The 233,555-nt window shown below is 38.5% G+C and overlaps 3 protein-coding genes across 3 annotated transcripts in view; 2 read left to right on the top strand and 1 right to left on the bottom strand.

Moving 5' to 3' along the window:
* The first annotated feature begins 2,678 nt into the window (after nucleotides 1-2,678).
* Nucleotides 2,679-6,983, top strand: RPS13 (ribosomal protein S13). The gene is made up of 6 exons (XM_068400019.1): nucleotides 2,679-2,701; nucleotides 4,162-4,220; nucleotides 4,572-4,649; nucleotides 5,569-5,738; nucleotides 6,106-6,206; nucleotides 6,906-6,983. Exons 1-6 carry the CDS (start codon nucleotides 2,679-2,681, stop codon nucleotides 6,937-6,939), a joined length of 465 nt encoding a protein of 154 aa, XP_068256120.1. The 3' UTR covers nucleotides 6,940-6,983.
* A 45,780-nt stretch (nucleotides 6,984-52,763) lies between these two features.
* Nucleotides 52,764-220,392, top strand: PLEKHA7 (pleckstrin homology domain containing A7). Its single transcript, XM_068400085.1, is given in 29 exon segments — nucleotides 52,764-52,868; nucleotides 52,992-53,068; nucleotides 53,248-53,305; nucleotides 147,479-147,562; nucleotides 156,005-156,116; nucleotides 163,494-163,598; nucleotides 165,381-165,404; nucleotides 165,406-165,454; nucleotides 166,637-166,737; nucleotides 173,894-174,012; nucleotides 177,964-178,449; nucleotides 183,909-184,428; nucleotides 186,506-186,592; nucleotides 188,941-188,994; nucleotides 195,190-195,258; nucleotides 195,446-195,526; nucleotides 196,851-197,000; nucleotides 198,774-198,875; nucleotides 202,320-202,428; nucleotides 203,508-203,746; nucleotides 204,175-204,363; nucleotides 204,637-204,754; nucleotides 206,289-206,368; nucleotides 206,768-206,968; nucleotides 210,057-210,209; nucleotides 212,749-212,882; nucleotides 213,700-213,842; nucleotides 217,098-217,206; nucleotides 218,942-220,392. Coding segments are annotated over 28 exon segments (3,846 nt in total). The 5' UTR covers nucleotide 52,764; the 3' UTR covers nucleotides 217,196-217,206; nucleotides 218,942-220,392.
* Nucleotides 220,393-227,770: 7,378 nt separating this feature from the next.
* C4H11orf58 (chromosome 4 C11orf58 homolog) overlaps nucleotides 227,771-233,555 on the bottom strand; it is a 6,719-nt gene continuing 934 nt past the window's right edge. Inside the window, exons 3-5 of the mRNA XM_068398546.1 lie at nucleotides 232,551-232,611; nucleotides 230,673-230,782; nucleotides 227,771-229,336 (exon numbers count right to left, since the gene is read on the bottom strand). Of these exons, the coding sequence (XP_068254647.1) occupies nucleotides 229,127-229,336; nucleotides 230,673-230,782; nucleotides 232,551-232,611 (381 nt within the window). The 3' untranslated portion in view covers nucleotides 227,771-229,126. The remainder of the gene's footprint in view (nucleotides 229,337-230,672; nucleotides 230,783-232,550; nucleotides 232,612-233,555) is intronic.

Genomic DNA, 233,555 nt, shown 5'->3' with positions numbered 1-233,555 from the left:
GTCACCACTGACTATGACTAGAGTGAAATTTTGAAGTAAAATGTTCAACTATGAATGAAGACACAATTCAGGCAAAGCCTTCTATATACCCAACGCTAAAAACCTATTTCATAATCTGATTTTCCTTACCCTGCTACTGACCAATCTCCCTTCAATACAGAAGAGAGAAGTAAACTTGAATCTTGTGGTGCCTAAGCTATTCACGGTCCAATTTCGTAGGAATTATTACAATTAAGAAAAAGCTAGGAATATCTTGAATGTTAGAAACTGGGTTGATACTAATGGGCACTAACAAATCCCAAATCCCAGTTTTATTAGGCATCTTCTGCATATTTTTCATTTAGTATATAGCCTGTAAATAATAAACTATATAACTGTCTAGATATATTTCCTGCTCACTTGATGCTTTTGAGACTTACTCCATTCCATCATTAGAATCACAAGTCACTTAAAACACAGGAAGTAGACTACTGTTTTTGTGAAACGTTCCATTGTGAAATAAAAATGAAAGCAATATGTACTGCCTTTTTTGCAGTTTGCTATTAAAGCACAGTGTCTTACAGCACAAAATACAAATAAACTAAAATCATTTAAAAAATGATTTGCAGTTTTAAACAGTTGTCTGGACTCTGAAAAAATGTATAGTACTGTATTATTGTTAGCACTTGTCCTGACTTCTGATTTAATCTTCTTCATAGCTCAACTCATTGTGTGCCTTTCCCTGCCTTTTCAAAATAGTCCCTGGCTGAAGCTTTTTATGGTCATGGTTTTTATTCTGTCTGTGGGATCTGGCCTTGGCCTCTTCTCACACATAGAGGAACAGCACCAAGCTTGCACCTCTTTGCACTATTCTCAATTAAGAAAAGAAGTGATTGTTGCAATAAGACTTTAATGTACTACATCCCAAAAAAAAAAATTGTGAAAGAGGAAAATATTCAATTGGGGTGGAATTTACCAGTACACTAAGTACTTGAAAATATAGTTTTAACAGCTTTTTGTATCTTGTTTAATGAAAAGAAAAAAAATGTTTATGCAATGTATGACCTGCAGGCCAGAAATGCAATTGTCTATACAGACCTTGTTTTGGTATTTCAGAGTTAACAGCTTGCGCTAAGACCTCTTCCTTTTCTCTATTACCTAGAACTTTGCACTGAAATTTTTTATTACTGCCTTTTTATGATCTACAGCTACTACCTGTCTCTGGAAGCACGTGCGACCTTTAATAAAAGTTCTTTTCTCTGTTTTTACAAGGAGGGTTGTGGTAGAAATCCCCGTCACCTGCCTTAACGCGGGGGTCCTTCCTTGGGCCCACTGCCTGCGGCAGGGCAGGGCAGCGCCGCCGCCTTCCCCTCCCCTGGGCTCCTTCCTCGACACTGTGACTAAGATAGTGCTATAGGTGATGAAATTCAGTGAGAGCACATAGTTTGGCCTCCTTTTTTATATATCTGTAAGAACCAAATACTTTAATTAAACGAGCTCGTTATAAAGATGTACAATATTGCCCTCCATCGTGCCCGTACTGATGGGTTAAATGTGACTCCGTAACTGTCCTGTAAGTACATTAAACACTATTCTGAGAAAAAAAAATAAGTGTGCTGGTCTTCACTGTCCACGGGGGCTGGTGGGGGAACCTGCTGGCCTGCCACAGGTGACACCTGTCAGGGTTTAAAGCTGGGCTGGCTATTAAACCAATGGCAGATGCCTCTATTAACCCTCCTCCCCCCTGAGAAGGGAAGGAAAAGAGTAAAGGGAGAGACGCTTACAGGTTCGAAAGTTAAAACTTTTAATAAACTATAATAATGAAAAAGTATAATATAACAATGGAAATAAGTAGAAATATAGAATATATACAAAACCGCAGTCGAGCTCCCCTGCTGTCAGTCACATCACCACCAGCCCTGCAGGGCAGGCTCTGGGAAGGCCAGGCTGGGCCCAGCGATGGATGGGAACTGGATTCAGGGATGCACGGATCGGGATCGGGGGCAGCAGGATGAGGGACAGAGTCCTCTTCAGACACTGGCCATAGCAGAAAAAAAAGCGAGACCCTTGTGATCTCCCTGAGTTTATACTGAGAATGACGTGTATGGGATGGAATACCTTGCTGGTCAACTTTGGGTCACACTGTCCTGTCCATGTCCTCCCTGGAGTTGTGACCCTTCTACAGCTCTTGTACATCAGTGAGGAATTGAGTAGTGGCCTTGGTTTCTCTAAGAATAAGTACAGCAAGAGCCTTTCTGCATAACCATTCCTACCGCTACCCCAGTGCTAACTACAACCTTCGAGCGTTATCAGTCCCAGAAGCAGACGCTGCTGCAAAGCATGCAGTTAGTTTCAGAAAGTGCAGTTACTTAGAAGAGACTTAGCTGAAAGGAAAAATCTCTGACAGGAAAATTGGTCGGTTTTAGGACCAAACCGGGACCCCCGCCCTGAGGGCGGGCCCAGCGCTGCCCCTCACCGCCTCGCCCTCCCGTCGCTCGCCAGCGGCCCGCGCTGCGCGGGAGCGCGGGGCCAGCCGGCCCTCGGGTGGCGGCGTGCGCAGCGCAGCTCCGCTCCAGCGCCACTGATTGGCTGGCGTGCGGGCGCGGGGCAGGGCTAGGCGCGGGTCCGCCCTTTCCTGCGGAAGTGGGGCGGGAGCAGCCGCCGCCTCGCGTCGCTCCTTCTTTTCTGCCGCCGCCATCATGGGTCGCATGCACGCTCCCGGGTAAGCGGCCGCTGCGGGGGCCGGGGCTGCGGTAGGGGGTCGGCTTGGGGCTGTTGAGGTGCTAAGAGGCGCCGCGGACGCGTGTGGGAGCAGAAAGGCTGCTGGGGGAGCAGCGTGGCGTGTGGGGAGGGGGGAGGCCGGCCGGCGGCTGTGGAGATATGGTGGCAGGGTGGGAAAGGTTCGAGCCGGTGCTGAGGTGCGGGTTCCCTGGCCGGCTCCGGGCAGGGTATGCTTGTGGTGCCTGGGCTCCTGTTCGGTGCTGTCCCGGCACGGCCTGTACTGGGTGGCGGTGTTATCTGCGGGCGAGGAGGGACGCCGCAGGCCTCAGCCGCGCAGGCTGGGTACGGCCCTGCAGGAAATGCTTGTAGCAGAGGCTGCCTTGTAGGGGGGTCAGGGCGGCAGTCCCAGCTTGTCTGGCTGCGCTTAGCGTGTGATCTGTTCGTCCCCCAGAAAGGCTTGTCCCAATCAGCCTTGCCCTACAGACGCAGCGTGCCGACGGTAAGTAACTCCGCGCCCCGTGCTCACTTGGGGCATGCCCGGGCGGCTGCCTTGTGGCGTTCAGAGCAGGGTACCGGTTCCCGCAGTGCAGATTAGCTGTGCCCAGGGAGAAAAGAAACAAAATGAAGAGAGCTGTAATATTAGGTGCTAGCAATCAATTATTTTTAGTCTGTGTGCTCATAGTTTCTAGAGATTAATGACTCTTCACACTCGAGTTTGGGTCTTTGCCATTTTGAAATAAACTGGCTGTTTTCTAGCTAGTTACAACAGCAGTTTGTTGGTCAGAGCACTAACTTAAGTAATTTAAGCGTGCCCTTAGTTTATTTCAGGGTACTTGACTTAAAAGGCTTATGTGTCAGCTAAATGAGCAGCTGCTTAATCTGTCTTGCTTTCCAGGACTGTGTCTTGGAGGATGTATTTGTTGGCAGGAAGATCAATTTGTGGTGCACATGAAAAGCATGTACTGAAAAACAGTTAAATGGAAACATGAAATTAGAGCACAAAATGTAAAAATAAAGAGATACAATTTAAAGTAAGATAATGTGAAGCTGCTTGAAGTACTGCTGATGGTTAAACAGTTTTATAATAATTAGGATGCTCAAATGCTATACTTGTTTTAAAAACCTTGTGGGTTTTTTTGCTTAGTTTTATTTGCATTCTGTTTTGAATTGTAATCTATAGAGCATTTCCAAATACATTTTTGCTGTGCTTTGCTATTTCACACTGTGACAGTCTTAAGAGAAAAAAAAAAAAAAGCTTTTGTAGCTTGTTGAAAGAGTGAGGATTACCTAGCTTGTTGGTGTGTTGTCTTCCCCTTAATTATCACAGAAGCAATGGCTCTGTTAGCACAGTTTAACATGGAAGTAATAGAGAAAAGCCACAGTCCTATCTGAGTAGATCCATTTGTTTCATTTTCTAATTAATTTGTGTGCTTAAAATCTGATTTTCACTATTCTCTCTAGGTGCTTTACTAAGAGATGGCTAAAATGGTTTTCAATTTGCATTTCTGTCAAAGGCGCAGGTAAAGGGTTCCTTTCCCCGGCAGTGTTTTTTTCCTCGGTAGATTGTTATTCATACTTCTGGTGTGGCAGTTAGAAACTGATAAAGCAGCTGGCTGGAAGCTATATGAGGTGTTTTCACAGAACTTTCTTCCTTCACCTCTGCCTTCCCCCACCATATTCACTAGCACTATGGGTTCATAATAGTGTAAAGAGAAGTTTCTATATCATTAAAAGTACAATTCAGTTCTTGATTGGTTCTTTCAAGCATTACAAAGCATCCATTTCTACATTTATAAAGGTTTTCATATAGCTAGCCTATGCCTGCTATTAAGCAGTGTTCATCAGTTGTTTTTTTTTCTGATTTTCTTTAGTGGCTGAACTCACTTCTGATGATGTAAAGGAACAGATCTACAAGCTGGCTAAAAAAGGCCTGACTCCGTCGCAGATTTGTAAGGGTTTATGAATAGCTCCTAAATGGAGACAAAGCACACTTTTCTGACTTGTAATAATGAAATTGATCCTTCAACCTATATTAAATAACATGTTAAGAAAATACAGGTTTTCTGATGTAGCTATGTATTCACTGTGTTGTTACCACTAAAAATATAATGTCTCATTCTTGCAATAAAGGCATATTTGGTGAATTAGGCCGAGTATTTTTTTTTCAAGCAGAAAATGTGAAGTATCTGTTTAATCTCATAACCTGACTTCAGGAATGGCCACTAATAGATGTTACAGGGAAGTTTAGTCTGCCCAGTTTCTTGGAGAAAAACTTGACGGCTCATCTCAAATATCAGCAGCCCCGTGTTTAGGAGCTTACTGAGCCAGGCACTGTAGCTGCATAATTGACTGGTTCTCAGTAGTTTGGACTGTTCTAGAGCTTTGCTGAAGTGTATGCATGCTGCAGCTTTATATGGTCATGAGTTCTGCGGTGTAATTATATGCTATGTGAATGATGTTTTATTGATTTATTTTATGGTAATTCTGGGAGTATTAATGATCCCTGTGGTACAGCACATTTTTTTTTAGAGTAAGATGTCTATGACATCTTTGTTAACTATAGAGTAAAGGGTGATTGAATACCTAGCTTTAATGAGTCATGTTCAAAATTTCCCAATAATATCATAGCACTTAATGTGTTATCTGCCTAAATGTGATGAGTGGGTTAGTTGTCTGTTAAGTGCTATCCGTAAAGTGTTTCAGCTTCTGTAAGTTGTATTTTGCTCACATTATTGTCTAACCATTTGTTCACAAGTTTCTACACAAAGGTTTTTAATTTAGAGAAGCCCTTTTTTGTATCTTACAGTTACAAGATGTGTTTGTGTAGGTTTTTTCCTTTCCAGTGTGAGATGTAAATGTTTGTTTCAGGTGTGATCCTGAGGGATTCCCATGGTGTTGCCCAGGTTCGCTTTGTTACTGGCAACAAAATCTTGAGAATCCTTAAATCGAAGGGACTGGCCCCAGACCTTCCAGAGGATCTTTATCACTTGATCAAGAAAGCTGTTGCTGTTCGCAAACATCTTGAGAGAAACAGAAAGGTGAGTGTTAATTCAAGTAGATAACTCTGTTTTTTCAAATCATACAGTAGTTTATTTACAAGTTGACAAAGCAAAGGCTCTTGGTGTGCTTCATGTTAGCCATTCCCTTAGAGTAAACTTGGGGGTTTGGGGAGGCATTTTGATAGAGGAGACTGGTCCTTGTCTGTGAAAAGGATCTTAAAAGCATTGCTTGAACCATGTATTTCTGGTTTTGTTCTGATTTTACCTGATTCATCAGACTTTGGTAATGGGAATGTGGGGTTTGTAGCAGTAGCTGTGGATTTTTTTACTTTAACAAAGCTCATCTGAAATATACATCATCGAGAAGTCAAAGTAGTGCTTGATTGTAATGTAACTTTCTTTCAAGGATAAAGATGCCAAGTTCCGCCTGATTCTGATCGAAAGCAGAATCCATAGGTTGGCTCGCTATTACAAAACTAAGAGAGTGTTGCCACCCAATTGGAAGTAGTAAGTCTTCTCTTACGTTATGGTTTTCACTGAGGTCTTGTTGGTTTTGTAAACAATATGCTGGGGCTGTTATTCAAAGGGTGAAGAGTGCATTATGATCATGCATATATAGGTAAACCAGGCAGCAAAGAATAGGTATTTTCATAAATATTAACTGATAAATTAATGGAACTTACTGCTGGGTAAAATGACTGTCACAACACTTGGAAAAAATCATTGTCTCAATGAGTGAAGTCAGTACTAGATAACTCTTATAATACTTCGTACAAACTGCGGTCTGTGTTCTTGCTCGGATACTTTTGTAGTCCATGTTAATTTAAAAATGTATTGAGAAATGGCTTAGTAGCTGTGGCAAAAATGAAAGTAATCTGTAGTTTTTCTCTAGGAAAACTTAGCCAACGTAGGAGAATTCCTGTAGAAGTCAGGATGAGCTGCTTTTTTTTTTTTCTCTCTGAAAAGATGCAAGTGCAACTAGCCAGGTTTTTGAATATATAGGTTTGTGCTGTTATCCTAGTATTTGTAATTTAAAAGGAAGGATGAAATCTTTCTTTATGCCATAAAAAAATTTAAACGGATAGTGATTAAGCTCAGGAGTGGTAGTTACAGCTTTGAACTGGACCAGTATTTTTGACAACTAGTTTGAAAAACTGCCTCTGCAATTAATATTTCTTTCGCTTTTTCTCTCTTCTCTCTTTTTAGTGAATCATCGACAGCTTCTGCCCTGGTCGCGTAAGAGCTGACTATGACTTACTGAAAGAATAAATTTTCATTAACTAAGTTTGTGTTGTCTCTAAATGTTTGGTGTCTTATAAACTTTTGCCTGTTTCAGGAAGCTGCATGTAAATGGACAGTTTTCAAGATGGAGCAGATGTGTGGCCATGGTTTCCATATTGCTGCCCTACAGTATCAAATCTGGGTAGTGGTTATTGCTGTTCTAGACCATCTGTATGGTTTGCGCCTGTGCTTAAACTGGATTTTTGATGTGATAGCCTCAAGTTAGTAAAGTGACCTAGTCACTCACAGCAAATGTCTTTTATTCATGCAGGGCTGTGCCTGTGTGTATCCTGCAGGAAGAACTGGGGAATAATGACAGGAGGAAGAATTGGAAATTTAGAAAATACAGAATGGATTAGGCAGGAGGAGGTGGGGGAAGGGGAGACAAAATTTGAGAGGTTGATTAATTCATCACAGGTCACATGGATCTGCTCCTTGTGCAGAAAGCTTAAGCAGACCTCAGCCAGTTCCTGACAGTAACTGTTGCTGTCACTTGTAAGTAATTCTAAGAATCATCTTTGAGATTTGGGTAAATACAGACAACAGTTTAGCTCTCCTTTGATGTTATGTCTTTACTGAGGTAGTTTTACCTAAACCGAAAGGGCAATAGCTATTGTATAGTCACTATTGCTGAGGTTGTACCTCCAGGTTCTAAATAGCTGACCTTGAAGAGTCATCTTTCTGCTGGAGAAATGTGGAGAACAGACTGACAGCTATTTCCTTTTTTAGGAGAAAATTATAAATGGAGTTATTCTGAGCTGTTGTGACTGTTGCTTCTAAGTCTTAGTGCATTACTTAACTTTTGCCATATTAAAAAGCTAATTTAAGTAAATTTAAATAAGCCCTAACATTTTTGTAAAGTGTAGTAGCTACTTCCTATACTTTCTAGATCATAACCAGTGGAACCTGGTGACTTCTGGATTTAATTTTGCAGAAAGACAGGGTTCCTCTGCCCTGATTATAAAGCTAAATATAGTCTTGTGTTTAAGACAGTTTTAAAGCAAAAGCACTGCATTCCAGTTGAACTCTAAAGTTCTACTGCCTGGTCCATTTTAAAAGGTAAATTACCAGCCTCCATATGCTGTCAAAATACTTTTGTTTCTGAAAGCTTGTGGTGATTACTTGCCAGGCTCTCACAATGATAATTAAGTGTTCTGGGACATAGATGTAATAAACCACTTTCATGATATTAAAAAAACCCACCAAACTGCTGTGAGTCTTTGGGCTTGGAGGTGTTGCCAACAGAAAAGCGCACGGACACTTTCACTACTCACTGTTCTGTAATAGCTGTATGTAAATAATGAAAGTACCAGCAGATGGCACTTTGAAACACTGGTGTTTCTAAGAAGTTCTCTATTGCAAATAGTGCCACCTAGACATCAAGTGTCAAGGCTGACAGTCCAAGCTGGTGAACAGATGATAACGTTTATAATTGTAATACCGCTGTATATGTGGTGCCAACTGATGCAATGGTTTTGAGCACAGTAGTGTTGAAGTTTACGCAATTCTTGTATTTCTTGCTACTGGGGTGTTTTGGTCTGAACACAATCTGTACTGTGGCTTTTCTAGCACTGGCTTCCTGGAGGGGCTGAAAGCAGGCTGTGCTGTACTCGTGGCATTTTACTCGTTCAGTGGTGCTGAAAGCTGCTGACCTTGCTAGAAGAAGAGGGAAGGGCAGAGGTTGTTACAGTGATGGGGTCTGTCTCACAGGAATGGAGGAGAGGGAGAGTTCTGTGTAAATAATTGTCTTGTGCTGTACTGTCAGGAATGAAATTACCCAGGGACAGATCCTGCGCTTGCAGTAAGATCAGGCGCAGGTGTTGAAGGTACCTCTGAGGATAAAGAGAGTGGTACAGCATATTTACTGCCTGTGGAACTTGGCAATCTCTTGCCAAAGAGCAGTAATGGTATTGTGATTGTACTGTTATGCACATATATTTCTATTACTTACATTGCTAAAGATTGTGCATTTCCTGTAAATCATATAGGCTAGCTTAAGTAAGCTGTCAGTTCTCATTAAGATTGTCAGTCCCTTACCCCTTTGACTACCAGAAGAGATACACCATCAGTCCAACTCAATTGCCCCAGGGCACGCAGGTTGTCTGCTCAGCAGCTGGTCTGGCACAGGGCAGTGGGTGCCTGGCCACTGAGGGAACAGTGGAGCCAAGGCCCTGGCAGGGGTGAATCCTCTGGGGGGAGTGGACCTCTATGAAGCATGATACTGAGCAATGCATTTGGAGGATGTGGTCCTACAGTGTGTGTCTGAAGAGAAGTGTGGGACCAGGAGAAACATGGTGCTGCGGAAGCATCAGGTAAGTTTACTGTTTGGGGCTGTGGTACAGGATTGCCTGGGTGAGGGTGAAACTCTTTTAGGTAGTCTCCTAAGTCTCCTACCACATAGCTGAGCACCAGGACTGCTCCAAGCAGCTCACGACTTGGGACCCAGCTGCCCAGGTACAATACAGGTCATGGCTGACCAGGAGAGTTAGTGGAGTCTTTCCTGCTGCTCTGGGTAAAGGTACTATAACTTCACTTACCTGGAGAGATGCGATAATGGGAATAGATCCAGATCTGCAAATAGTTGACCAAAATTAATTTTTTATATAAACCAGCACAACCATCATGGTTATCTCCAGGTGCCACCCTGGCTTCCCTCTACCCAGCAGTCTGGGTTGTTCAATGGGCTTTGGGCCCCACTGCCCTCTTGCTTTCTGCTGTCATGACATCTTTAAGCCAAGGCAAAAGAAACCATAACCTTCAGAAGCTATGCTCCTGTTTCTGCCTCATTCCCAGGAGCCTCTTCTGAATTTCAGTGTTGCTCTTTTCCTCTTGCAGTATTTTTTTGTTCTCCCAGCAGGTACAAATCTGAGCGATGACTATTTCTTTTCCCCTATCCCAATGTGAGCTTTTACCTGTGTTACTCCATGGCTCACATCAGAAAGGAGCTCACAGCCTCCCCTGCTTCCAGCTCACTTGGCCCCTCTGGCACAAGTGAAGCCTGCCCTTCCTTCTTCAGAGAGGCACAGCCACAGGGCCTCTGCCTCCACGGTGAGCTACGGTACATGGGGGGCCTCCTTGGCAGCCACGTGGCCACGCTGTACTTTGCTGTTTCATATCAGGCATATTCACATGGTGATTTTGTTTCACAAAAGCCTCCCACTAGACTTAAGTCCTTGCCAGCTCTGCAGCTCTTGCAGGGCTGTGGGGTGTGTGGCAGAGGCAGCTTCCCTTCGGCTGATAAATGACCAGCTTTGAAGGCTGGTTGCTGAGGCACCCTTTCCTCCTGCAGAGCCCCCAGTGGCCAGGGTTGTCAGCCAGGGTTGTCTGCCATATCCTGGGAAGGTTTTTTTATAGGGTTGTTTTAGGAAAAATGACGATTCTTGCAGTCATTGCTGGGTTGCCGAAGGTGGTAAGGAGGGAACTGGTTTCCTTCAGGTCTGAAGCATCAAGTTCTCCATTGGACAAGGCACAGGGAGATGGGACAGGGACATTCTTTGGGTTATAGGTTGGTTTTTCCATGCCGGTTCCCAGTCCCTTCCACTTCAGGTTTTTTCTTGAGAGCATGAAGCTGTTCCCTCTGCTGCCTTTTTGCACCTTTTTTTTTTTTTTTCCTTCCAGGTCTTTGTGCTTATGGTTGCCCTGACAACTGACTTCCTGTTAAGGAGATTTCACCCTTGCAAATCATCAAGCCAATTTTCTTCCGTCCCTTTAGGTGACATGAGTTTAGCTTACCCTGATTTGTCTCAGCTAGGGCAGCATTCAAATGTATGAACACAACTTCATGTTTTCTTCACTTCTGCAGTTCTTCCTGGAATGGTAAGTCCAGAAAGGTGAGTCTTTATTCCTATGGTTAAATCAATAGGTGATTGATGCCACATGCATTCTCTACCTTTGTTTTTAGGAAAGAGATTGAGAGGTGACTGTTAAGTATGGGAAAGATTAACCCTGACAGGAATTTAAGGGAAAGCTTCAATTCAGTCATGTCCAGAGGACACTGAGTGCTAGATATCTGTTCATTCTGAAGGATTTTGTGGTGTGTGAGTGGTTCCCTTGTGGAGGCAAATAAACCATCTCTTACCTCTCTGAATTTTTCTAATTGACAGTTCCTGTTTACAAGTACTTCTGTGAAAAATAATAAACTTTTAGTAATTTATTTCAGGTAAGGAAACTTAAACAGCAGTTATTCTGCTGATAAGTCATTACCACTGCTGGAAACCATTAACTTCTCTACCTGAAAAGGGAAAAAAAAAAGTTCAACCAAGCTATAGTAATAACAATCAAAAAAGAAGAAGAAATTATTTGGGTTTATGAAAGTATGGCTGCAAGTGTATACTCTTCTGCTTTTTCTGGAAAACAGCTTCTAAAGGGTGGTTTCAGTTGCATTTTCTCCTGGTAAGCTTTTACAGTTTTCAACTCAAAATCATTGCATGTGAGTTAATTCCAAATAGCAACATGTGAATGAACCATGTACTTGGATTTTTCTGAGTGAAGGTTTGTGTGTCACTTTCTTCACTGTTTTCAGTGTCACTTGCAGATCATGACAGACACTGTAGTTAAAAAGCACTGCACGTGTTTCTCAGGACTCAAGGGTCAGTTTCTTTCCCTGTTCCTATTTAAATAAAGAGCAGTAGGGCCTACTGAATTCAGCAAGGGCAGGTTTGGTACTCCCATAGCTCTGGGGTAGCTGGTGTTTCTGGCTTAGGCCAATGCTGCTTCACGTTCACGCAGTCATTTAGTTTGCTTTTCAGTGCTGGGATCCAACTAGTGAAAAAATGTGCTCTGCTGGGAAATCACTTCAATAACTCTGCATCATTTGCATGACAATACGTCCCTCCACCAGCACATACCTTGGCAACAGGAAATGGTTCAACAATGTTCACTGCACAAATGGGATGTCTGTGAATGTCCTGTCCTTGCTTCATGAGGATTTCTGGACATACTTGCATTTGGATAAATGAAGGTTTCTCCTCTTCCCTCTCCACTCTCCCCTGCTTTTGGGATAAATTTGACTTCTGGTTAGAAATCTATAACCCTTGTAATGAACAGTGTTGCTGACTGATGTGAGTTCTTTCCTATCACCACAGGATTTATTAAAGACATTAACCAGCACAGATGCAGTAACTGGAGCTGAAGCAATATAAAAGGTTAATTGCATAGCAATATGTATTGGATATGACTATAAACGGTAGCATTGTCCTACAGGGCTTGGTCACTAGAGAAGAAGTGCTGGCAGTTAATTTCTGAGACTTGCTCGGTGCTTAGGACAAAAGGAAGTGAAGTACAGCCTGTTACATCGACCGGTGAACTTGAGATACTGTGTGGCAAGTAATTACATTGGCTGTGCCTGAGGCAAGAGGTGTACCTACATTAAAAGATCACCTGAGTTTTCTAGTGAGTGCTAGTTTTACAGGCTAATATTTTATTCCCTTTGAGGCTGCTCACTCAAGACCCCTTTTCAGGTCAGAATTCTCCTTCTTCAGAGCCAGGAAGGGGCTTTCAAGTTTAGTGCAGCTGTTGGGGATCAATCTCTTTTACAGCTCCTTCAAGTTCTTTATGATGCAGATGAATAATTTCTGTAGATCCTGAGCCCTGTGTTATGCCAGAGTAGGAAGAGGGTGGCTGGTGTTTTGAACTGTAGAAGCTGTTGACTGACTGGGTGAAATAACCAGTGACAGCTATTAAAAATTAATCAGGTTAAATGAACTTGGGATGGATCCAAATCTCAGAGGATCAGTTCTGATTTGAGATTTGCAAGAAAGGGGGTGGAAACCTCTCTCTTAGTATAATATATGTTAGTGGACACTGGGGCACACCAAAAACTGTTGTGAAATAACAGGCTGTAAAAGAACTTGTTTCCTTGTGAGGTTTTTGTATGTTGTGTTTTTTTTTTTTAATAATGGAAAAACTATAACATCTTTTCCTTAAAAGAAAGTCCTCCTCATCTTGCTCAGGTCTGCCAGTCTTGGCAAAACCAGGACTATAAATTGACATCAGCAACTGCTGATAAAGTAATACCTGTCTTTTGTATTGGGTATTCCATTTACAGCTCAAACTCATGCTACAGATACCTCCTTTGACTCCAGTTCAGTAGTTATTCCTGATAACTTTCTTCAGCTGTAGAATCAGATCTGGGTTCTCTTGTTTTAGTATTCTGCAATTAAGCCACACTGTGTCTGGAAAGCAATAGAAGAATAATATTTAAAAATAGTATTTAGCTAGTTTCAATCAAGCTGGGATCTCAGAAATGTATGTGATTAACAAATAAAGCCCTTACTAACAAATTACATTCCTATGATGTGCAGGGAGGTGATTCAGTTTTTCAGTGGCCCCAAATTCCAAGTACTATTATACTTGAGTGTTGTGTAATGACCAGGAGCAGACAGTTGCTGGAGAAAGCATTTACTTTTCTGGAATTCACTAAATGTGAGTGTTGCAACTTTGATGCTGCAGGAACACCAGTTCACTGGTGTCTAGCTCTTGCATAGTACTTTGGACCCATAAATGTCAGTGGTTTGTGTGAGAATAGAGCAGACTATCCTCCACCTTTCCAGGGAGACAGAGGCATAAAGCAGTGAAATAGCTTGCCAGGGGTGGTAGGAGAGCTAGGCACAGAGCTCTGATGTCCTAAATCCCAGCCACGTGTGGCGTACGTGAGGAGTGGTGCAGAGGTGAGGATAGAGGCAGTTCACAGAGGTATTTGGGGACACAGACCACGGCATTTAGTCCTGGCACAGAATACCATAGCGTGACTCTCAGGGGACAACAGTGGGCAGTTATGATCCCTTTTTGTACTGATGTATGTGCAAGGTTGAGAGTGGAGGGAACAATTCCCCAGTCTCTTCCTATCCAGAGTGGGGAGGGGGCTGGGCCTTTCTTCCTTCCTTGACAGAACACCAGAGAAATGGAGCCAGACTTCATCTCGGAACTTTGTCTACCTGACTGTGCTCTTGTGGGGCACATAACTCTATACTCCTACCAGCGCAGAGCAGATCATGATGCAGTCTCCTACTGTTATCTTGTCTTTCTGTGTATGGCAACTTTGGATATAGCAAAGGAGGATACAAATAGCAGGAAAAGTTAGGAGCTTGGCCATGTAGTACAGTTGAGACACTGTCACTTCTCAGTTTTGAAACTTCTTGACTTACAAATTCTGTGGTAAAATACTGCACAATAATCCTCCTGATTTAGCTACACAATACATAGGAGTCCCCTTTAAAGCATAGTTAAAGCCTATGTTTCAGTGATCTCTGTAAATTGTGTCTTCCCCTCTTAGCAAACATCAGTACCTTCTGCAGCTGTGTAATAAAATTCTGAGGGTCACAAATTGATCTAGTAAGAAATTCTATTTCAGATAGGATTCCTGTCAGCCTTGCTCCTGGTCTGATGCAAAGATCAAACTAATAGGGCCAAATCTGATCAGTTTCATGAAACAATGTTATTTAAGCAAAGCAATCAGGTCCTGCTGCAGTGTTCTTTGGTATTAAACAGCAATTAGATTTGTCTCCCCAACAAAATTGAAAAGCTCGTCTGAAAGCAACTGTAATCGGAAATGTCATACTGCAGATACCAATGATAGATATGGTTTAACAAAACACAGGCTTTGGCTTCAGTTCATCACAATGATGGATAATCCCATGGCATACAGCAGTTTAGTACTGTTTATGTAGCTTGTAGTTTAGGTTGAGAGTATTCCTTTCACTGTCACATACACGCTCATATTTTCCCTTTTCACTCTAGTGTGCCACATCATCAACAACCATGTTAAACTGGAGTATTTTGCCCATGCCACTTACTCTGTAGTGAAGGTCAAGTGAAATGGCATTTGGGATGATGAACTTGAGGTTTACCCAACAGTACTTGCTAATAGCATGTCTTGAGCTCCAGGCTGAGCTTTTTGCAGTGGCTCACTCTGTGGAAGCACAAGAAACTAAGCAGCAGTTTCAGAAAACTGCAGTGATAGTGGTGAGAGTCATGCAAGGGTCAGCTCTGACAATAAAGCAGATGTGCTGAAGTACTGATTGGGGTGGGGGGGTTTGCACAGACTTTAGAGGTATGTGCCTGGATTTGGTTCAGCTGCCAGCATGGGAACTTTCACAAAGCTCCACCTCCTGGATTTATGCAAATGTGCAAGAATCTTAGCTTAAAAAAAATACCAGAACATATTGCACATGTGTCAGCCAGTCTTAAAATGCAGAGTTTTTGTTAGTCAGAATGACCTGAATAATAGGCTTTTATCCCTGCATCCTGACTTTTAATCCTTAAACATCTGAGTTAACAAGATGTTAGCAGTGATAGAAAGCGAGCCCTAAACTATAGAGTAGGCACAAGCACCTAATGTGTGTAAAACACTGGCCGTCAGTGTATTTTAGTCTTAATCACGTTTTTTCTCACATGAGCTGGGCAGATGATAGGCAATTCCTCTAACTATGTATTTTTGATGGGAAGATATGGCCATTGTAAAGAAGTGGTAGGTGTACTGTTGTCCTGGAGGTCTGCAGTGTTAGCATCACCTGTATTTTCAATGTCTACAAAAAAGTCACAGACTATGGGTTAGAGTGTGCTGGGTATTTCAAGTAGTGGCTTTTTTTCTGCTCCCTAGTCCCTGAGTACTCCTGCACTTAGTAAAGTTCAAGACTCATCAGGGAGGCATGTTAAAGTGCTTGGAGAGCCTGAGGTGCATTATGTGGAGCTTTCTCTGATCTGTGCCAGATAGATAGCTGGGGTAGTCTAAATGCCGTCTCTTCCACCACTTCCCTTCCAAGCTAATGCATGGTGGTGATTTGCTAAAGATAACCTCATTCCCAGGCTAAAAGTCTTTATCAGAAAAAGTAGTGCCTGGCTCCGTATTACCTCTCCCCAGAGGGCACAAAGGTGGCCCATCTGATTGCTCCTCCTCCCATGTCTGCTGGGCACACACTGACCCCTGCATCATTCATACACGCAGCATCCTGTTTCAATGCAGTTTCACTTGCTGGAGTCCCTTCAAGATACAAGTTAAGAGCAGACTTAAACAGAAACCTTCCACCCATTCAAGTTGCAGGCATTTACTTCTCATTGCCAGGAATTTTGCTCTGCTTTCAAACAAGAAACTGCTATCCATTTTGACAGAGGACACAAACGAATTGCAGGCATCTCTCTCTTTATGGAGGAGGAAACAGATTTGTTACATAGTTTTTTGCCTCAGTTTCCCAAGCAGGGGCATGGGCCTGCCTCCCAACTATCTGCATCCAGGCTGGCTCCTGGTGGTGGAAACCTTTCCCAGTTCCATGGCTTGAGAAGAACCAAACCTCACACATGTTGATGTAGCCTTCAGCTTGCTCTAGTGGTGAAGATCACGTGAAGAAGAACGCCTATCTGTGCACTTTGGATGCATTCCCTGTCCGTCAGGTGCACGGCTGTATTCTGTTAACTGATCCTCTTTCCCCTCCTGCCACTGATATCTTTGACACCCTCATTTGTTGTCACCCTGCAAGTAGGATGCAAAGTTCTCTCCATAGCTACGTAGGATTCAGTTTACTACTTGAGCAATGTTGACGTATTAGCCTGCTACTGCTTAAAGTGCAATCCAGTCTGCAGTTCCTATTGCAGCTCAGTTTGCAGACACTAGATCTGACATAAGGAAAGAGGTAGTGAAGGAGTAGGAGGCAGAAGAGGATCCCTTTCAGTGCACAGCTATCTGTTAAATGCTCTTTATTGTCATGCCAACTGCACAGTTCAGTTTGCCTGGCAGCTGGCTCAAGGCAGCACAGAAGTGAGTGGGTGCACAGGTCATGTAGCTCGCTCCGTGCTGGAGGAGGCTCAACACGACACGTCAGCATGCTTGGTTGGTGTCATTGACCCAACAAATCTGGGAAACTCCGTGAGAGGAGTTCTTGTGGAACCGGCAGCAGGAGGCTGCTCCCACTGATGCCTTTTCTGGGAGTCTCTCTTCTCCTCCCTGCTATGTGACCCACATAGGTCTGTGATAAAAAGGGAGAAAAGCAAGAGAAAGGAGCTGTGGCCCAGAGACATTGCCCTAGCATGCCCTGTGGGTGTGCAGGCCACAGCCCAAGCAGCCCTGTGAGGGCCAAGTCAAAACCCAGAAAATTAGAATGATTAGTTTTATGTGTAGCAGTGTCATATTTCCTCATCAGAGGGACCCAAAGCAGTTTGGGAGTTTTCTTAGTAGAGTGATTTTTCCCCTTTTATGACTGTTCAAATGTTTCCTTCCTCAGTCTTTAGTTACTGAGTGCTTTTCTTGTGTTAGAGATAGCTCTGCCTCTTTATCCTTCAGGGTAATTGAGTAGTCATAGGTTTTGCTTTTATTTTTTCCCTCCTTTTTGTCTTTCAAATGTCTACCAAGCCATTGTCATCTTTAAAATTAATTTTTAAAAACCCATATTTTCTTTTATAGTTCGAACTTGCTACAAAGCAAGATCCAAATTGCGCTGTGCTCTGTGGAGAATTGAGTGTGTTAGGTAGGGCTGGCAGTTTCTGTTCTTAACAGAATAACTCTTGCAACAAAGACATCTTTCTTTGAAGTAGCTTCCTCCAATTACCCTTTTTTTTTTTCTTTGCTAATGTTAATAATTCAGTATGTGGAAGCAAAGTCTTAAAAGGGAAATAAACACTTTGTGTCCTGACCAATAAGATGGATGTTTGTGAGTTTAAATTCCCTTGATAAATGCAGTTCGTGGTTTGTTGTTGCGCTGTGGTGTGGCCTTAATAACTCTGGAGCATTAAGTGCAGCTAGATCATGCTGCCTTAGGAACCCAAGAGAGGACAGTGCTGTGTGTCAAGTGCCAGGCCTTTGAGCAGTTTGTCTTAACTTCTTAGATTCATTTATCCAATCCCTCGAAAAGCCCTTTACTACTGCACTGTATATTATATTGCCTGCTTTTCCTGTTAAGTAAAGAGTACTTAGAGAAGGTAACAGGAGCAGGAGGTTTTGCACAACAGTAATTACTTTGGGCTTCAATACAGGGACCTTTGACCTAACTGCCACTCAGACCAATCTGTCGTGTTTAATCCCTCATGCTCCATCCATCCTGGGAGGCTGCAGAGGTGTCTTCTTTGGCCTGACCCAAAAAGCTTCTGGATACTTACATATAAATAAGGCCTAAAAGGTAAAATTCATGTGGTGCTTCATCTTGAATTACGCGTTGAACCTGTTCAGGAATTATTTTCATGCTTTGAGGAAAAGTCATGCTTTTGTTGGGAGGTTGTGATGGCCAGCGGTTAAAATGAAGGGCAGAGATTAGGGATTGTTTCTGTTTCTGTCTCTGCCCCTGCCTTGCACGTTTGCCTTGAGCTGGTTGTTAATTGCTGAGCCTTTGAAAACAATTTTACTTTTTGGCTACGTGTTTTTGTTTCCCCAAGGCCAGCTCTGCCAACATAGCCCCAGTTAATCATTGTTTAGTTTTTAGACTGAATGATCCATACAGGTGTGCGTAGCCAGTGGCTTAATTTCTGGTTGTTGAAATCCGCTGTTTGTTAGCCATGATTCTTGATCTTTTCATAAATTCTGGGTGTAGAAGTACAGGCACAAAAATGCAGAGTATTAATTAAGAGTCTTTTGGCCTTATTATTTAGTTTGTCCTTGGATTGGCCCACTCCTAATTACTGCCTGGTTACTATTGCTATTATTCTTGTTTAATGAGATAATCCAAATAATCTCATTTCAGTTTCACAGATCGTTAGATTCAACACACTTACTCATAAGGCATTTGTGAGCTCTTTATGTCCACTCAGTTGTTTTCAGTCCTTCTCTTATCCTCTATGAAGGAGGCGAGAGAGGTGCTGAACATTTTGTAGCTGGATATGTTTCTTATATTGTCACTAGACATTGTTTTTAACAGCCGCTTCTTTGTGTTTGAGGTAATAAAAATGTTGTACATCTTGGACAGAGGTGTTGACCGTGCTAGTGAAGAGTGGCTCTCACAAAGAGGGAACTGCTGCAGTCTCTCTCCTGCCAAAAAGGGTCACCTTTCCCACGCAGACAGTAATGCACAGCAGATGCGGGGCTACTTCGCTCCACTGACAGTAGGATGAGAGCGAGCAGGGATGTTCTCATGCCGACTTCCCAATGACAGTCAAAGGCAAGGAAGCACTAGGGGAACCATCTAGTTTGTCGCTTCCCAATCTTTTTAGCCAGCTTATTTACTCATACAGCCAATTACGCATTCTTCACAGGTCTCCCCAGAGAGCGTCAATCACAGCCGTGCGCCCCATGCCTCATTGGCTGTTTTTAAGTTCCTCGCTGGTGAGATGTGCCTCAGAAGCAGGGAATGCGGATCAGGTACATCTGGCAGGATGGCAGGGAGCATATGTGTGCCCTTGGTTGAAGCATTTGCAATGTTCTGTTACCCCACACATCTCCCGTTGATGGCAATGCCTACGCTTGCTATCTAACACTGTGGCTTGGATTCCGCTTTTGCTTAGAGCTAGTAGAGGAGTGCTCAGATAGCTACGTGTTTGCTGGGATCATGTTATTTAAAACAATGAAAATTCTCCAAAGAATTGAAATTAACAGGTGTGTGTGGTTGTGCTTTTGTGCCAATAATAAAAAACGCTCCAGTTTTTACACACATGTATAGAATTAATTACAAAGAGTAATGAATGCTATCCTGCTTTCGATAGAGTGAACCTATAACTCTGGGAGATGCGTGCTCTTCTAGTTGTGTCAGCGGGCGGCTAAGTGTGACCATCCTGGAGCCGAAACTGTCTCAATTTGTCACAGCAGTTTGAAGATGGCATACGTTGCTGACTCAGAACAGCAATTAAGAAAAGGGTTAGAAAAATCAACTCTGTTTCATCGTTAGACAAACTGGGACAGGCTGTCCGAGGAGCTGAGGGTGCCATCTATTCTGTGAGACTCTTCTCTCTGCTATGTGACCCAAATATGTCTGTGATATAAATGGAAAGACAGATGCTAGAAACAGATGTGGGCTGGAGGCTTTGCCCTGGCAAGCCATGTGTGGCACACAGGTGATGGCCCATAGTTCTTTTAAAGCTGAAACTTGCTGTAAAGGCAAGATCCAAACCACGCTGTACCAAACAGCTGATGAATTGTCCGTGTCCAGCAAAACCATTTTTCACTAGGGAGAGAAACTCTGTCTGCTCCACTCATCATCTCTGTGGGCCTGTCTTCACCACTACACCACTTTGAAGTTCAGTTCAAAGCCTGTCCTCTAATGTAGCCCGCATTCACATGCAAAAGTCTTTAGCCTGATTAAGTGTTAGCTTTTTGTAAGGAAATGTGCCTTGAGGCTTGCTTAATGATGCAGTGGGGACAACACAGATTGTGGATTTCTCATTTGATACCAGCGCTGCTTAAGCAGGATTTAGCAGTCTCCTCCTCAGGCCCTTCTTCCTACCCTTCCACTCCCTTTTCTGTTGTGTCAGCAGGGTTACTGATGCAATGGGGTGGTAAGCTGGAGTGAGCACCAATATAGTTTGGGAGGAAAAAAAAAAATAATTACAAAACAAGCTGGGGGTTTATTTGCTTGATATTTTAATTTAAAAAAAAAAACTTTTAAAACCAGAGTTCTCTGGTCTGGTTTACCATGCCACTGCACAAACAGCTGTGTCATAGTGGAGCAAAGGCAGGAGCAAATCTCCACCCAAAAAGTGATGGGGATTGCATAAGGTTTGTTTTCATGTTCGATGGCAGGGTCAGCAACAACGGTGAGCTAATGCCATCTGCGTGTACGTTACATTGCTGTCACCCCAGTTATGCCAACGCAGCTGGCTGCAGGGTTCACTCAGAGTCACTTGGAGCAGGTTCCCGGCACAACAATCACATATGCCAGTGCTGCTAAAACCTCCCCACGAACTGCCCTACCGCATGGTGCAGCCTGAGCAGGGTTTGTAACTCTCCTTACGCACTCACTTGAAGAGCAGGGAATGAGCTTAAGGGTGGATAATCCGAGCTAACACTGCAGTGAAAACAGGTCCCTTGCCTCAAATATCACTAAAGACTCTTCTGCCCTCCCAAACCTCTGACTTCATGGTCCTTTAACAGCAGCTGATATTCTCCTGGCATGGACTACAACAGGGAAAATTAATTGCTCTGTAATGACAAGCCTTCTCTCAGAAACTGGCCTTCTGTTCTGTGTAAATGGATGGCAATCTGTAGCCTATCAACAGACCATTTCCTTTGGGGAAACAGCCTTGCAGTTCTCCAGTTCCCCTTTACGCTACTGACTGTTGGCATCTCTTCCTACCTCAAGATCTCCTATATTGCTGCACATTTTTTTTCTCTTAATTAATTTCTTTCAGCTCTGTCAGGATACAGGGTAATTAAATGCTTCAGTATCTTGTCATAAAAATGCCATTTTTCAGAGGAATTGTCTTAATGAGCCTGTTTTTCAGCATAGCAGAGACTCATCTATTAGTCCAGTGTATATTTTTAGAGCATGGCATTCGTCAGAAAAGCCCATTAGATTGTTATACAAGTGGCTGAATCAGCAAACTGTATCTGCTGCTATCCTGTCAAAGCAACAACGTTAACATTATCAAAGTGATTAAGAGCCATTCATTCATTTTGCATCTGAGTTGACAAGTTCATTCCCGTAGAGGCATACAGTATGAAGCTTTAAGAAAGGAAATCTAAAAGCTCATCGTATTGCTCAACCTAAAGATCTACCAGTGTGTGATGGATGCAATCAAAACATGACAATTGAGTGAAATAGCGGATGTCTGTGTTCTGTTGTGTGGCAAAGCAAAATCAGTCTTAGCCTGGCACTCTTTCTGAAGGATGCACACCTTTTTGCAGTGAGTTTAAAAAGTTGTGTGTGCTTGAACAGGGCAGGGTTTCCATGAGAGACATTGTCCTTCAACTCTGGGTCACCCTCCTGGAGCTTCAGAGCAAGGATAGTCCTGCTGGTCTTTCCTTGCAGGGGGTTATGGAGTGTGTTTGGCCAGTGGGTTCCCTGGCTCTTCAATCCCCTGCGGTAGCTGTTGAGGGCTGGGTACTTGAGATGCAGTTTTGGCCTTGGCAGGGGGGTGTTGTTTGTCCAGTGTTACACATACACAGAGCAGAAGTTACAGGAAGGATAAACAAGCATTGACATCGCTGTCGTGACCTTTCTTAAAAAACTGAGTGGACAGAAAGGTTCAATTCCTAGGGGCTGCCCTGGGGAAAGAGCTCAATTAATTTGCAAAAGGTGCAGCATGTGCAAATGCTCTCTAGATAGGGTGTTACTGTAAAACGTGTGAAAGTTGAAAGAGCAGTCAGTGTGTCTGAGACTGGAGTGACAAAATACAAAATACCTGTTGGCTAGAGTGGGAGATTTGCATGTAGAGGCTCTGTTTTCCACTAACAAATGTAAAGCAGCTTTGAGTTCTGCAAGTCAAATTGTGCATCAAGGAAGGAAAAGGCAGAAGATGGGGAAAGGCAAACCATCACTTGCTAAACTTCTGACACCTGCTTTCACTAGTGATCCCACCTACTCAGTTCTGATCAGTACATGAATGTATTGAATTGCATTAAAAAAACCCAGTAATGATCCAATGAGTTATCACAGTAGAATACATACATTTAGCTGACTTTTTTTTCCTGTTGTGGATTGGCTTAACTCTGCTGATTTCTATGTGGCCCTTTATTATTTATTCTTTTTAGTGCCACAAGTCTGTTCTGCTGAAGTGTCACTAACACTGTATGTCCGTTTTAAATGAACGTGTACTTGTGTGTGCTTGTTCAAGGGATGTTTGCCCTTTTAATGGTTGTCGTGCGTGCTATGCACAATTCATTCTTTTCCTGCCATGATGAAGAAAAACAACATTATTTATGTTGGCATTTTTAATATGCAGAGAAATAAAGCAGCAGACCTGCTGGATGATGTTTATCCAGGGAAGAGTTGCTCCAGTAGCATAGAAACTGGGAGTGATTTAGATGCTTTAGATACCTAACCATGAATTGCAACCTGGGAATCTCTTTCCCATTTGTAGCCATGTACTTTCTAGTCACTCAGCCACAAAGTCCTGCTCATTGAATTTGTGTCCTCATCAGCACTCTTCAAGTCAAGAAAATTAATGCTTGAAGCTGTTTACTTAATTATCTTCACTAGCTTGCTAATATGAATCATGCCTGGGAAACAATTTTTACTGATTTTGAGGAAAAAAATGAGGAAATGGCTGACTTACACATAAAAGGTGAATTCAAATAATCAGGTAACTGTGAGAGTTAAAAGAAGAAAAAATGACGTTTCATTTTGAGGAGTGAGATATGAATTTCTGAAAGGCATTTGAAAATGCACAGAATGGTTGTTAGGTTTGGTCTGATAAATGCATCTCAGTAGAACAGCTTGAAAAAGAGAATTGTAATAGTAGTGCTTTCTATGCAAAAACTTGGTATTGATATAGGCATGAGGATGAACACCCGAATATTTTATATCTGAGAAGGTAAATCTAATGATCTGTTGTTGCTTTTTGTCTCTATCAAGAATCTTAAGCATCCATTTTTATTGGTGATTTACTTTGTATACACACTTTGCCAACTGGATAGCTAAGTTGTAGTATGTAGAGCACAAGGAGATCGATATTTCACTTTAAGTGTCTGCCGCAAGAGAGCAGTGTTGGTGTAATAAGCTAGGGGAGTGTGCCTCTGGTAGCTTAATTCTTCCAACAAAATGTACACTGAAGTACTGCAAGAGAAATTCAAATACAACAAAAAATTCAAATTCAAGTACAACAAATCGTCTGGGAGCTCAGCAGGATTAAGGGATAAAAATAATGAATGGTGCCTAATTTCAGGTATTGAGTTTAAGTTTCTTAGAGACATAATTGATGACTCTGGAACCTTTGTGAAATTTCACGGAGTTTATATAAATGTTATCACGCTACTGATAATGTAAAGATGTTTGTTCCCATATTTGCTGGTGTAACTCCATTGAAATCAGTGCTGTTTCACGGGTATACCTGAGAGTATAATTTGGCAATGTGTGCACATTTGGGTATAGGACAGCCAGTTTTTCAGATCTGCAGGAAACCCAGCTTCCACTCAGTGCACTGGAAGGTGAGGTTGCTCCTGATTTTTCAGAGCTGGGTCTAAGCTCTGTGGAGTCGTAGACTGGGAGTTCTCTGTGGATATGTTGTATGCTGGATCAGGCTCATTAGCACCCAGAGTTTGCTTCACTTTTAAATGTGTAACTCAGTCTGCTGAACTGCATGCTGTTGGAGAAGCTCAAAACTGCTGCTCTGCTGCAGCTGCCCAAATCCCAATTATACTTAACAAATAGGACTGTACCAGTAGACTCACGGCTCCCTACCCTTTCCTGGCTGGAGACCAGAGCTACAGTAGTTACTTGAAACATATTACTACCAATTGCTCCTCAAAAAAAAAAAAATTATTTGGAGAAATTTGTATTGATTATTTTGGAGTAATGAACCTTAATTTGTGTGCAGTTTCTTAATGAAAATCTGTCTCAATATTGCAAAAAATAACTGCATTCAGACCTTGATCAAAAGAACTCATTTTCACTGAAATGTATTAAAAATATCTTTCTATCAACAAAACTTGATACTAAATTTTTTAAAGTGTCTGCCTGATATCTCCTGACTTGAAAGCCTCAAGTCTGATTTTAAAACTGCCACTTCACTTGGAACTGTGAATGATCTATTTCCACGTGACAGAAAACTTGTTATCTAAAAATGACAAGGCAAGTATGTGTCAAAATGAGATCCAACAGAAGCCAGGCTAGGGCCTCAGAAAGCAGAATGGATTACTTTGAAGGCAAGATGTGTTTAAAGGAAGAAAGGATGTAAACAGGGAGAAGTTGCCAGGAAAAAAAAAAAAAGGATGAAAAATGATCCAGTCATGGAGCAACATTTTAAGCCTAAAATAAGTGGAAGAGACATAGTAGACTGCATTATCTCTTGGTACAATAAAATGCGGAACTTAGCAGAAATAGATCAGCAGATAATTTGATCTGTTTGGAGGAGACCAACAAAAGCAATTGGGTGAGAGAAGAGAAAATTATAGAAGAGCTTGGCTGTACTATATCAGGGTATAATGGACTAGACAGGTCGCTGGCCTATCTCCAAACATCTGCTACTGGATGCTTAGGAAGGGGTAGCAGAAATGCAATGTGACAAGTTTATGATTACTTTTCTCCTGCTTTACCTGTTAGTTTTCAGAAGACAAATAGGCAGAAAGGGTCACAGTATGCAGTATCTTGTAGGTGAGAATGAGAGCTGGAATAAAGTGTATCTGAACTGATTAGCCAAATTAGTGCACTTGCTAAAGTAGCCAAAACTGAGCTTCATTTTGACTAATAGTTGTCTTATCTAAATATGTCATGTTTCTACTATGCCTTCCACTTCCGAAATGTTATCACAGCTGCAGTGTCCTGCATCCTAAATTTAGAACCATTCATCCTACTGAATTTTCCAGTACAGTGGATGGATGCAGCAGCTTTTTTAGAAATTAAAAAAATAAAAAAGGTTAAGAATAACATATTGCAGAGCCACCATACTGAAATACCTGTGCTTAATCTTTGGTAGCTATTACTGTCTTTAGCTCAGTTCTTATTTTAAGTAATGATTATACAACATGTGTAGGGATTTTACAGTGTCGGAATTATCAGTGATGGTTCTGCATTTTTCTAGCATACTGACAAGTGTCTTTGACACCCCTTTTGTAAAACAGTGTATTTGACTATAGTATGTGAATCACACAGGACACGAACTCTACTGTCTAGCTGTACCTCAGTATAAGAGGTCAGGCTGCTTATTGCTGTGAGTAAAATTTGATTGTGAAATATATGCCTAATATGCAGCAAGATGAGACCAAGGATTTCCAGAGCTTTATAGATCTATGGCTTTTCATGAGCCCTCACAAGTAGAGACTGGGTTTCGTTGTTTTTTTTTTCAACAGGTACATGCAGACACGAGGTCACAAAACCTTTTTTCTTCTACTCGTATACAGTTGTCAGTGCAACAGCCCCTATAATATCTAATAGCCAATATATTTTCATACTTCAGGACTTCCCAGAATACCTTTGACTAAGTCCAGGTTTAAATTAAAAGTGTATGCTATTTTATTAGCTTCTATTATTAAATGGTTGTAAATTCCTCCTTTGTATTCTGTCTAATCAAAATTTCTTTGAGACTAAAGAAAAAAAATCTATTGACAGAATAGGTAAGAAGCCTTTATGGTTCAATTAAGCCTTTATGTTAGAAGGTTGCTCATAGGCTGATAAACTGAGCAGAGTTCTTGATATATCCTGAATTGCTGTTTGATCTAGTAAAATGCATATGAAACGTTGAGTTTGTCCTAATGTTTTGCCAGTTCTTTCCTGATTATCACCTTAAAAATTTGGTAGTGTTATGTATGAGTATAAAGTATAAGTTTATAGAAGAAAGTTGCTTTTTTTGTATCTGACCAAGGATGCAGAAATCTTGAGAGACTTGTAGATTAACAGTAAAGCTACCAGTTTCCCATAATCTTTACAGCTGTTTCCTTTTTGGAAACTCTATAAATATAGTCTATCGATAGTGAGAATCAAGTTCTTAAGCTGGATTCCTAAGGTGACTTAGAACATAAAAATCCTATGAATGGTGTGGGGGGGCGGTATTTTCTGAAAGTTTGAACATGAAAATGCAGCTCCTCAAGGTGGCCAAGCCAAAGCAGTCTTTAGACGCAGCTACGTGTAGTGAACAGTGCTCAAAGTGGATTTCATGCTCACATGTCCTCCTTTGTGTTGGTGAAAAGAGAGGCTCCTGCCCAATGCAGGGCAGCGGGACTCGGATGCCATTCCCAAAGTGGGCTGGCTGCGAGACTGCTGCTCTCACTGCGCTGCCTGTTCTCGGAGAGAGACAATTTTGTTGTCATCTGCAATTTCAATGCTTTTCAGAGAGCTGAAAATGCCTTGTAGAAAAGTTGTTGTCATAAAAGTCAATTTTACAGGGAACAGTCATACGAGCTCGCAGTCGGGTTGCTATTTTAGTCAGCTGGGATTGTGTGGGGCTTCTGCAACAGCTGGTTTGTTTGTGGAGTCTTTTTAAAATTCAGACTTTGATAGAACTTTTTAAATATTTCTCCATATTTTTCAGTTAGGATAAGAAGAATAAAGGGAGAGCTGGACTGAGCGTCTTCCCTAGGAAGTAATGAATTCTGCATCTTAAGCCAAGCTGCTCTCATCAAAACTGGATTTAATGATGATTTGCTTTCTGAGGGACCAGATGGGTTTGACGCCTATCTGAACTTTGTCATTATCTTCTAAATCTCCAGGTGTAACCTCTGACCCTTCTCCTAGGCATCTCTTTGCTGACAAACCTGAAATCCCAGTTAGCTACCTCAGATTGTTTTCAATTCTAATTCCTTAGCTTTTGGTTGAGCCAGTAAAACCTGGGTCCTTTTTGCTGTTTTCTGTTGAGAAGGGCACGCTGCCATTTTCCAACAATTTGGCATTCTCAGTGAGTTCTGTTTTGTAATCACCCAGGCTAACACTCTGGAAAACAGATTTGGTCATTTCTTTCTTAAAAAGCAACTGAATTTCTTACCACAGTTACCTCAAGCAGTTCTGTGGCAGTTTCACAGTTATGGCAATCATTAAGATGTTCATTATTTCGTTCTTTATCGTACTTGCGTTTAGTCAGACATTAAATACACATTGCTCTCTGAAACGCTGCAGCTCTCTTTGTGCATTGTGTGACCCCATACCTGGACCTTTAATCAGGCTGTGGGAGTGCTCTTGTATCGCACTTCCTGAGATGAAGAATAGGGCTCTGTAAGAGAAAGTGACTCAGGATCAAAGATTAATAATCACCCTTTCGTTGTTGCTTTTGCCATTTGTCCATTTCAGAATAAAAGGCATAGGATTTGAGGGGAAGGGAGGTAGAATTTCAGGCAGCGTGATGTATTCCTTACTGTATTTTTAGATTTCTTTAAGTATTTTAGTCAAAAAGCTAGAGGCTGCTAGAATAAGAACTGTGGGATGTCTGCTCACAACTGTCTCAGAGGTAGAAGTCCATTTACAGCAGAAATGTTCCTGCTCCTAAAGGCAGATCCAGATCTGAACTTTGAAAAGGTTTGAGGTGGCCTTTGGTTCAGATTTCTCACTGGTTATTATTTGCTATTACTGCAGCCACGGGCCCCTGCTGAGATCAGAGCTTCCTTTTGCTAAGTAGCTCGTATAAATTAAGAGACGGATTCTCAATATGAAGAAAAAGCACAGAACAAGAGTACAAGAAAGGAAACATTATTTTCCTTTGTATATTTGTAAGATGACAACTGAGTCTGAAAGTTTATGAAATATTTGGGAACTGAACTCAGATGTCCCCAGGCCAGTGTTCAATCGTAAGAGATCCTTCCTCTGTTTTTGTGTATTTACTGCATGGTTGGGATGAGAGTAGAGTGACATAAACTCTGAAGCTGCTTTGGGTGTGTTTGGCAGCTCTTTCATGAGCTTCCTTCTCTATGTGTCTCTCTTTGCCCTTGGTCCCCATTCCCATACGTTGAAATTTCACTCCAGTAACAAACAAAGTTGTTCTGAAAAATGACGAGTGACAGATAAAGTAAAGGTCTCTGCCTGGCCTTTCACCCCGCCAGAATTCGTCATTTTTGTCTGCAAGTGAAATGTAAACCTGAGGGGCTTTATTAAACTTCATATTCTGCTGTGTTAGAATAGTTATTAGAAATAGAATAATTTTGGCTCTTAGCTTTGTGGAATATAATCCTGAATTGGATATTGCTAGTTTTCATGCTTTATTATGTATTTCATACTCTTCTTTTTTTTCTTTTTCCCCTCTTTTTTTCATAGTGGCCTCGACTCATGTGATTCCTCCAGACTGCCAGATTTTGTCTGAAAATGAAATGCTTCCAGTTGTCACTAGGGTGGCTAGGTTCTCAAGAGTGCAAACCTAGGGCTTGGAAAACAGAAAGCCCAGAAAAACAAAGAATCTCAGATATATATTTTTTTTTAATCAAAAGATTTCTAAACGTTTATTGTTGTTTTTAGGGGCTGACTCAAGTTTGAATACGCAGGGTTGGCAATACTCTGTTGTGTGCCACGTCCCGAAACAATGCCTGACATACAGTGATGTGCACTGGGCTGTGACCATGATAACACTGGGGGCATGAAGCAGGTGTTGGGCTTCGCTGGCAAATGCCCTTGACACAAAGTGCTCCACCACAGGGCGATGAACCTGTTCTAGCAGCTTGTCCTTCACCCAGCAAGCCCAGGCGGGGTGGGAGAAGAAGTTGGAGAGATGTTAGGAGCAAGGAGAAGCCTAGCTACGGTGTCCTGACTTTCCTATGCACAACTGATAAAGCCAAACTGCAAATTACATCAGCTGTAGGGGTTAAAACTTTTGTCTAGATCAGACCATAGTGTTTGTATAAAAATGAGGGAAAGCTGTGAATGAGTGTGTTCAGGGAGCAAATACAGGCTTTGTGTCTTGCCAAGGCAATGGAACTATCTTTTTTTCCTATATGTCTTTTTAGTTGAGTAATAAAGGCAACCTCAGGCAAATGGTTTGTGTTTCCATTCATCTAACATATATATATTTCAAGACTTACTCTTGTGGGAAGTTTTACCTGCCTTAATAATGTCTCTTTTATTGTTGTCTTTGTCCTCTGTGTCCCCTGTCACTGAGAGCAGTGAGAGCACCGAGAGCCAGGATAATGGAAATTGGAGCATGGATCACATCACAGATATCAGTGGGAATTATGTTTGTGCATCAGAGGGAAAACTTCAAAAATGTTAGAAACAGAGATATTCTTGATCTCCAGTACATAAAAGGTGTATTGTATTTAATTTACGTGATCATCTCACCTTGTCCTCACATCCTCACTGTTGTATCAGTGAGGGATAAACTCTTCTTTCAAATTTACCAGGCTAACCCCACAGTAGCTGTGCTGAAAGTGTACGAAACTTGACCTAGAATATCTGCTAGTGCTGTGTCTCCATTAGCACAGTATGGAATCTGAATGCTGTATACGACAGGAACTATAGGGTAACAGCCTTGCAACAGGGGAATTTTGCTTAGAAAAGCTTTAGAAAGTACTAGTCTTTTCTCCTGCTGTTTAAGACTTCCCAGGGGCGAGTATCATGGACTGTTAGAGAATACACTGAATGCATCTCATGTAGGCCAGCGGGTAATCTGACTTAATTTCAACAAATTGGCTTGGATAAGTAAGAACAGCAGGCAGTATCCTTTGCTAACCTTGTAGCTGAGGAGTATGGAAGCTATGTATTCATCTCAGAAGGTGTCTGATAACCCAGAATGAATTCACACTGTCGCCATTAAGTAGAAAGTAAGATCTTGGAGGGACGTTCTGGGATAGTCACAGGTAGGATTACTCAGACATACCATTGGTTGTCCCTCTAGTTTTATATACATACACCAAAACCAGACTCCGTATCACCTCTGACTTTGTGACACAGTCTCTTTGGTTAGAGAACATGACAATGACATCTTCTGAACAGGAAACCTTGGCAAGCCCTGTTCCCTTTGCCAGGGGTTTCAAGGAGATGCAGTCTGCTTGCCTGCCTTCCTCAGCATTTACTGGATGAGCCAGTGACATTCCAGTCCCAATAGTGTCTTTTTAAATGTGAGGCACTAAGCTTTGCAAGGGGTGCACGTGCTGCTAGAAAACTCAGCACTGCACAGGTGGAAGACTTCAGCAGAGCGAGAGCTGGAGACTTTATACTTGGCGGCATCAGGACACCTACCCCAGAGCAGTCTTCTCCCAAAACCCAGGTGCCATGACTCCTTGACTTCTTGTAGATGCAGACAAGTCAGACTCATATAATGAGCCTTGATGGTGTGTTCATGTTATGTTGTGAAGAGAGATGAACCTTGATGGGCTTCTAAAATGATGGTAGAGGTCCACGTGTGAAACAGGTACACCTGCAACTTGAGCTGTTATCTAGACAGCTTGTTTCACTGAGAGGGAGGGTGTTTTTCTGATGACAACACGAGCTCTGTTTTGCCAGTAGATCTGCATGTACACTAGAAGTGTTTTGCTGTGACAGTTTCCTGGATGAGTGAAGTGGTTCTGTTGTACAGAAAGCCTTGAACCTCCTTGTCTCACTGCATGAAATATTTTATTTTTCCAGGAACTTTTTTATGAGTATGTCTGCACAGCAGCTATCAGCTGCCTGGCTCCTATCTCACCTTTCTCTTTCTCAGTCAGAGGAGGCGCTAGGAGTCTCCCATCTATATCAAATCTGCTTTATGAAGGCAAAATTACTGTTGGTCATGGCAAGGAGTTTGCAGACTGTGGCTGAAAACAATCTTTTGACTTCAACTAGGACACTAGCTCCTGGGTAGCTGCTTAAAGCCTATGAGAAAAAGCTGTTGGCCAGTGTTGATACCCATTAGTGAGGCTGGACCATAAGCTTTAGCTTCATTCCGTACCGCTACTTTATATTATTCTCTCTCTATAAGGCTCAGTGGTGCAATAAATCCACATTCTCCAGTCACCCGATTTGCAGGCCAAGTTTTTTCACATAAAGACCATTTTCCTTTGGCTTGTTACAAGCTGCACTTCAAAACCTACTTGTTATAGGGAAAGAGGATGTAAAAATTAGAACTAGTGTCAAATCAGGCTTTCTGGGCTCTACTCTATAAGGGTCAGTGTGTTCCTTTAAAAACAGATATTGTGAACTTCGGGCATAGGAAACTGGGAAAAACGCCAGTACAGGATAGAACGAAGATTAACGCAGGCAGCTCCTAGGCAATTTTTCCACATTTCCTTTACAGGATGTCAATATGCTAAGATTATTTATGAATTTATATAGGATATTATTATAAAGGCTGCCAATAAAGACTTTCCTTCTTAATGTAAACTGTAGCAGTTCTTATGTTTCAGTGTGAGGCTTCTCCTGCCCAGAGCTGCTTCTGTGCTGAGCAGTGTTCATGTGAAGAGAATACATTTCTGAAAGGATTATGCTGAAATTGCCTAACTTGTTTCCCTTTAGGCTTAAGCTAGATTTAAATTTTGGCTTGTGGATGTGAAAAACAAACACGTTGATTCGCTGAATTGCTTCCTGTTCCCAGGAAACATTTTCATATAAAGATGAAATTCGTTTAACGCTCTTTTGCTCACACCCCTAAATATAGGGGTGAGCTCCTATGAACGGAGGCAAATCTGCCACATTAGGATAAATATTAGCACCTTGCACGTACCATGTCCCAGTTTTCTACGGGTGCTCCAGTTTTTCCATTGTAGCCAATTATGTTTGAAACTAGCGATTTGTCCCAGTTTCACTAAAATAACACATTACATTTATGAAGTGCCTATTATCTCAAGTTCTTCCAGCATTTTACAAATGACAAAAATATCTCTTAATACCTGTACAAGCTGGTGGGAGATGGAGGTGGCAATTGGAAATGGAATTACAAAGACAATAACACCGAAAGGAAAAAACAAAGTACGGTACTTTGCATTGTTAGAATTAATGAGTAAGTTTGAACCTATTTGCATTTTACAGTGCCTGAGACCAAATACTGAGTCAAAGTCTAGAAGAGCAGAAAATGTTGAAATTCTTTCTTTACATTTCTGTCAGAAATACCTTTGATTTCAGGACAAAAAAACCCAATGAGTGTTGCCAGGATTCCCTGTGGATTTCTATTACGTCTCCTAGTAAAAATCCATTGTTCTAATGCTTTTTAACTATGGGATTTCTTCACTTTTGGTCGATTCCTATCAGCTTAATAAGAAAGCTACTGTTCTGTCTTTATTTGACAGACTGTGTCTGCCAAATGAAAGTTCCTTACAAATTAATTAAAGATTATTTCCTGCTTTGCCTGGCATTCCTCAGTAATAATGCCATTTTTTTCAGAATTCATGCATGACCTTCTCAGTGAAGCTCTGTGGAGCAAAAAAAAACCCAAAAGCTTGTCATAAGTGTATCTTTGACTCAGTGCTATTCAACACAACACAGTTCCGTTTCTTATTTTCTTTATTCATTGGTGAGACAGGATTATGCTTAATCCTCTCAACTGCCTCATATTTGTGATGTGCTGGCATCTTTTCTATGTATTGTGCTCTGTCAGTTATTACAGAGGCTATTAGAGAGATGTGTATAGGACATTTCAAATTGTTGAGCTGGCAAATGTTTACTCCAAGTGGCTTTTGATTCCTGAGGAAATTCCAAAGGGATTTGAATTTGTCGTTTGCTGTTTGCCTTGCATGATAATTTTCTGTCGTGGTTTTTTTGGCAGGGGTATGCTAAATAATTATGTCAATGAAACTGTTAGATTAAAAATGCCACCAACATAAATCAAAGTGTTTTGCAAAGCAGTTTCAGTAAAGCACAAACAAACTTCACAAATAATCCACAGTGTAACCATTCTTTTATAGCTAAATTTCTCTCCTACCCATATAGGAATAGTGTTATCCTACTTCAGAGATACTAGCAATTGTAGGTGGCCTTAACGCAGCTATAAAAGTTGCATCTAATTCTTTTCAACTTGAGATTTGAAATATTTCTCAGCAGAAATGATACAGCAAGTTGCAGAAGGCCAGCAAGCAGGTGGGTTCCCTGTTCAGTGGCAACAACAGAAATATTGCTTGTTTCACAGTGGGAAACTTCTCTTCACTTTGCAGAATTTCCCAGATCTCCAAGCAGGATTTTAGGATGAGGGAAACTTTTGCTTCTCAGAATGAATCCATTATTCTCTTCCCTCTTCCACTTCCAGGCCTGTGGAATACAGTTGGAGCTCAGCAAATATTGTGCAACTTTTTCCTGGGAATCTGCCAGATCCCTCTTCCTACAAAGGCTGTACGGCCTTTGTTATACCCTCTGCAGAACAATCTGCATATTGCTCCTTGGTGTAGAAGTTCTGCATTGTTTTATATCTAGCCCTGGGTCCTGATACCCACCAAGATTCAGTTGAAGTGGACTTCCACTGAATGGGTTTTGCTTTGAAGAACTGGAGGTAGAAGGAAAGGAAGTGAACAAAAGAGTTATTTAGTAGACAGGGCACTGGCCTTACATAGACTCAGGAGGCTGCATTTGCCTCTGAATGGTAACTCACCCTTTGGATAAGTTACTTTCCGTCTCTTCTCTTTTCTTTTTTGTCTGTCTTGTCTTTTTAAAGGCATATACTCTTCCAAATAGGAATGATCTCTCAGCACATGTTGTCATGGCACATTGTCAGTAGCACCTTGATTGCAATTAAGGTCTCTAGTCACTACAGTACCCGCAAGTAATAGCCTGCTCCGTCTCCCTGCTGCTAGGAATTGTGGATGCATTGCCATCCCTGAAAACATTATCTCCCTTCTCCCTCTTTTTCCAAGATTGCTGTGTGTCTGGGAAATGGAGTGGGTTGCTTTTTTTATCTTTTTCATTTTTACTTTCTTGCTTTGTAGTATTTTCTTAGTCTCTGTGGCAAAGGAGACATTACGTGGCAGTGATTGCCCCAGCCCTGCTGGATCATGCACTTCTCTCTGTGAGCTTCAGCCATCCAGTCACAGAAGCCACATAGGAGCACGTGCGTTGGCTAATGTGTAACTAGCTTCTTTCTGCTGTTGTTCTTTCTGAGGCTCAGCTCTTTTTTTCTGCAGGACTTCAGGGCTTTCATTTTCTCCTTTACTTTGAAATATATAGGATCTCTTGGATCATTGGATCCAGCCTACTGCTATCACAGGTACCACAGCATTCAGTCTCTTACCTAAACCTGCCAAGTTCTGTCTTAAAACTGGTTACAATTACTCCCACTGGAATGCTGTTATAAAACCTGCATATCTCATGCTTGTAGGTATTAGTAGAGTTTGGCTGTGCTGGTGCAGCCAGGATAGCAGAGGCCCATACTGAAGATGGAGCATGTGACAGAGGGAAGTCTTTCTGCCAGGCTTATTTCCCTACTTTCCTAAAAGCTGTAAAGTAAGACAACAAAATATTCTGTAATTTTGCCAGTGTAGCCATATGAGATAAGGTGTGGGGTTTTTTTCCACATTCTTAGCTGACATACTGTATCATCAAAGTTTTGTAGAATAGACTGAGCCTTATCTGCAGATAACAATTGTGCCATTTTGCCAACTGCATTGTTTTTGGAAGCTGCTTCAACGTATGGGTCAAGTTTGAAGGCAGGATTTGGTTCAGGTCAGTTGTGAGAAAGAAGGGGATAAGGGAAGAGAGAATTTAGTCACTGGCAGGTGGAGAGAGAAATGTTCGAGTGCCTGAGATCACCTGCATGGACTGAGAAATGCCACACAAGGGGCCTGGGGAAAGAACAGGAATTTTTTCACTTGCAGGTAAAGCAGAGATGCTGTTTAGCCCCCCAAATCTTTTCGCCATTGCTATGCTGCTGGCATGGGCACATTGACCAAATGGGACTGGTAACAAGCTGTAACTGTGTGTGCTCAGCTTGCCTCAGCTGTAGATTGCATTGCTGTCGTAATCGGATCGTCCTCAGTCGTGTGCCTTTGCTCTTGGTAAAAACAATACATCTGTTTTTTTAGACTGTTTTAGATAATCTGGCGTGCCCTCACAGGAGGAAGACAGTACTTCACCAAATAAGTTGCTAAACAAATTTAGTTACAGTGATATTTCTTTATGTGAACAAAGCCTTACTAGATGCTTAAGCTTAAAATTTTCTAGAAAACATTGACTGTGACCTTTGGTATGCATCTGATTTTTCTTGTTCCTTGAAGCAGCCTTTCAGTGTTCATTGCTTCAGGGAATGGGGAAGAAGGAAGTTGATCAACAACAGTCTTCTGACATTGATTGCTGCCTCTTTAGATGACAGCTACTTTCACTGAGAGACTTTCCTGCAGGAGCTGAAAAGCAGGTGCTAGGAATGACATTCCTGCTTAGGCAAATGTCAAAACAAGAGGATTTTCAAATTGTTGAACAAATTCAGGACATGCAAAACTAGCAAAATTCAAAGAATGTTGAAAATCTGCCTGAATCCCCCTGTGTTAGGGAAGAGCTGCATTTCTCGTTCTGCTCCCCCTTACCTGTTTGAAAGCACTTTCCTCGCTTTTCACTACATACCTGCTCTTTGCTCTCAGGTCACGAGGCACCCCTTGTGAGACACGATTACAAATATTTGCACTTGTTGTGCCAACATATATTGCATTGATCACTAGGGCCAGCTAAGCTTGTATCTGAATTTGAGGAGGCTGCATCTCTAAAAGCACCCACAAGAACGAAGCCTGGACACAGAACCACAGCACACGGTGGTACCACAAGATACCATAGGCGCTAGGGGTGCCCAAAACACATAGAGGAATTTAACTGAGTAATCTTTAAGGCGTGCAAAATAGGTATGAAGTTCCAAAATTCCTCCTCCATGCACCTGATACTTCTTGTCAGCCATGGCCTCATGTTTTGGAAGATGCATAGCACAGATTTTCTTGCAGGAGAACAGAAATAAGTCATAGAGTCCTTTTATATGTCTTCCCTAGGGAGACAATTGAGACTGTGAGACCCTGATGCTATAGGCATCTGTATGTATACCTTGTGGTTACCTGGCTGAACATTCTCATTGACTTCAAAGGCTGAATCTATGTAAAGTTGAGCATGTACTTAAGTGTCTCCAGGACTTGATGTAACTGTGGTTGTCCTAACAGTAAATTTAGAAAGACTATCCATGCTGTCTATACAGCCGATGAGACAAACTACGCATCAAGTTAAACGTTTAAGTCAGGACGAAAAGAACTTCAGGCAAACTTCGCTTTTTTTTCTTTTTTTCTTTTTTTTCCCCCAGCACTGACTACTTATGTTTAATTGGTTAACTCCCTTTGGTTTGATCCCTCTGTGAACTCAGGTCAGTAATGTGATTAATTAATATTACTTAGAAGGGTTTGAGATTTATTAATATTACTTAGAAGGCTGGAATGTGCTGTGTGTTATGTGCTAAAGCTACTAGTAATATCAGACACAGACGTATTCTGAACAGATTCATGACAAACCACTGCCTTTTATTTAAACAGATGAAATGGTTATATGTCTTTGTGTCTCTCCCTATCCAACTAACCACTCTGATGTTCTCCACAGAGTTTCTGTATGCTTCCAAAATATTTTAAAAGATGAGATATTAATACACTTCCTTGACAGTGGTCAGGACATTCCCACCCCCCAAGGAATTAAAGTGAAGGTGGTGGTTATTTTTAAATTCACATCTCATTCATCTGGAATACTTGGAACATGTAATTTTCTGTAAAATGTCATACATACTTTAATATGCATTTACAGTGTGATTCAACATTAAGTATTCACAAGGAATTGTATATTTGTCACAGCTGTGGTAAAGCAGCAATGATGCAATTGAGAACAGTATTGGGCTGTTACAGTAATTTATCCTGGGTATTTGGAATGCTGGAGTATATTGGTTTTCTGGGTCCATGGCTTTTATTCTGGACTGATGCAAAATTAATTACAGTTCCTGATGTTGTATGTGCAGCTGTTTTCCCTTGAGAAAAAGCGAATCTCATTGGGGCAAAAACTTAACACTGAAAGATCAGGGGATTGGCACTTGTGTTTGCAAGACTCTGAATAACTTCGCAAGTAGAACAAGAATCAAAATCTTTAATGGTCCAAATGCAAAAACCAGTAACTCCAAGAGGAAATCATTAGACATGATCTTCTTGCAAACAGGAATTAATAAAAATGTAGTCTGAGGCTACAACACATTTTAATTAATTTAATGCCTCTTTCTGAGAGATGCTAGTTTCTATAAATATTACCTGAGTATACAGTACTGCTAAGGAAATTGGTATAATCTTGAATTCCAGTCATGTTTCTCCTGGGCATTTTTTTTCTATTTTTTCTTTTTCCTTCCTAACAGAATGCAGTCTCTGCAGCGACCCCTGGTTATTAGACTATATTTTAGCCAAACTAGTTACTATGTCTGGCTAATAAGGAAAAATTACATTTCACTTCAAAGTTGGCTATTTAAGAAAAATAACATAACAAAAATTTGTATCCTTCTTTGTCCACGAGGCCACGAACACTAACAGCTTTATTTTTTGTTGGTACATTGGTATTCATGTCTATAATATAAACTGTACCCTCTTGTGTCCCAAGATGCAGCAGAAGCCATGTATGAGGAAAGTAAGAGCTACTGTAGAAATAGCCACCATTTACAGGTGTGGGAGAGAGGAACTAAGGGGCAGAAAGGTGCAAGATGTTAAAAGCCAAGGTTTTGCCTTTCCTGACTTCTCATTTATTTTGCACAGCAAAGATACCCATAATGTAGAAATAAAAGTGTTTGGACAACAGCTAGTTAACATGGGGAGAAGGACTACTTAATTCCACAATGTTTATTGTGCCTCATGTTTTTCTTTTCTACTAAAACCTGGTCTTATAAAGTATTGGGATTCCTCTAGAATTAGTGGAACTATTCTACACCACCACTAGTGTTACATCAGTTTTTATCATTAGTGATAATGCAACTATCATAGTGTACAAAGAATGAAAAAAAATTTAGAGTTTAGGAAAATAACCGTTTTGGAAATCTCATGTTTTTCAAATAGACATTTAACTAGTTAAAAAGGCATGCAGCATCTTTAACAGATGCAACGGTACTGTAACAGTGGGCAAGAAAACACATCATCAAACAGATAGCACATGGAAACATGAGATCATCTTGTTTGCCACTTCTGCTGATAAAAGTCTGCCCTATGTCGTACACTTTCAGAAATCTCTATTTCTGAAAGCTGTCTTCCAAGGAGAAACAGGGCCATGCAAGGAACGACAGTTGCCAAGGTGGTAGAGATGGGCTGAAAGAGCTCAACTCTCCTGGTGTTCCAGCTCACCCTTCTTAATGTTAGTGATAGTGATAAAAGTGCTTGAACTTACAGGACATAGAGAAGAGATTTGGACCATGTCAGTAAAACAGCTATAATTTTTTAGAAATGAAGAAAAGCTGTTTCTAAAGGGAGCACTATTGCTACTTAATTTCTTTATTTATTCTCTGAAAAGTTCTTTGAGCTGTGATACAGGATTACCCCATATGGGGAAAATAAGGATGAAATGGGGTGAAAATAAGAGAAGAGACAAAGTTACATTACTTTTCCTTTCTCTCTGCACTTCAGAGTGGACCCAGTGGGAAGGAGGCACACTTAGCCTTTCAACTGGACTGGATGTTAACAGGGGGCTTTCCTAGCTGGTGAAGTAACACACCCTTCAAATGCACGTTGATGAGCTTTAGTGGCTTTTTTGAACCAGCAGCCTACACTACTTCATTCCTTGTAAATGGTATAATGTTTTGCATTTAGAGAGTGCATTTCAGCCAGAGCTGAATACTCATTAAGCCCCAAAACACTGCTCTGGAATAGATGAATAAATTATATGGGGAGAGTAATCATTAGAAACAGTGCTGTTTTGTCGAATGGTGTACAGTTTTCACGTAACTAAGGACTTTAGCGCAGCAAGTCCGTGACACCTATTTTCACTTTCCTATATGAATATTCATTTGGCTTAAGTTAACATTTCATCCCTGTGTCTTATCAGAACTCAAATTCATCCTCCTCTAATGGAAACTGTGCTGTTTCACTGCTACAGGCAATGGTTGGCATCAAATAAAATTGTTCTTTGTTCCAAAACTATGGTTAGCATTCAGTGGTTAATCAGATGCTGATAGCAAACACTCACAGTTTCCTTTACATCCCTGTGACAATATAAAAGACAATTGATATGTGGCTAACATAAGATTGACTCTCGGCATCCCAGGCACATTAGGCTTCGTCAATATACCAATACACAGCTTGTCATTATATGTTGGCTTACTTTGAGTTGTGTTTCTTTCCCCTAGTGCAATACAGTTGTGCAGTGAGTGCTATTATAGACATATCTTAAATACATGTATCTTACATATCTCTTACACTTGGCTAGTGCTACATTTTTTTCTTAAAATCCCTCTAGAATGTTAAAACCAAAAGAAAGGATGCTTCCAGGGACATATGGTGGGTTATTAAATGGTTTCTTCTGAAGATCCAGCCTGAATCTGATCCACTTTGTTAATCTCCAGATGTTTCTCACCACATTAGCACCAGCTTAAATGAAACAAGTATAGTCAGGGTGCCCATATTAAGAAAGAAATAGCCATAATTTTATAATTTTTGCTAATTTTCTCAGTGAAGCTAATATATAAATGGCTGGAGTTGTAGGTGCACTTGATCCTGCCATCAGGTCTTACTACATTGGAATTTAGATGTTCACAGAGCCAAGGGTAAAAGCCTACAATACCCTAACTCATCTTGTAACTGCTTTATGAACTGTATGTACAATACCTGTTTATCTTAATCTTTATTCACAAGCAACAAAATAATCTTAGAGAAAATAACCTCAAAACAGCTACAACTGAAGATTACAAAGCTGATTTCCCATGTACGAAACTTTAATTCTTTTCAAGAATTTATATGACAAGATCATCATCAATACCATCAGCTGTTTTTTTTCAGCACCCCAGAAGGGGGTAATGCTGATAAAAAGTGGAATTTTTAATGTGATTTTATCTAATTTGCTTTAGCAGCAACAACCCCAAAAGCAGGGTTAATTGGAATAATGACCTTTGGTTGAGGCATTACTTGGGAAATTCACCAGAAAGTGGAGCAAATGGCCTGAAGTGAAAATACTAGCTTGTTATCAGTCTCTGGAAATGCCTCAGGCCACCACTGCTACTACTACAGCAAAGCTGCACCCTCCACTCGGGAATTAGCACATTCCCTACAGATTTGCATATAATGGACGTAGTTGTGATAGTTTCTCAAAAAAGTCTTTGTTTTCACCGTGCCTTTGCCAAACCTGAGCCAGAAACGTGTCATGTAAGGAGTCATTTATGCATTTTAAAAATGAGTACTGCTTTTACACTGTTGCCATGGGACAGCTCTAGCAGGAAATGAGCAAAACATCCACATAATTACTGTTGACAGAATACAGTTCCAATTTTATCAAGTGTAACCTCTATGTGATATGTTGTTAAGGCAGCCATCAACATCTCAGAGAATGATTTGAGAAGTATGCAGTGCCCAAAAGAAACGTACAATTGCTATGCTTGAAAAACAGAACATGTGAAAGACATCTCCTTGACTGAGATGATACGGGAGTAATTATTGCTAAGCCCTTGAAGAGCAATTAGAGTTGTTTTTATTAAATTTTCACGTTATGATTGACATTGAAACTGAATGAATCACTATGTAAATCCAGATTACAGTGATCTAGTAAGATACTGAGAAACATGATACTTTACAAAACAGTCTGTGGAAAAACTATGGCAGGGGGGGTTGGAACTAGATGATCTTTAAGGTCTGTTCCAACCCAAACCATTCTATGATTCTGTGATTCTATGATTCAATATGCTTAGCTACTATTCAAAGTAGATTTCAGAGAACTCAATTTAAGAAATGGGATATAATTAATCATTTGTAGGGATCACATTCATTAGGTATCTAAATAATAAAAGTTATTTATAACAGTGTTTTATAACAACCTTAGAGAGTTTTAAACTTTAATCAATAACAATGGAGAGATGTCAAAGTATAAAACTGAATAAGGTATAACAATATTCCTGTTTGATAAATATCAGGATATAAATTGCTGAAATACATAATTCTCTCTCCTTAATTGCATGGTAAACTATTTCACTGATTAAAAGGAAATCTATTCCAAGTGGCTTTTATTGTAAATGGTAACAAATCTGTATGTACTTAAGAGATATATGGAAGAGTATTAGTCCCCAGGAAAGGCAGTAACAAATAAAGAAGAATAATTTGTTGAAAGGTAATACTGCAGTAAATGAAGAAGGTTTAATTTCTTTTAATGTATATAAATTAATGAAGTTCACTAGACATCTTTTTGTACGACTTGAGTCTGTATTGTTTATCTATTTCAACACGCACATTTTAAAAAGTGGGAATGAAAAGGTATGACACGTGTACAAGTGCATTAAATTACCGAACCGTGTTTTGCACCCTGCTGACCTGTTCAGCGGTAAAGTAAGCTGAAGCACTGAATCTATTTTGGTCTTTTCTGTGGAAGTCCACCTACACAAGCTCCAGAGGAACGAGGAATATATGAGGGTTAAAAAAAAGCATGTTTTCTTTAATACCTTGACACAGTCCAGTCAGATTCAAGAGCTCAAGAACTTGCAGAAGGCTCTTTTTGTATTTGTGTTTTAAAAGTTACCTATGATATTTTGACTTATTAGAAATTGCTCTCCAGGTTTGTGCAAGAGTAAGCTGGGTCACAAGCATCAGCGCATGGCCTTACTGCTCCAGGATCTGAACAGATCACAGAATCACAGAATCAACCAGGTTGGAAGAGACCTCAGGGATCATCGAGTCCAACCGTTGCCCTGACACCACCATGTCAACTAGACCATGGCACTAAGTGCCATGTCCAGTCTTTTCTTAAACACATCCAGAGATGGTGACTCCACCACCTCCCTGGGCAGCCCATTCCAATGTCTAATAACCCTTTCTGAAAAGAAATTCTTCCTAATGTCCAACCTGAACCTCCCCTGGCGAAGCTTGAGGTTATGTCCTCTTGTCCTATCGCTAGTTGCCTGGGAGAAGAGGCCGACTCCCACTTCACTACAACCTCCCTTCAGGTAGCTGTAGACTGCAATAAGGTCACCTCTGAGCCTCCTCTTCTCCAGGCTAAACAACCCCAGCTCCCTCAGCCGTTCCTCATAGGTCAGACCCTCCAGACCCTTCACCAGCTTGGTCGCCCTCCTCTGGACTCGCTCCAACACCTCAACGTCTTTCTTGAAGTGCGGGGCCCAGAACTGGACACAGTACTCAAGGTGCGGCCTCACCAGTGGCGAGTACAGAGGGACGATCACTTCCCTAGACCGGCTGGCTACACTATTCCTAATAGAGGCCAGGATGCCATTGGCCCTCTTGGCCACCTGGGCACACTGCTGGCTCATGTTTAGCCGGCTGTCGATCAGCACCCCCAGGTCTGTCTCTGTCGGGCTGCTTTCTAACCACTCTTCCCCCAGCCTGTAGCGCTGCATGGGGTTGTTGTGGCCGAAGTGTAAGACCCGGCACTTGTTCTCGTTGAACCTCATGCCGTTGGTCTCAGCCCATCTATCTAACCTGTCCAGATCCCTCTGTAGGGCCTTCCTACTCTCCAGCAAATCGACACTCCCACCCAGCTTGGTGTCATCTGCAAATTTACAGAGGGTGCGCTCAATCCCTACGTCTAGATCATCTATAAAGATATTGAACAGCACCGGCCCCAGAACTGAGCCCTGGGGAACACCGCTAGTGACCGGCCGCCAGTTGGACTTTGCCCCATTCACAAACAGATGTCTTTAGACAGCACAGCACTGCACCACACTGTGGAAAAAAGGTCATTTTTCAAACCCTTGCTAACCTCCCAAACTCCTCCCGGCACTCCCCGGGGATCTGCACCCCGGTAGTTTCTGCAGAGCAGCCTGAGCTGGGGAGCTGCATTGCAGGAGTTGGTCATGTGTGCACCCAGCGAGGCTCAGCTGTAATTCTCACCCCAGGGCTGGCTCCCAGGCTGGGCGCCGTGGCCCTGTGAATCCACCTGCACCCTCAGGATTTGGGCATTGCAGGTGGAGGGCTGTGCAGCCAGGCAATGATGCCAGCCTCAGTCCTGGGTGAAGCCTTTGGGCAGTGCTGTCCTGAAGACCAATTTGTAACCCAAAAGTAATAGCCAGGCATCTGCATCCCATCCATCTTTTTGAGGAATAAGAGTAACTATTCAGCCCTGTTACATCAGAGATTGAACTGACTTGCAAACTGAAAGGCATTGGTCATGCTGATGGTTTATTACAGGAAGGGAAGATTACTAAGAGAACAAGACAATAAAAAGGGAACAGTGGAAATTAATTTCACAGCCCGCAAGGGTCCTATGGCTGAACCTGTATCAGAAAGTAAGGCAGAACTGGGATAGTAACAATTTTGCCTGTCCTGGATTTGCAACTTCCAGATTTTTTCTTTTTTTGGGAAAGAGACAATCTTTTCTTTCTAGTTTTGCTCTGTGTGACTGTTTACTTATTTTCCTCCCTAAACCAGGCAAAAGGAAGTTTTATTTCTATCTCACTCTGTTTTGGGATAGAAGGAGATACAATTAGGTGAAGATACGCAGGAAGGTATTTATGGAACCCTACAATATTTGGGGATGGGGGAAAAGATGAGAGATACCTCTCAGATTTTTTTTTGTTTCATTTTTGTTTAAAGTATCCTTTTCTGTTACTATAGCTACTGGCTGTGTCATGCTCACATACAGATGCTTTATCACATCGTCTTTAGAAACTGATGGATTGCTGTTGCAAACCATGGAAGCCAGCAACAGAGGAGATACAGATGCGTAGAGGAGATACAGATGTGTAGCAGGAGACTGGAAAACCATGAAGGACCTCAGTCCAGCATAGGAAGAGGCAAAAACGGATGTGCAGGATTGGCAAGAAGGCACACTTGTTAGGATTGTAACAGAAAGCAGGAAGAAACAGGAAAGTAGCAGGATATTGGAAAACCTGTGATAAGGTATGTACACTTCCATGTTAGCAGAAAAATCAAGGAGCCTGGTTAACCCTCACTTATCTCCTTCTGGAGACAAGCAGATAACCAAAATCTTAGATGCTCCTGCAAAGGAGTCTTTGAAAGAGGAACTGGGAAACCACAGTGGGAACAGATTGTTCTGCCTGGCAAAAGTTTATTTAGGAAGAGGGCTGAGACCTCGGTGAGTTACAAGCCTGCTGAGAAAATAACATCTCTGGAAAGACAGGGCAGAAGATGATAAAATTGAATCTTGTCTGGAGTTTTGTGTGGGGATTGTTATTAAGGGGACTCCAGGGTGAAGTTTTGGGTCTTGCAAAGCAAACGAGCAACAAACTTCAGGAGGAGCCTGGATAGTGAATTCGGGGTTCTTTAATTTCTTTAGAAAAAAACGTCTTAGTGAAGATTACTGGGAATACGTGACATTCTGCTTCCCCTGAGTGCAGTACATAGTTGCAAAAAAAAAGGCAGCTATGGTAATGGCAGTTGCCAGAGGTGCTGGAAAAGGGTAATACCAGTCATAGGATATTACACAGGATAGTGGACTCAAAGCTGGGGAATAAATGTTTGATAGGAATACAGAAGTGAGGTATCTCATGTTGGGGAAAGGAGTAAAGTGCATAATCCCTGAGGAGAATTCAACAGTTTGATTTAAAATTTTAAAGCTTTTAGCCTTAAAGGTCAGACAGGTCCACCTTTCCATTTGTCCCGTTTCTTACAAAAAGATCTCTTCATACTCAGGTGCCCATGGCTACAGGATGCCAGTGAGCTTATTTGTGTTCATACATGGAACTGACTTCAAGTACCTGCTTTAAACAAACAAAATGTTGATAGTCACAGGTACATAAAGGTTGAAGAACTGAGGGTTTCTCAGTGCTGCCAGGCTTACAGTGTCCTTTGCCAAAAACGTAAGAAAAAGACCCTATTCGTTATAAAAATCTGAGTTAAATTTCTGGAAATGATCCTGTAAGTGACTTTCACACTTAACTGTTATTTTGTATTTCTCCCTTCTACAAATAACTTGAACACTGTGCAGCCATTTAACTATCGCCACTGGTGTTTAGAATGATAAAATGTGTCATGACAAAATTATGACTCTTTGTTTTTTAGTTTAATTATTGATTACCAAATATATCTTAGTACAAGGATTCTAGGTTTTAGATATGTAAATTATTGGGACTTTGTGAAATGCAAAAGAGAGAAAATGAAGAGAAGCAGCAATAGGACTGTGTTAAATATAGTAATCATAAAAGCTTGTGTGATAGAAAATTGTAAATTGACATAGTCATTAGGAAATGGGTTTGTTCATTTTTGCTTTCACATGCATTTTTGTGCACTTCAGGGGACAGGCTTAACTCGGTTCCTGAAATACAAATCTTTTCCGCAATAGGATATTCAGGTGACAGAGGTAATTGGATATATTCAGATATTAGCATCTAAAAGGTAAATCAGTAGGATGTCTTCAAAAATGAAGAAAATTTGTAAGGAGAACAGAATTGTTTTGAAGATATCTGCTGGATTCCACAAAAGGTACTTTCAGCATGAATACACTTTTAAATACTGACAGTGTTTCGGAAAAGAAAACCTTTTAACTAAAGATAATTACCATTTTTGTTACTCCTAGGAGAGTTCAGCGTGTTTGGGAAGGAGAAGTTTAGATTTGTTATGCAGCACAAGTGTTGCCTTCTCAATGTCATTTTCCCATCTGTCTTGCTCAGCAGTGTTACAGTCTCAGCTGATCCACATGTGCAGTCATCAGTCAGATCATACTGCATAGTGATAGAGTAAGCCTGAAAATTGTTCTTGTTTAATGTCTGCCATGCTCCATATCTTCCTCAAAGGAACCGTGGATACAATTTGAACTTGTTTATATTCTTTCCAGTGGTCAGGAAAATGAGTAATTCCTTTTTCCATATTTGGAATTCCCTCAAAAATAGATTTACCATTATTTAATCTTTCTTGATTTATGATTTATATTTATCTTCTGTTACTCATAGAATTCTATTGCCTGACACTAGTCCCATGGAAATTCAGGGAAATGTCTCAATTTATTGTAAGGGAAACAGGGTCTAAAAATCTTACTTTGTCTAAAATTTGTCGTCACTTTCCCCACAGCATAAATTGCACTGTGCACAAAATGCAAAAGATGTTTCATTTAATGTCAATGCTTATAAAAAGACAAAACACAATTTATTGGTGACAATACCTTTCCGGTTCCATTCAACATTTATTTGATGTTGCAAGCAATATGTATTAATCCTGTCCTGGAAAGAACTTAGGCAGGAAATGGGTGATATCTTGCAGATGGTTTGCCGAATTTATGTATATATCTTGTGACTTTTGACACCCTTCCTTGTGTCTCGCTCTCCTGACTACTGTGGATTGTGTGGTTCAACTGAAAACATTACAGATCAGGAACGAGCATCTGCTCTATATTTAGTCATGTCATCAGTAGTACCATTGTACTACATCAGGGATTGTTCCTCCTCTTCCTGTAAATAACAGATCTTTAAATTCAAATGGTTGTCATGTATTCTTTATGTGAGCTAGACAGCCACTGAATAATGGTGCTCTTTAGTAGATAGCAGGTGATGACAATTTTTGATGCCCACCTATTTCTAAAAACCATAACATTTTGAATTAGCTTCTGTTTACAGAGAAAACTAGGCTAAAAGGGATCTTGTGAGATCATCTGCTCATAGCTCCTGATCTGAGACAAAATAAGTGCACTTAGAACCTCCCTGACAGAAGTTTTGTTTGGACCAGCCTTTAGAAATTGGTGATGAAGGGAATACCACAACATTCCTGCTTACTCTGTTTTACTGCTTAATTACATTTGGGAAACTTTCTGTGTAGTATCTACCTTCAAATTCATCTTGGCATAAATCAAGCCGATTTCTACTCACCCTGAAATGGATGAACATGGAATACAATTGATTGGTATGTATTAAAAACCAACAACAACTGTATTTTTGTTATCTTGTTTGCTTTCCCTACCCAGTAAGGTAATATTTGGTCTTTCTTTGACTTGAATATTTTTAATTTGTCCTTTTCTTGTTGTAAACAATTTTTGGACCTCAGACTTAAAAAAAGTAATAAATCTTCCTGGATGTTTTATCTATTTCTTTGTAGTGTTCCTTTATCCTACAGCATGACACTGGCTCTAGCTGCGCATCACCATTTTTTGTTTTTCAGATCATTGAGGAGTCCTGCTGATGGCACTAATATTTTTATTCTGCATTGAGATACTGACATTAGGTAATCAATTACACATATGCTCTTTTTTAATTTGTAATTCCTTTCGAAGAAAGCCTACCCAGAAGTGTCCTCAGTGTCTGAAGTCTACCATTTTTGTGGGTGCAAACTTGCACCAATCGGGAACCTCAGCATGTCTCCTTGTGTTACCCAGGGACAAGGGAATATATTATTCTCATTGTGCTATTTTTGGAATCATTAATACTGTTCTCTTGAGATGGCTTTTTCCCATGCTGTTTAAGAGTTCAACAGTGAAAGTTGTTTTCCCTAATTTGAACAAATACACCAGGCTATTCCTCAGTGAAGTTCTTCTATCGCCTGAAAAAATGTTGCAGTTTTGGAAAAATGGCATTGGAAATTTTCCTGGAACATGGATTTGCCTAACTTCTCCAAAATCTCTTTCATATTTCCCCTTTTGTCTGATTAACATATTCTTCTACCTATAAGAATCAGTGTTTTGATTTCTGGTCTCTTAAGCAGTTGCCACTGCTAGATGGGAATCTCACTGCACAATCTTGAAGAACAATTTGGTTGCACAACATATATTTGAGTGTAATCAGAAAAAGAATTGGGTAAACTGTTCCAAAATTGTCTTGCAAATTAATGTCTCACCATGAAACCTTTTGTGATTTTAGTTCTCAGCTGTTCTGAGCAGAGCTGGTAAATCACACTAAAAGGCACATTACACATTTTGCATTATGGCTTATGAACTTTCTTAACCAGCATTTAATAATTCAGAGTAATTGCCCCTCAAACACTCTGCCTGTCTGGCCTCGCACCTTTTATAGGTTATGCTCGTCCTTTAAAAAATGTACAAGCCATGAAAAAGTCACAACTAGCAGGCTATTCTATGCATTGTATCTCACTTCAGTTAAGTTTCCCGACAGAGCAGCAGCTTTTGACTTCTAAGACCATCAAATTCAATTGTATTCAATTCTCAGAAAAATACGAAATAGATCACTAGAGTACACAGCAGCCTGAAATCCAGCTGTGATTCTGTAATCTCCTAGACACTGGATCTAATTGTGACTGATGAAAATTATACTTTATTTTTTTTGGTTGGAGATTCTTATATAGTGTCTCCAGTATTATTTCCAGATTCCTACTTCATGTTTTTTTGAAAAGTTATAGCGTATGAAGGGTTGAAAAAGTGCAGGGAAACATGCAGACGTGAATGGGGCAGGGGGTGGTGATGCATGTAATAAAAGTATAAAAAAAGGAAATGAGAAGATTTGGATGTTGGCACTGACAGGGTGAAGCTGGGTTGTAAGGGCAAGGGCTGAAAAGAAAGGAAAGGGATGAGGTAGAAAGGATGTTCACGTTCAGTTGTTTAATTTTATTCTGGAAATAGCAAAGTGTATAAAGAGATTTTGGCATACTTTGAAATACATCACTGTTCTCCTAAGGCAGAAGAAACTTAACGAAGTCATCTAAAAAAGTGCTCCCAGGGGATGCAGACAGAGCAAGTAACACTAGTTATGCATTCACATAAAGCTGTGAAATGTGGGTTCAAACTTGCAGTATTCAGGGACCTCAGCATGTCTCCTTGAATTACCCAGTTATCAACAAAGGGAGCCTGGAATCTCCTGGCTTTTATTAGACCCTTACTCCTGTTGAATAGCGTATTTCAATTTCTTTAGCTGAATTCCTGATATTGTGGCCTGAAACTCCTAATTTAACCCCAAATAGCTTCTTCCAGATAGTGCCTCTAGAGAGCAATGAATGATATGTAATAGAAAATAAAAGTGGCTGAGATCAGCCAGGGAGGACTGGAACCAGAGCTTGAGCACTTGCTCTATGCAGAAAGAAAATAAACCAGAAGAATCTGGTAAGCTTATTAATGAATGATGCCTGGAGGCATTCTTCCTCCAGGGCTCTAAATCACAAACCTACCTCTTGATGAGCCCAACACAAGTCAGCTTGTGAACTTTTATGAATTTAGAGTAAGTTTTCATCTCGATCTTAATTTTAGAATAGAGCTCTGCAAGTTACTGTAATAAAACACACTTTTTCAATAATGCATTTATCTGAAATTAACAGGTGTATGTGATAATGTGCTAATGCTGCAGGCACCATGATGCATCAACTCAAGATTTGGTCATATGACAAGGGTGATAAATTAAAACAAGGAGCTTCTAACGATGCAATGAAAGTATTTTCACCACAAGAACATGGGAAAGAGTTGCTAAGAGAGGCTGTGGGATTTCCATCCTCGGAAGTTTTTCAGATCCTTACCTGGACAAAGGCCTGAGCTACCTGGTCTAAATTCAATGCTGACCCTGCAGGAGGTTGCACTAGGTGACCACTGTCTCTTTCATTGCAAGAACCAAGGAGAATCAATGAAATAGGAGCTGGGTTCAAAACAAACAAAAGGAGGTGATTCTTCATATACAGTTCAGGTAAGATGAGCATTAGGAACACTTTACTACTGGCTGTTTTGGATGATAGAAGTTATGTGGGCTCTAGTCTGGACAGGTTCACAGGAGAGATCCATTAGGAGTTACACATGGAAACACCTTGCTCAAGAGCCTTTGGAGCTCACAGCTGCTGAAGGCAAGCACTAGATGTAGATACTAGAGGTAAGGAAAGAAGCTGGGGAGTTGCATATGATTATCTGGCTCTTGCACTCTTTCCTGGCCCCTGCTCTTGTTGAGATCTGAGACAGAATACTAGGCTAAACAGACATTTAGTTCGACCCAGTACAGATGCTTTTAGGTCCTGAAATCCACAACACAATAATGTTTATCCAATTAAGTTACTATTCACTATAAGTGGAGAAGTGTATCTTCTCGTGGTGGTCTAGTGGCCAAAGCATGGTGGAGTGACAAGCTGACTTCAATGAGTGCATGCATCTCACAGAGCATGAAAGACTTGCTTCATAGTATCAAGGTAAATTAATCTCTCCAGAGCAAGAGTTCGTCTTACCTCTTCTGCACAGATCTAAACATGCAATGACACTAAGCAACTTGTATTTGATTTACTTTGTAACTGCACGAGAACTGACCTTTATTGCAGGTTCTGTGATAACTCCCATCTAATCACAACATTACCAGAATGACTCAAAATTGTTAGGGTTTCAAAGAAAAGCAGCACAGAAGTTTTAGTTTTAGAAGTTCTAATCAAAATTCTGATTTAGGATAAAGGGCTAGAAGACACTCTGTCCTGCTTTTTAATTGTGGATAAACTACACTTCTGTGAATTGTTGGAAGATGACAGTATTGAGGAAGAATTTTTGATGGTGTAATGTCAGGGAAGTTTGTCTATAGAAGTTAGTAATAGTTCTGCAGGTGTAAGACTCTTCTAGACCTTCACAAAACCCCCACCAAAGTCTTTATTTCAAGCCCATGCTTTCTCACGTGCAACTGAAATCAAACCACTTCCATCATTTAACCTGTAATGTGTCCCACAATAACGACCATTCTTGGTCTTAGTATTGTGTCATCTTCTCCAACAGTGGCCAAAAAGGGGCGCCCCACACAATGCCATCCTGATGTACCATACCTGCATGTTGTCTGAAACTCCTGTGAGACAGAGCAAAGTCCTCTCTCTTCCCATTGCTGCTGCTTTTCTTGCCTCCTACTTTCTTCTGATGATGTCTTTTGGTTATTTAGAAGAAGAAAAAGCATACATTTATTATTTCCCCTGTACTGCAGCAGTCTCTCCTCTTACACCCTCCCTACTGCATGTGTTCTCCCACTCCCCTACAGCCATGACATCAGTTGTTCTCCTGTTTTTCTCTACTCACCTGCCCCCAGTCTAGCCCATCTACCCTTTCCCATCCCTCTTTGCAGCCTTTCTTCCCCCTGTTTAACGCTTTCCTTCTATCCCGAGCTAGCAAACATCCCATTTCTTGGCTTTCTGATCCTTCTCTCTCACGAGTATCAGAACAGCAAAAAGCCCACAGAGCCATGCTTGGCTCTACCACTGCTGCCCTCGTTGAAAGAAGCAGGTGCAGATTTCCCCACCCTCACCCACCTTGGCTTTCTCAGTCCCCCTCTTCTGCTGCAATCACCACTACTGCCAAGCCAGGGCACAGGCTGGGACTCCTCACCGGGAGCCATCATCGCTCTGCTGGCTGGCATAGAGAACCAGAGGAAGAAGGGTAGGGGCCCTGCTGTGTGGCAGCCCAGCCATAGCACCCCCTTGCCTGTCCCATCCACTCTGTCCCTAAACGATGTTCTCAAGTGACTGCAGCTTTGCCTGGAGCACTTAACTCCAGCTGTACTTTCCCCGTGCACCAGGACCGGCAGAGATCTTAATGTCACACATCTGAGCTGGAAGGGAGTAATGTGTAACTTAAATTCACCTAGCAGGCTCTCTCGTGTTACCACTCCCTCCTTTTCTAGGTCATTGATGAATATAGGGATTGGCACAGGTCCCTTGCGCTACTGACGACAGCTCTACTTTGTCAACTGACTGTTATTGACTCTCTGCAGTCCTTTAACCTTACAGCGATCATCCCTCGTACCCGAGGTTCAGAGTCCCTACAGCCTTTCTCTCCTCACCTCCCACCGCTGGTGAGGGGGTATCCCGGGACACAGCGGAAGCCGAGCGCTATCGCACCTGCGCTCACCCTCCCTTTTAAGGCACGTTCTGGAGGGCGGCTCGGGCTCCGAGGCTGGGGCAGGAGGTTCACCCGGCCTCTTCACTGAGCGAAAAGCGCCTTTAAGGATGCGCACCCTCCCGCTCAGACCGTGGGGCCGCTCCTGCCTGCACGGTGCGCTGCTCGCTGCCAAAGTGCGTCCCCACGTCCCCCTCCGCGTCCTGCGACCTCGGGGTGACCGCGGAGGGCTGCTGCGCCTCCCCAGGGCGGGCGGCTCCGCCGGGGCGTCAGGGGACGCGGCCACCAGCCCAGGCGGGACTTGGCGGGGTGGGGAGGCGGCCACGGGGCAGCGGCGGACAAAGGCGGCCGGCGCCACCCCCGCCTCCTTCCCCCGCGGGCTCTCCGCGGCTTCCCCGGGGCAGGCGCCCGCCCCCTAACGGGCGGGAGGTGTCGCCCCTCGCCCGCGCCGGGGCGCCGCGCCTCCGGCGGCCGCGGTGGCGCTGCCGAGCAGAGCCGGGCGCTGGGCGCCGAGCGCCGGCCGCCCGCCCGCACCCCCTCCCCGGCCGGCTGGCTGGATGGCTGCGCGCACGGCGAACATGGCGGCGGCGGTGGGGCGGGACACTCTACCTGAGCACTGGTCCTACGGCGTCTGCAAGGACGGGCGAGTCTTCTTCATCGAGTAAGGGGGCACCGGGGGAAGGGCTGCGGGGGTGGAGGGTGGCCCCGCTCCCGCCGCTGCGCGCCCGCCTCCCTCCCGCCCGCAGTCACTAACAGGTGCATGTTTTCCGCTTTTCCCTCCCAGCGACCTGACCCGCAGCACCACTTGGCTCCATCCTCGCACCGGGGAGCCCGTCAACTCCGGCCACATGATCCGCTCAGGTGGGTGCTCGGGGGGCGGCGGGGACGCTGCCCTCACGCTGCGCACCGCTAACGGCCGCTCCGCTCCCCCTCCTCCCCCCCCCCCCCCGCGGACAGTGAGGCGCCTCGGGGGCGCGGGCGAAGTTCTCACCCCTCCTTCCCGCCTTCTTTCTCTTTCTCTCTCTCCCCCTCCCTTGCAGACCTGCCCCGCGGATGGGAGGAGGGGTTCTCGGAGGAGGGCGCCAGCTACTTCATCGAGTGAGTACGGCACGGCCCCGGCCCGCCCGCGGGGACGCCTCAGGCGGGAGCGGAGGGTGGCGGGGCGCCGGGCCGCTTACACCGCCTCTCCCCCCCGCCCTCACCAACCCGGCACGTCCGCCGATTTAATTAACGATCAACGCGAGGGAAAGTGACAACGGGGTGTGCGGTTTCGGCGGCGGATGGGGAAAGTTGGCCGCGGGGCGCGGTGGGATGCGGGATCCCCCCGCCTGCCGCGCTCCCTCGGTGGCGAGCAACAGGTTTCCCCGGAGGCGGCTCTTCGGTTTCTGCTGGTTTTTTTTGTGTTGGTTCCCCCCCACCGCCTCTTCCTGGTATTTAAAGTGCGGTTTGTGGCAGGTGGAGCGTTGCATTGCTGAGCGCCGGTCATGGTTGAAGGTGGATGGTTGGTGTTTGTTTGTTTGGTTTTTTTTATTTTAAATGGCTCGTGGCTGTGGATGCAGCACTGGGAAGTTCTGCAAACGAAAGACTTTTAAGTGTTTCTTCCTAGAGATGAGGCTGAACAGATGAACATGTGCTGCCTGGGCTGGGGGTGGCCTTCGTATCTTTCAGGTAGCCTATCTTGTTTGGAGAACAGCTGAAAAGCTGAGATGTGCTGCCTGTTAAGGCTCTTTTATTCTATGAGATGCAAGCATGTTGCAGTAAAATAGGATAATTAAGAGAGTTTCTTTCAAACGTTATGTATATAAGGCTTTTACAGATGTAAACACTGCTATAAAAGTAGAGGTTTAATCAAAACACTAAAACTCCGGTATGCCCTGGATGTAGAGTTGTGTGTCACTTACGATGTGTTTGCATTTTCCTTTGGAAATCTGAATGTGTGACAATGAAACAGAAAAGGACTGGAAAACACTCGGACTACATTGTTGCTTCAGTGCTGGACTGGAATGGTTAACCCAGGTCATTAAGTACAGTCCCCTATAACTGCTGACAACTGTGTCACAGATGTCTAGTTTTGAAATGCCTGCAGAGTGTACCCCAAAACCTTTGACAAACTTAAGGTTTTTAGTAAAGGTCAAACTTCAAAACCATACTGGGCCAAGTGAAGGAGGGATTGACTGAAGGCATCGTGAATACCTGCAATGGTAGGATGTTTGTTAAATAAAATTCCAGATGATCCTAAAATGTCCTTTTTTTTCCCCACAAAGGAGGAAAAAGCCTGTCAGTCCCTGTTTGGCTGAGCCAGAGAATTCCTTACAGTGCTGGACTGGGTAGTTAGTTTAGCCCTCAACTAGTGAAGAGGAGATAGCAGCAAGGCATTGGAGAGCAGCTGAATACTGTGTATAGCAGCCACCCTTTAACTGTGGGTGGTGCGTTCAAAAAAAAGGAATAAAAGTTCATCTGGTTACATAGGTGACTGGTGGAACTCTAAAATGTGATAACTGTGCAGTCTGTAAATGTAGTGTAAACAGATAATTTACACAGATGCATCAACACAAACTTCTTTCTTCTTTGTAGGAATACATCTATTTGTTTTTCTGTCTTTTCCAGAAGCTTACTGGTGCAATTTTAGAACAGCTTATGATTCCTTTTCCCAGCTGCTCTATTAGGAAGACCAGTCTCATGTCTTGTTTGTCAGGCAATTACAAAACTTTTAATTTCTGATCCGTTAAATTATAGTTGTGTGCTGTGCATTGTCATAACGTGTGCTAATAGCATTATTTAGCTTGAGCTGGAGTTGCCGCAGGAAATGAAATACACAATGGAGTGTGTTTTTTACAGAGCAACTGGATAAACTTGACTGTCTTCAGCCAGGCAAAGTTTTGCGAGAAGCAACATCAATTTTTTGACATAAATCTGTTGAGCTGTACTACTTCACACCAAAGGTGCACCTCATACAATAATCTCTTGAGCAGTGATACTTCTTCCAGCACTGCTCTAACCTCTCTGTTTTCAGCTCAGAGGCTTCCTGAGCCAAGTGGAATTTCTGTTTTTCTTCCATGAACGTATTGAGCTCCCCTTGTGCTCGTGTAAACATCAGCATCCTTAGACGAGGATTTCTGTACCTCACTGCTCTTCATTCCTCCTATGTTGCTTCCATGTGATGAGTTCTCAGTTTACAGAAAAGGTTACCAGTCCCTAAATGCATGATATCATATGTTGTACTATTAAATTCCATTTCCTGGCATTTCTTTATGTATCTTGTAAGTCTTATTTGTATTTTAAATATTATTTAAGTATTATTTCTTTAACGAAATTAAAGTATTACTGTTATTTCTATTTTAAATTATTTAATGTGGGACGCATTATCAAACATTTTATTTAAATGTATATAGGCTAACTCTACTTACCTAACTGATTTCTGGTACAGTAGTAATTGAAGTGTTAGATGAGATGTTGTATGTGAGCTGTGTTTGACTTAAAAATTTTTTAAAAATTAATCCTATGTCCATTTACTTCCATGTCTTTATTACTTCCTGCAATGCTATGGACAACCTTGAAACATCATATCGTAAAACAAAGGTTTATAAGCTGATCAAGCTTAATATCAAAACCAGGTAAGCTTTTCTCTCCTTTCCACATACCGGGAGTTTGAAAATTTGCAGAGCTCCACTTCTGATGGATAGAAGCTTTCCAGATTAACGTGCTCTGGTTTATAATGTGTTGGTTTTTTGTGTGTCAGTGCCGTTCTATGGTTAAGCAGCTGTCCTGTAGTTTAAAGGGGGACTCTTTTCCCTTCGGTTGTTTACTTGAGATGTTTGTATGAAATCACACCCCTTCTTAGTCTTGTTTTGCTCGACTAAATAAGCAGCGTTCTTTGTCCAGCCCTTTAAAAAGGGCTCTCCATCTGTTTGATTATCCTGTAGTTCTTCTCTGCACCTCTTGCAAGATGAAGTCATCTTTGTTGTACAGAATCGTACGCTGGAGTGAGCTTTTCTGAGCCTCTCAAACTGCAGAAGTGCTTTCTTGGCTCTCAAAATTTCTCAGCTTTCTGCATTTTAGCTTGTTTGCCTATTTGGGGAAGACACCCACACTGACAGCACATGCAAATGCTGCCAATTGACTGATACATCCAGATCTTTCTTTTCCTTTGCTGTTTTAACTTTTAAGACTCTAATTTGTATTAGGAAGCCATGTATGAAGCTACATTCTAGTTCTTCCCATTTCTGCACATCCACATCTTCCTGAATGATTTTCTTTGTTCTGATTATTCTTTAGGTTTTCTTGGTAGTGGCAAACCCTATTAGTGCAGTCCTGCCTTTTATCATAAAATCACTAAATAAAACATTAAATAGATGATATATAAACTGATTTTTCTGGATCTCCATTTGGTAGTTTTGCTAAAATCTCGCTGTTTCTTTTGCGGTTTATTTGGAACTTAAATAGCTTGTCGTAAGAAGAAAATGGGATGACTTTTTATACAATTTTATGTCTTTCCACATACATAGCCTGAGCATCTTTGTTACTCTTAATCAAAGCCCCTGCGTAATCAGCTATACTCAACAGAGATACCAGTTATGAAAGGCTGCAATTTGGTCACTGTTGCCTGTGAACTCTTAGACTTTTTTCATCAATGTGACTTACATCCTCTTTTCTTTGAGTGATAAAAATGTGTAAAATGAGTAATTTGACTATTTTTTAAAATGAAAAAATGGAGTGTTTAATTTACTTGGTATGCCGACCTTTGATCTTGTTTAAGAGGAATATTGATTTAGGTGTGATCATAGGAGTGGATGTTTCTTTGTCAAAAAGTATCATGGACGTTGTGTTTTCTGACTTCCAGTGCCGAGGACAGCTTACACTACTCTTTTCCATCTCTCTTTTTGTTTGTTTTCTCTGCTGATGTTTTTGAAATATGTTGTGTTTGTTGGGCGACTGCTTTATGGTAGTCACTGCAGAAGGGATGTTGTGGCTGAGCACATGTGCACTTGAATGAGGACAACTCTTGCTCTGGTTTGTTTCTGGTAGTTGGGTTGCTGATGAAGTGGTTAGTTTTAAGTGTGGTTAGCACACTTTGGGGAAGGTGGTGTGACATGCAGGGAAAACAGCAACTGACGGAAAAATAGTGCATGTATGTGTTATAGTTCAGACTATTGTTTCCATTTGCTTATTACCTTTTTCTGATCATCCGAAAGACTTGGGGAAGTTGGAAGGCTTTGAAAGTCTGGAATGCTTTTTTTTTATTACCTTCTTACAGCATTAAAGATTGAGATGAGTATTTATGTGAAAGGATCCGTTCTTCCAGTATTAGATACCTAACTGGCTTGTGTTAAAGTTTGTTAAAAAAAGTGTACTGCTGCTACAGAGGATTTTCTAGAATGCTGCAATAATACTGCACATCTCAAAGTTAATATTGCATTCAAATTGTAGCCTAAAATTAAGAACAAAAAAGTGGAAATCAGTACCTAAATATCTGCAGTTAACCCTTCATTTATTTATTTCTGAAATCAGTTTTTAGTCCAATTTGGCCTCTTCAGATAACAGTGGATGTACAAGAAACAAAACTTTTATGTTGTTCATAGCAATAGTCTGTAACTGTTTGCAACTGTTATTCTTTAATTCTTTTATTTAGCTTTTACTGTATGTAGGAAATACGCATGGGATGTGTTTCAAGTATTTGGAAATAGTAAAAGAACAAAGAACATAGAAACTGGTGAACACCGAATTGAAGTCTGCCTTTGTAACTTTGATTCTGCTGTGCCAAACGTGTATGTTCAGATACCATGTCACTGAAAACGGTACAAGAGCTCAGATTCACCTGGTGTAGGCTATAGATGATACCCAATTAATGATTATTTAATCACAGAAGCCCAAAGGGCAAGAGTCTATCTGGATTATTGAGTTCAGTCCTTTTGATTATCTGGGAAGATTGTTTTATAATCTCATTAATAAATTTAATCAACGAGTTTCTTCTGCCCTGCAGAAATTCCTGTCTTCCCTGCTCCTGGTAGGATGTTGAAGACTTGTTTCTTTCTAGTGGCTGTTTAGGTGGGCTAAAGCACTACTTACTGTATGTGTTTCATGGCCTGCTGTAAATACAAATTATTTATTTTTTTTTTTTCCTTGCTCTGGTTTCCGTGATGGTTATTGCTGTAGAAGCAAAAGATATTGGAGCACTTAACTCTGGTGAGTAAGGAGTAGTGATGTCCCTCATAATGACAGCTTCAATATAGGTTATGTTCTTTGTGGCTTTTGAACTTGTGCTTAGATAAAAGGTCTCAATTAGTGTAGAAGTTAAGTATATAAACTGATATGAAATCCACCTGTGAGGAGGTGGCCTATGAAGTACTTCACTCTTGTCATTGCTGTGTTTAACTAGTTTGAGTTGTGTGGAGTTCCTGAAGAAGAATAAAAATTATGTAGCTGGGACCACATGAGGACTTCACCAACCAAAAGTGAAGGTGGAAGAAATCACTAGCAAATTTGAGGATAGTCTCTGGCAGAATGAAAGGACTTAGTGTACTGTAAACAGTCATGGAGAAACTTTTAGGGAAAGAAACCTGGACTGGTTCTACAGCAACGGGTAAAGCTCTAGTTTGGATAAATCATAGAATCATAGAATGAATCACAGAATCATAGAATGGTTTGGGTTGGAAGGGACCTTAAAGATCATCTAGTTCCAACCCTCCTGCCACAGGCAGGGACACCTTCCACTAGAACAGGTTGCTCAAAGCACCATCCAACCTGGCCTTGAACACTGCCAGGGAGGGGGCATCCGTAACTTCTCTGGGCAACTTGTTCCAGTGTCTCACTACCCTCACAGTAAAGAATTTCTTCCTAATATATAATCTAAATCTACCCTCTTTCAGTTTAAAACCATTCCCCCCGTCCTGTCATTACTTGCCCTTGTAAAAAGCCCCTCTCCAGCTGTCCTGTAGGCCCCCTTCAGGTACTGGAAGGCTGCTGTAAGGTCTCCCCAGAGCCTTCTCTTCTCCAGGCTGAACAGCCCCAACTCTCTCAGCCTGTCTTCATAGGAGAGGTGCTCCAGCCCTCTGAACATCCTCATGGCCCTCTTCCTGAGAGGCACCACGGGCAGCACTCTGTAGGTTATGACTGGTTACTAGAATTCAATCAGGAGTTGCCCTTGAGGGCACTAGACTTCACCGAGGTAATTTGTACGGGTGGAAAAACGGATAGGAAATGGAGAAGTGGAAGAGAAGCGCTGGAACTGTCTCTTGCGCTGCGGTGCCGGGGTGGGGAAGCAGCCCCGTCCCGTCCCGCCCCGCGGAGCCGCGGGCGGTCACGAGCGGCCTCTGCCGGCGCCCTGGCGGGACTCGGGGCGGCCAGAGTCGGGGGTGGGTCTGTGGTGGTGCTTTCTATTCTCATTTTTTAATTTCTTGTCAGAAAGTCTTCCCTTTGGGCAGTGGGGAAAAAAGAGCTATGTACAGTACAAGCAGCTAGTATCGCTTGTGTGAGTTTGTGTCTCTCCTCTTGTCCTTTGTTTTTCGGCTCTGGGCTTGGTCAGCCAGCCTGTTCAATGAGTTTTGTTCTCCTGGACGGTGAAGAGAACTGAGCTGGGGATATTGGACCTGCTGAGTAGATACAGTAGCTGTGTTTCATTCAGGTTGGGGAAATAATTAAGTGTCCCTTTCTGATGACAGTTAAAATGAGAGATTCCTCATTAAAGAGTGAAGTAAATGCTGATAGATTTGTACTCAGGCAAAGATTGCTGCATTGCAGACAGCAAGAGAAGTACATTGTAGTTTAGCTGCCAGAAAGCGGGAAAAGGGTTCATTCATGCTGCCTGAATTTCAGAGTGCCTTCTGGAAGAGCGAGCTTGGAACTGGGCATAAGGACAGTGCCATGTGCGGTTTGATTCAGCGATGTATATGAATGAAGAGGAACATTGTGTGCATTCCTTTGGGAGGGAGGAGTGTGTAAGGGGAGGTGCTGGGGTTGGTTTGTTTTTAAAGCAAGGCTGCACCAAAAAGCACTTAGCTTGGTTTGTCAGTCCTTGTCTGTCTTCCAAAATGCACGTGTTGGAAACCTGAGGAGGCCAGCAAGGGTAACATACACTTAAAGCCTAGCTCCCATTAACTTGAGGTGTTGTTTTGGGTGTTGAACACTTCTGAAAATCAGAGTTGTCTGGGAAACAGGAACATTCTTTTGTTCTGGTTGGGGTTTTATGACTGACTTGTATTGCAGCTCAGAAACAAGCGTATGAACTGGTTCTCCAGAGCTCCCAGCATCCACATTTTGTTCAGTACACATTCTAGCTTCTTGAACATGAATCTGTCAGAAAAACTTCATTCATTCATTAAGCCTCTTTCCTGAGATAGTGTCCACTTCTGCATTCATTGAATCTGTGTGCAGGTGAACATGTGCATATGTTTTAGGAAGCTGCATGTTGCAATGAGGGTTTCAATATTTCTGAAAGTCTGTCTAAAATGTAAAGATTAAATAGAGTTGTACTGGGTAGATATTGCTATAGTCTTAAAAATAGTTTTCATAATCTTGTGTTACATTTCAGACTGCTTTTAGAAGTTTGCAATATGTCTACAACATCAGATGAGGAAATAATCTATTCAACTCTTTTAACTTTGTTTTATTTGCTACCCATTAGCTACCAGAAAAGAGAGGATCTCAAATATTTGCGACAGCAGAATCTTGATACTAGTACTACACGTTTTGTTGAAGGTTGCATCTTCAATCTATTGGTAGCCATTAAACTCTCTAGCAACTGGACGTAGTTAAACGGATTACCTGTCTGCAGGCAAATATATCATGCAAGATTTTTGTATTTTATAGTGGAGGAAACAAAAAAGTACCTTTTCCAGGCCAGTCTGGCAATACAAAACAGTCTTAGCAAGTGCTTCGATGAAGAGAGAAGCGCATGCTGTGAAGTACGTGGGTGCAGGTTTTTCTCCTGGGTTCTACACCCTGCATTTTCCCATCACTCCACTTGCTGCAGATGAATTATACTAAAATGTGTTTTCCCCTCACTACTGATCAAAGTTTGCCATCATCTCAAATATTTACATTGTATTGGTACAGATTAAGTGTACTGCTTCAGTACTGTAGTGTAGCATCCCTGCGAAGACCAACTTGAATAATGTGGTGTCACGTTTACTTAATATCACATCCAATTCTATCTGGTATGACTGTACATTCTAATTTACTGTGAAATCTAATTTGTTTTGTCTTTGCCTTCTAGATGTACTTTTTAAAAAATGTTTTTTATATGACCTTGGGTCGGATAACGGTAAAGGATGGGGCTAAAACCTCATTTTATTTGTAGTTTAATTATCTTTTCCTGCAGCATTATTAGACAGTTTTACAAGGCCTGCTCTGAGATACTGTCCTTAGAAGCAGAACTTTTAATTTAAAAGCAGATTTGTAATTAAAGATGTTAAAATCCAAGAAGAATCTGGTTAAGCACCCAACCCTTTTCTTTCTGATTGTCTGCCATGTAGTACTTGGCAAGAACGTCACTGACTTGTCTAGACAGGTACAAAAGCTTGTTACCAATACATAGTAGGTATGTGCTTTTCTGCCTGAAGTTTTCTGGTTAAACCCTTGTTTTCCTTATTGCTTATATATATCTTCTAAAGATTTTATCTTTAGTTTAATAAAAAGTACAACCAAAACCATCAAAACTTTTAAAATGAGATTTGAATACACTGCTGAAACGAAGCATTTGAGTAATACTGGATTTTATTTACAATTCTTCGTCAAGTGAGGACTTTTTTATGTTTTTATTTACTTCCTAGAGGCCAAATATCCTGAATGAAGAGCAGAGTACTGAGCATTTTGAAAGTACATGTTGATTCTGCAACATGCAGGTGATTTTTTTTTTTTCCAGGAGCTCTGTATAGACTGTGATTGTCAAATATGACTAAGCAGAAAAGCAGCTGTTAATTTTCTACTTTATTTCACCCGAAGAAATGTAGGGTTACTGGCTTTTTGCAAGCTGCATATTTGTTTCAAAATGTCATAGTTTCACAGTCATCTTCAAACTAGCGAAATACTTGAGCAGCAACTTTCACTTCACTTTCGTGTTTACTTTGTTCATTGTTTTTTGCAGTTATTTGCACCTTTTCTAGGCAGAAGAAAGACTCATTTTGATTAACTTTTAGTATTGGTATTAATATAATGGAGAGCAATGAAAAACTAGAGGCACTGTTTGTTTATCAAGCAAAAGGCATTTTTTTAAAAAAAAATTAGGTATTTTTTTAGGCCGATTTTTATGTGTTTTAAATGTGTGCTCTGCAGGTTAACCTCTTAGTGCTTGAGTTCAATGACTGTTTTGGATCAAAGGAAAAGAAATGGGGCTTATCCTAATACCTAGAGTAATAAATCTGCTAGATCTGTTTCAACAGAATATTTAAACACATCTGCAGACAGAACTATGCTAATGGATGTGATTCACGATATGTAATTTTCACTGGTTGGTAAAGCAGCATTAGTAATATTTTCTTTACATTTTTCTGAAGATCAGGAGTTATAACATTAGCTGTTTGCATGGTGAGATAAGACTGACAAAATCTAGGTATAGACAGTTGTTCCACAGAGGACATGGTGTTTCAAAACCATGTTGAATTGCCTGGACTAAATTAAAATTAAATTGATAAAAGTTAGCTGCAAAATGGTGAAAACCCTTTTTCTTAGATGACAATTATCAAACACTTGATATTTATTGTTACCATCTCAGGATATCAGCCCCCATTTTTAAAATTTTTTTATTTAAAGAGAGTCATTTGTGAACATGCCAGTTAATGTAAAGTTGTTGCTTGATATTGTCAAGTGGCTTGAGAAAATGTTTCCATTTCCTTCCTTGCAAATCATAGATTGATGCTGTTCTTTAAGTGCTACTTTTGTGCTTCACATTTTTAGCACAGAAACACTTGAATACCTAGAACTGTTTCAGATAGCGATAAGTTTTATTCCTTCAACACTGTGCATGTTATTACTCCCAGTATTCAAAGTCTCACCTCTTTCCTTGTGCTCTTCTAGTTAGCTATGTAGTGAGTTGCAGTTTGAGCTCATTTATATTTAAAAAAAATAAAAATCAATGACTTATTTTTACTTGTCTCATGCAAAATCATTATATGAAACTCTTTTAATAAAGAGATTACAGGTATCAAGTTGGTCTTTGATATACTCATTTAACAGTGTATTCAGTCCTTTCAGTTGAAATGTGAAGCAATAAATCTTTACTTCATCAAGGTGTTAGTACAACAGATACTCTTCAGTCTCACTGGCTGGTTTTTCTTCTATTCATGCTAACTTGTTTGAGAAGGTGGACAGCTAAATCTCCAGATAGAGTCTTTCTTGAGAGTTGCATTTCCGTGCCTTTGGAGAATATTGAGTTGTCTAAGGAAATATTGAGACAACAGGACAGAGGAAGGAAAACTGAAATTACTGAGGTCTGTGACAATGTCCTCTGAAAAAGTAGTAAAACCACATTTGCTTTTACGACTTTCAGTATATTTCCGTGTGTGGCGTGTTGATTGCTGGGCATTCAGTATGTGATTGCTGGGCATGAAATTCAGGTTTTGCTTATGCATTTTTATTGCAGTTGAAGGATTAGAAAACCAACACAGGTAGAAACATAAATTGCAGTTATTCCTGAAATAAACATTACTAACCCAGAACATCCGGTGTCAAGGTTAAACATAAGATATGAAAATACACGATTAAGGCATTCAAACATAAGACCCAGTATTTGCTATGCAGGAACTGTCATATTGATGCAGAGTAGTCCTTGCTTAGAGGTTACAAATAATATGGATTTTTAAACTGGTAGTTTCCCTCTCTCATACCGAGCAATTTGAAATGATGCAACAATATTACTGGTTTTGCCAGGTGATCCAGAGAATTTCAGCAGAAATGTCTTCAAGTTTTGTATGAGATTTAAATAACCCTTGTGCTTGGTGGATTTCTGCACTGCAAGGAAACATTCACTCCTGTAGAGTGACTACAGTAAGGAATCACAGAATTGTTTTGGTTGGAAAAGACCCTTAAGATCATCAAGTCCAACCGTTAACCTAACACTGCCAAGTCCACCACTAAACCATGTCCCTAAGCACCACATCTACATGGCTTTTAAATACCTCCAGGGATGGTGACTCCACCACTTGCCTGGGCAGCCTGTTCCAATGCTTGACAACAGTTTTGGTGAATAAATTTTTCCTGATATCCAATATGAACCTCCCCTGGTGCAACTTAAGGCCATTTCCTCTTCTCCTATTGCTTGTTACTTGGCCAAGAAGAGACTAACACCCACCTCACTACAAATTAGAAAAGAGACGAAGCATTTTGAACAGTCAGCAGTGTGGACTTGAAAAGGCCAGAGGCAGTGTTCGTGTTGAATGCTATGAACTGTTTAGAATACAGTTTCTAGGGGATTTGAAACAGACCTGAACAATGTTCTCTTTCTGCAACTTTTTCTGCATCAGCATTGCTTGTAAGGAAGCTCACAGTTGTTTATTTTTCCCATTGACCAGATGCAACAGTCAGCTGTTGTGCCTGAATGCTTGTACTTTCACTGGTCAGACTTGTGGTTCTGGTAGTGTAGGGGCAGCCGGGTGATGAGGTGCTTGGAAAGCTGCAGAAAAAGACAAGCAGACAAGGCTCAAGAAGTGAACAATAGAGCTATATATATCAGCCGTCTCACAGAATCACAGAATGTTAGGGATTGGAAGGGACCTCGAAAGATCATCTAGTCCAATCCCCCTGCCGGGGCAGGATTGCCTAGACCATATCACACAGGAACGCGTCCAGGCGGGTTTTGAATGTCTCCAGAGAAGGAGACTCCACAACCTCTCTGGGCAGCCTGTTCCAGTGTTCAGTCACCCTCACCGTAAAGAAGTTTTTCCTCATATTTATGCGGAACCTCCTGTGTTCCAGCTTGCACCCATTTCGCCTTGTCCTGTCAAGGCATGTCACTGAGAAGAGCCTGGCTCCATCCTCTTGACACTTGCCCTTTACATATTTATAAACATTAATGAGGTCACCCCTCAGTCTCCTCTTCTCCAAGCTAAAGAGACCCAGCTCCCTCAGCCTCTCCTCATAAGGGAGATGTTCCACTCCCTTAATCATCTTCGTGGCTCTGCGCTGGACTCTCTCTAGCAGTTCCCTGTCCTTCTTGAACTGAGGGGCCCAGAACTGGACACAATATTCCAGATGTGGCCTCACCAGGGCAGAGTAGAGGGGGAGGAGAGCCTCTCTTGACCTGCTAACCACACCCCTTCTAATACACCCCAGGATGCCATTGGCCTTCTTGGCCACAAGGGCACACTGCTGGCTCATGGACATCCTGCTGTCCACTAGGACCCCCAGGTCCCTTTCCCCTCCGCTGGTCTCCAGCAGGTCTGTCCCCAGCTTGTACTCATACATGGGGTTGTTCTTGCCCAGATGCAGGACTCTACACTTGCCCTTGTTATATCTCATTAAGTTTCTCCCCGCCCAACTCTCCAGCCTGTCCAGGTCCCTCTGAATGGCTGCGCAGCCTTCCGGTGTGTCAGCCACTCCTCCCAGTTTTGTGTCATCAGCGAACTTGCTGACAGTGCACTCTATTCCCTCATCCAAGTCATTAATGAATATATTATTGTCTCTGGGGACAATATATTATTGTCTCTGGGGACAATAAATTCTTGAGTGAGTGATGGACACTCAAGATAAATTAAGAAACTATCAAATGGTACTGATAAATAAGATGGGCTAAAGAGAGAAAACAAGGAGGAAAATTGAAGCTTCTGTGTAGGGCTAATGTGACTTTTCTCCTCCCTCACCAGAAAAGTAGCGGTCAGAGAGGAGGGAGCTACAGGAGTTCAGTTTTTTACAGCTCATCTTCCTCGATGGATCTAATAGGTTTGAGGGGTGTCTCTGGGTACCAGCGTGCTGTTCCTGCATCACTGTGGTAGGCAGACAGCAGGAGCTCAAGTACACTGTGGTTTGTGGAAGTCAGATTAAGCATTACCTGAAATCTTAAAAAGAAGCAGCTGTAGATTGTGTTTTTGAGTAATGTGAGTAGTAAGGCTACAAGAATTTTTGAATTATTGATGTACAGAAGAGAATTTGTTTGTGTAGGAAGATGAGAAGACTTGTAAATTGATGTTTAGGCTGTCATACAGCTATTTCCTGAGTGGTTTCTTTAACTATGGTGAGGTACATTGTAAATAGGCCTGTTACTTTTTTTTTGTGGGGGAATAGAAAGAAGTGAATTTTTATAGATAATGGCCTGTCAGTGAATATTGTGTTTGTTTCCTTTAGAAAGAAAGTTTTAGATGGTTTATTTCTGATGAACTTTTAAGATCTCTATGATTAGAAGCACAATAAGAAATTCTATTAATGAGCTGAATAAACTGTGATTATTCCAAATGAGGTAATGCAGATGGAGTCAGTTTAAGAATGAAGTTTGGCATGAATAATTTTTTGTTTTCCCCAGAATGTTAATGATAAATTAACTTTTTTTTTCTTTCATCTCATCTTTCACGATTCCATTTATGATAATGAACATGTTTTCTACCTGTTACCTGGTCTGTGTAATGGTTTTGGGTGAAATGGAATTACAGAAATGTGCTGAGAATGCTGTTCTTGGTGAATTTTGGCATTTGTAGAACATGTAGATGAAAATAAATTGAGCATGATTATATGTTCGATTGATTTAACGAAGTTCTTAAGTATTCTGTCACAAGGTTTCTTAGTTCTGCAGTAGTGCAGAAATCTGAGGGGTTGTTGACCTCTGCAAATATATTAAAAATTCTACTGTATTATTCATTTTTGTGTTTTATTCGGCTCAGCAGCTTCCGTGCCAATTAACTTGACATTCCATTTATTTTGGCTACTCAAGTTTGTAGTAAAAATGCCGAATTGCAGTGTAAGACTTGTCTACCAGGGAGGTGAGTAGAAATACGAAGGTATGAAGTCAGAGTGCTGTGGTCTGTGAAGAGTGCCTATGTGAAGAATTAGAGTGGAGCAATAGTGTTAGGAAGGGCCCTGCATTTTCAGCTGATTTGAAGGTAGTGTGCTTGTTTCTCAGTTGCATTGCGACTTTCTTTAGGTTGAGCTCTAGTTTGAAAGCTATGAAAAATGTTTAGGAAACATCAGAACCTGCCATGTAGGAATGGATTATTGTAAGAAAAAACAACTTTCCTAGAAGCTTTTAACTATTTGTGAGGTAGACAAAACCACTTTTTGTCTAATAATCAAAGAAATTACTTTTTTGCGGGGAAGTAGAGAGTCAGTAGAAGTTAGCATTAGTTGGAACTGCTGTCTTCTATCTATGAAATATACCTTGCTTAGCAATTGAAATAGTTTTACTTACTTGTAGTTTGTGTAATGTTGTGGATTTTTCTGAATTTTTTATAAGAAATCCTTCAGTGAATATTTCATGCCACACCAGTGTTTCCAGAAATGAATGTTTGGTGATCGGGAGTAGAGGTCACAAAGTGACTTAAATTGTGGCAGTAAATATGCGGGTCCCACTTGCATTTCACTTCTGAAGTAAGCTAAAATAAAATGTCTCTTACTAGTTTGTGTTAAAAATGGATTTTTTAAATTTCATGATAGACCTGTTCTTGAGTGCTTCACATAATTTTAAATAGCAAATCTTGATTTTATTTTCTATTTTCAAATACCGGTTTTAATCTAGAACCCTGTAAATTTGGTCTTCCATTCCTAGCAGGTTATAAATTGCAAAAAGAAAAAGGAGCTTAAGTGTATTCCTGGTAGTTTTTCTCAGCTTCTGACATAGCTGTTAACTGAATTAGCCGAATAAGAGGAGGAAATATTTTCTCTGTGCCTGTCTAGAAGCTAAAGCATTAAACAAACTTTTGAAAGCAGTTTAGAGGTACAAGAATTACTTTATCACCATGTGTTATGGGCAAGTTAAATTAACAAGGATGATGTTAAAATGTGGAGCTTCCTATCTGATAGAAAGGTTTATGTGGTGGTGTTGTGTTGAAATAATCACATATGTGTACATTGGAAAAGCTCCTAATACGGTCTTACATCAAGGTCTTAAAAGGAAGCCTTTACGCTTCATCTGCTATTAGGAAAAAACCAAACAGAAACCCCTGGAATTTTGAAAAAATTTAATATTATGTGAAATTTTTTTGTTATGCCATTCCATCTAAGATAACAATTGCTTTTATAATGGCTTCCATTCTTTAAGAAAGATGCAGAGTTCTAATCTTGGAAGATTTCGACGGTGAAGTTATTCCCTCTGCCTAATCAGTTCGTGTCAAAATGCGTTTATGTTAGAAGATATTTATAATGATGTAGCTAACAGCGTCTCCCCTCCCCCTGCAAAAAGTATTCTTGAAGCTCAAGCAGGTCAAAGACTGTCTAGTGGAAGCTTTTTTTGTATGTCAGGCTGGATAAATAAATTTCCTGAGAGGTGGGCACTTGCCATCTTCATAAGACAACATAATAAATATGCTACTTATTGAGACAAATGGCTTTGAGGAAATGTTTCTGTATTGGGTATTTTTCTTGATGCTAGGAAGAAAAAAGTTGTATCTTTTTCAAAAGCTTTGGAAAATAGTGCGAGCAATTCTGTCCTAAGTCTTTCCTGGAATTTACGCCTTTTCAGCTCGTAAAAGGTCAGTCAGAGATTTGCAGTAAGCTCTTACCTTGTAGATGATGTTCTGTTAATTTTCGTTCTTTTTTAAAGTGTGGACCTTTACTTTTAATTAGGGTAAAGAATCTTTTCACTAACTCGATATTCAAATAGAAAGGATAACTCTTACAGTGAAGCTTTTGCTTTATTTTCTTATTTTTTATTTTTAATCATGAGGATGGCTACTTTCTTGTCAACAGGTCTAACAGTTAGAGGAAGGAGTTTGTACTTAATCTGAAATATGACAGGGGAGGAATGTCTTTTAAAGATTTCTAGCTCTTGGGTTGATACCTCCCCCTGCCTTTGGTGTTGAAATCGGTTTCTATGGGGCATGAAAAACCGATTTATCGTTAAGTAATGCTTCTCTGGAAATAAACTGTAAAAAGCCTATAATAAAAACAGTTTTTAGAGATGTTCTGTTTCGGAAAGCAACTATTTGATTGCTTAGAAGAAAGGCAGACCAACCTGCTCAAATCGGCTACTGCTTAGTATGTACATAATAATAATGTGGATTATTTTTTTTTAATAAGTATAGGCTTCTCCTTAGATTGTCTGCTAAAGAAGCTTATCTTAAATGTCACAGCTGCCTTTTTAAAGTTGACTTGCATAAGGATATCCTGTATAGTATGTTGTCTTAATTGCTCAGAGGAGCTGCAAACAAGTAAGGGAGCTACAACAGACAGCTGAATACTTGCCTTCTGTACACAATTGGTACTAGCGATGGTGTAGATACTGTAACTGATGGGAAAGTGCTCTTTGTTTCAAGAAAATTGAGATACTTGTGACCTGTGTAATCAATACCATTAGTTTAAACTTGCATACACTGAGGTGAAATTGTAAATGACAGACCTTGTTAGCATTCAGCTGCTCAGGGATTATGAGGAGTTGTTTCCTGTAGGGATTGGGAAATGGTGTTCTCTGCCTGAATGGGTAGGCTGGTGCTCTGGAGAGGAGGCTTGCTGAGTCAAGGGGGGTGGATACAGAGATTGAGAATTTCCTTCCAGCATCAGAAGACAAAGAGAGAGGCTAAGAGAGCTGCAGACGTCCTGGGACAGCACAGGTTAGTGATCTGGGCTAAATCATGGAGGGGAATTTTTGTTGTGATATGCCTGAGGATGACTGGTTGAATAGAAAGCCTCGCAAGGCTGCATACTACTGACTGGAGACTTCTCTCTTCCAGTCTTAGGTGTGGCTTAATAGCTGTGCTCAGGTAATAAGGAAACTTGGTGATTTCTTTTTTCTCTTCTTCCCCAACCCATACCGCTCCTTTTATATGGGTGTGTACACACATATATGTTTTTCTTATATTCTGCAGGCAGTGGAGGAGAACTACATACAACTGTATGAAAGGCTGCAGCTTTGACAGGTTGGGATCTTGACCAGATAACTGGCTTTGTAGATCTTCCAATGGCTTGGTTTTACTCAGTGTCTGATAGTTAACTTTTCCTTTTAGGTAGCAAGAGCAGGATGTAGAAAATAGACACAAGCTAGGATAACTCTGAAAGGAAATAGTGATTTATTGGTTTCAAAAGGGATGAAAAACTTGGTTGTACTTAGAAAGAAAAGAGCTGTTGGACTGTTATACCTGGAAGAATGCAGCTTAATGACTCTTAATTCTCTTCTCTTTGAGAATCTTTACTGGAAATGCTGCATGAGCAAAACGATCCAAAATATCTCAAATCCTACAGATTTCCCATGTTGTCATGCTGGGTTGATAAACTCTTGCCATAATCCTGTGTGGTTTCTGAACTGTCTGAGTAGCTTTGCAGCACAGCTGACAGGGCTTTGTCCTGAGGAATCAATGCATATGTTCAGTGTCAGCAATGTGTGCATTTCCATGACCATTGCGTAAAGTGCTGTCATCTGGGGGGCCAAGACTGCTACAAAAATAGGGGATACAAATAAGCCCACAGTGTGTGCATCTGACTCTTCACTGGAAGACTTGCATCTCAGCTACATAGAAACCAAGTTTGGAGAAAAAGCTCAGTGACATTTGTCAAAAAAGATTTTTTTTTTTTGAAGTTTACATCTGTACTCTTACAGTTGAAATGACATAGTGATTTCATAAGGATTAAATGATACTTTAAGACATTGTTTTCATAACAAGTATTTCAAAAAATTTTATTGGAATTTGAAACTTCAGTTGAAAACTTTGAAAATGCCTTTGTATAAACCAAACATGCATGGTTTCTGTCTGAAAAGAGAAAGTTTCAGAGACTCAAATAATTAAAATGTTTTGTCATTTTTTATGGTTGTCTGGATATTGCAACTGAAATTTTGGGCTTGATTGAGGGTTTATAACAGGTTGTGAAAGTGTCGTGTGGGTTTTTTTCTTGTTTTTAATTATTGCACTGAAGTAAAAATATTGGTTGAATATTTCCCTGTTTGACCAAAACGACTTAACGCTTTCAAACTTGCCTATTCGCTCATCTGTTCTACTGCGCAGTGCTGCGTATGCCACTACCAGCTCGTCGGAGTGCTTGTAATGGGCACCCATTAGTGAAATATGACCATGAGTGAAATATGACCATGCTCTGGGTTGTTGCAGATGAATTGGCAGCTGAAATACGGTATTCCTGTGCTTACAAACAATTGTTTCCTACTTGAGCTGTGTTTTGAAAAAAAAACTAGAGTAACACCATTCACAGCAGACTGTTTACACAGGAGCAGGAGGAGGGAAACAAGCTGTTGGTGACTGTCCTCATGAATCATCTGGCTGGCGGCCAAGCAGCCTGAATTGCCATCGGTTGGGAAAATGCAACCAAGAGAGATCTGTTAAAGAATGTGCTCTTAACTGTGCTGCATTGTAGATGCAAGATGGGAGACTCCCCCCGCCTCACTGGGCATCAGGATTTCGGTGCCTGTTGAGGTTTGGCTTCAGTTGAAAGGCTTCCTTAGCGGTTTTTTGGTTTGCTTGTAAATGAACCGCTACGTTAATGTCATTTTGGCAGACTAAGAGTTAAAAAGCAGCAAAATTAAAACCTGTGTGAAAGATGCTGCTTTCAAATAAGGGGATTGAAGCAGCCACAGTCACATTTCTATTAACAGAAAAATATGTAGTGTGCTAGCTTTGCTCCTTGGGAAAACAAATCTGCTGGGTAGTTGTTTGTTGATTGTAGTTCTGTTGATTGTTCCTCTGAAGTTCAGTGGTGCACCTCTGAGAATTAGGAGTCTGTGGGGATGAGAGTGAGGTAGTCCTGCAAGTTGTCGCCTATTGTTGGAGATGTTGAAGCATACAGATACTTTCCCAGTTAAGTTGTTTTTACACACATTCATTAATAAAAAAAAGATTTCAAACAGCACGAAGATTCCCCTTTCCGGAATCTGCCAAAGTGACAGTGCTCTGTTCCCAGAACAGCTTTCCCCAGGAATTTGATTATGCTTAGATTTACAGGAGGGACCAGATGTTCTCTCTTACCACTCAAAAAAAGGAAAATGAAAGACCCATAGAGAAAAACTAAGTTCAGGCATTCATTCAAACTTTGAACAATATCTGCAGTTTTGGTTTAGTTTATTATGGGCTTTCCTATCTCATTTTAGTTTCAAAACAAGCCGTGAGTAATACATTCTTTTAAAATTTAAGTTGAAAGAACTGAGAGCAGGCTCTGCAGGGTTCTGCTGTGCCACAAGAGGGCATTTTTGGTGCCAACTCTGCAACTATTAAGGAAGAAGTGTGCTTTTAAATGTCTCACTTTGGATGAATTAATCTTGAAAAATAGAATTGAAATTATGTATCTCTTCTCCAAGCTCCTTAGTTTCGTAACTAAGAAAAAAGAGTTCGAGATCTTTGTTTTCCTAGTTAATATGGAATTGTTGAATGATTTTTGTAATTACATAAAGCCTGAGAATTCAAAGTAGAATTGTGTGAGATACAGAATTTTGTGCCTGGTGAAGTTTATTTAAACCATCTGCCTAGTATTGATTACAAAGAATTAAGTTGGACTTTGAAGAAAATACAATGCTAGGACTGTTTTCCTTTTAGGACCAGTAACTTAAAATAATGTGGTTCAATGTGGAAGATTGTGATCATCGTAAGAACAGTGTATCCTTTTGTTCTGTTTGTATGGAATTCAAGACTAACAAAACTAGAGGAAATGTACTATGAATACAGCAACGTTAAGTGCTTTAAGTAATGCAAGATATCATCATGCTGACATTTTCTAGAGTTTGCATTTTATCACTGAAGATCAGTAATATTGTAAATGGGCAAAAAAAGATGTGCATTGTAAGTCTGACTTGCCGTTTAATTCAGAGATGCCCACCCTTTGTCGTGGGATGAGCCACAGTTTCTTTCAGTAAACCCTAGAAGGACCTACGCCTGTTGCTTCCTCCTTGTGCATGAGGATCTCTGCATGTGATTGCTTCATCGTGTGCCTGGGATGTGCGTGTGCCTGTTACCTGTGAGTAACAACACGGAGGCGTCCTCCAGCGTGTGCTCTTCTCAGGTGAGAGGATACATTCATGCACTTCAGCTTTTTGTCTTGATTCCCAAACCTGTCATGTGATAAGGGGGCTCTTTACTCGTAAGAGGGAGTTGCAGGAGCAGATGCCAGAAGAGTTTATCCAAGTTGAAGTACGTCTGGTTTTGAGCATTCCTCAGGAAATACTGCCGCAAGGAACAGCCAGATGAATTGTTGTGGCAGGTTCAGTTTGTTATGCCAGCTCAAATAATCTTCAGGGGCTTTCCGATCTCGTTGAACACAAAACATAATTGTGGTAGGATTTAGTTTGTTTGTTTTTTAAAATGTGGCAATTTTAAGCTTGCAGACCATTGCTCGTGCTCTCAGGTTTGTGGGCCAAACTTAGGATGAAGACATTAGCAAGTACTAGAAAAAAAACGTTGAAAATTTGGAAAGTCGACACAAAAAATTCTATCTGCAGCAAAATTTGGCTAGATTGTTTTAATGTAATTTTTGCTCCACCAAATTCACATTTAAAAAAAACCCCATGTATTTCTTTACTAACCAACCCATGCTTTATTAGCTTTAAAGGTAATATCAGGTCTCTGTCCATAAAAAAACTTAAGTTATGGAAATACCTTTAACTTTATTTACTTCAGTCACTTGGCTTTTTTGCTGTTAACGTTCTAAAATACTCCATTTCATAAATGAAAATTGTACTGAAGTTGTGCCTTTAAAAGTCAGTGGTATGCTCTGCATCAGGAAAACAGACAACTGTGTTTTTGTCATTTGGTTCTGCAGCATCTCTGCATGATTATTCAAAGGATGGTTGAAGCCTTCTGAATACTTCATGTGGAGAGGTATGGTGGCATCAATAATTTTTGTACATCAGTTAAGTAATGTGGATGCTTATTTTTAATAATGCTGTTTGGTTAGATTTGGCATGGTACATTATGAAAAACATTAATTCTTCTGCTGCTGTAGTTTTCTATTGGGAATTTTTTTTATCGTGCTGTATATTTTTCCTGAAATTTAAGTGCTTTTGTATATGATGTGCCTGTTTTTGTGGCTTGCTTGCCAATAATCAGATTACTTCATTGCTTGGTTTGTTTTTGTGTTTTTTTTTTTTTTCTTTAAAAGAAAATCAACTTTATTGGCTTTTTTAAAGATAAAAAGTATGTGAAAACACCTTTGTAATGCATGTGCTTTGAAAGAGGAAGCAGCAAACTGAATATATGCTGACAGAAAAGATAACCTTAACATATGTTTTTAAAACTGGATTCTGCAGTGCTGCTGTGTCTTCTAACAACTTCATTTTGAGGCTCTTACAGAATTTTAATCTTTTTGCAATGAGAAAGCGCTTGTGTTGGTAACTCCTATTGTTTACCCTTAAGGAACAGTTTTTTAGTCGTCAGAGTTTGTCAACACTAGGATGGCAATTAAAAACATTTTACTTATTTCTATTTTTAAAGCTCTTTAGTGTGTTTTTGCATAGAAATGCAAAACTAACTAGTTCCAAACTAAAGGTCTATTCTTTCACAGTGTTAGGGGTGACAATCAAAAATGTAGGAAGCTGCTGGAGATTTGGGTTTATATGTGCTTGTAGAGAGACTCTGTGGAATGAATAAAGGCTAAATATTTGCAGTCTTTGGCTAGCCCTTCTTGGATGCTTAAAGTGTGATCATGTAAGAAGTACTGTCATAATTGGCACCAAGTAATTATTGTTTTGAAAGTCTTAATTGAGGGTTGGCTTGGATTAGTAATGGAATCTCTTGTTGTTTTCCTCTAAAATCTGCCATAAATTGGTGTTAAAGTGCAGGAGAAGCTGGTAGAAGTCCAAAGATATACACCTATGCAACAGATGTACTTGCCTCCAGATATGTACATGATGGTGCTCATACTGCCAATAAAACACTTTTTTAAAACACTTCTATTCTAAATCTAGAGTCTGGGAAGTACGACAAGTTGTGCTAGCTGTATTTAAAAACAAACATACCCTCCCTCTTCCCACACATGCACGTGTAGAAATGACAGGACTTAACATTTGCATCAGCACAGAACTACAGAACTTGTATCCATACACATGAGGAAAAAACCATGCTGCATTTGTGGAAAATAAGACATTAAATGTCTTGTCAGAAGTCATGTTTTGGATGGTAAGGTTTTACAAAGATGCTGCTAGTAGTAAATATTTCCAGTGGAGACCTATCCAACAAATCAAGCAGTAGATTTCAGGCAAGTTCCATTAAAACTTCATTGTTACTTCAAATTGGTAAAGCTCTTGGGTAGTACAATAAAGGGCCTGTTGTAGTGTAAAGTGTTTGCAGTCAGCCTTATTCAGACAAGACAATGATTGCTTTTGTTTGTATGTATAATGTAAATGGCGCCTTTTAAGTGATGATGTTTAGCTTCTGGTGCCTACAGAATGGCTTTGGAAAATAATATCTTCAGCTAAGGTGATTGATTATTGAATAGATTGTACTTTGTAGGCTGGATATTTTTCGTAATAGTTTTCTAATTTTACACTATAACTTCTTCAGAAAAACACTTGTTTGAAACACACATGCTTTTAAATCGTACATGCTTTTTTATGTTTTGGAACTATTAGAACAGTGAATGGTGTGTTTATGTGCTGCCCAAGAAATTTTTACTTTTTACAATTCATAACAGGAGAGGGAAGGAATTACTGGAGGGATGCGTACAGAATACGAATGACTGTCCCTAATAATATAATGTTTGGACAAGAGCTTTTCCGATAAATTGTTAGGAGATTACTCAGCTGTATACTGGTCTGTAAATGAGTAAACTTTAGTCCCCACTTCTGTGATTACTGTATCACTTGGTGTGGAAAAAATACAGTAGTGATCAAAACAAAGAATATAGTATTACAGGATATAACCAGAGCATGTCTCCTTTGTGGTTTAAAGCCAGGGCCAAATCCTAGGAATGTTAATTTGGCCATGATGCACATGTTCTTACTTGCAGTGCTTTTGAATATGTCCTGTGCTCCCATTCTATTGCAGACAAAATTGTTTGGCGTAGAGAGTACAGTACCTCACCATAGGCATCGTCCTTTGTAAAATCCTCTGTGTGTGACATTCCAGGGTTTTGAAAAGGAAAAAGAAAGGGAGAACAGTTTTATTTAACCTGGAGACAGTATCCATTTGACTGGAACTAAATATCTTTGCGTGTACCTTAAGTATATGAGTGGCTTGCAATTTCTGCACTTAAAGTAATAGAACAAAACCAGAACAATTAATAACAGCATGTATATGAAAGTTTTGCTTGTTTATAAAGTCTCTCCTACAAATATTTAATAAAAAGGAGAACAATTAAGTTGTTAAAACAAATAAAAGTTGTTTTTCCTATTACTTAGCAAATGTATTTGTTTTTCTCTACTTTATCTCCACATTATTTATTATTTTTGGCACAATATAAAGGTGTGTGTAGTGTCTATACACTGGCTATATACACTGTTATAGATGGGGGCGATTGCATTTACTGGCCTGTTTCCCTCATGGTTATTATGGGAGGGGGAATCATGAAATATAACAGGTGATGTCCAGATTGGTTAACGAATATAAATGTTATTTGGTGATGATTCAGCTGGTGACCTTGAGAGTACCTTTTTAGAAAATGAAATTTCTTTAGCAGTTAATGTCCAAACTTGTCATCCATTTTGAGGCATTTGTTTAGGCCTTTTGTTTTTAAGCTGAATAATGAAATTAGATGATAGATTGTGTGCTCACAATTTTGAATCTTACTGGAGTTGGGCTTCTGCCAATAGTTAAAAAGATCAAATTTATATAACTAAACTATTCAAACTAAGAAAATAGTTATTGCTGTTTATTTCTGAAGAATATAATAACCATGTATGTTTCTTATGTAATTAGATCCTAGTCTAAAACTTTGTAGAAAGATGGTATGTTGGTTTTGTATACGTGCCTTTAATGTTATGTAGAAGACTTATGCAAACCATCTTGCTATGGTTAAGATCAGTATGCCTTATGGTAGTACTGATGTGCATGTTTGTCCCGTCTTACCTCTTCTAATGTCATTGTAGCATTGTTGCTTTGGACATGAGGATTTGCCAGGTCTGTGCAATTGTTACAGTAGCTGAGATTTTGCGTGACCATAAATTCAGTTGCATTGTGAATATAACGCATTATATTCACAATATGTATATATTATTCACTCTCATTATGTGTGCCTCATAAGTTCCATTCAGTTTTCTGAGTTGTAATCAGCTCAAAAAAAGTAATGGAGATGCTGTATTCAGCAGCCACGCAGGAGAAATGTAGGAACATGTAAACAGTGGTCTGATTTGTGTTGGGAAGTGCTGGACCTCAGTGGCCGACGTCGAGTGGCCCTCCACGACAAGAAGCTGAGAAGCTACCAAGATGGAAAAGATACCATTAAGTCAGAACAGTATTGACTGAGCCCATGCATAGAAGGAAACACACAGGCAAATGTTACAATATAAAGGAGTAGGATATTCTATGGTATTTCTTCCTATTAATTCTATAGCTATGGACATGCCTGTTGCTCTCCTAAAATGATTGCTGTAGTGCTCATCTCTTTAGCTAAAAGTCAGAGTTGACAGTTTAACAACCTCATATCTTGCTTGTAACCAAGGAACTGAATTTCAAACTACACTTCCGAGATCCCACCACCCTTGCCTCCAGTGAGTCCTCCTTGCAGATGATGTTTAGCCAGAACGTGTCATCCATTGTGATGGGTTTTCTACCACATTACCCATAAATAGTGAGTATTGGCAAATATATGTAAAGATAGGAAGCAAAATTTGTGTGGGAAATAGAGGAAAACTTTGAAGAACCAAATGTTTACTTGCACACTAATAAATGAGTATACTTACATGATCCACTGAATGATAATTAAAGGCTTTATTTTGGCATCTTTAAATCTCATGCCTTGACTTTTTCCAGAAACTGTTTCTGTTCTCTGAGGTAAACCCGCAGTATCCATCTCTATCTTTTCCTTTTATATCAGCTTTTAACAGTAGCTTTTCAAGTAAGCTGAGCGTGCTGATGATTGTGAGAAGTATTCATAAGTGAAATTTTAATGGATTGAAAATGAGGAATGCTAAATAATGGGTCACTCAAATGAGTCTACAGAAAAAGCTAAACACCTTGAGAATTAATGTAGTTACACTCTCATAAGACCTGGGCTTTTTACAGATTCATTTTTGTATGTTGTTACGTTCTTGGCATGCATTTCTCCTGCCGTTTAACTTTTTCTCGAATATGCTAGGGAATATATTAAAACTGGGAAAGCTTGGCTGTCAGAGTTCTGCATTTTAAAACAGGATATTTTTATAAAGGAGACATAATTTCTGTCTATATAGAAAATTTTGTACTTTAACATAGCCATACATTTTGATAAAAAGTTAAGCTTTCAGGCTACGTGGAAATTGTAGCAAAGCCTGTTGTTGTCAGTGTAGTTGTGGATTTTTGTAAAGGTCTGCAATAAATGGAAAAAGGGACAGAAAGGTATTTGGGGAACTGTCTTAATAACAGTATTTTTCTGTTTTTAACTAAGTTTTGGGCAGTTTTTATTCATGCTTGTTATATAAACATACAACAAACATATGCATACAAATGTATGTGTATCTGTTGGAAAAATAATGTGAGTCAGAGGATATTGGGTAAGGTTGTTTTATCAGGCAGAGTATTCCTTATTCTCTATTTGTTTCTTGTTTTTTTTCCTCCCCTTTCTCACTACCTTCAGGTTCCTCTTCTCCCTCTCACCCCCAAAGTTTTTGATTAATAAGGTTTTAAACAATGTCATTCCAAACTAGTTATATTTAGTCATCTTTTCCTTCAGTGTGGTGACTAAAGTGTTTGGTTTTTTTTTTTTAAAACTTTTTAAGTTTGAACCAACTCCTTTAAATATTCTAGGTGACTTCCTTACAGATAGAATCAAATTATAATTCAGTGTACTCTCCCCATGTGTATTTGGAAGTTACACAATGTGTAATGCCTTTCTTTTTTAAATCGTTTCCAAATTGGAGTCCTGCTGTACGTGACTCCTGTACTCCCCGCTGATGTAGCACAAGCTGCCATCCTGCCTCAGGAAAGGGATAAGTGCTCCTTGGCTAGACTTTCGTATGGTTTAACAAGAAATTACAATTCTTGTTTGTAATTTCTTGTGAAATCACAAGAAACAAAATTTCTTCCAATTTAACCATTTAAATGAGTTTTCAGATTTGGCATTGATTGGGTCTAATGGTGTCCACTTCCTTTTTGTTCTTGAATATTGCCAACATAATCTGATCCTGAAGGCTCTGTCCTGAAGATTGTAATCTAAAAGTTATTCTCTTCAGTATCTCTGTATTCCTATTTCTATAAACCTCTTCCCGGGCACAATTTTGTTTGCAAGATATGCTGCCATAGCACTTCCTGAACAGCATTTTATATGTATTTATACATATATATTGAATTTTAAATTTTTTGTACTATATACGCAAGTTTTATGAGAGAGAAACTTCCAGGTATTCAGTGAATGTTGTGTAGTTATATGTGTATCAGAATAAATACTGTGTGATTTGAGGGTATTCAACAGTATGCTGATCTTGGCTGAAGAACAATAGCTATTAATTTAATAAATTACTTTGGTAATTAATATTTTAGCTTATAAATATTTTCAGTACAGTCTGAGAATAAGCAGAAGAATTAGCAGAATACTTATATACATAAATATATATAATATGTATATAAATACAAGTATGCATACTTATATATAAAGCTAAATAATACAGTTGTATTGAAAATGTAAATTGAGAAGATTAATCCCAATTTTTTTTTTGTTCTGTCTATTACCAGGTTTTACATTGAGACATATTTTTACGTTAGAGTTCATAAATACAGGTATCAAATAATTTAAATGCTTTTTAATTGTACTGCAATTTGTTTCACATAAAGAAGCAAAGTGTTCATGAAGAATTAAGTAGGATCAGTTTTAACTGTGCTGCTTAATTGTTGAATGTTACTTTAGTAGAAGTATAGTTTTAGTTCTGCCTTTTAGCATCTTTCATTATTTATGCAATTTTATTAACTAAGATTGTGTTTTAGGACATTTTTACAGTGGGTAGTTTCTAGAGATGTCTTCACCAAGAATGCTGAAAACATGTTGTTAGTATTCTTATGGGGTTTTGTCCTGCTTTTGCAGGGATAAAATTTATAGAATCAATTTTCTGTTATATTTTGTTTCAGTTTGTGGCCAGCTGTGGTATGGTGATCAAGGCCCTTAGCAGTGAAAGCCAGGGCAGCTGACCCGGGCTGGCCCACAGGTGTATTCTGTAACATTAATGTCAGGTTCACTATAAATGGGAAAGCTGCTGGGGATGGGGGGCTCTTTGCTCTGCTCTCCCTCCTTCTCTACGGTTACTATCCCTGGAGGGACTTGCCACCACTCTACGGGCTAAGTATAATTTTGTGTCTTTTCTATTAGTATTTATATTGGTTTTCTTATTTTATTAAATCTGTTTAAATTTCAACCCACGAATCTCCCTCCTTTTCCCAGTTCCCTTTCTCAGCTGGGCAGGGGTCTTGGGTGATAGAGCAACTGGTTATTGTTTAGCCGTGGGTGTGGGCTAAAGGGAGACAGGTTTCTTACCTCATGAGAGGGGAAAGAGAGATTGTGCTACGGGTGTCCAGAAGCTGTGTGTCCTGATACCACCATGGGATCTCAGCTGCCAAAAGAGTAAGTGCGTAAACCAAAATGTTTGTATTCTGAAAGCTATGCCATCTGTCAAAGCACCCTTGGTCTTGCGGGGACTTGGTTATTATGTGATTTCCCAGTTAGTGAGCTCAGCCGAATCTGTGATGAGATATGCTCACCCATGGCTTTTCTTTGGTACTTTCATGCATGTCTTGTGTATTTGTTATGGTCTTGAAGCCATTAGCTAGAAATCATACACAAATTTAGTTTTTGTCCAGCTGTAGATATCTGTAACATAGATGACACCTAAGGAAGTCACTTTCAGGTTCATTTATAGGTAACAGAAGAAAGGCATTTCTAGGGCGACTTCACCTATCTTAAAGTTGACATCTAAAATAGATCAGATGAGTTGTTCCCCCAAATTCCCTTTCTTTCCACTGTGAAATGCAGTAGACTGCAGTGTAATGACTAGCTCAGCTATTGACATTTAGAGATACAAGAAGTGAATCCCACACTGTGTCTTATGTGGAAACTTTCTGTGCAGCTGCTTTCTACCAACTCACTGTGCAGCCAGGACCTGGTTGATGGGTAGGTCTTTTGGTACAGGACTAGAAAAATCACCTACCTCTGTAGCTGTTCTGAGTAAAGAACTTTTCTTTCTTAAATGCAGTAAAGATCCTAAAGTTAATACCTACATGGCAATTTTTGGGCTTGTCAATTTGGGTCCAGAGGGGAGAACTTTCTTCTTTCTAGGCAGTGTTTTCAGCTTCCTACTAGTCTGGGACTGATGGAATAACAAGTATTTATAAAGAAAACGGTAGTGGTGGCTTTTTTAAAATTCATGTTATTCTTTCAAAGTGGGTAGTTGCTTCTGTGTTGTAATATTTCCTGGGTTTTTCTTATTTAGTTGAAATACTCTCTGGGATTAATCAAAGTTTTGATTCTAAACAGAGTCTCAACACAGATTCAGATATCTTGCTGTTTCTCAATGTTCAGTTTGGCTCTAAAATGTATTCTGCCTGCATACAATTAAGCTGTTGCAACAAAGTCCCTAGTTTTGCTTCTCATCTGTGACAATAGCTGGTGTGACCTTTCAAATTCCAAACAGCTAACAAAATACTGTCAGCAGGAGTATCTAAGTGAAAGACAGAATTAAAGTGATTAAAGTAAGAAAATCCATGAATAAAGCATTAAGGGTATGCAGTACTTTTTTTAATAATATAACTTTCAAAATACTCTTTTCCATTTTTTCTTTAAACTCAATAAGTGTCTCCATTTACCTTTTTCAGGTTATAAAATGTATGGGGAGAAAAACCAAGGCTTTTGAAAACAACTGACATTGGGTAGTTGGTACTTTTGTCTTCTGTTGGTACCGTTTCCCAAGTCCACTCCCCTCACATCATCATAGGCATATGCATTGTGTATTCTGAGAAGTTTTAAGTGGTGCCCTGAAAAGTTTTCTTGTTGCTTCTTTAAACTTGGCAGAAATTTATTTCTTAGGTTACTGTTTTATTAGGGTGGTATTATGTGCTTGGCTGAAGTAGTTGTTGCCACCAGACAGTGGGTTGTTTATATCCAGTGTGTGGGAGCCAAAGGAATTAACATATGCCTGTGTCTGGGCATTTCTGTAGAAACAAAGGACAAAAAAAAGTAAATTATGTGCTTTCACCACTCTAGGTCATTAAAGGTCTGATCTGAAGCTTGCTGATTTTGGTGAGTTTTGGATTACCGCATGGCTGAGTTAGAGGCCAGTTAATTCAACCTCTTCACTTTCATTAGAAGAAAAAGGTGTGAAGTCCTATCTTGATGGCTGTGGATGAGAAGCACACAAATTGACTAACTAACAAGTTTCATGAGGGGCTTAAATTAATCTAAAAATGAGCTGCCAGTGAAAGGGATGCTGACATTTCCACTGTATCTTTCCTTTGCAGCCCTTTCCTGACCAGTCTTGGAACATTTGTTTAGCAGCCTGATGCTCCAGCTCACTTCTTTGATCTAGCTGAAAAACGCATCCTATGAGAGACTGATTTCAGCTGAATAATTTGCCCTTCGCTTTGCTGCATGACTGCACAAACACCAGTGCTGGTGCAGAGGAAGCATTGGGAAGGCAGGAGGTGGGACTGTGCCTTTCAGTAGCAATGGGATCTTAGTTGGACTTAAGCTCTTTAGAGAATTGTGCATTCAGTGGAACTGCATGGCAGCTGAGAATGATGTAGAGCACGTCTTAGAGATTTAGACCTTCCAAGAGACTAGACATTCCTTGAGATTTGGCAGTTGTCCTTAAAGAGTTTGGTTTATACACTTCCCATCTGAAGTAATTTTATTTTACTTTTTTTTTTACCTTCATTTTCTTAAATACCTCTTACCTAACCTTTGCTTTTTACAGCTATCACATCACTGAACAGAAATAAAATAGCTCCAGTTAAATAAAAACAATGTATAATTAAAATTAAATAGTTTTACCCGTGGAAGCTTACCTTGGATTTCCTGTGAACTTTGAAATGAAGTTACTATGCCAAAAATCCTTTGACAGACATAGGAAAAAATAACAATTTGCTAAATGACATCTATGTTTAATGCTCTTCCATTAAAGCTTAAACTTTTGTTTTAAAAAATGGTCACTTAACACATGCTTATAGACAATGGATGTCTTGTGGACTTTTGTATACAGCTATGCATGCTTTTAACATAGTTTAGGCTTTAAAGTACCATCTGTGGTGCCTGAGTGTTCTGTAAGGATGCACAGACACCCAGGCTAGATCACTGATATGTTCTGATACATATTTATGGTACATAGACTTTCCTGTAGAGATGTGATAGTGCTTGGCACTTGGTTTGTTTTGCTATGCTTTGAGATCGGGAAACTGAGTAAATTTCCTTTTCAAGAACTTCGCAAAATACCAAGCCATTGTTTTGGTGCATGGAGAGTTACTTTTGTAAAAAAATGGATATTTTTGTCCTTTTTTCCCAAACAAGGAATACAAAGGAGCATTCAAATCTACAGCTGTGGTGGGAGGATGTGGTTTCTGCTGGGACACCACGTACATTCCAACTCATGGAATGCACTTGGTATGACATTTAACAAAAATGTGTTGCTTAACAGCTTCGAGAAAGACCAGCTTAATTGTAAAGACATATACGATGGGAGCCCTTCCTGCAAGATGGCATGCCTTTCCTGCAGTTCAACAGAAGACATTTATTTCCAAGGTAGAGACTGAGATCGTGCTGCTGGAGAGCGTTCTTGAAGTATTTGTGGCTTAAACCAAATAACAGGAGGCATGCTTCTGTGTATCCCAGAAAGCAGAAGGATTACCTGACCATATCTAGTTCCGGTGAGCAAAATTGAAGTGATTAATTTGAATAAATAAGATGAATTGTTTATTGTTCTTCAAATGTTTATGTAGTCATGTTGAAAGCTGCAGCTAATCTGCAATCTTCTGCTGTCTGCTTTTTATGCTAATATGGTTTTATTTGCAAAGCTCTAGGAAGGAAGCCTGTTATTGGGTTTATTGATCTTTGTGGTATTGACTAGCTGCAAAATAGTTTCCATAGATGGCAAAACAAACTCATATTTCTGACTTGAAGTGATGAATTTGGATGTTGTCCTACTTCTGTTTCTTAATGAAATCCAACAAAGAGCATAGGAATTGTGAGTTGGTTTCTGGTGTTTTGTGGTTTTTGTTTGCTTGGTTGGTTGGTTAGTTGTTTTTCTTTAATAACAAACCTTACCAAAATATTTGTTAAGCCCTTCGAGTTGCATTTGACAAAGTGTGTCTATTTTTGTGGTTTTGGGAGGGGGAGAGTTGGTCACAGTAACTTTATCTCCAGAAGGAAGCTGTATGGGTAGAATGTGGTAGTGATTATAACGTGTAATCAATGAGAGATAATTACAGGTTTAAGCTCCAGTGTATCAGTTGTGAGGATTTCTAAATAATAGAATACTGTCTAATGTAAAAGTAAAAGCTTTTTACAGGACTGTCAGATTTCCTGAAGATCTCCCTGTCGTGCACTCTATTCTCTGCATTTCCTCCTCACTGGAAATATCAGATTGTAATTAATGCGAGATGGCAGTTATTTTAGGTGTCTCTATTTTGATGAGGGCTAGAATTTTCAATATTGCAAAATTAGTTGAGGAAGGGTTTAATAGAATTACAGAAGCAAACAAGATAATAAAATTTAGACATAATCTATCTTCAGAAATGGCAGTCTGGAAGAGTATAAAAATTGATATTTAGAAGTATGTTTCAAAGAATACAGGTTTAAGCCAAGAAAATTTCTCGATGAATCCGTAGAATATAATGGTGTATGGTTATAACTAGGGTTCATGAGTATTCCTGAGACATTGGGAGAACATCAATACTGAAATAAAATATAATTTAAAAAATTCTTATCCAAGCCTGTTTTAGAGGAACATCATAGATTTTGAAAGTAGAAATAATTTATAAATCTTCTTACCTCAAAGAGCTCAGTGTTTGTACCTCTATCAGATCGGCAATGAGCATCAATAGTGTAATTTTTTTTTTTTGCATTTCTGTCTTGCTAAAGCTTCATCTTTATTCCGAATGTGAACACTCAGCTTCTTGAAAATAATGCAAGTGTGCTAGTCTTCTGGGGAGTGCAGCTGACGTGCCAAAGGAGCTCTGTGTGTGAGGAGGGTCTTTTTGGAAACCATGAAAGCTGAACCTTGTTGAGACTGATTTTTGTCAGACCTATTTCCAGATGATAGGTACAAGGAACTTCTAGTAGGCAAAGTATGTTGAGGCTTCCGTAATTGTTTTTGTCAGCCTGTGCTTTTCTGTAAGAGCATGTCAGTCGTTATCAGTGAACCAGTTTATTTTGATACACTAGTTTGTTGTTTTGAGAAAAGGACTATCTGTTCCTTTCCCCTGCTTTCCTTGTGTTGCTTGTTCTAGAAAACTTAAAAGTGTATAATAATCTCTTGGTGTAGATTCTGTTTGTTTGTTTTGTTTTCTGCATTTCCCTGTTGTAATGGAGTGGAGAGGTCAAGATCTAGAATGAAAATTGTATAATGAATGTGTTCAGCTTCTTCACCAGGACCCCTAGGTCCATTTGTGCAAAGCTGTTTTCTAGCCAGTTGGCCTCCAACCTTTACTGCGTATGGGCTTACTCCATCACAGGTGCGTGAGCCTGCATCTGTCTTTGTTGAATGTCATGAGGTTTTTGTCAGCGTGTTTCTCCAGCCTGTCAAGAGCCCTCCAAGTGGCAGCTGTGCCCTCCAGTCTAGTGTTGTTTAAAACTGTCTTTTGTAGTAACTTTAGAAGGTTTATTAAGCGCAGCTTTTGGTCAGCTTTTGCGTTCGTTTCCTCTTTAGTTCTGTGTTGTGAAGAATGGCTGTAAGAAAGTATGGTAAACCAGCAGCCTTAAAGGCAAGTCTGAATTTTAGCATCTCATTGCATTAGTACACAAAGTGCTCATCTATTCTGTCTCAGTTTGCTTATATAATACAGTATGAGCATGGAACTTTGTAAATTTGACAAACGTAGAAGATTAATGCTTTGTGTATGGATTTTTTTTGTGCCTATGTGTTCAAAGAATGGTAGAGAGCTCTGCAAGAGGGACGTTTGTTGAAATCTTCATTGTTTATTGTGCTTTTCTGTGTACGAGCTACATTATTTGTAAGTAAATATCCTAAGCTTTCAAAAAACTGTTTTGTTTTTTTTCAATCAAACCACTGTTACTGAAGAACTCCGTTACTGTCAGTGGTGTAATAGCAAAACTTCAAGCCAAGTTACACTCAAGTTAGAAATGCCAGTGCAGGCATGTGTGGTTGTCTTGCTCTAATTCTTCTTCAAGACTTTACTGTGCTTGGCTCAGCTGGTTAGTTTGACATGTGTGTGTTTTGGTCTTCATTGTGAAGGACTGTGACAGCTTTGTGAGAAAATCACCAAATAGCCTTTGCTTGTTCATACGAGTTACATGAAACTTGTTGTGTGGCAGCAACTGGATCAGGTCTTTTTATAGTTGTGCTGTTAAGTATCTGTTTATAAGCTATATAGAACTTGAATGGAAGTTTTTGCATGGCTTATGTCTACAGTTTAGATGGTTTGCTTATTTTTATGAGGATATGTAGTAAATTAGAGGAATGGAAATGGGGGATAGATGGGACAGCTGAGAAACAGTGAAGCCAAAGAATTTCACTTGTTCTTATTTTATTTAAATTCGTTTTGAGCTACAGTCTCTACAAAGTCAAATTTTTGAATTTTTGTTGGGGGGGAAGGTGAAAGAAACACACAAAGAAATGGTTAGAATTTGAGAGTTATGAAAATCTTCTGAGTAAAATGCAAAAAAGGATTTTTGAAATAGCATATATGTCGACCTTATAATTTATGTGTGGAGTACAGTGGAATGCTTGGAATCTATACTTCTCATGTAGAATTGCTTAACAATTTCTAGATTTACTGGGCTCTTGCTCTTTATACCCACATATTTATATGTTTCCTGAGCCTCTTGAGGGCCTACTTTTTCCCTCTTAAACTATGAATATTAGGAACATTTTTATAAGATGAAAGCAAACATTAAGTCATTACATGATTGCAGCAGCCGAAGTTTTAATAAATATGCTGAATATCACCTCTGTTTGCAAATGGCAGCTCTTAACAGCCTGCCAAAACCTTTTAGTTGGATTAAAGGCAAGGCTGGCCCAAAGGACTGTAAATGTGTATCTCCCTGACTAATGCCACTCTATGTTACTCTTCCTGCTGAAGTTGCTAATTGAGCAAGTGCTTCTTAGCCAAGTATATTCTAGCGTGGTGTTCTTGTCAGCTGTTCTAAGGCAAGTCTGGTACTTACGTGGATTGGTTTAAAACGATATTAATGTTTCATTTAACATAATATTTATTTCTAGCATAGGTAAGAGCTTAGCAAATCTATCCTCTTTTCCCCCCACTTTTGACAAATGCACACATAAGAAAACTGTGCATGTTAAGGATTGTGCTTTGGGGCTTGAAGGGGCTGCATAAGCACTACTCTCTACCGTTCAAGTACAGCATTCACAAGTCTTCACCATCATCGCTGATCAGCCAGGAAAGGTGATTCTTCATTGTGAGAACAATTAAACATTGGAGTAGGTTGCCTAGTGGAGGGGTGGAATCTCCCTTGCTGGAAGTATTGAAGACTCAGTTTGGATGATTCTGGATCATCTAATCTAAGGTCTTGCTTTCAGCAGAAGGTTGGACCAGATGATTGCCTGAAACCCCTTCAAGTCTAGATTTTTCTATATCTTCGTGATTCTTTCCTGGGAAAGGGTAAGGTTTATCTACCAAAGTCTTCGTTAGGTCACTTTGGGGTGAGATTTTGAGTATTGCTGGTTGTCCTTTTATGGATGAAATAGGGATTTCTTCCTTTCTCTAGATTTGGTTTGATCATTTGAAGCTTTTAACATCCTTCTCTCAGCAGATTGAGCATCCTGGCTGTATGGGTTGAACTGTGACAAAACAGGTTTTATGCTTTTGAGATAATCTAATGATTCCAGAGGAAGCTGGGATTCCTGACATGCTGGATGTAGGATCGTATCAGAAGAACATATATTATTAATGAAATTGTGTATGATAGTTGAGGCCCTACTTTGCCAGCAAGAAGAAAATACCCAACTTCTGATGCCCTTGTCATTCACTTGGTTGGAGGGGAGGAAGGAGGAGATTCCAGTACCATTGCTGGAACCAGATTAATGGAGGCAGGAATTCAGGTTGTATTCCTTTGCTGGACTGAAGAGACCACAGAGGCAAGATTGTTAGCACTTGGGGAGTTTTTACTAGTTACTGCCTCGCTGAGGAAGACATCATTGTTTGTCTGAGACGTCCAACTGGACAGATGTTGAACTCTCTTGATCCAAGAAACGTGCCTTGCCCAATTAGAGCTTTGTGGGGAGTTTGAACTAGTGGCACAAAACCCCATATGTGTAAATAGACTATTGCGGACATAATTGTTTCAGAATCTGAGCAGTTTTTAAGTATTACATAATGTAACACCTTCTTGACATGGGAAGACTATATTTTTTTCAGCAAACTAAAACGTGACTTGAAGTTTTAAGAATTTGCTGACCTCTGCTTTACAGTAATGCTTGTTAGCTCTCGCTTACTGCTTATTTAAAGGGCAGTTTAAGACAAAAGAAAAAAAAGGTAGACTTAAATCTTAGTTTGCGTAGTAGCTTAGCATGGTAAACTCGTAACAGATTATCCTCTAGTACGCGGCAGATCAAAGACTTTTGAACATTCTTGATGCAGAAGTTTAGAAGTTCACAAGTAGGTGTTCGCACAATTGGAGAAGTTTCATGGCTTCAGAGATATAGTTAAAATCCAAAATATTTATTGATATTTACAAACAATCATGAATTCTTGCATGAACAGTGTTATGAAATACTAGTAAATAGATGAATTAACTTTTATTTCTAATTTTTGCAGACAATAGCCTGGTGTCTGCAAGTAGGTATTGACTCAGTCATGTCTTCCGGTTTTCACCACTTCATTGAAATTATCTCATGGACTGATTAATCTGTATCTGCTTTTTTATGTTTGTTTGGGGTTTTTTTCTTCCTTTTTCCGGTACCTACCAGATTGCATTAGAAATAAAGAAATCTTGGGAGCTCTGTTTTAAGTTCTGACTTGTATTAACTAGTGGCAGTCTGGTATCTGTTGGTCTCCTGCCATTACTGTTGTTTGATGAAGGCAACTTTCCCTTCTCTGGTATCTGTATTACTGCTTGGTTTGTTTGTTTTTAAACAGAGCAGTCCTACACCCTACAAAATAAAGGGTTGAATAAGCTTCATGTCAATGCATGTCTGCGCTGTGCAGTGGGTTGAACAGGAGGCCCAGCTCATACACCTGTGTAGCACAATGCAAGTCAGAGGCATTAGTTTTCAGCCAAAAGCAGTGTAGTCATGCCTGCATGATGATGTGCCTGGGCTATCAGATGTCTCGTAGTGCTCCACCTTCAGTCGGTCTGGTTCAGACACTAGCTTGGTTTGCTTCAGCTCAAGTTTCTCTGCCTTGTGCTGCATTTTACGAAGTAGATGTGCCCTAGCTTGTCACAAATGACAGAGTACTTGATGTGTCCTGATCTCTTCCCCAGATACAGAAAGTCCTTCTTTTTACGTGCACCTATTTGATGTTTTCTGAGTCTGGATTATCTAGAATGGTGCGTGATATTCTTGATAAAGTCTTGCTGAAACACAGTTAAAGACTGCTTAAAATATTTCCTTGTTTCTTCTGGAAATACCCGTCATGATGTATCCTGGCACTGAGTTTTGTCTTTTTCACTGCCATATTATGATGGTGGCTCATGCTAGGGTACCTCCTGCTTCCCGGTCAGTTTACTGTCAGACATACATCATGTATTATGTCTGCATTTCTGTACTGTCAGCTGTTAGGTTGTGCTTTGGATCTAATTTTGAATGTTCTATTTCACTTGCTTTTTAAGACTATTTTTTTTTTACGTAAACTTGTGTTTGTCTAATTATCTCCTATGTACGAAACCTTTTGTCTGATAATTGAAAAAAAAAATGTCCTCATGGTATATTTATTGCACAGTTACATCTCTGTAAAAATTAGTGTTTTCTGGTAGTCTCTAACAATGAGAGACAAGAGTAGAGGAAAAAAATAATTTGGGAGTGAAAGTTTGTCTTGCCAAATACACCTTTTTGTTGGATTTTCTTTCTTTTTTAATGGATAGGCTGTCATGCAATTCCTCGTGCTTCTTTTAAGTTGGTTGTAGGCTCTTCTGTCACAATATGGCCATGAATATTTCATTATATGTTTGAAGAAGTGCCTTGCTGAAAATGGTAGAAGTTGTGGTTTCTAATTACATCTGGGTAGTTCTTTCACATAACTCAATTGACGTCATTATGTTTCTTGAATTAAACTAGCATTACATAAAGAAACAAAAAGCTGTAAGTTCATATAGAACTCCTGTTATTATATTGTTGTTGTTAGATAATAATACACACAAATGGACATACCAGCAGCAGTCTTGATTTTAGGCTGTGATTTTTAAACAGAGTAACTTTTCTTTTAGATGGAGAATTTGGCTTTTTCCTCTGGTTTATCTGTTCTGTTTATTGCTGCTGCTAATGAGGCAATCCTCTTCTGAAGCTCCAGCTGGTCCCAATCTTTGTTACTCATTTGAAAAATCCTTTTAGCAGAGGAAATGCAGTAAAGCTCTGCTTCTGTTTTGGCCAAAATAGGTGTACTCTAAGGATGTATGGAGAAGAAAATGGGAGGCTTCTGGAGGAATAATAATTCTGTTAGAAACCATAAATGTTTGGGAGATGGGCTTTCATTATAAAGCTGCTTTTTCTTTGATGTGGTAAATGTCTGTTTGCTATGCAGTGAGCATATTGCTTAAAAACAAAGATGCTGCTTGTTTGTTTTAATCTTCTTATTGTAAACCCTCAAATTAAGATATGGTCCATCTTTTCAGTCAGTGTAATCTGAGTCTGATTTGAGAAAATTGGTGTTAACCACCCTCCTTACCGTACTGGAGGTAAAACTGCCAAGACATCAAAAAAGATAGTTAAGGAAGAGCTTAACTACAGCCAAAAAACCTTTACTGCTGCTTTTGGCTGTTGCATCTGTGTGCAAGCATGACAAACGTGCTCTGTCCAGGAATGCCAAGTCATGTGAACTACCAAGTCATACGGGCTGTAGTATTGCAACATATACTGTGAGTTAAACTTCTAGAATGACTGTATTTGGTCTGTGTTTCATGGGTTAGAAATTTTCATTTGTGTTTATTCTAGCTTCTATTTTATCTAAAACAGACTGATTTTTTTTTCTTTTTCCTTCTGAATGCTTGTTCTGTCAGTCTTTATTAACATATAGAAATAGAGTGAGTGGCAGTTAATCTTCAGTTTGATGGAGTCTCAAGATTGCTTCCTTTAAGCAGTTGGTGATTAATCACAGATGGTGTAAAACTATAAGTTCATAAAGTTTTTAGGTATATTTAAGCATGGCTAGTCAGTAATGTGAAGATGAACTAAATAAAGATGCACTCCTGATGTTTAAACTGTGTAGGTGTTCTAAGAGAGAAAGAAGTAGGGGCTTAGTGCTCTTTTAAAGGCTGAAGACAGATATGAAACTTGCAACTGAGCAGGAAATCGAGGTGGTCACTCATTCTTACTTGTCTGTCTTTTCTCCTCTAGGAGTTTGCTGTCCCCTTGGATCAGCCAATGTAACTCTTCCACACGTGGTGTCTCAGTGATCTGGGTTACTTTATACTCTACTGCATGGTTTTCAAAAACTAAGATTATTTTGATAGAAGTGGGTTAAGCAACAATTACATGTAGAGTTACAGTGGCTGATCTGAGGAGGACATTGACCTTTCGAAGTGTGAGGTGATGAGTGTTTGGAGGTAGCAACCTCAACAATGCCTCACTTGCAGCATAGTTTGCAAAGAGTGAATTGCGCTAGTAATAGCCTTTAAACAAAAGTCTTTCCAAGCATGGTGATCTTTTTAGTCTCAAATCTATTCTTTATCAACACAGATTTAATTGGTATAATCTATTTGTAAGCTGAAATCTATGCAGATTTTGAACTCAGTGAATTTCATACCTTATAAAAGTATACAACTGGCTATAAATCTTTGTAATTTCTATGCTGTGGAAGGTCAGTATGCAAGATTTTCAGAATCTTTCTGGCTGGTTTTGAAATTACTGTTACTTCCAAGAAAATAATGGGATCTTCCAAGTCATGGTATTGTCTTCCTTCTAATGCAGAAACATTAAAAGAAAACAGCAGTTGATGGAAGATCATTCTTTAGAAGAACTTTGTAGATCTTGATTAAAGCCTCAACTTAGCAATTCATGCAACTGCATAGATGGTGCAGTTGTCAGTCTTTTCAAAATAGAATATACATATGACACAAAATCTAATGGAGTGTATGGGGTAGATGCATGAAATTATATATCACTTGTCAAAATACTCCATAGGGTGGTACCTCTTCTTTCTTGATAAATTAGACGTGTGACGTAGAATAGAGTTACGTGAATTTCTGGGGACTAAGTAAGATGGCTATAAGTAGTGTAGAAATGGCACTGTGAAGAGGGAAGAAAATTAAAGTAGTGAACACTACTTCTAGAGCAGTTCAGATCTCACTGTTTTGTATGAAGTAGGAATGTGTATTGTCATTTAGCACTTCATCAGAATGGTTTATGCTGCCATCATGAGGAAATTTTATTACAAGTAGCTGCTTCTACATTGTGGTACGTGTTCATCATTTAAACAATTCTAAGTTAAAACTGTTGAAGCTCCTTTTAAATTTCCTTGAGTATGCCTACAGAATTAATAGTGTATTTTGGATAATTGAATTAGTTAAAAAATAATAAATCTTTAAAAATCTTTCAAGCACAGCATTGGAAATAAGGTGAAGTGTAAAAGTGAATCTGGGTAGGTCTGGTGTTCAGGTTTTTCTGCTTTGAAGATTTTTTTTTTTTTTTTTTTTTTTAAAGAAATCCAGTGAAGCCTGCAGCATACTTATCTTCTGACATTTTGACGTTAAAAACCACAGGACATCTTCTGTAGCCTTCTACATTCCTTAGTATACTGTTTTTTAGTCTGCAATGCAGAAGAAAAAAATCTAGAATAACACATGATTTATGATGTGAAGTTTACGATGTATGTTTACGCTGAACAAACACTTGGAAGCTTCTGAAATGGAATTGCAGTGCTTTTCTCTGTCTTAGATGGCAAAATTAATCTGTTGGAACACAAGTAAACTGGGAATGGCTTTGACGTTTTAGGATGTTAAATCAGTAATAAATCAGAATTTCAAGTATCATGTACAGTCTTAGAAGTAGTTTCACAGAGTCCTTGGTATTCCAGCTGTAATTTCATTACGGTATCAAACATGTCATACATGAGGGAAATGTTTTCTTGATCTAGAGAAGTCCACTGGAGGTTTTTTTTTTTGACTAGAGCCATTATAATTTTAATTTGAGCTTCTTACAAAATTACTTTTTCCGTGCCAAAAGCTTAAACCTCATGAAAGCTGTTCACACGGCTTCACGTGGCTTCAAAGTATTTCTCTATGCAGAAAAGCTGTTCAGTATATTGACACTTCCCTGGGTCTGTTCCATTTTAGATGACATAACAAAACTGGAAAACAGGTCCACAAATGTTCATAGGCATCTTATGTGTGATCTTTTCTCTTTAAAGGAAATCAATAACATAGATCCCATAGTTTAAGGTTCCATTCTATTAACTTATTATAGTAGCACTTTGAAAATTTGAAAATTGTATCTCATTTTATGCTTATTATTTCCTTTTTCATTGTTAGTGTAAAGACTAATCTGTCTCCCTCCTTTTTTAAGTGAGAAAACTGTAGTAATTGTGAAGTAAGGTTGAGATCTTTAGCTTGTTGAATCTAAATGCTGGGGCAAAAGAGGTGGTCCTGTGTCATGTGATTTTTTTTTGTAGTATATTTATCAACTATTCCCTTTTAGAATTTAAAATTAGCGTGTAAAAAGCTGTGTACTTTTTGGTAGTGAGAAAATTCTGATTTTTGAATGAGTGGCAAAGGTATGAAACTGCGTGTTTTCCACAAAGCCAAAATAAAACTAGAAACAGGTTTAATGGAAATACTTCCATTAGGAATGGCCAGGATTTCTTAGTCTTGTGTAAAAAAAATTCTGTTTTGCAAATGCCTATGCTGATATGCAAATATGATAAGAAGATTTCATGTTATAGACAGTTCCTAAATTTGGAAAGTGTCAGGGACAGAAGCAGCTGCTGAAATATTGGGGAGATCACAAGGAGTCTTTGGAAAGGGAGCAGGAAAAAAAAAAGAGTGAGTTACCAGGATGGTGGAGTTGTGATGCGGAGAACTGTGAGAATCTGGGAAGAGAAGTGGTTGCTTAAATATCCAAAATAATGGACAGAGCAATCTAAAAATGTTACTTAGCAGATATGTTGATTAAAAATTTCTATAGGCAAAGAAACTCCTTTCAGCCAGGGTTGTAAGAATTGGTTTTACTGGTAGCTCAATGTGGAGAAGGCATTTGCGGCCAATTCTGGAAAGCGATCAGAAGGACGGGGCACTGGCAGCGATTACGTGTAGCACTGCAGGAAGAAATTCATCCCCTTCTGCACAGTGTAGTTTGTGGGAATGAACAATGTGGGAACTGGTGTCAGGTTGTGCAAGTAATTACTGTAACATTTGTATAAAGTAGGAGAGTGAAAGTTTGTCAGCACCATGCAGCTGACATACAACAGCTTCTTTCTGATGTTTCTCTAAACCTTGTATGTGCTTGTTTCTGGATTTACTGTACCCCCAGGAAGTACTGTCTGGGACATGTAACATTATGTAAATATTATTTCAAAGCAAAAATAAGTTACTGGTGACTAATTAATATTATGATTCCAACTTAAAATATTTTGTTGTAAGCAGAGATCAGTGTTATTTTTAAACTTTGTGAGCACCTGCAATTAAATGTAATTAAAACAAATGTTGAGTTAGGATAGATTGTCATTTACTAGATCTCATCTTCTCTTAGGTTTTGATGGAGGTACTTGTATAGCATTTACTCCTAGAACCACTTCTTTGCATGTATTTTCATATCTCATTTATGAGGTAAATAAGGAATAATGGGAGTATTTCCAGACTTTGAAGTTTTTGATCCTGTGGTGATGAGTAGAATAAAAGATTAGGAAGACGTTTCATTTCTCATGTGTATGTTTGATGAACTGGAAAGGAAACAGGTGGCTTGCAGTTTTACAGATTTTTATTTTATTTTATCTTATTTTTAAAATTGTATCCCTTAATAAAAAGAGCATGGTAGGTTTGCCTTTTATTGTTTGCATTGTATTTTATTTCAGTCAAAACATTTTTATTTTTAAATGAATACTGTATGTAAATACAGGTAATATATGCTTAAGTTATAAAGATGGACCTCTTCTGATTTTGTGTCATGCCTTGCATATTGCTTTTTTGAGCACAGCCATAATACAAACACAGATAACGGTGAAGATCATGGGAGTGACAAAGAGCATTTCAACGACAAGAATAAAGTCATAGCAGCTTCGGTAACACCCCCCTTCTCTCTCCCACATATGGAAAGAATTTCAGTTGTGTCATTGTAGCTGATGGTATTTTCACTAAGGCTTCTCTGTGTATCTACAGTATAACAAAATTCATGTAAAATACATCTTCTGTACTTTGATGCAACTGGCAGAGAATATGTTGAGTCTCTCAAAGACTGCGGGTTGCCTAATATATAATTTAAAATTAGCAACATTTTAGAGAAAATAAAGCAAGCACTTTTCTTGCAACTAGATTTATTAGGAAGAGCTTTAAGGCAAATCTAATAGGAACTGTGCGACCTACTTAAATTAGCATAACGTATTAGATAATTGTTTTAACAGAGCATATTGTTGAGACAAAATTTGGATACCAAGAGCAGTTACAGTGAGTCTTCTGGTTGGTTTGTGTGGATGTTTGTTACAGAAGAATTTTAAACTTATTGAAGCGATTGGACCAGAAGTAATTTTGTGATAGGCAGTTTTAAAATAAAGCATAATAATTCCTGATAAATTAGTTAGTTTGAAGCAGGAGTCATGGAACATGTCAAGGCTCCTTTAATAAATTTGATATGTCACAAATCTACAGAGATTTTTAATTCATACCTCTGAGGAGAAATTTACAGGTTTAATCCACCCATCCTGAATGTGCTCCAATTTATAAGAACTTCCATTAAAATCATGCTTGAACTAACTGTTTCTGCTTTGTTTCAAGTAATCTGAGGAGGGATATTTTCTTGAAAGATTATATTTAATTTTACTTTATCTGATAAGATGATTAACTTGTTCTAGATGGGAGGAAACCCAGAAGGTGTTTGTCTGCAAATGTAATTATGCAAAGCTGCTGTCATCTCAGCGACAGAAGTTGTGTGGCCAAGGGCTAATGTTGGGAGCTAATGAAAATAATGCAACTCTATTAAAACATCAGTTCCTGGTTTTAGGAACTATCTGGAATGTAATATCATAATTATAGCTTCTTGATATTTGGTATTTAAATTCATTGTCTTTATCTTGAAACATATGAAAGAATGATGGCACTAGGTGGATGTGGTCATGCTAGGGCATCTTCAGGAGTGCGTGATTTAACATCAGTGTGTAAAATCAACTAACATTAAATGTTCAAACTTAGAGCAGTTACATAAAATGAGCTAATTACGGTTTGTGTATCTTAAGCCAGTCTGAAGCACTGAAACCGGTTTAGAGACCAGTTGTAGTCCTTTTTCTATGTGTGGATGACCTGTTGGGAGGAAATGATGGCAATGAAGTAGGTGGTATTCTGCTCTAATATTCTTCCCTCCCCTTTCTTTCTTTCCCTAGGCAGAAAGAGAGGAGTGAAGGTGTTAATGATATTTTCAGCAAATGGGGAGAGGGCAAGCGTTAGTGACTGTGCTTCACTTTTGAATGCTTATGAATGCTTCAGGTTTAATCATGGGAACGGTTAATGACTGTCGGAAGCTGATGGTCTGTAAACAGTGCTATGAAAAGTATTATCTTAGGTATGTATCAGTGTTCAGTCCTTGCAAAAAGATTGTAATGGTTCATTTGAAACCCTGTGTTTCTTCCTGTGTTTCATGTACTAAATGCCTGAGACAATATAAGGATTTTGTACTGATCTCTTGGTAACCCTTTTGAGTTTTCCATCCTGTGTAGTGTTTAAATGTGCAATGTTTATTTAGTGCCATGTTTTTCAGAGTTTGTTTTGTGATTAGGATACCTGCCTGGAAGTTGAGTACTGTTATCTTAGATAATTAGGGCAGTGAACGTTGGATATTCCTGGCACATACTGTTAACACAGGGTCTCTCTCTCAGTACTTACATTCCAGGTTTGTGAAAGATCCTGAGAAGGGTAGGATTGTTTCTTGGTCATTGTGGACTTTGCCTTCAAATTGGCGATTAATTCTTATCGAAGAGAATAAATATTTGCATTATTTCAGAAGTGTTTAAACAGGTTTTATTAAGAGGGATGAAGAGTTGGAAGTATTTGTAATGCCTTCTAAAGTAATGAAATTGCTCTAGCAATCAAAAGCTCAGCTGCAAATAAAATCATACCTTATCTTGGAAAATATCTAGCTATTTCTTATAATGGCGAGTCATAGGTATTAATGTCCAGGTTTGTGTCTATATCCTTTGCATTTTTATCCTTGTTGTTCTTAGGGGGAGGAAAAGAGGGGGTGCTTTTCTTTTGGCAAAGCACCTGAGGTTGGTCAGGTGTTGTGAACATGAATTATTTCACAGACTTCAGAAGATTAATCAAAATATAATTAGTGATTTTTTTTTGTGTGTGTGTAAGTCAGCGTATGTTTTAAGGGTGTGTTCTGTTTGTCTGCTTTGTTTTGCATAGAAATGCATCCCATACCCTTGAAAAGCGTGTGGCCCCTGTTACCTCGCACACTGCCATTCCTAGTGCTTCTAGGTATTTAATTTTTTTTTGTGTTTCCATAAATCTCATTGTTCTGTTAGAATTCTATGCAGTCTGTTCAGTTCTTAACAGTGACTGTGATTCAGATGTGTGTTGTATATTGTATAATTTCATGGTTAAGTTTGATTTCTTCCAGTTCATGATGGTGTATGGTAATGGAAATCATAAGAATGTAACAGAATATAAAGGATTCCTTAGCATTATTTTCTTCTGAGATTAAAGTGACATACCAAAGAATACGCCAAAATTAAATAAATAAAATAAGTTATTACACCCACACAGAATGAAGAGTTTAAACAGTTGACTGTTTAAAAAGACTAGTATGAAATATTTGAATTTCAGAGAATACATTAGATTTCTCTCTACTTTAGTTTGTAGTGCTGAATTGTCATTTAGCGGCACATAAATTGACCTAGCAAATGAAAAAGTTTTGCTATGCAAATTAAATTTCTTAAGTACAGTGAACAAACACAAGTATAATAAAAAGTGCCATCTGTCTAATTAAGGAAATTAAATATTTCGTCAGGGAGGCTGGGATGACATAAACTTGATTAAAACTATGTATACAATGTTTCTGTCTTTCAACTAAAAAACACTCACCCTGCTTTTAGTAAGCTCAGATGTGCCTGTGGGGACAAAGAAGTAAATTCAGTAGACTTAATCCAAGAACTGATTGATAAGTTTGTTTCTTTTTTAATGCTCAGATTATCATACATTGAGGTGATATTTATAAACAAACAATTACTCTTGAAGTGGTTTAAGTACGGGGTTCTCAAAATATTTTGTATAGTTTTAGGAATGAATTTGTTAGCTTTCCTGTGTCTGAACTTTATTTTTTTTTCATCCTCACAGTGACCTTCAACTGGTTTTGATATGCTGGAGTTGATACTAAAAATATTTTATCAAGAATATTTCAGATCACTTGTAACAGTGATATTAACTGAATGCAAGCCAGCTCTGATTTAGAAGCCTGAATTAGGAAAGCTTATTTTGGAAGTGGTTTCATTTATCACCCTGACCTCGGGAGTTTGTACACCCCACAGTTCCTTTTTACTCCTGTTCTTTTGAGGCACGTCAAATTATACAAATTGCTAACTTTGAAGTGAAATGACAGTGTTTCATTTGCCTCTAACTGTAACACTTTTCTGTAATCTGATATGTGATTTGCACAATTTACAAAGCATTGTAGTTACAGTTTGTTTGCTAGTAAGAATTTTGAATAGGTTATTATTATAGATAAGAATTTGTCAGGGCTGTTAACATAAAAGGACGCTGTATGATAGTCCTCTTATGTAGAAGACTTTGTCTGATTTATCCTGAAGATCAAAAATAGACTCAGCCTTCCTTATTTGCAGTCTTACGAGATGTACATTATATAGTCTGGAGCTTCATCAAGGGCCAGCAAGCTGAAGTTTGGATACCATTAAATAGGCATCTCTTTAGTTTGTATTAGTTGTGTCTGTTGGAGAGAGAAACTTACTATGTTCTGGTAGCTCAAGTAAATTAAGATTTGTTTGGGTCATGGTAGAGAGGAACCTGCCTTCTAAATTCAAAGTAATTTTTAAAATTGCTCATAATATCAGCATTCCGGCTTCTACGTATGTTTCTAGTGACTGTTTTTATTAAATCACTTCAGTCAAATTTACATACATCAATACTCAGAGGAATACTAGATTTCCTGTTTGTTTTTAGCAAAGTTTATTCCTTTAAAGTTTATTTGGCTGACTAAATTTTTTTTTATTCAATCATTTTGATTAGTTTTCTGTTCAATGGTTTCATGTCACTTGACAGTAAATTTGTCTCTATCCAGTATAATTCATTTTTTAAGTAGGATAAAGTAGCTTAATCCCATTTTAGGCTCTGCGTTTTTTTTTCAATGTAACAATGTCATGTCTTAATGGATGCTTTTTTTGTTTTAGAAGAGTTATTTCAGATTTAAGAATATGGAATTATTCATACAGCAAGAGAAAGTAATTTGATTATCTGGTTTTCTTTGAACTGAAATGTGGAATACATGTGATTCTACAGCTCACAGGATTTATACTCTTGTGTTTACAAATGCAGTAAGCAGAAAATGGCATTATCACTCCCAAATGATCTTTGAGATAGCCAGTACCTGGTACAGGCCTTAAAATCTTTGCTCTGTAGAACTGTGTGGAAAAATCTTGTATCGATGGGTCAAGTTGATCAACTTCCTTTTATGAGGAACTAGGTGGGATTCTGGTTTGGTTTGGGCTTCTTTAGTTTTTTGGGGGTTTCTTGGGTTTTGCTTGATTTGTTTTGGAATTCTCTCCTCTTCCTGGCCAGCGCTGATGCTGGTGTGGATTCACAGCCTCGCAGCTCTGATAGCACTGGATTTCAGGCATGTGAATCCTGCAGCCTTTCTCCACCAGACTGGTATGCCCGACCTGAGCTTCCTCAGTGTATTGCAAGTGGCAGCCTGTACGATTTGTGTACGCTGTAAAGCTGGGGGGGGGAAGAGGTGTTCGGTCCTTTAGCCACCTCCTTCCAAAGCCAGTGTGAGGGCAGTGCCAGGCCAGCCAGACTCCAATGATGAAATGCTGTGTCCTTGATGCTCACTGTAGCTTGTGCTGTGGCCTGTGAACCTCTTAGTTTCCAGCAACAGCAGACTCCCTCTTCCAGCCTCCTGGCAGGTGATGGATTGCTAGTAACAGGTATGACTGGGTGGCAAGGTGATACCTTTACTTTGTTTCCTGGGTAAAGGTTGTGGGGATGATACAGAGTGTACCTGGTGGTGGAAGGTAATATGTCCTGCTAGTGCTGAGGGTGAGATCGTCCCCCAAAGTTTACATAGGTTAGAATTCAAAGATGTATATTACGGACTGCTTATGTGCACAAGTACACAATAACTAACATGTGTGTACCTCTGGCTGCCGGTAGCAATCAGGTGAATCCTGGAAGTTAGTTTCCAATCTCGGGTTACTCGTGGCTAATTGTTTCAACAGGAATTGCAGCTGGAGAGGAAGGCCAGGTCGTAAGGAGGGCGCTTCCCTGTTCCTGTCAGTGTCATGGTCAATGGCTTTCTATCTGTGAGGTTTCATGATTTGCAGTAGGTTAATTTACAGCCCAGGTATTCCTTTTCTGCCTCAGAAGACATCCTGATGTTCTATTGTTGACAAAAATTTTTCATGCTCATTCTGCAAATTGTTGTAGGCTAATATAGCCATCTGTAGGGCAGAATGGCCTCGTTAAGAACACGGTACCTAGTTACATAGCAACTTCATTGTGATTTTAGGTTTGCAGGCAGGAAAATTCACTGCTCTAGTTCAACGGGACAGGGTTATCTCTCTGCCAACTGTGTTCAGTTGCTCATGAATTAATTGAGAACCTTTGGCAACAATAAAGAGTTTTTTAGCTTCTGCCTGAACACTTGCTAAACAGTAAAGAAACATGCACTGGTTATCTGACATCTAGATCAACATTGCAGTTTATTAATCTCAGTTCTTGTGCATGCTATCTTCCCATGTATGCTATCACGCAATATTTGTGAGAGCCATTGAGAGTTCATGGCTGACTGCTGAAACATCTGGTGGTAAAAGTTACCAAAGATATAGAATAAATGAAATAATTATGTCAAATAAAATTGGCCGTTCTGGCTTCAGGCTCCCTAAATGTTTTATTTGGTCTATGAGCTTTAGGTTTTTGCTCACGATTGCTTAGTTACCCATCCAGCCTTCTATGTTCAGAATAAAACCGTAAAAAATAAGTGCTGTAACTGAAAACAGAAACCGAGTTCTGTTTTTCATTTAACAATCTCTGAAGGTCTGATATGTGAGGAATGGGGAAGCTGCAGTGTAAAACACACTATTGCACAGGGGTTGCACGGGTGGTGATTGTTTCTGCATGTAAGAGCTTCTGTTTTGGCTTTTCCATGATGCAGGTTTTACACGCAACAGCGTACCTCCTTTTGCTTTCAGGTACAGTAGTAAACAACATTGTTCTAGCTAACTCCCTGAACAGTTACAGAACCCGGAGGAGAGTAGAAGGAACAGAGCCTTAAACTGCTTATAAATGGGGAGTGGCAACTTCCAGGAAGAGTGGAAGAGGCAACAGAGGGAGGTGTGCCACCTCCGGTTTGGGCACAAAGGCTCGGAAGATGTGCTTTCAAGTACTAATGGCAATGTGTGATTAAGTACTTAAGCTGTGATTTTTTGACTTGATGTAGAGTTGGAATGCATCAGGTCAAGGGAGGCTGTGCAGGCTGCACCATAACTGCTTGTAGCTGGAATGACTTTTGAGTAATGCTGTTTAGATTGGCTTGCAAGTCAGGGCCCTGGTGTGGGACTTGTGAGGATCTTTACAGCCTATCTAGTAGTAAAGTAGGTAAGAGCAGTTTTATATTTGAGCTAAAAATATAATTTTGTTTAGATGAGAATTTAATAACTTTTGTTTTTTTTTGTTACAGTTGGAACAAAGACATTAAAAATATTATTTCTTAATCCAAGTAAGAATGTCTGGAAGGACTAAAGTAGCAAGCAGACATATCAGTCCTAGTAACTCCACTATGAGTTCTCAGATGTTTAAATTCTAGACTTTGTTTCAGGTGTAGGAATTTTTAAAACCTAGCTTCAGACTCTGACAGAAAGGCTTAATCCCGACGTACTGTGTTTTTTTAAATCTACCAAATAAAGTATTCATTGTGGAATTCTTCCAAATCCAATGTCTTTTGAAGCTCATTTTGTCAAGTAGTATTTAGCTTTTTATTGTATGTTTTTAATGACTGATTCCTGGGATGATGTTGAGAACATATGGAAGCTGGTGTCTGTCTAGAGGACAACTAGTTTTAAGCCAGTGCTGCTGATGTCTCTGTGTGACTTGTGTGTCTCTGAAGAGGTGCATGGAATGAAACAGAATTGTTCACTTTCATATGTGACATCTTAAGATTAAGCTTCTGGTTGCAGAAATGTGTCCGTACCTAAAAGAAAAACGTACTGCTATATCTTGCAGTTACTTTTACTTCTCTGTTCTTCGAAGGAAAAATCCTTAATGGAAATAAATTCCTTAAATTTCAGATAGTTTATACTTCAAGGCCCTCATTATTTCTACTTTATGGAGTTCCATCACTCTTAGCAGCCAGCATGGTCACAGAGAGGAGTGCGTTGACATTTTGTCTTGCAAAAGATACCTTTCCTAAGAATTCCATGTGGTATGCAAGTTGCTCCAAGGGAACCTTTTTGCAACTTGAGTGAAAGGGTAAGTAGATCTTTCCTCACCACCCCGCCACCAGTACTTTTTCATCTGACCTACCCAGCCTTTCAATGGGTAACATGGGGCCCAATTGCAAATTTAAAGCTCCTTCGAAAGGAAACTTCAGTTATTTTTGTATCACAGAGATGCTAACTTCGTGTTCCAGCATTCAGTTCAAGAGGGTAGCTTTACACTTGCTGTTTCCTTCTAAAAAGAACTAAGAAACAGACAAGCTTGAGAAACTAAGCAGAGATTCTTGCTTTTCTTGGGAATCTTGACTTTTGAATCAGTTTTGCATCAGCATCACTAGACATATTTCAGGACATGACAGTATGTGGACAGGGAGTGTATGGAGAAAAAGCGGGGAAACTTCAGTGTCTTTGAAGCGTGAAACACTTAGTTGTCTAATCAACTGTCACTTGCTCTTTGGGATGTTACTTCTTTTTAGACATCTTACTAGTAATGATGTAAAGCTGGTGGATGATAAGGATGGGTAGCAGGCAACCATCTCTGGGCTAGATAAATGGACTAACAAGCTGAACAAGCTTGTAATAGGCCTACTGGGCAATTATAGTGCCATGTATATGGCAAGAAAGCTGCCTTAATGGCAGGAGGGAAAGAGGGGCTGGAGTAATTGAAAGCAAACAGAGCAACTGGGTATTAGGAGGGCAGGTAAATGGGAAATTTTAAAGACTGGAAGGCAGGAGAGGAGAGGGAGAGAAGGTGCATGTGTTTTTTGCTTTGGAGAACCCAGTTTAATTGAAGTCAGAATACAAGCATCTTCATGTGCTGCCTGTTTTCTTTCAGAGGTTGCTCACTTTATTTTTCATTAGGTAGCCTACCTGAAAACAACAACTAACCCGCTTATTCTTGTATCTGCTTATGTGACAATGATCACTTCAGTTTTCTGAGGAAACGAGGCTGAAAAAAAATCTTAGTTTAGTTGTTTGACCAACAAGCTTAGGAGTGCAGCAGAGATTATGCATTACTGTTGAACCTGCTGATCTGCTTCAGAAAAGCGTGAAAGACGTCCTTCGGCAGCTAGGTTAGATAACACTTTCTCACACGGATGTTTTCTCCCAAGTTCTGGTGCTGTTTTCAAGTCATCTTTCTTTCCAGTGTTTTTCTGTTATAACTTTTGGGATTTTCTTTTTGTTTTTTCCCTATATAAATATCCAGTTAGTCTTTAACTCTGGATGAGTTTTGGGTTTTCAGTGATAGTGTCCTCCTTCAGTTTCAAATTTGCCATTATTCTTCAGTGTTGTTGAATATTTCCCTATTCTTGTGTTTCGTACAGAAAGGGAAAAAAGACCTTCCATTATGTCTTCTAAGTACTGTTCATTATATTGAATATCTTTGTAATATTTTCTTTGTAAGTAATAATGTTATTTTTAAACTCTATGTAATTTTTCCTATGTTTCCTATAATATTTTTTTCCTTCTCTTGTGGTGTGTGCCATATTTCTTAGCAGGCAGAGAAAATATCAAATATAACACTTTGTATGGGAGTAAATTACTGATTTATGGCATTGATGTTACAATAATTTCTGCATGACACTTCATTCTATTTTAATGAATACTAAACATTTTATATGCATTTTGATATATCATCGTGTAACTGTCTACAGTGTGCCCGCTTTCACTTCTAGACTTGATGAACTTTTATTTAGATTTCAGTAATGAGGTTAGTTTCTGTTTCTCCTTCAGTCTGCCTTTTTAGTTTAAATGAATTTTCCATTAGTTTACCAAGGACATTACTTGTTTGAAATACCTGGAAGTGGTTGTGAGCTTGCTCTTCTGCAGTCTTTCAGCCTATTCCCTGCTTTTTGAAGTGCAGTTACACCTCAGTTAAGTGTTGCATACCTTTTCAAGTAGCAGCATTAAATGCTATGATGGCTAACAGGTCAGTTACCTCAGTATTAAGGTCACTGTAAATTCTGGAAAACACAGTATTTGTGCCTTACACTTACTTTCTTTGTTTAATTTTGTTCCAGCAAAGTAATAAGTACTAGATGGCATGCTATGCCAAACAATACTAATGTGGTTATTTTAAAGTAAGTTTATTGGCACTAAAACACGGAAGTAAAATTCAAACAAACATCACTGCAGTTGGAACGAAACCTGCTCATCTCTTTTGTTGGAGGTGGTGTTTGGCAAGTAGGTCTGGATCCCACAAGTAGTTGTGTGCTGCAATCAAGCCTTCATGTGGAAAGAAACAAAAGGGGCACTTGGTAAATGTTGAGTATCATTGTGTGGATGCTTTCTCTTGGTCCTCACCAGATTTTCTCTTCCCCCTTTCTCCCTCTTATGTCACGCTTTCCTTTCCTGTTTCCAAATCGCTGAACTGGTCTGGTGCTTACCAGTGAAGGATTCTGTTTCTGTAAAGATCCTCTTAAATTCACTTTTTGTCTGCCTATTGTCATCTCGCTTATCCCCATCTTTAAATGCTATGTAATGCTGTCCACCCATTTAAAAACTGTGTAGTTTCCTCCACATTTTAAAATGTAAATGGCTTTTATATTTAAATTGAAATTTCGGAGCAATAATGCTTCTGTTGTGTTAGAGCTAGGAGCAAGAGACAAAAAGAAAGCTCTATTCTAAATATTCCCACACATCTTTTCCCTCAAATGCTACAGCTGTTTTATCCCTTCATAAATCTTTAATCAGAGGATTTCAATACTTAATTACAAAAAAAAATTTAACCTCGCATCATTCCTTTCCTGTCAGCCAGTATTTTCCTTATTACGTGGATAAGCTAGGTATTAAGGGACTAAGTGATTTTTGCAAAATGGCATGGCAAGCCACTGGCAGCCTCTAAGACTCCTGGTTTATAAGCCTGTAATCTGCTGACTTGACACTAACATTGCTTTCAGCTGGCAAATCAAATGGAAAACACCCTAAATCCTGGTTGGGACTAAGAGGAATTATTCTGAGACGAGAATTACTTCATAAATGTGTTAATGCTGTGATAATCAGTGTCAAGGAGGCATCAAATAAAAAATGAGTGAATATACAGGATAGAAATGTAAGTGCTTTAGGGATGCGCGCACAAAATGGCTCATCAGGTCCAACCCACAGCAGTGTAGCGGAATGGTTTACATGGTCCTCAACAGCTGTGGCAGTAGGGGTGAAAGCTAACGGTACTTATCCCAGCATCCCTTTTTGAGAGTCGTGGGTTTTGGAATTAACGCTCCATACTGGACATGAGAGAGATTGTGCTTATAAAAGCTACTTTTTCAAGCCTGTCTGTAAAAATTCAGCTGATACCACCACACCATTTGTGCTTGAATTGCCTTTTCAAGCTTTTTCTTTACAGCCAGGAGAGGTATAAAAATTTCTGCAAAAATGACCAGTGCCCAGAAGCTTGTTTGTTTTTCCAGATGTATCAGTTAAGCTAACAAAAAAAAATTACTTCTCTGGGCAAGCTGTGCTCTTCTCCGTATTATCCTGGCCTGTTTATAGGACTTCAGAAATTGGTGCATATGCAGTGACCTATGGTATCTGCATGTTATTATGTGTGCAAGTGTACGTTGCATTTATTGCGTAAAATGGCCTGTGATTCCCCAAGTTGTAGGGTGGTGGGAACAGTCAGTTACTTGACTGAGCTCTATGTGTGACAGTGTGCAGAGCTAATTAATAAGCATTCCCATTTTTTTGAGGACCAAGCCCTTATTTTGTAGCCTGTGACTGTTTTGGGGTTTTTTCCCCTGCTGTTTCATCTCCGTTTGAAATGTTGTTACCATGTTTCACAAATAAATTGCCCTTTTTTTACACCTTGACAAATAATAGGCAATGTAAAACATCACAGTGCTGTTAAAACACTATAAAACCAGTTGAGTTATATGAACAAGAAACTAAACATTTCACTGAGATCAGATTTAGTTTTTAAATTTAAGATATATTTAAGGTAGAAGAACAAGCTCCCATTCTTTTAAGTGAGACTTTAAAAGGTACCTAGGATAGTGACAAAGTTTTATACCATTTTCCTTATGACTGAGATGTTGATTATAAACTTGTGATAAACCAAGTGAAACTGATTCCAGTCTTTTCCAAAACTGAGACAAAAATAATATGGGAGTAAATAATATGTCATGGGGTAGAGGTGTTAAATTCAACATTGTAATGTTTTCCTGTGCAACTGGCACAGATACGGAAATAATTTAAAAATATGTTTTATTTAATATTTTGATTAAACTAACCAAGTCTTCATGTGAGAGCACTGTGCACCTTTACTGTAAGAGTAGTGTAGGTAGATAATCATGTACGTCTATTTGACATTAGTCATGCCACTGGGCTATACTGTGGCTACTCACATGTCTTCCTGCTTTCCAGTTGTGTTTTCCTCTCCTGAGGAAGGCATGCCAAATAAGCTTGCACGTAACTTACCATCGTACTGTATATCAAAAGAAATCTCGCTTTTGATATTTCTTTGATTTAAGCTGTAGTAAAATACTACAGGAATGCATGCACCTAATTTTATTTCTATATTCAGTAGCTTAAATAATGTGGTTTAAGATTCCATCTCCTAACCTTCCCTCCTGTTTTCCCATAGTTGAGAGTGTAGCATGATAGGATTCTTTTTTAGCAGGGGAAAACTCAATATGATTTTTCATGCTACTGTAATGTGCAATGCAATTTAATACTGCTTATAAAACAGTAGCATGTGTGGTACATTTAACTGCAATTTTTAAAAGAAATTTTTGGCAAGGTCACGGATCTCATGCATTTTCAAGGAAATTCTTGTCACAGGCTAAAACAGTGTTTTACCTGCAGTCTGGATCTTCATTAGCTGATAGGAGGGATTTGCGGCATTGGCAATAAGTTCTGCTGGTTGCTGGCTGCCTGCCAAAGCAGGGCTGCTGTTGAAGGCAGCGGGTCTCGCTGCCTTTCGCCAGCCTGAAAGGCACTGTGTTTTCAAGAAGAACGTGGTGCAGGATTTTATAGCGACTCAAAAATGACGGGCTGTCCTTGTGTTACCGAAACAATTGCGTGTTTATGATTTGTAGTACGTGATGTCATGAGGGTGTTGGCTTTTAGGAATTCCACTACTGAGGAAGCAGTTTGAAATGCAGGCAGAATCTTCAAGACCTTCGGATATGCACTTGGTTTCTTTTTAGTTAGCTTTGAACAAATGTACAGATGAATACATACAGACGTGTTTTTTTTGGTAATGGAACTAACATATGGAATATAGAAATGATTTAAGTGGATACAACACCTGAAGGCAATGTCGAGTCAGTCTGGATTTTCAAACTCTCTTCCTCTACCGGGATATCCATTCTACCAGGTGTCATGCAGGTATGTAATGTTTTAAGTTTTATCTTTTAATGCACCTGCATATAGAGCTGTAGCATGATGCTTGTGTTAACAGATGTTTTGTTTCCATTTCTTTGTTCTCTGAAAAAATTTATGAAATCGTAGAATTAAGAAGCTGAAAAACATAAATACAGTTATAGAATGCTTTGTGCCTGACTTTATAATTAGGTTTGCATTTATTTAAAGCAAATATTTTAAACTTCTAAACCTACTGAATATTTTGAGAGTTTTTCTAACTGGAAAAATGAAGTATAACCCTGGAGATTTTTTTAAGTGTGTTGTGTGTTCAGATATTCTGTAATTTATTAAGAACCAGATATCTGCGGTGTTGAGAATGGAAATTATACAGATTCTAGAAACATGAATATTTTTAAGTCTTTTCGTGCAGAATTGCATAAGGTAAATAAACAAAAGTACTTAATATCATTATGCTTTTCATACAATTCAGAAAAACTGTGCACTTGTGGAAAAGTGATAAATGCTACCACTGTGATAAAGCTTAATCGTACAAGCTTCTTATTGTTTTATCTTTTTGACTCAACAGTCCTGTTTCATTAAAAATCCTTCCTTCTGAGAGTGCTGTATAACAGTTTTCTGGTGAATGGGTTGGATTCTAACATGAAATTACTGTTCCTGCTGTGGAAGACTGTAATATTGCATAATAATGAGAGGGAATGTGTTACAATACTTTCTTCGGCTGCAAGATCTCAGGTTCTGGCACACCTTAATAAAGGAATGTAATCTCTGTTTATTGTGTCTAAATCTGAAGTCCCTGCCTCTCATGCTGCAGCAATAACAGAGGGAGGGGAAAATCGGAGTTGGAACAGGAGTTTTGTGCTATTACTCATATTTCTGTAACACATTTGAAGAGTAGGATAAGAGAATAAGTGAATTATTAACATGTTCATATCCAGAGAATGATCCTGACAAATAATCTTGTAAACTGCAGCATACACAGTGGTATGGGTTAGTTTTGTAAGGCTGCAGTGATAGTCACTTGTGAACAGAAACAAAAGTGGTTCTGCATAGTGTTCTCTTAACCACTTTTCTGCATGTTTCTTGAAACAAATTCCTGCACTTATTTGCATATTTTCTCTCTGTAGCACTACCAGGCTGTCTGGTCAAAGGTACCAGGAGGGTTGTATTGAAACCAGAGTTAGCCATTTAGAGGTCAACCACAATGATTGCTCATGGGTGTTGTCCTTTGGTTTAACTTTGGAGGATGCTGAAATCTAGTAGCCTTTCTCCTTTTTTCTGGCCTTTCTTTGTGATAATAGGCATGAATAAGCTGGAAATTAAAGATAACAGAAATTCAGTAAATGGCAGCTGATGTAAAAGCCTTCTCTTCCCAAGAGTACGTTAGATGCTTAGTCAGACACCCACCTTTTCACTCCTGCTCCTTAAGATCAAAATGACCAGAGCCTGCCACCCAACTCCCTGGTTTCCACAGTGACCTTCTGGACAGAATGAAGGTCTCATGAGTGAGTTCCAAGTCCTCACCTTTCTGTTGTGAAAAAAAGATAGATTGACGTTCTTGAGCTTTTGGATCCCTGTTGTTTAACTGCTTTTTTTTTTTTAATTCTCTCCTCTCTGTTTCTTACATGTTTTTAATAGTTACTCTGCATTTCAATGAAGCCTGTGTTTAATAATTTTCAGATAAGATAATTAGTTTCTGTGATACACAACTGAGATTATTAAATCCTGTTTTATGTATGTAGAATTGGGTGAACTTACTTCCTTTCATCACTAAGTCATTCTGACTTTGTGTCTCTCTTCTCGTTCCGGTACCTATAAAGAGAAATTCTTTACACTGTGTTCAACCACTGATAACTTGACAGCTCCAACTATGTAAAATTAGTGTTCCTGCAGTCATTTTAGAGCTCATCCTCAGTGCAGAATTTTCTTTCAGAAAAGTAACGTACATCCATTTCTGTCTAGGGAGTAATAGAGCTTACAGAGACAGGATTAAATTAGGCTTTTTATTCCACTCTGGTTGTCATATTCTGGTGAGAGAACATCTTCCAGTAAAATAAATAGGCGGTGAGACTACTGTTTGTCATCATTGATTTGAGAGGTGGGCCCGTGCGAACCACATGAAGTTCAGCAAGGTCAAGTGCAAGGTCTTGCACGTGGGTCGGGGCAATCCCAAGCACAAATGCAGGCTGGGTGGAGAATGGATTGAGAGCAGCCCTGAGGAGAAGGACTTGGGGGTGATGCTTGATGAGAAGCTCAACATGAGCCAGCAATGTGTGCTTTCAGCCCAGAAAGCCAATTGCATCCTGGGCTGCATCAAAAGCAGTGTGACCAGCAGGTCGAGGGAGGTGATTCTCCCCCTCTACTCCACTCTTGTGAGACCCCACCTGGAGTACTGCGTTCAGCTCTGGGGCCCCCAGCATAAGAAGAACATGGAGCTGTTGGAGCAAGTCCAGAGGAAGGCCACGAAGATGATCAGAGGGCTGGAGCACCTCTCCTGTGAAGATAGACTGAGAGAGTTGGGGCTCTTCAGCCTGGAGAAGAGAAGGCTCTGGGGAGACCTTCTAGCAGCCTTCCGGTACCTGAAAGGGGCCTACAGGAAAGCTGGAGAGGGACTTTTTACAAGGGCATGTGGTGACAGGACAAGACGTAATGATTTTAAAGTGAAAGAGGGTAGATTTAGATTAGATATTGGGAAGAAATTCTTTACTCTGAGGGTGGTGAGACACTGGCACAGGCTGCCCAGAGAAGCTATGGATGCCCCCTCTCTGGAATTGTTCAAGGCCAGATTGGGTGGGGCCTTGAGCAACCTGGTCTAGTGGAAAGGTGTCCCTTCCTATGACAGGGGGGTTGGAACTAGATGATCTTTAAGGTCCCTTCCAACCCAAACCATTCTATGATTCTATGATTTGTGATCTCTGTGGACTGGGGAGGGTTAGCATAGGGTATGCTAATATGGCTTGAAACTGGGATGGCATAAAAGTCTTGAACAGAGTTCTGGAAAAGCTCTGTCTTCAGGAAACATTGCCTTTTGTGTCGACAAGAATAATTTTCTAGAGATCAGAATTATCATTAGAATTGCCTGGTGTTTGGAATGGATTGTGTTTTCTGTTACACATGAGGAGTAATAGTTTTGGTGTGATACTTTTATGGAAATGTGGTCTGATGTATTGGTCATAGCCTGTTCTGGAGGAGTGTGCAATCAGTGTTTTGTTCCTTTATGGTTTTCTAAAGATTGCTTGGGACATTGTTTATACTTCATCTTGGAGATGACCAAGATACAGTCTCTAAAACTAGGTCATTCAGGGTGGCATGGTCTCTTGGTTGGCTGTGAATTATGGAATTGCATAAATTAGGAGTTCATCTTGGGGACTGTGTTTCTGAGCCATGTTGTAACTCATTTTTGGTATCCATGCAATGCAGAATTGGATTTTCTTGGGAGCTTTTCCATATTGGGACAAAATTTACGTATTAATAGATTTTATGTTGAGATAGATAACAAATTTCTTGTTGTTTCTTTTATGGCACAACAGAAGAGATCTGATTTAGATATTAGTTGTAGAAAATACTCCATGTGATTGAAAAACACTTCCTCAAGTAATTTATCATCTTTGTTTTTTACAGTTTCGGTATTTAATATGGAGATTCAAAGAAAATACTGCCATCTATGATTTCTGTACTTTAAGATGAGTAGCAGCAAATGTAAAATTAGTATTGGTGGTTAAACTTTAAATGGTAGCCAAAACATGTGAGTAAACCTGCTGTGTGCCATCTTACAGCGGCTAAAATGGCATTAGCCAGGTAGCCTGCGTTTTTTCACCTGCTTAATGTTGTAATGTTAGTTTTCTTTCATATAAAAAAAAATATGAAAAAAAATTTAAAAATTAATATATGCTTATAATGCTTTGATTTCATAAGCTTAATCAGTAGAGATTAAGAACAAAATTTGCTCTGGCAGAGCTTGCAAAGGCTGTGCTTGTGTCTTTTTCCCAGTTCCCCTGTATGGCAAGAGACCTTTTTTATAAGAAGATTTGCTATTTCTTATTGCTTTAGGCTGCTGGAGGAGAAGATGGTCACCTTGTGAGTTTTTCTTTGGCAAAGAGAAAATGAAGAGATCTAGTATCCTAGCCGTGTTTGACAAGAGAAACCAGAGTTTGTGCTCCACTGGCATATGAGCAGATTGTAGCCATTTTAGAAAACAGTTGTTGTTTTTGTTTGCCGCAAAAATACACATTGAAAACCAATTTTGAGTAGGAGGACTTTTTTCTGAGTAGGAGGGGTTACGTCTCTTTCCTCACACAGAAACATGAGACAATACAAAACCCTACCCTGTCTCAGCGATGGAGCAATTACTAGTGTTTCTGTAGTGTAGTTGGAATTCTGCTGGTGGACTGTGGTACTCTCCACAAGAAGATTCCTCTTTAGAAGGAATCTTCTTGTTTCTGACACAATGTGTAGGGGTCAAGACATAAGTATTCTGCATAGTTGAGAGATCTTAACATTTTCATTAGTTCCATTCAAAGCAGCAAAACAGTTTTTAGGGTTTATCAGGGCTGTCATAGTCCTTTGGCCTAACCAATATCAGAATCTTCTGCAGCTCTTTGTACTACTGGAATTACATCTTCTAGGGAGGTTAATAGAAACCATGTTCACAACAAAAGGCTTCTGTTCAGATCAAGACTTGCTTGAAATTGCGCATGCTATTATACTTCTACTGTCTGCTAAAAAAAGAAAGGAAAAAAAAAAGCTATCCAGTGGGGGGAGAGTGAAAACTTGTGATTTTTGTGAATTCAAGATGAGTCAATTGCATCTGTGCAGTCGATTCCAAGTGTGGTAATGCAGATCCCATCCAGTTGTAGCAATTATCATAATAAGCTATTACAATAGAAACTAAGCAAGAAACTGACAGTGCTTAACTGTGGAAAGGGAAGAGATCTTGCAGCATTAAGCTGCTGCTTTTCCTTTGAGGAGGGAGCCACTGCCCACTTCAAATGTTGGTCTTTAATTTAGCATCCATTTCTTAAATGAAAAAAAAAAATGCTGCTGTATTTTTGATAGAGGAATAAATCTTGATCACCTCCATGTTGTAGAGTATTAGGAGGCAGCGAGTGCTTTAAAGAAACTATTACTGAGTTTTCTTTATAGCATAATCTGAAAAGTTTAGTTAAACTAAAATCTTTGAGAAATAGTAAGGTCAGGCAAGTAGCAATCAAGAATAACAAAAAATATATTAAAATATTTGCTTGTTTGGTAGCGTTAACCAAAGTCCTAGGTAACTAATATTGCTCTTCTGAATGTTCAGCAGTATGCATGTGTATGACAGGGATTTACAGTTGCATTTTTCTTGGAATAACTAAATCAGTTGAGCAAAACTTTCTGTATTTTTTGTTCTTGGTTCGTTCAGAGACATTCCCTCTCCCCTGTAGGGAGAAGAGAAGGAGAAAGGGGAGAGCAGAGTTTTTGACAAAATTGACAAAATGTATGCAAGAACATGGTGTGCTAAATTCAAGCTGGCCTTAGGAGCTGTTTCCCCATAGATTTTGATTTTTATATGTTGCCTACAATAAATGTAGCTTTCCTATTAGGGGAGTGAGATCAGACTCTGCTTCTTACATGGATAATTCCTTTTCCAGGACTTGGGAAGAACTAGTGAAGAAAGCTGGTGCTGCTATCACTAGCTATCTCCTTTATGTCTAAAAGAAATATATTAAATTCAGACTTAAGAGAGGGAATGATCAAAATCTGAAGAAGACAGTTTTGTATATTTTATTGTCTGCAATATTTAAAATGTGAGCAGGCTATTTTTATATTAAAATGGTTTAAACATGATATGATTGTTTTACAGGTAAATGTAAAGATTACTTTTAAGCAAACCCCCCCCCTTTTTTTTTTTTTTCCAATGGGCCTCATGATTAGAATGTCAGCACTTATTTGGGCTTGACAGAACAAACAATGTATTAAAAAGCTTCACATAATAAAAAGTAACTCATTAGGCAAGATTGAACTTGAAAAAACGAGTTTTGCTTGCAGGGAATAAATCTTAAGTACAGGCTGCTCTCTGAGAAAACAAAATGATAGGAAAACTGTTAAAGACGAGGTGGGTTGCAAGATCACCATCTCTAAGTTTTGTCCCGAAGATACAAGCACAAAGTCATGAGTGAGAGATGTTGATTAAGGCATGGGCTGGTGTTGTGGTTCCTGTGCGACTTTCCTCAGTTGCTTCCTTGGAAGAGTGGAGCTGGGTGAGAAGGCTTTTCTTACAAACTGCCTCTGATATGGGAAGTCTCTACTCTCCTCCTTATCCTTATCCTACCTCTTGCCTTCCCCCACTTTATTTTATTCACTTTTTTTTTTTTTCCTCCCCTATTCTGTCGTATCTGAACTGGAAATGAAAAGCTCTGTGTGAGCGGCCAGTAGATCAACACAATCCCACACGTGGCTCCCTTGTGATCTCCAGGACCAACTGTGAAACTGCGAATGTCTTGGTGCTGTCCCAAGTGTTAAACGGAGCACTTGTGAAACTCTTGGCAGTGGTGCGTCGCTAGTTTCACTTGCGTTGAGTTATATTGGCTGTTGCCTTCTTCAGGCGTGTGTCACTTCTGGCTCGCTTCACCCACGTTACCTTCTGGCTCCCCAGGTCTCTTTCCGCATTCCTTGTGTGGCTCCAGTTACACTTGCTGGTAAGGGTGTAATCAGGTGAATGCGTGGCAGATTGCAACAATCCATTATAAATCATGCTGTCAGAAAAGAGGAAACTCGAGGAAAATGTGAGCATTATGCTAATGTTATCTATTAAGAGTCCTTAAAAGGAAACAAAAGTATAAATGGCATATAATGCAAAGCAATAGCTCTGATGTGGGTTACTGACTTCTCTGATTAATTCTGACTGAAACTCTGAATATTTCTTTTTGTTTAGTTTGTGATGTCTGGTATTTCAGGCTCTTATGCACAGAAATGTAGTTGTGGTTCTTCTTCTAATGACATGGATATTTGGCCAGCAGAACCAGTTAGAACAAGTTGTGTTACTTTTTTTCTTAACAGCTATTTTCTAACATATTCTTCATTATAAAAAAAAAAAAAAGAAAATGTCTAACGTAACTAGAGATTCAGATGTAAAATCTTTTGTACTTGTATTAATCTGAGGATTTTGCCATGAAAGGGTAGTTTGTTTCTTTATTTTTGGAACATTGTGCATTATTTCTGTTGGTTTAGAGGAATTTGTGCATCTGTGTGTTCCGAAACATAATTGCTCTGTTGCTATAAATACACGCTAACTTGGTTTCCTGACTAATGACAGCTGTTCAGAATTCTGTTCAGTGTTTCTCTTCTTTCCACTACCATTTCTACCTCAGCAGTTGACTAGTCTACTTACAGAATTAAGTTAACGAGTTATCGTAGTTCTTAGTTCAGTAGTGTGCTTCCCAAGATTTACACTGTGGTTGCTTCTCTTAGAGCTGAAGCTGCCTGGATACCTCTTGGTAAATCCTTAAAATCCTTCCAGGGATGTGTCTGGAGGTTTTCAGATATTTACTTGGTGTGTTTGGGGGTCCAGGTTATGCTGCAAAATGTATGTCAGAGAACCATCCTATAACGCTGAGGGTTTACGCTCTTAATACATTGGTTTTGAAATTAAATATGGAAACTAACTTTGTGTCTTAGAAATTGAGCCTAGAGAGGAATACTGGTCTTTCTAGTATATGTGAAGGAAACACTGACTTGTAAGAAATCCTACAGTTCAAAGGATGGTCCTGGAAATGGTCCTGGTTTGCACAGCATTTAGTTGATAATTTGAGAAATGTAAACTAAGAATTTGTTACAATTTGGTTTGGAGAAAAAAAAATTGAAGCATTGGCAAAAAATTTGTAAGGCATAAATTTGCATGTTTCTTTATGCAAATTCAAAACTTATTGAATCAGAAATGAGGCATTGCAGAAGCTTAAAAGTTATTTTTAAAACAATTAACTATAGGAAAATTATAACTAGTAGAGTGATTTATGTTAAAATTTGAATAAGTGTCAGCTAATATTTGAATTATAACAAATTGTTATATATAGATAGCATCTATTCAAATAAGGTGTAGATTATATTTAGTCTCACTTTTTATGCTGTTATTTTGGCAGGTGTATGATTTATGACATTGTTCATCCAGTTTCATGAGCCCTACATTTCATTTGAAGGACATCTTCCTGCAGGAAAATGAGCATAAAGTTGAGCACTTAATGTATGGATACTTATATATTCCATTTTTAGATTTTTCTTGCCAAAAATAGACTACTTCTTTCTCACATGCTGAGGAGAGCCATCTTAAAATTAAGGACACTTATCTGAAACAGGCGGTCAGTCCTGTTGATGTGTAAATGCCTTGAGCACTGCTGAGATGACTGCAATGCAGATAACGCTGATGGTGCTGGCCTCTTCAAACTTTACATGGGGTTTTCAGCTCCTGTAAGAGGTTTCATTTACTCATAACTTTAGGTAAGGAGTAATTATCTGCTGAAGACAAACAATTAGAGTGGAGAAGGTTGTAATGGCTGAGTTAATGACCTCATGTGGGGAGGGTGCCAGGGCACTACATAAAGATGCTGCTTCCCAGGCACATCTGTCTTGGATATGACTTCCCCAAGTGACAAATCAGATGGCATTGAGCACTTTCTCAGAAATTAAGATCCGTGTTATTGTCAGACATCGATGTGCATTGGCATTAGTCCTTGGAAACTCTTGAATGTTGTACTGGTTGTGTTTTGCTTGCCATGACATTACTGATGTTAGTTCTGTCTTCCCTGTGGCTACTGCCTTCTGAAGTGGGACAGCATCTCTGCTGTTTTCTTTTACTCTTCAAATTCCAACTGTGCCTGCACTTTGCTGCCCCTTTCCCTAAAATGTTGAAGACCTGTCCCTTTTCCCTTAGGATTTACAGAGCCTCCTGTTAGAGGCCTTATCTCTCTGCAGGGTTATTGTAACTTCTTAGAGCTCTGTAGCACTTCCCTCCTCTTCCTTATTCCCATGTAAGTAATCCACATTTTACCTACTGCTTTAACTACATCATCCATTTATAAAAAATCCCTTTCTTGGCTCTCCTGTTAAACTGCATCAAGTTCAAGCTTGTCTTTCTGGCTTTAAGATGTGTCATTAGCTCTGTCCCCACTCTGGTTTCTTACCAGGTTACTCCCTCTGTTTAAGTCTATTCAAATGTGGCTGTAGTAAAAATGATTTGTTTTACTCTTGTCTGCTGTTGACTAGGTAAGATTTCTAGATTTGAAATATGTCCTGGTTTACAGATTTACTCTTGGTGTGTAAGAGTAATTATTCACTTATTACTGTTCTGAAAACTTAATTGTCTTGTCTTTCTCAGCCTATTTTGACTTTTACAGATTTCCCTCCCCTCCTCCTGTCCTATTTCAGATAAAAGCTAGAGTGTTTCTCTTCCTAAAGCTGTTCTGTCTTTTCCATTGCTCTAAGAGTTGCCTGAAGGGAAGTAAAAGACAAACTTGGAGCATTACCCGTAACTGTGGAGTCTTTTAATTGTGCCTTTATCTTCTGTTGGTGTGATGTGAGGGGAAGGCGGTTCCAGGTGATGTCAGAGATGCAGAAACATTGTTCACAAAGAGTTTCTCTGTTGTAAATTGTTCGTACTAATGAAAAAGTCAGCATGTGTATATCGATTAGAGAAATGTCTGTATCTTGTCTTGTAGGTCAACTGGATTTTAATGAGAATGATTTTCAGGTGTGTCCACAAGATACTTCTGTGGTTTTAACTCCAGCTGTTGTGAGCTGTTGTGTGATGTCTGAAGAGCAGTAGCAAGTGTTGATATAGCTTTTGCACGGGGAAAGATGCAATCAATTTTTTTCCAATTCCGGCTATTCATGTGGAAACCTTACAGGCGGGTTTATTTTCTCCCAGCACTGTGTTACCATAGATGGATAAAATGCAGAATATTTGGTATGTGGCCTGTGTCAACTTGTAATACTGAAATCTCAGTTCACAATTCAGAATTGTTCCAATTGAGGAAAAGCAGCACCGAACTATTAATGCCTAGTAAGAGTCTTTTATGTTCTTTCACTGGCAGAACGTTTTTCTTTTATGGATTTATTGCTGCTGTCTGCTGGGCCTGCCTTATTTCCATTTGCTGAAAACATTAGGCAAATCTGCAGTGGATTTGCTAATGTAAACTTTTCTATTGCTATGCACCACAGGCCTTGATTTCACTCCATTGTGCTTTCTCTCTATATTCTTTTCTGCCCATTCTCACCCTGCTGGGTCATGATTTGCCGTATTTCAGATGCTAAAAGCTCCTAAAGGCAAGCCCCTTATTTTAAGAATAAGCTGTTCTGAAAACCTCAGTTGCTTAAATGTCATAATTTTACATTTAAAACCTAAATTTTTCCTAACAACTAAGCTATTGAATGTTTGGTACTTAGTAAGTTTTGCACAGTCTACTTACTGCAGTGATTTGAAAGAAACTTCCTGTGTAGTTTACTAATGTTAATGTATATTAAAATATTCTTCTAAAATATTCTCTACTCTGTCTAGATTAATCTTAAACTGGGTACAGTATGGTGTACCAAAATTCAGAAGCATACTCCTGTAATTTCTGGGTTTTTTTTGTGTTATGACTGAATTTTTAGAATTTGGAAGCATTACAGATATGTAGTAAGTTGCAGCATTTATTCTTTTCTATTCAGTCAGTGTGATGGGTTCAGGAACTGCATAATTGTTCGGGGCTTAGGTTCTTTGAAGCATTGCTGTTGCCTGGGCTCTGTGAAGTAGTTGTGTCCAATACATGAATCCAGTCTCTGCTCTGTTATTTTAAACTATTGCCTCTTCATTGATTGTTTTTCCAGTTGTGAATAACTTCATGCTGTTTATTTTTCTCGACAGTTTATTCAGCTTGTCGTTGCATCACATATGGCATATTAAGCCAGCTTGAATAGTAGCCAGAACTTTTTGGTGGAGTGATCATTGTTAATCTGCTGATCATTGTTAAGTGCATAGATTTGAAAGTGGAGATCTGTAAGTGTTAGGGCATGCATCTCGGATCCAAGCCATAAATGTTTATATACTTCATAGAAATCTGATGAATACTGGCAAACCTTCACTGGAGCCCAGCTGGAGGCACCATGAATTGTACAAGCTTTTGTGGTTCAAGTTTAGAAATGTAACTCAGATGGTTGGATTAGTTTTTTCAAAGAAAGATTCCCTTTCTGGGCAGTGGAAAGAAAAACTGCTTTAGAGCACATTCATAAACTCATATGACATGAATTGTCACATATGAATCTGGATAAACTAGTTTGAATGTAAGGTTGCTTTTACTGGGCCATTATACTACTGTCAGCCTTCTGGTACGTGACAATATGTATCTTTAAAACTTGGAAGTCAGAGCTATCCAAACAACCATGGGTACTCAGTACTAAAACCATCCTTTTGAGCTTAAAACATCATCATTTGTTGCCCACTGGCATCTGTTGCTTCCTTCAGCTGTTGCTTTATTCTGGATTCAAAGTTGTCCATGATAGGGCTACAGGTCATGATGCAGTCGTTTGTGCGTATTGCTCTGTTCTTGTACGGAGGATTCTCACGTACGCAGAAGCTGGGAATGGTTTTCTTTGGTGATAAAGGGCAGAAAATGCAAGTATGGAGATGCTCTAGGACAGAGGTGACTGCAATCGTCCATATCAGACAACTGGAAAGCTGCTGCATGTGCTTCAATTAATATTTTGACAAAACCCCACCATAATTCTCTTACCTTGGTTAGATGTGATTGGTAATTTGGTGCTTGCCTGAGCAGCATCCTCTTGTACTCTTCTGGAAAAATGCTTGCCGAAGTAAGTGAGAGCAGAAAGCGATAACACAATGGTGTTTGAAGAAGAGAAGGTTGTTGCCTTGCGTCCTGAATCTCTCTGCTATGATGCTCCCCATCCAAGTTTCTCATCTGTTGCTCTTCTTAGGATTTAATTTGGTGGGGTTTTTTTTTTGGAATGAAAATAGTAATAATTTAGTCTTAGTTTTGTTATATGTAACACACTTTTATTTTGCCAAGTACTGATGCCCTGCAAGTATGTTTCAAAGAATGTGTTGCCTGTTTACTGCCTATTTGGATCACTGGGTTTGGTGCTAGTACGTAAAAATACGTGGGAATCTAATCTGATAGTAAATGTATGTGTAGTCACAGAGTAATCCCTAGTAACTCTCTTACTGAGAGTATCTTCAGATTAATTCCTTGAGGGCTTCTTTTGTTGTTTGATTAGTGAAGAGCAAAAGATTTAAAACTATGGTTTATTGTGAATGTAGAGCCAGAAGGACTTTTACATCAGAAGCAACAGACAGAACATCTGAATACATTTTTGAGGCAAATAATTTTGTGATGTAAACAAGTGAAGAACTTTTTCTCTAAATATTAGAAGTACTTAAGTATATAACACAATTTAAAATGTACCATTTTTTAATTTGCTACTTTGAAAGAGGTGGTTATAATTTTAATGTGGTTTCCTTAAAATTATAACGCATGCTGCAATTTTGCACCCTTTTAAATCTGATATTTATTTTGCTCCTAATACGCTGCGTGCCTTGTATAACATGTATTCTGATGTTTGTGAATTTGAAAGTTCTTCACGTTTAAAATCTTTCAGGAAAATTGAGATAATGATTGAAATCATTTCAGTAGCCCTTAGCCTAGAAATAGGTAGTTTGATTAATATGATTAATATTACTGGTATCTGGAAGCTATTGTTTCTGAGTCACTGCTCCTTTCTACTAGTTAAACTGGTGTTTTTCTTTCTGTTACAACAGAAGTTAAATACTCCTGTGCATAGTACGAACTGCAGCTTTTATAGGATTTGATGAATTGCCAGACATGAGGGCTTTGTAATTCAAGAAATAAAATTGGAATCACTTACTGGCTTTTTTTTTTTAATAAGTCTAATATTATGAGTGCATATTGATAGTTAGTACTGGCTTCCGTCACTTCATAATTGTATCAAACTTTAAAATATAAAGAGTCCAACATAAAAGTTTTGTAGAGCACAAATGTAATTAGATATTGCTAATAGATGAGGTCTGTTTCCCAGAACAGAGGAAAGCCAAAGACTGCAGTAAAGGAATCATTCTTCTTATCCCTTGTATGTATTATGTTGACAGTATATGATTAAGGTGCAAGCCAAAGTGCTAAAGATAGCCAGCAAAATGTTTAGAATTATTTAAGCTAATAATTAGGTAGTTGACAGGATGAAAGTTTATTCCTTTATTTTAGATGTGACTTCCAGGAATGCTTCATTTTCAGTTAATGACAGGTATAGTAAATCTCCAAGGAGCTAAGATTGCTTGTTTCTCACCTGACTTGTAATACTGGTTAAGCTTTAAATAACCTAGGAACAAATTTTAGTACCAACAGGAAAATACAGCTATGACATATGTGTGCATGTATAAATCTTGTTATTTTTATTACCATTTTAATGGCTAAAGATATAACTCTAAACCCACCATCATGATGTGGATTGTTCACCTTGAATTCTGATCTTTATTTTTGTTTTGCTGCACTAGAAAATCTGAGCCATTGAAGTGAAATCCACTGTGATTTGGTTGATTAGGTATACCGTAACAGGAGTCATTTGTGCATCCATGTATTTCTTGCTAATAAGCACAGCTATTGAGTGATCAGCTATAAGACAAATAGGTAGTTCTGACATTTCTTAAAAAGGCTTGGGTTCCTCAAGTGATACTGGCAATTGGTGTCGCTTGAGGCTTTTGTGATAAGGATTGATTACCTTAATATTTCATAAAACCCTCTATTCAGGCACTATATGTTCTGATTTACCATTTTTACCAACCCAGTCTGTATTCAAGATATTGATTTAAATAATTCCATTAGTCCCCCTAAGTCATTTGGTCCCTGTAGGAAATTTGATTTAAATCAGCGTTGGTGATAAAGACTCTACAGGTTTATGATCATTAGCTTCTATAGTGTGATTGGTTTAAACAAAGTAAATACAGGTTATTAATGCTACAGATTTTTATTTAGTTGATTTTTCTAGCGAATATACATGCCAGACTTTTTTTGTGCTGATTTAGAACATTCTGCCTGTAGAACTTGCTGAGATTGTGTAGAATAATGCCTGCTATTGTTAAAATGGTGTATTTTGGAAAGGCACTCAGCACTCAGTGTTGCTTGGTCGTGACTTTGGAACAATATGCAGAAATAAAGGGCTTTGATCCCCTACCACTTCTTGCCCTTGCAGGAATTAAGTATATTCAACACTTAACTCTTCATAGAAGGACACTGTTGTAGAAAAATATGTACATATTTTCTGAGGAATAGTCAACTCTGCTCTTTGTCCTTTGCTACTTGATTGAGTGCCTTAACGAATTCTAGATGACAAAAAGATGCCCTTGATTTATAAAAAATAACAAACCAACCGTTCAGCTGCGTAGGAAATTAAATACTGAGAGGAGATTTTTCACGTACTATATCTAGCAGCAGTGGACTATGTAACTATGTACTGTCCTTTTTTGCCATCTGGTGTTCTTTTAATGACTTAGCAGGGTTTAGATCACTTCCATGCGAAAACGTTCTTGGGAGGTTGTCTCTAGAGACATTTGAGACTTCTGCAAGACTTGTGAAGGACTTTGCTTCAGTGCTGCGCTTTCGGTTCTTTTGATCAGGGCTCACTGAGTATTTGTGTATTCTGAAACTGTATGTTTGGTTCAGACTTTAATTCCTCAAATGCTCAATTTCAATGCTTCCTCACAAAAAATTTCGAATTTCCTGCCATCATTTTACTTTGAGAGATCAATAATTAATTCACGATTCCTCCATGTAATACTGCCTTCTTGTTGATGTGAAGATCTTACTGATCAATAAAAACTTTCTCACTCTATTGAACACGTGTTTTTTGTTCTCCCCATTGAACTTGAACTTTTCAGTATTGATACTTTACAAGTTCCCTTCTTGAATATTTGTTTTCAGAACTCTTTTCACCAGAAGTGCTTTTCTAGATTGAATCCGTATTTCCTATTCAGGACATCCTGTACTGTCAGAATAAGTAATTTTTCTTTATTCCTTTGTGTTTTTCTTCTGTTGCTTTGTTTTGGTCTTCGTGTTGCAGTTTCATCATGTTCGCTGTGGTCTGGGCTTAAAATTTCATCTAGGTTTCATGTCCTGGAGAGTTTGAATTCGTTCGCATTCATTGTGCCTTACTCTTCATCTTTTTTGTTGGTTTTTTTTTTGTAAACAACTGTTGTTTACTTGGTTTCGTTTGTTCAAGCAAGGGATTGTAAATGTCATCTATTCACATATTCTGTGAAGATTGCACACGTTATCTCTGTAAATGTACGTATCAGTGTATAACAGATGTCTTCTTGGCATCCGTGAATACTTAAGAATCTGTATGATGTGACTGTAACTTCAATAGGTATGCGTGATTAAAAAACAGGAGGAAGAATCCTAACACTTTACTGATTAGGATAGCATATATTCTGTATGAATTTATTTTGCGTAATCCAAACTTACATGCCTACTGGTCCATTTTTTTTTCTTGTGGTGTAAATAAATTGTCCTTATTGTAAAAAAGAAAAAGTATTTTTGGCCTAGGCAATCTAACTGCATTTCTAATTCATTCATATCGATTATTTGTATATTATAAAATTTCTAAGCGAAGTGTTTACTCTGAACGTGTATAAATACTATGTTTTCTGCCTTTTTGCATTTATCTCAATTTAATAATTCTTGCATCATACGAGGTTTGGTTTTTTTTTCCTACATTCCCCGATAGGACATGTCTGATGGATTTAGGCAAGAATTAATTTTTTTTCCTTTGTTCCATGGATCTAACTTAGTGTTCCAAATGTACTTTGAATATTATTGTCTGACGATAGGCTATACTATATGAACAGCTACAAATAACGGCAAATTATGAGATTATCAAGCTGTATCCATTTGCCAGTTTTGTAAGAGAAAACATTGCTATGTGGTTACACAAAATAACTCCTGTAGTTCGTGTGTTTGTGGTAACATGGAGAAAAATTACCACCAAGTGCTTCTCTTTTTATCCCCTTGTGCATTTTTGTTAGGAAAACTGAAAATATTTCTAATCTCCAGGATTGTTTATACACACTGTGACAAATGAATAGCCCTGTCAAGTCAACGGTTATATGTTTAAGAATCTGAAGGATCCGAAATATGATTGTTTTTAATTTACTTTTTTTCAAAACAGTATCTAGAATATTATTTTTTAAAAAGGCCACAACGGCACTTAGAAGAATTATCTTTATTTTTCCCCAGGACTAAAATCTTACATGCCATTGGGCATAATTGGAAAAGACATGAGATGCCTTGCCCACAGCTTTGCCTCCAGCCTTTTGCAGTTAACCGATCTGTGGCAATACTGACTTGGACAAGTCAGTCTCTGATAAACATTTGAGGTTTCCTACTGTGGTGACTTACAAAACTTACTCCGCAGTTGACATGAAAAGAATTCTGCAAGCAGTCCTAAAATTCATATTCACCAAAGTATTTGGTAAATAGCAAATGTTAAATCTAATGGGGGGAAAAAAAATTATAAAGGGGCAGGGTGTTTGAGGGGAAAAAAGATCATATTATTCTTGAAATCTTAGAACTGTTATTTTATTTTTGGGGAGGAGGGGGGGGGAAGGTTGAATTTTGTTTCGCTCAAACTGTCAGCAGAATGAATGGCAGTAATTAAAATTCCTATTGTCTTCTCCAGGCATGAAAAGGTTTTTATTGTTGTCGTGGTGACAGTTGAGTGACAGCTTCAAAGTAAGTAATTGCTACTGAGAGCTCCATTATGAACATTTACAATGTTTCAGAAAGGATTTTCAGGATGAAATAGGATTTCTTGTACGGGGCTTTCAAAAACATCTTTTTGTTAACCTGATGTTTTTGTATAAAGAAATAGCGTCTAGGTGACAGTTTCAGGAGGTTCTTTTTAGTGCTACGTGAAGTATCATTGCTAATTGCTTTTCTTGGCTAGTTCTGATGAGAAGGGCCAAATTCACAGGAAGCTATTAGCTGCTGAGCAGTTGGTTAGAATTCGCAGTGCCCTGCAGGTCCTGTGTATCGAATCGTTCTCTTGACAGTCTTCCCTTTACAGCAGGGTATGGCATTTACATGTGTATGCATTTCATGCTAAGAAAGATGCATGTTTGTGTGCACGCAATGTACAGTCTGTATATGTGATGTATTTACTGCCTTTTGATGATTTGTAATGTATTTCAGGCAATAAGTTTTAAAGGATCATTTGTGAAAAGAATAGCATTGGATTAGAAAGATTTTCTTACACGTACAAAAAGTTTTATAAATTCATTTTTATGGAAGACTGTGTTTGGAAGAGTCAGTTTAGAGGTTATCCTTGCTTTTCAGCGCCTAAAAAGTTGCTGTGAATCCCATTTCTGAAAAGTGGAAGTTACATGACTTAGCAGGGCAAGTTCTATATTCTTGATTTTGCAGTCTCCACAGCGCTTTTACCCCTGTCAATTCCATGATTTTAAGAATGACGAGGGAAGTGAGATTCACAAGGTGTAAGGGTGTTTGTAAATTGTGATTTGCATTAGATAGTGCTACACTAAAATGTGTGTTTGATCTCAAAACACTGCATGCAACAGTAATCCAGTTACATGCGTCCTGTTACCACATACCTGTTTTTCTTCAAATCTAAGATACTCTCAAGTTCTGAGAGTTGGTTTAGGGAAAATTATTTTAAATTTAGCTTTTGCTTGTAAATGTATATAATATATTGACATCAGTTTAGGTCAAGATCCCTTGAAATGCTTATGTTGACCTGGCTGCCTGAGTTCATGTTCTTCTTACACTGGTAAACATGAATTAATTTACAGTAGCTTACTGATATACTGGCTTTCTGATAATAAGCTGAATTGAAGGTGTCTCTTGGATTTTAACTGCTTCATTCCATCCTTTATAGTGCTTCTTAGATTTGTGTGCTTGATACCTTTATTCTAAAAGGCATTTTAATTAATTACATGAGCACATTATTATTGAAAACTACATGCTGTTCCTAATTTGTGAAAGATCAACTTTCTGAATTCTAAGAATTTTAAATCCTTGGGAAATCTGCCTAACTTCTGATGTGTCTAGAGCCTCAGAGTGAGTAGAACCTCAAATTCACGTGTGCTCACATATGCACACATTTTACGTGTGTGTGTGTACGTAAATATACATACGTAGTTTTAAAAAAAGTACAAGTAAATGTATCAGTAAACGTATATTCATTTGTTTTATTTTTGTTCTTAGCAAAAAGCAACAGCAAAAGGGAATTAATTTTTGGTTTTGGCCACCTAGTAGTTCAGGAAACCTTGTTAGCCTTACTTTCTGCAGACTATCACTGGAACGACTGGAGAGCTGAAGGACTACTGTGTTTGTGGAGGAAAACTCTGTTGAGACTATGCAATGAGATTTTCTGTTAACTGAGTTTGACCAAATTTGGTCAGATCTTTCTCAGAGGTGAAGAAGTTTATCTTAGATCTGAACTGTCATTCTATGCTTGGTAAACCTTGACAGGTTTTGGTTTCATTTGCCAAGGAATAAGTGAGCTAAGGACTTTCAAAGTATATTTCTGTTTGGTTCTGGTTCCATAACTTTATGAGCTCAGTAGTTTAGAACATATTCTTACATGAAAAATGCTGTTTAAAAACGAGGTTGAATACATTACATTGAGAGCACTGAAGTATTTTTTCACTGCATTGTAAGCTTTAAATATGATTGTTTTCTATGTTTGATAAGTAGGCCTACACTTTCTAAGATCACCTATCTGTGTTTTAACTCATCCCACAAGTATTGATTCTTAAGATGTCTTTTTACAAAAAAGGTTCATAAGAACCCTTTACGGACTGACAAAAGGAGACATACTGCTTGGTGTCCATTGATCTTAATTCTGCACACACTGACAAATGTGAGTTGTCCCGTTTGAAGTGTTTGTAAATTAAGCATGTCTTTAACCAGTTTTTATGTTGTAGTAGGTAAATGACATCTTGTTTTTTTCAGGTTTCATTTTTACTGATGTGTTTGTCTACTAAGTAATTTAAATAGTATTAGTGCTGTAATGTAGACTTTCAGGTGATACCATTGATAGGTCTCGGCTATGCAAAGGGTATTATTGCACTGTGTTGTAAAAGTCTTGCTGTTACTTGGAACTTGCAGCTTCTGTCACTGCATAAATTTTTCCTTCCTGATGAAGGTAATACACTTCGTGGTTAAGCATTTAAACATTACTTTGGTTTTTATTGTTTTGTTTTGTTTTTATACTATGTTTATTTTATTTTCTTACTAGCAACATTGCTTCTGGTACTATAGTCATAGTGCCCATTATAATTAGTTTACATTAAGAGAGTTTTTAGTGTGGTGAGTCATTTCTAGGCATTTTAATTCAAATGATGTACAGAGCAGTGGTTCAGAAAATGTAATGGTTGATTCTAGTCTTGTCTTGCATACAGAGAAGATAATGCACACAGAAGTTTGTCATTGAAAGAAAAATAAATAGAAGGAGTTCAAAACAAAGTTTCTTTTAATATGGTGACTATATGCAATATGAAGCAAAACTGTTTGGTGATCCAGTCAGCAAATGATATGATCTTTGCCTTTTGTATAAAATAACTGTATTTCACACCGGAAAATGCTAATAAGGGCCTATAACCCTACTTCTCTCCTTAGTCCTCTGTAGGAAATCTGCCTCTTGCCAATTAAAATAATATGATTAGACATTTAACTACAAAATATTAGATGGACAAAAGCATACACAAGCCAAGAAAAATTGGCATCTTACAAGTTCTACCTTTGCTGCCTGCACTGTAGTAATTCTTAATTTATGATTAGGAAGCGTTGCCTACTTTAATTCAGGTTTTTGAGGATGTTTAAGTAAATTATGTGGGTTTAGTTGTAATAAATTTTATTCATGCTTTTTAGAAGTATTAACTGTCAAAATTTATTCTTAGAAACTCCACAATGGGAATACTGAGATGCTGTAGTACAGTTTTACCTCTTTGGTCATTCTGATCTTTCAGTAACAAGAAAATGCTTGTAAATGAATGTCACGGTTTAAAGCTGGGCTGGCGATTAAACCTGCAGCAGACGCTCTCTGTTAACCCTCCCCCCCCACCCGAAGGGAAAGGGAAAGGGAAAAGGGAGAGAGACTTACGGGTTGGAAAGTTAAAACAGTTTTAATAAACCTATAATAATGAAAAAGAGTATAATAATAATATCGGAATAGATCAAATATATACAAATAGTATATACAAAAACCAAGATCGAGCTCCCCCCGATGTCGGCAACGTCCACCACCCGGCACTTGCAGGGCAGGCTCCGGGAAGGCCCAGGCTGGGCCTAGCGACGGTCGAGAGCTGATTCAGGGATGCACAGATCGGGATCGGGGGCAGCAGGAAACAGGCGGAGTCCTCCTTGGACACTGGCCATAGCAGAAAGAGCAAGAGCGAGCAAGAGGGAGACCCTCGTGATCCCCCCGCTTTATACCGAGAATGACGTGTATGGGATGGAATACCCTCGTTGGTTAATTTTGGGTCACCTGCCCTGTCTGCTCCCCCCTGCAGCTGCGACCCCCCTTCGGCTTTTCACTTGTAAGCAGTGAGGAATTCAGCAGCGGTGACCTTGTTTCTCTAAGACTAAGTACAGCAAGAGCCTTACTGCACAACATCCCTACCAGTGCCGTCAGCGATAACTACAAACTTCGAGCGTTATCAGTCCTGGAAGCAGACACTGTCTGCAAAACATGTAGTTAGTTTCAGAAAGTGCAGTTACTTAGAGGAGACTTAGCTGAAAAGTAAAAATCACTGAAAGGAAAATCGGCCTGGTTTAGGCCAAACAGGACAATGAAGACAGCTCAATATCTAAAATGGTATTCCTGATAGAGGTGAAGAAAACAGAAATACAGAAGAGAAAGTGTGCCGGAGCAGTGTTACTCTGGCGCATTCTGTTCTCTCTGTACATTTGCTGCCAGCTTATTGCAGATGCCTGATAGTTTTCCATGAATGAAGAGTATGGAAAGTTAGTGTAAAATGTTTTAAGAAAGGTCAAGATGGATGCATCTTGAACTTCAGCTGTTTTTTGGAAGATAAAAATATGTGTCTGCAGTCTGCCCCTCTGCTTCTAATTCAAGATTTCTGTAGTGACCACAGTGGTATGACAAGCTGGTTGGACTAAAAGTAGTGCAAAGTGAAAATCCTGCTTTGGAGGTCAATAGTTTATAGAGATTGGAGGTGGGAGAGCCTGGAGCAATACGTGCACAGCGTTGTATAATATTTGGAGATAGGAGTGTCTGAAACTTCATTTACAAAATATGTTGTACATACAGGCTCTGAAGAAAATTTAAGATGAGAAGTTTTCTAAGAGTCTGTTGTGTTATGGAGGTTGCAGTAGAAGCGGTGTTGTGAAGACTGAATTGAGAATCCCATTTTAATTATTTCCTGAGAAATCTGCTAATTGATACCATTGAGATTTAATTTGTAGAAAACTACTGCTGCTGCTAATGCCCCACATTCAGCATTCTGAATATCTGCATTTTAAAAAAAGTCTGCTCCATTTGGAATCTCATAGGTTAGTTAATACTTTGGTTTTGATTCTTGAATTTATGAATATATAGTGATCTTGATTGTAAAAAGTTGTTTAAATTATATTATTTAATATAACATATAGTTATAATATGATTATAATTATGGTTATATGTTAGTTATTGTGTGAAGAAGAGGACAGGATGATTTCTTTGGAGAGCAGCTGGATATTACCTGTACTTCCAGGCCCAAGGGAACAGTTGGGAGCTCAAGGAACAGAAGAGAACACCTCAATTGTAGAGGATTAGGAAGCCAGGAAAATCCCTGTAGTGCTTATATGACTTTCTTTAGTTGCGGAATTTGGTGTGCCTAAGGGGAAGTCCTGTGAAAAAATGATGACCTGGGCTGTGTGTATTGCAGTGCTGTTTGGCTATTGAAGGACATACAATTTCTTGCTAGTCCAGTCTCTCATATGGCGGTTGGCATTTTGCACACATCCTTCCCGTCTCTTTGCATGTACTGTTCCTTGTTGCCTCTGCATCCTCACTCTTGCTTCTTACTCAACTGATTCCACTGCAAGGTAACATAACACAAAGAGCAGGTACAATTTAAAAGCTTTAGTTGCCTTGATAATGTTGTGAGAAGAATTTGTGGAATACCTAGTTTATGAAACTATACATGATGCTTGGATACTTTTATCAAGTATAGGAAATCTTGAGTCAATCTAGATACAGTTGTCATTGATAAGAATATGTGCAGACAATCTGTGTTAAGTGAACACTGGTCAAAATACATTTTAAATGAACTTTGTGAAATTTCAATGGGCAAATTGTGGTTAGCAGGTCGGAGGGAGGCGACCCTCTCCTTCTACTCCACTCTTGTGAGACCCCACCTGGAGTACTGTGTTCAGCTCTGGGGGCCCCCAGCATAAGAAAGACATAGACCTGATTGAGCAGGTCCAGAGGAGGAGCCGTGAAGGCGATCAGGGGGCTGGAGCACCTTCCCTATGAGGACAGGCTGGAGAGTTGGGGTTGTTCAGCCTGGAGAAGAGAAGGCTCCAGGGAGAACTTCTAGCAGCCTTCCAGTACCTGAAGGGGGGCCTACAGGAAAGCGGGAGAGGGGCTTTTTACAAGGGCATGCAGTGATAGGATGAGGGGCAACAGTTTTAAACTGAAAGAGGATAGATTTAGATTAGATACTGGGAAGAATTCTTTACTCTGAGGGTGGTGAGACACTGGAAGAGGTTGCCCAGAGAAGCTGTGGATGCCCCCTCCCTGGCAGTGGTCGAGGTTGGATGGGGCTTTGGGCAACCTTGTCTAGTGGAAGGTATCCCTGCCCATGGCTGGGGGGGTTGGAACTAGATGGATCTTTAAGGTCCCTTCCAACCCAAACCATTCTATGATTCTGTGATAATTACATTGGAGTGACATTACTTGCCTATTTATGCATTCCATTATTTTGACTGAAACGCAATTTTAATAGAATCCAGATGAAAATAAATGAAATGTGTGGCCTCTACCTTATCAGTACACTGATTGTGGAGCTGCACTGGTGCCGGAGCAATGTAATACTGTAATTATCTTATGGATCGTGGTAGTTTGTGGTCTACAATAACTTAAATAATTGCATAAGATGACAATAGAGATAATATATACTTCTGCTGTTTTAAGTGCACTCTTTACCTATTCTCCCAAATACATGGACATATCAATGCTACAGGCATGTAATGAGGTCAGGTTGTGTAGACTATTAATGCACCTTAAGGGACAGTCCTTCAAAAAGTTCAGTTATTCCCTTGTATTTATTTGTTGGTTGGCTTATTAATTATTTTATGAAAGAAATCCTTAAGCTTTTTTTTCTCTTCTGTTGCTAAGCAGTTAGAAAACTGGCATCCTGCGTATGTCTTTGATACACGCCACTTGGCATTAGATAAAGATTCCTTGCTTCTGAAAATAGTTGGTGTTGTCATGTAGATGGATTTTTTTTCTCATCTTAAGAATCTACTCTTAACTGTGGCAGATAATATCTTTAAAATGGGACCACTGCCCTTACAGTTGTGATATTTGTGGGTAGTGTAAGAGCACTTAATAAAAATGGTACACCTGTCTTTTTTCTTCCTTCAGGTAAACTTCTGGGGAAGACTGCTAAGAAACATAACATGATTCTTGGTCCTGCTGTCAAGGTTTTTTTGTTTGTTTGTTTCCTCCAGCGACTCTTCACTATAAAATGCAGGGAGGTGGTCTCACAGTTCACAGCAAAGTACCCGACTGAGCTCTGCTGTACAGTGGCTCTGCTGTTGCAGCTGGATAGTTAAGGGTGTGTTCTGACGATGCAGATTTTGGTTTCCCTCAGTTGAAGGGAACACTATTACTGGTAACAACTAGTAGTGAAATATTTAAGTAATGGAAAATCCAGTTTCAGTAAAATACCTATTCCATTCAGTTTCTTTATGGAAATAGGAATGTGTTGTGGAGTTTTCTTTTTTTTTTCGCTTCCCTTATTTTTTATTGTCCTTCTCTGTAGGGCTTTTGTTGTCCTTCCCTGCGGACTAATCAGAAACATTAGTGTTGGAATTTCCATCAATTACATTGCTTATTTTCTTTAGAACATGTTATTTAAAACAAAAATATTTAGACCACCTGGTTTCCGTCCCTAAAATATAACTGATTATTTCCAAGTAGAAGTCTAGTGTTTTTTTTTTTTCTTCCCACAGTAACTCTCAATTGTCCTTTTCTAATGTATCAACAAAATAGTTTTCATGTCTATTTTCTAGTTCTCGTGCAGATAAAATTTACATTTGTGTCAATAGAAAATATTTGAGAGTGAAAAAAAGGTATATAGGTATGTAAGGTATGTAGGACCAGACATTTCAAGGAGCCAAAGAGTTTGAGCTGCTTTTTCTTAATGTCTTCAGAATACAGTGTCTTACTCTGCAACCTGTTCACTGCAAAGGAATGTAGAATATGCACATGGTATTTGCAGAATGTGTGAGCTCTCTGAGAATAGTTAAATTCAGAGGTATGAAAACTTAAGGTCATGGTATATAACATGGAAGTCCCAGATTGCTGGATATAAAAAAAGTCTGCATCACACAAGATAAGAATAATTTATTTTATTTTATTTTTCCTAGAAAGCATCTTGTTATTCAGAAACGGGGCATTTTCATTCCTTTTGTTCTGATTTGACAGTAGTTTGCATTACAATGTTGTTATGTCTTTCCAGTGTTGTACTTTGAGATGAATGAATGTTACCATTCATCCATTCTGGAATCTAAGATAATTGCATCAGCATCACTAATTTGGATTTAGATTCTTAGACTGTTTTCGAAGAACAGTAATAAGATGACAGTATGTGATACCGCAAAAGCAAAAGTATTCTGGGGCATGTTAGGCTGACCTTGATGTTTCAGTGCAGTTATTTATAAGTCGTACCTGGGTGACTTGATAGCAACTAGGAAATAAGTAATTGAGCAGAAAGATTTTAATTAAGTAGTATAGGAAAGTTAATTTCAGAGTGAATTTAGTTTTAGAGACTTACATTTGGAGATGCAAGTTTTCAGATGGCGTTGATTGGTTCAGTTTTGAAGAACTGCACTGGCAATTCAATCTTGCCAAATAATTTTGCTAAACTTGCTTTCTGGGTATTTTAATGCATTAGGATTTATTATGTTTGTACAGAATTGTGTCCTGTTTTACAGTGTGGTACCTCACACCTGTGAAAAAGTACACTAGTAAAAAAGGCAACCTTCTTCTCCGTGGACTTAGTACTTGAAGTGGAAAGAACTGATGTAGCCAAAATGTTGTCTTCAGAATAAAGAAGATTTTCTGTTGGATATAAATATTATAAAGAATAAACTTCCATGCATTGGAAGAGTTTTTCTGTGAATCTGTAAACAATTAAATCTGGAAGGCAGCAGCGTGTCTTGTTTAGCTAGATTCAGAAATTCCAGCCTGTCCTCACCTCCCAGGTTTGCTGGAATTCTTCGGGAAGGTTGAGGTAGTCCTTTCTACTGTTGAACAATGAATGGTTTTGCTTTTATGTACTGCAATAGGACCCTGAAAGCTGCAAACGAGGTAAAGACTAAATTGGTAGGCACCTTTTCTCTGTTTTGAAAGTCTTCAATGTTAATAAAATGGTGATGTTACAAAAATAGGATAACTCAAGAAGGTCATACGAGAAGTCTGCTTCAGAGCTAAGATCTGAATCCTGATCTCCCAAATCCCAGTGTAGTAGTGCCAAAACTATTAACTTCTTTTATCTGTTAATGATGCAGAAAAACTTAGTGTGCTTCAGGTTTTACAAATTTAGTCACTTTTTTCTCTTTTCTTGTGGAGAACCCCATTCCTCTGTAAAGACACATTTCCAAGTCCTGATCCAGTATCCAAAATAACTGAAATGTCATCACTCAATGAATTCAAGTTGTTTCAACTTCATAATGCAAAACTGAAGAATTTAACCTTGAAGCAGAATCACTCCGTGAGTCAGTGATGACTTGTTTGGCAAAAATCAGCCGCTCTAAAAAAAATAATAAATCTACAAGTAGCACAGAAAAGAGTAAGAATTCAAAGTAGTGTATTTGCAGTGTCTATTAAGTTACACGTGTCATTTGTCGGTCACTTTATTAGAATTAAGTAAGTATGGGCAGCAAATGTTCGGAGTAATGATTTGTGACCTTGATGAGTTCCAATAGCTGATTAGGAGAAATTAAAATAGAAATTAATCTGAAATTAAGTTTTTATGTGCAGAACATAAGTCCTCAAGAAGAGATAATACAGGGGTTGTCCAGTTACTCACTGTTCTCTAAGAAGAGCTGTTTCCTATTTGGAAGTTTTGACTTTCTGGAATCAGATAAAGTCCCAGAGAAAGTGATGTGGCAGTCACAGCGAGCCAGCTTCCAAACAACAGGTCTGCAGCTTTTTCCACTTTTGTTGGAGTTTATTGCTATAAGCTACAGCTTTTTCACAAGCACACGGAATTCATGCGGAAGAATGAGAGACCAAATAAGTGGCTGTGCGGACAAATTACTTTTTGTAATTACTTAGGAAACCAGTTAGGACACTTGAAAAAGAGTAGTTAACATATTTTACAGTTGTACAAAGTGAAAATCAAATAAACCTAAGTACATTTTATGAAGTTAAAGCTAAAAATTTTTTAATGTGGTGGGGTGCGCTGCCCAAGAAGGTAGAAATAAATCATAGCTTTGATTTCAATTGCTCTAATGTCAAATATAGTTTTGGAGAAGAGGGGAAGACCCCAAGAATTCTTAAGAAAATCCTTGCAGTGTTGTTGTCTGGTGATGGTTGAATTGTACAGAATAGTCAATATGTAAACCAAAACCAAACCAAAAAAAAAACCCATGCCTGAAAAACCCAAAACAACACCAAATTTTCATTTGCAACTGATAAAATTGCTACATTGTACCATTTAAGCTTATCTAAGCTTTTTTAAAACATTGTGCATTTCTATAATTAGTAAATTAAAAATGCAGAGGAAACACTGAAAGCATGAGTAGGTACTGTGCTGCTTGTAATCCTCTTGATCAAATGCATATGCATATAATACTCATGTTGCATTTGGGATTTTTTGCATTTTAAAATCTAGAATTAAATAGAACCATTTTTACTATAACGCGGGTCTGAACTTACCTGGAGTGTCTAGCTTAGTCTGGCTCTGCTCACTCATGTGCTTTGGAGCACTTTATTTTTGATCTTGCTGCATCTGTAGGGGGGAGGGTGTCAATTAATTCCCTGAATAGCAAAGGACTGTTTAATACCTATATTTTCAAGAGATTAGGAAATTTTCTCTGAGTGGAAGATGCACATTTTTCGAAGGCATTCTGTCATCGTATGCAGTGTTAAATAATTACCTAAAGAACAAATATGATTTCATATGAAGTTATTTCACCTTCATAGCTGCCAAGTTTCAGTCACGTGCTTGATAGAGACTTGCTCGGCATTGAAAGGAGTTAAGGCAGGGATCTGAAAAAGTTTTATGGAATTTCTTTCAACCTCTAATCCTGCCAGCACTCCCTGTCCTCACCCCAGGCCTTGTCAGCAACGTGAGAGCTCGCCTGCTGCCAGAGTTCTCTCGCTCCAGCGTTGCCCTTGCCTGTGCGTCGGCTGACGGGAGGAGAGCTGGCTGAGCGGGGAGACATGCGAGCCGGGGCGCTCCCCGAGCGGGGCTTGTGCTCTTTTCCAGCCGTGTTATTTGACAGCGGCGAACAGTGGTGGTGGTTTGAGGTCAGAAAGTGAACCGGCATGGGACTGTCCTGCCAGGTCACTGGCGAGTTCGGAGAGATGGCGGAGAACCTAGTCCTTGCATTACAAAGCTGAGAGGTGGGTAATACTGTAGATCCTCTGGCTGAGGTCTTATTTAAGGATATATTTCTCTGATATTCAGCTCTGTGAGCTCTGTTGTGGAACCGTGCGGGCTTTGAAAACCGTGGCAATAAAGCAGCAGCAGAAGCAGTGCCGTTGTACTCTTGGAGGTGTTACCTGCACCGGCTTCACGTTGGTGAGAGCGGAGTGCTCTGGTGGGGGCTGCGGTACGGTGGGGCTACAGGACGAGAACCAGGCAAAGCGGCTGTGACATGCTGCTCAAGTGGTGCAGGAGGAATGTAGCTGATAGCTCCACTGTGTATAGTGGTGTACTAAGAGCTGGCTTTTGGCTGGATTTTGCTGCAGCCTTGCTTCCTGAACTGAAGCTAAGGAGCCTGATTTCATCTGTTTCAGCTGTTGATATTTTGGCTGTGGACTTCTAGGTTATTGTGAAAGGTGGTAGTCGCTTCGCCCTTCCAATTACTTTGAAAAATAATAGCACCCTTCATGTGTTAAAGGAGGAAGTTTTCATCTTTCCCAATGGGATAATGTGATTTCACACAGAGTCTAATTCAGAGCTGATTTTGAAGACACATGCTGTCCCCAAATGACTGCATGCTATCCAGTAATGCATACTCATGGTTGCTGATATAAGTGAAACCTCCAAACCACTTCATAGAAAACCAACAAAGTAGTTTTAAAAATGTGTTTGCTAAAAGCTAATTTTGAAACAGAAAGAGTGAAAATGTGTTTCTTTATACATTCCTTGTGCTATTTTCCTTAGCCACTAGATCTTTGTGTTGTCATCACCTGTGTCTACTCTGGGCTTTTTCTGAGCTGTTTGAGCACTGTTAACATGTTTACTTAGTGACATTAAGAAAATGGAAATATTTCTTCCCTGGCTGGGTTGTGTTTAGTGCCACTCTTCTCACAGCTGTCTGGTTGTGTTTTATTTTAGTATTGTATTCTCAAATGTTCACGTTCTGATAGTGCAATGTGTTGATTCAAGAAATTAAATGCAGAATGTGATATGAGAGTTTTCTTAAATTTGATTTATGTTTGGTTCACATACTTAGACATTAAATACAGTAAACTCAGTGTAATTTATGCCAATAATGTAAATTATTAACCCATATTGTGACGTGACATGCTTTGATTACACAGTGGTGGGTTTGAGGGTTGAGGAGGAGACACTGGATGACTGGAAATAATTGCTGCCTTTCTGCAGAATTAGTTCATTTGTTTATGTTTAGCAAAGAAAATTCTGGCACTGCACACACCAAAATAGTTCATTTTCAAAACAGTTTGCTTGGGTTTCTGCATTGAGTAAAATAATGAATATTAAAAGCAGAAAAGTTGTAGAGATCAGAATTGTTTAGTACAATGTTGAAATTCTTAATATCTTAATGTTTTTTTTTGTTTGGTTGCATAAAGCTTGTCTAGTAGTGTTATGTACATTTCAGCATATCTTCTGTTCTATAGATGGCAAAGAGAATACTTGAAATTAATTCTACAGCAATATTCTGTGATTGTTTGGAAATGTCATAGGAGTTTCTCTGCTTGTCTGATTTGGGGTCACTGAGTGTTTCTACATCTCTGTAAGGACGAGTTGACTCTAGGTTATTTCTACGAGCAAGTTTGACTGAAGTTGTCAACAATTATACAGCTATAAATTCCCCCCCCTCCTTTTTTTTTTTTTTTCAATGCTGAAGAGCTTTTTGTTGAATTAAGATGACATTTCTGGATAACTTATAAACTCTGTGCAGAATCTAAAAAGAGAATCTTCCATGTCTGTTTTACACTTCCAATCCCTAAAATATTAGTCCAGAATTAGTTGTAGGCTATGAATCATAGTGGGTCTCTCACTACACAGTGGGGTAACTATGATGGAAAAATTTGGGTAAAAAACATTTAGTAGAGTTTTATCAGCTTTGTAGCTTTGGCCTCAGAACCATTTTATACGAGGTATGAGAGAGTGTGATTAATACATGGTAACTCGTAATACTGGTTGAATGTGATTTTTTTTTTTTTAATTTTTCTTTTTCTTTTTTTTTTGAGATACTAGTGTTTTACAGCGCAAATAACCCCTTTCTGTAATCTTTGAAGTTTTATTTAATGGCAGTGGCAGCTATAACGTGTTGGGTTTGTTGTCTAACTGGTAGGGATGGGCCCTCCGTCCGTGCAGTGCGTGCAGGTACAGCGCAGTTGGTGTGTGCTGCGGGGCCAGGCTTGGTGCCAGGCTTGGTGCCTGCAGGTCTGAGCTCTGCGCCGCGGCAGGAGGGAAGAAAGGCTCAGGATGAGGGGATGGTGAAGTTCTGCCAGGAATGGCTCCCCCTGCCCCAGGGTAAGAGCTGCCCCTGGTTAATGGACCTTCTGTTGGTTTTAATTGTGGAGCGTAAATTTGGCTCTGGGTTTGTATGGATTTGTGTGTGACTTAGAGTAGTGTTCTATGAACTGATGCTAACGTCATGGCTTTCATATGTGGCGGTATTTCCGTGCTGTAGATACTGGGCCTCTTTGGAAAGGAAAGTAACCAGTAGGTATGTAACTCAAAAGCTCTGAAGAGTTGGTCTGATAGACTGTTAATTTATAGTTCTTGCTCTAGGCAAGATGATCTTGTATTACTAGTCTTCTCTCAAGCAAAAGCTTGATGTTATGTGCCTTTCAGGAGTACTGTAGTCCATTTTATACTTAAGATTTGATAGGGAAAAGTAGTTTATAAATGCATTTAAATCTGGAGGAGATGCATCATATTGTATCCAACATAGTGAGTGAATGAGATTGGGGAAGGAAGAAACTCCTTTGAAACAGTCGAGAATCACACAAATCAAAGGAAGTAACTTTGTTGCTGTAATTTTTTATTTTTGGCTTAAGAGTTTGAAGTGTTTCAGAATTAACCACAAGATAGACTGGAACAGTTTGTTACTAATGAAGGAACTTTTATTATATATATGCCGTAAACGCAAACAGCCAACCCACAAGAATAGGTGCACGCTGTGGGAATTGTGGTTTCTTCATATTAAATGGTACTTCAGCGAATGTGATGCTAATATCCTGGTTTATTCTTTAGCCTGGTGACTGAAGGAGATGAGGTTAGTAGGATTAGAGTCAGTACCTCACCAGCGTTGTGAAGCAGTGGAGGACATGGGTAGGGCTAGAGAGGGACTGAGACAGACCCATGCATGTTTTTAATATGCTGGAAAGGCTTTGGTTGGAACATGTGTCCTATAAGGTAAAAGCACATAACCACAGGAACCCAGGCTGCATAAATTCCCTTCTTTCATGGAATATTTATTAGTAGAATATAATGGCCTTTGGATTTAATTATTTGGTGAAGATGTTAATTAATAGTGTTATTCAAGGTTGAAGGGAAAAACAGGTTTTAATGTTATTTTGAGTTTTTACTTCCCAAATGATGTGGAGTTTTTACGTTATTCTGTTAGCAAGATCTGTTCTGTGAAACTTTTTTGTTTGTTTTGCGTTTTGGTTGTGGTTTTTTTTTTTTTGCTTTGTGATAGAAATAGAACCTATACCCAACCTTATGACTGTAGGATAATTTGGTTTGGGTGAGACCTCAGGAGGTCTCTAGTGCAACCTCCTGCCCAAAACAGGGTCAGTGATGTAGTCAGACCAGGTTGCTCAGGTCTTCCTCCACTTCGATGTTGAAAACCTCCAAGGATGAAGACTGCACAACATCTCTGGGCAGCCTGTTTCCAGTGCTTTACCATCCTCACGATACATCTTTGTATCCTTGAGGTGAAAAAATCTGCTACATTCAGTCTGAAGCTCTCTTGTTTCAACTGATGCCTGCTGTCTCTTGTCCTCCTGTCATGCACCACTGTGAAGAGCCTTCTGGATTACCTCTTGCGGGAGGCTGCTGGTAGGTCACCCTGAAGCTGTCGTTTCTCCAGGCTGAACAAGGCCGTCTCCCTCAGCCTCTCCTCACAGAGCGGGTGCTCCTGACCATCTTGGTGCCCCTCCGCTGAACTTGCTTCAGTTTATTGATGCCTTTCCTGTATGAGGAAAAAAAGAAACTATCTTAAGTGAGTTCCAAGCCTGAATTAGATGATGTGATACAATAATGTGATCTTTTACCTTTTAATTTCATTTTGCTGTGATAGAGAATTTTAAATTTAATTTTCAATTTTGAAGGCAGGGACTGTAATTTTCTAAAGCTGCAAAAGTAAGGAAATAGAATAAAATTTTACTTTTCAGGAATGTCCTCTTTTCTAAGGATTTTCTTGTCTTCAAAACTTCATCATGCTTTTTTCATTAATTTCAAGTTATTTGAATGTGGTTTGCATGAGTTAATAAAATCCTGATGGTGTCTCATGATATGCATCAAAAGGATTTGTGAATCAGCAGATGACTTCAACCTGTATTACTCATGGAAATCTGCGATGATCCTGTGATGTGATAGTATATTCATCCTTTTATCTGTTAATGACTGGAAATGTCTGTAGTGATTCTGTGGCATTTTCCATATTAGCTTACCATTGATTTATTAGATCAGTTCTTAAAAGGATGTTCATTAATGACAAAATCTTTCCTGCCCATTGTACTATTGGATAGTATAAATTATCTTTGGTAGTTCATTAAGACAGAAAAAAATTTTGCCTCAGTTCCAAAGAAACCTGCACTTCCCTTTTAACCTCATCGTTAGTGAGCTGGGTAGAAGAAAGGACGCTACATGGGAACATGACTGTTGGGTTACTGTCTGTCTGACTGTTAGTTTCAAACGTTTCTTGTCTGCAAGCTTTTACAAGGAAAAGTGAAAATACAGTATAATCTGATGTCATGCCAGCTGCTACCTTAGCTGTCTCTCTAAGCACACAGGCTCTTGTGTTGACTGACTGTAGTCACAGACATAGCTGCTCAGGATAGTTACTGAGTTGTATTCTGACTAGATAACTAAGCACTTGTGAATTCTCGGGGCGATAGTCTAAGGAGGATATGAGATTTGAGAGAATCACTTTTATTTTGTGATTCTTACGTAGTAGTTCATAAGTTAAGTTGCTATTAAACTGTATGAGGGGGTGAAATTTTGGCCTTGTGAAAGTCTCCCAGACACTGATTACAGTGGAGCAAGGATTTTGCCACTACTCTGAGGAGGCACTCTACTATTTTAAACTGTGGGTAATGTTCAGTAGCTTGAAAAGATGGGGTTTTGTGTGCGTCCAGCTTGTAGTGGGTGCTATTGCTTGTGTAATACAATTAGTTGGTGTTTTTCCAAATGATATCTGTATTAGACTGCATTTTTGTTCCAATAATATTGTTTGCAGAGCTTTGACTGATTTTCTTGGACTATTCGTTGATACTCTTTCCAACGAATCCTAAAAGCTAATATCTAAAAAATACTCAGAAGGTGATTTTGAAATTATTTTGAAGCTATTGATGTATTTTAGAAATATGTTATGAAATACAGCGAAGTATGACTGGCTGGTTAGATACAAGCACTTTCTCCTGTTCGGAGTGACAACTCGTGGCTGAACAGCAGTTCTTCACTGCACGAGTTCTTCTGTCAACTGCACCCACACCAGTAACCCCCATAGAAGCTTGGGTGCTCACCCATAACTATCATCACCATTTGGGGGGTTCAACATAAAGATGTTCATGCTTATCTAGTCTTGCAGGTAAGCATAAAGAAATCAGCCCCCATGGAAAATAAATACTGTAGAAATGGCTCGTAATAATTTATAGGACAGTCTGTCCAATGACAACATGAATTTTTCTTGCAACTTATAAATTTGTTGTTAATGTGATGTATACTCAATCAGTAGTTGATTCACGCATTTCAAGATTCATCTGTCTGGGCATTTAAATTACTCTAGAGGCAATCTATAAACTTGCTTGACTTCAAATGAAAGGTCATCAGCATCAGTCATGTCCAAAAGTTAATTATTAAAAGTTGGCTTTGGCTCGAATACAAAATGAATTGAAAGGGGAAAAAATAGTAATAGGCGAAGTCGTGTTAATTATGAGTTCTGCAAAAGGATCCATGCAGGCTAAAGTGCCTGCCTGCGTCAATTATACTTTAGGATTGGAGACCGAATTGTAATTGTGTGGTTTTCCTGTGTTTAAATTGGTTAAATTTCATCATACTATAGGTTAGGTTAGTGCAAACAAATGATAGGCAATGCTAGATTTGCAGACTTGCTTATCAATACCTGAGAGATGTTGTAGGTAGCATTCTGATGGCGAGCAGTAAGGTGCTATCAGAGGATATAGGTGCCTGTCTGCACTCCCACCCACCCAGTACGATCATAAACAACATCCAGTTTGTAAGGAGGTTGTCTGGTTTCACCCACCACCCCCGAATGCAGGGCCAACTTAGAAGTTACATTAGATGCTCTAGCAGTGTGCTTTCACATGTGGCTAGTACTAGCCAGATGTATTAACATTGTTTACATCCTGAAGGTCTTGAGTCGTTGTAGACTGCTGTAGTACATTGCTCTTAAGACAGTGGGTGACTATCAATTCTTAATGTATATAAATGTCACATACACATGCTGTGGAATGGTAGAATTTGTGTTGCAGTATCTAATTTCAAAGAACTGGTGTTTGAACTGTGATTCTGTTATGAAAAGTTTGTGTCTTAACTATTACAAACCAACAGCAAGCCTTGGAAACGGTGTTCTGTAACTTGAAATTCAGAATTAGTTTTAGCAGTCTATAGTGTAATTTATAGTGGTAGATGCAATGAATATAACTTTTTGTGTGGATTTTTCATGTTTTCATACTTGCTTTGGTTTGGTGGTTCTATTGATGAGTAATTATACAAAATCAGAATAATACAAAACTATTAAAATGTAAAGATGATTGCTAGGAAAAATGCCATAATTTATCACACAGAAAATTCGTAATGTTACTAGAAAAGTTAGCTTGGCGTTTCAAATGTGAGGAATTGTACTAATACCAGTTATGTGGTGTTCAGAATTCACATGGTGAGGCATCGTAAGCCTTTGCCAGTTTTGTTGAGGGTGTTAAGTCTTTAGTGAAAAAAAAGAATAAAAGGGATACAAAGAGTAGAGTAGCATATCATGTCCTTTTCTTAAGGCTCATTTATTGTGCCTCTTATACATGGTAGATTTCTGGACAATAGAAGTGCATTCAGCAGTTGCTATTTGGAGGAAATAGAGATGATTGACTGCTGGGAGGCTTGGTTAGCTGATGCGTCTGGAGAACAACTGTGCCAGGTCTTTTCTTAGTCTGTGCTTGGAAAGGAAGGAGAACTTTGACTGCAACAGGTTTACTAGATCGCTCTCACTGGAGACATTACTGTTATCATTGTTGTGTAAACAGATATTACTGTTAAGCAAATGTTTAAAGAACATGAAAACAACAAAAAGAAATCGTGATCTAAATCTGAAAATCTAATATTATAATTTCTCTCTTTCTAATCAAAACAAGGTACGGCTAATATTCTTGGTATAAATCTATTGAAATACTGGGAAAGCTTCAAAGGGATTGTAAGAATTAAATGATATTTGCAGAGAAAGGTGGAGGGAGCGGCAGAGAATGACAGAATAGAATAATTCAGGTTGGAAGGAACCTCTGGACCCCATCAGATCCAGCCCCTTCTGTTCAGAGCCAGGCCAGCTTCAAAGTTGGTACCAACTTACAAAGTTCGGTTCGGTTGCTCATGGCCTTATCTGGCCACGTTTCGGATGTTTCCGAGGATGGAGATTCCACAGCCTTGCTAGGCAACCCCTTCCAATGTTTGACTGCTCTCATTGTGGACAAAAATCTCCCTGCTATCTAATTCCTTGTTGCAAGGCATTAGCCATCTGTTGTATAGGTTGTTTTGAATAGTATTGCTTATTTGTAATGAGTCCTATGAGGCAAAACACTTAAACTCTCACTTTTCAAATTCAAATAAACCACTGTGTTCTGCAAAACTAATTGTTAGTGGCAGCAGTTTCCTTTCTCTCTTCCTAGTCACGTCCTAAGTATTAAAGCTGCAGATCTGCGGAAAGCTTTGGTTTTGTGTGCCTTCTCCTTCTCTGTGAACTTATCGTCTGCATTTTATGTAGTAGCGGAACTATCCTTCTGTTTGTCTGCTCTTACTATTCGAAATGAAAAATTTGTCCCAAAATGCAATTGCTCAGATATTTAACAAGTGTTTACTTTCCAGGTGAAACTTAGCAAGTAGTATTTAGTCTATTAGTCTTTAATTACAGCAAGAGGACTAATTTATCTTCTAAAGACCTGGTGAATTTATTTCATGGGAAATAATAAAACATTTGTAAAAGTGCTAGTATGGTATAATAGGTAATTTCATTTCCTAAATAACCCTGGAGCACTTCTGGATTATAATCCTTTTTCTTAGTCTTAATTGTAGAGTGAGTTGTTAATGACTAAAAGCCTGCAGATGAGAGCGTGTTGACAGTTCGTCTGCCCCTGGAGAATAAAGCTGACAATGTACTTTTATTTTTAAAGCTAACAATGTATCTGCATTTTTATTGGTAGTCCTAGCCTAAGTATCAAAGGTTAAACAAACTGCTTGAGTCCTGATTTGAAAGGAAAGACTTTCAGCTTAAAACTAGACTGTGTGACAAATGTGGAGCTTAATTATTACTGTTATAATTTATTTATTATTTTATTTGAAAACATCTGCGAATTCGTATTCTTTTCTTTGGATGTATACCAAAAATTAGAATATAAACTCACATAAAATTGCTTCTTTAGAAAACAATACACCTCAGTCCTTTTGTGAGAGGAATCATGGTTGCTTTGTAGACGTTAGCACTGCAGGCTTACTGGAATTACTTTCTCCTGATCTCTGATTTCATGGGAAAAGTGAACAGTTAGAAAGTGCAAAGGTACTTCATTAACCCACCTCTGCAGCAGAGGTCAGTTCTCAGTGCTCTAGGGAGTGAATGCTGTCGCCATGGGGTAGTTCATGGCCTAATATGTTGTTCACAGTTTTTAATGGCTGTAGGGCTGGGATTTTTGTGGTAGGCGAGGCTGGGAAAAGTCCTTTTGGTGTAACATAAGTCATCACAGCTTTCAGTTTATTGTTTAATTTGTTCATTATATTGGTTCCGTATATATTCTTTTCTGTAGTGAGGCATATTGGAAAAGGGGTGAAAAGTTTATAATACAGAAAACATTCTTCGCTGCTCATGGTCCAAGTGGGACTTAGCGTGAGCAGTTTCTGGTTTTGATTCTGGGATAGTTTTGCTGCTGTTGGGAGGTTTTGGGGTTGTTTTTTTTGGTGGTGGTTTTTAGTTGGTTGGTTGGTTTTTGGTTTTGTTTGGGTTTTTTTGGTTTTGTTTGGGTTTTGTTTTGTTTTTAAATCAAGGCATGTCCTGAACTATTTACATTTGAATGTGATGGGTGCATGAGCTGTTTGATTTTTAGTTGTCCTTTATGTAAAAAGGCTGTTATCTCTTTGGAATTTCATTACTTTGAAACCCCAAAATATTTCTTTATGCCTTATTCTGTTTCTGGGGGGACATCCTGCTATGCTAGACAGATGGGTCAAATCTGTAAGACCTGAAATTGCTGGGCATTACGGGAGGAAAAATCCTAAATCTTCTTTAAAACAAAAAGTGGATGAAGTGTTTGTTTTTGGGTCTTTGAGGTATAATTCATTTAACGGCCTTATTATTTTTGTTTTCTGAATATACTTACAATGTGTTAACAATTTTGCTGCATTTGATGGAAATTCTAGTTTTGGTGTTTACCTAAATATTATTAACTAAACCCATAAAAATTCAGAACCTTAAATAAATGAGCTCTTGCTTCATTGCTTTCACTAATTTGAAAGCTCCCTAACAGCATGTCAGCCACAACCATTCTAATTCTGAAATAAGGTCTTAATTTTTATTTTTTTTTTAGTTTTGTGATTTTTATAAATTGCTTCTTTAGACAAAGCTGCAGAATAAGAGGCTTAGTAGGTATGAGACTCTAGAAATCGTCTTGTGTTTTCTATACAATTAATTCAAAAGATCTGCTTTGGGAAGAAGGGAAGGCTACCAGTTTATCTTGAACTAAGCTTTTTCACTCCATATTTTTGCATTTTATGAGTACAGTTACGCAGATAGATAAAATAATTGTCTTTAATGGATAGTAATATTTCACAGACAGTAGCAAAACATAGATAGTACTCTGAGGGGAAAGTTGATAGAAAACCCCAATTTTAATTCAACTCAGATGAAATACTAAATTATGTTGTTTTATATAGGCCATGCAAATGAACAGCTGAGCTTATATATGATCTTCTGCATGGAGGTATAAAGAAAAATCATTAAAGAAATACCATACTAGAGGAAAAAAAAGCATGCAACAAATGGCTTCCACAAAATCTCTTTCTGTGATCTCATTAAATATTATAAATTATGTAAAATAATGTCTAGCAACACTTTAAATTATTTTACTGGTTCTGTTCTGTGAAATTTATAGAAATAGAAATCAGTAATTTGTGTTCTGTAATTTCGATGTTATCTTTAAATAATCTGGTAACAGTCAGGTGTAAATAATCATAAATTCAAGTGCATCTCCCTAACTAAGAATTTCAACTAGTTTACTTTTTAAAACATTAACCTGTTTAATAATTAAATGGTAGCGTGCCATTGGTAAAGTCAACAAGAATGCAGGAAGGACCTGAAAACATTTCTGGCTTGAAAAGTACCTCAGAAATATGTTTCATTTCTGAAACATATTTCAGAAGCAGCAGCAAAGCATCAATATAAACAGTTCTGGCTTTTAGAGGTCATAGATATATTTTACTGAGTTTAGCAATATTAATTTCTTTTTTCTTTTTCCTTTTTTTTCCTTTCAGCCATAATCAGCAGACCACGTCATTTAGACATCCTGTGACAGGACAGGTTTCTCCAGAAAATATTGAATTTATTTTGCGAGAAGAGTAAGTAGTTTTATACCTGTGTCGAGAGATCTAACACAGTAACACATTTACCTACAGTAGTTTAGTAGTTTGATAGTTTTTCTGGTATTGTAGCAAAAATGTAATAAAGATGGTTTGTGCTTAAAAGCTTCTCATTGTGATAGTATGTTTTTGATTCTAGTACTGTTCCACGTTAGGGCTTGAGGGAAAATCTTTGCCAAATCTTTTTTTAAAAAAAAAACCAAACCAACACCAACAAACCCCACAAATAAACAAAAAAGACAATATAAATAGGATACTTAAACAATGGTGCTTTAGCTTTACATAAATATCAAATATACAGAACATAAATGTAAAATGTCTTTAGAGCAAACTGGAAGGTTTGTACTGAAATTGAAATACACAAAATACTACTTGTTTCCGCTTTAATTCTTTGGTTTTCTTACATTTTAGCTTTTCTACATTCCCTGTCTTGGGCTGGTATTTATTAAAAATTTTTTGATTAGGCATTCTTCAAATTATTCTAGAGAAATAAAATCATATATATGTTAGTTTCCAGCATATTTTATCTTGATTGTCTGATTTAAAGAAAAAAAAAAAAAAAAGTAAAAAAAAAACCAAATAAGAGTGTTCAAACTGGTGTATCTGGGCACGTCTTTGGTTTGGATCACTCCCTGTTTCACTGTAGGGTTTAACTACTCCTGTCATCCTTGCTGCATGCTACATTACTCCTGAAATCCCTGATAACTGGATATCTTATCTACACAGAGTCTGGGAGAAAGTTCTACATCACTTGTAAAACCACTACAAAGGGCAAGAGGAATGGGACACCATTGGATAGCTTTTCGTTTTCCAGCCTAGTCTTCCAACACTGTTTAAGCAGCCTCCAGCCCTTCATGCATCACAGAGGCTGGGCATCCTGCTGTAATGACCCAGATGTGGTGGTTTGTATGGCTGCCCGCACAATTCTGAACACTTTGCGTTTCAAATTATGTGACGTTTAATTTGCTTTACATTTAATTTAAAGCAGTATAGCATTAAGAAAAATGAGGCCCACAGAATGGCCATGTGAGACTCTCGGAGACTTTGGCTTTTCTGGCAGTCTTCTATTGTGGACTTGGAGAGGAAAGGAGAATTAGAGCATGGCAGTACAGCTTTCTGCTCAGAGCTTCTGGTACAGCCCTGAGAAGTGCTTCTCAAATGGTTTAAAGAACAAACTAGCCAAACAAAAACAACGATAGCAACAAAACCCCAACAAAAAAAAATCCAACTAAACAGCTGCCCTCCCGCAAGTCCAAAGGAAATCCAAGGGCCAATCCTATGTTAAGGCCCATGCTGAGAACCAGCATGAAATAGGATGTTGAACATATTTTACAGTGTGTGAGAGAGGCCTGTGAGTAGGTACAAAGACTGGGACAGCTGCTGAGCTGGAGGTCACCCCAGGTGTTACGTGGTATGCGGGTGGCTTGCTGCTCGGAAGGGGTTTGGCTCATTACACATATGCAAACAAGCTGCTCCAGGTCATTTAGTGAGAACAGGTGTCTTGCAATGGAGCAAATCCCAAAGACAGTATAGAAGACAGCCACTGTGCATCTGTGTTCCAATTTCCATCCGTTACTTGATTTTTATTTAATCTGTGGTAGAGGTTCAATCAAATTTAATGTAAAGAAAATTTGTATATGTGTGAGGGAAAATAGGTGGTTGGCTAGAACTCCTTGGAGTGCCTTCCCTGGGTTAGTCACATGTCCCTGGGCTGCTTCTGGTTTTGTAATTATGGTAGCAGATAAAATATTAAAAGCAGAATTAAAAGAACAACTTGCTGGTGGCACATGGTTTTGGTGATCTTCTGTGTATGTTAGAAACTTTTTTGGAAGAGAAATTAAGGTGTTTGTTTGGAGGGCAATCAGATGAACGGGCATAACTTGTCATCTGTAGACTTCAATTACTCACACTGAGATGGTATCAAAAGCAGGAAAAAGATCTTACAATGTAGTAGAATTAAGAGAGACAGGTGGGTTTTATTGTAAAAGAGGAGGGAATGGCTGGAGGGATATAGAGAGGAGTATGTGTTTGTAGTGACTACTTAGGAAACAGTCTCTGCAAGAACATTTTTCTAAGCTTTATTATTGGCCTGAAGTACATACAGCGTGTTTTAAAAATTAAATGGTTTTAATATATCAGCCAAAATTGCTTTAAAGATGTCATTTTCAAGCGCATGGGATGCTCTGGTTTCCTTAGTTTTGTACAACTTCTATGCGGCAATGTAGGTTTTACACAGATCATGGTCATATCTGAGTTGCTGTCAGATGACACTGTTGACATATGTAGATGTCTCTGCTGAAGTCAACGGAGCTGTTAGCACCTCCCTGACTTTAGGCCTAGGAATCGTAACTGGGCTATGCTGTGTATTCAGTTCTTTTTCCTCAGGCATCAGGGCTTTGTACGGAATCGATGTTGTTGATCGTGTATTAGTTTGGAATCAGTGTTGTAGATTGTATCTTGTGATGAAATGACTTTCACAAACAGGACGCAGTCAGCAAGATAGTCTCTGGATTTGCATGGTCTGTGGAAACTTTCCATCATGGGATCCTTTTGATCAATAGTACTTTTTTATATAGCTGAAGAATCCTGTCTGAAGTGGTAGCACTCTTAAGGGCTTCCTAAATGGCAATTTATTCTTCAGTACTGTTGTGGTGTGATCTATTACTTAAGAGTTGATTTTAATTTAAGGTTAGGGCCAAAACTAGGAGTTTTCACCAGATGTTGACTGAGAGCTAGTGGGGAGATGTAACTACAGACTTGTTCAGGCTGCAACAAGCATATCTATTAAAAGGACACATTTAACGTCAGAAAAGTAATTTATGGTAATCTAGAAATAATGAACGTGTGGACTGCTCTGGCTGTTTCTCATCCAGGAAGGGATGTTCTGGCAAGAAGGTTTGAAAAGAAGTTTTGGAAAATGATGTCAATAAATGATATAATCCTAGCTTGATTAGGAGTCAGTTATGAACCAGATGCCCTTGACTCACTTGATCAAATGAGAACTATCAGATACTTTGAGCAGAAGGCTGAGACTGTATTTCACTAGTCTTTTCCCAAGGTATTTCCCCTTTTAAACAGTATCACATCAATCTTGCTTTTTAACCCAAAATCTGATTTCTTCAACTCCATTGTAACTGGAGGATAAAAACAGAGAGTATTGCCTGGAACCTGTAACTCTTAAATTACATTATCTTTTGATCCTTATGCTATTCCTTCTTCCTAAAGATGTTCTTAGATTTTTTTTGAGAAGCGGTGATTAATAATTCCTTATTTCCTAGCCCATTCTTAGCTGAGACCACTGTCAAATCCTCACCTCTCATTCTGTTTTCCAAGCTTAGCAGCTTTGGTCACTTAGTGTGTGGGAGGTGTGTTCCATGCCTTTCACTAGCCCTGCTGGAAAGCTAGCTTGTCTGTGTGACACTTTTAGATTTGTCTTTTTTTCTGATGGAGTGATTGATTATAGGTGAATGCAGTATGGAACGTATAAGCTCATTGTTTTTTAAAATAATTTAATTGTACTTCTGTATTCTTTTCCTAGTAATTCTTAGCATACTTCGGCTGCTGCTACTCCTTTTGCTAAGATAATATAAAAATTATCTTATATTATATTATAATAATATATAACATTTAAATATAATTATATTATAATATAATTACATTATTATAATATCTTCTTATATTATATTATTATAATATAAAAATTTATAATATAAAAATATCCTTTCCTCAGATTGCCAATGTCGTTTTGAGCCAAAAAAGCTGCAGAGATGTTTTTAATTTCTTCCTCCTTTGAATTAGTTTTCTGTTGTTGACACTGAATTCAGTTTGGCATCGTATCACATGGCTACTCATATCTGAAGATTATTTTTCTATCTGTTCCTGTCAGAATTTCAGTTTTTGTTCAGGATAATTTTTGTTCTCTTTTGACTTGGTCACCTCACAGTTTTCAGGATCACCTCTAACTAATTTGAACACTTGGCTGTCTGGGAAGTGCCTCTGGTAGCCTCCTTCCATTTCACAACAGTCTCTAAATTTCTGTGCTTTACTTCCATGTTTTTAATGAACCCTTAACCCCCAAGGGGGGATCTCTCCTGAACAACCAACAGAGAAATGAGTATTAATGATAAGGCTGACGGACAGGTGTTTGATCTAGTTTAACCGCATTGTTATACATGCATTTCTCTGAAAAAATCTATGATAGAATTACTTAGGATAGATGTACGTAATGTTTAGATTTCTCCTCTCTTCTCTTTCTTTAAATAACAGTTCTTTAAATAATTATATACAAAAAGGAAGAAGCAGGCACTTACAGCCATGTATCTAATTGTATCTGTCGCTAAACACTAGTCCTTGTGTTTTAGAAGCTTTACAGTATATTTGTGGTAGTAGTATGTTTGCAAAAGTGAGATAGTACTTTAAAGTTAAAAAAGATGAGACTTCAATATAAATTTAGAAATATAGAGGAAAAAAAATATGTAGTGTGCTTAATCCGATGAGTGTTATCCTCTTTTTTTGCCTGTTTTTTTGTGCAACTGATAAAGCCCATGTATCACCTCTGGGGAGGGAGCCATCTTATTTTGTATATTGCATTTGGTTACTATAGCAGCAAAAATATCAGGTGGAAAGAAAGGAGGAAACCCAAACAGCCCCAAAATAAACATCTGCCATGTTTACATGTATAGAAATACTAGGACAGTTATTTTTTTTTTTTTATCTAGCTGAACAGATTTATTAGTATTAAAACTAGATTGACATTATGTTATTGTGTCTTATTTGGTTCCAATAAAATAAACTTTTCAAGTTGCTGGTATGAATGTGGATCTTCTAAGTAGACTAATCTTTATGATCATTTAGAGAAAAGGAATGTGTTTTCTCGTGAGTATTGCATTTTTAATATGGGCTACTAGTGTCATAATTTTTTGTTGTTGTTGTTCAGTGTGTTTTTTTTAATAAACCAAATATTGGCCATGTAATTCTTGTAGCTGGTGAATGTGATTTCTGTAGGCATACTAGCACTGTTTGAGTAGAGCAGAGAGTTGCTTGGCAGTAGATACTATATAGAGTGTTATTTTCAAGTATTTTAAAAAGATTTACAAGGGACTGGAGCTCCAAATGTAAATACTGCAATTCTGCGTGTGTATGTGCACACCTGGGGGAGGCAGTAAGAAAAATTTCTGGAAATAGACAGAAAACAGCACTATGAAGACAGAATGGTATGTCTTGAATAACAGATATTATCAAACATCTTTGCTAATAGTGATTCTGAACTAATGTTTCTGAATGCATGGAGTTAATGCTATAGTCATGTATTTTTAAAGATTAATCTGTAAACTCTGTTAGGACAGTGTTAACTCCATTAACGTGCTGGGATGTTTCAGGTAGTTCTGCATATTCTGAATCTTTTTATTTGGTTTTAAAAACAGACTGAGAATATTAATTAGCTGTTAAGAGACTTGAATACTTGAGTTTCATTATGTTCTGATTTCATGCAAATCTATTTTATCCTTGAAATACTGTATACGAGTACTTAAATTAATTTCCAGTATTGTTTGGTGTTTTCTGTTACATCTCACGTACAGAAAGTTTCTATCACCAGTGTTTGCAGCCAAAAACTTTTTTTAGGAGAATAATAATGTATTTTCTCTTTTGGTGGATTTACTGTCTCTTTTTGCTGGCTGTGTGAGTTCTTCTCCATGGCAACAACCTCACACTTTTTAAAAAACATTTTTCTCATTGTGAATTTGTTCTTTTTCCAGTTGAACGTCATCATTAATCTTGGTACTACTAGGAAAGGAAAGCTTGATTTATTGGCAGTGATAATTTTCAGTAGCAAGTGGAAGCGAAATTGCTAAATGGCCAAATTATAAATTCTTAGAGATTATACATTTATTATACTGTATTGCATTATGATTTTCTGATAGTGATGGTCTTGTTAAATGTATAAATCTTATCTTCCTCTGTAGTTCTTCTAAATATTTTTTTTTTAAACGGCAGTATGCTTAACCTACTGTGAAACAGTTATCTTGTGGAATAGTGAAAAACTGTTCAGTCTGAGTTTGCCTACCCTCATTTGTAGGTTAAAGCCATTCCTCTGGGGTTATTTCTCTTTCCATATTAATGTGTTTATTGGACAAATTCCAATTTGTTGAAACTTAAATTTTATTTTTCATTTTTGTCTTTCCTGGGAAAGTTAGCTCCCTGTGAAATAGCTATTTGATGAATAAATGTAATCTAATCATATTATCTGTAGCCTGGAAAGCCCACAGATTTTCGAAATACGTATATTACGTGCTGTCTCCTCTTCCTTCCACCTCTTCCTTTCCCCCCTCCTAGCCCCAGTGAGTATCTGGAAAATAACATGTATTGTGCGACTGTCCTACAGCATAAAACTCAAAGAGTTTGTGGTATGAACGTTGGAAAGAATCTAAACCTCAAGGGAAGAAGAGAAAGTTTCTATGGCCAAACTTTTTCCTTGGGTGTGCGACTCATTTCTAGTGGCCCTCTTAATGATTTAATACTTTAGATTCATTTTGAGGAGGCAATGTAGAAGACTGTCACATCTCTGTTAGTGTTCCTCCCTCCTTGAAATAGGTACTCTCTGTTTAGTTGCCTTGAGCAGGGGAAATAGAACCTTTTTGATAAGTAAATATTAGGAAAAGGCAACTAAAATGCTTTTGCAAGTAAAATGCAGGCACATTATAAGTCTGCATTTTCTACCTGTTTTGAAAGTTTATAGATTGGGAAGGAAACAAGTAAGAACAGAGTCAAAAGCAGATAATAAAACTGGCTGATCAGCAGAAATAGCTTAGTCAGGCAACGTTATATATGGGAAGTGTCTTAATCCGCTCTTCGCGGAAACTGGATATTCCTAAAGCTGATTAAATGCTGAAGGAGGGTACCTGGTCCATAAGAGGTAAGGCAAATTGACTCAAACTGATGTAATGAAGCTCTCATGCATTAAGGGCTGGCCAGGAATTTTATGGGCTTGCTGTATGGACTTGCTTCCTCTTACGTCTTGGACCTGAACTTATGTATAAAAGCTAGAAAGAAGGGATTTATGCCAGATAAGCAAGGCATAAAGGAAATGGATCGAAGTTGTGTTACTTCCTTTCAAGCTTTATTGAAACTGTGTGGTCACAAATGGAAAAACGTGCTTTCCCTGACACCAAATCAACTATAAAAGCTTTCGGACAGGTAATTGTTCAGGTTGTAACTGCGGAAGGGCAGTGGTGGCAAACAGCTCATCCTCAGTTAAATCCTGTGTTGAGCTACTACAATCACAAACTCTTCTTCTCTGTTCTTATGGGGGATAACTGCTCAGAATTACTCTGTTCTCTGTTGCATTCAGAATTGGATTGAATTTCAGTGGTAGCAACAGTAAGGTTTGGTGTGGCTTGTGTGACTTTTTTAAAAAAATAAATGGCTTTGGTGACTTACTGAGGTGGGAAAAGGAAAATCATAGGTTGTTAATAGTTTGTGGGATTTTTTTGTGTGTTTTTTTTGTTATTTTTTTTTCCTTATGTGACTCTATTGCTACTTGTTCCTAAAATACAATTTGCTAAACTATGTTGTTAATGATTTTTGAAAATACCATCTGCGGGTTTAATTCACAAGTTTGGTGTCAAGCTTGGCTGCTGAGGCTTCTCTTCACAACCTGCATATGGGATTCCACAAGATTTTGCACTTCCATTTATCCTCTCATTTCTTCCTCTGGGCAGCTGTACTGAATTCTTAGTTGTTGAATGGATTCTTATGGTAGAATTGATCTCACCTATGCTTTAAACGGGTATCTGTATCTGAGCTAGTTATCAAGATTTCTTGAATCTTAGTATGACTCAGAAGTTATTTATTTCTAGCAATATCTGCCATGAATTACTCCATTTCACTTAAAAGGATTTTAATAATTCATATTATAGTATGAATCATATTTTGGGCAGATTCAAAGATCTAACATTAAGTTAGTGAAAGATCTAACAGTCGGTTAGTCTCACTTTGATTTGAAATAAGAAGCCTGTTAACTGCAAAGTGCTGACTCCTGTGCTTCCCTCCCCAGTTCTGGCTCTTCCACATGTTTGCAGCTAAGCCTCTAAATTGGGCACAGTTTAGTTCTCTGCATTAGCCTTATCTTCTGTGAGTGCTCTTTGTTAGATCTTGATCTCTGCTGGATTTGCAGACAATTTGGCAGGTTTCTTCCTCCTGATACACTGGCAAATACCAATAATCAGATGTCACTGGCATCATCTGCTTGAGAAATATTTGAAATCAAAATAATGGGGATGGTGCGAAGGAAGTTGCAGATGCATGGGAAATGTTTGACTAGCCTGTCATTCATTTGCTCACTGTGAATCTTAAACATAAAAAGGCAAAGCTGACTGCTAGAAACAATGTGTTTTAGAGTATCTGTTTTTGTTTGTTTTCTAGACAGAATTCATCTATGTCCAAGCAACAAATAAACCAAAGACCTTCAAGCATGGTCAGTGAAACGTCCACTGCAGTAACTACATCTGCTGTTGATACAAAACCTGGCTCTAAGGTAAAGGAAAAATGCTGTTGTTTCAGCTTGATGATTAGAACTTCACTCGCTTTTTATCCAATACTCTTTTAATGCTGATTTTAGTAGGGCCATGGGTTTAGTCTAGAAGTCTAATAACTTACCTCAAAGAAGAGGTAATACCTTCTATGTAAGCGCAAACCTCTTTACAGCATACTGCTGTATACCCACGTGACAGTGTTGAATGATAATTCAAAAGATAGTGATTATTGTGACATGTAAAGTTTGAGAGGCTTCTTAAGAATGGAAGTAAGTATCTGTAATACTAGTATTCCAGCAAGTCTTTTGATAGTCCAGAGTATATGGCAAAAAGTGCTGGAGTATACCAGGAACTGTAAGTTGCAGTTCTTACTTTTCCACGAAACCTTACTGCTGTTCCTCCTCTTCGTAACAGCTTAGATCCTTTTCTGTTATCACAGTAGTGCACAAACAGTAGTGCACAAACAGTAGTGCAGACAGTAAGTTCACATACGGATTGTTTAATAATAGAAAAATCCATTACTTGGCATTGACAAAGGGCTTGTGTTTATTATTGCATAGAATATAACAAAATGCTGTACTTGAAGTGTCACCAACTATTTTAATGCTTCTTTGACCTTACAGTAAATTACAGTACAGTGAGAATGGGAGGGGGCTGGATAAAAAGAAGCAAGAAAATACTGGAAGAATTAGCAGAGATAAGAGAGATTTCTTAACTTTGCCTGCAGTTTTTAAACTTCTCAGGTTTTTCTTTAAATGCAAAAGTGTGAAGCCTGTTAAGTAATTGAGTTGAAGAAAGGACTTTGCCAAATTGGTTGCAAAGATATTTTTGTTCAGTTGGAGTCACTTAAAATCTCTTTGTAATGTTTTGAATTTCTTGGGTGGATACTGGGGAAGATGAAAACAATTTCATGAAAAGCTGTAAAAAAAACAAACGTAAAAATGATTATTTTTTTAAATCCAAAGCATATAGATTATTGGACCAACACAAAGATTGTCATGTGTCAAATATCAAGAATACATTTATCTTCAAAGTGCTAGATGAAGTTATCACTGAAAACAGTAAACTTGGTAGGTTAGCTGAATTACTTGATACATTTCTTTCTTCTAACAGTTGAACTTACCAAAGTATGTGGGCATTTGTGTTTACTGTATTTATTTTCCTTATTCTGATTTCTTTTTAAGCCAGCATTAGAGGGAGAAGGCTCATTTTTTCACTCTTATAACCGGCAAACTTAATGGGGACCTGATACTCTGCTTTGAGCTGGGGATTTCTCCAGTGACACGGTTGGCTTTAACTTACCCAGGGTCACAATTCTGCCAAAAAGTGTATGTCCTCTGTCACCTGTTCCTTATGCTTCCATTTGTCACGTGTTTGCACTGACCTAATATCAAGCTTTGTAAAACAAAAATGGTGACTGAATACAACTTAAAGGGCCACTCATATGCTAGAGGCAAGTTCACTGGAGATGTCAGAACTGCACAGCTAAAGGTGAGGGTAATGCCATCCAGAGGGACCTTGACAGGCTTGAGAGGTGGGCCGTGTGAACCACATGAAGTTCAACAAGGCCAAGTGCAAGGTCCTGCACATGGGTCAGGGCAATCCCAAGCACAAATACAGGCTGGGTGGAGAATGGATTGAGAGCAGCCCTGAGGCGAAGGACTTGGGGATGATGCTTGATGAGAAGCTCAATATGAGCCGGCAGTGTGCGCTCGCAGCCCAGAAAGCCGATTGCATCCTGGGCCACATCAAAAGAAGCGTGACCGGCAGGTCGAGGGAGGTGATTCTGCCCCTCTACTCCACTCTTGTGAGACCCCACCTGGAGTGCTGCAGGTTCAGCTCCGGGGCACCCAGAAAAAGAAGGACATGGACCTGTTGGAGCGAGCCCAGAAGTCCAGAGGAGGGCCACGAAGATAATCAGAGGGCTGGAGCACCTCTCCTATGAAGAGAGGCTGAGAGAGTTGGGGTTGTTCAGCCTGGAGAAGAGAAGGCTCCGGAGAGACCTAGCAGCCTTCCAGTATCTGAAGGGACTTTGTACAAGGGCATGTAGGGATAGGATGAGGAGTAACGGTTTTAAACTGAAAGAGGGTAGATTAGGTTAGATACTAGGAAGAAATTCTTGACTGTGATGGTGGTGAGACACTGGAAGAGGTTGCCGAGAGAAGGTGTGGATGCCCCCTCCCTGGCAGTGTTTAAGGCCAGGTTGGATGGTGCTTTGGGCAACCTGTTCTAGTGGAAAGGTGTCCTTGCCCATGGCAGGAGGGTTGGAACTAGATGATCTTTAAGGTCCCTTCCAACCCAAACCATTCTATCATTCTAATGCTTTTTCCATCACAGCTTGGAGAATATCAAGAAACACCTCCCAAAACTTCAGCTGGTCTGGTTTTGGTCTCTGCTGCTGTTTTGTTTGCAGTCCAGTATAAGTGTGGCCACACATGCTTCTGGCAGGCTCTCAAGTGTGGCATTGTTTTAAAACTTCTGAATAGAGCTCTCATAGAGGGCTTGCCTGTACTTTTCCTCTCCACCAAGTTTGTTTATATAAGATCTATCCTGCTGCGGGCCTGCAATAAATACTTTGCTGGAGTTTTGATTAAGACAGAGAACCAATGTCTGTCTTATATATGCTTTGTTTCATCGTTGCATGTGTTTCCAGGCTTGGAATCACTCCTCTTGTTCTGTAGACTCAGAAGATCTGTTGAATTCCTTCACAGCCTAACACAAAAGTAATTCAAGTGAACTAGCAATGAGAACAAAGGCTGTAAAGTGAGTAAGCTGTGTCCTCCATTTTGAGGTTGACTTTTGGCACGTTGAGAGTAGATTTAAAGATCCTTTAATCTATTTCTAAATGTTTTCTTCCATGAGTTTGATAATGATTATTTCAAAGAGTGAGTTCCCACACGTAGACTTGATACACAACCATGAAGCCAGAGACCTGTTCTGTTTGTTGTGGCAAAGGTCTAACTACCCATAGCTAATTATTATCTTTTATGAAATGCTTTCATAGTTTTGTCCTGCAAATGCCATCACAAGACTGTGTAGGTATAGTGTTGGAATCCTGCCAAATTCAAACTGATTTTTGTATAGAGCTATGCATGGTGAAGTAGTACCAACTTGGAAAGTGCAGGAACAGGTACATGGCTTTCTGCTTGATTCTTCTGCAGAAAGTTGACAGCTAAGAATCGCTACATTTGGGGTGGAGGGGGAAGGTAAGCTGCCAACTGTACAGCAGTTTTGTCATTCTCGGTTCAAGATGAAAGAGGTGAAGACTTCTGGCTTGCTTGTTGCAGTGTTCAAGTCTGAACTTGGATTGAATAAAACTTCTGAAATAAAAGGTAATTGCTTGGAAAGAGAATTTCACATGTTCTGTCCAACAGTGTCAGTTGCACAGTGTACGACAAGAGGAGCGTGTTGGAAAGAAGAAAAAGAAAGAAACGCAAAATGAGGCTTATACTTACCAAAATGTTGTCACATTTCATTGATGTGCATATAAATATGTAAGGCTTCATTTTATAAGACACCTGAGGTGGGCAGTTTTGCAGAAATGCATGTAGATTCTTGGGTTGGACCCTGCCGTTTTGACACTGGCTCTGTCTGAATAAGTCATCTGAAGACTTTAGACCAATGCAGTCTACCCTTCCTTTTGAAGGGTAGTTGAGAGAATAAAAAGCAAAAGGGCATGCTGATAAGCCACAATTGTTCTCTGTCTCAAAGATCTGCTTGTTCATAGCCAATTCAATTACGTTATTAACCATATTAAAAGCCATTTATATTGATTACAAATGGAGGATATGGAGGAATAAAGATCTGTTTCAGTTTGAGAGTCAGGTTCATTTGGAATTTAGTCTGTTAAAGCATCTGATGGTGTGAGTGGAAGCTTGTAACTGTTACTGTGCTGCACAGTACTTTGGCCAAGTCGAAAGCCTAAAGGACAGTAGTGTAATACGTTTATTACTGTCTACGTTTTGAGAGTGTGTTTTGGATGGATTCTGCGCAAGAGAGGTAATTGAATTGTTGATGAGACTGACAGTTGCTGGTATTTTTCCAAGATGAACTGGTGAGGATTACAAGAAGTAAATAAAGAATGGGTCTAGCAGTTGAGAGAAACAGGAGATGGTGACAGGTATGCGATGGTGCCAGCTCTGTGGGGCTGTCTGGAGCTGGAGTGTAGAACACGGGGTTTAGTTCAGGGCAACTGTAGGTCAGTGCTCAATATTAAGAGCAGGAATTTCTCAGAGTTTCAGTTTTTCCTATCTGAAAAATAAGGATTTTGTCTAATTTTCTTAGAGATTATGAAAGGATTCATGAATTCATTTGTTAGTAAAACATTGAGATTTTTTGAGTGGGAGAGTTTATGACGTAGAGTTAAACACGTGGGCTTTTTTTTTTTTTTAATTCCCATGTGTTCTTTTATGTGTATATCTATGCATATTTTTACCAAGATACATTGTTCCTTTTTGCTGTTCAGGAAATCTGTTCCAAATGAATGGCTGTTTACATTTTTTTTGACTGTCCAGTTTTAGAAAAAAAAATTACATTTTATAATTAACAACTTAATTAGCTAGAGGCTACTGTAAGGAAGAAGATGATGCAGTGATGAAAAGGGATTTGAAAATTTTGGCTCTTGACATTTTGGTTTTTTTTTTTTTGCAAAAACTTACGAGTCATTCACAAACAAGCCAGCAAAACAAATGTAGTGAAGTCAAAAGCAACTTCTTTGTCTTCAGTGACACAGGCAGCTGCTCTGACCTGCATTTTTCAACACACGACAATGATATCAGAATATTTTAAGTTAGGAAAAGACTACTGCAGTACAGACAAATAGTTTTAAAAATATACCTTTTCTTTTAAACTGTCTTTTTATTCTAGCCAGTGGAAGCGAGGTGTGACATTCAGTATCTGTTACACTTTGTTTTATTCCATAGCAGAATAAAGCACCATAAAATGATTTTTTTGTTTCTATTATGGGTGTTGTATAGAATAAACAGCCTTAGTAAAACTTTTGCCCTTTCCATGTAACAGAAAGTGTTTGGATGTTTGACCAAGTCCAAGGATGACTTTCCTACATTGTGGTCTGCCTTTTTTTAAAATTAAATAAGGTCAGAGAATCAAAGTGCTTGATCACTGACAGGAAATCCAATGAAAAAATCAGATTTAAACCCTATTGTAAAGCTAGATCAGCTATACTTTAACTGTTCCTCAGTTCACCCACCCTTACTAGGATAAATATGAGAAAGAAAAATTAGGAAACTAAATTCTGTTGTATGTTTTGTAAATTGATATCTGTTCAGGTGCAAAGCATAGATTTTTGACTTTCAGAGCCTTAAACAGTTTGGGCCTCATTATTTTTCATCACTCTTGTAATGTAGCTGTTGCATCTAACATTTGACAACAGTTTTTTAAAATCTTGACTGAATTGATTGCTTCTCATTTTTCTTAAAAGAAAATACGTATGGCTTGGCATCATGATCATACGATCATCCAGAGCTTGGCGGTCCTCATCATACGTCTTTGTGTGTTTGTTTAAAGTGATATTTGGACACCGGTTCACAAGTTATCTTTTGAAATATTTTCAATAGCAAACACAAAATGCCTGACATCTTATTTCTTCCTTCGTTTAGTCTCAGATTTGCTGCTTGTAGGTCTGTGAGTGAGTACCGAGATTTTGTGGTCGTAATTGACCCGCTGTGTTTGCACAGTGCTCTGCAGTCTGTTAGCTGAGTGCCTTAGGACAGGTATGTCAGAGAAACGGGCTGGGAGATCTTGGTGACACCATCCTCACCTGGCTTTTACTGTGAACTGGTTATTACCAGCTGAATGGCAGCTCTGTCTGCTCAGGAACCTGTTGCTGTTTACAACCTGGCCTGTTAGGTTTGTGCTAGCCCTAGGCAGCTGGGCTGGGCAGGTGACCTCCCGTGCTGCCCTGGGCCACGAGTGAATCTTGTGCAGACTCTCACTGAGGCGTCAGGTGAGGTGTCACTCCTAGGGAAAAGCCCATACTTGCCATTCTTCCTGTCCCCTAAGCGTCAGGGTGTTTCACAGAAATGACCGTGACATGCAGCTCCCCTGACTTCTCAGCAGAGCTGAAAGCAGTATGGTAAACAGACCCCTGGGAAACTAAGTAGTAAAATCTCTTTGATATTGTCTTACAAGTGTTAAACCTACATTGCTGTTTTATATGCTGTAGCACCAAAGAAAAAGTGATTTTTTTTTTTTTTTCTTAACGATCATTGCTATTATCTTAATCCTGCATTAAGATGTGTGCTTATGTCTACTGAAATGCGTGAAATTTAGTGCAGGTTTGTAAAGCTTGACCTCAAAATTAACAGAATCCATTTAATGTTAACATATATTGTTAGAATATTTTATTATTATATATGCTGTCTTCTAGTCCAGATATTGCCTGACTGGCAGAAGGAGTACACTGAGATATTTTTATGATATCGTCCCTAGAGTATGACAAATGTGCTCGTTTCCAGAGCCACTGTTTGTCTGCAGCTGACAGAGCATCAGTACCCTGGCCGCTGAGAGGAGAGGTTCAAACAAAGGAGACATTGTAGGAAGGAGACAAAGAGTGAATCTGGACAGCTCTTTCCTTGGAGAAGTCAGGAGCAACTGTAAGGGTGGTTTGTGCATCTCAGGTTCCTAAAGCAATTGCAGTAGCAAACTGTGCTGAGAATGGAAAAGAACAGGCAGATAATTCATCCAGAGATTCTTGCTGTCTTTTTTCACAGACTGATAGGCTTTTCTTGTTTGTTTTTGAAATAGTTTTGCTCATGTGAGTCAAAACTGAGGTTGCAGTAAAACATAAACCATTACCTAGACCTTGTGGTTTCCACTTACTGCCGCCTAGGTCTCTTCCTTAGCACTGTCACTCTGTGTCTTCTCCTTTTGTTTGCAGTGTCAAAGTCCAAGCATTTTATTAAGCTATCAATGTTGTTTGAATTTAAACAGGAAAGGAAAAAAAAAACCCCAAACAATGAACAACAAGAGTGGGATTCATGCACGCAAAGTCTTCTGCATGTAAGAGGACTTGGTACCATGTTTGCAGAGAGAGACTTGCATGCAGCTCTTGTACTGCACTCAAAAAACTTCCCACGCACACTAAAACTTCAGCAGTTCTGCTTTTCAGACTTCAGTCACCAGTGCTGCTGCTCTTCACCTGGGATTGGCAGACTATCCTGGCACTGATGTGTTGATGAAAGTGGGAGATTGACTTTGCTATGTTGTAAATATCGTTGTCTATTTACTTGCCCTTGAAAATGCTGTAAGTACCTTGTTACTGTGTAATGAAGTATGAATTACTGCAGTGAGGTTATTTGTAATATGAAGTGAGTCTCAGTACAGTTTAAAAACCACTGCTACATTATACTTCTTTACAGGTTGTGAAGACTGGAAACAAAGTTCATAGCTTTGGAAAGAGGGAACAAGCTATCAGGAGGAATCCCAATGTTCCTGTTATAGTAAGAGGCTGGCTACACAAGCAGGTATGCCTGTAAATCATCTCTTTCTGTTCATATACTTCACATACAATCATCAAGTAAAAGTAAGTGCCTTCCAAGTATACTGGAAACACAGAAGCTCAAATGTTGGTGATGCAGGGGCATTGCTGGGTACTCCTACAAGCTTCGCTACTAAGGGGCTTGTGCTCAGCAAGTGTGGAAAACGAGTTTACGTACAGATTTGATTCAGAAGTGGAACAATGATAAACGGACATTGCCATCATGGTTAAATGTTGAAACTCGAACTTTGTTGTCTAAATCTGGTTATTTTACCTGTTCTATCCTGCTGGCTTCTGCTGCTATACTGATCTCAGTCTCCCTCAGAATGCACTGCTAAACCTGAGGTTTGCTGTGAAGGCCTATTCCATCTGCTTGCTTATGCCCGTTATACACTGATCAAAGGCCTTAATTCCAAACTCGTACGCCTTTTGTTCTCCAGAAGCAGGAGGGAAAAAATGAAGGGAGACAGGGACCTGTTCACCACACATTGCTGTCACCAAGACCAGTGTCCAAGCAAAGACTGGATTATAGGATTTCATCCAATGAACAGAATTTTATGGCTACTCCATCTTGAACTCTTAAACTGACAGACGCACATCCTTGAGTGCAGAAAGTAAATGAAGCTGTTTGTTCTATGAGAATACTTCCCTGCTTCTAATTTGGCAGTCAGCATCCATCAGATTGTCACCAGAGATCTAGCAGCTAGGTTTAGGGATGAGTAGGAGAAGGCTGAAATCTAAGGCTTACAATTATGATTCCGCATATACAGGAAAGTGAAATTGCTGACAGCCATCTGCTTCCTCCTGCATGGAGAGCTGTATTCCACTATCAACTTTATTGACATCCACTACCCAAGCCCATTAGTTTTCAGGGCAGAATCAGAAGTGAGGCACAGTATGTGTCAACAGCATTGTAGCATGAAAAGGAAAGGGAAGAAAGTCCTTGCATACTTAATATGACTGCAGAAAGAAGGAAAATAGAATATACAACATGTCTCTAGCTATTTTCTTCTGTCCCCCTTTTCCTCTACTGCAAGCACTTAAAGCCTGAAGATGCTTCTATGCTGCTGGTCTCATCAAAGCCTACCTCAGCTGAATAAGTTGTTACTTGCTTAGGGTTACAGTCTAGCAATTTTACAAGCTTCTAAAATAATTTCAATGTAAATATTACTCTTTTTGACAAGGTGAATATATTTTATATATATAGAGAGAGATGTCTACAGGCATATTATATTATACTTCATTAAAATTTGCACATTATGCACCCTGTTTTATTTCCTAATGAATATTTGATTAAATTACATTTAGGCAATGAGTAACATATGGGAGATTGACTGTAGAATTATAGAAGATCATTGTCTGAAATGTGAGGTCAACTTCACAGCTGTGAGGTGATTTTCATCTTGGTCTACAGGCAATCCTTTGTTGGAGTTGTGTGCCATCTAGATGCGTACTTTGTTTCCTTATGCAGGATAAATCTGTCTATATATATGCATCAGTGTGTGATAAGGTAATCTGAATGCTGTTTGGGATGTGAGTTAATTACTTAATGAAAATAGCAGTTTGAATATTCTACCCTGATTATAGCTGGATGTTTTTGCCTCTTGTCTTTCTTAGTACTAATATTTTGCTAAATATAAACCACTTGTTTTTGCAATTAATACTGTGTTTAGGTGAACTTCTGGTAACTACTCAGTGGTACAGCGTTGTATGATTAAGCTGTTAACTTTCCTTAATGAAACAGTGTATCGCATTTCTTGCATTTCAGGATAGCTCTGGCATGCGATTATGGAAAAAGGCGATGGTTTGTGCTTGCTGATTATTGTTTGTTTTACTACAAAGGTGAGTAGATACTAGCTCTTTTGAGTTAGTCTGTAACAGTTCACCTGTTCACATTGCAAGCATAAACTAATTGAACTCTTCAGATATAGTTAGGTATGCTGAGAAGATGCATAGTGAAACAATTACTTATCCGTATATCTTCAATGCGCAGCAAATTGCAGGCCAGAGTTGGGGAACAAGGGAGTGCTCTACGATCCTTTGTCATGTGACTTATATTTGATATATGCCAAGGTTACATTGCAAACCATTTGGCAGGAATACCAGTGTAAGATTTATATCCCATCTCTGGTCTGCATTGTGTTACCTACTTGCTTGCACTTGGACAGCTGATTTTTTTGAGAATGCACTATGGCCAGGTCAGGACGTTGATTCGGCTTTAATTCCAAGGGACGATGTAAGAGTGAGAACTTCTGAGTCCAGTATTTCTACCAAAAAAGGTTAGATGGGATCTTAGCCTGAGCTACGGGTAATGATATTGCGTAAGGTTATTTTGAAGTTTTGAATATTGTGTAGTGTGTTAAAATTTTTGGAAAGCATTGCAGAATTTGAAACTTGAATTAATATTTCTAGGGGCTGCATTTCTGCTGCTGATCACTTTAGAGCCAGCAGTAACAGAGGTTTCCTAATTATAGCAATTAGCCTAGATGTAGAATGCTAAATGGAAGGTCCGTCATGTTATGCAGCGTGTCAGAGTTCATTTGTCTCAGCAAACTTTCTTCTCAAAGCATGTTCTTCTGTCTGAACCTAAAAAATCAACCCCCCCCCCCCCCCCCAAAAAAAACCTGATCTTTTTCAAAAAATTCAGTCTTGTTTCTTTAAAAATAAAACTTTTTTCCATGTGTTATTGTGTGTTGAGTCATAAGAAAATTCATGTCAGAAGGCACTAATGTGTCTAATCTAACCGCCTGGTGAAAGCAGGGTCAGGAAGAGTCAGCCCAGGTTGCTCAGGGCTTAATCCAGTCAGGCACTGAAAACCTCCAAGGATGGAGATGGCACAAGCTCCCTGGTCGGCCTGTTCTGCTGCTGCTGTGTCCTCATGAGGAAAATTCTTTTCCTTATATCCAGCGTGAACTGCTCTTCTTTCTACTTAATGCCTGTTGTCTGTGTGTCCATAAAGGAGAATGTATTGTTACCCCCACTGAAATGTGCAGTGAATTAGATTCTATTTTTTTTATTCAACAGACAGCAGAGAAGAATCGGTTTTGGGTAGCATACCATTGCCTAGTTACGTGATATCTCCAGTTGGACCTGAAGATCGCATAAATCGCAAATTTTCTTTTAAGGTACAGTTACAAAGCTTATTAGCTAATCATATTTTAAAATGTTTATTTGCATTAGAAAAGATGCTGTTGTAAACAGAAACATCATCTGCTTTCCTATTTTATTTATTATTTTTAAAAGCAGACAGGTTTATTGACTGCCTGTTCAAATGTGACATAGCACTTTTTTGTTGCTTATGAATTGGCATTTGTACATCTGTTACTGTGTCTTTAGAGCTTAATAATGTGTCTTTGAGTAAAGAACTTGTTTCTATAATCAGAAATCAGTATTGATAAGTTGTTCCAGTACTGTTTACAAATTGAAAGAAAAGTTATTTTTTTCTTTATAGAGTACTTAATCTCATAGTGGACTGATGGTCTTTTGGTTTTGTTGTGTTCTTTTTTAGATAAAATAATTAGCTCAGTTCATGCAGTTAGAAAATGACAACACTGTAGCTTTTGATGTGTAATTTCCTCATTTCAAGGGGAAAAGGAGAAAAAAATTATTCTTTTTTTGGGGGTGAGCAATAGTCATCCTAAGTGACAGGGAGTTTTTAAAGAAAAGTTACTTGTTTGATATAGTTTGAGGTTGGGTTTGTGTTTATTCTTCTTTTTAAAAAAAATTAGTTGTGTAATTTACAGTTTTATTCTTTGTTATAAAAACCTACAAAAAAGAAATAAAACATACATTCCTTCTTGACAGTGGAGAAACCTGACTCCAATTGATTGTATGAGCTGCAGCACTAAGGCAGTGTTTAGAAACTTCAGTGTATGTTGCAGATTTCAATTCTGCTACTTGGAGCAGAACCTGTTTTTCTGTCAAGCAAATGAGCTATGTACTTAAAAAAAAATTAGAAATCAGGTTTTGCTCAGATATACTTTAGGAGATCTAGAAGGAAACTGTTTAAATCCTTTCTGTGCTGAAATTACAAAGAACTTGTGCTCAGCTTTGACTTTCTCTTACATTTTGATTGTTGGGGTGTTTTAAAATTGTCGACTACCTTTTGTTTCTTTGGGTTCTATTTTCAAGTGGATAATGGTTTGAAATTTATTAAACAAATATTGACTTGGGAAATGTGTTTAAAAAAAGACCCAGTGCACTTTGTGGAAATGTTTATTGTACTTTTTCAAATGCATAGAACATGAGATAGCAGGTCAAGCTACAAAGGAACCTTTGTTTAAGAAAAACATTCTACTCCAATATTGAGTGTAATTCATCAAGCCCTCCTCTTCTAGAGCGTTTTCCTAGGAAGAAGCTCATAGTGAAAGAGGGGGACCCAATGTACTTCCAGGCTTCTACTTCTCTTGAATAACTGTTAGTGCAGGCTGGGCAAGGAGAGAAAGTTGCTATAGTATCTAGTTGCTTTAGAGTTTAAAAAAAAAAAAAAATCTGCTTTTTATTTTTATTGAAAGGATGTTTGTAAACGTTAATTGAATGTATATTAGGCTTATTAACCACTTTAACACTATCAGTGATAAGGGGGAAAAAAAGCCCTTTTACACATATGCACACACGCGCGTGCAGTTTCCAAGCAGTATGTTCTATAGGCAAGTGCTCAAGTCACCACTGCCAAGTTGTGCCTATCCTTTCCTGCGGAGTAGAGTCCATGGTTATGATCATGGTTAAATGTTTTCAGAAGCAATTGCAGAGTTCCCCTTTTCCCTTTAGGATGTCGTACCTATATGAGCTCTACCAAGTCTTTAATCTGAGTCTTTTTCTGAAAACCAGCATGAGCCAGTAACCTGAGACTTTCAACATAGAGTCATTGCTAAAAAGTTGATATAGAAGTAGGGAGTTGATAGCAAAAGAAATCTAGATAAAAAATCCACAACATACATTTAATTTATTAATTTGTTGGGCCAACCTTAGCTCTGCTTTAGGTGTTCAGTGATTGACTGCAGACTTTATGCTGCAGTTTCGTTTTATTTAGAACCAACTCCTAGAGCAGTAGGAGGATTTCGTGACATTCCTGTCGCATGGACCCCATCCAACACTGACGTTGAATGGTCATGGAGTCGGCTGTGGGCACATGGCAGCAGGAGCATGGCTGTACTGGCATTCCATCACTCACCACCGTTACCTTTATCTAATCTTTTCAGTACACTTTGGTATCCAGAGCAGATGGACATTCTCTCTCACGACATAGTGCAGCTAGAAATAGAAAACACAAGCAGATTAAGCCCAAAATAACGATAGGACTTTTTCGCATTTAAGTCCTGAATGAGTAGGAGAATATGCCGTGCCACTTTTTACATTTGGCCTGTCATTTATGCAGATTGTTGTAAATCCTCTGTTACAATAGAGGTATTGGCTGTCATTTTAAATGGCTGTTTTAAGTAACAATGAGTTTTTGAAGCTAGGGAAGCAGTCAGACTGTGAAAAATTTCAACATTTTGGTTTGTAAAACTAAAGCAAATGTACTTAGCAAATACATGGATGCTTTTTGCATGTGATTCAGTTAGAAGAAGGTTTCTAAAGTACATGCTCACTAGGATAGATGTTAAACCCTGCTAACTGTTAAAATGTACACCATAGGAGTTCTCAACATTCTTTTCCTTTCATCATCTCCTAAGGCCCAGCTTTAAAGCTTTTGTGTCTCTTTGGGTGTTTAACAATTACAGGCCTGCAGAACTGCATACAGGCTGTTCAAATGCAATCAAAAACCTACTTTGAAGTGTAGCAGTACCTATGTTAAATTGTTTTGTTTAGAAACTCTACTTTTAAGTATTTATCTTGACAAATTTTTCACATTGTTTATTTGTCCCAAGCAAAGTGCTGTGATTAGCTGTAAGCTACTGTCGTTAAGCTGTGTGACAGCCTTTTAGAACTCAGGATCCTTACTGCATATTTAGTTCAGTAGCTGACATCTCAAAGATATTTAATTAATCTAATGGCTGTATTTTTTAAAACAGTATTTGTTTGCTGATACAAATGTGAGGCAGCACAAATCCAATGTATAGATTTTAATGTGAAAAAGTTTGCACAACATTAATATATAGCTGGAATTACTCCCTGTGATTAATACAGAATTGACTGTACTTTTTAGTAATACAACAATTTTAAACATGAGTATTATTGTTTTATGAAGCTTAATGTCATCACAGTCTCTTTAGAAGCCTCATTGTCCTCAAACATGAAAACTATTTTTTATATATATATATATATATAAAACACATATATAACTTATATGTGTTAAAATATATGAGAGAATACTGAATGTAAACTCATTTATGTGAATCTGACAGTAATGCAGATTGGGAAACTTGGAAGGCCTACCAACGTTTGCTGTAAAGAAAACAACAAAACTTCATGCAAAGACAATGTATGCAAGTACGTGTTTGTATTTAGGTGTGTATCTTGCTACCAGATCAAGTCAATGAAGGGTGCTCTGTTGTTCCTGTAAGAGGTAGGAAGTAGCGTTGGAGATATAAATCACTCCTTTTTATTTTGATACTACCTTTTAAACTTTTTCGGAGGTACATCCTTTCAGTGTGAGGGCGTTCAGAGCCCAGGAAGCCAGGCCAAATCATTACTTTCAGAAGATGCTACTGCAGCTTGTTTCAAAACATCTTTTCATTATTGACACTCTAAAACTTATTAATGGAAGTATCTGTTCATTGCTTAGACTTCCTGGGACCAGGGCAAACTTCTTATCTATTTCTTCGATCTCATTGGTTTTCCTAAAAAATTTTGACATAGTTTGTTCTTTTATATTCTCTGGATCATTGTTGCTTCCTTAGGTTCCAGTATTGCTTATAAAGCTTCTCTGAGTCTGGGGTGTCAGGTCAAGAAATGCCAAGGGCTATAAATTTGAGAGGTGCCATTTTAGAATTTGAATAAGGGAAGGTTCTAGCTTCTAGAAGTCCTGAAAAAGCTCAATATTATTTGAGGGTGAAAGACGAGTTAGACTGTAGTGTGCTGTTGTTGTCTTTATAGTGAAGCTCCGAGTATTGTTTCAATTCTGGCTCATAAATGTTTCATAAATATCAAACTTCAGGAGAAGGGAGAATTTCCTGTATTTCGTAGCTTATTGAGAGGACTAACTTTGAAAGATTACAATTCTTAGAAAGCTGTTCCCCTCCCCATTCCTCTGTCCTATGAACTGTGCCTTTTTCTTTCCTAGGAATTTTGAATTATTGGAGGTGAACGTAACAGCTCTAGGCATTAGTTACTTTTAGTATAGTCTTTTGTTAAGTATTTTCTTTGGAAATATGAATCTTTTCATGATTTTAACTTGTTTAACTTCTTGTTCTTGTCTTATTGATATGCCCTTGGGGTTTACTGTCCATTTCTCCTTCTGTGCATTATGGGAGAGAGACTGCTATTCTTCTCAATCTATCCACATTAAGGCATCTGAATGCATGAATAGGTACCAATGTTTTTTTCCCTGTTGTGTGTATGGTGTACGTGTGTGCATGTGCTGTGTTTTAGGCTTTTTAGTATGCTGTGGTCATCCTAATAGCTCTTGCTTTAAAAAAAAAAAAGACAAAAAAACAAATAACCTGCTCTCTTTTGTGTCTGCTAGCAGTGACAGCTACAGGGCATTGGCACAAAGTGGCTTTCTTGCATATAAAACATGCTACTAATAAATAATGGAAATACATTTGAATTTACCTTTAACCAGCTTTATATATGACAAACTTCAGAATGTCGTGTTTGTTGATAATAACACACCATCTCCATTATCCCTTCTGAAGCTATGAATGTTTATGGCTGTGACAGCTTCAGTCTCTCAAGGGAGAATGGTGCAACGTACTTAGCATTTTTATACTGTTTTCACCTGCAGCTTCTTAGGCAATGCTTTCAGCTGTGTTCATCATGCACCACTGAAAGAGAACCTGAAAGGCAAATGGGTTATATTGATTAGGACGTACAGGTCAATTAAGGCAGACAGCTGTTAAATCCATTTATTGACCTGGTACGCAGTCTTGGCAGTTAGTTACCCAAGGTTCTGGATTTTTTCAGCAAGTATATAACCATGAATGGTGGGATCCTACTGTGTCATCTGCAGTGGGGCATACGTAGTCTGGTTTTCTGAAGAAGTCGCTTCACTTCTGAATTCTAGCATCTTCTATGGGCTCAATGTGGTCTGTGAAGGAACCCTGTAGTTGTAAGGTCTAGCATTAAAATTATTTCCTTTACATCTGGAGCTGCCAGTTCTTGGTCTGTTCTTACACTGGATGCTAACCATGAATTGCAATGAATTAGACGCTTCTTGAATCATATTTGTTTTGACCATTTTTAATGGTCTCAAAATGGGGGAAAAAAAAAAAAGAGAGACCCCGATAACAACAAAGAAAACCCAAAGAACTCAGCCAGGCAAACGTGAAAAAAATCCTTTGATTCCTAAACACCCAATTGGTTAGAGCTACTGTTTCATGTACGTAAGTCCTGTTTTCCTGTGTTAAATTAGGCAGCTAATGGTGGGGAGGGAGAAACCCTTATCGGCCAGCGCTGTTGGGAAGCGGAGACTCTTTCTAGCAGGAGAGAGTCTTGGACTTCTCTGTGTCACCCTTTCCTCCTCTTCCTTCTCCTCCTCCTTCTTCTAGCTGGCTGTTGTGCTGCAGTCTCATCCTTTCTACCATGGGTGTGATGGCAGGCCAGGGACTGACCCCTGTGGAGGCTGTATTACCACAGGTCTCAAAACAAACCGAGGCTTCCTTGCGCAGAAGGGAAAGGCCACGTTTCACACGTTTATAAGAACAGGCTGCAATAGAAAGGGAGTAAATTTTCCACAAAACTTAAAGCGCTGTAATAGCAAGCAAATATTTTGCTCTTTGGAGTTGTTGATACAAGTCTCTTAAGATTATAGTAATTTGAGGAATTCAGGGTAAACAACTGAAATTATAAGATTTAGGGAGGGCTGCACCAGATTAAATAGCCTGGGTTTTGTCAAAACTGTTGCTGTGTTTCTGAAGCTCTCTCTGATTGTAGAGTGTTTTTTTTTAAATTTGGAATAAGAAGGGGAAGATGATTTCATCAAAATAAAAGACCAGTCGTTTAGGGAAGATTTGTGAAATATGTTTGACCTTTAAAAGAAGATGTAGCTAAATTAAAAAGTTGAGATTTTTTTTTTCCTTTTAAAAAAAAACCCTGTCTCAGCAGTGTTTCATGCCATTAACTTTTGTGTGCGATAGCAGGTTTAGTTTTATAAAAAGCAGCTTAAATTACTGATTTTGTTATAATATCATTACAAGAGCTTTCAAGCCAAGTATACTGGCTTCAGTTTTTTGGAAAATGAGATGAACCTCTCCATACTAATCTGAAGCACATCTATAAAGTAACTTTGAGGAAATACAGTCAAGTGTTTCAGGACTGATATGACTTAGTAATATCTATACTATCGCTTATCCAAATGTGGATGAGATTTGATTAAATTCAACTAGCCTTGAGTTACAAAGACATTCTGTATTGAATATATTTGAATATTGAATGTATTTATAGAGGAGTTTCCAAATACCTCTAGTTTGCAGTGGGAATTTCATGGAGTTATTTTGACGTGCAGAGATACTTGTCAGTATTTTATGTGCTGTGATAATTCCATCAGTATTACTAACTTTATCAGTAAGTCTTGTGATTTTGCAGCTAATACAGAGATTCAAGTGCACTCTTTAACCAAAAGATCTTAACATACATTATAATCAGTTCTTAAATAAACAGTTTAATTGCTTGAATTGTAAGATTTTTGTCTATGTTTTGTCTGAATAAATTGCTTTATTAAATAAGCTGGAAAAATTGACTTGCTTATGCACGTTTCAGAATTTCCTTAATTTGTTTTGTATGCTATTTATGGCTAATGAAATGTATCAGTTAAGAGAAAATGAAAAGCTGAAAATTTCCTACTATGAAAAACAGAAGCGTTGCACTTTTAGCTTAGTAGTGCAACAAAGAGGTAGAGGAATTTCAGTAAAAATCACAGAATGCCATTTGAGTTTGCTGCACTATAAACTGTTGTGGCAGTGTAATAATTTTACTCAAAATTCAAGAAAAGGTCGAAGAATCTGGAAAGTTTTTTTTTAAAGATATCAGGAAAAGTTACAGTAAATTTTCTGAGGGAAAAAATGAAAATGCTGTCTGACTTCTATTTCTTTTCTTTTTTTTTTTTTTTTTTTCTTACAGGCTGTTCATACAGGTATGCGGGCATATATTTATAATAAGAATTCTGTTATTGGCTCTCAGGCAGAGCATTCAGGGATGCGGACATACTACTTCAGTGCAGATACCCAAGAGGATATGAATGGCTGGATCCGGGCTATGAATCAAGCTGCTCTTATGCAAACACACTCTTCACTGAAGAGGCAAGTTCAATACACAAACTGTTAGCTTTTCAAAAAAAATTTAATATCTTTATATATATATAAAAAATGAGATTAGTGATGATTTCTGGAAGTGATATTTGTAAATGTGTGCATGAAACTCATTCCCATTTTAAAGAAATAATTATATAATAACTAACCTGATAGCATTCTATGATGTCGTGACTGAATGGGTAGATGCAGGGAGACCAGTGGATGTAGTCTACCTTGACCTTAGCAAGGCGTTTGACACAGTTCCCCATGACATCCTCGTGAGCAAACTCAGGAAGTGTGAGGTAGAAGAACAGACAGTGAGATGGATTAAGAACTGGCTACACAACAGAGCCCAAAGAGTGGTAATCAATGGTGCCAAGTCCAGCTGGAGACCTGCAACTAGTGGAGTCCCCCAGGGATCAGTGCTGGGTCCAGTCCTGTTCAACATCTTCATCAACGACGTTGATGAAGGCACAGAGTGTCTTCTCAGCAAGTTTCACAGAATCACAGAATCGCAGAATGTTAGGGATTGGAAGGGACCTCGAAAGATCATCTAGTCCAATCCCCCTGCCGGGGCAGGATTGCCTAGACCATATCACACAGTAACGTGTCCAGGTGGGTTTTGAATGTCTCCAGAGAAGGAGACTCCACAACCTCTCTGGGCAGCCTGTTCCAGTGTTCGGTCACCCCACCGTAAAGAAGTTTTTCCTCATATTTATGCGGAACCTCCTGTGTTCCAGCTTGCACCCATTGCCCCTTGTCCTGTCAAGGCATGTCACTGAGAAGAGCCTGGCTCCATCCTCATGACACTTGCCCTTTACATATTTATAAACATTAATGAGATCACCCCTCAGTCTCCTCTTCTCTAAGCTAAAGAGACCCAGCTCCCTCAGCCTCTCCTCATAAGGGAGACGTTCCACCCCCTTAATCATCTTTGTGGCTCTGCGCTGGACTCTCTCTAGCAGTTCCCTGTCCTTCTTGAACTGAGGGGCCCAGAACTGGACACAATATTCCAGATGTGGCCTCACCAGGGCAGAGTAGAGGGGGAGGAGAGCCTCTCTTGACCTGCTGACCACACCCCTTCTAATACACCCCAGGATGCCATTGGCCTTCTTGACCACAAGGGCACACTGCTGGCTCATGGTCATCCTGTTGTCCACTAGGACCCCCAGGTCCCTTTCCCCTACGCTGCTCTCCAACAGGTCTGTTTGCTGATGATATGAAGCTGGGAGGTTTGACTGATATACCTGAAGGCTGTGCGGTCATTCAGCGTGATTTGGACAGACTAGAGGGCTGGGCAAAGAGGAACCTAATGAGGTTCAACAAGAATAAGTGCAGAGTCCTGCACCTGTGAAGGAGTAATAAAATGCACCAGTACAGGTTAGGAGGCGATCTGCTAGAGAGCAGCTCTGTGGAGAAGGACCTTGGAGTCCTGGTGGACAACAAGTTATCCATGGGACAGCAATGTGCCCTTGTGGCCAAGAAGGCCAATGGTATCCTGGGGTGCATTAAGAAGAGTGTGTCCAGCAGATCGAGGGAGGTCCTCCTCCCCCTCTACTCTACCCTGGTGAGACCTCACCTGGAGTATTGCGTTCAGTTCTGGGCTCCCAGTTCAAGAGGGACAGAGATCTACTGGAGAGAGTCCAACAGAGGGCTATGAGGATGATTAAGGGACTGGAACACCTGCCTTATGAGGAAAGGTTGAGAGACCTGGGGCTTTTTAGTCTGGAGAAGAGAAGGCTGAGAGGGGATCTGATTAATGTGTATAAATATATGAGGGCTGGGTGTCAAGAGGAAAGGGGCAACCTCTTTTCACTTGTGCCCTGTGATAAGACAAGGGACAATGGATGAAAGCTAGAGCATAGGAAGTTCAACCTCAACATGAGGAATAACTTCTTTACTGTAAGGGTTACAGAGCACTGGAACAAGCTCCCCAGAGAGGTTGTGGAGTCTCCTTCTCTGGAGACTTTCAAGACCCGTCTGGATGCATTCCTGTGTAACCTGCCCTAGATTAGTCCTGCTCTGGCAGGGGGGTTGGACTCGATGATCTCCAGAGGTCCTTTCCAACCCCTAACATTCTACGATTCTATGATTCTATGATTCTTTTTAATTTACATTCGGCTGGAAATCAGTTAACTAAGAGAAGCTGGTGTTCAGTATTTGCTTCTACATACAAATTGTGTGCCCACATTTAGTGACACGGATTAATTTCTGTATATATATAATTTTTTAGGGAATTTCAGTTAAAAAGTTACAAAGTTTTTGTGAGCAAATTCATACACCTGCAACAGCCAATTGGCAGCCTTGAGAGGAGAGATAAGTGAAGGAGAAAAGACAGAAGAGTAACGAGTTGTTTCAAAAGAGCGTTTAGGACTAGGATTAAAATACTGTTAAGAGGGAAAAGAATGTTAAAGATGGGTGAATCATAAGTGCATAGAGTTATGGATATTAACTAATTTATGCAGGTATTAACTGCTTATTTTTTTACTTACATTGGTGGCCTTTAGTACTTGTAAGAGTTTTTTATGGTTTTCTTGGTGTAGGAAAAAAGCACTGTGACAAAAAGAGGATGTCCTTTGTCCCATTGTTCTTAATTAGTGCCAGAGGTGAACGAATTCAGCTGTGCCTTCATGTGCTTCCAGTTTTTCCCTTTTCTTAAAGTTGGTGTAGCCTTCTTGATGTTTTGACTTTGGGAATGTGGTTCTTTCCCTACAACTCCTTGTAAAAGAAGGGATTGTCTTGTGCGAGACAACCTTGCTTTTAACCCTTGGGGCTGTGAGGATCAAAATGTCATGGTGCAGTTTCTCACTACTGCTTGCTTTTGGCAAATTAAATGTAAGCAAAGGATCAACATCTGTTCCAGAGCTTTACATCCAATGTGGTTTTGTATTAAGATTTTCTGGATTTAATTTAACTTTCAAATAGCATGTGATCTGTTACCTGTTTTTTCTTTATAAGGGCAGGAATAATTGAAAGAAAAATTGGGCACGTCTGGCATGTTAGAAGTATTGTTCCAGTGTCCTTCCTCCTAGCAGACTATGCGTTTTGGACACTAAGTAGACTGAAGTGAAAACAATTGTTTCATGGCACTTACTCTGAATTCACCTTCCATAAAACTTTAAAGAAACTGAACTGAGTTTCAGAGAAGATGAGGTGCTACTCAGGGATCAATGATACTCCACTGAGTAAGAGAAAAAAATGTCAAGAAGCTTATCACTATAAGGAGATGAAGAAAATTACAAATGAACAAAGCTATGTGTCAAAAGCAATATAAAACTTTTAGGATCCTTGCACGTTTTATAGTGTGTTGTCAGTCTAATATCAAGATTTCTGGTATGGAATTTTTGAATATTTAGACAATAAGGTAAATAAGTAAACTAGTGTGCATTGCAGCATGTTTTAGGAGCAATGGAGATTTTTTTTTTTTTTTTTTTTATTTTTTGCAGGAATAACCTCCAGGTTAGAAATTCCCTGGACAATGATAGTATTGACTCAAATGTAGATATTGTTCTGTCCTCTTGGCCAGAAATGACTAGGCCCTAAGGCATCTACAAAGATATGAAAGACTTTTTTGACTTTGAAAAGAACAGTTGGCAGTTTGGTTTTGGTTTTTTGGCTTTCAGTGTTTCCCAAGATAGGAAGACTTTCTTTTTTACAGTTGTTTGTACGTAATGTTACACAAGTTGAACACTTGTTTCATACAATATTAGTATTTTTGGTAATCTTTACAGATGCATATAAATGATTTTTGCTTCCTTGATAGCACTGTACAGGTAACTTTTGTCTAACTGGGACAACAACTGAGTTTTGCTGCACACATCTATCTAAACATACTTCTGTCAAATTTATCACAGCCTGGAGAAGATGCTTTTGTGGGTACCCTTTCTAAAATAGTAAGAAGACCACATCAAGTTTTCACAATTAAGCAGTGTTCATTATTGGCATGTATTTTCTTTTCAGAGAAACTGAAAAAGTGGATCAGCAAGCTGTTCCCCAAGTCAATCATGTGGATGCCTGTAAAGAGTGTGTGAAGGCAGAGATTACAGATACAAAAGAAGGTTATAAAAAATCAGCTGAAATGCTTGGATATGATAAGCGTGAAGAGATAAGAAGAGAAAAAGAGGAGGAGGAGCGTTATATCCACAGAAAAGAAACTCTGGAAACTAAGAAGGGAAAGGCTAAGCATGCATTAACAGAAGCTGATTCATTATTTCCAGACTTAACAAATGCATCGCGGTCCCAAGCAGCTCAGCCTCAGCCAGTCGAGAAGAATGGAACGCTTCCTAGTTCATTAAGTATGAGCGCTGGCCTAGTGGAGCAGAATGGTACCAGCTCTTATAAAAGAGGGTTTGTTCCCAGAACAAATCCAGATAAACACATTCAAAGAAAAAGTAACATGGCTCAAGTGGAGCACTGGGTAAAAGTCCAAAAAGGAGATACAAAAAGGTTAGTAATAGGCCCATCTTTAAATAGACTGCCAAATGGCATTTTCTTAAATTAAAGGAAAATACGTATTAGTAATATGTTTAGTGCAAATCAGAATGATATTTTACAGAGACAATATATAACAAACCTTACTTTCTCTTTCAGTGCAGAATGGTATTTTTCGGGTGTTTATCTCATGGGAAAGTCAATATGAGATTGGCTAATCAAATCCCTTTAATGTTGTCACTACATTGCAAATAGAAAAAGTGAGATTAGAGTGTTGTTTTTTGTACTGGTTTAACCACTGTGAATGCTTAAAACTTCTTAAAATTTGCTACAGTTGAAGAGCCAGAAAGTGGAATTGCAACCCTCAGTCTTATTCATAAACAACTACATAATATAAATTATAGATAATCGTTTGTTTTCCACTTGAAGGTAAAGAATGCTGATTTTATTTTTTTTCTCCTTTCTGTTCTTGTTCCAAACATCCATTCACTCCTCTGTATCAGATCACTGCACTCAAAGTCACAGTGTGTGCGTCACATATTGAAAGGTCTCTGTATATTCAAGTAGTTAATGAAGAGATCCTAGGATGTTCCCATGGACTCCAGGATTCTTTTTTCTCTTTTAAGTCCCTGAAAATTACATGAATACTACCAAGAGGTAGAATGGTAGAATGCACGCTGGAATACTTTCGTAATTTGAAAATCTTGTAATTGCTTTACTTTCGAAGTGTGCAGTCAGATTAGGTACCAGTTGAAAAAATGAAGTGATGTATATGTGCATCTGTTCAGAATGTCGCCTTGTGTCAAGTGGCAGGAAAGACAGTTGGGCTCTATGCTGCATGTGAGGATTTTTCAAATATGGGTAACCTACTGAATGAGTACCTTATAAATTTGCTAAAATCTAATTATAATGTAGAACAATAGGACACATTAGCATGTGGTTCTTAGGAGGGAGAAAACATTTTAATGCTTATTGAAGCTAACATTTGTCATTTTGGATCCAGTAAGAAATTTAAGGCTTGCTAGTTCTGTTTGGAAGTCCATTCTTCTACTCTCTTATCTTTGAAATTACCTTTAAAGAAGCTTTCATACTTTTTGATTTTTATTTAATGTTCTTCTAGACTGGTAGAGTCAGTTTACTTGCATCTGTTTTGCTTGGATATCCATCAATGCTACCTGAGAAAATATGACTTTAATGAAAAAAAGTACTTGGTATGTTAGTTCTTCTTACATGAACAGGTGTATTAGTCTAAAATAATACAGAAAACTATTGAACTAATTAGCCAGTGCTTAAGAAAACTTCTGTTGATGTTTTTCACATCAAAAGTATAGGCAGTGAACAGGCTTGACTGATAGCTAAGTAAGTACTGTTTTTTTCCTAATTACTCTTTCCAGTAAATCCACTTTAGGCATGTATCAGGTGTAGTGTTAAGATAGTGCTGTTGCAGGTGCCAGTGTTTGTTCTAGATAGAACCAACTACCTCAGCTGGAGCTGTTAAGTATTCAGTGAAACTTCACAAGAGTTAACTGCAGTGATGTAACCAAAATCTAACTTATTATTTTCTTCTTACCTTAAGAACTTTCTGTATGTTCTATTTTAGCTTACTTGACCTTGTTTTCTTTGTCTTTGCCTGACAAATAGCATTGTATTCTCTGCATTCAGAATAAATTGCATGTTACCTTCCTGAAGATTAATGGATTGATTTTTTTAATGGCACCTTCTGGATGTGTTTAAGAAAAGACTGGACATGGCACTTAGTGCCATGGTCTAGTTGACATGGTGGTGTCAGGGCAATGGTTGGACTCTGATCCCAGAGGTCTCTTCCAACCTGATTGATCCCGAGTGATTCTGTGCGATTCTCTCAACCCACTGAGGTTGTTGCAGTGCACTTAACTGATGGATAAAAGTGGCATGTTCGTTGTCAAATGTCTTCTTGATTTCAGGATGTAGAAATTTGAGATAGAGATGATAATTTGATTGACAGTTCATTTTGATTTTAGTAAGTATGAGTGGACCACTTAATTTCTTTATGCTCTGTGTTTACTGTTGTTCCACCTGAAATGTTACAGATAAAGAACCTTTGAGAATTTAGAAGCCTTTATAATCTTTGAACACAGCATGAGTACATTTTTATTTGTTTCCTGGCTCAGGTGTGTAAAGCTGAATTGCTTGCCAGCAAGTTGATTATGACAAGAAAGAACTCTTTCAGCTAGAGACTTCACACAAATACAGCATTTTTTTGTATAATTATTTGCAGGGATTGCACCTTTTATATAGATATTTAGATCTTTCAAATAGATATTTTACTTCCCCTGTTTATAAAGCGCTTTACTGTTTGCTAACTAGTAAATGTTAGCTGTCGCTTTGGAGATTCATCTGTCTTAGACAATGAACTATTAGCTGCCCTACAGTTATGTCCAATGTAGTCATCTAATGCCCCTCTGTTCTCAGCAAAGGGGAATACCTGCTTTAGTAAGGTTCATACCAGCCTTTGATCTAGAGAACTGGAAGGAGGTTTGAAAAGGAGACTTTCAGGAGATTTTGGTTTTAAGTAATTAAAGGTTGGGACCATCAAACAGCACCTGTCCAGAAATTATTAGTCTTTGATCTGATTCCTGTGCCTGGATAGACATAGTGAATGCATGATTGTAACGAATCTGCTGTCTCTAACAGTTTATTTCCACTTAAAAAAAAATATATAAATCTGATAAATGTAAGCTTAATATTTCCCAACTAATTGCAGTCATGTTGAGGAATTTTCTTCCTTGCAAATAATGTTAAAGATTTCTTCGTATGCAGAATTTTACATTCCTTCCTGATTTGCTTAAGGAAGAAACATTACTTGTCTTTGTTAGCTTTTGTGCATTCCCGTGAATGGGTATAGCGTTTCCAATAATTGTATTTGTTTTATTTTGAACATTTATCTTCTCTTTTTACAATATCTTCTGAGCGGTTGCTTCCCACTGCAGACCCTGAATGATTTCCATGGCCAATAATCGTATAATATGGCATCAAGCCATTTTTTCACTCTTCAGTGTCTACTTTCCTTTTTATTTTCTTTATACCTCATCATCCAAGGCAGGGAGATTCTCAAGAACAGCTACTTTTGCTCATTTTTACTCTTGATCCCTGAGAAAGCAGTTGTCCACAGTCCATTGGGGACTAATTTGAGTAACTCAGGACATTGTTCCTTTCCTGTTACAGAAACTGGTATGTTGTCTTAGTGCCTGTTTTTATATAATGCAAGTTATTTTTAAGAGTCTGAAACCTTGTGTGGTAGAGATGCCACCTGCTTAAAGCCTGTCATCTTAGCTCGAGGTTTCTCCCTACTTAGTATATTGAGAAATTGCAATCTGCCTCTATGTAGGCAGTTGCCTCAAGTTCAGCTTTGAATGTGACTTTCCCAGTGCAATGTAATGCACGTACAACTTTGTTCTTTTTTGTAGCAGGCTGAAGTATTGCATGAAGCCGGCACTTCCCAGCTGCTCAAAGTACTGCTTTCATCCAAACATTTATAGTTCCTCTCAGACAAATGCATCCGTTTCTGGAAGAAAGGCATGGTTCCGCCCCGCCCCCCCCCCGCCCCCCCCCAAACTCATGGGGTCTTTGTTTTCAGACTGCTTTTGCTTCTAAAGCTGCTAGCCGTTGACTACCAGTAATTCCTGCTGGTCTGAATACTTTACCCTTTCATGTCCAATTAGAAAATAACCACACACAGATGTTTTGCAACATTGAGTAGTTTGCCAGTGCCTTCATGAGGGCTCCACTAGGTTGGAGTATAGGAACGGTCAAGCCCCCTTCCCCTTTTTTTGCACAGAGACATCACCAGAAGGATCTGTCCTAGCTTTGTGCCTGTCTCAGATGTCCTTTCAAAACATTACCTGCTCCAAGCTTTCTCAGTTCTCATTTCTATGTAGAGAAAACATTTCTGCCGACTGCTTGATTTTCACATGGAAAGAATTGACAGTTCAGTACAGAACATACAGAGTACACATGATGTAATGAGCTAGACAAATAAAAGGGGTTACTTGACTACTAAGTGCTGATCTCTGAGTTGCCTCTGTTCATACTACCTGCCTCCTTTAACCTTTATTGTGATATTTGAGGTAATGTCAAGGTTCTGTAGCATGAGAGAGCAGAGCTTTTGTGAATTTGTAATCCTCCATGCAGTGCAGGGCAGTTATTCTGCTTTCTGACATGAGGAATATTATATCCTCTTAAGAGCATCCATATTTCAAGACAGCTCAACAGTGCCAAATCCTGCAAGTAGAAATAGACAGAGGCAACTACTGAGCAGCAGTTACTGGTAGCAGTTATTTTCCCCCTGCTTCTGTCATTCGTGGATACTGAACAAAGATGTTCTTTTTCATACTGCCCTTTCTTTCATGTGGAATTCCTGCAGCTCCCACACCATCAGGTCTCCCTCTCATGCAGAGAGTGAAGCCTACCAGGTGGAGTGGTGAACGTGCTCTGAGTTTCTTCATTTGTGGCGGGTTTTTTTGTTGTTTTTATTTATTTTTTGTATCATCGCTCTGTAGCAAGTCTAGCAGAATGGTTTTCTGTTTGGAGATCCTGAATCAATGGGCAAGTGACTGCAAGTACAAAACCCCCAGATGTTTAAGTGGAGAATCAGAAATTTAGGCAGGTTCCTTATGCATGAGGCTACGGAAAGATTTTGACTTCAGAGTAGGAGAAGGGAGCTAACTACACTTTGTCAAAGCTTTTGCCAATTCTGTGTTAACTCTCTATCTACTAAAAGATTTAATTTCTACAGTTTAAGTGCATTATGGATGCAGTACTAAAGCTAGGATGTAATGCCTTTATATTCTGGTTTGTCAATGAGTTCTGTTGCAAAAAGCCTTGTGTTGCTTAAAACAGTAGAACCAGTAGCCTTAGGTCAGATGAAAGTAAATCATACAGACTTGGGGACTTTCAGCAATTTCTTACCTTTTTTTTTTGCTTCATTAACATGAACAAAAATTATCCGAGATACTCGTTCTGTGATTGGTGAGATTTCTTCTTGCACTTTAAGGTAATCTGTTATAATGAGCATGTATTTGTTCTTCGTCAGCTGCACCACCTAGTGGTGAGCAGGATTTTGGTGAAAAATATTTTAATTTACAGATTTACTCTTTAAACATAACAATAATTCCTTTCTTCATGTTCTTGACATTCGTTTTAGTCTAAGTACATAATGCTGCTGTCCCTTAAGTTTATTTCTAGGAGGTCATCCTAGGTTAGACACTATATTAAAAGCCTGTGTTTATACTATTTGAATCTTTGCATGAATACAGTGTAATGTTTTTGTGCAGGGTAGATTTCTTTAATATTACTTTGTTAATATTTCTGTAAATTCTTTTAAAATTACTCTTGTCTGTTGTGTCTTGTAGCTCCTATCCTTTTTTTTTAATCAGTCATTCCCGCTCATCAATGTATGCTAAAATTTACCCTTTTTTTTCCCCCCTTCTTTACAGCCTCACTTCAGATCAGACTCTTACACGTCAGGGTCCCAATCCACCTTTTCCTGAAAACTATCACACTTTGCCAAAGAATACCAGGCAGCCTTCAGGGAGCTCACCACCACCACCAAACCGCAATTTGCCGAGTGACTACAAATACGCGCAAGATCGTGTTAGCCACTTGAAGATGTCCCAGGAGGAAAGGAAAGCAAATAAGGATGGAACTGTTTGGCAGCTATATGAGTGGCAGCAGAGACAGCAGTTTAAACATGGCAGCCCCACTGCCCCACTTTATGTAGGTTCTTCAGACTTTATTGATCGTGGTAAGTCAAAAAGTTCATTAGATGTTCCACGATCAATATCTGTTCCACCCTCTCCATCTGATATTCCTCCACCTGGACCTCCAAAAAGCTTTCCCCCAAGGAGACCACATACTCCTGCAGAAAGGCTTACAGTTAAACCGTCTGACGAAAGACAGACTGTAGACGTTCCTTTTGCTGGATCACCCAGGAAGATACGAAGTCATGCTGTAAAGGTTTGTATGCAGTATAACTGATTTCAAACTATTCTACGTGTGGTGTCGTACATTGATAATTTAATTCAGTCATTCCATTGCATCCTTCCTTGTGTATGGAAGATTTTGCAAGTTGTAAAAGTTAATACAGTGAATAATTTTCTCCTAAAACTCTTATCTTTCTGACCATTTCAGATTTATTAATTTTTATTGGTTTGGAAAGGAAAATTGGTGGCACATCACATTGGTTTGGAATATTTTTGTTCAAAAACTAGGAGGCATATGTTTATATGTATAAAATACACAAACTGTAATATTTTAATGTATAGAGTAGGTAGGCAAGAATATAAAACTCAGAAGGATGAACTCTTCATTGATTATTTATTTATGCTTGTTTTCTTCAGTGTTTCCCTGTCTGCTTTCTCTACATGTTTTGCTAGTGTAGTTAGTCTTACAGCTAATTCAGTTTTTGTTATGGCTAAAAACATAATCATTTTTATGCATTTGATAGTTTAAGCCCTTTGCAGAGTCATTATTGTTGGGCTAACCAAAATCAAATAGTGTTGGTCTGAAACTTTAATCTTCTACAGAATTTCAGTGTGAATTTTTTTTTTTTTTTTTTTTTTTTTGTGGGCACTGTTGCACCCTTTTAGAAAGAGGTGACAGGGGTTTCCCTGTTCGGTACCCCACATGGCTTTCCTTGCCTTAAGGAAATTAGGGAAATTCAGGATTGAATCAATGTAGAATTTACTTATCTTGGTAGCTCTTACACTGGAATAAGCGGAAATGAAAGCCTCTGTATTCACCTAATTTTTTGACCTCAACCACAGGCTCTGATGGGGAAGGTATTTGCAAAGAAAGAGACTTTTGAATTCAGATACCCAGCGTAGGTTCAGGACCATGACTTTAGGTTGCATGCCAGCTTCATGCACAGTTTAGATTTTTCCTAGTGTATGTGTGGTGTAGCTGTCAAATGTCTTTCAGCATTTATAGATTTATAATACTCTGTCAGAGGATGAAATAGTCTAGTGATGTGCAGCGCTGGAAATTAATATTTTTTTTTTACTCCTGATTATATTATACCAGACATTGGTTTCTCCATGTGTAAGTTGAAGGAGCATTACATCCCTTACGAAGGAATGTGCAGCAGTCTTTTCCCTTCCTGTGCAATGCAGCTGCATAAATTTTACTCATAAAATAAAACTCTTTTTATGTCTTATTGGTTTTACCAACATAGGGAAACACCATTTTCCTCATCTGTAAAATTTTTCTGTGAAACTTCTGTAAAAGTTTCTAGAGAAAAATGTTCATGTTTTTATATTTAAGCACAGAGCGTCATTTTACGTTTAAATGTATATGTCTACAGAAATCTGTGATACTCCCTCCTCCATGGTATACGTTATTAAATTCCATCCAGTTACACTTAAAAAAAAAAAAAAAAAAAAAGGAAAAAAAGGCAGAACAAAGCAGCATTCAGTGAGAATCAGAGACGCAAATAAAAATAAATCATGAGACATGTAGTCTGCCTTGAAGAAAGCCGTGGAAATTTGTCATTAAGAGAAAGAAGAAAGAATGGATGTGCAGTAGGTTTTCATATTATAAGCAGAAAGGGGCAAATAAAATGAGATTATTTAATAAAATCTGGGATTAATGGAACCCATTGCCACAAGGTGTCACTCATGTCAGTAGCTTAGTGTTCCGTGGCTACAAGAGGGCATTCACAGTTGTTGCTGCATGGAGTACAAGCCTGCTGTTGGAGGGCATAAGCCAACCAGCTTTTCTTTGGGAGACATCAGGTCAGAGGGGAACTTTAAGAATATTTGTTTTATTTGCTGTAAGCTACTTTGCACGTTCTGCTGCTGCCAGAATCCGCTGATCTGCCCAGCATCACAAGTGCTAAATTTGCATTTGTTCATTCATAAGTTTTACTTAATCATCAAAGGATCTGGCTGGCCCATGAATGTTACTCTGATCTAAGTGTGACGTGAATTCAAATAGAAATTTGTGGAAGAGGTGCATATCTTCTGAATTTTCCCTCAAGTACAACATACCTCTCACTTGAGACAATCCTTACAATTCTGGCTGTGGCTTCTTACAGAGCTCAACTCACATTGACCGACGCTCTATGCCTGCTATGGGCTACATGACACATACTGTGAGCGCACCCAGTTTGCATGGCAAGTCGGTAAGTTGAAAGAGCAGTTACTTCTCCTTTTTTGTCATCATAGTATTGTAGTTAAGTTTTAAAATCCTGCTCATTCCATAGTAGTTGTATTTTTATTAGTTAAAACATAAAGAACTTGAATGAGAACTTAATCTTCACCAGCTCCCAGTAAAGCCTGTAGGAATTTTGCTGTTATCTGCAACGTGAACAGGGGTGAGCTGTCTGTTATTAGAGGATTCAACTTTTATTATGTTTATTTGACCAAATGCAGAGTTAATGAAATAATTGCTTAATCATGTCAAGTAACTGCTTTCTGGGCACTGAGGTGAAAATTGTAATTACAGTTACTCTCCCTGAAGACTGCTAATTTCCTCTTTACAATGTGTCTAAATACCTGCAGCCTGAAGAGCTAACATTGCTTCTCATTCGATTAAGGAGACATCAGGCTAAGTTGGCTAGTATACGAAATTACACAATCGCACAATTACTGCAGCACTTGCCAACTAATTCCACCTATCAGGTCAGCTGCTGCTTGGCTCATCTGTGCTGTATGACATTTTGTGACTCTGCAAATGCTTCGTTAGTGGCATGCTTGGATCTGTGCTTTCTTGCCCATTCTTTGGTATTCTACAATTCCCAGGTTGTTTGTGGTTTTTCTTTGCTACTGTATTTGCTATAAAAGATGAGCGTTTTAAGTTATAGGGTACCAATGCATACGTTTCAAAGTGTTATGTATACTTCCTTTTTATACTATTTCTGAAAATGCTACATCTTCAGAAATGTGGGTTAAAATATTAGATAAGTTCATTCTAAAGCAAAACCATTTCTTTGTGCTGCTTTCATGATGGGATTGGCTCCTTGTGCCACATGCTGCGTCACCTGCAAATTGAAATGCATCAGCCAGTTTTTACGTTCATATGAGCTTGTAACTGTGTCAGTTCTGCAGGTGAACGTTGGTTCATAAAAGCTCATGGGTATCTTGGATCATCAACAGTGCTCTTCACTGCACTGATATATGAAACTTGTAAATGTGAGATCAAACAGAAATGTGCTTATGGAGCTCTTTGATTCATATTAGAGCCTCAAAAATGGAGCCGTCTGGGAATAAAATATGGTGACTCTTCTTGGAATTGGTGAAGGCTTTATATTGGCCCAAAACTAAAGGAATTTTTTTGAGTTTGGAAAAGTTTCATTTCCCGACTTACCTCACCTACAGAACAATTACACTAAGGTGGGCAATAGTAACAGGGATTTCTCCAAAAATGGGCAGACTTTCTAGTCCAGTCCTCACCCAGACTTACAAGCTGATCAGACAAGAACTGTAAGTGAACATGTCTAAAGATATGCAAGAGTGATGTATCGATTTTATGGCATAAAGGATTTTTCTTTTCTTTTTAACCCATACATTCTTATTGGCTCAAAACTTGAGAAAAGGTATAGTTGTGTTTTTCTTTTATTCTGAAGTTTAATGTACCCAGGATATAAAATCCTGTCAAAATACCAGTAAAATTTCTAGGAATTTGGGGGCATTTTGGCTGATTACAAAGCACATTTGCAACAGTTAAGCTTTACTTTGTTGCATATTGCAAATGCCTCTTTTGAAAAAAGGAGAAATAACTTTGTTATTTCTGTGCATGTGTTTCTTGAAGCAAGTGTAATGAAGATATTGCTAGGTGAATGTAACTATAAAATGAAGCTGATGTCAATTACAGGTGAGCCAATGAAAAATTAACCTGATAGCAATTAGAGATGAGCCAATGAAAAATAAGGACCAAGTTGATTGCTATTACTTAGAAGGCAGAATGGATTCTTTAATCATATAAGCGAGATCTTTTTCAGTATTTTATTCACAAAACTTATTTCGTACTTTTCCTGAATAAAGGAATTCGTATCTTAAAACATGTATGAAATGTGACCAGAAGTATTCTAATGATTTGTTATATAATGGCTTTTAGTTACATCTGACATTCAGTTAGGTACAAGTCTGCTCTTCTTCTCCCAAAGGGAGGACAACACCATAACATTTTTAGTGAGGGTATAGTCAGTAGAAATCAGTCTTGAAAAATTAACTTTTGAAAATCTATTGTTTCACGTAGTTATGTGTCTCATTAGAGGTGGAAAACTCAAATCTATATGTTTGGAGGAGGGTGGGCATGAGGTAGTAATATTCTTGGGAGATATTTTGCCCATTTTTCAGCTGTAAATAGCAATATGCTGGTGGAGCAAATGTGCTTTTTATGTACTTCCTACTGTGTTATTTTGTTTCCTCTGTCATCCATTTTCTTATATATAAACAATCCAACTATTTTGAAATTGTTTCGAACATTCAAATACATTACAATTTTTTTTCCCTATGTACTTACTTGAAGGCGGATGACACTTATATCCAGTTGAAAAAGGATTTGGAGTATTTGGATCTAAAGGTAAGATTTTATAGGAGTCTACTTTCATTATTTTTTTTTAACCTAGAGGTCTTTTGTGTATCATCTTTGTGTCTGCAGGTTTTCAAATCGCCTTCTGTTCAGAGGTGGAAACTATGTCTTTTGCCATCACTATTATGCTTAGAATGTCGAATGTCTTTATAGTAGTGACTATACAATTAAAGTGCAAGCTTGGAAAATGTAGCTGCTTCGGTTTGTAGGAAGAACTTATGTTACTGGTACTCCAGATGAATGATATTGTGTGGGTTTAATGAAATCAGATTAAAAACTGATTCCCAATGTTTGTCTGCTGTAGCATTAGAACCAGTATGAAGTCAACTCCTCTAAGTTAAAATAGGGTGTTCTTTTAATCCAACTTTTTCCCCTTTAAATCTTCTTGAGCTGACTTTTTCCTTGTTTTTATAATATGCTGTATTGATAATGTGTTGCTTTTTTGTGAAAATGTGGTGATTAATTAGCACCTGTCGTTGTTTTTGTATTATTACAGCTAAGAGGTTTCAAATACACCCATTCATCCATACATCTGTAGAGATTATCTGCTCAAATAATGTTACCTGATATTTCCTTAAAAAAAAAAAAAAATCAAAGTATGATATTGAGCATCAGAGCATCTGACTAAACTGAATTGCTTCTGTATCTGGTACACTTGATAGATGGCAATTTGAAAGCAAATCTAGACTTACTAATATCAGGTTTTAAAGAAAAAAACCCAAAAAACATAAAATCATTTTGCTTAGCAAAGCAGTCTGCCACTTCCTATGGTGTGTAGGATGTCTCACTGTATATAAATCATATATGGTGTTTCTGAAAATCAAGGTGGAGTGAAATTTGACGCCTTGTTTTCCGTATTGTTTGCATGTATGTAGTTCTCACTGATGCCATTGGACATTGCATATGTGCAACTAATGAGCTGGACCTGTTAGTATGTGTATTTCAATATTATCTGATGTTTTAATAGCTGAATATATAACCAAACATATCAATGGAAAATATTAGTAATACATATTACACATATATATATAGTGTCATAAATATAGATAGAATATTTGTCACATACTGTACATGGTATGTGTAGTCTAAATGATCAAATATGCAAACTGTTGTAATCATTAATGTACGAATTTAAAATTGGTTGGACGCATGTCACTTTAGGCCTTGTTCTTCATTTGTTCATGGCTTTTCCAAATGTAACTATGTCCCAAGCCATTGGCTGAATTTTATGACAAATTTCAATTTAAAAGGTCCTACAATTTCATAAATTTTTAATAAACACAGTGGTTTGTCCATTATAAAACAAAACAATTTTCACAGTTAAAAGTGACCACGGTTTGAGCCTCTGGAAATGTTATGTGCTTAGCCAAATTATTAGGATGGGTTTTTAACTTTTTAGTGGATTCCATCTGGATTGATTTGTTGCAGTCTGGGACATGAAGAGCTGTTTGGTCTCTCGAGAGCTCCCCTTGTACCTTCCTGCAGCCTGCGTAGCACCTGTCAAAAGCAGCCAGAAAGAGAAAATGTATGTGGGCTTCTGATCTTTCTGTGAAAAGAAACTTAATCATAGAATGGTTTGGGTTGGGAGGGACCTTTAAAGGTGCTGTAGTCCAACCCTCTGCAATGAGCAGGGACATCTTCAACTAGAGCAGGTTGCTCAGAGCCCTGTCCAACCTGACCTTGAATGTTTCCAGGGATATGGGGCATCTACTACCTCTCTGGGCAACCTGTTCCGGTGTTTCACCACCCTTATCATAAAATACTTCTTCCTTATATCTGGTCTGAATCTACCCTCTTTCAGTTTAAAACCATTAGCCCTTGTTCTATCGCAACAGGCCCTACTAAAAAGTCTGTCCCCATCTTTCTTGTAAGCCCCCTTTAAGTATTAAAAGGCTGCAATCAGGTCTCCCTGGAGTCTCCTCCAGGCTGAACTACCCCAACTCTCTTAGCCTGTCCTCATAGGAGAGGTGTTCTACCCCTCTGCTCATTTTGTGGACCTCCTCTGGACCCACTCCAACAGATCCGTGTTTTTCCTGTGCTGAAGACTACAGAGCTGGATGCAGTACTCCAGGTAGGGTCTCACCAGAGCGGAGTAGAGGGGGAAAATCACCTCCCTCGGCCTGCTGGCTGTGCTGCTTTTGATGCAGCCTGGGATACGGTTGGCCTTCTGGGCTGTGAGTGCACGTTGCTGGCTCATGTCCAGCTTTTCATCCACCAGTACCCCCAAGGCCTTCTCCTCAGGGCTGCTCTCAATGCCTTCATCCCCCAGAGTTAGCGTTGTTAATGTTAGTTCCCTTTTGAAAATCTTGACAGTCAAATTGTCAAATGTGTTTCCATAAGAATGATCTAATTTTTCAAAATGGCATTTCTTAATAACCTTCTTTCAGTAGTGGTCCAGAAATATAAAAATTCAGGTCAGGTTGCTGAGAGATTAAAAAGGCCATGTGAAGCTTGAGAAGGTGTCCTTGTATTGGTTTGATTTGTGTTTTGCCACTAAATATAAATTACTGAAGAGATGCTTTGTTTTGCAGTATGAGGAAAAAAGAGTAGAGTGGTGGATGAAACTAAGCAAATTACATATTGATTTGATAATGGTGGAATGTGACAAATTCATGGTTAATATATGTGATAACTTTCATTTAAGATCCTGAAGGCCTATATAGAAAACCGTTCAATTCAAGTGTCTCTTTTCACTTCATTGGGCTTTGAGTTAGACCCACTCTGATTAAACAATTTCAAAGAGGACTGAAGATCTTAGAACTGGAGTTAAACTTTTTTCTTTTCACTAAATCCGTTCTTTCTGAAGGTCTCTCTTCCTAGAGGTTTTGAAATATAACTTTTCAACATGGAATAGTGATTAAGCAGTTAACTGCATAATGTATGCCATAGTAGTGAAACTGATTACACAGCATTTAGTAATTTGTCATTACTTGCGTGTTTTGTCCCCCCCCTTGCTCTTATCCTTTTATACTAGCCTATTTTTTATTATTTAAGAGTTTAAAAATATTCTAAGTAATAATTTTTGATGTTAATACCAAAATGATATTGTTCAACATTATAGTGTATTGTCGTAACATAAGTATAAATTAGTAAAAATACTCTAGAGATATTAATCTATTTCAATAGTTTTCTCCTGTGTGCAAGCTGATTCTGACATTAAAAAAACAGTCTAAAGGCTGTTTACTCACAGTACAAGAAACAATTATTGATAATTTTGAACTTGCCAAATACCATGTATTGTGGAGGTTTCGTTTAACAATAATTGCCCTCAGATTATGAACTTCCCCCCTGCCCCCTCCCCCAAAAAATTGTTGCAACGACTCTATTTCTTTTTCACTTGTGAACTAGAGGTATGTGGACCATGAAAGAAACGGTGTATCTGTATACTATAGCATAACCATGCCTCTTCTGCAAACGGATTTCTACAGTTGTGTTTCCACAGTTGTGGGTTTTTTTATCTCTAAAGTGGATACACCCTGCATTAGATAGAAAAGCAGAAAGGAGGAGCAAAGGAACGGAAAACTCGATTTTCCCCACAAGCTTCTATGATGACCTTGCAAATAAGGTGAAACACAAGTGGTGAAGGAAGCTTCCCTTTTCGTGACTATGAAATCAAGTTCAAGCAGGCTACAGGAGGGATGGATGGGCAGCCTTACTTCAGAATAGTTTACAAACATTCCTGAGCAGGTTATACAAAATTATCAATATAGAGCTCTTGGTGCAAGCGTTACTACGTATTACATGACAGAAAATATCTTGCTGTAGTTCCCAACACTCTTGATACTGCACTTGGGCAAGTCTGAGCAACTCCTATTTTGTGTCGTGTGTTTGTATGTGTGTTTTGCAAAAGTAAAGAAGTCTTATGGTTGGATGAACAATCTACCCAGAGTGTAACAAGATAGGCAGATACCCAGTTGTAGCTCCCCTAATGGCAAATTATATAGACTATAAACCTCAAGGATCGGTGTGACATAAGAGCATGTCACATGACTGCTACTCATGGAGTTCTGAGTTGTAAGGTTTGGGGTTTTTAATTTTACATCTGTTACAAGCTATTACTGAACTTTTGTTTGAAACAGATAGAAAATAACGGACCTCTGATCAACATGATATACAAAGTGCTAAAGAACTCAGCACAAGGGTTACTATCCAGTATACATGTAAGACTGCTTGCATCTGAAATGTGCTCATCCCATTGCTTTTTAAAATAGCAGTCAATGTTTACATATTCTGGCTTTTACAGGTGTCTTATGGTAAACACTAAAGCTTTCTGTAAGATTTTATTTTTTTCTTTCCTTTTTTTTTTTTTCTTTTCCCTTTTGGAGTCTGTATGCAAAGTTATGGCTGAGCTTAGTATTTGGTTTCATTTTATCATGTTTTGAAAATGATTGTGTCAAGTAGTGACTCCTATGTGTAATTTTGAAAATGTGAAAGCATGCTAAATCTTCATTGTGTTCTCATGTTCACTGCTTGGTAATTAAATTCTTTGCCGTTCTGATTATGTAATTTAAAATATTCCCAAAATCTGTAGACTCTGTTTTTTATGTTAATACCATTGCTTTGAAAAAGGCTTTTGCATTCTCTGAGCTCGTAGATAATTAAATATGCAAAATTATTACCTTGACATGCTAGTATTTATGCTTATATTTAATTATTTGTTACTATTATACATAGGATTTAGCATTTAAATAATTCCATTAATACTTTTGAAAGAAAGGATTTTTCTTACATAAAACACATCATTGTTGAAAACGAAAATATCTGAAAATTGCAAGTTTTGAGAGGCAGTAAGTGCTTTTGATTTTGCGAGTGAGGAAGTAACATTTCACTGCATGAAAACACATGCTAAGTCTTTGAAGGGATTGGAGGAGAGAAGACAGTAAACATAAATGATAACCATACTCTGTCTTAAACCTACTTTGTTATTTGAAAATGCTATGTGTAGATGGCTAACTTCATATAACATAGTAAATGAGAAACTGAGGTTGTATCAAAGGTTTATCTACACTTACAGTAAAATTTAATTACTTTAAGAAAGCTAGCATGATCCTGTAGGTGCCTCTTAGGTTAATAACTAAACTATGTAGCTTCAAGTCTGGAGATTGCCAGTCAGAGTCAGTAAAAAAGCAAACTTCTGCCCCACCAAAAAAGCCAACAGCTTCTGCTCTTACATTAAAACTTCTGCTCTTGCATTATTAAAGACAATATTTAGGTGAATTTTTCTTCATAAACTCTTGCCTGTATGTGAATAGAAATATATGGTATATGAGTACTATAATTCTAAACATCAGGTGTTTCTTTGGTAAGATAGTATTTGCTTTAATAAATCTTTAAAAAGTCTTCTAATTTAGTAATATTTAGTCATTAGATTTGAAGGCTTTTAAAAACCGTGTGATTAATGAGCTGTATTATATTGCCATTCTCTTAGCCTCATTTATTCACAAAAAGGGTCCTATGTAGACAGTGGAAATAATAAAACTTTTCTACAGAGATAGACATGCCTGCATTTTAAGATTGCTTTGAAGGTTGGAAGTATAATATAGTATAGTTTATGTACTGATTTAAAAACTGCATTATGTGAGAAGATAATCTTCTCACCAGAAATCAAATATGAACCGAGTGATTTATGGAATGAGAGGTTTGTAGTATTATAAACATGTCAAAATAGATTAATTACTTTTAATTCCACTATAGCAGTTTTATAGCAGTCTGTTTTTAATAAAATTCACCCTGTTCTATGGAAAAGATTGTCCTTTGTAAAACCAAATAGTTGCCAGAAAGTTGTATTTTGAGTCATTAATTAATGCTGTTATTCTTGCAACTTTGCATTTAAAGGAACTATTCAAGTCTTTTGGCTTCAAGACAGCTATTAAAGGCGAACTGTTAAAACTATTGGGTTTTGCAGGAACAGGACCTTTGTAACCATAGACAAGTGGGATTATGCTGTTTTGTACAGAAACTTAAGCTACTGTAAGAGTTATTAAATAGCCTAATCTAACTAGTAATCCTTTCTGATAATATTTTTTAAAAACTAAAGCCATATTTGAAAAGACTTGCGTCCAAAATTTTATTCATCTTTGTTAATAACCTTGAATATTTAACAAAATTTTTCTTGTCGTTGCTGAAGCATAATTAGGTTTTAGTTTGCAACAAATTTCTCAGATCTTTAAAACCTATTCCTCTTAGGTGACAGGGCGTGACACGTTAAAAGAACGAAGTACAAAACCTGTCAAGATTGCAGAAAGCGATATTGATGTAAGTATCAAATACCACTTCAGAACCTCTTCCGTTGTTTTGGCTATTTATCTTGAACTGTTACCCGTTCACATTATTATTATGCTCTTTGAGGTAAAATACTGCCAGCAGAGACTTTTCTGTCTTTTTTTTTTTTTTTTTTTTTTTTTAAATCTAGCATTATATACTTATTTGATTTTATTTTCAGGTCAAGTTAAGCATTTTCTGTGAGCAGGACAGAATTCTGCAGGACTTGGAGGACAAAATAAGGGCCCTTAAGGAAAATAAAGTAAGTAGATTAAAAAGAGTTTTATAAAATAAAATAACAACTTTCCTCTAATCATAAAATATGGAGTTACAATTAAAAAAATCAAATTACTGGATGCTGCTTGCATTGTAGTAGTTTCCTTTGGACATGTATATAAACTTAAGAAAAGTAATTGTTTTTTGTGTTAGGATTGAGTACCCACTCTTAGAAAACGTGTTTTTGAAAATGTTTTAAAACCACATACTTTTAATGTTCTGGCATTTATTATAAATTGGGGTCCATTCACTTTTCTGTGTAGTTTTCTTTATGTCTTAATATGTATATGGTGTGAGGCAGAGTCATGTTTCATTTGCAGTTTGTCCCACCTGCACAAACATTGTTTGCATAAATAGCAGCATGCTACCATATTGAGCTCTCACTGTAACTTGTGTGGTGGATTGTTGGGTTTGGTTTTTTGTTTGTTTGTTTGTTTTTTTTTAAATTAAAAAAGGGAGAGAAGAGAGAGAGATTCAACTTTGTAGTAATTTCAGAAACCTATGCTGCTGTATATATAGTACTGTGAACTTAGTTCTGAGGGTCATGACTGAAATGCTGGAATATCTTGTGTGACACGCTCATAGTTGGAACCCACCTCCTTTCCTCCATGCCCTTTCAAGTCAGAGTTCAAATAGTAAACAATATCAAAATGGTTTGCCTTTCCTTGTCTTTCGTTGCCTGTATATATCTTTATCTGCTTCACTGCCTATGAGCTATAGCTGTCAATAAATCGAGGTGGTTCAGAAAAAAATCAATTCTAAAATGAAAGTACTGTCCAGATGGATCCTTCAGAAGAGCTACTATGCAAAAATGATAGTGTTATTGACTCCTGACAGAATGAATTGGGCCTGCGTAGTGGTTTAGCCAATATTTTAATCCCTCGTATGGCTAATTTAACTATAGCAGTGAATGAGAAGCTATCCTTAAATAAACAGCTAATGCTGTGCTGTGGTTGGGCTGTCACAGTTCTATACTGCTTAAGGGAATTTTTCCGAAACTGTAAATTACAGTTTTCTACAAACTGTAAATAGAAAAATTCCCTTCTCACTGCTTTGTGTTCTCCACAGTTTTGGCTTCTTAATGGAAATATGTAATGGAAAATATGAGATACTTTTGGTTATAATAGTTAATTAAGGCTCTTGCACTTTTTTGTTTACATCTTAGTTTCCACAGCAGGATGCTAATCCTAACCAGTAGTGGCTTATAGGAAAGACTGAGGCTGTGGAAAACAACTTTTATTTTCCCGCAGGTAGATCCGTACAATTCCATGTAAATGTTGTAAGCTTACTGTCATCTTCTTCTTTGTTAGGATCAGCTGGAGTCTGTTTTGGAGGTTTTACACAGGCAAATGGAACAGTACAAAGACCAACCACAACACGCAGAAAAAATTTCTTACCAGCAGAGACTTTTGCAAGAGGATCTTATACATATTCGGGCTGAAATATCGAAAGTTTCAACGGTACATGGTTTTGGTTGTTTCAAGAAAACTACTAATTAAATTACCAGTTAGAATAAAATGGTATTGTTCTCTGGATAGGGGATAGGGCAGTTAAGTCCTGTTCTGAACTGATTTGATTAAGGTACAGGATACTAAACCAGAACAAAAAAATTTACACAATCTCTCCAGTTTTCCTTTTCAATGCCCCCTTCCCACCCCCACCCTCTGCCCAAAAAAGCTCACAAAACTTTTTAATATCTTTTTCATTTATGTATGGGGTTTAAATTGCAAATCTTTCAGCTAGTCCTTTGAAAAATATAAATGTGATTCCATGGTATTTTTCCAGGGGAAAAGGAATTGGGAAAGTTTGATATTTTGGTCAAAATTTACTGTTGATATTATGATTTAATGAAATTCAAATGCAATTTAATGTTGCATTTTTATTAATAAAAATATTTCTAAGAATTGACTGTGGAAGAGAGTATATTAAACCTGGGTGTCGTGTACTCACTATATTAATCGTACCTCTTAATGAGTGTGGGACCAGCTCTTCCTAAGGTTGTTTCTAGAATTGCATGAACACCTTTCCTATAGTAAGATCTGATCATTAAGATGCCAGTATTATTTAAATGTATATATGTAGTGTTTTGTGCCTGTAGAAAATTTATGACTTTCACAGCCAGCATTTAAAATTTAATTGGGAGCATAAATAGCAAGTAATTGTAAGAGTGGCTGTACTGGTCCAGTTCAAGGCTCCTTCTAGCCCAGGGTTCTGGCTTCAGCAGTGGGCATAAGCAGGTGCTTAGGAAAGAGTAAGGATAGGAGAGGTGGGTAGTATTTCCTGTCGTAACGGATCCAACTTCTAACTGTTTTCTGCTCAGAGAATTCCCGAGGCTGGTATTTTTTTTCCTCTATTTAGTAATCCTCAGTAGATCTCATTTCCAAGAACCTGTACAGTCACCTGTTAAATTCTGTGAACCTTTTGCGTCCAAAACATCATTTGGCAAGGTATTGCACAGATCTTTTCCCCACTGTGTGGACAGCCACTTTCTTTTATTTGTTTTGAGCCTGACTTGTACGTGTTTCATGTGATAGACCCTTGCCTCTTGTATGGGAAAGGATGGGGAAAGGTCAGTTGTTATCTGCTCTCTCCATGCCACTTATGGTTTCATAGACCTCCCTGATTTCTTCCCCTCAACTCCCAAGTAATCTCTTTTCTAGACTTCAGAGAAAAAGCCTACTTCATCATTCCTTACATAAAAATGCTCCAGACACTTGATTTTTCTCAGTTCTGGGTCAGAAGGCAGACTGTGGTGCCATGGATGCTGGAAATAATCTAAGTAAAGTAAGAGTGATTGGATAGCCTTGTTTTCCAGGTGTCTGCTTGTTTATTCACTTCTAATGCCATTACAGCACAGTCTGTAGAACTTTTGAAGAATAACCTGCTTTGTGTTTCAAAACATGAGTTCTGGTTTAGGTGACTGTTTGAATTTTAATTATAAACTTGTTTTAAATAGAGGAGTAAGGTAAAAGGAAATGGAACTGGAATAGACTTGATTCCTTCGTAGCATATTACTCACAGTTCAGATTCTATTAAATGCCAGTTATATGCTCAATAAATGGTTTTGTTAATAAAATGCAACGTTAAATGTAGACTACAAAATGGATTTTTTTGCTTCTTTTTAAAATAGACCACCACCATCTTAAAAACAGTTTGGTGCTCAATTAGAGAATGGATAGAGTGATTCTGAAGTTTATCGTAATGTTGTATTAGAGTATTCCCTCTTCTAATAGGAAATGGAAAATGCCTGGAATGAATACCTGAAATTAGAAAAGGATGTGAGCCAGTTGAAAAAAGCCTTACAGGAACAGATGAATAGTTCATTGGTATCTCAGGTGAGTCCATTTCCAGACACTGGTTTACTTATGAGATTATTTTGTATGAACTTGAAAGCTATCATCTCATAAGAGATATTCTCCGCAATTTTTGCACTGTATTCAGCTGTCACGTAGTTTAGTTTGCAAAGTTCAGACATCATAACAGCATAGCTGTGCAGTAACTAGCTATCTTGCAGCATGTGTAATAGTTTCTCATAAGTTGTCTATGCAAATTTGTCATTATTTTATTATGTTTTTGTTACATGCTGACATCTTGACATTGATAACGTATTTAATTTATAAGACTATGCAGGACTTCTTGGTCTTCCATTTATTTGATCTGACATTGTTTGCTTCTTTATCCATTTTTAAGAACATCAGTCACTAGCTTGTTACTGTCATTACTTGTTCTTTGTCACGTTCTTCTATTTATGGAAGATTTATCTCTGCAGATTGTTTTGTGAAGTGGAATAAGTGTTTAACAGCCATCAGTAACTGAAAGGCATCTCAGTTTTAAATCAGTTATTTAGTTTTGAATCTTACAAAGAAGCTTTGTTTGAAGCTAACTTATTCTGTCTGCTGAACTGGATGTGGCATACCAGATTATTTCTACCTGCCTGCTTAAAACTGGTGATTTTATTCTTAGAGCAAAGAATACAGTCTGGTTTATTTTTCCTGTTCAAGCAGAACAGTTTTATTTAAAAGACAAAACACAAGGAACAAAGCCAGTGTATGCATTTTGCTCAGATCTTAGCCTACTTTTCCAAATATCCTAGATCAAAAGTGCTCACTAGTTAAATTTTCAAATGTATTTATTTGCAACAAATACCTGATCAGATATGAAGTCTATTTGTTCTCACTATTAATGGATAAATGTTCTGTTTCAAAGCAAGATTTGTAAAACTATTTTAGATTGCATCAGTCTTCAAAGTACATTTTCATTTACTTTTAATTTTGGGAGGTGGGGGAGTGATTCAGTTTCTAGAGCCAGAATATTATGTAGTTGAGCTCAGCTGTAGAATACATCCATTTAAAAAAATCCCAGGGGTATTTTAGCACAAACTCATCCCTGTATGAAGTTATTTTAACAAAGGGAAATTACAGGTTTAAACAAAATATATTTTGTTAAAGTACTTTAACAAACAATTTCCAGTTGTGCATTGAGCATGCTTAAAATACTGGATGTGTGTGGCATGTGATTTAGCAATACATATAGAAGGGAATGTGGTTTGCACAGAAAAAATGTTAACTCAGTTTTATCTCATATCACATACATGCAGAATTATAAAAATACATATGCACACACACAAACATACGCACATTATGGGTTTTGTGTGTGTATACTTACATATACATGTGTATATATATGTATGCAGAGATATGTTTGTCTTTGGATAAGATTTTAAAAAATGTTTCTGAATATCTATTTTGGAGATACTAAGGGAGCTGATTTTTTCAGAAAGTGCTGAATGTTCTTAAAAAATGTTCTTAAAACTATATTCCTTCAAAGAAGTCTCACTTAAAGTACCCATAATAGAGTTTTTTTGATCTCTGCCCAAACGTATGTAGACTCAAGATTGTTTATCTAGTATTTTCCAATAGCACTAAATTAATACACACTGTATTTAAAAAGATGCAGTCTTCATGGAATATTATTAAAAATTAAATAAATTTGCAGGCTCAAGTTGCTGTAGGAAATAGCTAATGTTGTTTCTATCTGGGCATGCTGAAATTAACTGTGATGTGGTGTTTTGTCAGTGATAACTTTTTAGTGGGTGTTTCTCCTCTGGTTTTATAAATCATTCTAAATTATGTTTCTGTGTAAAGGAAGTTAAATTGATTTATCTCTCCAAGTTACCTTTTCATGCCTGCTCATAAAGTATATTTATACCATTTTGTGAACAGCAATCTTGGCTTTCATAATTTAAAAATAAATTCATCTGTTTATCTTTTAGATCTAGTCCATTTTTGATCTAAAATATTCTCTTCACATCAATATTTAAGTAGTAGGAAGAAATAATATTAAAAGATCTCCTGACTTTTGTACATTACTGATCGGACATTTTCTGAGTGGTTTCAGAAGCAGGATTTTTTTGTACGTGTTGGGAGTTTTTTAACCAGTTCTGAGGCTTGATTATTGTAAATCCATCATTTGGTTCCTTGTAGTGTGATTAATCTCAGAAAAATGAAATGAAACGTGCAAATTTATAGTTTGTATCCTGACAATCTTTCAGGCTATGTCCCATCTAGCGAGTGAGTTTACTACAGGCAAATAACGTTCTCCATCATTTAAATGTTTGTGTTCTTGGCACCCTGTTTGCTGATCTGTAACCTGGCTGAATATATTTTCTGATCTAAGACAGAAAGTGAGAAGCAATTTATATGCCTTCCTTAGCTCTATGAGGTGTAAGAGCTTTTACTGAAGTTTTTCTCTTTCAGGCTTATAGGATTAATTAGCGGTTATTTTTTTAGCTCATGGCAAGTGATGAATTTCTAGAGTTCTTGAGCAGTCTGTAAGCAATTCTTAACTAAAGTGTTTCACTGCCTTCTGCTTTCTTTAATAATATTGTTTTCCTCTTGGTTTTACTAAGTTTATTCTTAATGCCAATTTTTGAAGGCCAAATTACCAGGTTTTGAGTAAGTAGATGAGAACAGCTATTTATGATGATCACAATGAACATCTGACTTAAGTGGTGGCTTCAGCAGGCCTCTGGCTGCAAGATGCAATCGAAGGTGGAGACCAGACTGTAGACAAAGCTTCCCTTTCTATCCTCCTGGAAAGACTCGGTAAAGCAAATAGGATGCAAGATGAGACCAAATCCTGGAACAGCAGCAATGTATTGTTTCAACCTATAATACATCATGTCCAGTAGGCCTAACAACCTAAATAATAAGCAGAAGTTAAATTTGTCAGCCCTTCTAAGTTTTGGTTTTCTTTTTCATCCATTAAAAGCCATTAGGAAGTTCACGGCATATTCAGGGAGACTATACTCATTTTTTGCTTTTTTAATATTGGACATTTCCCCTAAATGTATTAAGGTGAGTTTCATTAGGCTGCCGTAGCAGTCTTAAGTGTGTTAGTATAGAATTTAAGAACAAAGTTCAAATAAAAAGGTTCTGTAAGCTTATTTTATGTGGAACATTAAACTAGGTTTTTGTAGCCTGAATAATATTGTAGAGAAAAATGTAGATGTGTCTCTTTCCCCCAGTTTTCTATAGGAAGTCTTCCAAGACTCAGGAAATAATCTTAATAAATTTAATTGACAAGATATGTTGGTTTCTGTTGTTTTGTTTTTTTTTAAATTTTAAAATAATTATTTAACTCATTTCTAGACTCCTAAGTTTTCATGTAAGTTCTGAAACATTAGTTTGGTTTTGGTATCAAAAGAGGGATAAGTCCATAATAAATGAAAAACGAGATATAATTGATTTTTCTTTCTTTCTTTTACTTACAAACATCAGGAGAAAACACAAATACAAAAAGACTTGTGGAGAATTGAAGATGTTACAGCTGGCTTGAGCGCAAATAAAACAAACTACAAAACCATAGTAGACTCTATCAAGAATCCAGGTAAGGAGAACATAATTAAAACACAAAAAATTATACAAGTGCAACTGAATCTTTGGGTCTGTGCAAATACCCAAGTTTGTTCTGCTGCAGAAAATCCAATTAATTCTGCTATTGGTTGCATCAGAAATCGCTGTTCATTGGGCACATTAACTTGGCGTTTCTTTGGTTGAGGCGGCAAAAAGTTTTTTTGTTGTTTGTTTTCACTTACTGATGGCACTAAAATGTAACAAGCCATAAAAAAGGGAACAATAACAATAATAATAGTGGGCTAAGTTCTGCAAGTTGCAGGAGTTTCTGTCACATGCCAGGCTCATACCAGCGTAGTATCTATTCTGAATACTGTCTGGGAACTTCTGTGTTCTTCTCTGGGTTTTTTCTTTTTTTTTTTTTTGTTTTTCTTTTCCCCCTTGGATGCTGCCCAACTGCCCTTGCTGCAGTTGCCTTCCCCCTTCCTCTTCAGGCAGGTGTTTGGTGGGCAAAGCAACATCAGCTATGGAAAAGAGGAAAGGAAAGTGTGTGTGGTCTGCATTTCAATTGCCTTATTATGTTTCAAAGAAAAGACCTAAGGCATTGGGATAGCAAGAGACTGTTATGCCTCCTGTGAATTCACTTTATATTTAAATTATCTTTGCTTACCTTTTACATATAGAGATAAAATAGTTCTGAGATGGTGAGATCTTATTTTATTTAAGGTATGGCTGTGAGTGCTTAGCCTTATCTAGATCTATAGGCATCTTAAGGAATCTGTGGCACAGGGCCAGATTTCATATGACTCTTGGGCTTTTTCTTCCTTCCCTCCCACTGCCCTCTCCAAGGAGTTTTACTGGATGATATTAAAGTGTGTGTTTTTATTTTTGGCCTGAAAGGCTTGCTTGATCCTCATCAAGAAAATGTTTTCCACCCCTGCTATAATGTAACAATCAAACATGTTTATGTCAAAAAACCCCACCCCTTTTGTGTTCAAAGCAACATGCAGAGTAGTAGGGCTGTTCTGTGAAGTCCAAGGATGTGAATTGCTATTCTCATGAACATTATTGGTAAGAGACAATACCTAACACATTTGCATATTTCTCCCCTAGAGAGAAAAATAGTGCCTTCATTTTCTCAGTCTTCAGTGCCTTCCTTACCAGCTTTCCTTGCAACTGCGGAGAGCAAACTTTCAGTCCCGCAAAGCCCTCCAACCAGTCCGGTTAAATCCCCTCTGGAGGTTAGGCTGTATCCACAGCCTTATTTCCAGGCCAGAATGCAGCACCAAGCACAGCAGCTGAAAAAAATCGAGCCGCCTCTTCAGTCACCAATTAAGCTAAAGCCAAAGGTTGTAAGTACTGCTCTTGTGAGATTCGTTCACCGATGTTTCCATTTATTTCTGGCAGAAACAGTGAAAGTTTCATGGTTACAAAGTGCACACAGTGTGGAGGCACAACAGGGAGACACTTAAGGTGTTTGTATTGAAACTGAGCAATAGCACTTACAGGAGGATATACGTGCGTAACCTGGAGCTTTGTGTACGGTAGCCGTATACTGGTTTAGAACATGCTAACGCAGAGCCTTCCTTGGTAGTGCTTTGTGGTTGATTAGTTGTTTGCTTTCCTGGGTCTTGTTTGAAAAGCTTCAAGCTCCTAGTGTGGACAGAGGAGAGCATGCTAAAGCAGTCACAAATAACTCATATAATGTAGTGAACTTTGTCTGTTTACGCCAGATTGTTTTCAGACTGTTTGCCAAATACCTGTGCTTTCCTGTTACCAGGAAGATGAAGCACCGCCCAGACCTCCTCTCCCTCAGTTGTACAGTCCTGATGATCAGCCACCAGCTGTTCCGCCTCTCCCGAGAGAAGCCACTGTCATCAGACACACATCAGTGCGGGGCCTGAAACGTCAGTCAGATGAAAGAAAGAGAGACAGAGAACTCGGACAGTATGTAAATGGAGATTATAGGGTGAGCACTCATACACCTATACACCCGCACTTTAAAGACATGTGAACCTGTAATAAAAGATAATGTCTGTAAAATATAGGGACTTCTAGGTCTTGTAACAAGGAGAGAGAGATACTGGCAGAGAGATAGTAATGGCAGGGAGAGGTCTGTGCTGTATAATAATGGCAGAGAGATATTTAGTAATACAGAAACAAAGCTTTCGGATTTGTTTTAAGATTATTAAGACTTGATGTCTGTGACTTCATTTGAGCTGATGAGTATCTTTCCGTGTAGGTGGAACTGCGTTCATACATGAGTGAACCAGAACTAGCAACAATAGGTGGTGACCTCAGCCAACCTTCCAGTGGTTTAATAAGCTCTGACAGTGGATACCAGACATTACCTACCCGTGGTAAGCCAGGAATTTATGTAGTTGATTTTTAACGGTACTGTCTGTATAGGAGCTTTTCTCTCCTAGGATTTTCTGGAGATGGTCTTTTATCATCAGATCATTATTTTTAGATTAAGTATACAATGCTGTGAAAGTCTAGAGATTTTGTGCATTTTGATGGTGCCGTTACCAGACAACCAGCCTTTTGCAAAGGAACTTCATATATAATGCTTAAAAAAAAAGCATAGCAAAACACGAAATTAGCTGTTAGAATGTCTCCTATATTCAGGGTTATTTTTCCTCATAATTTCTGTGTGATCTTTACAAACTTGTCCTGGTTTGGCCCAAACCAGGCCAATTAGTCTTAGAGAAACCAAAGTCACTGCTAAATTTCTCACTGCTTATGAGTGGAGAGCCAAAGGGGGGTCGCAGCTGCAGGGGGGAGCAGACAGGGCAGGTGACCCAAGATTGACCAACGAGGTATTCCATCCCACACACGTCATTCTCACTTTCCTATTTATCACTAACCCACTGCCTCCTGGAGGTGGGGCCCAGGAGGGAGGGGCCCTCCTGTCTCCCACTGATTGGTACCAGCTTTGCCAGTTTCCAGTTAAAAGCCTGCAGGTGTGATGGCAGTGGGAGCTATTGCATTTTGCCCTCTGCCCGTGCTGGGTGGAGCTACTGCATTTTCCCTTCTGTCTGTGCTGGGGGGAGGTACTGCCTTTTCCCCTCTGCCTGTACTGGGGGGAGCAACTCTGCCTGAGGAGGATTTCCAAGCTCTTGATCTTGGTTTTGTACATATTTGTATATATTTGGTTATTTCTATTATTATTGTTATTATATTCTTTTTCATTATTATAGTTTATTAAAACTGTTTTAACTTTCCAACCCATAAGTCTCTCTCCCTTTTCCCTTTCCCTTTCCCTTGGGGGGGGGGGGAGAGGGTTAACAGAGAGCATCTGCCACCTGGTTAATAGCTGGCCCAGCTTTAAACCATGACAAAACTCCAGTATTTTTTTTTAACACTTAGATTGCTATTGAAATGAGAGCAATAAAGAATAAGAATATAATGCTCCCAGACACTACATGTGACTTGACACTCCATCCCCACTGTGCTACAGTCCTGTAACTGTTCCACAAATGAGGATTGAGAGGATGTTTGAGGAAGAGCAATTCATTTCTTAGTCATTCTCTTCGTATTTCTTTCCTTTCTAACTGTGAATGTTAAGGTTTGATTTTCTTCATAGATGTGGTTATTTGTACAGCTTACCTACTGTTGTACAGCTGAGTTCACCCCATACCTCATTTAATATAAGCTTCTAGATTGTTGTAGATCTTTCTGAATTTTGATAAATAGTGGCCTGAGACACATTTCTTCTGGCTGAAATGAAATTTCATGCCTCTCATGATCTTCTGAACTGCAAAATGTGAAACATGAGCTAAAATAGTAGCCAGAATATCATAGAAAAAGCATGATAATTTGAAAAAATATCTGACACTTGTCTTTATTTTGTCTGTCACTTGGTTTTAAAGCATTCTCTTTTTCCTTATAAAGGTTTATCTGGGTCAACTTCCAGATTGCACCAATCATCTACCATTTCAACATATGCAACACTTCGAAGGGATAGGTCCAAGGTAAGTTTTAAATGAACATCTGAAGGCAAATGTCTGAACTGTTCAAAATAGTTAAGCCCAGAACATATTTAGCATAGCAGCAAGTGGGATTATAGTAGCATGGGAGAGGACCCAGTACCTGTGATCTAATAAAATTTCCCTTTTTTCACTTTCTTAAATGAATCAGGAAGCAGACGGACAACTTAACTGCATTTGGAATAGATTTATAAAACCAGGTTTAGAACCAAAAATCAGTGGTAGTAATAGAAAATTTAGAGTTGAAATATGCAAATTAATGCAAAAATAATAGAACAAAATAATGTTAATTTAGTAATAAGGGAGGAGAAAGAGTTAATTTTTTGTATACTACTTATAAAGTATTAATTACAACATGTTTTGTGTGCCTTGTGACTTCTACAGGAGAGACCAAAGAGTGCCTTGGAACGTTTATACTCTGGAGACCACCAAAGAGGCAAGATGAGTGCAGAGGAACAACTAGAAAGAATGAAGCGACATCAGAAGGCATTAGTTCGTGAACGCAAGAGAACTCTTAGCCAAGGAGAAAGGCAGTCTGTTTCATCTCGGTCTTTCATCAGGCCCATTTCTGCAGACATAGGCTCAGTATGTTAGATATGCCTTAAAAGGACTAAACTAAAAATATCTTTGGATTTTTTTTTTCCTAGCAAGCACTTTCACTCGAGTGTGTGTGATGCTTCTACGCTAAGTAAATTAGTGTTATACAGTATAAAATGAGTTCAGATAGTATGAGTAACAGATGATTTTTTTTTCTAGTAGTTACAGTATATGTAGCAGGTTCAGCAGGTAAGTTGGTCAGAGGTTAGTGTGCTGAGTGGAGGTGTGAGTATATTGGAGTGGTTTCAGAGACATGATTGTTTTTTATTGGAATTGTATTTAGAAAGTGTAAGAAGCTTGTACAGTTTTAAGACTGCTTCATACTGGAATGGGCCTTTTAGAATGTTCTTATGCACCATGCGTATTTTTCTTTTTAATCCATAAATTAGGCTGCAAGATAGTCATGGTAATATCAGACCAAGGTGGTATGTGTTTTTTTTAAAGAGAGGATAAATGGATCATCAGTTTTAAAATCTAATCATGCTGATTAGAAATTTATGTAAGAGCTAATGTGTTTTAATTGATAAAAATTCTTCGTTAAAGCTCAAAATGTAGAATATTCTAATAAGGCTCAAATTTAAGCTGCTGAAGAAAAGGATTTTTGTTGCATTCTGAGATCAAATGCTGTACAGATGAGAAGTTTGTAAGGATACATTTTGGATACTAACCAAAGCAATTCGAATTAGTGAAGTTACCCCGTCACTCACTTGGTGCTAAACCAAGATTGCACTTATGCTGTGGTCTTTTAATTTATTTTTTTATTTGGTCCACTAGAGCTTTAGAATGATCACCTTGTTTTACCTAATTCATTGCACAAGATCTCTTGCTTTTAGATTCGTCACTCATCATACCTAATGCCTCTTTTTTTTGTTTGCTTGTTTTTAATTTGCAGAATTTTGTAGTTATTTTAAAATTTCTAACTGGACTACTCAATTTTTACCAGGCTTAATTGCATTTAGTACATGTGTGTCAATTGCTAGCATTAAAAAAACCCCTATAATATTCAGCCTTTCATTCCCACTGTTCAGTAGCACTAATTTGCAGCCAGTTATTTGTATTTACTTTCCCAGTAAATGCGAGTGCACTACTTGGAGACATTAATCTATTTTGTCCTCTGTTTTGCAATCAGAAATTTGTTGAAGAGTGCATAATATTTGCGAACTGCAGAACTATAGTATCACTGTTATTTTCATATTTTAATTAGAACAACTAAACTGAGCTTCTTATGTTTTCTCACTCACATAACATACACAAGTCGAATTTAAACATTTTCGTCACAGTCCTTATTAACATTTGTGGCAAACACTTTATCTATAAATTTGGGTGCCATCTTGGTCTTTTTCTTGCTGTAAAGAATTAAAATAGAGTCTTTCAGCCCTAGCAATGTTTTGTAGAGGTCACCTCTTGTACCTACAGGGCTTCGATATGCAAAAAGCATGTTTGATAGCACAATTACTTACAGCATTACAATTATTTAGCAGCCAAAATGGCAAACAGTTAAATGTATAATTGAAGTACTGCTCAGTATGTAACATTTGCTTTAAACATACATTGTATGTGTAACTCTGATTTTCAATTGGTCAGCTCTCAAGTGTAGTATGACATTTTAAGTATTGATCACAGTACATGAATTCTTTGTTATATACAATGCCTTTTTAATGTAAAAGTCGCAACATCAAAGCCAATAAAAATACTGCTTCGTAATAATGGTTTGATGTTTTTCTTACCTATATGTAATGACTTGAAAATGATACTGTGTATTTAAAATATACTATGTCAATCAGGCCTGGTTTGAATATGAGTAGAAGAATGAGTTTGGAGTACTCGTATGAGAAAACATTTTTTTCTCTTTTGAATTCTGTAAAGAAACATCTTAATTTTTGAGATATAATTGCCTTTTAGCTATTTAACTTTTTTAATATACATGGAATATATGTATCTTCTGAGTGAATATTGAGAGCTTGTGCATGAATAGGTTTCAATTAGATTTATTAATGCAAGTAGCATAATGAAGTCTAAGGACTTCATATGAAGTTCAAACTTCAATCAAAACAAGCCAAAGATTTGTAACAGAAATACTGGAGATGCTTTTAAGAAACTTATAATGGCACGTTCTCCTATTGAGACCCTCAAATGCTTGAGGAGATAATTTTTTTTGTTGTTGTTCTTTTTGTCCCTTCTCTTTCCCACTGCTTTTAATATCATGTTTCAATTCTGTACAGTAAAGTTGCTGAGATCTGCTGGATGGAATGATGCTGCAACTGAACTTAATTTTTTGAACAAAAAAGTGTTGGTAGTGTTTTTAAGCGTGAGTTTATATGCAGGTGTATTGTGTGTAGTTGTGAAGGAGCTACTGTACAGTGATTTGGGAACTCTAAAATTGTGCTGCTACATTTAAAACATTCTGAATTTATTGCTGCTAAATATTTACCTTTTAAAGACAGAATGTGAAAGATTTTTTATCTTTGCAGGTAGGTAGATACTTTAGTAAAGACATAAGAGCTTAGAACTAAATTATTATTTTTGAATTCAAGACAAGTTAATGCTAGTACGTAAGATATTATCAGCCTTAATCACTAGCTATTCTTCTAGAAAGAGACACAAAATTTTCAAGTTGCAATTCTCAACCTGCAATTTAAATACTCTTTTTTTTTTTTTGTGTAGCGATTCAAAATCACACAGCACTGCCTGGTTAGAATGCCTAGGACTAGTCTGTCAGTCCGCAGACTCACTTGTATTGACAGCTCTGCTTCCAATGATGTTTGTGTGTAGCCAATTCCATGTTAATCAGCATATGTGAAATTGTGATTAATACATGTTAGAATTTAATACTGCTGAATGTTACCTGTAAAATTAAACAATACTCCAAAATCCATGCAGCATAGCTAGAGATCAAATCTTCCCAGTATATGTTCCAAGAAATACAGTTCTATTTTCTTTTTTCTTGTCAGTTAAGGGGTTTGCTTTCTGGGTTCTTACAGCAATATAGCATTTGCAGCAGTAGTAATGTACATTGCTAAATGATGAATTTGTCAGTATGGTTGAATGCTGTTAATTGTTTTGTATCTATTACCAGTGGAAACGAGAGCAAGAATTTGATTTGCAGTTACTTGAGAGGGCAATTCGTGGAGAAGACAAAGATGAAAATGAATGGTTAAAAGTCCAGCCAGTAGCAGTGACAGAGACAGACCTGGAGCCTCAAGACTATGTTTTAGATATCAGCAGAGAGGTAACACTCATCATCTTTTGCCTTCTATTCTGTGCCCCAAAATATTAACCTTTCTGAGTTTTAGGTGGTGTGTTATCATCTGTTCTTTCAAAAGTTAGCTGGAAGTTTGAACTAAAAGGAGTCTTGTGGGTATTGAAAATTGATGGCCTGGCACTTAGAATCTCTGAAAGGTTCATGTTTATATTGTGTTTTAGTGGAGAGAAGAAATTGAAAGGTTGGCTCTACTGTTTGAAATATATTATCTCAGGCTTTAGAAAGGAAAAAGTGATTAAATTAGGGAATGTTATATGAATTGGATAAAAAAGATGAGAAGACAACATAAAAGAGTATTTGAAAATAAGAAACAGCAATTAAGTAAAAGTTAGTTCCCCAGAGCTACCTTACTCTTCATTTTGACTGGCAAAACATGGTAGAGAAGAGGGAGTGCTGCTTTATTCTGGTCAGAACAGAAAACACCTTCTGTTGGCTTTTCAAATGCCTTGGTTGGTGTTCTGGGCACTAGACCTATTTTCAGCTCTAGTAACCCAGTAAAGTATTTGTCTGAAATGCGATTGAGCCATCTGGTGGAAAAGAAAGAATATAGCAGGTGGAAAACTTTCTGTGGGTACTGTGCATTGTGTAAAAGGCCATGGTAGATGGAAAATCAGTAAAATTATTAGTGATAATTAGACTACTAAGCACCTCTACTCTTCTGAAAGCTGTTGGCAATGTATCATTTTATGTAGAGAGATATTTGTAAGGGGTTGAATCTGTGAGCCGTTATCTGTTGATCTCTGTGAATGAATGTATCTTTCAGTTAATCTTTATATATTTTCTACAGAAAATGCAGCACTCCTGTAAACTTCAGAAACATAAAAAAATACTTCCGTTGTGTTGCCTTTCCTTGTTGCACTCTGCTATTAAATTTTTTTCCAGAAGCTTCAGGGCTACATGAATCACTTTATACATCCACATTAGCACCTTAAGCCTAGGATAGGAAATGCTTTTGCTTATAGGCATTTCTGTCCTACATCAGAGTAACTGAAGCAGGTCTGAAGCTCTGAATGTAAAGCTGCTTTCTCAGGTTACCCAGGTTATGCTTTTCCATTTCATGTACCCATCCTCTTCACCTGGCAGGCACTTCTGTACCTGAGGTACTTCTGTGCCTCATGAGGAAACGTACTCAGTTGTGTCTTTAAGGCCAATAAGTCTGCTGTTCACATGAGAACTGAGTTTGTTATTCTGGAAGTGGTGGGATGAGCTGGTCTAGGTTAGTTGTAGTATGGAGATAGATATATAAATAAATAAAATAATATATATATATATAGCGCTACAGAGCTCCAGAGAGGAGTTGGATTTGAAGGTAAGGAAGTGAAGTGGAAAATGAGGATCTTCCAGGAAATGTTAGCCTTGGATTTACTGAGAAGGAAGTACAAAAATTTGAGGTTGTGATTTTAATGTGGTTATGAGTGCCAATGACTGTATTGTATGCTTCGTCCTGTGACTGCCTGCAAATTACTGAGCCTAATCACTGGGGGTTAGGTCCGGCCACTTTACATATGCCATTGCATTAGTGTGGATTAAGTTTAGAGGTGAAAAATTTAGGATTATTTTTATTTAAAATTTTGAATTTTGAAAACTCATTGCCTCATGAGCATTTTAACAAAAATCCAAAGAGGAGATGAAAAAATAGTTCCCCTTTACTTACTTTTATTTATTTACGCATCCTCTATTTGTGCCTTTCAAAAGCAATCTGTTCTGGATCCATTCTACAAATGGATTTTGAAAACCAAATTTTCATTGGATGATTTAGATCTCTTATGTGAAGCAAAAATTTCCCCCAAAGAAACTGATCCTAATAAACCCTCATTGCTAGCTTTTGTGCAGTCATGTTAAAATTTCAGTCTACAGAATTACATGAATGCAACATGTTGTTCCAATTGCACAATGTTAGTGTGTTTCTGGGTCTGTTCCCTAGACAACTTTTGAATACCTAGGATTTAAAATTTTATAGTCCAAGAATTTCCTAAGATTATTACAAACTGCTGGTTTTCTTTTTTTTTTCCCCCTCCGCTGTTCACAGAAGAATATTATTCAGTCTCAAAAGAATGATACTTTAGATTAAAACTTCAAGTGATATTTCCTTTCAGTTGTAGGAAGTCCTTGCTGGCATGATGTAAAGATCACGCCATTAAAATCTCAGGTTGTCCAGTCAGTCTTGTAGTGGTTGCTTCTTTCTACTCTAACAGCTTTAGGGAGTGTTCTACTTTGGGCTCTAAGCCTGAGCTGAAGAAAGGTTCCCTGTTGATTCTGATTTCTTTTGTAATCCCCTTTAATAGTTGTTTGATCTGTCTTCTTAAGTAAAATAAATCAGAGGGAAAAGACAGTGTTAAAAGGGCATCAGCTCATATCCAGAGGGAGCGTTTAGCATCAGGTACGTGTGTTGACTGTGAAAACCCATGTTTTATTCTTTTCACTGTGTTCTGCCATTGAGGAGAATTTATCTCAATTTTTTAAGTCTTCTGTTATTAAAAACTTGATGCTTGCTTTCTTTCCACAGTTGGCAAAACCTGAGAAGGTTGCAATTCCGGAACGCTATGTTGAACTGGAGCCAGAAGAGCCTCTTTCTACAGAAGAGCTGGCAGCAAGGCAGCGTAAAGCAGAAAAGATAAAGAATATTCTTACTAAATCAAGGTTAGTTTTTGTTTCAAATCTTATATAGGGGCTGGTGTTAAAAATTGGGAACTAACTTTGAACAACAATTCCTATTAAATTATGTAACTGTAACTTGTGGCTTTTAGAAAATGAACACAGAATTTATGTAGTGTATTTAAAGCTCCTTTTTAAAACAGGGTAGAAGAGATAGTGACAAATTTTGTATATGTCCATTTTCTTGTTCAGAGCATCCTAAAATAGTAATGAGTCCTTACCAAGCAACTTGTAGATGAGAGTGAGGAGGAGGGAAAGGCACAGGTCTGGCCAAAAGCAGAAGAAAAGTCAGTGTGAGAGCAAGTTTCTGTTGTGTCCAGAAAGCTGGAGTTCTGAAAGAACACTTTTGCCTGCTGACAGCTAATGTAGAGTCAGCTGAAACATTCAGTTTCAAGAATTTGATTACCTCAATTATCTGCTGTCTCTTTGGAAGACAATTAAAGAGGCTGTGCCTGAGGACTGCCAGGTTATATGCCTTTTCCTCTGGTCACTAACAAGAAATTTTATTAACAACTTCAAATAGCATTTTTTGGTAGTGCTTTCATGTAAACAGTGCATTTACAACAAAGGACTTCTGGATGTACAACTGTGACTGAATGTGTAATGGCTGCATCGTTTGCCCTTGTATGCTATAGTCATTTACATACAATATCTAACCCTACTTTAAAGAACTTCAATAAAATACGGAGCTTGATAGATGAGATCTGAAAACTGCCATCTGAATTCAAGCTTGTCCTCATCTGCATGGTGGATTCTTCTTTATGTTTGTAAATGTTAATGTTGTTTTGCGCTTTCCCACTAGTATGCACAATCTACAGCCTACTGTTGCCCAGGACAAACACAGCTCGGTTGATTTAGATTCACAGCTGCAAGAGCAGGAGCGCATCATTACCATATCATACGCTTTGGCTTCTGAAGCCTCTCAAAGGAGCAAGGAGGTAGCAGGTAATACTTAGTTATTTACAAAATAACAGCCAGTTCTTACCAGCTTCTACAGTTGTGTGGGGTTGTTGCTGAACTCCTGGCATAAGAGAGAGTTTTAGTCATTCATATTTAAAATAGTGACAAGTGTATATAAATAACAAATTTAGAGAGACTGAAGGTGTATGTTGAGTATTTGGCCTCCAGTGGACAGGGTGAAGGGGACAAAATATTATGATCCGTAAGTTCAGAGCTTAGAAACTTACTCTTACTAATAGTACTAAAAAATTAACATTTTTCAAGGAATTCTCTGTAATTGTATTAAATGAGGTATCTCTACATTCATTTTTAAAACGTAAATTGATCTGTCACTTAAAAAAGTCAAGACAAAGGAATTTTCATTTTTTTAACAGAAAGATTCCCTGGTCTAGTGATTGAGACTAGAGTACAATCATTTGCAGCTTGAGCTGTATGACAACAGGCTGAAAAGGACATTGTAAAATGGGTATCGGCATGTTTCTGTCTGGTGACCAAGATTAGAGGTCCAAGCAAGACAGCTGTGCATGAATTCTGCTTGATGCCTGGAAATTAATAGATCCTTTGCAATACGTTTCTAAAAGCGATCATCTCTGTCTTGATTGCTTTATAGTTGAAATAAGTAAGAAATGTCAAGAGATTTGTATCTCACAGTAATCCATGCAGCAGCTGTTCTAGCAAATATCTGACTGGCCATTTGTAACTGGCACAGTTCACTGTTCCGGTGGAGAATAGAAATAATGGAAACTTCAACTACGATGGAGAAAAAATATGCACATTTCTCATCTGAAGTTGTCAGTTTAAACTTATGGCACTTGCCACAGAAGCCCTTAAGACCTTCCCATTAAAGACAGATTATTCCAATATCCAGATGCGTATCATGCATCTGTAGTAACAGACTGTTGATTGAATGTGGCTGTATACTCACAGATGCAGTGGCAGCTAAACCTGAGGCAAATGTGATTTTGAGGGGATGGAATACATTTTCAGGATACGAATCTTGAGACTTTGGAGAGGTTCTGTGGGTAACTTAACTGACTGGAAGGGACACAATGATTTACTGAGGAGGCTAGACGATATAAAAACCAAAACAAGCAAAAAACCCCAGGACTGTAAGATCTTGGGAGCATTTCATGAATAACGTTTTGGAATCCTCAGGCATTTGTGCATCAAAACGGCTTCTCTGCAGGCAGTCTGGTCTCGCTTCTAGTAAGCAGGTCCTTGTAACAGGGACTCGCACACTTTGGGTATGGAGTGGGACTTAGTGTTTCAGGAGGTATGAGCCAACGCAGCATTTTCCCACGTGAGTTCTAGCTTCTGCTGGGAAAAGGTAGCACCGAAGCTAAGATCAACCAAGACGAACGCAGTCCCTACTTGAAGTTACTCCTCTGTGTCAGTAGAAGAGCAGAGTGCCTGCCATACTAAACAGTCTCATGTGGTCAGTTAACTTACTTCTGGGTGTGCGTGAAGTTGCAGTAACTGTACAGTACTGAAATATGTTTGATCTTTTTATGTTGTGTAGTGAACGTAGTAGCTGTTTTCATTACTACAGGTTTTTAGTTTATATTTTTATTTTTTAATTGTGATTATTTCAAAAGCATGATCACCACATATTCTTAGTATACGTAACCACAGAAATCTTAATTCCTTAGTTCTCCCCAAAGAGAGAATTAAAATGTATATCGGCACTGAAATGTTTAAATGCTGCTTGAAAAAATTTGCAGTCAATTGCGAGATTATTTTTAATTTAATTTTCTTTGTGAAGTATAGCAGCTAGCTCTTTTGTCTTTCAGACACTAAAAAAACCCCTAACATAGTGGCCAAGTCCTTGATTCTTTAAGGAAGCCCAAACCTTTATGTCCACGTACAGTTTTCCTGCCACGTTTGTATCTCAAATACTTCTTGTAACATGTCTTGCTTTGATTTCAATTATTACTTACTCTCAAAACAAACACCTTTCAAGGAATTCTAAAAAAAGTCAGAGCAGTTTGATTTTGATAGAAAATATACAAACCATAAAAAGCATTCAGTTTTTTTTAATTATGGCCTATTTTCTGATGATCTAAAGTGATTAAAAAGAAAATCATTTGATGCTTTGCACAGCTGATAGTACAGTCTTATTTATTCTGATTTTACAGATTCTTTAACATTCTTATTTTTGTAGTTTGATTTTTAAAGTATGGGTCCTTGTCATTTGGTCATATGGACCAAAGTCACTTGGTCCTTGTTGATGAAGCAGACCATATCTGAAAATCCAAAACTAAATGTCCTGATTTTTTACAAAGATTTGCTTATGAAAAAGAACTGAAGCTTAACTTTTCCCATTGTTGGGGGGGGGAAGCAATTAAGTTATATTAAGATGCTATGATAATATAAATCTCTCTTAAAATAAAATGTGCATTTATCTAGTCCTTGTAAAGCAGTTTTTTAGAGTTCCTCTGTTCCTAGTAAGAAATCAGCCTTCTAAATTGAAATCTTGCCAAGAATCTGAAAGATTAAAATCATATGTAGGAATAACACGAAGTCATTTCCTAAATTTTGTGTTTTGGAAATAGGTCTACCTTTGGCCTTCCAAAATGTAAAAGCAGAATTAAGACTGAGTTTCAGTCTCTTTAGTTTTCTGATTATTGTCTTCTAACATTATACAGTTACTCTGTTTTATAAACAAGCATACTTTTAATCATTGTATTCTTTATCGTGAAGTTTCAAGCTGTGATCTGAAAATGGATTTACTGTATTAAGCAAAATGTTAATGCACTGTATTAAGCAAAATGTTATATGCATGTGTGATTTGTTTTGGTGATTTTTCTATATATTATTTTGTTTCTGCTTATTGGCATATAACAAAGGGAATGTTGAAAACCTGTACAACCTCAGTGAAATCTTGAAATCAAATTAGCAAATATAGGTGCTATTCCAGAACTGCAGTTTTAAAAGCAGGGCTGGATTAGGGTATATCAGTGTTGTGTGCCTTAAAATGTTCGGGGAAAATTCATCTTAGGATAGATTGTCCATATTCTCATTAAAACAGGAATGTTTATTTGCATAACTTACGCAACTGAAGAAAAAACCAGCAGGTAGAAATGTTGTTGTTTAAATTGTGTTTCATGTAACTAAAATAGTGTAACACTTCATTGACTTACTAATCAGGTTTCCCATTCAAGTAGTAGAAAATTAAGGTGGCTCTGTTATAATATGAATGTTTGATTGTGCAGCCTAATTCCTGTATGTGATCCCTTCTAGCTCAGCAGTTGACCTATCCATCTAAAGCACCCTCACCTTCTGTACCACAGCCACCTCACTCCCCCTTAAGCAATGGATTTCACTACACATTTGTTTAAACACCTTAAAAGTAAGAACTAACTGCTCTCGCCATGTCTGATTTGCCATTGTACCTTTGCTGTGGCTTGCTGAATTTTAACATTTTTTACTAAACCTAAATTAGAGCCAAATGAACGCATGCACCTATTTTTCAGAACCCTTTTAGTCTTGTAAATATTGTTTCTAACGAACTAAACTGTGGGCTAATAAAAGTCTTCAAATAACTGCTGTCGCTCTACAGATAAGATGCTTCCATAATCTTACTGTGGTGAAGGAAAGAGACATCGTTACTCTCAGTAGCCCAGGGCCAGATTTTCAGCAGTGGTTTGTACTCCGATGGCTAGTGTTGTGTACTCCTGTGGCTACCGTAGCGGTGCACAGGTATTTTTGCCTGCATGTGGCGTATACAGTTGCTGCACAAGACGATCGAAAGTGCAAACAAAGTTGTGTAAGCAGGGGGTTCGTTTATGGGCTGGTATCTTACACATGAACTAGCATCGGAGTCTTAACTGAGCTGAGCTGAAAATTTGGCCCTTTATAACTAATTCTACAATATTGCGTTTGACTTTTTCGTGCCTTTGATGTGCTTTTCGTTAGATCATGTTAACAGGGACTTGAGTTTTGTCTCTGATTAGGTTATTTTGCCATTTCAAGTATTAAAATTATGATAATTTCATTGACCTTATAAAGAAATGTGTATCGTCCCTTCCCAGTAGTATTTTGAGAGTTTTCTCTATTTGCAGTAGGAAAACCTGTAAATATTATAATACTTACCTGCTAAGTGTGCCCCTAATTAAGACACTCGCCATCCTTCTATAGTTTCCTTCGAAATTATTCTCACCTTTCTGATTTCCTTTAGCCTAATTTTATTGCCTTATGTTGCACAAAAAGATAAAACATAGAGGAACTAGTAAAGAGGGTTGATAGAGTGAATACCTCAAATAGTGTTAATCTTTAGTTGTTTTCATTGCCACTAATCTGAGTCAAATATCTGTGCAAAAAATAAAAATCTAAATAAAAATGAGCACATACCAGGAAGGCTTCAACCGGCAGTGACCTGCCTTCAACAAGGCCTGTGAAAAATGAGGAATTTAGAACGAGAGAGGTGTAGAGACATTAGGAGCCTCTATAGAGCTTGATGGAAATAGCTATTTGCTTTGCTGGTTCTGTTTATCTTTCTGAGAACCAGATTCAACCATCTTTGCTGTATCTGAATAACACTTGACTCTACTATTATATTCAGGTATGTGCTAGTTGATTATCACTATCACGTGAGATCTTTGCATGTGAATAGGGTACCCATGTGTGGCCTCAAGAACCCAGAAAAATAACCATACGGTCCCGGGGTGTTAGACTTGAGCAGGGGGCTTGGACCAGATGACCTTCAGAGGTCCCTTCCTACCTCAACCATTCTGTGATTACAGACTGACTTAAAAACATTTGTATCACATGTCTATGTAAATATACATACATACATGTGTATATACAGATATATATTTTCATATATATATTAAAAACTACACTTCAGGAAAATTATCAAGAAAATAATTGCAAGAAGCAGCAGCATGCAGGGGATATAGGAGGTGGAGCATGAGCTCAGTGGCATCATGAGATAAGTGTTCGCTTAACGTGTCTATATGTGAATTGTCCATTCTGTCAAGCTGCAGAAAGCTTCAATTAAAAAAATGTTTCTTGAAAGTGCTTACTGCTTGGCATTAGCGTAATCGCTTTAATATTTAACCGTGTTTTATTTTACTTCATGCTAGCCAAAGCAGTAAGTGAACACTGACATAAGACTCAAAGCCAACCCCACCTAGTGACGCTGCGTGGAAGGAAGAGGAGGTTCTTTACCAGCTTTCTGTGAAGATACTCATCTGCTGATGACATGTTCTTCTGGAAATACGTTCAGACAATAAGAGGGGGATTTTCTATGAAAATGAAGAGAATTGCAAATCATTTTATTTTGACTTCAGTTTAGTTTAGACTTTTTATATGAATAAATGGCACTTTTAATAAACTCTGTAAAATACTGACAATGTATTTTTAGAACAATGTATTTTAGAATTTTTTTTTAAATGAAGGGCTGAATTCATTTTAAGAGAAACTACTTGCATAGATGTTAAAAGATGCTGTTGCTTCCCCCTCAGGCTCAGATGCACAATGTAAAGTGTCATGAAAAAAATGTAAATTTGAACAAACCTAGAAGCACATTCATAAGATATGGGTAGAGCTAACGTAAGTGAGAGGTTTGCCAAAAGGGTGTTTTGGATTGAATATTTTTGTAGAGTTATTCACCCACTCTTTTGCCCATTAAATAATACATTGCAAGGAACTTTTAGCTTGAATTTCTAAGTATCAGTAACCACTGTATTGCTGAAATTTGCCACAAAAGCCATAATGAAAGCCAGTTTTAACTCCTGTTTCCTTTTTTGATCCCATATGATTAACTTGCTGGTCTCAATCCACAGTATGCAAGGTTGCTCTTGACAGCAGTGCTGTCCCCTCCATAACAAACAGCTAACAAATTGTATTTTTTTGAAAGTTGAGATGTGGAAGAAGAAAACTTTTAATTAAAATATGTGAACTGAGCAATAAAAAAAGATACATCATTTTACTAGTAAATATGTAATTTTCTTTTGATTTTTTTCAATAAACATTACAATATGGTGTATTGACTAGTATTTATCCTGGAAATAGCAAAACTAATGTAATGTGGCACCTGCTAATTTCATATGTATGTTCACCTGGTGCTTAACTCTGCCAAACTTTGAAATTCAGTGTTTTACTTATGTATAGGGCAAAGGGTAAGGTAGTTACATAAGGAGAAAATAAGATTAAATGAATTGCTGCAACTGCTTTACTTGAAGAAAGACTGTGTACGCATTGAATGCAAGGCATGCAAAAATTTCCCAATATTGTGTATTATTAGTTGAGTTCAGCTTGGGATGAGAAATGACTGAGAATTACTTCTGCAGTATTTTGTGAAACCACTAACTTGTTCATTTGCTGTATTCAAGTAATAGTGACAAAACCCTTGAAACTGATTGACCTTCAGACTTTAAGACAAATCATATATTAACACTATACTCAGAAATATTCTTAAAAGTATGTATTTAGCTAATGCAATCTATTTTACCTCAATACTGCCAGTATCAACTTCAAAACCTTTTGCCAAAATAATGATTTATTTTTGCCTTTATAAAAAGTTTTGAAAGCATAAATGAATATTTTGCAAGAAAACATTAATTTAAATAAAATGTAACAGTTTGGAAAATGGTATATGTACAGATTAAAATATTAACCTAACTGCCTCCTATTGCCTCTGTCTTGTCTACTTTTGTATCAGTGTCCATATAGTTGAAAATCCGGAGTCGTTTGTGCTGTTGTCACATTTTGCTCTTCTTTGGTTCAAATCCCATTGAAGTTCCCCAGTTCTGCACTTATTTCACTGGGATTTGGATCAGGTTCCCCCTATACTAAAGCTTTATTTTTATTTTCTTGGGGTTTTTTTTTTAAGAAATGTTTCTTAGTATTTTATTAAATCTGTCTTTATTCTTGAACAGAAAGATTTTTCAGGGTTGTCCCGTAACCACGACTACAATAGTGTCCTTTCTGTCTCGTAGATATGTATGTTTATCTGACATATTCTTAGCCCTTTAGTTTCTGGTGAAATAAAGCAAGTAACTTTAAAAACAAACAAAACCTGGCGGCATTGCACAGTACCATGTGCTCTGTATGTGAATTAGGGTATTGACCAAAGAGAGGGTTGGTGGGCAACTGGCACAGCAGCTTTGGGTAGCAGCTGATGCGCAGTGATTTACAGTGTGATGGTTCCCTCAAATGACATCAGTTTCATGGAGACCAGTGGAAATGTTTAATTCTTCTGAATTAATCTCTAGAACAAAACATAAAGCAGCAGTTAGAAGTAATTCTGTTGCTTAGTGTTGACTCTGCAAACTTGAGAGCGAGTATTTGAGAACTGAGTACTTGACCCTCAGATGCTGCAGCAGAAATTCAGAGCTGAGCTTCTTGTGACATGCTCGGCCGGTTTCTCGGTCACACAAAGGAGCCTCTGACCATGTGTTTCATGGCTCAGTGAATTTTGCATTCTTTCTCCAGAAGCTTTGTTGTGCAGGAGGGAGGGGTATGTGCCCGTAATTAGTGGGTGAAGAGCACAGCCCACGGGATCCTGGGCTGCAGTGGCCACTGACTCCCAATTCCGTCTGCTGCCCTGGCAATGAAGGGAAAGGGGCGTGGGCTCTGCACATTGGGGGAGATGTTCATTTTCTTTCCTTTGATCACACACAGAAAATCTGCTCATTCAAGCTTGCATGAGAGAGAAGTATTTTCCCTAAATAGTTATGCCATAATGTTTTTAACAAAACTAGACTTTCTAAAGATTTTGGTCTGTGTCCATATTTAATCCCATATTTGGGAAAAAAAAAATCAAGATAATTTTTCTTCCAAAACTTTTTATTGAATATATGAAATGCTGTTCTCCAGTGACCATCTATTTTGCAGGGGTGGGTGTAGTTTTTAAAGAATTAGGACTAATTTTCATATGCATATAGTGTTTGGTTTGGGTCGATTTCCTTTTTCAGTTCTGTTTCTTTTAATCAAAATGCTGTTTTGTAGGTGTTACATACTACTCTAATATTAAGATTAGGAAAAAAGTCTACTTGCAGATCAATACATTTTGGTCAGAAAGTGGCCTTTTTTTTCCTTCTCTGCCTGTTAAGCAGCTTAAGTGTTTGGGACTAATTGTAATTAAAGAAACAAACTCATTAGAAAGCAGTATCAGTTCTTCTTTTGAAGGCACTGGTTTCTAATTAGTGTTTTGCAATGTTATACTGAGCAAAAATTATGCAGACTGCTTTCCCTTGTACATCTCTCTTTAGTTTCTTCAACTAAAGTTATTAAAATTTTATTGCACAGCTGAATTTATAGAACTACAGCCTGATACCCGTAAGTAGCGCTGCTTGCACCTTTTTGAACTTGCATAACACCTCCCCCTTTTTTTTTTTCCCCTGCTGTTATTTTGAGTTTATAGGTATTGCTGGGCCGTTGGGAGATCCTGTAGAGCTATAGCGCTGTCGCTTGTCTTTGTACATCTACATAAAGCTACTTATTTTGAAGGACTGGACAGTAGCAGTAGTTAGAGCCATCCAGACTGGTTTGGAATAGTTGAGAGAAAAATCCTAGATAGAAAGGGCTTGCAGGAAACAACTGTGTTAAGGATTCTAGTCTGGAAAGTTGCTTGTGTGTGGAACTAAAAGCTACTGAAAGATACTACTGAACTTGTGTGGTGCTATTTCAAAAAAATTGTTAAAGGTCAAGTGAGGTGACTCAGGTACCCCGTAGCCTTTGGAGGGAGGGGTTGGTGTTTTGAGAAAGCCAAGCACTCCCACTATGTTCTGGGATTGTTTACACCGTTATTTTTCTACCTTACTCCTCTATTTTCCAGATCTTCAAATATATATGTATGTATTTTCTATCAGCATCTGTTCCCCTCTGTAAACCCACATATTTCCCATGTGTCTTAGCAATTAACTTCTGGATGTTCTATGAAGGAAAGACCAGATTTACTTAGTGTCAAAACGTAGAAGATACAGAAGGCATGAGCTGATGTTACCCCTCTGATTTATGTCTGTCTGTCTGTGGGTATTTTAAAGTGTTTGCTTGTGCCGCCCGCCCATGCGTGTGTGTGTCTATGTATTGCGTAGTTATAAAAAGAATAAAGCCATGCACAAGAAAAACATGAAAAATTGCTATATTTTCCACACCTAGTAAATATTCCCATTGGTTGTTTGGCTGTATTCAAAAGGCTAAGACTTCTATTGCTCTACTAGCAAAAGCAACCTTTCTTCATAGTGGAGAAGTACAAAGCAAGAGCACAAAAAATACGCACATCACAGTGCCTGAAATTCTGTTTGAACAACTGTATTGATTGGGTCTGACCCCTTTACATTTTTTTTTCCATTATTTGAAAAGGTGCATCTAACTGTAGCTGAATTGAACCAACCGAGATGAACTTTTCCATGAAAACTTCTTGAGATATTTCTTTAGTTCAAAGCTTTGGAATTTTAAAGAGCATTTTTAATACAAGTCTGTGGAGGTATTCTGTGCAACAACCATACTTTGAATGTTAAACTACAGGTAAACCTAAGAGGAAGGTAAAATTATAAAGCCTACCATGAAATTACTGGGAGATGGCACAATAACTTTGAGTGTTAATTATAAAAGTAAATAAAATCAGAAAGTATTGCAGATGTGCACATTTGTGCACTGTTTACTTGTTATTTACTTGTCAGTGCTCTTGGTTGCCTTACAGAGAGTGTAGAACAGCCTCCAAAGAAAACACTAACAGAATTAGACAGCGTTTTTGGAGCAGTTGAAATAGTGTTGTAAGCTTAAAGGCCAATGCTGTTTTCTTGTTGCGCACTAGAAGCAGCCTTATACCAGGAGCTATAGCATAAGAAAGCACTAAAGGAAGGAAGAGATTAAGAAAACAAAGGTGAGTAGTGAGTTTGTAGGAAATAACGGCAGAGACGTATCTGCAGACAAGACTAAGAAGGTGAAGGTGAGAGTGGGGAACAGCCTAGTGGTGTGAAGTGAGAGGTAAAAAGATTGAAGGAGCTGGAATATGTGGACTCGGACAGAAGAAAAATACTTTAATCAAGGGACTCAGACGAAATTGTAGAGGGGGAGATAAGAAGGAATAACTGGCAAGTTAGAACATAAGTCCGGTGTCCCAGTACAAAAAATACCTTGTGAATGGGATAAAGGGGAGAGCAGAGTGTTGATGGTGGCAGTGAGTGATGGAGAGAATCACTGGTGACTTTAAACTAGTGATTTGGTAACAGGACAATTGTCTTTTCTATTGGCAGCTGCTGTGCTCTCTTCTTTTAAGCCAAATTGCAGTTAAGAGTGGCTCGTATGAGTGAAACTGTCCTTCTCCCTGTAGGAACAGCTTGCCCCAGAGCCAGGGGTGGAAGAGGTTGGTCCTCCCTGGCCCAGAGCCTGTCCCAAGTGAGTGCTGCTCTCTCAGCGGTTGTGATGTGCCATTGCAAGGTTGAGTGTTGTGGGGCCTGCTGTAGTCCCTGGCCTCAGTTCTGTTGTTGTCAGGGGTTTGGAGCTGGCTTGATTTTGTCTCTAGAGCCAGAATTGAGAAGAGCCTTAACATTGTTTTCTGGTTCATCTCTTGAGATGTGGGAGATTTTTTGGGGTTTTTTGAAACCCTGGCTGATGACTTATGCAAGATGTAACCATAATGAAATTAAGTAGCTGGTGACATTTAATTAGTGAGTTGCACCGCTCTAGGGAAAAAAGCTCACATCAGAGAAGTAACTGCTAATTCTGTTTGTCTCTTGTATTGTCTGTGGTGTTGGCTTTTCTGACTGCTTAGTTCATGCTAAACAGTTCTTCTGTGTCTCTGCTTTGCTTCTTCCATATTGTGCCTTTGAGCATCATCTTCTCCCAGTATGGAACAGGATTTTGTCTTCTGCCCAACACGGTTGTAGTGTGTCTGTGTGTATGTGTTAGGGGGTGTGAATGCATACACACCCACACGTATTGATCCCATTCTCCTTTCATTTGGTGCTGAGACATGGCATCAGCAAAAGCTGAGGGGCCACTGTGGAGACGAGTACTAGAACTGGCTGCTCTGCTCACTTTCCAAGTCCTAACCTGGATGAGAGGCTCAGAGGGAAGAGAGCGCAACATCTTGTGAGTGTAGCTGTGTCCCCTGGCTTCCTCAAAGCCTTCTGTATGCCTGAGGACTCTTTAGATGTCTTCACTGAATCCAGTTTAAAAGTGACTTGGCAAATGATTTTATAGGCAGATTTTATTCAGGATCTGGGTAGTGGCTCCATCAGTTAACTACTGAGTAAATTTGTTCTGTATTTTTTTTTGTGTCCAGTATTAATTTCTTATGTTAAGAATTTGTTTTTGTATGAGCCCCCATATTGCTTGACTGATGAACAAAACCCTCTTCTGATGTATGTTACTTTTCATTCTTCTCTTTTTTTTCTTTTTTCCTCAACTAGATCTTCCTGAGCTATGGACACCATAAATGGTGTTGGATTTGGATAAAAAAATTGCGCAAACTGTCAGTGTGATCTCATTCTGCACCTGCACATCAAAACCAAATCAAATGAGATTAAATCACTAAGTATTTTGTTTCTTTAATACAGTACAAAAACTAAGGAAACTTTTTTCTGTCCATCGTGATACTGTACACCTACATACTACTCAGATATTTTTCTCAGAAAAAGTGCACTTGAGGTGGCAGTCTTAAAAACAAACAAACCCAACTTCTGCTTTGTCCTTTCAGTGAGGGTACCTTGACACATGTCCCTTCTCTTAATCCCCTGACAGCTTCTGAGAGACTGATGCAAATGACTGTGCCCGGCTTTGATTATGAGATATTGCAGTGCCACTTATTCTCTTTGTCTCCTGCAGTTTACAGAGGCAGCTTCAGTGCATAATTGAATCCCTGTTTTGGGGACTGTAGCAAATCCACAGAGATTTCTACCAACCGTCCTCTCTGGCATCAGAACAACATGTGCATGTCTCCTTTGATGTGAATTCCCCAACCAGAGCCTTAGAAGGACCTATAGCTTTGAAGCTGGCCTATAAATTGTGCTTTCAGGAATCAAGTTGTCAGCCTCCTCTTCAGGAAGAAAGGGAGAGTAAACTGTAAAGTAGTTGTATAAAGCTACAGGGCAACTTATAGATCTAGTTTTCTTGGCCTTGAAGAATTCCTGTACGATGCTGAGAAAGAAATGGATCCCTTTTTACCTGGCTTAAAAGCATCCTCTTTTGTGACTGCAGGACCTTGTGGGCAGTGGGGCTGTGATGGTACTCGTCTTGAGGGGTTCCCTGTTCCAGGGCAAATGCAAGGGGAACAGGCACACTGGTGCTTTCAACCTGTTCCAAGTGTTTTCAGTCTCCCAAAGCCAGATGCTGATAACGCACCTGCATTGACCTTTGTGTAAGTAAATTTGCAGTGTGGTTTAGAAACAGGTGAGGACTTTTACCAAATGCAATAGTGGTTCTGTGATAGATCTAACTTTCATCAGTTGTTTCCTAAGACATGTATGAGTACAGGCAGACTTCTGCCTTTCTATTGAGATGGAAATAAGCTGGTCTTTGAGTTGAGGAATTTCAGTGGCCAAATCTTGTTTGAAAAGACAAATGCAGTTGCCCTCTTTGATTCAGTGTCTGCTATCACCTCTGGGAGCTCCTTCCATACCAACCTGAAAAAAGCAAAGAACTGACTAGAATCAACCGGGACACAAACCTTGTTTTTTCCTGTGTTCTCTGATAAGTACAAGAGCTGAAACCATTCTGCTACTATCCGTGCCACTACTGCTGATGCTATTATACCAAATGTTGCTAAACCTGACTCCTGAATTAAAACATTTACTGCACAATCTACACTGAACTAAATCAGCCTTTCTCAGTGTATACGGAGAAGCTTCTTGGACAGGCTGCTTCATACATGAATCTGCAAGTTCTTAGTATGTTTATGAACGTTACACAGAAAGAGATGTGATTGTCTAGAACTCTTCCCATTTTGAGCAGATGAGTCTTAGGTCAGCATCATAAAGGAGTTACACCAAATGTCATCAGATGTTCACAATATTACATGTCATACTTTTGGGGAATGGAAGTTGTGTTGATTATTTTTTTGTGGTCAGAGCTGTTACGAGAATAGATGAATTTCAGTTTATTTTTTGTCCTTGTGTTGTCTGTTTATTTGGAACTGACGGCCAAATCTGTTCTACAAAGCAAGAGGCTGTAATCAATTTGGGGCAGAGCTGAGTGGCAGAGGCTCCTGAATGTGTTTGTTGAGGCGGCCTGTTCTGTCAGCAGGTACCCTGCCAGCTGGATCTGCTTTTCCTGGGTCTTCCCAGGTTGGTTGCACTGTGGAGAAGAGCCCTCAGGCAAGGATGTACCATGCCCTTCCTTTGAGGCTAGTGGGAATGCAGCAGGGCGGGTCTACAACAACAGATTCTATCACCTTCCGAGTCTCTGTTTAATTGCATGCTGACAGGCAAGACCAGAGATCTGCATGGATGCTGAGCAGCTGCTGAAGAAAAGGTGGTGAGAGCAGCACTAGCATCAATGCTGGGACAGGGAAGGCAGAGAGGTCAGTGTATATCCAGCATTTTACACCCTGCACCTTAATTTTGTAATTGTACTCAAGGCAATAAAGAGCCAACAGCCACATTTAAAAGAATTTAACAGTGAAATGCTGGTTTAAGGTTAGCTAAATAGGAAAAAACTGGTATCAGTCTATTAGGAAAGTTAATGAGTTGATGTTTTAGAGAAGGCCTCTCTCTCTTCCTAGAGATAGAGCAGCTTTCGTAAGTCGTGGTGAGGTTTTCTTTCTTCACTGTGTACAAGCAACTTTAGTTTTTGTCTATGTATTAGAAGCTTGCAGTATTGGGAAAACAAAAAAATCCATACAAATCAAGTGTAAATCACTGATCATTAGTGGCTGCTGTAACATTGTTCTTAAAAGTGAATGACTTTTTGAAAAATTTTGTATTAAATACTAGTAGAACAGATTAATCAACATCTACACTCAGTTTTTATTTACAATCATATTACTTTTATTTTTCCATTATGTAACTTATTCCAAGTCCTCCCCCAATAACTGATGCTGCAATGTTTACATTCAATAAACCTATACAATGATAGTATATACTGCTGCTTTCATGTAAGCCATCTGGCTTGCCAATGTTGTCTACACGTCATAAATTGTACACAGAAATGGAATATTCTCCACAAGCATGTGGAGTGTTTCTTGAAACACTCTTGTGGCAGAACGAGGCTGTACTAGAGGTACAGATCAGATGTTCTGTTCTCCCAGCAAGGAGAGGCAGTTGATCTGTCTGCTCTACTAAGAGGAAACAAAGTCTAAAAAAAGTTCTGGTACTTTATTAATTACTTGAATACAATAAACTATAAATTTGCAGAGGAATGGATGTACTTAATTCTTGCTGGAAGGAGTTACTGGAACTCCTGACTCTTTCAGCATTATCACCTTTACTTGAGAGGTGCAACGTTTTTGTGATAATTGACTTAGACCTCCAAGTGATGCATGTACAGGGAGAAAAGGAAGAAGGGCTTGTGTACTTAACTCTGTAGTCTATATTTAAAAAAGCTAAATTATTTGTATATCCTTTTCATTATCAAAGTATATTTTCTCTTTCAAAGTAAACTGGTTTCTTTGGGAGGAGTTATTTTTAGTAACAGCTCAGTGCTATAACCAGGAGCCAATAATTCAAAAATCACTCTTTTCTACTGAAAGGTACAAAGAACTACAGCTTATCCCCCTCATTATAAAGCCAAAGAAGCAATTCTGTTATATTATGCGTTTCTAAAACATTTCTCGCATGCAACTGCTGTAGGACTTCAGATGGACAGAGTGATTAATACTGTCACAAAAGTGAGTGATTTCTCCTCTTAGCCCTGTCAACACTAGCATCTATAGACAAAATCATTGTTTAAAGTTCTAGCACGTCACAGAATAGTGCTGATATTGGTATTTTACAACTACTGCAACATCCAGTAATTCACATGTAATCTTAATAGTTAAAAATTCAAGACTGGGGTACTAACTAAAGAAACCACTAACATGAACTTTCCTTATCTGGCATGGAATAAGGGGAGGGCTAGTTCAGATAACATTGTAGAGACTGGGCAGGAACAAAAAGAATTTATTTCTCCATCCAGTATTTTATACACTTTACAAAAACCAGTAATATTACTGTGCCCATAAAAACGTTATCCATAGCAACTGAAAGCAAATACTACTTTTTGTCACCTAATGGGGTCTTTTTAAAATCATAATACAAAGATTTGTGCTGTAGCAGTCCTCCACTTTGCACTGTAACAATAAGGCTTACTGTACTTTAAATACAAAGCTCTTACATCTGCAGTTATGAACCACTGGCTTTAACAAACATCATTTTATAGTTGCTTTTTGCTTCTTTTTTGTTTTCTGGAACCTCAGCTTCATCATGTTTTTCAGGAGCTTGTAGCTCCTCTGCAGACTCCTCTTGCTCTGACTCAGAGCCACTTTCGGAGTCCTCTGAACTCTCTTCAGAGGAGTGTCCAACTGCCTCTTCTTGGTCTTCATCGTCCTGAAACTAGAAGTTCAGATTATGAGACAGATAAACCATTATTTCCTGGCAACTCCATTGCAGCTCTTAAAATTTCCCAGTGAGAATGTTTCCTTTAATAGCTTCTTCTCAGAAAGGGTCATTAGACATTGGAATGGGCTGCCCAAGGAGGTGGTGGAGTCATCATCTCTGGATGTCTTTAAGAAAAGACTGGACATGGCCCTTAGTGCCATGGTCTAGTTGACATGGTGGTGTCAGGGCAATGGTTGGACTCGATGATCCCAGAGGTCTCTTCCAACCTGATTGATTCTGTGATTCTTTCATTTTAGTACAAAAATGGGCTATGTTGCTAAATGCAGGTGTTTAATACAAATTATTAGACAGAAAGCAGCTCCACTGAAGTGGTTTAACCATACCAGCTATGACTTCCATAGTTTCATCAGCCACATTCTTATTTAATTACAGCAGAAATCCTAAAGGCACCATTAAATAAGTTTGAAAAGTTTCAGATCACATCAGCTTAGTAATTCCTTACCTTGGTGTACACAGTACATAATGACACTTGAAAATTTGTCATGGCGTGAAACATAATGAAACTAATGGCTAGACCATCAAGAATTCATGTTCATGACTAATCTTTGAAAATAAGTTTAGCACACTGCAGCGTGAGGAATGCTGAAGTAATTCAGTAATACTGCTAACAAGAACAATCCCAAAATGGAATTTTGCTCATGCTCCTAAAGAGCAAAGCCTCCATGTCTGTAATATTAAGAATTCCCAGCACTGCACAGGTTGTTTTACTCTGGAAACATCAGATATGTTTTTATGCAGTTAATTGGTGCTAATAGTTAGCAAAAAAAATTAATTATTGCACCTTTCAATTGGCAGATGAAGACACATTCCTAATAACCTAATTCTGTTGGGTTTTGTCACACTTCCCACCTAAAAAATAGCCACCTATTTTTCAGGACCATAGAGAGGTATGTGCATCACTGCAACAAGCAGCCAAGATTAATTAGCTCTCAGTGACAATGCAGATGGTTATCCTGCCTTCTTATGTATTCCTTGGTAACATCCTGATTTAATATATTTGTCACTTTCTATCCTAATCAGTCTTGACTACTACAGAGCATTAAGCATGTCCTATCACTTTTCAGAACAATGAGAAGCATCAAACCATTTTCAGGCATCTGCATGGCCACCACAGTGTACACAAATAAGGGTCAAGTGCCTGCAGTAAGTTTGTCCTTTAACCCAAACTGTGGAAGTTGGCCGCTAGTTGTGGTGATTGGATTTTTAAACCACATATCATCTTGTCTCAGTGAAGTGAAAGCCAAATCATTATGGAAATAAACCGTACTACCTCACTGAAACCAAGTCCACAATGGCGCCGGTTTCGTCCAGACATCGTGCTGTCCATGCTCTGTTGATACTGAGACTCCAGTTCTTCATTCATTTTCTTGTCTTCTTCCCCTGCATTGTCCAGTGTACTTTGGTTATGGTTCATTCAAATTAACAAAGACATCAAATTACACAAAGTCACATTTTCAAAGTTTATCACTATATGTGAGAAGAAAGTTTACATTTAGCCTGGATTGAGTATTATTGCATACAAACAGTCAGATTTATAAGCAATAGTATCAAGTGTGCAAGCAAAATTGCTTTGATACAAAGATGGGTTGTTAAGTTCCTAAGTACAACTGTATGAATGCATCAGGTCTACATGGGATGTATGTTCTACTAAACAAGGTAAATGTAACCAGTATGACTTCTCTGTGCGTCCTGCCAATAGTGCAACATGGCACAGCAAAGAGTAAGTTTCTGACCTTCACTACATAGCATGTGATTACTATGATTAAACCATGGTTAATATATAGGAGCAGAAGTCGGAACAATACTACCACTCTTGTTTATAGAGCTGTATCTGAAACTATTATTTCATGCATCCTGAATTAGCAAGAGCAGTTACTACAGCTCTACATTTTTCCATCTTTAGGAATTAGCAGAAAAACTAATTTTCATGATCTACTTCCATGTGCCTTTTACTTATTTGAATAAGTAAATAATCATTTTTACTGGGGGAAAATATGGTCTAAAATAGTTAAGAATCCTCTGTTCTTGTGAAAGGTAAGAATCTCTAATTCTCTCCCAATAGGCCTACAACACACTAGTTTTTAATTTGTATCATCATCTCTGTAAAATTAAAAGCTTGTACAGAAAATTCCTATTTCCTCATTTGGAAGTTAGAGCTGTATGTTATTACAAAAGGACAGTAACTGTATGTTGGACAAGGAAGTGAAGTGTTAAGAAAAGAGCTGTTCTGATTTTTTTTAAAAAACAGCATCTTAACTTTTTGCTAATAACAAAGCAGTACTGATTCTCTGTGACTCCTTAGGGGAAGCATCATCTCCCTTCTAGGAAATTCAGGTATAAGGAAGTGATTCTCAGTCACTCTGCAAGCCAACAGCCGAACCTGGAACCAATCCTCAGGCTTCTTTTGGACCTTAGATACTTTTTCATCAACTGAAAAATTACTAGTGGAGCGTATCAGAGAAAGAAGTTTTCTGGAACTCTGACATTTGCTATTCTGTACAGCTTTATCAAAGCTTCTCTCAGACAATCAAGCCCAGCTTGGTTTCAATGTACTTTGACTTACTACCTGAACAAGCCTGATAAGAAGTTACCATGGTCATACGTTACATGACATCAAATTCTTGCTGATTGCCAAGATGACCTTGCAGATCTTTTCAGCTTCTACCTCACTGCTTTAAGGCAGAGATCTTTCTATTCAATATGTAATCAGGTAGGGGGAGAAATCAACCACATTCTTTTCCATGCACAATGATTTAGAACGTTGGCTATCCATACCTGGCAGCAAGAAAGAAGTATAATACTGGTAGGTACCAATAGTAATAAAACTTTACTTTCTTATTTTCATAGCAGAATAAGACTGAGGACCTACAGGCCCTGATTTCCAGGGCATTTGTACACAGGTTTAACTGACCATCAAGTACTTTGCTGAACCTGGACTTCAGAAGGCAAGTAATTGCAGTCTGAGAAACTGTCAGTAATCTAACGAGAGAAAGTAGAAACTTCTACAACTCCACAGCCTGACCTGTCTTCAACTTCAGCCATGACACGTGAAATCCCTCCCTGCAACATCTAAAAAGCTGGAAGTACTGGGATGTTCCTAAATAAGTGTTCCATTTCCAACTTTGTATCAGCTGTTGGATAAACTGACCTGTCCTGAAGTGAGAGGTTGATCTGTGGTCTCCGATAACAAGGCGGCCAGTATGTTCTTTCTAAAAGAAAAGGCAGTTTGTTTTGGAGCTTTAGGGTGCACTGACAGCTCTGCCAACATTCTGGAAATCTTGAATGGAAAAGGTTTTCTGTCAAACCTTGACAACCAACTGTAAGACTGTGAGTTTTACTAGCTAACAGCTGCTGCCTCTTGGTGTACTTGTTTAATCTTTGTTTTGTTGAATTTTCTGAAAAAGAAACCCCAACAACTAGACACTCTTTACTCACCCCACACCCCAAAGCTGGTTCTATTTCATTCAGCTTCTTGCCACTCCAAAGGTGAAGACAAGCCATGCCAGTATGTTAGCTAAACGAGGAGGAATGGTGATCACCTGATATGAAAACTACACTACACGATGCTGGACTGAGTGTGAATTTAGGTTCTGACAATTTACCCTTTGTCTCTCTTTCTCTGGCACCATACAATAGTCTGTGCATCTTACAATGATCCCACTTTTAGACTGGTCACAGTATCAGGTAAGACCGTCACAGTGATCATTAATATACTGGCTCAGTAGTTGCTCATTAGCAAATGTATCTCTATAGGCAAAAACTGGCATTACACAGCATGCAGCATTAAGTATCCAAGTAGATGTTAAGATTAGTGGTAGTGGGATGTTTTAATAGGGTATTGTATTCCTATCCACTGGGAAGTATTAACTTTCACCTCTTTTAATACAGTAAAATATTTTAGCTTACAAAAATACTGTATTCAAGCAAAATAAACTAGTAGAAGTGAAATTATTTTTCTTGAAGGTAAGTAGAATTACAATACTAAAACAACATTTGGTACATGGGAAAAGCACGATTATATTTTACTAGTTTTGCAACATTTTTTGCAGAAAGCATAGTAGAAATACTGTTTTAGAGCATTTTTTCTTTAAAAATATTTCCTGGATTATGTAATTAGGTTTACTATTTTGCTGTTTCAGTCTATCAGTTACCA

Source organism: Nyctibius grandis, chromosome 4 (assembly GCF_013368605.1).
Source record: "Nyctibius grandis isolate bNycGra1 chromosome 4, bNycGra1.pri, whole genome shotgun sequence".
Lineage (NCBI taxonomy): Eukaryota > Metazoa > Chordata > Aves > Nyctibiiformes > Nyctibiidae > Nyctibius > Nyctibius grandis.
Note: the sequence above shows the minus strand (reverse complement) of the source record. Positions and strands in the feature narration are given on the sequence as shown.

What these genes read in the sequence shown, in the direction of transcription:
- RPS13 (XM_068400019.1), top strand. Translation starts at nt 2,679, where the DNA reads ATGGGTCGCATGCACGCTCCCGG. An exon ending in GGTCGCATGCACGCTCCCGG is followed by an intron (nt 2,702 to 4,161) that starts GTAAGCGGCCGC and finishes TATTCTCTCTAG; the next exon opens with GTGCTTTACTAAGAGATGGC. An exon ending in TTGCCACCCAATTGGAAGTA is followed by an intron (nt 6,207 to 6,905) that starts GTAAGTCTTCTC and finishes CTCTCTTTTTAG; the next exon opens with TGAATCATCGACAGCTTCTG.